This window comes from Panthera leo, chromosome D2 (genome assembly GCF_018350215.1).
Source record: "Panthera leo isolate Ple1 chromosome D2, P.leo_Ple1_pat1.1, whole genome shotgun sequence".
Lineage (NCBI taxonomy): Eukaryota > Metazoa > Chordata > Mammalia > Carnivora > Felidae > Panthera > Panthera leo.
In genome coordinates this window covers 12,075,891-12,364,248 of record NC_056689.1, presented here as the reverse complement: position 1 = coordinate 12,364,248, position 288,358 = coordinate 12,075,891, and the positions used below count along the sequence as shown (strand labels likewise).

The window sequence follows — 288,358 nt, the reverse complement described above, 5'->3', positions numbered from 1 at the left end:
TTATTTGTTTTTCGGGTGTGGAGTTTGGTGAGTTCTTTATAGATTTTGGGTACAAGCCCTTTATCCGACATGTCATTTGCAAATATATTTTCCTATTCCGTCAGTTGCCTTTTAGTTTTGTTGATTGTTTCCTTTGCAGTGCAGAAGCTTTTTGTCTTCGTGAGGTCCCAATAGTTCACTTTTGCTTTTAATTCCCTTGCCTTTGGAGATGTGTCCAGGAAGAAATTGCTGCGGCTGAGGTCAGAGAGGTCTTTTCCTGCTTTCTCCTCTAGGGTTTTGATGGTTTCCTGTCTCACATTCAGGTTCTTCATCCATTTTGAGTTTATCTTTGTGAATGGTGTGAGAAAGTGGTCTAGTTTCATTCTTCTGCATGTTGCTTCTTGACCCTATATCTGCCATGACTTCCTTTTTACGGAACACTCCTTAACATAGTTATCTATGTTTGCTGTGTCCAATTCTGCTCATCCTGTTCTCTCATGAACCCACTTTAATTATTTGCCCCCGCTGCCCCACCAACACTGCTCTTATGGAAGCTCCCCCACTGACTTCTGTATTGCTACATCCAAGGTCAGTTCTCAGTCCTCATTTACCTGACCTAAAGTAGCATTTGGCACCGCTGGTCACCTTCTCCTTGGAACACTTTCTTCACTTGACCTCCCCTGGTTTTGCTTCTACCCCTCGGTTTCTTTCCTCTAAGTCTCCTTTGCGGGTTCATTATCATCTCCGTAAATATGGCCTCTCTTTCGTTATTTACTCTCACTTCCTTGTCGATTTCTTGCCGCCTCTTTAAATGCCGCCATTGGTTGATGGCTCCCAGATATTGATCTCTGGCCTAGACTCCCTCCCGGTTCAACTGCAGACGTCTAACGAGCATCCTGCTCCAGTGGGCTTCTCTGCCATCTTCCCCACGTCAGAAAATGACAACTCCCTACTTCTCGTGATTCAGCCCCAAATTCTCGACATTATGTTGTTGTCTTTTCTCTTTCTTCTTCTCTCACCCCACCCTGATCCAATAGCAACTCATGCTGCTGTTCGAAACGCATCCAGAATCTGGTCCCTTCTCACCACTTCTATCAGCACTGCCCTAGTTCAAGCCGCCATCGTTTCTCACATGGATTATTGCAAAAGCCTCCTAGCTGGTCCTCCTGCTTCTTTTCTCACCTGCCTTTAATTTTTTCTCAACAAAACAATCATGGTACTCTTGTCAAAATATACATCAGATCATGTCATTCCTCTGTTTAGAACTCTTCGATGGCTCTCTCCTCACTCATCACACGAGCCCAAGTGTTTACAGTGACCTCACATGATCAGACGCTCATTATTCTCTAACCTCATCTCTGTTTACTTTCTCATTGGCTCGTTCATCATCAGCCGTGTTTGCCTTCTTACTCTTCTTCAGATATACTGAGCAAGCTTCCGCCGTCCTTTGCAGCTGAACCATCTGCCTGCCACACTCTCTTCCAAATACGAAACACCTACATGGCCTGCTGCTTCACCTTCTTCAGATACTCACCCAAAATCCAACTTCTCAGTGAGCCTTCCATGCCTAGAATTGTCATTCCCCTTGCCCTGATACTTCCTCTCTTTTCTCTGCTTTATTTTCTCCTTAGCACTATATGTAAATACGATCTGTTTATTTATCTTGCTCATTTCCTTCTTTAAAAAAAAGTTTATTTATTTATTTTGAGAGAGACAGAATCCCAAGCAGGCTTGTGCTATCAGTGCAGAGCCTGACACAGGGTTCGATCTCATGACCCGTGAGATCATTTCAAGAGCTGAAGTTACGACTCAGACCTTAATTGACTGAGCCACTCAGGTGCCCTATATTTCCTTTCTTTTCAACTAAAAAAGTAAGATTTGGGGTGCCTGGGTGGCTCAGTCGGTTAAGCATCCGACTTCGGCTCAGGTCATGATTTCACGGTCCATGAGTTCGAGCCCCGCGTCGGGCTCTGTGCTGACAGCTCAGAGCCTGGAGCCTGCTTCAGATTCTCTGTCTTTCTCTCTCTCTGCCCCTCCCCCACTGGCACTCTGTCTTTCTCTCTCTCAAAAATAAATAAACATTAAAAAAAAAAAAAAAGAGTTACAAGAGAGAAGACAACACAGTGTCCTCAGTAAAAAAGCCTTGATGGCACAGATATTTCTGTTTCTCTGACCTCATTATAGAACCAAAGCACGTTGTGATGGTAGCAACTGACAAGGGCCAGGAGGGTTTATCATTATGAGGGATCATTGCAATTGAACAAGAGAAATTCAAACAAACAAATAAACAGCGAGGTAAAGAGGATGCATTGACATGCTCATGGTGTATTTCAACAATCTGAAATAGACTTGGCCACCACCGGCCCCTCATATCTCTTCAATCAGTACATCCAGAGATGGCCACGGTGTCCATCTCTCTAATTCTTTTAACCTGTGTTTGTAGTCTGGGATAGGATTTTCCCTCGTGGCAATCTTCTGTGCATACTTATCACAATAAACAGACATCTGAAGGGAAGATCGGATATCACTCAGTGTTTACTCTTGGCTTCATTTCCCTCTCACATTTGATGCATTAACAGAAACAGTAACAAAAACAACACACCTTTGTTTTACCTGGTGGAGAACAGGAGCTCCGAGCAGGAATTCGCTCTCTACGTCTATCGCTGTTGCCTCACCGCGTCTCCTGTCTTTCCTCCAGGGACAAGGGAAAGGAGACTCTCTTAACCCCACGGATGGTGAACACTCACGTAATCAAAAGGAGACAAAACAAAACAAGGTCTTACCCTGCCAGTAACAGGAAGTGGCCCTACTGTACTTCATATTGTGAGGAAGTTATTCCAAACAAAAGACTGAGAGCCAAAGGAAAGTAAAGCTATTAAAAGGCTTAGTGAGGTGAAAGTGAATTGAAAGTTGTCTTTTCCCTGGGGCAATTGTAGGTAACATTTCTATGATTAGTAGGCTAAGCCTGTGGCTCATTGCTTGATGAAATAGTCCAACCTAAGGCTGCCCATTTAAACCAAGATCCGCAAATGAAAGTCAAGTGATTCCATGTTGGTAGCTACTAACTCAAAAGCTCTCTTGATGGAAGATAACTCCGATTGAGGCATTCTGGATTCCCACCTGTTCACTCTAGTCATGGGTGAATCACAATTTCAAAAAATCACCAGACATACATGAATCATCTGCTATCAATAAAAGTCAACAGAAAAAAACAAATAACAGATTGATGCCTCAAGACTCCAAGGGTGGGAATTTTTACCAGATTCTGAATATGAAATAACTACATAAGACAGGGTTCAAGTATAATCAAATTAAGTGCAGACAAAATTCTAAAAATAAATGAACAGCAAGGGATGATTGAAATTGACATAAAAACAATAACCAAAAAAAAAAAAAAACAACATTAAAAAATGAAAAATAAAAGCAGGGATATTTCAAATTCAAACTGGATTAAAAACTATACACAGGTGAGAGCATTAGTTAGCTGGAAGATAATTCTGAGAAAGTCCCCAGATTTCAGCACAGAAACTAGAAGATGGAGAATATGAGAAAGAGGTAAGAGACATAAAATCTACCATGAGGAGTTCCAACAAACATTGAATCAAAAATGTCAAGAGGAGAGAAAGAAGAAAATGAAAGGAAGGGAATATTCAAATAGATAGTGACCAAGAATTTTCTAGAAATGATAAAAATACACACACTCACAAATTTAATACTCCAGTGAATCTCAAGCAAGATGAATAAAAAGAAACCTACATGCAGGGGTGCGTGGGTGGCTCAGTTGGTTGGGTGTCCAACTCCAGCTCAGGTCATGATCTCACAGTTTGAGTCCCATGTCAGGCTCTGCGCTGACAGCTCAGAGCCTGGAGCCTGCTTCAGATTCTGTGTCTCCCTCTCTCTCTGCCCCTTCCCCGCTTGTGCTGTCTCCTCTCTCTCTCTCCCTCTGAGAAATAAATAAACACTAGAAAAATTAAAAAAAAAAAAAGAACCCCACATGCAGATGCTTTGTAGTGAAATTGCAGAAATGAGAAAAAAATCTTAAAAGCAAACACAGAGACAAGGCAGATCACTTCCGAAGGAAAGACAGACAAATATGCTGCAGACTTCTCAAAGCAGCAGTGTAAGTGAGAACAGAGTGGAATAAACAACTTCAAAGTCTGAGAGAAAATAAGTGGCCACCTAGAATTATGTGCCATCAAATCTATCTTCCAAAACTGAGCGCAAAATAAAGACATTTTTATAGTAACTAAAACCAGAGAGATTATCTCTAACACATACTAAAACAAACCTTATAGACAAAGTTTCCTCCAAAGGAAAGTCTGAGCTACAAAAATGGGTAAGTAATTGGTAAATACAAATTAATATAAACACACACTATCTGTTTTTTGTTTTGTTTTGTTTTTTTTAAGTAACATTAATGTCTGTCTCATGTGGAGTTTAAAAAGACGTTAATAGCAATTAAATTGGGGAGGAGTGATCGGGTAATGTTCTGTTTCTTGATCAAGTGATTACATGAGTAAAGTTACTTTGTGAAAATAAAGGTATACATTTATGTCTTTTGCACGCTTTTGGATGTATGTTATACTTCTGTAAACATATACACACATATGTATGTGTATGTATACATACATGTCTATTTCCTTATTATGTTTTTTTTTTCCCCTGACAAAAGAAAAATGCCTGCCTCTGGCCAGTTTAAAAGTAGTTTTACCAAAACTTGAAAGGAATACATCATTCCAATTTCTAAAACCTCCCAGGATGCCTGGGTGGCCCAGTCTATTGAGCATCTGAGTCTTGATTTCTGCTCACAATTCCAAGGTTGTGGGATCGAGCCCCACATCAGTCTCTGCACTGAGCATGGAGCCTGCTTAAGGTTCTCTCTCTCTCTCTCTCTCTCTCTCTCTCTCTCTCTCTCTCCCTCTGCCCTTTCTCCCCCACTAGCATTCTCTCTCTCTCCCTAAAATAAAAAAAATTAAATTAAAATTTAAAAAGTTGTAAAAGTTCTGGAAAATAAAGACAGGAAATCGTCTCTAATCTGTTCTGCTAGACTAGTATAACTTTAATAGTAAAGCCAGACAAGGACAATATGAAAAAGGAAAATGTATCCACCAGGACATAAAGGAGATTAGATAAAATTTAGTTTGTTCCTAGAATATAAGAGTGGAATAACATTAAGTAATCAATTAATACAGACTGGAGGAGAAAACCTATATAATCATCAATAGATATAGAAAAAAATAAAACTCAGCTATTAGTTTTAAGAGGGGAAAAAACTCTTAGCAAATTAAGAATAGAAAACGTCTTTTATTCAATAAAGTTTCTATACCAAAACTACTGCAAAAATTATACTTAATGGAAAATCTTTAAGATACCTTTAAGATAGTAAGTGAGAGAAGTGATACCTGACATCATCGCTACCGTTTAACATAGTATTTTGAGGTCCTGACCAACACTATGTGGGAAGTAAGAGATAAGAGATGTATACTTGACTAGAAGATGGTCTGAAGGAAACAAAAAAGGAACGATATCCCATGATTTGGGAGGGAATACATCTATACTACAAAAATATCAATTCTCCCCAAGTTAATCTTTAAATCTAGTGCCATCCCAAACAAAAATCCAGTTGTAGTTTTCTTGAGAAACCAAATAAATTTATTCTAAACTTTATATACATAAACATCCATAAATAATTAAGTCAATCTTTAAAAAGAAGAAAAGAGAAAGAACTTGCTTTTCTAGGTATTATGACGTATTCCAAAGCCATTTAAATACATTTTCAAATGATGATATTAGCCCAAGAACAGAGAAATCACTCAACGGGACAGAAGAGAGAGCTTGGAGATGGAATGTATAAGTATGGAACCAAACATACCATAAACGTGGTACCATAAACCAATGGAGAAAAGACAGATCACATACTACCTGCTGTTGAGAAACCCAATTTATTATGGGGAAAAATTAAACTATTTCTACATAACACCATACAAAAGGGCTCTCAGTGGATAAAATATCTAATCTTGAAAGGCAAACCTATCAAGTTAATAGTAAATGATATAGGACAGCACCTTTGGAACTAAGAGGTGGCAAAGGAATCATTAAACAATTTCAAAACAACAAAGCAAATTGGTAAATTTTATCACAACAAAATTAAGGGTTTCCATTCAATGAAGGATGCTGTCCGCAAAGTTATGGTAGGTAACAGAACCGTCATAGCATCCTTAATGTCCCCGTAGTGTGTGAAAAGTAAGCTCAGTCTGGCATGACTTATTACATGTAAATGTAAGCATTACAACTGTCGGATTGTGTATAGTTTTTGTGACCACTTGTACTAAGTGTGCAGCCATTCAATACCATGGTTAGATGGTTACGTGGCTAGGCCACTGTGGAGCGAGTTTATTATTAGCAGCACCCTGGGAGCACTGGGATCCTGTTCACTGGAAATTCTATAAAGACATTTCATAAAGCCAAGGAATAGCGCGTACTGCTCCAGTACAGCCACCCTGTGGAAGAAAGACCAAATACAAAACTGAACGCTTGGTCAAGGAATGACGCATATACTCACTTGTTTCCCTTGTTGGTGCCACCGTTAAGGCTCACAGCATACACTCAGGCAGTTATTAATGGCATTATCTTATCGACTAGAGAGTACCCCAAAAAGCTGTAGTTCTCGGCTCAGCATTCGCAGTATTACGAGGGGAAATGGGATTTAACTCAGTTTGTAAACCTTCTCCACTTAAGTTACCGTTCAATGAAATAGCTTTATACAAAGTTAACATAACATAGAGGAATACTAAAATAAAAACTATGCGGAAAGGAATTTTTTGTGTGCAGTTCTTCAACCCCCATGCGCTGCGTAAGGCTAGGCTTTGGGTCTGGAACATGTCTAACCAAGAGATAAAAAGTCACCAAATCCTGTGTTGAACTTGTTACCTGGTATGGGAATATTTCTCTCTGTTTTAAACTCAGTGTGTAATCCTTTATCCTGCTTAAGCGTGTGTATAATATGGCACCTGGCTGATCCTGCTGCTAGATCTGTCTCCTGTGGAGAGGGGACAGGGTCCTTCTGCTGTGGCTCAGAGGGGTGTCTGAGAGCCAGTTGTCTAGGGGGCAGGGTCTGCTGGCCATAGGAGACCAAAACCCACTACTGAAGATAATCTTACTTATCTCTTCCCCTTGTGAGCAAAGGGGTATTCCATCCCGTGCTAGACTGTACTGCGTTCTCCTTGGTGACTCCAACACCAAGATACAGTGGGCAGAAGTGTTCACTTTTACTCCTGATAATAAGCAACCAATGCTACTGGCTCGACAAAAGTGAAAGCAAACCATAAAGCAAATATATTATACAAAGCAGAGACAAATTTGGAACTGTGAATAGTGGTCCTCAGACTGTTGAACTAAAATATTGTTGCCTAGAAATTCCGAATTATTGTGATTGCTAGATTGGGAGTTATTATTTTGTTATTTGTTGTCATGTCAGATGAACATTAGTCCCCTATTTTTAATTTAGTATAAAGACAGAACACTCTAAGCGTATACCATGCCTCAAGAAATCCTTCACTCATTCGTCTCCAATTCAATAGGAAAAATCGGAGAAGAATCCTTCCATGGAGCCCGGGAGCTACTTCCGCAAAGTTGCCAGGGAGCAGAAGCGGGCACCATATTGGTAAATCCTAAGACACTGGGATGTGTTTTGGTCTAGTGCTTCTCAAACTCTAATGAGCATTTTTGTCACTAGAGAATCTCATTACAGTGCGGATTCAGATTCAGGAGGTCTGCAGGGAGCCTAAGATTCTGCATTTCTAACAAGCCCCTAGGTGCGGTTGGTCCTGCCAGTCTACCCCGGCAATCTGAGTAGCAAGGTCCTAGTCTGTCTTACAGTTCTTGGTTTTACCAGTTGTGGTTTTGGGTGGTCTAAAGAGGTACGAAGAGCCTCAGCATACAACGTTCAGTCTTTCTGAGGAGCAAATCTAAAATCCACTGCACTTAAGGCTACAGGGAGGGAGGGACTTGTATATAATGAGTGAGCATAGAATCTACATCCAACAGAGCCCCTTCCCCTTCTTCTGCTCACCATGCTGGACATTTTATGAGGAAGATTTTAGACTCTGAAGATTCAGGACACGTGCTTTGCCAGTTCCAAGCCAGCAGTATTCATTTCTTGCATTTATATCTTATCTAAGCTTCTTCAGGGAAAGAATGGCCAACTTAAAGGAGAGAGAAACTTCAGGAGAAGAATATAGATTGCGAAGCCATCATTAGCGCTCTGCGTTATGATATCTTCTCAGGTGAGATGTGACTTTTCCTGCTAAAGTGGCTATTCTCCATCATGGAGCTACACAGGTAATTCATTACAAGACAGTACGTCCTCAAAAAATTCTTCTTTAAGTTTATTTATTTATTTTGAGAGAGAGAGAAACAGAACACAAGCAGGGGAGGGGCAGAGAGAGAGAGAGAACCCCAAGCAGGCTCCAAGTTGTCGGTGCAGAGCTTGGCACAGGGCTCGAAGTCATGAACCTCCAGATCAAGACCTGAGCTGAAATCAAGAGTCAGATGCTCAACTGACTGAGCCACCCACCTGCCCCAAGACAACACATCTTCAAAAGTGCATGTTTTGATGTAAATAATATTATGCTCCCCTATATTTGCCATTTTAATAAAATTCTGATGTAAGAGAGCATTTAAATCAATATTTCCTCCTTTTTTTAAACTTTAGACTAATTTTTTTAATGTTTATTTATTTTTGAGAGACAGAGAGACAGAGCATGAGCAGGGGAGGGACAGAAAGAGAGGGAGACACAAAATCCGAAGCAGGCTCCAGGCTCTGAGCTGTCAGCACACAGCCGGATGCGGGGCTCGAACCCACAAATGGTGAGATCATGACCTGAGCCAAAGTTGGACACCCAACCGACTGAGCCACCCAAGTGCCCTTAGACTAATTTTTAATGGGTCATTTATTTCTTCTCTTTCCCAAAGGTTTTTATTTTTTGTTCTACTTGGACGTATAATCTCACTTCAAAGTACTTCCCGTGCCTAAATGCAAATCTGGTGCACACCTCCCTTCTCCTCCCTCTGACCCACAAAGGAAAGAATTTCTTACAAAGACTTCATTCTTCAGTTGAGGGTTCAAGTGTAGAGCAATGGTCTTTGATTTTTCCTTCATTTCTATCCGTACTAAGTCTTGTAAGTAAATACAATGAGTGTTTAAGTCAGCTAGGGTATTATTACTTACTAAATTTTTAAAAAATAAAATTCAGGGGTGCCTGGGTGCTGTCAGTTGAGTATCTGACTCTTGGTTTCGGCTCTGGTCATGATCCCAGGGTACAGGGATCCAGCCCTACGTTGGGCTCAGTGCTCAGTGTGGAGCCTGCTTAAAACTCTCTCTCTCTCTTCCTCTGAGCCCCCGCCCCCGCTCTTGCTCACTCCCTGTAAAATAAAAAAACAAAAAAACCAATAAATAATAAATTTGTAAAAATATTAAAGTTAGTGATGACACTAAAAATGTCATACTGGCTAGAGAAAAAGATAGGATCTTTTTCTGAAGATTGTGATCTTTTCTTTTTTTTTGAGAGAGAGAGAGAGAATGAGTAGGGGAGGAGCAGAGAGAGAGGGAGAGAGAGAATCCCAAGCAGGCTCTGCCTTCCAAGCTGAGCCCGATGCTGAGTCTGATCTCACAGACCACGAGATAATGAACTAAGCCAAAATCAGAGTTGGTGGCTTAATTGCCTGAGCCACCCACATGCCCCTGAAGGTTGTGATCTTTTAAACCGAGGGAAATGTTGAACTGTCTACATGCCCTTTCCAGCTCTTGAAGTTCCACTAGCAACTCTAGGAAACAGTCCTAAGTCCACACTTCCAGAACATGGGAAGTCTCTGGAAAAGATTTCTTGAAGGGGGAATTTGATAAGACAACTGCGTAAAGGGGCTGGAAGAGACGCCAATTCTGATAATGCTCAACGTCCACTGCAGGTGATGAACTAGAACTTTTCTTTTCAGGCAATGGTGAGCACTTTGGAGGGAAACAGAAAGTAGACTTTGAACAAAAAGAGCAAAAAACAACGATGTCACTCACTGTAACCTGCCTGGCACGAACCCAAAATTCTAGTGCTTTAGGGAGGGAGAGGGAGAGAGAGAATCCCAAACGGGCTCCGGCTGTCGGCACAGAGCCTGATCTCACAAAGTGTAAGATCACGACCCTAGCCGAAATCAAGAGTCAGACACTTAACCACTGAGCCACCCAGGTATTTCCTCACCCACCAGGTAGCTTTTAGTGACCTCTACCAAGTCATCTTACCTTTCTGTGCATCCTCATCTAGAAAGTGAGGGCAAATACAGCCGCCTTCCTCAAGCCTGATAAAGCCACTGCAAGAGTAAAATGAAGTAAGGTAGGATTTGTGTGTACAGCCTCTTTGCCATGTCTGCATACTTTTCCTTTCATTTCAAGAATTGTCCAAGCTTTGTCGGCAGATCCAGTTGCCTAATAAAGACAGGGGCTAAAACAGAACCATATTGTGGATTACAAGAATTCCAAAAGTAAGCTTCGTGACAAACTTTCCACCAAATGACACCAAGCTCTTAACCTCCGTGGAGGCAGGAGCAGGGTCTTTACTGATTCCAACTGAATGCTCAGCCCCAAGACAAGAGGCTAATATAAAAGTGGTCATCAGACACTTGTCGAATGGACGTGGAGATTGGTCTTCACAGTTATCTCTATGGAGAAGCTGATGAGAAGATTGCCCATATTTGGGTCTGAATGCAGTGCTCGATGTTATACGGGAATATTCTACCAGGGAAGGTAGCCCAAACCGGGAGAAGTTTGGAAAGTATATACTAATGGCTGTTTGGTTAAGCAATATTTTATGTTTGACTTTGAACCCTACATGCTGTGTAACTGTGGATATGAGCCACGTGGGCGGAGATTTCACGAAATAGCATATGTTGCTTGATGCATTATATAGCGTTAAGGAAATCATTGGCTCTTCAAACCTTATAGGCAATTAGCAGACAATAGTTTGGTGCAAGTCAGAGTATTTGCTGGATGGATTGCTGTTCATGGTTCATTCAGTTCTGGTTACAGGGCCTAATAACTATTCTTTGTCTTTACCACCTTACATAGCTTTATAATAATGCATAAATAATATCCAGACAAACACACCTTGGATCTTTGGAGCAAACATTTCCTTCTCCCCAAAAACTAAAAGGGGAAATGACAAAGAGGAAAGAGAAAGCTCATATTTTACGATTCGAGCCAAATCTGATCCTCGCATTGGTGGTACTGAGCCGAGCCTGGCCAGAGACACCAGGAACTGAGGGCCCCACTGCTTTCCTGAGTGCAGGCTGGCAGGCAGAACTTCACGATGGTCTGTCACAATTTATTCAACCAAAACTAATTTAAAATAGGAATACAGTATTACAAAATATGTTAGTTCAAGCCTTCTGCTCTGTCATCACTTACTTGTATTTGTCATTAGCCCACGTATGAGTTTTAGAAATTTCAGGGGGCGCCTGAGTGCCTCAGTCGGTTAAGTGTCCGACTTAGGCTCAGGATATGATCTCACAGTTCATGAGTTCAAGCCCCACGTCCGGCTCTGTGGTGACAGCTCGGAGACTGGAGCCTGCTTCGGATTCTGTGTCTCCCTCTCTGCCCCTCCCCAGCTCATCCTCTGTCTCTATAAAAAATAAAATAAACATTAAAAAATTCTTTTAGAGATTTCATGTTTGTCTTTTCTGCCTAACCAATACTTGCTGAGGAATAAATCTTTATCCACAAAGAAGTTCTTTATGAAAGACACTGGTTCCATTTTTAAATTAAAATCGTTGTGCCGAATAAGAGCTATTGGTAATTAGATTGGACCAATGTTCTATATATTTTTCAGTAGCTGGTGTTACTGGTGATGTTATCCACACAGGTTTAAGAGAATGATTTTTACTTAAGAAGAATGATGGATCATCATTTCATCATCAAAATAAATACAAATGCATTTTTTTAAACAAGAGGACATAATTTAAGAACTCCAGTCCTTTTTTATATGCTATTACTTATATACCCCATAGGTTAAAATACAGTCTCTTTAAAAGAATTATTCACCCTTGATATTGCCATACAAGATGCTCTCTAATGGAAATACTGAAGAAAAGAGGGTAAACACTTAATCTATTAGAACCTTTCTTCCTATTTTCACACCCATTTTGCAGATGAGGCAATGGAGGTGTGGGAAACCAGACCAGGGGGAGGACCAGGAAAAACAGCCAAGCTGACTGGTTGGGAGGCGGGAACGAAGGTAGCTCAGCCAACTGGGTCCATCCCTGTCTTCTTCTGGCTGGGAGCACTAGGAGGGGAGGGGAATCAGCCATCAGGCTGGAATTGTGGGGGTGGATAGCACACCCTGCCTGTCCCTCATTTGCACTGGAAATTGGCCTGCATCTGTCTGTGGTGCTCCCCTAGACCCTCACTCCCACTCTCTGAAGAGGAGGTACAAATAGAGGGAAGAGACGTTTTATAGAGTCTCACCTAGGAAGATAAGCCCATGATCTAAAATGACCAAATCCAAGGGGCTAGCTGATGCTATGGAAGAGAGAAAATAAAGGGACTTACTTGGGAGAAAACAGAGGTAACAGAGCAAACAGGGCAGAACTCTGTATGTTTTAAAAGTGTAATTAGTCTTCAAACACTGAAGAGATCACATACACGAAAGGTTATTATACATTACAAAATGTTTTGAGATCTCGGAAAGTAAATATCTAGTTGCTTACAAATCACATTGGGTCATCAACAGATGAATGGATAAACTAAATGTGATATATGCATACAATGGAATACTTTTCAGCCTTGATAAGGAAGGGAATTCTTTTTTTTTTTTTTTAAGTCTCTTTATTTATTTTGAGAGAGACAACGTAAGCCGGGGAGAGGCAGAGACAGAAGGAGAGAGAAAATCCCAAGCAGGCTCTGTCAGCTCAGAGCCCAGCTCGGGCTTGATCCCATGATCAAGATCAAGATACGAGATCATGACCTGAGCCCAAACCAAGAGTCAGACGCTTAACCGACTGAGCCATCCAGGCACCCGGATAAGGAAGGGAATTTTTTTTTTTTTTTAACATTTATTTATTTTTGAGACAGAGAGAGACAGAGCATGAACGGGGGAGGGGCAGAGAGAGAGGGAGACACAGAATCTGAAACAGGCTCCAGGCTCTGAGCTGTCAGCACAGAGCCCGACGCGGGGCTCGAACCCACGGACCATGAGATCATGACCTGAGCCGAAGTCGGACGCCCAACCGACTGAGCCACCCAGGCGCCCCAGGAAGGGAATTTTGACACATGCTACAACATAGACAAACTCTGAAGACCTGCTAAGTGAAGCGAGCCAGACACAAAAGAGCAAAAATTGTATGACTCCTCCTACATGAGGTACCTAGAACAGGCAAATTCATAATGGCAGAAAGTGGAATAAAAGTTACAGCGGCCAGGAAGGAGGGTGGAAGAATGGAGACTTAGTGTTTAACGGATACAGAGCTTCAGTTTGGGATGATGGGAAAGTTCTGGAAATGAACAGTGGTGACGTTTGCAAGAGCATTATGAATGCACCAGGGCCGCTGAATTGTGCGCTTAAAAATGGCTGAAATGGCAATCTTTGTATCATGTATATTTTACCACACACACGCAAAAACACTTTGGGTTATATAGGAGAACGAGCTTAGCAGCTAATGACGAATTTCACCCAAAGATAAGAGGCATGGCAGATACATTTAAAAGTTCCAGTACTGGGGCGCCTGGGTGGCTCAGTCGGTTGAGCGTCCGACTTCGGCTCAGGTCATGATCTCAAGTTTCGAGGGCTCGAGCCCCGTGTCTGGCTCTGGGCTGACAGCTCAGAGCCTGGAGCCTGCTTTGGGTTCTGTGTCTCCCTCTCTCCCTGCCCCTCCTTCCCTCTCAAGAATAAATAAACATTAAAAGGAAAAAAAAAACTTCTAGTACTAATTTGCCTACATTTTAGTGACTTTATCGGCGTCATTTCTCATCAACTTCTCTACCAGAGAAATCACCATAAGGGCCTAGCCCCTTCCCACCCACCCACTGTAGTCCTGGCTGCACTTGGCACCTGTCCCTGCCCTCGCCTCCCCGTGCCTCAGAGGAGCCCCTCGAAGCCAGCACCACCAGCAGCCCCTCGACAACCTACCAAGGGGGGAACACCTCCGTGGCCCAGCCGGTACTGTTCGACAGCGCGGGTCTCAGGAGACGAGAGACTGCAGAATCAGTGTTTCAACCGCTAGAAGTTGCGAAAACTCTTCCTCCGGCTTCCGGTGGCCCCGGATGAAAGCTGAAAGGTCAAGTGTCCTCCCTTCTTCCTCTGCAGGTCCCAGCTTACTAACTTCTCCCTCAGCCAGACCCTTCTGGGAGCGTCCCCTTGTAGCTGGAGTTCTCTCTCTCTCGGTATCTGCAGGTTCCCCCAGCAGACTAGGGAGGAAGCAGTCGTGGGTAGGAAGAAGGGGGAGCCTGTGACCTGGGGCACACAAGGAGGGAGCCGAGGGGCCTGCAAGTCAGGCCGAAAGCTGCTAGTCTGGATGAAAGGAGCACGCGAGCCCAAATGTGCCGGGGTAGCCTCCAGGCTGACCACTGTGCTGAGACCCTGTTTGGCACCCATTGTTCACGAGCTCAGTTCCCCCGAGCGAACCTGTTCCAGGAGACGCCTCGTGCCAGGCCTGATTATACCAGCAGGTGCCAGTTGCCCATGGCTTTACTGCTTTGAGCGGATGTGGGGGTGCGGATAGAAAGGTCTGGAAGTTCCTTTCTATATCAGCCCAACAAAACGGTCCATTCTAATCATTTATTCATGAAATGACTGATCTGTGACTGTGTAGCTGGCCTCCAATAATGTCAGCAGCAGAGGCATTGGAGTGTTCGCTGCCCGCCAGGTTTTATGGGGTTTCCTGAGGATCATGTCATCGGATCGACCAAATGAGGCAAGCACTGCTCTTCGTCCTGCTGGTGAAATGAGGACGTGGAAGTCCAGAAACAGTTCACGGTTCCCCCCAGGACGTACTAGAGGAAGCACGAGGTGATGTCAGATGTGGCTCCGTGCGATCCGATTCCAGGGTCATGGCCCTAACTGCCGATATCCGTGTTCCTGAAATCTAACTTTAATTAGGCTTCGATTCAGCTGTGTGACCTTGAGCAAGTCATTTCTCTGTCCCGGCCTCACTTTCCTTATCTGTGAGCGATCACGAAGCTGCTTTTGAGCTGAGGTTTTATGACTATGATTTGAACACTTGTTATGTATAAGGCCTTTGCTGATAGACATTGAACTAATAAAAATGTTTTTGAGTGAACTCTTTGGTGTCCATTAAGTTTGCAAGGCCATTTAGTCCAAGAGGCCCCTTTTGATTTCTAGACTTTACTACCCAGTTTGCCCCTCAACCCCAAGTTGTTCTTGCACACCCCAAAACAAGTACCAGGTGATAAGCTTTTCGTTTTCTCTCCTTTTGGACAAACCTTTTTATTTGGGGTCCGATGTTTCTGGAGAGGCTTTTTCCTCCCCTGCCTTTTGGGTTATAGGACCTGTACCAGCTTTGCCTTATGAATCTTTCCTTATTGCCTTGAACCTGTCTTCCTCTTTGAAGAGCTCAAACAGTCATTTGTAAGGATACTTACTGCAATTGATTCTTATAATATACTGAATTCCAGTGTGACCAGGATTTGTAGCAAAACCTGGTTACGTACAAATCACGAGCATTCAATTTTATTTTATTTATTTGTTTTTCATGTTTATTTATTTTTGAGAGAGACAGAGAGAGAGAGACAGAGAGACAGAGCACGAGCGGGGGGGGGGGGGGGCAGAGACGGAGGGAGACACAGAATCTGAAGCAGACTCCAGGCTCTGAGCCATCAGCACAGAGCCTGATGCAGAGCTCGAACTCACAGACCGCGAGATCATGACCTGAGCTGAAGTGGGATGCTCAGCTGCCTGAGCCCCCCTGGCGCCCCACAAATCACATATATTAAGCAATCACACAAACTCAACATCATTATGACAAAATTGGGGGGTGGGGTAAATAGCCCAGAGGACTATGTTTAGATTTATACTGGAATTCAAATTTCGGCACCTAGTTTTTCTATTTTTTTTTTTTTGAAGTGGTGTGACTTTGGGCAAGTCGGTTAGCTTCTCTGAGGCCCAGCTTTCCTCACATTTCCAAAATAACATTTTTCTGATAATAGCAAGCTGTATGGTGCACTGAGTATTCACTTAGTTAATCCTCACAACAACCTCATAAATAGGTAGTTGATTATCCCCATTTTACAGATGGGTTAAGCACAGGCAGGTACTAAGGAAACAGTGGAGTCACAATTTGAACCAGACAGTTGGTTCCGGAGCTCGGGTTCTGTAACCACTGCGGAACCTTAACTGGCTTAGTAGCGGGTTTCTAACACCAACTCCCTGGCGCGTTATTTTTCCTTTTTATTGAAGTGTACTTAATATACGATGTTATATATTAGTGCCAGGTGTATAACATATGGATTCGATAATTCTGTACATTACAGAATGCTCGTGGCAGGTGCTGTCACCATCTGTTATTCCAACGTTATTGACTGCAGTCCCTGTGCTGTACTCTTCTTCTCCGTGACTTGGTCATTTTATGACTGGAAGTTTGTACCTTTCAATCCCCTTTTCCTATTTCACCCATTCCCTCCCCCACCCACCTCACCTCTGGCAACCACTGTATTTAAGAGTCTGTTTGGGAGCACGCGGGTGGCTCAGTCGGTTAAGCATCTGACTTCGGCTCAGGTCATGATCTCACGGTTTGTGAGTTCGAGCCCCACATCGGGCTTTCTGCTGTCAGGACAGAGCCCACTATGATCCTCCGTCCCCCCCTCTATCTATCCCTCCCCCATTCACCCTCTCTTTCTCAAAAATAAACAAACATTTTAAAAAAGCTGTTTGAGGGAGCCTGGGTGGCTCAGTCGGTTAAGCATTGGACTCTGGCTCAGGTCATGATCTCACCGTTCGTGAGTTTGAGCCCCGTGTCAGGCTCTGGGCTGACAGCTCAGAGCCTGGAGCCTGCTTTGGATTCTGTGTCTCCCTCTCTCTCTGCCCCTCCCTCACTCATGCTCTGTCTCTCTCAAGAATAAATAAGCATTAAAAACATTTTAAAAGAAATCTGTTGGAATGAGTACTGGGTGGTGTATGTAAGCCAATTTGACAATAAATTATATTTAAAAAAAAAAGAGTCTGTCTGGCCTGACTTTTATTCTCCAAGCTCTCAGTGATTTGTTACTGAAGAACCTAAGTACTAATCAGTATATAGGAGCAAAGTGGAATAAGGGAAATATGTTTCATGCTCTTAGATCTCTGGCAGAAGTAGAAGCAGCTGCATTTCCCATAATTTTATTCAACGCAGAAGATTTACTTGTGCCTTCTGGGAAAGGAAGGGCCTCTGCTGGTTCCGAAAATGGTGAGGGATTGAGCATTGATTGACTTTGAACTCCAGCTTCAGGGAAGGAGCTGGCCGGGTGCACAGAGACACTGTGTGAAGCTTAATCATGGAGAGTCCACAAAAGCAGAGGGGAGAATCCCTAATGTCATTAGCCCTAGGCTTAGCTAAGAAGAGGTCAACCTCAACGCTCAGTATTCTTCAGCTTCCTTTGGGAAATGTTCCACTGTGAGGGTTTCAGACTCCTCTGGCCCAACCCATCTGGCTTGCAAATTGTTGACCTACAAACTATTTAAAAATGTAGTTAGTTGTCAACATTTCATTCACATTTATATCCAAGTTGCTGGATTATTGCGAAATCTGAAAGTCTGACCTGTCCCACCTGTCAACCGCTCAGCAGATGCTGCCGCCATGAGAATGAGTCTGTGCACCACTCCCCTAGACCCCCTTCATGCCACCCCAGCCGCCTGGTTCACTAGTGTCCACACCTCCCGGACTCCTAATAGCCACTGAAGTGGCCATCCTTTTTCCAGCCTTTTAGGATTTTTCCTTGACATCAGCCCTTTTCACCAGATGCCTAGTACGTTTCACCAGATTCATTTACTCAATTAGGGGCTCTTTCCAGGTTAAAAAACACTTAGCCTTGCTAAAATGCACACATCTCCTTACAGGACATTAAGGTAATGGTGTTATTAATAAAGATTCTAGGCATCCAGAAAATCCATTTTGTCAAATGGTCTTTTGGCAGGGCTTGCTTGATAACAAAATCATCTTCAGAGCATAAAATATTTACATTTATTTATTTTTTTATTATTTAATTTTATTTTTTAAAAGTTTATTTATTTATTTTGAGAAAGAGAGACCATGAACTGGGGAGGAGCAGAGAGAGAGGGAGAGAGAGAATCCTAATCTGGTTCTGAACTGCCAGTACAGAGCTCAACGTGGGGCTTGAACTCATGAACCATGAGATCATGACCTGAGCTGAAACCAAGAGTCAGATGCTTAACCAACTGAGCCACTCAGGCATCCCTATTTTTTTTTATTTGAGAGAGAGAGAGAGAAAGAGAGGGATCGTGTAAGTGAGGGAGAGGGGCAGAGGGAGACAGAGAGAATCTTAAGCAGGTTTTATGCTCAGTGTGGTGCTGATGCAGGGCTCAATCCCATGGCCCTGGGATCATGACCTGAGTGGAAATCAAGAGTCTCATGCTCAATTGACTGAGCTACCCAAGTACCTCTAAAATATATACATTTTAAAACTATACGTTTAAAAAAAATTTTTAATGTTTATTTTATTTATTTTCAGAGAGAGAGATAGAGCATGAGCAGGAAAGGGGTAGAGATAGAAAGAGGGAGAGAATCTTGTGCTAACAGACAGAGCCTGATGAGGGGCTTGAACCCATGAACCATGATAACGACCTAAGCCGAAATCAAGAGTCAAATGCTTAACCAACTGAGCCACCCAGGTGCCCCAAGACCATAGTTTTTTAAAGTTTTTATTTCACAAGTGAAGCTTTTGAAAAATGAGAAGTCCAAAATCCAGAGTTATTTAGATAATATGTTCCAAATGTCATGCTTGCAGAAAACTATAATGATGATCAACATAGAGCTAGCTTATTAAGTGACTATTCCTTGAAAACTCTTGAAATAGTATGGACATAAGTGAATAAAATACAGTCTTTCAAGAGAGAATTTTATTCATGATAACTCTTCATGAGGAAATTTTCAAACCTCTAAGTTGGTATATATGGTCCGAGATTTTATATTTATATATGTTTATAGTACTTAATATATAACATATAAATGTTATATAGATAGATAGATAGATAGATAGACATGTAGATAGAGAGATACTTTCTAAGGGAATATCCTAGTCTGGATCACTTTTAGATATCCTTCACTGTTTATTATTTTTGACAATAGTTAAACCATGCTAAATCAAGACCTCTGGAAAATCTAGAACTATAGTCCCATATATAATAAAAACCCATTCAGATGTAAGTGGCTATGAACCAAGAGAGTAATATCACCAAAACCACAATTAAGAATATAGCTTCTCCCATTACTAACTGGGAATTACAGATTTATGCTCTATTTAGCATCTTTTAGAGCAGGTACTGTATAGTATAAGAAGCATTATAATTTCACTTCTCCATCAAGAATGAGAAAACAAAACAAAACAAAAAGAATGAGAAAGCAGTGCTGACAAGCAGGTGTGCTCTCCAACAAGAATAAGAAGGGCTAGGGGTGCCTGGGTGGCTCATTGGGCTAAGCACTGACTCTTGATTTTGGCTCATTTCATGATCTCATGGTTGTGAGGGGGAGTCCTGAGAGAGCGCTTGTGGAGCCCTGCTTAAGATTCTCTCTCTCTCTCTCTCTCTCTCTCTCTCCCTTCCCCTCTGCCCCTCCCCCATTCACGTGAGTGTGTGAGCTCAAAAGAATAAATAAATAAGTAAATAGGAAAAAACAGTGCTAAATAGAATCACAAATGAGAGAGAAATAACAGCCAACACCACAGAAATACCAACAATTATAATATTATATAATTATATATATATATATATATATATATATATATAATATATAATATTACATATAGCAACAAATTGGACAACCCAGAAGAAATGGGTAACTTCTTAGAAACATATAAACTATCAAAACTGAAACAGAAAGAAATCGAAAACTTGAACAGACCAATAACCAGCAAAGAAATTGAATCAGTAATCAAAAAACTCCCAACAAATGAAAGTCCAGGACCAGATGGCTTCACAGGCCAAACATTCCAAGAAGAGTTAATACCTACTCTTCTCAAACTATTCCAAAAAAAACATAGAAAAGGAAGGAAAACTTCCAAATTCATTCTATGAAGCCAGCATTACCCTGATACCCAAGCCAGGTAAAGGCACCACTAAAAAACAGAACTACAGGCCAATATCCCTGATGAACATAGATACAAAATTTCTCAATAAAATACTAGCAAACACAATCCAAAAATACATTAAAAAATCATTTACCAGATCAAGTGGGATATTTTCCTGGGTTGCAGGAGAGGCTCAGTGTTTGAAAACATACCAATGTGATACATTACATCAATAAGAGAAAGGAAAAGAGCCATATGATCATTTCAATAGACACAGAAAAAGCGTTTGACAAAGTACAACATCCATTCATGATAAATAACCCTCAACAAAGTAGGTTTAGAGGGAACATACCTCAACATAATAAAGACCATATATGAAAAACCCACAGCTAACATCATCCTCAACGGGGAAATCTGAGAGATTTTATTCTACAGTCAGGAACATGACAGAGATGCCCACTCTCACCACTTCTATTCAACATAGTAATGGAAGTCCTAGCCACAGCATTTAGACAACAGAAAGGAATAAAAGGCATCCAAATTGGTAAGGAAGAAGCCAAACTTTCACTGTTTGTGGATGACATGATACTTTATATTAGAAAACCTGAAAGACTACCAAAACACTGCTAGGACTGATAGACGAATTCAGTAAAGTTGCAGGATACAAAATCAATGTACAGAAATCTGTTGCATTCCTATACACTAATAAAGAAGCAACAGAAAGAGAAATTAAGGAATCAATCCCATTTATGACTGCACCCAAAAAGATAAAATACCTAGGAATGAACCTAACCAAAGCAGTGAAAGACCTGTACTGTGCAAACTATAAAACACTGATGAAAGAAATTGAAGACAACACAAAGAAATGGAAGGACGTTTCATGCTCATGGATTAGAAAACAAATATTGCTAAAATGTCTATACCACCCCAAGCAATCTGCACATTTAATACAATCCCTATTAAAACACCAATAGCATTTTTCACAGAGCTAGAACAAACAATCCCCAAATTTGTATGGAACCACAAAAGACCCTGATTCAATCAGCCAAAGCAACCTTGAAAAACAAAAACAGGGGTGCCTGGGTGGCTCAGTTGGTTAAGCATCTGACTCTTGATCTCAGTGTTGTGAGTTCAAGCCCTGAATTGGGGCATGGAGCCTACTTTAAAAAAACAAAAAAAGAAAGAAAAGAAAAGAAAAACAAAGCTGGAGCTGTAGTAATCAAAACAGTATGGTACTGGCACAAAAATAGACACATAGATTGAACAGAATAAAAATCCCAGAAATGAACCTACAACTATATAGTCAATCTTTGACAAAGCAGGAAAGAATATCCAATGGGCAAAAGACAGTCTCTTCAACAAACGATGTTGGGAAAACTGGACAGCAACATGCAAAAGAATGAAACTAGACCACTTTCTTGCATCATACACAAAAATAAATTCAAAATGGGGGGCACCTGGGTGACTCAGTCAGTTAAGCATCCTACTCTTCTCTTGGTTTTGGCTCAGGTCGTGATCTCACAGCTTCGTGGGTTCAAGCCCCGTGTCCGGTTCTGTGCTTATGGCGTGGAGCCTGCTTAGGATTCTCTCTCGCGCTCTCTCTCTCTGTCCTCCCCCACTTGCACTGTCTCTGTTTCTCTCAAACTAAATAAATAAACTTAAAAAAAATAAACTCAAAATGGATTAAAGACCTAACTATGAGACCTGAAGCAATAAAAAGCCAAGAAGAGAACACAGGTGGTAGCTTTTTTGACATCAGCTACAGCAACTTCTTTCCAGATATGTCTCCTAATGCAAGAGAAATAAAATAAAAAATAAACTATTGAAATCATATAAAAATAAAAAGCTTCTGCACGATGAAGGAAAAAAATCAACAAAACTAACAGGCAACCTAGTGAATGGGAAAAGTTATCTGCAGATAACATATCCAATAAAGGGTTAGTATCCAAAATATATAAAGAACTTATGGAATTCAACACCCCCAAAATGAATAATCGATTTATAAATGGGCGGAAGACATGAATAGACAATTTTCCAAAGAAAACATATGGGAGCCCAAAAGACACATGAAAAGGTGCTCAACATCACTTATCATCAGGGAAATGGCAAATCAAAACTACAATGAGATATCACCTCACATCTGCCAGAATGGCTAAAACCAACAACACCAGAAACAACAGGTGTTGGCAAGGATGTGGAGACAGGGGAACCCTCTTACATTGTCGGTGGGAATGCAAACTGATGAAGCCACTCTGGAAAATGGTATGAAGATTCATCAAAAACTTAAAAATAGAACTACCCTACAATCCAGCAATTGCACTACTAGGTATTTACCCAAAGGATACAAAAATACTAATTCAAAAGGATACATGCACCCCCCATGTTTATATCAGCATTATTTACAATAGCCAAAGTATGGAAACAGCCCAAGTGCCCATCAATTGATAAATGGATGAAGAAAAAGTGGCATGTGTGTGTGTGTGTGTGTGTGTGTGTGTGTGTGTGTGTAATATCCATTATATACAATGGGATATTACTCAGCCATAAAAAGTGAAATCTTGCCATTTGCAAACACATGGAAGGAGCTAGAGAGTATCATGCTAAGCGAGATAATACGGTCAGAGAAAGACAAATATATATTATTTCACTCATATTTGGGATTTAAGAAACAAAACAAATAAGCAAAGGGAAAAAGAGAGAGAGAGAAACCAAGAAACAGCCTCTTAATTATAAAGAAGGAACTAATGGGTACCAGAGGGGAGGGGGTGGGGGGATGGGTGACATAGGTGCTGGAGATTAAGGAGTACACTTGTCATGAGCACCGGGTGATGTACAAGTGTTGAATCACTGCACTGAACACCTGAAACTAATATTATGCTGTATGTTAACTACCTTGAATTTAAATAAAAACTTGTAAAGAAAAGAATAAGAAGTGCACACGGTAGTTTGAAGTCAATCCTAGTCCTCGATGTACCACATTTGATGCAGTTAAAATTACTTTCTGTCCTTTAAATATTTAAAAAAGAACTTGCAATTTTGGTTAACTTGGATGTTCACAAAATCCTTTAACTACAGCACATCAGAAAGAAAGAAGGCAGCATCTACTTATTATACTGTGTAGGACACCCAAGCTCCCTGCCACTCAACATCACTAGACTTTGACAGTCCCTGAAATCACAGCTGTTGGAGACACACAGTGATGCCAACAAGATCTGTACACTCTCCCACATAGGTGTCATCTCAACTCATAATCCCACATTTCTGTCAGTCTATCTGAAATCTCTGTCACCTCTGATATACTCCACCTGCGGTAAGCAATACAAATCAGTGTCTTCTCTATTTCACATTTCTCCATCAGTTACGCTATTACTGTGTCTAGTATTTCCTATTCTATGTAGACCAGTAGTCTCCAAACATTTTTTGTGATAATAGCCTTATTGAGATATAATTTATATACCATATAATTCACCCATTTAAAGTGCACAGTCCAATGTCTTCAGTATATTGACAATATTGTGAAAACATCGCCACAATCAATTTTGGAACATTTCCATCATCCCCCAAAGAAACCCTATACCCACTGGCATGCATCCCCCCTTTCCCTCCAACCCCTCAGCCCCTGGAAATCATTAATTTACTTTCTGTCTTGTTCACTTTCCCTATTCTGGACATTTTATACAAATGGAATCCTATAATATGTAGTCTTTTGGGACGTGCTTCTTTCATTTAGCATAGTATTTTCAGGGTTCACTTGTGTTGTAGTATGTATCAGTTAATTTCTTTTTACTGTCAAATAATGTTGCATTTTGTAAGTATGCCATAATTAAGAATCTAAAGATACCAAGTATTTCAATGATGTGGAACAATGAGAAATTTGCTGTATTCCTAAAGAAAGAGAGTAAAATTTTCAACCACTATGAAGAGCAATTGGCAATACCCTTATAGTTAAAGAAGTGGGTACCTTAAGACACAGCAGTTACATTCTTAGGTATGACTTCTACAGGAATGTTTGTATAGGTGCACAAAAGACACATACATGTACTCTCAGCTTTGTAATTGCAAAAAGGTATAACTCTTCTTACTGTTCATGAAGAAAAGAATGGGTATACCATTCTCATGAACAGTATATTCAATCAGTGGAGTATTTCGTAATGAACTATAGACATAGATGAAATCTGAAACATATACTAAACAAAAAAAAAAACAGCTTTCCAGAACACATAATATCATGTATGTAATTTTTAAAGATTTTTATTTATTTTTAAATTTTTCAATGTTTATTTTTGAGAGAGAAAGAGAGGGAGACAGAGCACGAGCAGGGGAGGGGCAGAGAGAGGGAGACACAGAATCCAAAGCAGGCTCCAGGCTCTGTGCTGTCAGCAAAGAGCCCAACATGGGGCTCAAACTCAAGAACCATGACATCATGACCTGAGCCTAAGTCAGATGCTTAACCAACTGAGCCACCCAGGCACCCCATGTAATTTTTAAAGATTTTTACACTTATGTACCATGTATGAACTTTTATATTTCTCTAAAAGCATTTCTTTATTTTCAAAAACTAGCCCCTTTCCCCCACCTCAGCTATGATTCTTTGACATATACAAGCAATAGAAAATAATTCCAAAATTTTTCAAAAGAAAGGGATGTATTACAATTATACTGAACAGTTCATATAGTCAAAGAAAGTGCTGAACCAAAAAAATCTTGAAATCGATTATGGCAGCACCAAAGTCTTCAGCAGCAGGAACCTTCCTGTGGGTCCTGCCATAGTGTGACTCTGCTTCTGACCTTAAGTCTGTTGTGGGTTTTCTCCTTGGGAATCGAAATTCCTGAAAGGGTATGTCATTGACCCGCTTAGTCTCACTTCCTTTGTAGTGGGAGTGGATAGGCTGGCATGTTCCCTTCTCTTACTGATCGTGCAGGCAAGGAGAATGGACCTCTCAGATCTCAGAGATGCTGTGCTCTGGAATCTATCGCTAGGTTAGCTCAGAGCCCATGCTGCCCGCAGGCTGCTCCCAGCCCACCATTGAGCTCAGCACAGCTGTGAGACAAGCTCATTCCTGGGAGTATCCAGGTCTGACAGCTCTCCCAGCTTCTCCCATCGTCTTCCTGCTCCCTCCCCATATCAAGTACCATATGGAGTGGGTACTCTCCAAAGGATGGGTGCTGGGCAGAAAAAAAACACACCTATATTCCAACATCACCACATTATAGTACTTAACTTGCCAGAATACACACATATGTACACTATAAATCCTTCTTCTGAGGCTTCCCCAAAATGTTCCTGAGATTCTGCAAATTTCCATATGCAACTTGTAAACACTTTCATTCCCTGACCAATGAAAAACAACCCAAAGTCATGCCTACCTCTTGCATCTAGAATAAAGACTTAGATGTTTTTAGAGTTGACAAGCTCCCAATAAAGTACATTCCATTTCTTATTCCATCCAAATACTTTCTTACTTTTTTTTTAAAGTTTATTTATTTTGAGAGAGGGAGAGGGAGTGTGTGTGTGTGCGAATGCGTGCATGCATAAGTGGGGGAGGCGCAGAGAGAGAGAATCCCAAGCAGGCTCCACACAGCGCAGAGCCTGATGCTGGGCTCGAATTCATGAATCCTGAGATCATGACCCCAGCCGCCATCAAGAGTTGGACGCTTAACACACTGAGCTACCCAGGCACCCCCCCCCCCAATATTTTCTTAATATGCTGAAATCCACGGTGAATTTAACCATTGCCCAAACTCCTGCTAATGATGTGAGAGGTAGGCATAAAGAGAAGGAAAATTTTTCAAATAAACAGAAGACTAAGAAAAGCAGGAAGTACAGATTGAAGTAAAACGTGGTCAGAGGATACAGCTGGTGTTCACGTCTTCCTTCCCCCATCAGGCCAGCAGCTCTGCTGGTCAGGGATCTGTGCTTAGCAGAGTGCCTGAAGTTTTATTCCTGAGGGCTGAATTCAGGGTCTTTTTGCCAGTGTAAAGTAAGAGTAGTCCTCATGCATTTTTGCTATTAGGACTAGTTATTAAGGAAGATCCCAGAATGGACTTCAGAGGGTCACTATTCTCTTCATGACCTCATTGTATCACAAAATATCAATTTAGAGGCTTTGGGGGAGACAGTGGGCAGATAACAAAATCTCCATTTAGAACTGAATAAAAAAAACAATGAATTTTATTTTCTCATGAACGGGAAGTGAGAAAGTAGATTAGGTTTCAGGCACATTTTTATCAAAGCCCTGCTCAGTTTCTGGAATCTTCTCTTTGGTCTGCCCTCCCTTGTGAGTCAGCTTTATCTATGCTACCAAGAGTGACTATAATGGGGGATTGGCTGCTGCCTTTCAGATGCCTTGAGTTAGTGACACATACAGTTTTATTTTTCCCCACAGAAGAATGCAGAGATATAGGAACCCAAGAGGAGAGCTGGATGAGGGAAAGACAAGAGAATTCTTCCCAGAGTTACAGTTCATGAATCATCTGCTTCCTTTCCCCTGGACCCTTCGTTCTCCAGGTCCAAAGGTTTTACTGATGTGTTCTTCCTCTCTCTATACCACCCCCAGGACATAGTAAGTTTTTTGCTGAAATAGGTGTTGCCATTGACTAGTTTCGGCTTTTTGCTCAACCAGGAAAACAGACAAGAAGGAGAGAGTTAGAGTTAGTGTTGGCACTGACTCTCACAACAAGGGAAAGAGAATTTGCTCCTTGCGAACACTCTTCCCTCAGCAACTATCCATCCCCACCTCTTTTACATCAGATCCCCCATTTTCATCAATCATTTGTACCCCCTTATGATCCATGTGATTCTAGAGATAATAATCTCTTTCCTAGCCACAGGGCTCGAAGCCAAATATGCTGAGTCCATTGGTCTTATGGTAATAGAACCAGAAACCAAAGTTAGAACCAATCAACGCATGACAACCCCAGACAATTATCATTGTTTCAAGGTTGGATAGGTGACCAATGTTGGTCGAGTCAGACTTCTGGAAGGAGCTTTCATTCTATGACCAGGATAGAGGTAAGCAAAGAAGTCCTTTCTTAGAAGCTATTAGCAGCTATCTTGTGATCTGCAGGGAAGGTAGTCTGCAATCTTTTCTGCAGCATTACTTAAAAATTTAATAAAGGTTATGAGATTTGTATTCTTGTGTTTACACAATTCATTTTTTTTAAAAAAAATTATTTTCGGGGCGCCTGGGTGGCTCAGTCGGTTAAGCGTCCGACTTCAGCTCAGGTCACGATCTCGCGGTCCATGTTTTCGAGCCCCGTGTCGGGCTCTGGTCTGACGGCTCAGAGCCTGGAGCCTGCTTCCGATTCTGTGTCTCGCTCTCTCTCTGCCCCTCCCCCGTTCATGCTGTGTCTCTCTCTGTCTCAAAAATAAATAAACGTTAAAAAAAATTTTTTTTTAAATTATTTTATTTAATCCAAGTTAGTTAACATATAGTGTAGTATTGGTTTCAGGAGTAGAATCCAGTGATTCATCACTTACTTTCAACACCCAGTGCTCATCCCAACAAGTGTCCTCCTTAATGCCCATCCCCCACTTAGCCCATCCCCCCCACTCCCCTCCCCTCCAGTAACCCTCAGCTTGTTCTCTGTATTTACGAGTTTCTTTTGGTTTGCCTCCCTCTCTCTTTTTATCTTATTTTCCTTTCCTCCCCCTATGTTCATCTGTTTTGTTTCTCAAATTTCACATATGAGTGAAGTCACATGATATTTGTCTTTCCCTAACTTATTTCACTTAGCATAGTGCATTTTAGTTCCATCCACATAGTTGCACATGTTAAGATTTCATTCTTTTTGATCACTAATATTCTATTACATATATACCACATCTTATTCCATCCATCAGTCAATGGACATTTGGGCTCTTTCCATAATTTGGCTATCGTTGATAGTGCTGCTATGTACATTGGGGTGAATGTGCCCCTTCGAACCAGCACTCCTCTATCCTCTGGATAAATACCTGGTAGTGCAATTGCTGGGTTGCAGGGTAGTTCTATTTTTAATTTTTTGAGGAACAGCTATACCGTTCTCCAGAGTGGCTGTATCAGTTTGCATTCCCACCAGCAGTGCAAAAGGGTTCCTCTTTCTCCGCATCCCCGTCAACATCTGTTGTTTCCTGAGTGGTTAATTTCAGCCATTCTGACGGGTGTAAGGTGATATCTCATTGTGGTTTGGATTTGTATTTCCCTGATGATGAGTGATGTCGAGCATCTTTTCATCTATGTTAGCCATCCGGATGTCTCCTTTTGGAAAAGTGTCTTACACAATTCATTTCTAATTTGCTTTAAAAGCACACTTCTCAAAACAGAATTGTTTTCCAAATTAATCGACAGAAAGTCAGAACTTAATCTGTTCTTTAACATTTCAACTACTGATCAAACACCTATTTAAGTGGTGCAACAGATCTCTTGCAATTTAATAGTATTTCTTTTACACAAGCCATGATAAAATAATTTTTAATTAAAAATTTTATTTATTTAAAAAAATAATCTTTTTTTTAAGTTTTGATACCAGAATTTATTCCTTATGTTGTGTATACATTACAGATTTTTGTGGTTATGATTATTCCCAAACATTTGCTCATTTTCTTGTGCACTAGTGTTATAATTTATTTATCCACCACTATCAGACAATTCCAATACTCTGCTTATATATATATATTTACTGTAACCAGTGATATTTGTACTTTAATAAGATCTTTTGTTGCTTTTCCTGTCCATTTATTCCAATTAAAACTACTTCTTTTATCCCATCTTTAAACCAGGTTTAGTGATAAATTACATCCAATTTTGTTTAATGAGGGTAATCGTTATAAAACTGTCCTTTAAACCAGGAGATATAACAATCTGATTTATAATCTTAAAAAATCTTTTGATTATTCTTTCTAATGTGTTCCACTGTGGGTTTTTTTTTTAAGATTTTTAATATTTTTTCTTAATGTTTATTTATTTTTGAGAGAGGGAAAGAGAGACAGAGTACGAGTGAGGGAGGAGCAGAGAGAGACAGAGATACAGATCCGAAGCAGGCCCCAGGCTCTGAGCTGTCAGCACAGAGCCCAATATGGGGCTTGAACTCACCAACCATGAGATCATGACCTGAGCCAAAGTCTGACGCCCAACCAACCGAGCCACCCAGGCACCCCTGTCCTGCTGTGTTTTATAGTCCAAAACGGCTTGTCCCATTACTTGAGTCTTGATCATTTCCTGCTACAAAAGACAATCCTCAGATAATGATGCTGGGGGAGGCAGGGCAGACAGAAAAGGCAAATCCAAATGCAGAACATGTCTGTCCTGGTGAAGGAAAAATTCCTCCTTTTTCCAAGAAGAATGAAGTCCAAAGTCACTGGCATTCTACGAGGTAGCTGGCTGGTCATCTCAGACCAGGGCGCCAGGTTGGGGTTCGGTGTGAATGACGGTGGCCAGCAAATTAGGCATCACACAGCAGCAACACTGGGGACCAGAAGTCCCTATTACTGAACTTGCACATAACTTGAATCCCTGCCACAGGATGATGGATTCATGAGCGTTCTGGGTTGGCCAAGGAAACAGGACACTAACATCCAGACCCCAGGTTGTCTTGTGTCTTTAATTAAAAAGTTCTCTCTGCAAGAGATAAAAATAATTTTCTTGTCCTTTTGGGACCATAGCAAGGGCATGAATGAAAATAACATTCATGTGGCTCAAAGCCAATATTCTCATCATGCCAAGTCTTGGTAATCCTTCCTCTACATCAGGATTTCTCAACCTTGGCACTACAGTCATTGGGGCCCAGATAATTCTTTGGTATGGGGGGGGGGGGCTGTCCTGCTCAGTGTAGGATGTTGAGTGGCACCTCTGACCTCTATCCATGAGGTCTTGAGTGCTGTCTCAGTTGTGACAATCAAAAATGCCCATAGACAACTGTCAAATTGTCTGAGAATCACTGTTCCATTGTGCCAACAGATTTCTTATCTATTTATACCATTCAACCTGAGCACCACGGGGTCTAAGCTTACAAGAGGTAACCCAGAAAACTGTTGAAATGTAACTGACTTTTATGGTGAGCATATTGGATGCACGCTGGGGTGATTATGCCCATAGCAATACTTTTCTCCGGATTCAAAATTATTATCCTCTTGGTCAAACACTTTAAAATTCAGGTCCCACAGAAATTCCCCCAATTTCTTAGAAATAAAGTAGTGGATTCTTACAGTTTTTTTTTTAAATCCCTGCTCTGAGATTCTGCAACCCCCCCCCCCAAATACACACACCAAGGGTATGTTGACATCCATGAAACTGGATTGCATGGTAAGCAAGTATTACTTTTGCTATAGCTGTTACGTGCCAGACATCGTCCTTTTCCCTTTACAAGTATTAACTTACTTAATTCTTCCAACAGTCCCATGGGGTTAGTACCAAAATACCAAGAAGTTACTCTAGTTGCCTGAAATCACACCACAAATTTGTGGTAATGCAGTGGGTGGGAGATCCTTTGCTTTTCCTAGTGAGGAAGCCAACCCCAGCTACCAAAGACTGAGGAGGTGAGAGGGGACATGTTCTCTTTCTCCTGAGTTTTCAACAACAGGGGGTCCGTGAGGAGTGTTTGTGTATAGGCAGACACTTGTGTAATTTTTTTTTTAAGTTTATTTATTTATTTTGGGAGAGAAAGGGAGAGTGCAGGAGAGGGGCAGAGTGGGAGAGAATCCCAAGCACGTTCTGGGCTGACAGGGCAGAGTCCCACATGGGGCTTGAACTGAAGAACAGTAAGATCTTGACCTGAGCTGAAATCAAGAGTCGGACACTGAACCCACTGAGCCACCCGGGCACCCGGACACTTGTGTTATTCTTTCCTAAATTCTTAAATTCAATTATTTTATTTCTGGAGCCCTCTATATTCTTTGTTCTGATCCTAACAAAATCATGGCTCAAGTTTGAGACTGCAAATCCCTGATTAGCAAATCTGTAATTAATGACAGTTTGGGAAGTAAAATGATCAGCGACCCAGGTAGTGTTAGAAGGCAAAATTCTGAGCAGGACTGCAACTTAGAAGATCGTGAAATAGATGAAAGCTGAGAATTTTCTTTAAAACTTGGTGATGGTAAGATTATAGAACCTAATCCACATTGAAGCAAAGCATTGGGTACAGGAGAGAAGGGGTGGCTTGAAAGCCTAGGACACAAGAGATTAAGGATGAGGGAAGTCCTAGGGTAGGGCCATTTCAATATGACCATGGCAATTGCCCAGTGGCTCTGGATTGGACCAAGAAAGTCAACCACACATACTTCACCTTCACACACTTGTTGGTAAGTATCTGTTGATTGAACCATTGATATTGTTTAAATTTTCCATTTAATCCCAAAGGCTTCCTCAGGTGACCATCCTAGAATTGGTGCCTCTTGTGGAAAGAAAAACTATAAACCCTAAATACTTTGATTTAGCTTCTATTCAATTTAAATTTAATTTAAAAAACCCTAGTATATTTCCTTGAGAGGGTAAGATCAATGATGCAAGCACTTTTGAGAAAGCAACACTGAACTTGTTATTCTTGGATAGAGAGAAAAAAGGGGGAGGGAAAATATTGACTTTATCAGTCATCATAATGACACAAAGAGCAAAGAACATTAGCCAAGTGGGGTTAAGGCATAGCTGAATATACTGTGATTTTTAGCATTATGAAACTGAGTTTCTGGCTAATTTTCTTCTATGAAGGGCAAACAGTCTCTTGTAATAATCTATTTTTAAGTACAAAATTTTTTCCTTCTCCTATGGAATTTAATTCTTTTTTTTTTAATTTTTTTTTAATGTTTATTTATTTTTGAGACAGGGAGAGACAGAGCATGAATGGGGGAGGGGCAGAGAGAGAGGGAGACACAGAATCGGAAGCAGGCTCCAGGCTCTGAGCCATCAGACCAGAGCCTGACGCGGGGCTCGAACTCACGGACCATGAGATCGTGACCTGAGCTGAAGTCGGACGCTCAACCGACTGAGCCACCCAGGCGCCCCCGGAATTTAATTCTTTAAAAAAATTTTTTTTTGAGAAAGAGAGAGAGAGAGAGCACACGAGCAGTAGAGAGGGGCAGAAAGAGAATCTTAAGCAGGCTCCACACTCAGCACGGAGCCCAACACAGGGCTCACTCCCACGACCCTGGGATCGTGACCTGAGCCAAAACCAAGAGTCAGCCACTCAACCGACTGAGCCACCCCCTGGAATTTAATTCTTAATCTTGAGTGTAGGGTTACATGTTTGTTGTAAAATACTATATTATGTTTTGCTACAGGGAAATATAATCTTTAAATTCATATTTTGTAGAAATTGAATTTATTCACCCAAGCTTTAATGTATATACCATCACCATGATGATTAGTGTATCTTTGTTCTATAACTTCACCAGTATATATGTGGCATGAATTCGCTTTCTAGGAAGAAAGTACTAAGATACTTTGTCTTGACATTCTTCCTCAAGGCTTATTTCAGAAAAGTACATTTCATGATTATAAGAGACTTACCTAAGTAAAAGATGAATCTTATTTCTCCAATATCCTAAATATTTCTCTTAGATGGCTTACATTTGGCATTTCTTGAAGAGGCAGTAAGATGAAAAGTGATCTTTCATTAGCAAAGGATGTACAGTAAAACCTCGGTTTGCAAGCATAATTCATTCCAGAAACATGCTTGTAATCCAAAGCACTTGTATATCAAAGTGAATCTCCCCGTAAGAAATAAGGGAAACTCAGATGATTTGTTGCACAACTCAAAAACATTCACATAAAAATGATTACAATACTGTCATATAATACAAAATAATAAGAAAATACAAAATATAAAGCAAAGTAAACAAATTCACCTGCACTTACCTTTGAAAAGCTTCGTGGCTGGTGTGACGGAGACAAGAGAGAGGAGGGTATTGTGTAGGATGACTTTCACTATCACTAATGGAATCACTGCTGTCTATTGGCTCAATGGAATCTCTTTCTTTTCATGCAACTTCAACAAGGAACACATGCAAAATTTGGCACTGTGTCAACCATTTTACACATCTCCCTAATCTCATTTGAACAGGGATTTCTCCACCTTTTTCTCCTCCTCCTCTGCAGACGAGATGCAGACGTAGACTTCTTATAAAATCTTGCAAGTTTGGTCACTCGCATACCTCAGTCCTATTTCTTGACGATTTCCATTTTAACTTCCACTGTAATCATCTCCTTCTTCTTACCGCCTTTCTTTTCAACCTTTTTCTGCATGGGGGCCATTGCATATGCTTGCACAGTTGTTGACTACAGTACAGTATTAATAAACTCTTGCCATATACTGTATTTCGTGTAACCGGCAATAAGGCAGCAGAGGAAAGGGTCTATATCTGCAGGCAGGCTCACTCTTGTATGGAAAAACAAAGGACTGTCCATAGGCACTTTGAAGTGACAAAAAATACACTAGCCAGTTGTGGGCACCTCCCAACATTCTGAAAAATCACTGATTTCGGCCAAACAGCATGGCCTGCCAGCCAGCATCCGAGCAAGGGAGACGACCAACTACAATCCCGCAGCACGTGCACACGAGAGAGGAGAACCATTGGCTCAGTTGTAATCATGTGATGTTTCACATCAGATACTACTCGCATTGCAAGACATTGTTCGTTTATCAAGTTAAAATGTAATAGAAATGTTAGCTCGTCTTGTGGAACACTCGCAGAACAAGTTACTCGCAATCCAGGGTTTTGCTGTACCTTCTTCCAAGAAGTTCATCGGAGTCGGAATGTCTAAATGATCATCCTACCTGTTGCTGTGTAACCAAACCCAAGTGTGCCAGCCTGACGCACAGGGAAGACGATCCCTGGAAGACGATCCCTGGGAAGACGATTCCATGGAATCTGCAGCAAGGAAAGAGTTTATTGGAGAGGCAGCCAAAGGAGGAGACCCGAAGGAGAGCCTCAAATCTGCCTCACCTAAGCAGAGTCAGGGAAATGCAAAGGCAAATGAACGCGACCTGGGGAAAAAGTTGCAGCTCTGCTTATTAGTCTACAGCTGTGTTTATTAGTCCCGTTAACCTTTTGGTTACTGGTTTCAGTATTAGTACATAGAATCCCATCAGCTAGAGGTTTTCTCTGAAGCACCATGTTAAAGGGCTAACATTTTTTTTTAAATAACAAAGGCTCCAGAACTCCTTGTTAGGTTACTACAGTGTTAAGACATTGTGCGACTTCAATTGCACTGTCTGCATTTTCATGATGCTAGCAAACATATTGCCATTCTACTGTGACTGTGTTTTGGTTGACTTGTCTTTTTAATGAAAGAGGAAACAGTCGACGGGGTGTTCTACTTCAACCTGACAGTGTTGGGACGAAAATATAATAACATACTTTGTATTTTTAATGGCAAGACTAATTTATGAGAGTGAACCAGCTGGATATTGGTGCTTACCCACACTGTACTGTAAATGGGACACTGGTGATTTGTGTCTGTGACTTATACGAGTGACCTTTTGCTTGACATTAAGTTTTTCTGGCCTTTTCTCAAGACATTTCTCTTTCTTTTAAACAATAATAGGAATGGGACACTCGGGTGGCTCAGTTGGTTAAATGTCCAACTCTTGATTTCGGCTCAGGTCATGATCCTAGGGTTGTGAGATCGAGCCCGCATCGGGCTCTGTGCAGGCAGCATGGAGCTTACTTGGGATTCTCTTTCTCCCTCTCTCTCTCTCTGCCCCTCCCCTACTGGCTCATGCTTGCCCCTCTCTCTCTAAAAAAACAAAAAATCAAATGCAGAATAAAAAAATAATAATAGGAATGAAGAGTAACCAAAATGAAAGAGACCATTTTTTTGCCCTAAAGTATTTCTTGAAAATAAAACTTTCGGGGCGCCTGGGTGGCTCAGTCGGTTAAGTGGACGACTTCAGCTCAGGTCACGATTTCACGGTCCGTGAGTTCGAGCCCCGCGTCGGGCTCTGGGCTGATGGCTCGGAGCCTGGAGCCTGCTTCCAGTTCTGTGTCTCCCTCTCTCTCTGCCCCTCCCCTGTTCATGCTCTGTCTCTCTCTGTCTCAAAAATAAATAAACATTAAAAAAAAATTAAAAAAAAAGAAAATAAAACTTTCTTCTCTTTATCATACAACAGAGAAAAACATGAAATAATTCAGAATCATTAATAATGCTGAGTTTATATAATATGAAATGTCACATGGAGAAAGATCTTTTTAAAATCACCAACATAATGAGTTTGGCTAGCGTTCAATGTGCCACACATGTTCAAGAGACTCTAAGATTTAAAAAACTGGTAAAATTCATGCCACAATTCTGCCCCATTTCTTCACACATTAACTTGTATGATGCAACTCTTTTTTGTTAATGTTTATTTATTTTTAATGTTATTTTTTCACTTATTTTTGAGAGAGTGAGAGAGAGCATGAGCAGGGGAGGGGCAGAGAGAGAGGAAGACACATAATCTGAAGCAGGTGCCAGGCTCCGAGCTGTCAGCATAGAGCCCAACATGGGGCTTGAACCCACAAACCATGAGATCAGGACCTGAGCTGAAGTCGGGTGCTTAACCGAGTGAGTCACCCAGGTACCCCTATTTATTTGTTTTTGAGAGAGTACCTGTGCGCATGAGTGGGGGAATGGCAGAGAGAGAGAGAGAGAGAGAGAGAGAGAGAGAGAGAGAGAGAATCTCAAGCAGGCTCCATGCTCAGCACAGAGCCCCCCACAGGGGCTCACAACCCTGAGATCGAGATCATGACCTGGGCTGAAATCACGAGTTGGACGCTTAACCCACGGAGCCACACAGGTGCCCCTATGTTGCAACTCTTAATAAGACTGAAACAGATCAGGGAGTAATGTAACAGAACCCTTTACATTAGGACCCTTTTCTTAACTCCTGCCGTTTTCCAACTCTAGCCTGCTCCACCCTGGGGAGGTCACGGTGAGGACTAGTACTGCTGTGGGGGACAAGGCAAAAGAAAAAACTAAATTTTCTTAGTACTTACAGCCCATTGACAAGTCCTTGAAACAGGCAGAGTGACCTTCTTCTAGGAGCTCAGCTGAGTCCGTGTTGATACTTTGCTAAGCGCAAAAGGCAATCTTAGCTTAACATCCCAAGCTCCAGGACACTGTAAACCTACCTTAACATATAAAAATTCCTTTGGAAACTTCCTTTATCTCTAACCCCCCAAGAGATATGTTAGCAATCATCCTCCAAGCATATGGCCCCCTGTATACATATGAAGGGTCTCATAACTAAGGTTTTAGTAGACAGTAGTAAACGACCTTTTCCTAACAACAGCCAGCCCCCTCAAGGTCCTGGAAACCTTGCTTCCAAAATTCCTTGGAGGTTTACACTATCTCTAACTCCCTCCCAGCTTGAAAGTAGATAATCAGTCACCCGTCACAACCCCAGTGCAGTGCAGCTCTTTCTACCCACGGGCCCTGTCCTCATGCTTTAATAAAGGCACCTTTTTGTACCAAAGACGTCTCAGGAATTCTTTCTTGGCTGTCGGCTCCAAAACCCAACATTTCCACATCAGCACCACTGATATTTAGACAGTGGGAAGTAAACATCACCTGGCGTAGCACGGGACAAGGTCATGGAGCTATTGACTGCAGACAGGGAAAGGCTGAATGCACAGCCATTCGAGTCATAGGAGGCTGATGGAGGGGAGTTTGTGTTGGCCCTGAGTTTCTCCCTCCTGTCAATCTGTACCCCAAGGCATCGGGAACCTCGCAACACTGGGTTTCCACGCGAGCCTGGAACTTTTTAAGTTCACTGCCTTTTCCCTTGGTTCATTCAAAACCACGTTTATTGGTTTTATGTGGTTGCTCCCTTTTGCTTGGTGCTGCTGCTTCTCCAAGGATCAGACCCGTGAACCCCCTGAAGAGTCTGGTGCTTCCTGTGCAGGCTCAGTGGGGCAAAGTTCTGTTCCCCACCATCTGTGCCCCAATCTCCACTCAGGGGTAGAATCCCTTCTGCCTTGTCACAGTCCTTGATCACTGGTTTCCATTTTCTGATTCCCTTCAAGGACTCCACCTTCTCCTTAAGAAGATTGTAGCTTAGGGGCACCTGGGTGGCTCAGTCGGTTGAGGCTCCAACTCGGCTCAGGTGTTCGTGGGTTCGAGCCCCTTATTGGGCTTGCTGCTGTCAGCAAGGATCCTGCTTTGGATCCCCTGTCCCCATCTCTCTCTGCCCCTCCCCCACTCGCATGCGCGCGCACGCGCTTTCTCTCTCTTTCTCAAAAAAAAACATTAAGAGAAAAAGAAAATTGTAGCTTATATTTCAAATGCTTTGCTCTCGTTTGGAAAAAAGACAAGAGTACCTATTCTAGAGGTCTTTAAAACAGTCCTTTGCACTTGGTCCTTAAATGAGTGCTTAACAGGATTTTCGTTTTTCCATATCACTAATAGGAGTGACTGCCAGGCCGAATCACATTCCTGAAATGCACGTGTCCCCCAGTGTGACAACAGTCATCTATGCCACCTCTTTCCTTCCAGCCCCTCCCCATACATCAGCCATCCAGCACAATTGATGGATTTCTAATTTTACTATCTGGCTTTTTAACATATTCAAAATATGGAGTTTTGAAATAAAAAATTTTAGTTCTTTAATAAAAGCTGCACAGAAAACAAAGTATCATAAGATACAGATTATACCCATTATAATTATTACATGCAGTTATATGCATTATATAAATATAAATATAAATATAAAAATATATACTTATATATATTTAAGTGAATGCTCTGCAATGATGGGTGACCAACAGCCTCCTCTAAGGGAGCTATGAGAAGAAGTTGTTTTTATTCTTTTTCATTTTTTAAAATGTATTTATTTTTTAATTAATTAATTAATTTTTTAATTTACACCAAAGTTAGCATATAGTGCAACAATGATTTCAGGAGTAGATGCCTTAATGCCCCTTACCCATTTAGCCCATCCCCCCCCCCACAACCACTCCAGCAACCCTCTGTTTGTTCTCCATATTTAAGAGTCTCTCCTGTTTTCTCGCCCTCCCTGTTTTAATATTATTTTTGCTTCCCTTCCCTTATGTTCATCTGTTTCGTATCTTAAATTCCTCATGTGAGTGAAGTCATATGGTATTTGTCCTTCTCTGACTAATTTCACTTAGCATAATACCCTCTAGTTCCATCCACACAGTTGCGAATGGCAAGATTTCATTCTTTTTGATTGCTGAGTAATACTCCATTGTGTATATATATATAAATATATATATTTATATATATATAAATATATAAATATATATATATAAATAAGATGTGGTATATATATATATATATATACCACATCTTATTTATCCATTCATCTGTTGATGGACACTTGGCTCTTTCCATACTTTGACTATTGTTGATCATGCTGCTCTAAACATTGGAGTGCATGTGTCCCTTCAAACAGCACACCTGGCAACTGACGGAATGGGAGAAGATATTTGCAAATGACATATCAGATAAGGGGTTAGTATCCAAAATCTATAAAGAACTTACCAATTCAACGCCCCCAAAAACAAATAATCCAGAGAAGTTGTTTTTGAAGTATTGCTAACATTGCTGGCTCTGACTCAAATAGCACTCACTTGGAGTTCTGATTGATCACTGGACAGTTCTAGAGTGCAGAGCATCTATTGCGGGGTGGGGAAAGGGTATAAATGACCCCTTGTACTCTGTCCTGGCAAGCGGAGAACACAGCATGGCCTGGGCAATGGTAGCTCCCATTTATTCAGCATTTTTCTGTGTGCCGGACTGTTCTCAGAGCCTTACATGTACTGAACATTTTTAATCCTCCAGCAAACTTTAGAGTTTTCTTTCCTTGGAAAAGCATAGTAACTCATCCAAGGTCACAGTCCTACAAAGTTTTGGACCCAGGGTTTATACCAGTGAGTCTCTCTCCAGGGTCTGTGCTTTTACTTTTAAATAGTTATACCTCAATCATTACACCTTATACTGGATTTTACCTTTCTTCTAAGGGAGTGGTGTGGAAGGAGAAGAAGGCATCTAATTCCAAAATATCAATGACTCCTGGAATATACTAGCATTGATTTTGAAACAAGTGCTTCTGATTTTTGTCTTCTCTCCAGTGTTTAGTAAACAGGAAAGTATTTTCTTTGAAATATGGGAGTCTGGTCTTTAGCGTTCTGGTTGCGGAAGTTGGCTTACTTGCGAATGGGGGTTGCGGGACGTCTAATCCCAGAAACACACCAGAAGTGGGCAACCAAACACCACCAGGATCCACACTCTCTACCCCTGTTCCTCTCTGAACATCTGTCTCCTCTTCGCCTCGTACCGCGGACTAGCCTTTTCTGCTTCTCAGTTTATACAGCAGGACATGGACACTCCCAGGTGCCAGGCTCCTACTCCCTCCCTTTTCAAACCCACCTGGGTCTGTGAAGGGATATCTTGGTAATCCCTCCAAATTCTCAGCAAATGGATTTGGTTGGTTCCGCATGGTAAGGGGTTAACTCTTGTACCAGGTTCAAGGCCCTGTTATCCAAATGTGGCCACTCCCTTAGCCAACCTGTAGTTATGAATGAGCAGTTTTCTGAAAAGGGATGCAGGTTGGGGGTGGCAGTGGAGAAAGATAAATACACCACCTAATATGTACCTACTACATTTAGATTTCACTGAAACTCAACTGGGAAATAATTGTTAGTCCCCCATCCCTTCCTGAACCCATTGGCGTAGGCTTGGCTTTGTGAGTTCACAGAATAAGCGATTGTCATTTGAAAGTAGGATCAGAAGCCATTTCCCCCAGCGGCACTAAATAATGCCTTTAAAAACCAAAACAAGGACATTCAACGAGAATAGTGAGCTTTATTCGGTTTCTTTAAACGGAAGATGCTCATCTTGTTCTATGAGATCCTCGATCCTACAGCCTGCCCTGACACAGAGTAGACATTCAGTAAACATTAGCTGATATTTTAATTTTTTAAAATGTTTTGTTTATTTTTGAAAGGAGAGCGTGAGTGGGGGAGAGGCAGAGAGAAAGAAAGCAGGCCAGAGGATCTGAAGTGGGTTCCGCACCAACAGCACAGAGCCCAATGTGGGGCTCGAACTCACGAACTGCAAGATCACGACCTGAGCCGATGTCCAACACTCAACTGACTGAGCCACCCAGGTGCCCCACTGCTATTTTAATTTTTATAGAAGGCATGGAATGAAGAGTATTTAATGTTGTCGAAGTGGGGGTACTGAAATTGATGCTGTACCTTGACCTTCTCAGCACTTCTCCAGACCAAGGCCTACCATAGAGGTATCAGCCGACAATACTCAGTAAAACATAATATTATAGAGGACCATGTTATCAGGACATAAAAATTTAAAACAATATTTAAAAGACCAAGATTATATAAACCATGCTGTATGTTAATATCAAATTTACAGCAAGTTCTTTAACCACGTGTGTTTCCGTCCAATAATTTGACATCTCCCTTGCTATCCGGCTTGTCCATCTCCTGGTATCTTACAATGTGCATACGTAAATTCCATAAAATGCTTATTAGTTTCTATTATCTTGAAGCATTAATGTCACAAAAAATTACTATCTCAAATTAAAAAACTAGCTTAGGGGCGCCTGGGTGGGGCAGTCGGTTAAGCGTCCGACTTCAGCCAGGTCACGATCTCGCGGTCCGTGAGTTCGAGCCCCGCGTCAGGCTCTGGGCTGATGGCTCGGAGCCTGGAGCCTGTTTCCGATTCTGTGTCTCCCTCTCTCTCTGCCCCTCCCCCGTTCATGCTCTGTCTCTCTCTGTCCCAAAAATAAATAAAAAACGTTGAAAAAAAATTTTTTTTTAAAAAATAAAAAAAAAACTAGCTTAAAATCTTAAATTACTAATATCAATCATATAGTTACTAATACATTAGTTAAGGATTGCTAATAATAGTTTTAAATGGTTTGTGTCTTGACACAGAGCGGGGAGGGGGGGCAGGGGGGAGCCAAGACGGTGGAACAGCTTGGAAGTTTTTTGTGCGTCTCGCGTCCATGAAACGCAGCCAGACCAACACTAAACCATCCTACACACCTAGAAAACTGATTGGAGGGTTAACACAACAATCTGCACAACCTGAACCACAGAATTCAGCAGGTACATGGCGGAGAGAGGTGAACTTGGGGAGCGAGAAGCCACAGCGGGCAGGCAGCCACTTTTGCCGTTGGAGAGAGGACAGAGGCTGGGGGGAGGGGGGATGGGGGATACAGGAAAAGCCCCGCTTCCCAAAAGCAGCTGGAGAGAAAGTAGAAAATGAGAAACAGCCGCAGGGACTAAACTAAAAAGGGAGAAAGGAGGAAGGAGAGGATTTAAATTCCATTAAGACCGTAAACAAGGAGAGCGCATTGTCTGCAACTCTGCAGCTCCCTATCTGGCGGTGCTCTGGTGGGAAGGGCGAATCCCCAGGAGCAGAGTGGGTTCTGGGAGGTTCTTGGGCCACACAGGGAAGAGTGGTTCCACTGCTGGAAGGATATTTTGTAGAGACTGTTGAGGCCACCTGGTCCCAACAGACCCCAGAGAACAGCCACATTCACTGGTGCTGGAACAAGGTCAGTAAGGGTGAAGCCTGGTGCCAGATGTATGTTGTGATTTTCCACAGTCCCTGAGGCGCTGCTGCTACACTATCTCGCGAACTTTTTCTGGGGCGGGTGGCACCTGGCCGCAGTCTCGGGGCACTGGCAGCAGAAGGGTCCAGCAAGCGTTCCTGGGTGCAGCCGACATTCATTCGGCCATTGCTCGGTGAGACGCTCCCACAGAGGGGCGAAAAGAATCAAAGCTGCGGTCCTTCAGAAGTAAGGGGCCGGGGAAAACAGCCACATCTGAAACAAAACTCGGGAGGTATTGCCTGGGGCTTGGTCATGGACAGTGAAAAAGGAGGGGGTGGATGAGAGCTGAAGACAGAGCACGGGTGCACGATTGCTGATCAGGGAGAACAGAGGTCTGATACTAGAGACTGGGTAGCTGGGTGATGCCATTTTCACCGCTCCCGCGCATGCGCATACGCACTTAGGAGCGCCACAACACTCCACCCCAGTAGTGTAGCAGCGCCATCTAGTGTAGAACGGAGCTGTTACACTGAGCCCCGCCCAATGGGGCCAACCTTGCTCTTCAAGAACACAAGTCTCACCGCCTGCTTAGTTTATGGACTATAAAGCACTTCATAGTCTGACTTATAGGGGAAAATGAAGTAATTTCAGTCCTATTTCAATCTGTTAGCAGGTCCATCTATTCAATTTTCTTTCTTTTTTTCTCCCCTATTTTTCACTTCTTTTCTTTTTCTTGGATACAGAAAGAGAAAAAATTCATTTTTATTTTCAATTTTTATTAAAAATATTTTTCTTTAATTTTTTGTACCATATTTTTTACTGTTATGTAAATTTTTTCAAATTCTATTTTACTTCCATCATTTTATTTTAGTCTACTACAGTGTATTCACTTTTTCAAATTTTCAAACAATTTCCTTTTTTACTTTTCTTGTTTCTCTTTTTCATTTCTTTTATTTTTCTTGAATACAGAGAGAAAAAATCATTTTTATTTTTAGTTTTTATTATAAATATTTTTATTTAATTTTTTCTACTATATTCTTTAATTTGTGTAAATTTTCTCAAATTCTATTTTACTTCCATTATTTCATCTTAGTCTACTCCAGTGTATTCATTTTTTCAAATTCTCAAATGATTTCCTTCCCCCCCCCCCTTTTTTCTCTAATTTATCAAGCCACTTTCAACACCCAGACCAAAACACACCTAGGATCTAGCATCATTTATTCGATTTTGTGTGTGTGTGTTTTTAATTTTTTAATTTTAATATTTTTTAATTTTAATTTTTTTCATTTTAATTTTTCTACCTCATTGATTCCTTTTCTCCCTTCAAAATGAGGAAACGAAGGAATTCACCCCAAAAGAAAGAGGACGAAGAAACGACAGCCAAGGATTTAACCAACACAGACACAAGCAAGATGTCGGACCCAGAATTTAGAATCACGATAATAAGAATACTAGCTGGAGTCAAAAATAGACTAGGATCCCTATCTGTGGAGATAAAAGAAGTAAAAATTAGTCAGGATGAAATAAAAAATGCTATAACTGAGCTGCAATCCCGGATGGATGCCCTGGTGGCAAGGATGGATGAGGCAGAACAGACAATCAGCAATATAGAGGACAAACTTATGAAGAATAATGAAGCAGGAAAAAAGAGGGAGATTAAGGCAAAAGAGTACAATTTAAGAATTAGAGAAATCAGTGACTCATTAAAAAGGAACAACATCAGAATCATAGGGGTCCCAGAAGAGGAAGAGAGAGAAATAGGGGTAGAAGGGTTATGTGAACAAATCATAGCAGAAAACTTTCTTAACCTGGGGAAAGACACAGACATCAAAATCCAGGAAGCACAGAGGACCCCCATTAGATTCAACAAAAAACCAACCATCAACAAGGCATATCATAGTCAAATTCACAAAATACTCAGGCAAGGAGAGAATCATGAAAGCAGCAAGGGGAAAAAAAAGTCCCTAACATACAAGGGAAGACAGATCAGGTTCACAGCAGACCTATCCACAGAAACTTGGCAGGCCAGAAAGGAGTGGCAGGATATATTCAATGTGCTCAATCAGAAAAATATGCAGCCAAGAATTCTTTATCCAGCAAGGCTGTCATTCAAAATAGAAGGAGAGATCAAAAGTTCCCCAAACAAAAATTAAAGGAGTTTGTGACCACTAAACAAGCCCTGCAAGAAATTTTAAGGGGGACTCTCTGAGGGGAGAAAAGATGAAAATATATTAAAAAATAATAAATAGGGGCGCCTGGTGGCTCAGTCGGTTAAGCATCCGACTTCGGCTCAGGTCACGATCTCACAGACCATGAGTTCGAGCCCCGCATCGGGCTCTGGGCTGATGGCTCAGAGTCTGGAGCCTGCTTCCGGTTCTGTGTCTCCCTCTCTGTCTGCCCCTCCCCCGTTCATGCTCTGTCTCTCTCTGTCTCAAAAATAAACGTAAAAAAAAATTGTTTTTAATAATAAATAATAAATAAATAAATAAATAAATACCAAAAGCAACAAAGATTAGAAAGGACCAGAGAACACCACCAGAAACTCCAACTCTACAAGCTATAGAGTAAGAATTGGCATATTGGCAATAAATTCGTATCTTTCAATACTAACTCTAAACATTAATGGACTCAATGCTCCAAACAAAAGACATGGGCTAACAGAATGGATAAGAAAACAACACCCATCTATATGCTGTTTACAAGAGACCCACTTTAGACCTAAAGAGACCTTCAGATTGAAAGTAAGGGGATAGAGAACGATCTGTCATGCTAATGGTCAACAAAAGAAAGCCAGAGTAGTCATACTTATATCAGACAATCTAGACTTTAAAAATAAAAACTGTATCAAGAGAAGCAGAAGGGCATTATATCATAATCAAGGGGTCTATCCACCAAGAAGACCTAACAATTGTAAACATTTATGCACCAAATGTGAGAACACCCAAATATATAAATCAATTAATCACAAACATAAAGAAACTCATTGATAGTAATACCATAATAGTAGGAGACTTCAACACCCCACTCACAGCAATGGACAGATCATCTAATCAAAAAAATCAACAAGGAAACAATGGCTTTGAATGACACACTGGACCAGATGGACTCAACAGATATATTCAAAACATTTCATCCTAAAGCAGCAGAATATACATTCTTCTCCAGTGGATATGGAACATTCTCCAGAACAGACCACATATTGGGACACAAATCAGCCCTCAGCAAGTCAAAAATATCAAGATCACACCGTGCATAATTTCGCTATGAAACTCGAAATCAACCACAAGAAAAAGTTTGGAAAGGTAACAATTGGAGACTGAAGAACATATTACTAAAGAATGAATGGGCTAACCAAGAAGTTAAAGAGGAAATTAAAAAGTATATGGAAGCCAATGAAAATGATAACACCACAACCCCAAACCTCTGGAACACAGCAAAGGCAGTCATAAGAGGAAAGTATATAGGAATCCAGGCCTTCCTAAAGAAAGAAGAAAGATCTCTGATACACAACCTAACCTTATGCCTTAAAGAGCTGGAAAAAGAACAGCAAATAAAACCCCAAACCAGCAGAAGACAGGAAATAATAAAGATTAGAGCAGAAATTAATGGTATTGAAACAAAAAAAAAATAATAATAATAATAGTAGAACACATCAATGAAACCAGAAGCTGGTTCTTTGAAAGAATTAACAAAATTGATAAACTACTACCAAGTTTGATCAAAAAGAAAAAGGAAAGGACCCAAATAAATAAAATCAAGAATGAAAGAGGAGAGATCACAACCAACACAGCACAAATAAAAACAATAATAAGAGAATATTATGAGCAATTATATGCCAATAAAATGGGCAATCTGGAAGAAATGCACAAATTCCTAGAAACATATACATTACCAAAACTGAAACAAGAAGAAATAGGAAATTTGAACAGACCCATAACCAGTAAGGAAATCGAATTAGTAATCAAAAATCTGCCAAAAAACAGGAGTCCAGGCCCAGATGGCTTTCCAGGAGAATTCTACCAAACATTTAAGGAAGAGTTAATACCTATTCTCTTGAAGATGTTCCAATAAATAGAAATGGAAGGAAAACTTCCAAACTCTTTCTATGAAGCCAGCATTACCTTGATTCCAAAACCAGACAGAGACCCCACTAAAAAGGAGAACTATAGACCAATTTCCCTGATGAACATGGATGCAAAAATCTTCAACAAGATATTAGCCAACTGGATCCAACGATACATTAAACAAATTATCCACCACGACCAAGTGGGATTTATACCTGGGATGCAGAGCTGGTTTAATATCCGCAAAACAATTAACGTGATTCATCACATCAATAAAAGAAAGGACAAGAACCACAGGATCCTCTCAATAGATGCAGAGAAAGCATTTGACAAAATACAGCATCCTTTCTTGGTAAAAACCCTCAAGAAAGTAGGGGTAGAAGGAGCATACCTTGAGATCATAAACGCCATATATGAATGACCCAATGCTAATATCATTCTCAATCGGGGAAAACTGAGAGCTTTCCCCCTAAGGTCAGGAACAAGACAGGGATGTCCACTCTCTCCACTGTTATTCAACATAGTATTGGAAGTCTTAGCCTCTGCAATAAGACAACACAAAGAAATAAAAGGCATCCAAATCGGCCGGGAGGAGATCAAACTTTCCCTCTTCACAGATGACATGATACTCTATGTGGAAAACCCAAAAGATTCCACCAAAAAACTGCTAGAGTTGATTCATGAATTCAGCACAGTTGCAGGATATAAAATCAACACACAGAAATCAGTTGCATTCCTATACACCAACAATGAAGCAACAGAAAGAGAAGTCAAGGAATCGATCCCATTTACAATTGCACCAAAAACCATAAAATACCTAGGAATAAATCTAATCAAAGAGGTGAAAAATCTATACACTGAAAACTATAGAAAGCTTACGAAAGAAATTGAAGAAGACACAAAAAAATGGAAAAAGTTTCCATGCTCCTGGATAGGAAGAACAAATATTGTTAAAATGTTGATACTACCCAAAGCAATCTACATATTCAATGCAATCCCTACCAAAATAACACCAGCATTCTTCACAGAGCTAGAACAAAGAATCCTAAAATTCGTATGGAACCAGAAAAGACCCTGAAGAGCCAAAGCACTCTTGAAAAAGAAATCCAAAGCAGGAGGCATCACAATCCCAGACTTCAAGCTATACTATAAAGCTGTCATCATCAAGACAGTATGGTACTGGCACAAGAACTCACATCAATGGAACAGAATAGAGAACCCAGAAATGGACCCACAAATGTATGGCCAACTAATCTTTGACAAAGCAGGAAAGAATATCCAGTGAAATAAAGACAGTCTCTTTAGCAAGTGGTGCTGGAAAACTGGACAGCGACATGCAGAAGAATGAACCTAGACCACTTTCTTACACCATACACAAAAATAAACTAAAGTGGATGAAAGACCTCAATGTAAGACAGGAAGCCATCAAAATCCTCGAGGAGAAAGCAGGCAAAAACCTCTTTGATCTTGGCCGCAGCAACTTCTTACTCAACACGTCTCCAGAGGCAAGGGAAACAAAAGCAAAAATGAACCTCATCAAAGTAAAAAGCTTCTGCACAGCAAAGGAAACAATCAGCAAAACTAAAAGGCAACCGACAGAATGGGAGAAGATATTTGCAAACGACATATTAGATAAAGGGTTAGTATTCAAAATCTATAAAGAATTTATCAAACTCAACACCCAAAAAACAAATAATCCGGTGAAGAAATGGGTAAAAGACACGAATAGACACTTCTCCAAAGAAGACATCCAGATGGCCAACCGACACATGAAAAAATGCTCCACATCACTCATCATCAGGGAAACACAAATCAAAACCACAATGAGATACCACCTCACACCTGTCAGAATGGCTAACATTAAGAACTCAGGCAACAACAGATATTGGTGAGGATGCAGAGAAAGAGGATCTCTTTTGCGTTGTTGGTGGCAATGCAAGCTGGTGCAGCCACTCTGGAAAACAGTACGGAGGTTCCTCAAAAAACTAAAAATAGAACTACCCTACGACCCAGCAATTGCACTGCTAGGCATTTAGTCAAGGGATACAGGTGTGCTGTTTCGAAGGGACACATGCACCCCTTTGTTTATAGCAGCACTATCAACAATAGCCAAAGTATGGAAAGAGCCCAAATGTCCATCGATGGATGAATGGATAAAGAAGGTGTGGTATATATATACAATGGAGTATTACTCGGCAATCAAAAAGAACGAAATCTTGCCATTTGCAACTACGTGGATGGAACTGGAGAGTATGATGCTAAGTGAAATTAGTCAGTCAGAGAAAGGCAAAAATCCTATGACTTCACTCATATGATGACTTTAAGAGACCAAACTAATGAATGTAAGGGAAGGGAAGCAAAAATAATATAAAAACAGGGAGGCGGACAAAACAGAAGAGTCTCATAAATATGGAGAACAAACTGAGGGTTACTGGAGGGGTTGTGGGAGGGGGGATGAGCTAAATGGGTAAAGGGCACTAAGGAATCTACTCCTGACATCATTGTTGCACTACATGCTAACCAATTTGGATGTAAATTAAAAAAAAATTAAATAAAAAAATATATAAATATAATAAACAAACAAACAAACAAATAAATAAATAGTTTGTGTCTTGGGGCACCTGGGTGGCTCAGTTGGTTAAAGATCTAACTCCGGCTCAGGTCATGATCTCACGGTACATGGGTTCGAGTGCCATGTCAGGCTGTGTCCTGACAGTGTGGAGCCTGCTTGAGATTCTCTCTCTCTCCCTCTCTCTTTGCCCCTCCCTTGCTCACGCTGTCTCTGTCTCTCTCAAAATAAATAAATAAATGTAAATAAATTTTTAAATACTTTGTGTCTTTTTGCACCTGAACTCAAGTTACAGACATTTCCCAATAAACTACAATTATGTGGAGCAGGATGAGGGCCCCCACAGAGGACATTTGTTCTTCACGCCTGCTGCTGTCATGCTTTAGCCTCCCTCCGTCTCCGCCCTGTGGTTGGTATGGATTCTGGCAAAGGCTGAGTTAGGACTAATGGTGGCGCCTTCTGCCCTGTACTACTCGGGGATAACGATCTCATCCTTCTTGCATCCTTCCTTCATCCACTCTCTGGTCCAGGTGAAAGGAAATGAAGCCCTTCCTCCAGTGAATTCTGCTAAGGTGAAAACACTGCTGGGGTCTAGTCTTTTATACGTGGAGGAAGTCATACTAACCGATAGGTGACAAATCAGAGCACTTGGGTACAGGATATGGCTGCCCTAAACGAGCATCTCAGATCATACGGTTACAGAAATCAAGAATTACGGACCAACCACGATCACACAAGCAGAGGGTAAGACCATATTTCTTAAGTTATAGCACAGCAGAGAACTCCTCAGGGTGCAGTTGGCTCCAAATGTCCTCTTTCGTGGAGGGGCGGGGCGGGGGGAGGGCGCAGGATCAAACCATTTTATTGCAGGGCTTCAGGGCAAGGTCAAAGGGCTAGGAGGAAATGAAATCCAAAATCCTCAGCCAGGCCAGGATCTCCCCAGCTTCCCAGTTGCCGACAGAAAAGTCAAAAGGCCAACATTCTATACTGTCCTTTTGGCACTTGGCCTTCTGGTAACTATTCACTTAAGGATCACCAGTGTGGGGGGCGCCTGGATGGCTCAGTTGGTTGAGCGTCAGACTTCAGCTTAGGTTAGGATCTCGTGGTTTATGAGTTTGAGCCCAGCATCAGGCTCGTGGCTGTCAGCTCAGAGTCAGCTTCGGATCCTCTGTCCCCTCTCTCTGTCTGCCCCTCCCCCGCTTGTGTGAGCGTGTGCACGTGCTCTCTCTCCCTCTCTCTCTCTCTCAAAGATGAATAAACATTAAAAAAAAATCACCAGAGTGGTGCCAATGATGATATCGGCTTCTCATAGCAAAGGACTTCCAAGCTTCCCGACCCTGTTCACAATCTTCCTAGCTATCCTTACCTAAAATTAATATTTCCCATCTTTCTTTTTCTTTCTTTCTTTCTTTCTTTCTTTCTTTCTTTCTTTCTTTCTTTCTTTCCTTCCTTCTTTCTTTCTTTCTTTCTTTCTTTCTTTCTTTCTTTCTTTCTCCCTTTCTCTCTCTCTTTCTTTCTTTCTGAAGTTTATTTATTTAGTTTGAGAGGGACAGAGACAGCATAAGTGGGGGAGGGACAGAGAGAGAGTGAGAGAGAGAATCCAAGCAGGATCCGCGCTATCAGCACAGAGCCCAACGGGGGGCTCCATCTCATGAACCATGAGATCGTGACCTGAGCCAAAACCAAGATTCTGCCGCTTGCTTAACCGACTGAGCCACCCAAGTGCCCCTAAAATTAATATTTTCAAGCCCAAATAACAAGACAGGCATTCTACTTTTTAGATGGGAGAAAGGAGCATAGCTCAGATCGCAGGCCACAGAAAGCCGTGGAGCACAGCGGTGGGCGCCTTGGTCTGTGGGCTGTGGGGAGACCGCCCACCTGTGGCTGGCCGGCAGGATTCAGCCACCCCAGTAGCCCCACACGCCAGTGTCTTCTTCACAGCAGTGGGGCCCCCATGCCAGGTACCTGCACTGGAGTCAAGAAATTGTCCCTAGACTGAGTGCTAGGGGCCATTCTAGGAGCCACATCCTGACTGTCCCGTCTCTCAGGGGCTGTCATCTGTGTCACTTTGGCACAACGTATGGAAACTATTGCCTCATGTATTTTGTCTAGTTTTGTAAAATTTCTTCTCTGTTGGAAGGGAAGAAGAGAGGGAATTTCCAAAAAGGAAAATACTATGTGTTTACAATCTTGGGGAGTCTGATCCTGCCCTTGGCATAAGCCCGCTAGAATACAATTTTGTTATTAAAAAAAATTAATGCATTTGAAGGACAGTAATATAAAAGAGAAATATTATATTTAAATCTTGTTAGTTCAAGCTTTTCCATAAGACTAAGCTTGAGCTGTGGAGAACTATATGTGCCCTTGGCTGTCTACCTGAAGGGTACCAAGAACCCCTCCCCAAGAAGCATGAATAGACAGAAGAATTCTGAGCTCAACTTAAAACATATTTCAATTTTATGTGGATTCAGAGATTCATGTTACTTGTAGGATTCAAATTAATAATTGTATTTCATCAGCATTCAAGATTTTTATTGGAAGTGTTGCTAACACAAAAGCTTCAAGAGAAATCTAGAAAGATAGAGGATCTGTCTGTTGCTACTTTAAGTATCAATTAAGAACTGGATGGGGCACCTGGGTGGCTCAGTCGGTTGAGCGGCCGACTTCAGCTCAGGTCATGATCTCGCGGTCCGTGAGTTCGAGCCCCGCGTCGGGCTCTGTGCTGACAGCTCAGAGCCTGGAGCCTGTTTCGGATTCTGTGTCTCCCTCTCTCTGACCCTCCCCTGTTCATGCTCTGTCTCTCTCTGTCTCAAAAATAAATAAACGTTAAAAAAAATTAAAAAAAAAAAAGAACTGGAGAAGAATATTCTCTATGATTACATGAAGACAGCTTTTGGATCTATAAGATGACTTAAAAGAAATCAATTCTTTCTATATTTGACAATGCAAAGTATTTTTTCTGCATAGCAGTTTCTATAAAAGAGCCCAAAGTAATGTTTAATATTTTATGTTTTTTTATTCGGCATCCCCATAATATATGCCTGTTCACTTCTAAGCTATGAAGACACAATAAAAATACAATTTTTTTTTGACGTATCAGATCATCCTATCATCACCTTGACATAAAGTTGGAAAGTGCCCCATGAAGGCTTCATGTCTCACTTTGAGCCAGGCAGCAGCATGAAAAGGGTCTGCCTTCAGGCACGACTTCCTCCCAGGCCACCCTCTGTGGTGCAGAGAGCACAAGGTATCAGGGACTCTCAAGTCAGATTTGTTAATAACCAACCATCACAAGACTTTGAGGAAAAACTGACACCATGAAAGAGATGTGACAATCTCTATAAATGGAGAATCTGTTTTTAAAGGCAGAACGGGGCTCTACAATACCTGTAGTTAACATTTTTAGTGGGCTAAGAGACAATGGCACATGCAGAAAATAGTCTAGGTATTGAGACGAGATCTTGAGAGGGGAAGGGAGTTTTCGCAGTTCAAGAATTTGCCAGATTGGGCTGAGTAGCAGAAAAGACACAACACGAGAGTAAGTCAACGAACAGGAATATTGAGCCCAAAGTTTGTTTGAGAGCACAATACCGAGAGAGGGAAGCCAGGAGAGAAAGTTGAGATATATAAGACCATCCTTCAAGTTCCAACATCATTCTTTAGTTGTTTTATTTACATTGCCGTCATCTCCTTCCGGGCCGAAAATAAGTCACCTCGACCAGCCGTTTCTCTTTCCAAGATTGTGGCGCTGCACAGCCCCCCACAGGGGTCAAAGGCACCGCTGTGCCTGATGGACTGCGCCCACTTGTACGTCAACACAGAGGAGGAACCAGCCTGGCTACAGAGTCTGCACCCCGCCCTCTTGGGTCCTACGGTCTGTGGGTCCCTCCTTCTGGACCCCACTCTGCTCCTCTTCCTTCCCAAATGCTAGTCTCAAATTAAGGATCACTCCTGGAGGAGGAGCACAAGGAAATGAGGCCCAGGAGGGCTTCCCTGCATGGAGTCTCCATCTGCTGAATGCACAGCTCTAGCATTTTGCCCAGACTTTCAAAAACTAGAGAGGCAGATTTTTTTTTCTTTCTTTCTTTCTCTCCCTCTAGCCTCATAGCGACTGAGAGTTCTTGGAACTTTCTCCAGCGACTTCTGGGTGCAGCTTTGACACCATTTTCACTGAAAGCCCAGTGGACGGCTTTTGTGATTGCCACCATTCAAACACATGGATAAGCAATTCATTAAAAACAACAACAACAACAAGAAGCCAATGTACACCAACCCTTTGGCAGAAGCACAGGGTGCAGGAAAGACTGGAGTCCCTACCTTGTGAAATAGCAAAGAGGCTGGGGTCAGCGACCTCGGACCCTGGACCTTTGGCAGTTCCTATGGTTGGAGATACAAAAGTACCAAATTCTGAAGGACAGCGCACTAACTCGAAAAGGGCCAAAATGTATCAGGATTAAAAAAGTGGAGATCAGTTTGTGCTGAAGATGGGAGAAACAGCCATGCTGAGAATTAGGCCGGGAGGCCAGGCGCAGATAAGGGCAGGTGCCCAGGTCACAGGAATCACTGTTTCTCCAAGGTCACACGATAACTGTAAAATGCTGCGAGGACTCCCATCTTGAGGAATTACTGGTCTCTTACCAGTGATGCCCCCTGATCTGCTTTGCTAGTCCCATGTGTTACTGGGGATACCCAATGCTAGGCTACCCTGTCCTCATGGACAACGCCTGTCATGGACTGAATGTTGTGTCTTCCCCAAGTTCGTTATGTCGGAATCCTAACGCTCATTGGGAGGTGTGGCCTTTCAGACTAGGTCATGGGATTGGAGCCCCCGTGAATGAGATGAATGCCTGTCTAAGAAAAGATGTGAGAGCTCGTTCTCCAGCCACCTGCCATGCGAGGACACCACAGGAAGACAGCTGTCTGCAAACAACAAAGCAGGCTCTCACCAGACATCAGATCTGCCAGGACCTTGATCTTGAACTTCCCAGCCTCTAGAACTTCAAGTAATAGTAAATGTTTGCTGTTTAAGCCACCCAATCTATGGTCACTTGTTTTGGCAGCCTGACCTGACTAAGGCAGCACCCAAGTCCTGATTAATTCCTGCCTCTACTAATTTCGCCTCTGAAAGAGCATCCAATCCAGAACTGACCTCTGCTTCCCATGCACCTGTCTCAGGCTCCTTCAGTGGGAGCCCAACTTTGAAAAAGATGCTTTTCTCCTCACTTGTGACGAGTGGCACTCTATGGTTCCTGTGGAATGTTCTCCCTCACCTTATTGAGTCAAGAATCTGATTTTAACAGACCACAGGCTTGTCCTAGGTGGTCTTTGGAAGATAAGGTGTTATCTTAGAGAAAACTCCTGAAGTTTTCTCTAGATGCTTCATGAAGAGGCAAACAGCCTCATGTCCCCACAGCCTGTTTTGTCACCTTCTAATCATGGATGCACAGCTGAGACAAAACCTCCCAGGAGCTGGTTTCTCGTAGCCTTTATGCTTTAGCGTAGGAGTTCCTAATATGACGGTTCTGCTTTTATCAGTTTTTGACAAAACAGCCAATTGGTGGTGGGTACAAAGTGCACTGATAAGTAATGTTAATATTAGGAAACAGTTTTTTGAGTGCTGTGTGTGTGCATGTGTGTGTGCACGCACGTTGTCAGCTTTGTGGTAAATGTCTGACAAGGATTAAAACATTGAAAAGTCAGAATAACCCATTAGCCAATATTGTTATTATCCCCATTTCCTAAATTACGAAACAGGGTCTGAGAAGAAGTAGCAAAAAGAACCAAGATTTGGGGCAGCTCGATTTCACAGCCATTCTTAACCAAGAAGCACATACACCTGGGTCTAAGTTCCTTGCCATAACCTTGGATAAGCTGTTCATCTCTAAGGTTCAGACTCTTCATCTGCACATGAGGGATGTTTCAGGACCTGTAAGCCCCAGACCGTTCCTCTGAACTCCCTATCTAGAAATTCAACTGCCTACTTTACTTTTTATCAGGAATTGTGAAGAGTCTGAAATTTTTACAGTGGCTAGCCTGCCACAATGTCACGGATGCTAGCAGAAAACAAGGTATTTAGGTCAGAAACGAAGGACTTTATTACTAACGGCACAACAAATAGCATGAACTTCATGTTCACGTTGCTTGCCCCATTCCCCAGGTACCATGAAGGTAACATGGGGCAGCCCTGGCCGATGCTGTGCACACGGCTGGCTTGCATTTCAGAGGATCCCTGAGACTAGGGACCCCAAGTGTTTTATAATGGACAGTAAGTCTGGTTGAACTTTTCCTAGAGGGAGACATTATCATCATTATTATACGGGACAAGAAGCAAACCTGTCATCTGTTCTGGAAAGAGATACTCTTTCAATATTTTAAGGATATTCACTATATAAACATCCTTGAAAAGACAGTCTGGAACAAAGACTTTCAATGCCTCTACACACAAGATGTGCAGAAATAGAAAGATCTGTGAAGAGAACCATCTCCCGTAGTATCTACTCCTTATTTCTTTTTTTTTTTTTTTTTTTAAATTTTTTTTTTCAACGTTTTTTATTTATTTTGGGGACAGAGAGAGACACAGCATGAGCGGGGGAGGGGCAGAGAGAGAGGGAGACACAGAATCGGAAACAGGCTCCAGGCTCCGAGCCATCAGCCCAGAGCCTGACGCGGGGCTCGAACTCACGGACTCACGGACCGCAAGATCGTGACCTGGCTGAAGTCGGACGCTTAACCGACTGCGCCACCCAGGCGCCCCTCTACTCCTTATTTCTATATTCTCCTGGCTTCTTGTGAATTTTCCTTCAAGTAAGAAACTCTGACCAATAGAGGCTAGGAGCAAATCCATTCCTGTGGTCTCATATAGCATTTAAAGTTACTATCAATAGGACCTAAGCAGCAGGATGAGGCCATCTTGTGGTATTAAACTCAGCCATGCCCTCTAGGGTCCTAGACCCAACCAGTTGAACAAATCTTATACACCATTATTGTCATTAAGGTTCTGTACTGACCTTTCCATGGGGTGCAAGGCATTAACCCAGGTGTAGCAGGATGTATTTGTGATTGCACAGCCTTTGCCTTGGTCCTCAAGGAAGGAGTCTAGGGTATTTCTGACATCCATAATAACCCCAGGCAGTGGGTTTAGGCTGGCCTGACGGCTTCCCCCGGCCAAACTGGTGATCAGTCCATTAAAGTCAGGAACAAGTTTTGTACCACCTTTCATGACTAGATGACTCCCATTTAGGGAAAACTGTCTGCAATATGTGCATACGTAATAAGTCAGTTATTCTTCTGAAATACTCTCCTGAGTAACCGAAGAGTAGCCTTATTGTAGGTAGATCCCTGCAATCATCTTAGGGCTACATGACATCTTGGTGGTGTATCCTTAAACACTTGAAGGTCTCTTAGGCCCACCCCAAAAATACAAGTCCATATGTTTTCAGGAAGGAGGCAAATTAGTGCCTGAATTACACACAAAGAGTGCAGTGCCAGAGGTCCACGTGGGGCCCCTAGAAAGAAAGTGCTTGTTGGAAACCCCCAAGTGAAGCCCACATCTGTGGAAGGGCAAAGGTTAAGTGCCTCCAGGGTGACTTCCTGGCAGGCTGGTAAATCCTAGAGTTCCCAGCTCAGTTTCAGTCATTAAAGCTATCCCTTGTTTTACTGAAGGCCCAGCTTGTCTGGTGTGTCCATACCACCAACCAGCAGCATTTGTCTATCCCATGTAACGACTAAGTGACATTTACAAGAATAGGGGTGGGGAAGATGTCCATAGGTGCTGACAGATGTTCTGCATGGAAGGTGCGGGAGCTGGGGCCATCACCTGCTGTTTCCAGCAGCCTCCTCTGTCCAGTTAAAATAAATGGCAATCAAATCATGATCAGAGCTATCTGGCAGGGAATAGCAGACCCAGCAGTCAGTTAAATTTAAGGGGCTTGCCAAAGTTTAGGAGGGCCACACTAGGACATTTTTCTTTGTGAGGAAGGTTCAGGGGCAGTTATGAAGATAAGGATTATTAATATCTCTCCCTCCCCCATTCCTCGTAGGGTCAAGAATACTCACTCCACTCACCTACACCCCTGGCCCTGTATGTGGGTGTTGCTTTCTTTCCACCAACCACAAAATCGGTGAGTAGCTATAACTTCACCTTTTCCCATCATCCTACTCCCACCCAGACCTTTTGTCTCCAATGGCCATGTGCAACGGGGACAAAGGCATCTTTAAAAACTTACAGAAATGTATTATGCTCCATCACCTTGGCCCACATGGGCCACTATAAAGGGACTCTGTGAACAGTGTACTCAGATGAGTGGTCATTATCTTCAGAAAGGCAGGAGCTATAGTAGATCCAGGAACCAAGAAAGCAAGAATGAATGGACCATCGGAATAATGGAACACCAACCCCTTCTCATCTTTGGTTTGAATCTTCAAGATCCAATTTCTCATCAGAATTTTAATGTTGGCCTCATCTGACTCACTTGCCCACCCCTGGGCCAGCTGGCAGTTCTACCAAGCATTGCATTGAGGAGGATAGTACCTTGGAGGAAGAAGAAAAGAATATTTGTCAGGTAAACCCAACAAATGGCCATTATAGGAAGTTATGCCTTTTGTCATGGTTCTCCATTAGCATCTTCTTGACTATTAAGACAAAAACAAATTACTCAGGACACATACTAAAGGCAGTAGTGAAGATTTTATTCAAGGGATGCTACTACCATGGGATTTTGTAATATGGGAGAGATCTGGCTCAACTCTGAATAGAGCAAGGACAAGTGGAGATTTATAGCCAAAGAGCATGGTGAGAGTCATTGGATGGAAAGTTAAGAGGGAACACCGGGAGTAAGAGTCAGGGGATTCTGGCTCAACCAATGGGACAGGATTATTGCTGAAGGCAGGCCATGGTCATAAAATATTGAAGGTGGGGGATAAGGAATTTGATCAGATATCAAGGGCAGAGTAGGAGATTTCTGATACATTGACTCGGCAGGATTCTTGTTAAAACTGGACTAAACAGGCAGAGTCCAAGGTCAGGGTCTGGGCAGAAAGTGGACTCAGAGGAACCTGACTCAAGTTTGGTCGAGGAGAAAGTCTTTGTCATGCACGCCTCATCATGTTTTCTGTAGTCGCACATTTCACTAATTCTTTTATCAAACATTCAGTGAACAAGAAACATTAAAAAAATAACTATAATAGTAACAACAACGGATGTAAGCACCGTAGCAGAGACCAGGGCAATGTGGGAATCCGCCTCCTCAGGTGCATGATGCATGATGCCATGACTGAGTTACTGCCACCACTTGACTGAATTGTTGAAATTAAGATGTAGCATAACTCACAACATGCTCTGAGTGGAAGAACATGTGGACTTGCTAGCAAGTCCAACTACTTGCACTGTCCAAATACTGTGGCCAGCAGCCACGTGTGGCTATTGACCACTTGAAAGGTGGCCAGTTCAAACTGAGAAATGCTGTAAATGTAAAATACACACTGGCTTTCAAAGACGTGTTATGACCAAACGTCAGATAGTATCGCAACCCTGAGATTGCAGACGTTGCAAGTAATCTACAACCAAGTGGACCCGAGATGGGAGAGATCAACTTGAAAGTCCACGGTGTCAGAACACGGGGGGAGAAATACGTATAATTCTGGAGTGAGTACTGAGGCCAGTCAGGACGACTCTTTTTGCGGTTCTGGTCACGGACAAAGAGAATTCACTGGGGATGACATCTGTGTGCCTCACATTTTCAAAGGAAAATTATCAAAATGCATACAGACCACAGCCATAGGTTAATTATGAGTGAAATGTATTCAGACCTATCCCAGTCCAGTAAAATGTGTCCTGTCATGGCTTAGCCTCTCAATTTTGCTCTTTGGCTTCTCTTGTTCTTGAAATCCCAACACAAATCCCAGCCCTTGCCTGACGACCATGAACTACCTCACTATCAAAGGCCATGCTGATTCATTGAAAACAACTTAATCTTGACTGATGTTTCAGGTGCTGCTCTAGGGGCAGGTGACACAGCAGTGAACAAACAGGTAACAATCTTGCTCTCATGGAGACTCCGTTGTATTCAGGGGAAAATCCTTTCTTTATCAACATGAATAGACTTCTGATGGGTGTTATTTAGAATTTCAGCTTTTTTTCTTGGAGATATCTCAGGTGATCATCTTGGAGGTGGTTCTTCTGAAAATTCCCTTGGAGGACTGATTCGACCTTCTGAGTCGAAGACAGGAGTAACAGGTTAAGGTGACACTGTCACTCTTGCATTAAGAAAAAGGATCACAATGCTTGAAACACAGATATGTTCAGCTGTCAAAAAGTCCACAAGGCTGCCAAATGCGTGTGGCCAACTAATGGAACCTGTCTTTTGAGGGGTTATCATCCTGAAGAGCAATCCCTCTAGTTAATGATTCTCCTTGAATCATTAACAATTAATGATTAATAACTGTTAATCATTAACAGTTAATTAACAAGGCTTGACAATGGCCTTGATTCATGATGTCTAAGTAATTGCACAAATTCAGAAAAATGCACTGGTCTCTTACATTTCCATGATACAATCAAGGATATTGTTGTTCTATTAAAATTTTGTGTATAGAGCGGTAATGTATAGAATTGTTACCTCGTGATGTGGTACAGGTGAGACTAAACTAACGTTGTGCGTCAGCTATACTTCCATAAAAAAAGAAAATTTTTGTGTGTGTGTGGAGTCACCTGGTTAACAATTCTATATCAGTGTCCAGGTAACAAGGTAAACATGTAACAATTTATTTATGCTTCTGGGAGTAAGCTGAATTGTGATCAATGAGTCAGCTGGGTTCTGGTAACTACCTATTTATATGGAATAATAGAGATATTAGAGGGTAAAAGCCTTCTGAGGAGGTTGATGATTTATATATTGAATAACATCTTGACAGGTATAAATTGCAATTTGTGAAAACAAATAATAAATTGCAATTTGTGCTTGGTGATAAGATTTTCTCTTTCCCTTGGCAAGTCAACAGGATTAAAAAGTAACTAGAGTGAGCCCATTGTTTTTCTTAAATGTTTACAGAGCTATGAAACCCTCAAGCTTTCTTTACTAGACAGGATAAGATATATTTGGGATAACGTGTAGAATGATTTATATTGCTAAAAGAGGTTACAAAATGAGAAATGTCAGTTTGAAGAAAGCACGTTTTTATAACCAACAGATCAACTAGGCTAGAGATTAAGAAGTGCTGTGCTCAGGGTAAAAAAAAAAGTGATAACTTCATTGACTGGTCAAACTTGATCCACATTTCTCCCCCTTTGTTCCACAGACCATGTTCATTAGCACACGGCACTTCCCATAACTGCATTCAGAAAATCAGTTAACAGAACTGGGCTACTAGGATTGCTTTTAAACCCCAAGCCCATCTGCACACCATGCCTGTCATCTTCTGGTAACTGACCACATTCTTGAATCTGCTTGTCACACAAGAGTGGGAAATATTGCTCAGGACCTGCTCTTCCTCCACGATCTCCGGCTCCCTTTCCCCAGTGTTGTTTTTTTTTTTTTGTTTTTTTTTTTTTCCTGATGTTTATTTATTTATTTTGAAAGAGAGCACATGAGCAGAGGAGAGGGACAGAGAGAGGGGGAGAGAGAATCTCTCTCAACGTGGGGCTCAATCCCACGACTGTGAGATCATGACCTGAGCCGAAATCAAGAGTCAGATGCTCGGGGCACCTGGGTGGGTCAGTCAGTTAAGTGTCCGACTCTTGGGTTTCGGCTCAGGTCATGATCTCATGGTTCATGAGTTCGAGCCCCACATCAGGTTTAGCGCTGACGGTGCAGAGTCTGCTTGGGATTCTCTCTCTCTGCCCCTCCCCCCCCTCAAAATAAATAAATTTTAAAAAGGAAAAAGAGTTGGATGCTCAATTGACTGAGCCACCCAGGTGCCCCTCCCTTTCCCCACTCTTATCTCACACTTAACAGCTTGGCCACGCCAGATAATTTCACCAATTTTCGGTAACCAGAAACCATCCCCAGATTATAAAATCGCCAGCTAATGGAAAGAAGAAATGTCCTGCCTTTTCTCCCACCATTCAAGGCAGAGCCAACTTGATGAGCTCACTGAGGACACTGACGTCCTTTCACAGGACACTTCCAACCCTGTAGGTGCTTGATGGGGTTGCACAGTGGCTGGAGAAGACACAATGGGAATAGGACAAAGCGAGTGGTGGGTTTCAGCTTCACGGGAACGGATCCCACAGCTATTTGTATTCCTATCTCTCCGCCGTAAACCCAGGTCATAGCACAGTGCCTGGAGCGGAGCAGCGTAAGCTCTCCAACACTGATAACTGTTGCTATTTATACCACTAAAATTCCCTCCACAAAGGGCTAAATGTCACAGCTGCCCCCAGGTCTCCACACTGTGCTGCAGCCAGGCCCACTGGACTTCATGCAATGAAGAATAATACTAGTAGATTAAAGATGGCGAGACCACCATCTTAACAGGACCAAAACCACAGGTGCCATATTGTATTGCCAGACTTGTGGTCTTACCAATGACTGGGTGTTCACTTCTCTTATTAAGAGGCTAGCTCCCCAGAACCTATGTCTGGACTCCGACACTAGCACCCCATTTATAATCACACTGAATCTCTTAACATCACAGAAGAAATCTCATCAGATACAAAAAAAATGTTACTTATCCTCCTTGTTTAAAATTTAATGCATTCTCTCCCTCCCCCTCTCTCTCTGCCCCCACTCTCTCTCTCATACACACACGCTCACAAAGTCAAAAACGATAACAAGGTATTTCCCAATATAACTAAGTCACTGTGAGCTTAAGCGCAACAAAGTCACTATGCCTGTTACTGCTCCATAGCTCACTGCCCCCTACTCTGCCCCCAAGCACGATCTGTGACTGAAACAGAAGCCCCGGTGGCAACTTCCACCCTCCCTCTGCAAAGGCTGTCATCAGCACATTCTTGTCCCTGCCTCCACTCCTACTGGCTGGATTTGCCCTAGTGCTCTGCCCTCTCTTAGAGCCTTTCCATTCTCCCCAAGGGGAAGAGGACCATGACATCTCACCAGTGGTTGTGCCTCATATACTGTGGCGGTCAGCCCCAGTAAGAGATTGGGAACCAAAGGACCTGCATCTGGTTACGGAAAAAAAACGAACCCTGGGGTTTGGGACACATGACACCATCAGGTAGAATTTAGACGGTTAAGGAATTACCTGAGGTTTCACATCTGGGTCGCAGCGACCCAAGAGGACACCAAGAACAGTGCTAGCTCCCAGAACAGTGCTCTTTAAGTCACTTACAGCACCATACCTCTCAGGCTTTGGGAGTGGCACTTTTCCCAACCCCAGAGTCCTGATTCAAATGCGGCACTTTAGGCTCTGAGAGATGCTCACTTCCGAATCACCACTGGCTGGAAGTAATGGCTGGCAGAGGATTCCCAAAGACCTTCCCTTCGGGGTTACCCTTGCATCAAACTCCAAAGGGTGGAAGATGTGGGACTTTCCCATTGGCCTCTAGCACCAACACCCAAATGGACTTCGGAAGTGCTTTTTTACACCCACTTACCTTACAACATCCCACTGTGATTACTCTAGAATTCATTCCATGGGTTGTTGTTTTGTTTTTTTTTTCCTGCACTGATTATTATAGACTGAATTGTGTCCCCCAGGTCATATGTAGCATTCCTAATCCCCTAGATGTCTGCTTTTGGAGATAGGGCCTATATGGATGTGATAATGGTTAAATGAGGACCTAAGGATCCTGATCTGCTAGCACTGGTGTCCTCACAAGAAGGGGGAGAGACACCGTGGCTCCCTCTGCCCACCTTGCCTATGAGTGCCCACAGAGAAGAGGCCACCTGAGCACGTGGTGAAAAGATAGCTATCTACCAGCCAAGCAGAGAAGGCTCGCCAGAACCCAGCCTTGCACGTTGATCTTGGACTTCTAACCTCCAGAACTGAGAGAAAGAAAGAGAGAGAGAGACAAAGACAGAGAGAGAGAGAGAGAGAGAGAGGATCTTAAGCAGACTCCACACTCTGCGTGGAGCCCCACATGGGGCTCAGTCCCACGACCCTGGGATCAGGACCTGAGCCTAAATTGGCTACACCGACTGAGCCACTCATGTCCCTCTTTTTTTTTTTTTTTTTGAGAGAAAGAGAATTTGCAAAAGAAAAGTGATCAAGACTTTAACATTGGTATAATTAAAATAATCATAGGGATAAGCAAGAACTTCTCATCATGAAATGAGAGCAAGCGGTTAGGAAAAGAATTAACCGAGATCTCGGGAATCCAAGCAGCTACTGAAATAAGAAGAGATGGCCTGAACAGCAGAACAGGCACTGCTCAAAACCAAACCAGAGTGGGGCGCCTGGGTGGCGCAGTCGGTTAAGCGTCCGACTTCAGCCAGGTCACGATCTCGCGGTCCGTGAGTTCGAGCCCCGCGTCAGGCTCTGGGCTGATGGCTCGGAGCCTGGAGCCTGTTTCCGATTCTGTGTCTCCCTCTCTCTCTGCCCCTCCCCCGTTCATGCTCTGTCTCTCTCTGTCCCAAAAATAAATAAAAAATGTTGAAAAAAAAATTTAAAAAAAAAAAAAAAAAACCAAACCAGAGAGATGGGATATCAAGCTAAGGAATTCTTCCAGAAGGCAACACAAAGCATACAAAGACAAAAGCTATGGTTGGCAGGTAAAGAATTACGAAAATCAGATCTAACAGTTCCAGCAGACGTCCCATTGGTTTGGTTGCCATCTTCCCTTCTTTTCAGCCGAAAGTAAAGGACTTTAGCGGTTGGGCTTTCTCGCAGTTATTGTTAGCTTCGGGCTCCTAGTCTCAAATGCTGGTTTGGGCTCCGATTTTCCCCCGGGATTCCCCTACCAGCACCTGTAACTTCCTCAGGCTCCCCAGGCAGCCCAGGACTAGCAGCAGCTTCAATGCCACCCAGTCGCCAGCACTGTGCCTCCCCAACCAACACTTAGGCACACGCAGCCCATCGAGCGCCGGTTCGAGACGACGCTCCCGGACTTGAGTGACTCCAGGTGTCCCGTGCTTCTGGATGCCCGGTGGGGAGGCCGAGATGCTGAGCGCCGTGACTGTACCTGCCCCGCAGCCTCGACCCACCGCGCAGACCCCGCCCCTTCGCCCCGGCCACGCCCCCTCCGAGCGCGGGGCCTTGTGGGAGTTGTGGTCTCGCGCGACCGCGAGGGGGCCTCCCGCCGGAAGGCGGGGCAGGGGGCGGGCAGAACCCGGGAACTACAGCTGCGGAGGCCGCTCCGCCTCCCTGGGACTTCGGGCTCCACGGCGGCAAATGAGGTAGGACAACGAGGGCCTCCAAAACAAGAGGAGGTGCGCGCGGGGAGTCCTTCTCTCGGCCGGCAGCCCTCTCCCCGGGTCCCTCCTTGCGCACTGCCGTCAGCGACCCCACAGGCTCGAAATTGAGCCCCTCTCCTGCCCCGCCCCGGCGCATCCCCCGGGGCCCCAGATTTGGCCCCGACCTTCCAAAGTGGGGCTCTTCTCCTCCCAGTGTTGTTTTGTGGCCTCTTACCTCCAGGCGCTTACCAGCTGCACCCCGACGGGGCTGAGAACTTTCTCCAGGTGGTGCTGTGACAACTAGGGCTCATCATCTTTGTTTTCTCGCTCAGAGATCATTGTTCTTTGCTGGATTAATGGTTAATTGAAACCCATTGTTTCATCTATGTTGTCTGTTTAGGGGCTTGTTCAGGCTGGACAATGAATCAAGTCCATATCACTGTATCCTTGCTAGAAACAGAAACTAAGGGTGTTTTCTTCCTTTGTTTTTTTTTTTTTTAAATATACTGTCTGAAACATTTTATGAAATCAACAAATCAGGATTCCAGAAAAACAGAGTGCACCAGAATTCATTCCTGCTGACGAAATGATCCATTTAACTCTTCACTATATCCTTGAGATTGAGGCTGATAATATCTAAGTTTGTGCCTGACACGGAAGTCTACACAGACAGGGTGGCAATATTATTCAAACCCCAAACTAGGATGTTTGGACTATGATTTTTCAGCTTACAGTGAATAATTCATAGGAAGAGGCCTGCTCAGACACTACTGTGGATACACATTTAATAAACTGACTCTGGTAGAAAATAGAGAAAACAGGGGCGCCTGGGTGGCTCAGTCGGGTAAGTGTCCGACTTCGGCTCAGGTCACGACCTCACGGTTAGTGAGTTTGAGTCCCCAGTCAGGTGAGCCCCTCTTCTCTCTCTCCCTCTCTCTCTGCCCCTAGCTCACTTGCCCCCTCTATCTCTTTCAAAATAAGAAAGAAAGAAAGAAAGAAAGAAAGAAAGAAAGAAAGAAAGAAAGAAAGAAAGAAAATAGAGAAAACATAGTTTTGAACGAAAGAAAAAGAAAAGAAAGAAAATAGAGAACATAAAAATTGACAGTTCACATCACGATGTTATTTTCTTTTTAGAATCCTGTCCTTCGAATCGATAATCTTTCACTACAGATTCAGGTTACTTTTGTATCACTAAAGCACATATTCTACAAAAACAAGAAGAAGAAAAAGTTTATCATGTAAAACCAGATTATATTACAATTAAAGAAATAATGCTGAAGAGTAGATGTGCTCTTCAGAAGGAACAAGATGAAACATACATGTGTCTAGTCCTTAATTTCCAATCCCAATACCTATTGTAAAGCATTCATAATCCAAGTAATATTAATTTCTGTGATTCTAAAATTTCATCCTAAAAAGATGTCATCATGTAACCCATCATACTTAACACTTTCAACGGTACTAACAGGTTGCTGGCTGGGATTTAGGGTCCTCTTCAGTTGGGCCCCTCCTCTTCTTTCTAACCTTTTCTCCCTTAATAATCTTTAAGAAAATGTTCTCTCATTATTGTTTGCTTTCTCACTGTATGACTCTCTACACCGTCTCCTTGTCTGCTCCCACCTCTGCTCACCCCAACTCCCATCCAGTCATTCAAAGGCCAACGAGAGTTTCGGCTCTTGTTGGTTTTGTGAACTTTACAACTGGGAAGGATCTCTTTCTCTCGTATTTCTGTCTCTACTGAACGTGATAGCACTTACTCTCTGTATCAGTCATTTGACGATCTATTATCCAGCTCTAGACACTTCTATCTCACTACATATGTCTTATCAAGAATAAGTAAATTTTTTGAGGTAAGGGATATACCTTTTTAGGGAAGTGATACTTCAATTTTGAAATTATCATTCACATTATAGACAAAAAGATTTGCTAATTAATTAGTTGGGGCATAAAAGGTTCTAATTTAAATTACTGTATTTTTAGAGAAGGCCAACATTTTCTAACCACTGACCCCATAGTGTATGGCCTTCCATCATTAATGAAGGTTTTGATAACAAGAAACATCACTAGTAACTTTTGATTATGGGAAATAAGCTGAATTACACTTGGGAGACCACAACGAGTGCCCTGGGTAGTCCAAAGGGGCCTGAGGGCTCATGGGGAAAAGCAACACCCCAAAGAGGAGCTGGAAGCTATGGGAACAATGGAGAAGGCCTGGAATGCGTTTTGCAGAAAGCTGTCTCCTGCTGGGTGTGAGCTGATGACTCTTCGAGCTGCTCAAGTGATGCCAAAAATCATTGTCGTGGTCCTCCATCCCTGGGAAGATTCACTGCCTTCGATGGGGAGCAACAAGGTTGTTCTGGAGGTGAAATGCCCAGTGACTGATCCTCAATGCTATGTCAAGTTTCAAAGAAAGAAGTGGTTACTGTAAGACGCCGGGTTTCACCTCTGTCCCAGCTGCTTTAGTTGTGGTTCCTACCCAAGTTTTGGATCTTCCTCCTTCACCAACTTCTTCCCTCCAACCTAATTCTCAAGAGTTCAAGGTTGTTCAGCTCCCTTGCAACACCCTGGTGCCGGCCTCAGGCAGGGGTCCCTCAGACAAAGGCAGAGCGCCTCTCAGCACCTGCTGCTCTCCTCTCCCAGTGGTTTTTCCACGAGGGGTCTTATCTCTTTTCTAGATCTTCTAGCAGGATGTGCGCACTTCCCATCTGCCCCTGTTGCCAGACCAACCCTTATCTGCAGGGTCAGACCCATCTGGCTTTTTGTCTGTTCTCCTCTCCGTGGATAGTTTGTCATAAACATTGTGGCCTGCTTCTGTCAGGACTTTACCCCTGAGCTATCAAAACCCATTCCTTGTGCCAGGGAAGCCTATGAAACATTTCTGATGAGTGAACCAGGAACCCAAAATAGATTACATTGACCCTGAATGTTCTGTCCCAAATGAAAAATATTTAATTTTCTGAGGAGCCCAAAGATCTCTGAGAAGTGAAATTTCAGACTCTGCCTCCTAGTGGCATACATGAACATTCACCCCGATTCTGTGTTTGTCAATTTCCCTACTCTTTCGGTTAGTAGTTCTCTACCCCAGAAAGCCCACTCTCCACCCTTTCCTCTCCGAAAGGCCATTGCTCGCAGAATCTGTACATGGCACATGGCCCCTGATGGCACTGGCTGCCCTCTGCACCTTGCATGTAACTGCTGTGGAATGTCAGGAAGGGAAGGATACCTGGCAGGTCTCTTGTTCTAAGAGTTAAGGTAGTTTGGGGCACATACTAAACAATAATCGGTGTCTTGGTTTTTCCAGATGTTCACCCTTTCTAAATTATTCTATGACTATAATTTGTTGGTTCCAAGATTTGTCTCCCCACCCCCCAATTTTAATACCCCTTAAGGCCGCATGCATCTTGTACTTCACAATGTCATAGTTCAACTGACAGTGTTTCCCTTTCCTAGCAGTACGTAAAACATAGCGCATCTTACCATTGATAAGAGCTAAGATTCAATTAAATACTCTATTACGATTATGATTCTGCACTCCCACAGTGTAGTATCTCAATTCGTCAATGTAGCATACAAACCATCTCACCCCTAAGTTCATGCTCTGGGCTTAGCGGCAGTCACCAACCTCCCCCTCCAACCCATCCCCCTCCCACCAGATGCTGTGACCCGTTGTCCAGAACTTGCGGTCGTTTCGCAGATGCACTGTGCTGCCTCCTGGCACATTCGTACTCCTTCTTTCGGGTGGCATTCACGCATCACCTCCCCTGAAAATCTGTTGCTAACTTAGTGGCTCCCACCCAGCTCCATCCCTTGGCAGCCTTTTAACTCCCTCTGTTAAAGAGCTTGTCACACTGCACTGTGGACATGCCGGTCTTCCCCTGAGAAGAGGAAGGAGCAGTGAGGGCCCTGAGCATTTTCAGCTCCAGTCGGAGCCCCATGCCTGGCTCTCAGGAAATGCTGGGTGCTGGTGACAAAGGGTGGTTATGCTCTGGCTTCAGTGGGCCCTTTGCCCACCACAGGTGGTTCATTCAGTTGACTTAGCACAGGGTCTGGGTCAATAAACAGTCGGTGTTATTACTGCTGTTGTTCTAGGGTTTTTTCCCTCAAAATTTCCCAGGTCTTTCCCCAAAATTTCCACACCCAGAGTGGAGCCTGATGCAGTGCTCTTTCCCACAAACCATGAGATCATGACCTGAGCTGAAATCAAGAGTTGGACCCTCAACTGACTGAGCCACCCAGGTGCCCTACATTACTTTAATTCAGGCCTCAACCACTTCTTGATCAGATCAGGTGAAAACATTTTCCTTGCTGCACCCTCTATATATTCTATTCCTAGTAATTTATAATTTACATGATCTTACTGTATCAAATAGTTCCATCTTCTAAAAATCTAATTTTGATCTTGTCATTCGCCCTTCTTAGAACCATGTTATACCTTTAGTAGCAAACTTGAAATCTTGGCCATTGGTTTTTATTTTGATTTAGGTTTGGGGTTTTTTTTTGGGGGGGTGGGCAGGGGCATGGTAACTTTAAAAATCCCTCCAGCCCTTGGCTCTGTCTACCTGACTGCTTTCATCTGTTTCTGCAATAAAATTGTTCTGCTAGCAAAAACTATCATTGTTGTCAGTGGCTCCCCCTACTGAACATTTCATTAGTAGAATTTTGTTTTCTTTTTGCTATGTTAAATTTGTAACAGCAAGGAGACGTTTCAGTAGAGATGTTTCACAGATAACTTTCTCTAACTGTGGGAATTTTACAAGATTTTTTCAAGACACTGATAATTATAACTTTACGTAACTCATTGTTACTGTACTCTTAACTGGCCAAACATTTGTTGGCACACAAGAAAGAGTAACATGGTTCTACAGACATTACAGTACAGGGTCCCTTGGTCTAGAGGCCTAGATTCTAGCTCATCACTGTACAAGGCATGAGGCCTGTTAGTGATTTTATTTCCTCCTCTGCAAAATGGGCCCCCAGGTCCTTTCCACCCAAATAAATAATGTGGTAATTCTCTGAGTGAGTTACACTTTTTGTTTAAATAGTCAACTGTCTTTTAAAAGGACGTCAATCATTTTTTTAAATCCCATATATTAACTCCCATCCTGAAAATTTGTCATTTTGATCCTCTCTGCTGAATAAAATATTCTAAAACTTCAGGGGTGTCTCGGTGGCTCAGTCCATTAAGCATCCGACTTTGGCTCAGGTCATGATCGCATAGTTTGTGAGTTCAAGCCCCGTGTCCATCTCTGTACTGAAAGCTCAGAGCCTGGAATGTGCTTTGGCTTCTGTGTCTCCCTCTGTCTCTCTCCCCTTCCCCCACTTATGCTCACGCTCTCTCTCTCTCAAAAATAAATACACATTAAAAATATATATAGTCTAAAACTTCAATTGTTTGCAGGTGTTTGCAGTGTAAACATTCTATATGTATTTAAAAAAAAAATCAATTTACCAGCTTCATTTACTATGGCAATACCAAGAGGCCTTAGTGAAAATCTCAGAAATGTCAAAGAGTACCATTTTCTATTCATCAAATAGTTATTGAGTCTCCACTAAGTGCCAGGGTGTCAGAGAGTGAGAGCTGACAGGGATGTAGCATTTTCCCATCTTCTGCTACCATATTCATTTCTTCATTACTCAGAGGGGTCTTCTTTGTATTATCTGATCTTTTAAAAATCATAAATTTAAATTTAATTTCAGCTTTCATTCCCCTTCATTCCCCACAACGCTTATAAACCTAGAAATATTGGATAGACAGCAATTTTGTTCCATTTCTTAAGAGCTCATAGATGGCAATTTTAAATGTTATATGTTTGAGTTTTCATTACTATGTGTTTATGTTACTTCTGCTTTGAACAGATAAACAATTGTTAATGACAGTGTGAACTTCTTACAAATGTACAACCAAAAATCCCCAGGTACACATTACTCAAGCTTTTTGTCCTCATTTAAATATTATTTCTCTCTTGATATGCATTCTTGTTTTGTATGGTCTTGCATAATAAAGATCTTTTTTAAAAAATACGGACTTTAATTTTTGGAGTTTGGGGTTCACAGTAATTGAGCAGAAGGTAGGGATTTTCCATTTATTCCCATTCTCCACATTTACACAGCCTTCTCCACTACCAACATCCTGCACCACAGTGATACATCTGTCACATTCACTGACCCTACACTGATACATCATTGTCACCCAAGGTCCACAGCTTACATTAGAGTTCACTCTTGGTATTGTAAATTGTATGTGTTTTGACAAATGTGTAGTGATATGTATCTACTATTACAGTATCATACAGAATAGTGTCGCTGCCCTAAAAATCCTCTGTGCTCTGCCTATCCATCCTTCTCTTCCCTAACCACTACAAACCACTGCTCTTTTTACTGTCTCCACAGTTCTGCCCTTTCCAGAAGGTCATATGGTTGGAGTCATACAGCATCTTCTTCAGATTGACTTCTTTGACTTATTAATATGAATTTTAAGTTTCTTCCATGTCTCTTCATTGCTTGGTAGCCATTTCTTTTTATTGCTGAATAATATCCCACTGTCTAGATGGACCACAGTTCATTTATCTATTTTCTCACCAAAGGACATCTTGGTTGCTTCCAACTTTCAGCAATTATGAGTAAAGCAATTATAAACATCTGTGTGCAGATTTTTGCATGCATATAGTTTTCAACTCTTGAATAAGTACCAAGGAACACAACTGCTGGATCATATGGTAAGAGTATGTTCAGTTTTATAAGAAACTGCCTAACTGTCTTCCAAAGTGGCTGTACCGTTTTGTGTTCTCGCCAGCAACAGATGGGAGTTTCTCTTGTTCCACATCATCAACAGCATTTTATGTTGTCAGTGTTTTGGATTTTTGTCATTCTAATAGATGTATTATTGTTATGGGTGTAATTGTAATTTACAGTTCCCTCATGACACACAATGTGGAGCATCAGAGCATCTTTTCATATGCTTATTTCCATCTCTATCTTTTTCAGTGAGGTATCTGTTCAAGTCCTTTGCCAGCTTTTAAATCAGGTTGTTCATTTTCTTATGGTTGAGTTTTAATAGCTCTTTGTATATTTTGAATAATAGTCCTCTATAAGATATGTCTTTTGCAATTATTCTTCTCCCAGTAAGTGGCTTGTGTTCTTTCTCTTGACAGTGTCTTTTGCAGAGCAGAAGTTCTTAGTTTTAGTGAAGTCCAGCTTATCAATTATTTCTTTCATGGATCATGCCTTTGGTGTTGTATCTAAAAAGCCATTGCCATACCCCAGGTCCTTTTGGTTTTCTCCAGTGTTGCCACCTGTCTTAGAATTGTGCATTTACATTTAGGTATATAATCCATTTTGAGTTAATTTTGAAGGGTGTAAGATCTCTGTCTAGATTCTTTTTTTTTCTTTTTTTCTATTTTCTCTTTTTCTTTTTTTTTTCTTTTCTTTTTGGTATATGCATGTCCAGTTGTTCCAGCACCATTTGTTGAAAAGAATATTTTTGCTCCTTTGTCAAAGATCAGTTGACTATATGACTATATTCATGTGGGTCTATTGATGGGCTCTTTATTCTGTTTAATTGATGTGTTTGTCTCTTCTTTTGCCAATCCTACTGTCTTGATTACTGTAGTTTTACAGTAAGTCTTGAAGTTGATTTTTGTCAATTTGACTTCGCTGTTCTCCTTCAATATTGTGTTGGCTATACTGAGTCTTTGACCTCTCCATCTAAAATAAAGAATCAATATGGTGATATCCACAAAATAACTTTCTGGAACTTTTATTGGGATTCTGTTGCATCTATAGATCAAATTGAGAATAGCTGACATCTTGACAATATTGAGTCTTCCTATCCATGAACATGGAATATCTCTCCACTTACCTAGTTATTCTCTGATTATTTTCATTTGGGTTTTATAATTTACCTCCCATAGATGTTATACATATTTTGTTACATTTATAACTAAGTATTTCATTTTTGGAGGTGCTAATGCAAAAGGTATTGTGTTTGTAATTTCTAATTCCAATTATTCATTGCTCGTATACAGAAAAGTGATTGACTTTTGTGTTTTAACCTTGTATCCTACAACCTTGCAATGATCGCTTATTGGTTCCAGGAGTTTTTTGACAATTTTTTTTCCTAAATAAATTATCATGTCATCTGCAAACAGACAGTTTTATTTCTTCCTTCCCAATCAGTATATTTTAATTTCCTTTTCTTGTCTTATTGCATTAGCTAAAACTTCCAATATGATGTTGACAAGGAGTGTTGAGAAGGGACATCCTTATCTTGTGCTGATCTTAGCAGCAAAACTTACAGTTTCTCACCATTAAGTATTGTTTTTTATACGTGTTCTTTATCAAGAATTCTGCTGTACTTGAATAAAATAGTTGATAGATGTAGATTATGGCCACTTGATTAATGGTGCTGTTGAATTCAACTATGTCCTTACTGGTTTTCTACTGGATCTGCCCATCTCTGACAGAGGATGTGGAATTCTCCAACTGTAATAATGAATTCATCTACTTCTCCTTATACTCTAGCTGTTTTTTTGCCTCATGCATTGTTAGACACATACACATTAAGAGTTGTTAAGTCTTCCTGGAAAATTGATCCCTTTATTATTATGTAATTCTCTCTGATAAATTTCTTTGCTCTGGAGTCTACTCTGTCAGAAATTAATACAGCTACTTCTGCATTCTTTTTATTAGTGTTAACATGGTATATTATCTCTCCATTCCATTACTTTTAATCTATGTATGTTTCTTTATGTTTAAAATAAGTTTCCGGTTAGAAACTTATTTTATATATATTTATATATTTTTATTTATATCTTTATTTATATTTTATTTTATATATGTTTATATATATGTTAGACAACATATAGTTGAATCTTGTTTTTTGATCCACTCTGACAGTCTCTTTTAGTTGGTGTATTTAGACCATTAACTTTAAAGTGATTATTTGATATCGTTGTACTTTTAAAAAAAATTTTTTAATGTTTATTTTTGAGAGGTGGGGGAGGGGCAGAGAGAGAGGGAGACAAATAATCTGAAGCAGGCTCCAGGTTCTGAGCTATCAGCACAGAGCCCAACACAGGGCTTGAACCCACGAACTGTGAGATCATGACCTGAGCTGAAGTTGGATGTTTAACCCACTGAGCCACCCAGGTGCCCTGATATTTTTGTGCTAATATCTCCTGTATTTGTCACTATTTTCCATTTGTTGCCTTTCTTCTTTGTTCCTGTTTTTATCTTCCTCTGCCTTTTGTAGTTTTAATTGAACATTTTATGTGATTACATTTTCTCTTTCTTCTTAGCATAGCAATTATATTACTTTTTCTGAAAACTTTTTTTAGTGGCTGTCCTAGAGTTTGCAATATTATAACTAATACAAGCCACTTACTTTCAAATAGTGCAGATAAGTATCTTATAATAATAAAGTAATCCTAATTCCTTCCACACATCCTTGTATCATTGCTGTCACTCATTTCACTTATACAACAAGCATACATAAACCCGTATGTGTACATAAGCATATATAATTGAATACATTGTTGCTCTTGTTATTTTGAACAACTTGTTATTAGTTAGATCAATTAAAAATAAGAAAAATAAGTTTTTATTTTACCTTCACATATTGCTTGCCTGATGTTCTTCCTTTTTTTATGTGGATCTGAGTTTTTGATCTATATTATTTTTTCTCTAAAGAACTTCTTTTAATATTTCTTGTAAGGCAGGTCTACTGGTAATAAATTTCCTTAATTTTTGTTTACTTGAGAAAATCTTTACTTCTCTTTCAATTTTGAAGAATAAGTGTGCAGGGCGCAGAATTCTAGGTTACATACTGCACTCCACTGTCTTCTTTATTTCGCTGTTTTTTTGTTTTTTTTAAGTAGGCTCCATGCCCAACATGAGGCTCGAATTCATGACCCTGAGATCAAGAGTCACATGCTCTACTGGTTGAGCCAGCCAGGCGTCCTCCACTATCTTCTTGCTTGCATAGTTTCTGAGCAAAAGTTGGATGCAATTCTTAATTTTATTCCTCTACAGATAAGGTGTTTTTATTCTCTGACTTATTTTTTCTTTGTCATTGCTTTTCTGAAGTTTGAATATAATATGTTTAGGTATACTTTTTGTTCGTTTTGTTTTGGTATTTGTTTTTGGCATTTATCCTGCTTGGTGTTCTCTGAGATTCCTGGATCTGTGGGGTGGTATCTGACATTAATGTAGGAATTTTCTCAGTTATGATCACTTCATATATTTCTTTTGTTCCTTTTTCTCTTTCTTCTCCTTCTGATATTCCATTACATGTGTGTTAAAACTTTTTCAGCTATTTTTTGGTTCCTGAATATTTTGTTTTAGGGTTTCTTTCTTTCTTTCTTTCTTTCTTTCTTTCTTTCTTTTTCTGTCTTCTTTCCCTTTTCCATTTTGGAATTTTCTACTGACTTATCTTGAAACTCTGAGTTTTTCTCCTCAGCCAAATTCCATCTGCTAATGAGCCAATCAAAAGCATTCTTCATTTCTGTTAGTGGTTTGGTGTTTCGTGTTTTGTTTTGGTTTTTTTTAATTTCTAGCATTTAAAAAGTTTTTTTCAGAGAATTTACATCTCCTTGATTAAATTGTCAACGTGTTCTTGCGTGCCGTCTACTTTATCCATTAGAGCCCACAACATATTCATCATAGTTTTCAGTTTTCTGGTTGATCATTCCCAAATCCTTGCCCTATCTGAGGTGAGGCTGGTTCTCCTACTTGTTCTCTTTCTTCAGACTGTGTTGTTTGCCTTGTTAGTATGCTATGTCATTTTTTTCTTGATAGCCAGACATGAGGGACTAGGTAAACGGGACTGCAGTCCATAGGCCTTCAGTACATGCCCTTCAGTAATGTGGTGGTGAGTGTGGGGGAGAGGAAGCACTCTGCAGTCCTGTTATTTGCTGTCGGTCTTTCAGTAACTCTGTGCCTCTGGACTGCCAACTTCACAAATGCTTCTCAGTCCGCTCTCCCCCCTAGAAGAGACAAAATTGCTAGAGAGGGTTGGAGTTGGGTATTTCCTTTCCCCACGTGGAGGGTTAGAGCCAGCTGAAATTGGAGATTTCCTTCCTCCGAGTTGGCTAGGCTGTGATAAAACCCCCATAGTTTAGGCTCTGGAGGGCTTGTTCAGAATAGATTTCTATGAGTATTTCAAAATGATTCCTTTTCTCCTCTTGGTGCTGATATTCACGGTGAGAACCTGGTCAAACTCCTGGAGGTAAACTTCGTAAACGTGTGTGGTTGCCCCTGGAGTTTTTATTTCTCAGAAGTCCACGCTGAGCCTTCAGTAATTCATCGATTACAGTTCTCGTTTTCCTGTCTTGGTACTAGTTCCGCTGAAGGTCTCTGCTGTTGGTTTCTGTTCTGGTGGATTGTAATCCTCTGTACTTGATTCCCCCAGATACGAAAGCAGTGGACCCCACTGTGACCCCACTTCTCTGATGGATCCAAGGAGGGCTGTTGACTTTGCAGTTGGTTGAGCTTTTTACTTGTTGTCAGGGAGGAGTGATGACTTTCAGGCTGCATGCTGGCCATTATAAAGTTTTCAGTATTTGAAAGCAAAATAATGATTTTATTGTTGTATCAGTATACCTTTGTGACCCATCATTCGTGTATCCTAAATCAACCACTCTACTATCATTGCACATTTAGGTACTACTACTTTTCCTTTATTTCTTAGTTATACTTCAGCTAAAGTGACTATTTTTGTGCACTTAAAATTCTTCTTCTCTAGATTATTTTCTTCTTATACCCAAATTCACATCCATAATTCTCAATCCCATACTCTGTTGAGAACATGACTAGGGCACCTGAGTGGCTCAGTTGGTTAAGCATCCAGCTCTTGGTTTCAGCTTGGCTTATGGTCTCCCAGTTCATGGGTTCAAGCTCCACATCAGGCTCTGTGCTGACAGTCAGAGCCTGCTGGGGATTCTCTCTCTCCTTCTCTCTTTGCCCCTTCCCCCCTCACTCTCTGTCGAAATAAATACATTTTATTAAAAGAAGAAAAAAGCTTTAAAAAAAACCATGACTTTAGTATTCATAATTGGTTGGATCGTTTGGCTGGGGGAGGAGGTGGGGGAGGAAAGGGATGAGGATTAGACCTCTTTCCATACCTTCAAGTCTTCACCCTGACTGCAATGGAAAATGTCGGAGTATCATAAGAAGTTGCCCGTCAAAACAGATAAAGTGACAATCCCTCCTCTCAACAAAAGGAATAAGGAGTCCTAAAGCTGAGAGAGCTTTTATCAAAATACTGGTGATGGGCGTTTCCAAAATGCAAGTTTTTTTTTTAATGTTTTTATTTTGGGGGGCGTGCAGAGGATCTGAAGCGGGCTGTGTACTGAGAGCAGAGAGTCCAACGTGGGGCTTGACCTCACCAACCGTGAGATCACGACCCGAGCCAAAGTTGGACGCTTACCCGACTGAGCCACCCAGGCGCCCCTAAAATGCAAGTGCTTAATGATCACGAAAGAAAGATCAACGGAATTCTGTTAACCTATAAGAAATGATATTCCTCAATGTGCAGCTTAGACCTCCCCTTCTGTCTCAACTGAATTAAACTGACCTCCATGCCAGTTGCACCAACTGTAACTTAACTGATAAGAAAAGTACAAGCGTCTTCCACAGAAACCGCAATGTTCCAGATGTTGGTTTGAGATTGTTCACGCACACGTCCTGTGTACTTGTGCTTGCCTTTGGTGCCCTCTGGCTATCTCCTGGTGCACTCCCTTGCTCCTCTTCATTATTTCCTCTCTTCCTAGTGCTCCCGTGTTCCCCAGAGAAAACCTGATTGGATAAAAATAATTGTTCATGGCATGAAACTATTTGCATTAAAACTTTTTTTTTTTAACATTTATTCATTTTTGAGAGTGAGGGAGACAGAGCGTGAGTGGGGGAGGGGCAGAGAGAGTGGGAGACACACAATCTGAAGCAGGCTCCAGGCTCTGAGCTGTCAGCATGGAGCCTGACAGGATTCGAACCCACGGACCGTGAGATCATGACTTCAGCGGAAGTCGGATGCTTAACCGACTGAGCCACCCGGGCGTCCCTGCGTCTTAAAAGAGATCAAAATAGTGTGACACAAAGGAATGAAATGCTAATGGTGTAATCTCAGATAGGAAATGTCTCAAATGATTTCAAATATGCTAACCACCACTTAGTCTGTAAAATAGATTTAAAAAATCAATGGTTACTTTCATATTCATTTCACAGTCTGCAATGTCGAACAATTCAAAGTCTGGAAAAGGAGGAGAATGACGGATAGTTTTTCAAGTGACTGAATCTTTGCAAACAGATCAGTCCGGGAGACAATGTTTATGGGGGGGTGAGGCAAGTCAAGACTGATTTTGTTAAGCAGACACCTTTATAAAATTATTTCCAAATTTTCTATATAAAATTTTTTAAATAATATATACATAAATAAATATTTACATATAAAGTTAGAACACTACCAAAAAAGCTGAAGCCTCTGTAAGCATTAATCTCTTCCAGCCCTGGTCCTTTCCCTGTTGCCCAGAGATAGCCCTTATTAGACACTGTTATGAGTTTGGCAAGTATCCATCCTTAAAAAAAAACAACAAAATGAAACAGCTTTATTGAGGTATAATTATCATACAGCCAACTACACATATCTAAACTGTTCAGTTGGATAACTTTTGACATATGTATACATTTATGAAGTCTTTACCCCAAGCTCTATGTGGTGAACCTATCCACCTCTCAAGTTTACTCATTTCTCTTTGTGATCATTCTTCCCTCCCCATCCTCAATCACAGGCACCCAAAGATCAGCTTTCTATCACTAGAGATGAGTTTGCGTTTCAATAGGTTTATATACATGGAGTCATACATTAAGTACTCCTCCTTTTTTCTGGCCTCTCTCACTCAGGATAACTATTTTGAGATTCATCCATGTTGTTAGTGATAATAGTTCGTTCCTTTTTTTTTTTTAAGTTTATTTATTTTGAAAGAGAGACAGAAAGAGTGGGGGGGAGGGGCAGAGAGAGGAGAGAGAGAGAATCCCAAGCAGGCTCTGCACTGACAGTGCACAGAGCCCCCACATGGGGCTTGATCTCAACCGGTGAGATCATGACCTGGGCTGAAACCAAGAGCAGGATGCTTGACCAACTGAGCCACCCAGATGCCCCAGTTCATTCCTTTTATTACCGAGTAGGCTTCCATGCTAAAGGTATACCTCAGTATTTTTACCCATTCGCCCATTGATGGACATCTGGGCTGTTTCCAATTTGGAGTTATTACAAATAAAGTTGCACTGAACTGTGCACCAGTCTTTGGACATGAGATTTTAAAAAACGTGGGTAAAGATGTAGAATAGCAAGATCATGTTGTAGGTATACATTTACATTTTTAAGAAACCGCCAAGTGGTTTTCCAAACAGGTTGTACTCCTTAACACTGCAACCACCAGGGCATGGGAATCCCAGCTCCTCCATATCCTTGCCAACATCTGGTATGGTCAGTCTCTTAGTTTAGCCATCCTAACACGTGTCAAGTAGTATCTCATTACGGTTTTAATTAGAATTCCCTAAAGTACTAGTGATGTGAGTATCTATCCTTGTGTTTATTTGCCAACTTCTGTGGCCAAATGATTCTTTGAATGTTTTATACATTTTCCATTGGGTTGTTTGTTTCCTTATGTTGAGGGTTCTTTTCACGTTTTGGCAAAAAGTCCTTCGTCGAACACATGTTTTACAAATATTCTCTCCCAGCAGTGGCTGCCCTTTCCATTATTCTAAGTTTCTTTAGAAAAGGAAAAGTTTTAAAATTTGATGAAGTCCAATATTTACATTTCTAATAGGTATGTGTTTTTGGTGTTGTACCTAAGAAATCTTTGCTTAGCCCAAAGCCACAAAAATTTCTCCTCTGTTTTCTTCTAGATGTCTTATAGTTTTAGGTTTTATATTCATGCACAAATCTTTTAAATATGTTTTAATTGCTCTGGAGTGAATGAGTAAGGGTGGAATGGCTGGACCATATAGTAGGTATACATTTAATTTGTATTTATTTTGAGAGAGAGAGAAAGAGTACACAGGAGGTCAGAGAAAAAGAGGGAGAGAGAGAGAATCTCAATCAGGCTCTGCACTGTCACAAAGGCAGTGGGGCTTGAACTCATAAACCATAAGATCATGACCTGAGCCGAAATCAAGAGTCGGTCACTTAACCAGCTGAAACACCCAGGTGCCCCCCCCCGACTTTTTTTTTTTTTTTTTTTTTTTTTTTTTTTTTAGAGAGAGAGAGAGCACATGAGCAGGGAGAGGGGCAGAGGAAGAGAGAGAGAGAGAGAAAGAAAATCTTAAGCAGGCTCCACCGTCAGCATGGATTCTGATGCGGGGCTCGATCCCACCACCCTGGGATCGTGAGCTGAACTGAAATCGAAAGAGTCAGACACGCAACTGACTGAGCCACCCAGGTGCTCCTACATGTAATTTTTTAAGAAACTGCCACGCTGTATTATTTCTGACTTCATCTTATCTCCTTTATTGGCTTATTAGCTAGCCATAAGTCTCATTCGTGTTATTTTGGTGATTGTATACATCTTTAACATATCACAGTATAGCTTTAAATGATATTTTAATAATTCCTGCATTAGAGCCTTAAAAGTGTGTACTTCCATTTCTCTCCTTCCTGCTTTTGAGTCAATTTTACCTTCACATACATTATAAACTCTGCATACATTGTCACTATTTTGCTTTAAATCTATTAGCTTTCAAATACACTGACCCCTTTAGTACAGGTCTGCCAGAGATGAACTCTTTCAACTTCTACATGTCTGAAAAAAAAAAAGCTTCACCTTCATTTTTGAAATACATTTCTACTGGGTGTACAATTCTATGTCCTTTAAACATACTGATCCACTGTCTCCTGGCTTGCATGGTTTCTGATAAGAAATCTGTTGTTATTCTTAGTTTGGTCGCTCTGTCATGTATCTTTTTTTCCTGTGGCCACTTTAAGACTTAGTCTTTGTCTATGGCTTTGAGCAAATGTGGGGCTTGGTGAAGTTGTTTTCATGTTTCTGGTGCTGGGTGTTCACTGAGCATTTTTGGATCTGTGCGTTTAAGGTTTTCATCTAATTTGGAAACCTTTCAGCCATTCTTTCTGCAAACAATTTTTGGTCCCCCACCATCTTTCCATTTCAGGGATTTCATTTACATGTATTTTACATGTATATTAGGTGACTTGAAGTTGTCCCACAGTTATTTTCATTTTTATAAAATTACTTTTTCTCCCCGAGGTTCATTTTCTTTTTTTTTTTTTTTTTTATGTTTATTTGAGAGAGAGAGAGAGAGAGAGACCGCATGAGCAGGGGAGGGGCAGAGAGAGGGAAGCAGAATCCAAAGCAGGCTCTAGGCTCTGAGCTGTTAGCACAGAGCCTGACGCGGGGTTCAACCCCATGGACCGCAAGATCATGACCTGAGCCAAAGTCAGACAGAGCCACCCAGGTGCCCCATCCCTGAGGTTCATTTTCAGTGCTTTCAATTGCGGTGTCTTAAAGCCACTAATCTTTTCTTTTGCAATGTCTTAGCTGCTGCTAATCCCATCTAGTCTTCTTTTTTTTTTTTTTTTTAACCTCAAGTATTATGGTTTTAATCTCTGAAAGTTTTACTTTGGGTTTTTTAATAGTTTCCGTGTCTCTACATAGCTTGTTGAACCTATGGAATACAGGTATAATAAAAGTTTTAATGTTCTCCGTTAATTCTGGGGTTTTTTTTGAAAATTCTTTTTTTAACTTTTTTAAAATATTTATTTATTTTTGAGAGACAGAGAGAGAGAGACAGAGTATGAGCAGGAGAGGGGCAGAGAGAGAGGGAGACACAGAATTCAAAGCAGCCTGCAGGCTCCAAGCTGTCAGCACAGAGCCTGATGCCCAAACTCACAAACCGTGAGATCATGACCTGAGCTGAAGTCAGACGCTCAATCGACTGAGCCACCCAGGCACCCCTACTATTCTCCATTAATTCTAACATTTGTGTCAGGTCTGGGTTAGTTTTAATTACCTAATTTTTCTCCTCATTATTAGCCTACATTGTCCTACTTCTTGCAAGCCTAGTATCTTTATATCCCAGACACTGTGCATTTACCTTGTTGGGTACTGGATATTTTTGTACTTTTATATTTTGTATTTGTATTTATTGAGTTTTTCAGGATGCAGCTAAGTTACTTGAAAAGAGTTTGATCCTTTTGGGTCTTTTAAGATTTGTTAGGTGGGACTGGGGCAGTGCCTGATCAGTCCAGGGGTAATTACTTACCGGTACCGAGGCAAGACTCTTCTGTGTAATCTACCAAATTCCCATGAAATGCAAGGTATTTGCAGTCTGGTTGGACTGGTAAGCACTATTCATGGCTCTGAGTGAGCCCCGGGTACTGTTCCCTCTGATCTTCTACTACAGTCCCTCTCATCATCCTCCCCAACTGTGGGTCATTTCCAACATGAACGCATCTATCAGTAAATGGTATGCTGAGTAGTCAAGAGGGACATCCCATGGATCTCTGAGGACCTTTCTGCGAAGTCTCTACAGCTTCCTGTCCTGTGACTTCTAGCCACAGTTCTTCACATCAGGGAGTCCATAAGACTCTGCCTCGATCCCTTTCTCTGCGCCACACCCTGGAAATTCTCTCAAGGCGTTAAGCTGGGGCAAGCACAGGAATCACCTCGCTTATATCCTGGCTCTTAGGGATCACTGGCCTTTTTTGTCTGATGTGTAGTGCCTTAAAAACTGTTCTTTCATATATTTTATTTGGGTTTTTTGCTGTTCTTGTTTCAGACAAGAGGGTAGATCTAGTTCCGGTTACTCTGCTTTGGTTGCAAGGTAAAGTTGGTACGTATCCATTTTTTAAAAATTAGAATGTAGTTATAGAAAACATATGGATTGGTTTGTGTCTACCCCTGATATCACTTTGCAACTTGTTTTTTCATTTAAAATGTTTTCCTAGCTTACTTTTGGTACCTTCTGTAAAATATTGCATTGCATGATTATATTATATATTTATTCATCCCCCTATTGATTGACATTTAGAGTGTTTCTAATATTTGCTATGGCAAAAACACTGCATCCAGCATTCTTATGCCTGCCTCCGTGTAGCACATGCAAATATTCCTTTAGAGAAATTTTGGGTCAATGTTAGCGAATTTAGCAATTTTAGGTCAAATCGCTCTCCAATGTGACCATATAAATTAACATTCCTACAGTGTATGAAAACCTGTTTCTTCAGTCTTGCCAGTATTTGATATTGGCAAGATTTTAAGTTTTTGCCCTTCTGCTAGCTTCTTATTGCTTGAGTTTGCATTTCTTTTATTTTTACAAGGTTGAATATCTTATATTTTTATTGACCATTTTTGTTTCTTCTGGGGATTTTCTACCTAGTGTTTGTCCAACCTTATGCTGAATTATTGTTAACATATTTTAATTTATTTAAATAAATTCTTAAAACTTTGGACTGATTTTTTATATATATAAGTTATATATTATATACTATTCTATTTTATAATTAGAAATACAAATATCTTATTTTATATTTTAACCTAAATTTTATTTATATTTTATTATATTTAATTAATTTTTATATTTTATAATTATAAGTTTTATAAGTTACAAAATAGAATATCATATATGTAATTAATTTCTCTAAGTTTACCCCTGTTTTATAATTTTCTATTGTCTTATGGTGCAGAATTTGAATTTTTATCCAGTTAGGTTTATCAGATTTTTCTTTCATGTCTGTTGATTTTTTTACCTTAAGAAAGCTTTTCCTGTTACTAAAGTTATTAAAACATTCTCTCTCATAGTTTCTCTTACTAATTTTAATGTTAAATAATTCACAGTTAGATATTTAATCTATTTGAAGCTTACTTTTATGTATAAGGTATGGTAGGGATATAAATCGCATTGTTCATCTAAATAGCAAAATATCCCCATACTATTTTTGAACTATCTTCTCAACATTTAAATGTTTCAATCATACAGCAAATTCCCCAAAGATACAAGAATCTGTGCTTCATTTTTTTCTGCTCCCGTTAATCCTTTTTTATACCAATACTCACTGTTTTAATTACTGTTACTTTACAATACCTTGCTATCTCATAGGGCAAATACCACCTTTTTGTTATTCTTTTTCAAAATTATCTTGAATTTACCCTTCCATATAAATTTACAACCAGTTTCATGTTCGAAGAAAATCTTATTAGTTTGATTGGGTTTCATTAACTGCGTAGATTAATTAGGGAACCATGAGTATCTTTACAATATTGAGGCTTCCTATCAATTAACCTGGTATAGTTCTCTATCTACTCAGCTTTGTAGTTCTTGCGATTTTTAAAGATAGTTTTATTGAATTTATCGCCAGTAACTTTATAGCTTTATTTGCTGTTTTAATGGGATCTTTTCCACCATTTCCATATTGCTGATCTATAGGAAAGCTGGTGGTGTTCCGTACGTTGAGCTTTTTCTCTCCTCCAAGCTAAATTCACCTATTAGTTCTAATAGTTCCTCATCTGACTCACTTGTATCTAAGTCCACCTTCTTGTCTTAGCTCGGAATACACTCTAGAGGCATCTACATGGCTCGGTTGGTTAAGAGTCTGACTCTCGATTTCAGCTTAGCTCATGATCTCGCCGTTCATGAGATCGAGCCCCGCACTGGGCTCTGTGTGGACAGTGAGGAGTCTGCTTGGGATTCTCTCTCTCTCCCTCTCTCTCTGCCCCTGTCCCACTCGTGTGCTCTCTCTCTCTCTCTCAAAATAAATAAACATTTTTTATAAAAAAGAATACACTCTAAATGACAAGTTTTAAAATAATTTATTAAATGATGGATGATTTTGTAGATTCCCAAGTCAGCAACTTGAGCCCGTGTTCCACATTCTGAGGGTACACAGCACAGGAAACTAAACTCTCAGTTGCCAACTACACAACTTTTAGTTGGTCGCCGATAACACCAGGTTTTCTTCTCATCTGCCCTTTTCTCCTAACAGCAGAAATGGAACAAAATCTCTAGCTGACTTCAGTTAGTTGGGTGTCAGGTTTTGATCCATAAAGTTCATCTCTTTGATCAGATTTTCTCTTAATATCTGGAGCAAGAAATAAATTGCTATTATATATATTCACTAAGAAAGCAGCCGAACATGCTGAGGATGATGGCACCCAAGGTCAAGGTACCAGCACACACTTGTGAGTGGTGAGAGCGCAAGGCTGTAGTCAGGTTCCAGGATAAAGTGCTCATTAGACAGCCATACTTTTTCTCCCATCTCCTTACCTCTCCGTACCTCCCGCTCCCTATCCATGGCACTCAAAGTGTTTTTAGCAAGACCCACACTGAGAATCACCCACTGTTCCATTCTCTTTGTGGAAAACCAAACACAGCACAAAAATGGTGGTTTTCTGGCTCATGCGTCGTAATGGGTAAATGATTCAAAGTAAGCTGGTAGAAGTCGGCGAGAGAGATTTACTCTCCTGTACATAGAACGGCTTTTGTCCAAGTAGGTAGAAGAAACTTTAAGAACCATTCATGCTTAAGTATATGCACCAGAGTGCTGTGCCCCTGTCAAATAGGGCTCACATCAACAAAAATGATAATATTTTCCTTACATAAGTTTTCTAGTCCCTCTGGCAACATTTTGGAATACATCATTTGTAAGGAACATCTGCAAACGCATAAAGCAATCACTTCATGGGAGACAACGAATGCTTAAAAAGGCAACAAAAGAACATTTACAATTTTTAGATGTGAGTTTCAGATGTGAGTTTCCCTCACTTTTGGACAAGGATGCAAATTCAACTCTGTAATAAATTACAGTGCACTGTGAAGATTAAACGCACTCTTGGATTGAGTTCGCGCCTTCCTCCATCCTATCCTACACACAGCTGCCACACTAATCCTCCAAAAACACCAATTTTCATATGCTGCTTTTCAAAACTAGCTTCCTGGCTTCCTGTTGCACGAAAAATAGTCTCAAATGCTTTCGTCTGGCATTCAAGGCTCTCTGTGATGTGCACCCTGGCAAACATTTCACACACAAGCATGTGGTGTGGTGGGAAGAAATGATCTCCGGCTAGTTATTTAGAGACCCCACTGGCCCCACGGCCCCACTGACCCGGCAAAGGTCCCATGCGCCTCCTAGACTCATTGGCTTACTCAGTAATGGTCTGAAAGGCTATTACTGGGTCACATGCCCAAACCCTAGAGTCGGGAGTCGGGGTGATGTTGCCACTGCCTAATCACATGGACTGAAAGTGGGAATGGCGGTTTTCCAGAAGAAAACTGGGGCATTATCATGAGCAGTCAGGTGGTAAAACAGCTGAGATCCCCTACAAGTGCCTTAACACACTGGACAAAATTCAAGGAGACAAGCAAACGTATTAACTCTCATTAGGCCTCTTGCATCACACACAATTCCACAGGGTTTTATCACACAGATGCAGCTGAGGGAGGCACTGTCTCATTCTGGAATGTGAGGAGTCTCCTATTGCCCCAAATCCATGCACTTCCATTATAGCTGCTTGAAAAAAACCTTTTTTCATGTTTATTTATTTTGAGAGAGAGCACAAGCAGGAGAGGCGCGGACAGAGAGGGAGAGATATTTCAAACAGACTCCACACTGTCAGTGTGGAGCCCCACATGGAACTTGAACCCGTGAGCTGGAAGATCATGACCTGAGGCGAAATCCAGAGTCAGACACTTAACCAACTGAGCCACCCAGGCGCCCCCATTACAGCCACTTTTATATAGATGAGACCCTGTCTGGGAGCACAATTTGCTGGGTTCATTGTATACAATGTACATACCCTCAATAATAACTTTTTATCTCAGGTTGCACAAATTTAAGTAACACTTAGCCACAATGGTGTAAAATGAACAAAAACAACATATTCTGTGACGAATCAAATAAAATATATTTTGAGTTAATGCTTTCTCTCTTTAAAGATAACATTTCTGATAACTGTCATCGGTTCGTGAAAAGACACAAGACCAACAGTTTGTGTGTGTGTGTGTGTGTGTGTGTGTATGTTTTTCTCTACTTAAGGCCAGATTGTCTTGAATAAAGGTCTCAAAGTTTGCCTGAAGGCTTTCAAGGCAAATTGTCAGGTTGAGGGTGGTCACCACCCAGCCAGATGGCTTGCATACATCTTCAGTGCCTTTCTTCTACACATGCTCTCTTCCTGGTTTAAACCTTCATGATCCCAGTTCTATAGTGAAACAGTATTTGCAAGTCTCTCTTGACCATAAACTCCTAAAAGTTGGGGACTTCTCACTTTGGTTTCCCGAGGGCTTGGCATTTTGTTTGGCGTTGGGGCAGGGGGAATGGGCAATTCAAAAAGTATGTTATTTGATGCTATGACTCAATCCATCCATCTATGCTATGCACAAACACTACGACAAATTTCTTATAACAAATAGGAACTTCTTGCAATAAACTAAATTCCAAGGAAAGAATGAAAACAGGAAGGTAGCTGGTTTATTTGTACCTACTATGTGAGAGGCACTGGTTTAGTTTTTTTTTGTTTGTTTTTAATGTTTACTCATTTTTGAGAGAGCATGAGCAGGGGAGGGGCACAGAGAGGGGGACAGAGGATCCGAAGTGGGCTCTATGCTGACAGCAACCAGCCCAATGGGGGCTCGAACTCATGAACCATGAGATCATGACCTGAGCTGAAGTTGGATGCTTAACTGACTGAGCCACCCAGGCGCCCCTGGTTTAGGTATCTTTATAGACACATTATTCCATTGAAGTTTCACAGTCCTATAAATTCTTACACTCAAGAGTTTGCATTGCTTGCCAGAGTAACCCAAACTCCCAGTGACAGGGGCATGAGTCATATCCAGCATGCCTGACTCCTTGATTACCAAGTCCACCATCCCCATTTACCATGATTCTGAGATTCATGAGTATGTAGGGGCTATCAGGAAATGTAAAAAAATGTCCATTTTAAAGAGTGCTTTTTAAAATTTTTTTAATGTTTATTTATTTTTGAGAGAGCAGGGGAGGGGCAGAGAGAGGAGTCACAGAATCTGAAGCAGCTTCCAGGCTCTGTGCTGCCAGCACAGAACCCGACACAGGGCTCAAACTCACGAACCATGAGATCATGGCCTGAGCTGAAGTCAGCTGAAACAAGCTGAGTCATGGCCTGAGCTGAGTGTTTTACACTCTTTAGAAGCAATAGAAGCAAAAGCCGAATGACATAATGTGAGAGCAAATAGCTTGTATGGGAATCTGTGGGAATGATGGTGGATGAGAATTGTTTTTAAATTAGTTCTTTTGTAAATTGCAAAAAAAAAAGTTCTCGTTTGTAGTGCACACTTTATAGTTCACAAAGCACATGGGAACAGTGAAGATAATGATGGGTTATGGTTGCAATTCATAGAAAAGGAGGTACAAGGAAATTGAATGAAAGGAGATAATAATTTACGTCCATAATCAATCCTTAAAAAAAATTTAATCTGAAAGTACATTTCTGCCACCTATCTTCTATTCGGTATAATAAAGAATGAGAGTGATACAGAGATGAATTCTAGTTCAGGGTTTTGAAAGGCCAACCAGCTTTAGGGCAGTGCTCGAGCTTACAGTGTTAACAAGATAGCACAATTTGATATGTGGTTCCTGCCAACCAACTTTAGAAATAATTCCATGTTCGTGAGAAGTCTGCAAGAACCACAAACCAAACCTCAAAATAGATTCGAAGAAAAAATACTCTTAGAAAAAATTTCCCTTCCTATCAGAAGCAGACCAGAAGGAAGCTTACGCTCCCACTTACAAGTTCCCCAGAAAGCTTTATCTAGAAGGCTGTTACTTTCTTCAGACACACAGCCGGTCACTCTTTTCTGAGGCTCTTGCCTCTTCCATGGCCTCTTCCAGAGACTAAGACACCAATCTGGAGAGCGCCATGGGCCTCCGGACCACTAAACAGATGAGGAGAAGCACAAAACAAGCCTCTGGTCACCACGAGGGTATGTAGGTATTTGCTGCTTTTCTGCGTTTCTCAAAGCTGAGCTTTGGGCTGGAGGCGGCTCCTTTAATGATCAATTGCTGACACTGCGTGCTAACAGCGATTATGTTGTCTCTTACATACGTCTTTCCATCCTCACCTGCCCAGGCCGATGTGGATTCTTTAAAAACCCTTAGGAGAGTCCTGTTACATTTAAATTGCCTATAACGTTTGTGTAATAGACTTATGACTGACGATAGGTTTAATTAAAATACAACTGTCTTTGGGAAGCCTGGGTGGCTCAGTGGGTTAAGCGCCGGACGACTGCAGCTCGGGTGGGTCCTGATCTCGCGGTTCCCGAGTTCCAGCCCCGCGGAACTCAGAGCCTGGAGCCTGCTTCAGAGTCCGTGTCTCCCTCGCTCTCTGCCCCTCCCCCGCTCATGGTCTCTCGGAAAGTGAATAAACATTGGAAAAATTTTTTAAAAATACAACTATCTCTAATGTATTCTTGGTAAACGACGCCAGTCTGTGCTCCCGTAAGTAACTGGCGCATGTTCCCCTTTAAATTAGACCTTAGTGGTTTTCTTGTAAGAACCGATTCCGCATTTCCGAGAGAACCCCGGCTATTTTTCTAGAACGGCTGTACGGGTGTGGATCAGGCGCTCTCTCGTTTCCCTCCCTTTGTGCAGCATCTATCCTGGAGGCCACGTAATAGCTATCTGCCAAAGAAAACTCCGAATCGCGGTTGTCAGCGTGTGCCACCATGCAGCGGCATTCGCTGCCCAAAGACCGGGAGACTTTAGACAGCAGATCGCGGGGCCTGCGGTGGGAGAGCTGCGTGCCGGCCCCGGCGTGATTAGGGGGCCAGCACGGCGACCCGCGACTGCAGCCGGGATTTAAGGCCACTGATTCCTTCGCAGCCAGGCTGGGACGGCGCTCGAGGGGCCGCCAGGTCGGGAGCCTGGGCGCGCGGCAGGAAGGACGCCCGCTGCGGGCGCTGCCCGAACTGGCGACGCTCCGGGCACGCGGGCGCCCCTCCCCGCGCCCCGGCCCCGGCCCGCGCCTGCCGAGGGAGGGAGGCGGCCGCGCCGAGAAGGGGCTTTGCTAATTGCCGAAGCAGGAAGTGAGCACGCGGAGGACGTTGCGGAGAGTCTGGGAGGAGGTGGAGGAGGAGGAGGAGGAGGGGCGCGCAGAGCCGCGGTGGTGAGCTCCGGGAGCGTCGGCACGGCAGGACCTGCCATCCCTGCCCTCCCGCTCTCCAACCCCGTCCCCGAGGCCGCGCAGCCCCCTTGGGCGCTCGTCTGCCCCACCCCGCCCCATGGCTTTCCCGGACGACCCTCTGCGCGCAGGTAAAGTGACACCGCGCCCTCACCTGGAGCGGGAACCGCGGCCCGCGAGCTCGCCAGGCTCCCGCAGCTACCGTGGGGCCGAGCCTCCCGCGACCCCCGGGGCTTCCCGGGACGACCTTGGACGGGGCGCCGCACCCCGGTCCGCGCGGGGTCGGGCCGGGGACCGCGGCGGCGCCCGGGGCCCCGAGGGCGCGGTGCGAGGTCCCCCCCGCGAGCGGCTGCCGATCCCCGCGGGTCTCGCCGGCCTCCTGCGCGCCCGCCGCCCCCACCCTTCGGCACCCCCACGCGTGCCTGGGACGCGCCTTCCCTCTCCCCGCGCTGTGGCCCCCGCCGCTTTTGTTCTGGACTCGGGATCCCAGTTGAAACAAGTCTCTCAAGCCTCTCTGGCAGGAAAGAGCGCAAGGAGTGGATTTCATTCTTTCCTCCCCGGCCCTTCCTTTCTCCCCACTCACAGGCCTTCTCATTTCTCCTTTTCTCTCCTCTTTTTCACTTTCATTAAATGCTTTTGTTCTGTATGTACGTTGGCCCTCAGAGCCGTTGCATGAACTGGTATCCAGGAAACCGAGAGGCTGATCCCACCTGTGGGATCCCACCTGTAGAGGCCTTTAATTAGAATGGTCTCTAGTTCTGTCCTTATGTTAAAATACTGTGTGTACCCAGGCCAGAATCTCGATTTTTCTTTCATCTCTTACTTGATTTAAGGGCCTCCTCAGACTTCACCTTCCAGGATTTCTGCCCTTGCTCTCCCATCCTCTTGGGAGGAATGAATGAATGATCGAGCTACTCCCCGGGGCGCGCTGCGGATTTCTCTCCTTTGCTGAGGTTGGAAAGGCTGCGGAGAAAACCACATATACAGAACTGCCTGTAACTGCGTAGATAAACGTGTTTCCTATTTTCTGGCCTGGGCTTGGGCAGGGACAGAGCAACATTCCATCATTAATCTGTGGTTTGAGCAGTTAGGAGGAGACAAAGTATCTGGAGGTGAGTCAGAAGACAGCTACATTGGCATCATGGTGTGCTAAGTTTGGGAGAGTTTCCTGAAGATTTTGAAGCAAGGTCTAAATTCTTCTTCAAGTGGGGAATGGTAAATAGGTTTTCCAGGGAAATGGGAGATAAATCAGTTGTCTGGATCTCCTTTCCCTCCCCCCATACCCACTGTTTGGGAAAAAACAGAAAGGGCAGCCACCCCCACTCACCTCCACATCCACGTCTTCCAAGAACCCGATGGACAGACAAGTGCCAAGAGGTGTGAGGCCCGATTTTACCAACAGTCGTCTCAGATCTCATTACATGATAGTGGCGAAGGGGCTTCAAAAAGATTGGGGGGGAGGGGGTACGGGGATCCATGGAATGGGGACAAGTGTAAAATCTGCTTGGGCCCCCCAAATTAGTGGCACCGGAGAAGACAAGGCCCAGGAACTGCCCCTTAATAGTGATACAGTGTGTAAAAAGCCTCAGTGAGTCATGGTGTGAAGAGGCCACCAGGGCAACCAACGTGGTCTTAGCGGACCACACTAGCACTACAGGATCTAGAATTCCTGTCGTGGTGTTCTTGGTCTGCCTGGCCCAGCCAAAATGGAACAAAGGACTTGGAAATCCCAGCACATGAGGCGTGACCAGAGGGGATGATGATAGGAGGGTGTCCTTCAAAAGAAACTGGTCTCCTGAACTTTAAGAGGTAGAACCCACATCTGTACGTGAGATCTTTCTGGCTTCCCACAGAGTAGGGAGAGGCCTCCTAAGGTCGAGGTCTCCTTGTCACTCGCAAAGATATAGAAGAACCTATTCAGACATTCGAAAGATGTCCCCATGTCCGTTCCCACTCTGGGAGTCTATCAGTAAGAGGAGGGTTCCTCCATCTAAAAAAAGATCGAAAATGACTTTCCCTTTCTCATTTAATGTCTATAACCTCCAGCGCATACCCGCCCACCCCTTCTATTTCTGCAGTGAAGCCACAGATGGTGCCAATGTGTGGAACTCATTAAAGGGAGTCTTCCCTTCTGCATCCCTGACCGAGCTCCCATGCTCTCTCCTGACTTCCTGCACTCAGCGCTCACCTGCCGTGTTCATACCTACGCTTGCCTTTTACCCGCCGCTTCACCAAAAGGTGGCCAGAGACCTAACAGATCCTGCACTTGTCTACTTAAGAAACCTGCATGGACTTTTCTAACAGATGCTCAGTCCTTCAGAGGTTTTCATTCTCTCTACGTCCGTCTCTACCTACCCCTGCCGTCCCTGCCCCTTCGCAGACATTGTTCTCATTGTCCGGAAGGCCCTCTTCACCGCCCCTCCACCCCCACTCCTGTCTGTCCCCAACTAGACAGTAAGCTGTTGGACAGAGCTCACGTCTGTCACGGTATTCGGTGGTGTGGTTTCCGAGTGGTGGTGGGGATCCGGAACCAAAGGACACGAAGGAATTCTTGAGACATCTTTGGTGCAAAAAAAAAAAAAAAAAAAAAGGTGATCTTATTAAAGCACAGGGACAGGACCCGTGGGGCAGGAATCGATGCCCCGATAGTGAGGAGTGGCTGATTACATACTTGGGAGCTGGGGAGGTAAAGGCAAGAGGAAGTCTCCAACAGCATTTTCGTATGCTAAAGAAGACACAGATCCTGGAGGCCTGGCTGTCTTTGTGCTAAGGTGGTTTTCCCTTCCAGCAAAGCCTCAACATCAAGACAGTAGGGAGGTCCTGGAGAATTGTTACGCTCGATAATTGTCAATGGGCTGCAGGTTATAAGGCCATTTAATTTTGTCTACCATTTGTTTCTGCCTCTGTTTCCCACACCACTCAGCGGTTTGTAAGCCTTGGTTAAATACTTACTGCCTCACTGAATGAATGGAAGTATACAGTTTAACCACATATGCTTCAAACTGTGGGCAGTAAAAGCTTTTCTTGTTTTGAGATTTTAGAAACTTCTTCATCCAGTTAGATATGTCAACTGAGTTTACCTTGTAAAGATAAAAAAGATGTTTGTGTCTTCACGTGCAAATAACAAAGGTATATATATATTATCATAGCAGGTTATGAGCTTGGTGTGAGGAAACAACGTTTTGCACTAAGAAAATCTACAAGACTGTTGGGGTCACACGGAAGAAAAACAGTCATGCAGGTTCTAGTAAGGCTGTCTCACTCTATCTCTGCCACTAATAAAAATCGAACACGGATTTTTATCTGTGTCGGAGGTGAGTCCAGTCTGGCTCACGTTCATACAGACTTCAAGCCAGAAGCAAAGAAAGAGGCTTTGAAACCTTGGGTTGAGGAGGTGGGGGTGAATCACTGCGATGAGCTAACTGCCGAAGGGCCACCAGCTCATGGGCGCATGTCCTTCCTTTGTTCTGGGGTCCCTGTTTGCACTGTGCAGTGAGGCTGCTGGTGGGGCAGCAGCTCAGGACAGCCCTGGGTGGCCCCTCGTCTCTCACTGCCCCTTCCAGCACCCCCCCCCCCCATGAGTTTAGGTGGGTCCCAGGTAGCAGTGGGGATGGAAACCGGGACAGGAGAGCCAACCGCTTCAAGGAGCACAGGTCTTTGACCAGCCAGACCAGCTAGCCCTTCTTCAGATGCACCAGAGAGCCGTGGCAAGCTGGAGTTCTCCTTTCTCCTTTTCTTCTTCTTTTTTAAGTTTATTTATTTTGAGAGAAAGAGCATGCTGCAGCAGGAGAGGGGCAGACAGAGAGGGAGAGACAGAATCCCAAGCAGCCTCTGTGCTGTCAGCACAGAGCCTGATGTGGGGCTCGAACCCGTGAACCCTGAGATCGTGACCTGAGCTGAAGAACTCAAGAGTTGGATGCCACCATCTGAACCACCTAGGCACCCCCTGGGTGTGCACTTTCTGGACCCCTGGTCCTTCTTCCGCTTGTTCAGCACCTGATGTGAGGTCTGCAGACGGCAGGGAAGAAGAGAAAATGAACAGTGTGCCAGCGCCACCAGAGCACTGCCTCCCTGAGACCTTGTGTCCCGAGTATGGTTAGGGCTCTAGGACTTCTTCATAACCAGGAATGAAAACAGCCGTCGGTCAACAGAAAAGCGATCGTACGCACAAAATCCTAATAACAGAGGAAAAATAAGTTCGCTCTGAAACTGCAAGTTCGAAACTTGTCTTGAGTTCTTCACTCGAAAGCACACAAGGCCTCTCACGGCTCCTGGTTCCCTGGGAAAGCCAGGGCGCTCCGGCATGCTTCCCTCTTTGTTCGCTCTGAAAGAACATCCTTAGAGGAGGTCTTTGGATTTCCCTTGAAAGACTGTTTCTAGGAACGGGTGGCGCCCGTGTTCCGTGGCTAATGAAGGGAGGTGTTGGAGCGGAACCATACGGCTGTTGGGTGGCTCACCAGGGTGTGTGTTGCAAAATAGGGGACGGTTGCTTCTGGAGAGGCCGTGGGCTGCGGTCCACGGTTCTAAGGATGCGATTTGGGTCATTGAGCGGATGAGGAGTCAGGAGGAGATTTGGGACTTAGAGCTGGTGCCGGAATGCATAGTACTTTGGGGGGATGCTTGGTGCCTGTATTTTGCACGTGGGAGGGATGTGAATTGGGGGGCCAGAGAGTAAACTATGATGGGTTGAGCTGCGTTCCTCCAGAAACATTGTTGTCATTCTAATCTCCAGTACCTCAGAATGTGAACTTATTTCGAAATAGAGGCTTTACAGATGTAATCTAGTTAAAATGAGGTCATTAGAGTAGGTCCTAATCTAACATCCTTGTTAAAAGGGAAAATCTGGACACTGAGATTCCCCCCAGGGGAGCATGTCAGGTAGTCAGTGCATGAACTTCTAGAAAGTAGTGGAAATTAGGCAGATTAAAAAAAATTTTTTTTTCAATGTTTGTTTATTTTTGAGAGAGAGACAGAGAGACAGAGCGTTGAGTGGGGGAGGGGCAGAGGGAGAGGGAGACAGAATCCAAAGCAGGCTCCAGGCTCTGAGCTCTCAGCACAGAGCCCAATGCGGGGCTTGAACGCATGAACCATGAGATCATGACCTGAGCCGAAGTCAGACACTTAACTGACTGAGCGACCCAGGCGCCCCAAAATAGGCAGATTTTGAAGTCACAAAGTCCCAGGTCCAGATTCTGGCTCTTGTATTACCCTGTGACTTTAGGCACACAGTTATGTAAAAAGGGAGGCACCAGAACCTTCCTCGGGGTTCCTGCGAGGATACACTGAGCCTGGGGGTAACCCCTGCAGCACGGGCTGGGCACCAGGTAAGCGGGAGCTCTAATGGGAATTTCAGAGGAAGGTGCTGACCGCGGCTTCCTATATCATTCAGTGACTTTAGCCTGAAGATGCTCTTTGGCCGATGGGGCCACTGCTTCTCACCGCTCACGGACCTTTAAAGCTGGAAGGACACGTGGAGGCTCTGTTCACCCCTGACTATTACAGATTAGGAACCTGAGGCCCAGAGAAAGAAGAAACGATCTAGCAGCCTGCCTAGCTTGCTCTCCCCTGATGTCTCCGAGAGCCGGGCCAGGTATCCTCCAGGGCCACGCTGCATCAGGTCACCACGGGCTTCTCTCGTGCCTTTTGAGAACTCTCCAGAAGACGCTCATATAAATTAAGCATCAGTGCCATCAGCGAGATGGTCAGTTCCCAGGTAACTTGGGGTGATGTGTATCTTCTTGCCTGGAGACATTGATCCTGGAGTCGAGGTGGCTTTGGGAGGAAAGCACTGCCAGAGAGAGCAGGGCTTCGGCTGGGAGCTAGGGGAAGTCCCAGCCTGAGCTCATGTGGTCCCCCTTTCTGTTTTGGCTCCTCCCGTGCCCCATGTCCCAGCTGCTGTCAGAGCTTTGCCTGCGGGCCCTGCCTGCTGTTCCCTGGAACTTATAAAAAATAAACACTGTAATGCTTCTAAATAAGAGATTTGATTTTATATGTAATAATACTGTAAACATGCAGCTTCAAGGGCTCTCAGAAGTCCTTTAGGGCAACTTCCTACTTCCAGACCAGTGTCAGAGAATCAGAATCAGCCCTCCTCCAAATACCCTCCTTGGTACACACCCACCCAGGCCTGGCGGACACAGGTAGTTGAGCGCGAACCACAAGGACGTCCCGGGTGGGAGAAGGCACGATGTCAGGCAGGGCACATTGGGCACCACGCAGGCCTGGGTCTGTGTGCGTGCTTGGCAGTGATGTGCACAGAAGAACTTCCTCCACGGCCTGATCTACGCCAGAGACTCCAGTGAAGACCTGGACGTGCCTTTACTACGGGGTCCGAACACATCGCCTTTCCCGATTACCCTTTCGCTTTGCTGCCGTACATCAGAAAATGAAAAACCTGAATTCCTTGTGCCCTTGCCGTCATAAATTCTGTTTAGTCTCAGAGATTTCAGACCAAAGCAAGAGACTTTGGGCCTCCAAACATGTGCCATCATCCGCCTGGCTTTTCCTGTTCACCTCATAGCTTTGTGAGGCACGCTCCTCCAACCTGGGGTTCCCAATCCTGGCCTGACCACAATATCCATCACCTGGGGCCCCCCCATCCCCCCTTCCCCCCACCCCGCAGGTTACAGGGGAGGAGCCTGAAGCCATAAGCACTTAGGTGAGTCATCCAAGGTCACACTGGCTCAAGGCCAGACCACTGCTCTCAGGATGTGGCAGGGAGAACCAAGGCCTTCAGCACCCAAGCCCACTGTGCCTTCCTTAACTGTGCTGTTTGAGTCCTCACTGCCACTTTTGGTGTGATTCTGCCTTTCCTGACCATGTCCTCTGTTTTCTTCCTCTCTTTCCTTCCTTTCATGCTAATTTTTCTGTAGGAAACAGAACTAACTTACAGATACAGTGGGTGATGTCTGCATGAATTCTGTTAGGGTCATTTGGAAACCACCACCTCCCCCACACACACACCCCTCCCCAGCTCTCTAGGTCCTGCACAGCCCTTGACCTGAAATGCCATTGTTGATACCTGCTGATACACCACACCCCCGGTGGGGGGCAGGTTTTAAAGTATTATCATCCAGAGACGCCTGCCTGTGTGGCTCAGTCGGTTGAGCATCTGACTGTCGATTTCAGCTCAGGTCATGATCTCACGGTCCTGGCGTTGAGCCCTGAGTTAGGCTGAACATGGAGCCTGCTTGGGATTCTCTTTCTCCTCCCCTCTCTCTGCCCCTCCTCTGCGCTCGCTCCCTCTCTGTCTCTCAAAATAAAAAAAAAATAAAGCATTAGCATCTAAGTATGCTTTAGTGAAAATGAAATTGTTGCAACAAGGCCGTGATAGGTGGGGAGGGAGGAAGGAACTTGAGATTACTCAGTGATGGCTTCCACCACCCTGTCTCCAGCCAGGAACCGGAAGGAGAAGAATGAAAAGGAAAAACTCAGAAACCAAACTCGATGTGTCTGGCCGGACATATCTGAAGTATACTAATGTGCCATGTTCTTTATCCCCTCTCAGCCTTCTCCCATGCTGTTCCTTCTCTCTAGAATGCTTTTCCCTCCCCAACCCCTTCTCCTGGCTAGCTTCACTTCATCCTTCCAGACCCAGCTGTCCATTCCCCGGCAGTATCTTCTCCCCGCCCCCCCCCCCCCACAACCCCACCGTGTACCCCAGGCTGGGCATTTACGCTTCCTCTTGTTTCCATAGCATTCTGCACTTGTGTTTCTTAACACTGAGGGCTCTGTATTATAATGACTTATCACTTGGGCAGGAGCAGTTGTGAAAACTCTGGGTGAAATCAGCAACACAGGTGGTTCCTGTTTTGTTTACATGGATTTAAATCCATATTTGAGTCCATATTCCCCTGGGCTCCCAGGAAATTCCTTTTCAGTCCGAGTCGGGACCTGGCCCTTCCTCAGGGTCACACGGGAATCTGAGAGGATGATGTGGTGCTTGGAAAACTAGAGAGGGGCCTTGAATTTTTAGTACATTTTGGTGGGCATTGCTGTCCTCAGGGTCTGGGCCTTGCAGGACCCTTGCGATCCAGCAGCCCTTTGTTTCTGGGCTAGACACAAACCATGGGTCCCTTTGCTGGGGTTGGGAAGTCCCCTTGGTGCATCTCCTGCTGTGGCCTTGCTACCTCTGGGCTCTGCCAGGGACCAGGCCACGGTCCCCACTCATGAGGCTGCAGATGTCTGTCCCCTGCTCTGTGGAATGACACTGGCGAAAGCTCTCCTCGTTTGTCCCCACTCCTCTGGGCCATCTTGTTTAATCTCTCCAATGACTAGGCTGTCATAAAACAAACAAATAGATGTTCCCTTCACACTGCTGCTCCTTTGGGCATTGTCAACACCTGCCAGGCAAAGACATGGGGAAAGTCCAGACACATTCTAGAAGGGAAACATCTAGGGAGAACAAACACAAATTATTATAAATCATCCTGCTATGCTCATTTGGATCCCCAAAGGCATTTCCTGGGTCTAAGTGCCTGGTCCACAGTGTATACTTAATGAAGATCTGGAGGGAAAAAATGAAAGTTGAAAAGTCGGCTGACCCAAGGCTGCCCCTTAGGGGGTTTCATGGGTGGTGTGCTGCATAAATCTCGAAGACCCCCTCCCCAAACAGATTTGGTTCTTTATTAAGATAGTTTTCTGGCAGATGTCTGATAAAGTGTCTTGGAGAGGGGAACCTTTTTCTACTTTGTGCAAATTCTTGAGATGTAGCTGTGGCTTTGACCGAGGCCTATCCCTTTTTCTGCATTTCCTCATTCAGTTCCTGAAATGCAACAAGTGGTAAATAAGAAGCAAATATATTGGGAAATCAAAGTCACTTTTTGTTTGATAATGATACTGGGAGGTATTTCTTTATTAATTTGCATAAACCACATCCAGATGCTTAGTATTTTAAAGTTATAAAAATGAGGGGCACCAGGGTGGCTCAGTCGGTTAAGCGGCTGACTTCAGCTCAGGTCATGATCTCACAGTTGGTCAGTTCGAGCCCTGTGTCGGGCTCTGTGCCGACAGCTTGGAGCCTGGAGCCTGCTTCAGATTCTGTGTCTCCCTCTCTCTTTCTGCCCCTCCCCTGCACACTCTCTCTCTCTGTCTAAAAAATAAAACATTAAAAAAAGTTTTTAATGAGTTACAAAAGAGTAGGAAATGGAGAGAAGCAGAAGACAAAGTTATAATCAAATCCAGTATGCCACATAGTCCTGAGAATGACATCTGCATAGTTCATGACTATTTGGAACTCTGAGTGTTTATAGATATTTACAAGGAAACTGTCCCAAATTATGGTGTTGTTTTTTTTTTTTTTAATGAAGTTTATTTGTCTTAATCTCTTTCTTGGTGTGGTCTGACCCCATTCCTCCTGAATTTGTTTTGAGTAATGATTGAAAGTAAGTGTTTCTCAAACCTGATTAGGGTGGTTTGCATCGCTGTGAAGACAGTTCTCAAAGGACACCTTTGTGCTCTTAAATTAAATACTCTCCACTTGTTTGTTTGCTTTTTTCAGATCATATGGCAAAGGAGCCAGTGGAAGACACGGACCCTAGCACTTTATCCTTTAACGTGGTAGGTTACAAACTTTACATGAATGGCGATAATTCTTGTTATTCCTTTTTCCCCTTTGTTGCATTTTTATGGCTCAGTATTAACATGAAGATCAGAAACCCCAAGTTCGGTTTTCCCAAGATAAATGTCTTTATCACAGTGTTCTCTGTGACGTAATAAACTTTGGGTTTCTCTAAGGCTAAAAATGGTATTAGGTTTCTGTTCTTGTTTGGCACGTACCAGAAGTGATCTGCTTAGATTACATCAGGTCTTTGTACGTTTGTCTACTCAATACTTATCTGTCTCCTTTTAACTTCCTCTTCTTCCAAATTCAAGTTATTTAATGTGAGATTGAAGGAAACAACAGGGCTGCCTTCCAGTAACTGGGGGCTGCCCATTCACCAGATGGGCGTCCGCCGTTTGGTTCAGTGTGTTATTGCATTTAATCCCTGCAACCTCCCTCCAGGTAAGCACTGCCCGCTTTACAGATGAAAGACTGAGGCACAGAGGATGAGGTTAAGAGCCCCGACTGGAAGCGGCCCAGCGGCTGGCTTCAGGTCCCTGCCCTGCCTTCCCATAACCACTCTGTAGCATGTCTCCTGCTTAAGGTTTACCGAGGACTTCACATCCATCATTCTTCATTCTCCAAATAAGCGGTGAGGTGGTAGGACAGCTGTTTTTACCCCCATGCTACAGAAGAAGCAAGGAAAGTTAACGGATTTGTATAAAATCACCCAGACTGGAGCCCTGCTCTCCTATGTGGTACTGCCTCTTGTTTTATGACCAAATCAGTGCCTTTGATAACATTTCATGTGTTATTATGCATATAGTATGTGACACATTTTCTTCTTCTTTCTTTCCTCTCCTTCCTGCCTCATTTCTTCCTTCCTTCTTTCTTTTTTTCCTTCCTTCCTTCCCTCTTCCTTCCTTCCTTCCTTCCTTTCTTCCTTCTTTCCCTTTCTTCTCTTCTCTTCCTTCTCTTTTCTTTTCTGTCAGCATTTGGAGGAGAGGAACTGCCCAGTCATGAACAATTCTGAGGAACTGATCTAGTTAGAATGACATAAATGCACACAACAATATAATTAAACAATACAACTCAACAAAATGTCTTTAAGTCTTTGGTGATTCATGTGGCACCTGTGTCTCAAAGCCCTGAGATGTTTGTGTTCACATCTTTAGTCAGCACTGCAGTTTCCTAAGTGGGAATGGGACGGAGCTGGACACACAGTGGAAATCAGTATGAAAGAATCCCCTGCCCCTGCGTCCGTAAGGACAGGATGCAGAGCAGCCCTGTGGATCATTCCTGTCATCCCCTGTGCTGTGGTTCCTTACGGGAGCCTTTGGCTCCTATAGGGTGTTACTCAGTCGGTCCTTCCTGTCCCTAGTGCCCGACCTGTGCTCCCCTGGGACTCCCACTCTCTTCCCGACATCAGGTTCTCCTTGGGTCACAGCTACTTCTGATCGCTTCTCCACGCTGGGCCAGATTGACTTTTCTAAGCCTTCCCTGGGTCAGTTTGCTGGAGTGGCCACAACAGGGCACCACATAATGGGTGACCTAAATGTCCCACGCTTCTGGAGGTGAGAAGCCAAACCCCAGTGTTGGCAGGGCCATTTCCCCCCGGAATCAGTGGAGGAAGAATCTTTTCTCCTCTCCGCAGGCCTGTGTGGTTGTCGGTAACTGGCGGTGGCCCTCGGCTTGTAACTGCACCCATCCGTTCCCTCACGGCGTTGGCACGTGGCCGAATTCCCCCTGTGGGTCTGTGTCTCTTGTACAGACACCGGTCATCTTGGATTGAGGGTCCACTCTACTCCAGTATGATCTCACCTTAACTAGTCCTCTATCTATAGTGATTGCATTTCCGAATGAGGTCACATTCGGAGGTACTGGGCGTTAGAACTTTTAACAGGTCTTTTTTGGGGAGATGCACATCAACCCATAACATGGCAGCTGCTCCTGGGGTTAAGCCTATACTCTTCAGAATGGCACACGCGGTCCTCCACGACCCCGTCTCAGCATCCCTCCTGATGAGTCAAGCTTGAGTAGCTATTTGCTGCTCCTGAAACACCCAGGCCTTCTCACCTTCCTGGGATACCGATAACCCTGCTCCATCCAGCGAAGAAAATCTCCCTGCTTCCTCACCTGATGAACCCCTGTTGTTCCTCCTCTTCTCAGTTCAAGCTTCGCTGACCTGTGATGCTTTCTTTGCCTCACCCTGGGACCTTCTGGGGCCCCCTTCTCCACAGCCCAAACTCTACTTGTGATCGCACTGTGCTGAAATTATTTGCTTGTCTGAGTTTCTACAAGATAGTGTTGAACATCTTCCCATGCACAGTTGGATAGGCCAACCTTCCCAAACACCTAGAATGGCACCCATTAAATCTTTCCACCTCACTTCCAGGATCTTCCATGTAAACTGACTCCATCATTTCGGATCCAGCCCTGTCCCCCTCCAGCGTGCGTCTCTGCTTCAAGCTGATGGGTCTTCTACACCTGTCACTGTCCAGACCACCTGTGTCTGCCATCTGCAATTACTGTGTTCCTTCCTCTTGGTCACCCAAGTTCTTGGGCATTCTCCAGGCCTAGCTTGAATGTCTTTTCAGGAAACCTGTGTTTGCTCGAGCCTGTTCATTCATGCAGACCTTTGGTAGATGTTCACACTGAGTCAAAATGTGGAGTTGCAAAGATCATAGTTCCTTCTCTTGAAAAACTCCAAGTTTGTTCCAGGAAATAGACAACTACATACTTTAAAAACAGCCTGGTAAGTGTTATAGGACAGGTGTGTTTTCCATTCTCTGGAGAACAGAGTATCAAGAAGAATTTAGTCTGAGGGAAAACTTGACTTTTTAAGTTCTCCATGATTGATTGATTTCTTCTGTGGAAGAGGAGTTCGAGGCTCCTAGAGGTTCTGAAGCTTCACTGTTCATCTCCAAAGTAACTGCAAGGAAAGGGATTTAAAACAAAATTCTTGGTTCCACATTTGTTTCTTCTTCTCTTCTGTCAGAGGAGGACATGTGTGAGACCTACAGGCAAGTTGGAAGGTGTAACTTTCGTTTTAAGGCTGGAGGGCATGGACCCAAAGGCCCAGATGGAGGGTGGGAGCTGAATAGGGGTTAGGGGACAGGATAGGGAGACTGGGCACATTCTCGCTCCTCTCATGTAAGTCATCAGAGAATGACTCCATTCTTTAATCGGAAGTCAAAGTGTTCAGAACATTAGATACCTGCATGGAGGTACCAACAAAGACATACATGATTGTAAGAGCCTTTGCTATTTTGAATTCCCTCCAATGGAATTGCCCTCATCCAGGGCATTGAGGAACTGTGTATGGTCATGCATAATGAGTAGATCTTTGTAGATCTTTGTGCAGGTCAGTAGGGATGGTTGGCTTTTGAATCCCATCCCAGTCAACCCAGGACAGAGCTCTCCAATAGTGAATACCGCCTGGCACGCAGGCTTGTTGACCCAAATGAATATCACAGAAATGATGACAAGATATCAGTCTATCCCCATAATTCGTGAAAACGTTCCTCAATTTTAAACTACAGGAAATAGGGGAAATAGCACTGCAGAAAAGAGAGGAAGTGTGGTTTAGTGGTCAGAGCTGAGGAAATTGAGAAGGCTTATTCTGTCTCATGTTCCAACATTAACTTCTTGTCAATGTGGATTTCATTTTTTATGCACTAAGCATAAAAACAAGCAATGGGTCAGGCCTGTTGATAAAGCCATGGCTAGAAACTTGTGAGGTTTTAAACTAAAATTATGACTTCCCCAAAACAAAGCTTTCTTTTCACTTTGATCTTACAATTGACTATGGTGTTTAAGAATAACTCTCTTCTTTTGTTGGTTTCCACAGTCAGACAAATACCCCATTCAAGATACAGGACTCCCTAAAGGTATGTACGGTTAATATAAGTACTTGAACTTGTGATTATTTTAATATCTTGAACAAAGCACCAGTCAGAGCAATTTCTCGTGTGTAAAACAGAAACATACTGATAATTTAGCTGACGACTTGTGGATGATCCCAGGCATGAATTTTCTTATTTAAATCTGTAAGATACTTCATTAGAAATTATCCATTAAATTCCTGTGGTGTTTTTCACATGCCTGAAATGAAGATAGCCAGGACTCTGGGATGCAAGTGACAGAAGTCTAACTCAAGTTAATTTTCAAAAAGGGAGGAGGGACATATTGGCTTAGGGTCTTTGGACGCTCCTGGGTCCAAGCATTTAAATGATGCTCTCAGGCTCGGTCTCTCTGTCTTTCTGTCCCTCTCATGGCTCTGTCTTGGCTCCAGTTTTGGGCAGGCTTTCCCTTCATGATGGGAAAGGTGGTCACCAATGCCTCCAGCTTTACGCAGTGCCCCCTCAAGATGGCAGAGCAAGGTTGGGAGGGGGTTTCCCCTAGCACCCACATAATTCTGGGGATGACTGTCATATGGGTGGTTTGGGTCATGTGGCCATCTGTGAATCGTCTGTTGCCATCAGGAGGATGGAAGAGGGCATTGGTCAGGTATGAGCCTTGAGGTTGGGTGGGGGAGAGTGTAGAGTGAGTTCTACCCAAACCACAGGAAGGAGGGTTCTCTTACTAGACAGAGGGGCAAAGGATGCTTGTCAGGCCCTAAAGCAGAAAACAGACAAACAGAAATCCCCCAGAAACCTCTTTGTAATTCACAGGCTAACGTTTTCGGCACAGTACAGACCAGAAAAATGGCTAGGCTCAGCCATTCCCTATTTCTCTTGTGGGCCCGTGCACAAAGCTGTATCTGCTCTGGAGGCCAAGCTGCTGGTTGCCCTACTGGAGCATTTACCTCGTGCTCTGCTGACAACCCAGAGTGGGGGAGGTGGGGGACAATCAGATCTGACCAGCGTCAGAGATGGCAGGGGCCCCCAGCTTCCTGGAGAGGTAGGGCTTCCCGGCACCCGCCAACATGGCTTTTCCTGGCAGTCTTTGTGACGGGGTGATCATAGGGTCACCCAACTGGAGAGTTGGGAGGGAGCTCCCTGCCTGGGCCCACCTGAGGTGAAGTCTAGGGCTCTACCAAAGCTCCCCTCCCCTCCATCCCTTATTCGCCAGACTCTTCTCCCTGCATCCAGAAATTACACTGTTAGAGTTTAATTCCTTTTGCCTCCCGTGCATGTCCTGGGGGTGGCAGTGATGTAGGGAAAAGAGACCGAAAGCCGAGACTGAGTCCAAATCCTGGCTGTGGTAGGGGTGGCATCTGGCAAGCTCACTTCCTCCTTTCCCCTGTTGAATGACTTCTAAGTGTCCCGAATCCTCCAGTGTGATTTAACTCTTTAGTTCAGCAAGATGGTGCGAGGTGCAAGCCAGGCAGCCAGGGACAGATGGGAGGCAGCCTTGGGTGGTGCTCCTCAGACTTCAGCGCGCACTGAAGAACCATCTGGGAGTGTGGGGGAGGCTTGTTTATAATGCAGATTCTGGGCCCAGCTGCTCTGAAATCACAACATGGTAGGTCTGGGGTCAGGCCCAGGCACCTGTGTGTATTTGCACACCTGAGTGGTTGGGATGCAGACCTCACTTTAAGAGCCTGCCTGGGACACCTGGTGGCTCAGTTGGTTGAGCATCTGACTCTTGATTTCAGCTCAGGTCATGATCCCAGGGTTGTGGGATCGAGCCCTGCATGAGGCTCCGCACTGCTTGGGATTCTCTCTCCCTCTCCCCCTCTCTCCCCCTCTCTCCCCCTCTCTCCCCCTCTCTCCCCCTCTCTCCCCCCTCTCTCCCCCCTCTCTCCCCCTCTCTCCCCCTCTCTCCCCCCTCTCCCCCCCCCCTTTCTCTTTCCCCTGTGCTTGCTCTCTCTCTTAAAAAAAAAAAAAAAGGAGCCTAAGACGTTTCAAGGATTTGGTGTATCCACCAGGGAGGCACATAGACAAGAGAACTGAACTATAGCCAGACCATGGCCTGCTGGGCTCTGAGTGCCCTCAGCAGATGGCTCCACATCTCAGGGTCTCGGTTTCCTGTCTATAGTGTTGGGAAGACAATGTTTTCCTCCCCTCCCATGGTGCTTGTGAGAATTCACTGAAATGGGGGGCGCCTGGGTCGACTTTGGCACAAGTCACAATCTCATGGTTCGTGGGTTCGAGCCCCTTGTTGGGCTGTGTGCTGACAGCTGGGAGTCTGGAGCCTGCTTTGGATTCTGTGTCTCCCTCTCTCTCTGCCCCTCCCCCACTCACGCTCTGTCTCTCTCTCTCTCTCTCTCAAAGATAAATAAACATTTTTTTAAAAAAGAAAAAAGAATGCAGTGAAATGAGTCCAGAACAGTGCCTGGCATAGGTGAGCATCAGATGGTGGAGGGAAATCTGGTAAAAAGAAGTAGGAAAAATCAGGGTTGAGGATGCTTTCCCAGCACTGTGGCAAAAGTGGCACTGTTTGAGACAGCCACTGAGCTGCAGTGACTCTGGGGTTGCAGTGTCATGGTTAGATCTGTCTAAAGATCTTTTTTAACACCCTTGAACATGACTTCCTGTTTTGGAAAAAAAAAAAAAAAAAAAGACTGGTTGCTTACCAGTCTGATACTACAGTAACTACTATTGGGTTTCTCCTAGAATTTGAGTTTTACAAAATCTTAACCAAAATGGTAATGAGTTTATAAGTAGCATGACTGTGAAAACCACCATTGTAAGAAATGTGACTAGATTTTTCTTCTATTCTTATTCACAGAGAACAGTATTATCTATTACTATTTTTATTATTATTATTATTTTAATTTGAGAGAGAGAGAGACCATGCAAGTGCGAGTGGGGGAAAGGGGCAGAGGAAGAGAGAGAACCTTAAGCAGGCTCTTAGCACGGAGCCCAGCGGAGGGCTCAATCCCACCACCTGGGATCATGACCTGAGCCAAAATCAAGAGTTAGACAAGTTGGATGCTCAACCACCTGAGCCACCCAAGCGCCTGGAGAATAGTATTATTAAGCACATAATTTCTCATCTCCAAAGAAACACATCATCTTATACTGAATGTCCAGAAGTTTAAAAACTTATTCCAGGGGCGTCTGGGTGGCTCAGTCCCTTAAGCATCTGACTTCAGCTCAGGTCATGATCTCCCGGTTTGTGAGTTCGAGCCCTGCGTCGGGCTCTGTGCTGCGCTGACAGCTCAGAGCCTGGAGCCTGCTTCGGATTCTGTGTCTCCTCTCTCTGCCCCTTCCATGCTGATGCTCTGTCTCTCTCTGTCTCTCAATAATAAATAAATGTTAAATAAATAAAAACTTATTCCAACATTTTTATTCAATAATATCTATGATTTAATAACTGATGGTATTTTAAAAAAGTTTTTTAATGTTTATTTATTTTTGAGAGAGAGAGAGAGAAAGAGAGAGAGCCTGAGCGGGGAGAGGGGCAGAGAGAGAGGGAGACACAGGATCCAAAGCAGGCCCCAGGCTCTGAGCTGTCAGCACAGGGCCTGCTAGGACTTGTGAACCATGAGATCATGACCTGAGCCGAAGTCAGACACTTAACCAACTGAGCTACCCAGGTGCCCCTGCCAGTATTTTTTTAAACATACCAATGGGGCCAATATAATCATTAAACATGTATGGTACTTTTCTCACTATAAATGTTTTTAGGGAAAGAAAACCCATATGAATCAATGTAGAATCTAATTTATAGATTTCTTTTTAATTAATTAATTTTTAAATATAATTTATTGTCAAATTGGCTTCCATACAACACCCAGTGCTCATCCTAACAAGTGCCCTCCTCAGTGCCCATCACCCATTTTCCCCCTGCCCCATACCCTCATCAACCCTCAGTTTGTCCTCTGTATTTAAGAGTCTCTTGTGGTTTGTCTCCCTCCCTCTGTGTTTGTAACTATTATTTCCCCCCTCTCCTTCCCCTATGGTCTTCTGTTAAGTTTCTCAAGTTCCACATATGAGTGAAAAAACATATCTGTCTTTCTCTGACTGACTTATTTCACTCAGCATAACACTCTCCAGTTCCATCCACATTGCTGCAAATGGCCAGATTTCACTCTTTCTCATTGCCAAGTAGTATTCCATTGTATATGTAAACCACATCTTCTTTATCCATTCATCAGCTGATGGACATTTAGGCTCTTTCCATAATTTGGCTATTGTTGAAAGCACTGCCAAAAGTAGAACTACCCTATGACCCAGCAATAGCACTGCTAGGAATTGACCCAAGGGATACAGGAGTGCTAATTTATAGATTTCAAAGTAAATGTAATCTAATGAAGTCCAGAGTTGGACTCACAATGTTTAAGTAAATTTGAGGGCGTCCTATTTATTTAACAGAGGATTTATCTGTAGCTAGCTTGAATTATTTCCATATGGTTAAAAAGTCTTCAAAACTTATTTTCTTAGGCAGATTCAGCATGTTTCACAAAACCTTTATTGTACTTCTAGTGTATTCCTACTGTATTCATGGTAACACTATTCCTTTACACAGTCCAAACCAGAGTGGTTCTGAATAATGTGGTTTTACCATAAATCAGTTGTGGAAATCTAGTGCGATTTCAGTGATCAGCATGTTTTTGAGATGAAATTGTTTAACTTGTGTTCTTATCAGGAACAAATGTGCAACTTCCTCCTCCCCTGATTTTAGAGATTTCAAGGGGTTCATTCTGTCAGGGTTCATGTGTCAGGCCTCTTTTATGAGAGCTTTTCTGGGAGAGCCTGCAGGCCCTAAACTCAGGACTAAGAGTGAGACTTATTTTATTAAAATATTTTTTCATTTCAGTATAGTTGACACATTAGTTTCAGGTACACATCATAGTGCAGAAGAGTAGGGGGGTTCCTCAAAAAATTAAACATGGAGATATCGTATGATCCAATAATTCCACTATTGGGTATTTCCCCAGAGAAAATGAAAACATGAATTTGAAAATATCTATGCACTCTTATGTTTATTACAACATTGTTTATAATAGTCAAGATATGGGAGCAACCCACGTGTCCACTGACAGATGAATGGATAAGAAAGATGTGTGTGTGTGTGTGTGTGTGTGTGTGTGTGTGTGTGTGTGTGTAAAGTAGAATATTACACAGCTATTAAAAAGGATGAGAGTCTACAGTTTGTGACATAAGTGGGGCTTATTTTATATCACAGAGTTCCTGATATCTTGTAGAAACTGCTGACTTACATGTTCTGAAGGGAATGTGACTCTTCACATCTTGAGAGAAAATGTGTTTGGAAAAAGAATTCTGATTTTTGAACCACTATTCCCAGTGAGGGGAAATTGCACATAAATACATCATAAATCAGTCAAGCTTTGATCATCTTTTTTCTCTAGTATTACTGCTCTTTTCTCTTACTCAAAATATTTCATGGTGAATTTTAAGCTAAAGAGAAGTAAAGCAAACTCATTCTATTGTTACTGAATTTGAGGAATTTGAACTCAAGCATAGATGATACTTGGGGACCTTTTAGAACAATTTGTTAACTAAACGTAGAAGCAGTGGTTCCACTTGAAAACGTTAGGAAAAAATAAACAGATATGAGAGAATTCACTAAAATCAGAAGTAAAAATGTTTGCCCTAGCAGCACCTGGGTGGCTCAGTCGGTGAAGTTGTCCAACTCTTGATTTCGGCTCAGGTCATGATCTGGGGTTTGTGAGCTCGAGCCCAGGGTCTGGTTCTACACTGACAGGGCAGAGCCTGCTTGGGATTCTCTCTCTCTCTCCCTCTCTCTCTGCCCCTCCCTGCCCTCTCTCCCGATGTGCTCTCTCTCAAATAAGCGTTAAAAAAAAAAAAATGTTTGCCTTAAAACTAGCAAGCCAATACGCTGTATTTTATATGATTTCTCTCCTCGTTAGATTGACAGCATTTTGCTGATAAGCTTCCTTGTTCTAACAGGAAACTAAACACCCCTACTGCCTGCATGAGTTTCTATGTGCTGGTCCTGCTTAATCCATAAATTCATTCCCTCCCACTCAACCTGGACTGGGACTCTGTTGGGAACCTCCTGTTACAATACATACCCAAATCAACCCCTCTCCCCCAGCGTATGATTTCAATGCAAAGGTGACCACCCTGCAAATTTTATTTTTCTGTTGTGGAGGGCAGAGAGGAGAAAGATAATGACCACGGGAATGTCTGGGGTGCACCACTTCACAAAAGTAACTACTTAAGTTCAAGGTGTCATCCTGCTGGGGGAGCAACCATGTTTTTGCACAAACGCTGAGTTGGCAGTTGTGACACTAGCCATTCTGAGGATCCGTGTGACTGAAATCACGTTTCCGTGACTGTCGGCCAGAGTGTGCAGGAGAATTCTGTGGGGCGCCTGTGGAATGTCAGACCCTTGGGGCCCCTGAGATTCCAGTTAAGGAAGTCTGGAGTGGAGCCCGGGAATCTGCATTGTTAACAAGCCCCAGAGGTACTTCACTCAGATGCCAGGATCCTGGGGACTATACTCAGGAACTCAAGCCAAGGCAAGATCTCTACTGCTCTCCTTTTGAAAGATACCATCTAGAATCTTAGTAAAAAACCATGCTTTTAGTTTAAATTCCTCAGAGAGGGGACCCTGGGTAGCTCAGTCAGTTGAGCGTCCAGCTTCAGCTCAGGTCACGATCTCGTGGTTCCTTGAGTTTGCGCCCGGTGTGGGGATCCCTACTGTCGGCGCAGAGCCGGGAGCCTGCTTCACATCCCGTCTCCCTCTTTCTCTCTGCCCCTCCCCCATTCATGCTGTCTCTCTCAAAAAGGAAGAAACATTTATTTTATTTTTTTTTTAATTTTTTTTTTCAACTTTTTAAATTTATTTTTGGGACAGAGAGAGACAGAGCATGAACGGGGGAGGGGCAGAGAGAGAGGGAGACACAGAATCTGAAACAGGCTCCAGGCTCCGAGCCGTCAGCCCAGAGCCTGACGCGGGGCTCGGGGCGCCTGGGTGGCGCAGTCGGTTAAGCGTCCGACTTCGGCTCAGGTCACGATCTCGCGGCCCGCGGGTTCGAGCCCCGCGTCAGGCTCTGGGCTGACGGCTCGGAGCCTGGAGCCTGTTTCAGATTCTGTGTCTCCCTCTCTCTCTGCCCCTCCCCCGTTCATGCTCTGTCTCTCTCTGTCCCAAAAATAAATTTAAAAAGTTGAAAAAAAAAATTAAAAAAAAACCTATAAATAAATAAATAAATAAATAAATAAATAAATAAATAAATAAATAAATTTCTCAGATAATTCTGTTAATGGGAAAGATTGTCCTTTAGCGGGAATTGTACAGGAGCAGTGAACGTAGTAGCACCTTGTTTGAACAAATCCAGCAGCCCGGCGCTCAACAGGTGAATGAATGTTAATGTGGAAAAGAGATGACTCAATCAATCCCTCATTCAGTGTTAGCTGTTGGACCCTGATAACTGATTCTTTCTTTAAAGCTTTACACCTCTCAAAATCGACATAAACCTTTCCTTCATAACGTTCTGTATTTCTGTCACCTTTCAAGTTTAGCGTGCAGGAAGGAATTCCGCACAGATTAAAATCCGATGGGCCCGAATCAGTTTGTCACACACCTGTGCCATCGTCACCACCCTCGGGGAGCTGTGAAGCCAACACCTGTGTCAGACAGCCCTAAGCATGGAGGTTCCTTTCCAAAGTGAATTCTTTGAAAGGTGTTAACACGTTTCACACGCATGTCAGGTGCCTTTGACGGGCGCTGGCCGTGGCCACTTAGACAAGAGAGCTGCCGTAGCTTTGGCTTTTAGGAGGGTGACCTATCAAGACAAGTAAAATCCCACTCTGCTAATCTGAAAGGCTTGGTAAAATGTCAGACAGATGAATGAGCACAGAGGAATTTGTTGTGATGTGAAGCAGAGGGAAATGTGTCCGGAGTGCCTCCTACTCACCCCCTGGGGAAGGGGGGGCATCCTGCCCTAGGGTTATGGGGATGGCCACGCCTGCCTGACACCAGACAGATGAGACTGACGTGAGTCACTTGTACTTACAGCCTGGGGGAGGGGGACACCGCAAGCCACGCAGGGTCACATCCCACGGGGCTGCCCTTGGGAACAAAGTGAGCCCCCGGGGGCTGTAGGTGGTAAGGGTGGTAGTAGCGAGAGGAGGTTCCCCAGGGAGGATGTGATCGGCTCATCTGAGTAATTCAGCGGGCTGGCGGGGAACTGAAACTCAGTACTCAGGGGTAAGTAGGAACCGTGCCTGGTGCTCGGCTCAGGGGCCGATCACGGGGCAGTGTGCGGAAAGCTTTGCACCTCGGCCATTCGAGGCCCTCCTGATTTTTACCAGATGTCAAGGCAGTGCTAGTATTGAGTCTTAGTCTTAGATCTTACACCACAATTGACTCCATGATAACCTTGACTTCAATTTAAATCTTAGTGATGATTGGGACTTAGAGGGTAGGGAAGGGCCTCCCTAAAAAGCACACCAGACACTGGACCAGGAGAGGGTGGGCCATGTGGTATGGCACTGGTATAGTGAGGGCATGTCCCCAGAGAGCACGAATTTAGGTAACCAATGCCGGGGTGCCTGGGTGGCACAGTCGGTTAAGCGTCCGACTTCGGCTCAGGTCATGATCTCGCGATTTGTGGGTTCGAGCCCTGCATCAGGCTCTGTGCTGACAGCTCGGAGCCTGGAGCTGCTTCGGATTCTGTGTCTCCCTCTCTCTCTGTCCCTTCCCCACTTGGTCTCTGTCTCTCTCTCAAAAATAAATGAATATTTTTAAAGAAAAAAATTTTTTAGATAACCAATGCCTATGGCAATAGTGACCCAAGGCAAGAGCTCTATTTGTTCTATAAAGTAGGAATTCTGTGAGGAGCTCATCCTCCCTTTCGATTTAACCTGTTGCCTAGAGAGTAGATGGAAATTCGGTTGAGTGGCTTCTTTTAGAGCCGGGCATTGTGTTCTGAGAAGTGAAATGAATGTCTTGGTCATTAGCAGTAACGTCTGGAACTCCAAAGGGGATAGAGAATATTCTAGTGAGGCCTTACATTGTGGCCTTACTATGTGCAGAGATATCTGTTACCTTGATTTACATTCTCTTCATATGTGAGGCAAGAGATTCCCAGAGTTCTGTCCCAGAGTGGGCAAGTCTTGGGCAGTGGTCCAAGAGTTTGTATTTAAAAAAGAAAAGTGCCGATGGGGCCACTTGTTGGCCAGGGCATCCAGCACTAAGATGACCACCTGAAGTTTGGCAGTCTTTTATCAGGGACGTGTTGACTGAGGGCTAGAAAGCATAACTATCCATGAACTCCATCATGTATGATGGTGGTGATATCACCTGTAAAATCTACAGATTCCCACTGTTGTTCGCTCAGTTGATCTGAAGGGGCTCCCCAGGTAACCAGGAATGTCAGAAGGGTGACTTCTTCCAGCACCGTGGATCTGGCAAGAGCCTGAGGATAGTGGAGACCATGCCCTCCTATGGGTGGAACATGCCAGAAGGCCCACGTTTGTCTCCACTCAGTAGCAGTAAAGTCTCAGTAGCCATGTCGAGCTTGTACGGAGCTGCTTCTGTGACTCAAGGCATAATAGGCAGCAGGGTATGAAGGCTCACAGGTGCAGGGTCAGTGAGAGCCTCTGTTTCCAGAAGAGCCCAGTGTGCAGCCAGCAGTCGCTGCCCTAGGGATGCATGGAGAGAAGGGTCTAGCAGGGCAGTTTCATGCATCAGAAGCACGTAGATAGCATATGGTGGTCATGGGTGGTCCAGAGACTTCAGGAAGAATATGAGGAGGTTGTTTAAACCCTTATGGTGAAGGGGTCTCAGAGAATGCGTGTTGTAGGCTTTTGTTAGAGGGAGCCAGATTTACAGTGAAGCACTTTACAAGTAAGTGTGTCAGTGAGAACAAATAAACTGTGCAAATGAGGAATACATTGCCTCCAGAACTCCCCCCAAACTAGAAGATGTTGGACTTGTATTCACTTGTAGTAAGTACTGAGAGGGTCCATAACTCTTTGTTTTTTATTTTTTATTTTATTTCAGAGAGAGAACGAGCAGGGGATGGGCGGGGTGGCGAGAGGGAAAGAATGAGAGTGTCCCAAGCAGGCTCCACACTCAGCACGGAGCCTGACGAAGGGCTAGATCCTATGACCCTGGGACCATGACCTGAGCCAAAATCAAGAGTCAGAGGTTCAACCAGCTGAGCCACCCAGGTGTCCCTTAATGTTTTGTTTTTGTTTGTTTTTTTTTATTTTCGTAACACTTAAAAAAGTTTTTCTTTAGCATTTATTTATTTTTGAGAGACAGAGACAGGGAATGAATGAGGGAGGAGCAGAGAGAGAGGGAGACACAGAGTCTGCAGCAGCTCCAGGCTCTGAGCTGTCTGCACAGAGCCGGACATAGGGCTCGAGCTCATGAACCGTGAGATCATGACATGAGCCGAAGTCAGACGCTCAACAGACTGAGCCACCCAGTCGCCCCTATTTTTTTAACTCTTTATTGACCGTGTCAGAGATGGAGCAGCCCTTAACTTACCAACAGATTCTCAGGAATTTAACCAAGGTGGTAGGGCCGCACGCTGTGTGGGGGTCAGTGTCCTGTTCCCTTTCTGTGAGCTCTTTTATGGATGTTGTATGGCTTGGATGAATATGTCAAATGGATATCCTTGGAGGAGGATGTCATCCATGTTGGCATACCCACGATCCTGGAGAAGGTTGGGTGCAGTTAAGATCTTGCCTGCAAAGACCGTGTGCTAGGGCAACGCTGTTGGGTCCCCCATACGGAGCCCGGTCACCATGTACGACTGCCTTTGGCGATGAAGGCACATGGCACCTGAGAGGTTGCTCAAATAGACACTGAGCAGAACATATTAGCCCACTTGGTAATAGCCAGATATTTATTAGTGGCTGATGGGACGGAGTCAGTAATTTAAAAAATACTGGGCATTGGGTCTGGTGCCTTAATGGATGGGGCCACCACATTAAGGCCGCAGTAAAGTCCTGTGAGACACTGTTCATTGCCTTTCGGGTTTAAGAACAGGCCAAATTCAGCTGTTAATTGGAGAGGCAGCAGTTAATCCACCCTTCACTCAAATCAGGTCTTACATAGTAAGTTTTGATCTTTGAAGGTCCTGTTTAATTTACATCGGGCCGTATTAGGTGCTTGCACTGAGAGGTCTGTAGGGTCCCATTGCGTTCAAATCAACTTCTAACTGTGAAGATTTAATTTAATAGTAATTTGTTGAGTCAGAGCCACCATGCCCACATGGGATAATCTAAGGCAATGGGTGCCGTGACCATGGGAAAATGAGGCAAAACAATAGTTCTTTTGGTTAGGATGAGTCATACCTATTTGTCTTCTGTTTCACGTTCCAGAACTCTCTAGGGTTACGTGGGGACCTCATGTTTACATTTAGTGGCATCTCCAGGTGTAACTGTAATTGGAGCCCCGGGACTGATTAAGTCCCTGAGGGTTTGCCGGTTGGTGCATTTCAGCAGGTATTAAAGCTGATTCAGAACCGACGTTGTCAGGCACAGGGGTATCCAGCACTCGTTTACTGGTTGGCTATGTAAATTATTTCAGTAAATGTTGGATTTCCCATTGGGTCATTGGGTCCCACTGTGGACCTCTGCTTGCAGTCCTTTTTTTCCTTTCATCTCCTCCCCGGTGTCCAGTTTCTTTCCATTTTCTGTCCAGTTTCTTTCTTTCATTTCCCGTCCCCTTTTCTTTTTGCATCACTGGATTAACTCTGGGTGCAGGTAGGTGGGGGAATCCTCTACCCCGCTCGTATTTCTGCATTTCCGCCTCCACAGAGCCTCAAATCGGTACCACGGGGTTGGGGCCTTCCCTGGGCAGCGGTTGCTTTCATATGTTTTCAGGACCCCGGGCTTGTGTCAGGGTCGAACTAACCCCGTGCCGTGCCCCAGGGGTACCACGGTTTCCCCGATAACTCCGAGGATCAGGATGTTCCTTGCAGCCAGGCAGAGGTGGCCGAGCAGCCCAGCAGGCAATGGGCTGGAACTGAGCTCTGCTATGGCCCTGCCTTTTCTTTGTTTTTTGGGGCTTTCTGTACAGATTCCCTGGGAGTATTTCTACTTCTACCTGTATAAAGGGTCAGCACTCACTTTCTGTCTCTGATCGTTCATGGTGCGGACTTTCTGAGTGTTGACGGGGAGAGGCTTGGGAGGCTGACGGCCCACCTCGTAGGGAGCCATCTCTTCCTCCAGGGAATGCCAGTCAATCTGCTTGGGGTTGGGTCCACCTCCAGGAAGGTCGTATTGCTTATGGGTCTGGTATGGACCAGCGGGCCCATGACTGCAGGATCGGTCCTTTGGCTCCTGTAAGCGGCTGCGCGGGGCCCAGGCGCACTGGCTTATGGATGGGATGCTCAGAGCTGACCCACCAGACATCAGTCGAACCCAACAGCACATCACACTGGGGCATAGTCAATAACAGTTTTCACCTTGGGGACGGGGACATTTTCGGTGGGAGGAGAGGACAAACACCGAACAAAGACGACACACAGTGCTGCGTAGGCCAGAGTGCAAGTCGGCCAGCCCCAGGCAGCCTCAACTGTGGCGGGGAAGTTAGTTACATCTGACAAAGTGTCTTCCATAGCGGTTGGGCCATGCAGTTCACGAGGCCAGCTGCTTTGATCCCCTCCTGTTCACCCCAGCAGTGCGGGAGGGATCCTGCCCAGGGGTTATGGGGATGGCCATACATGCCTGACACTGGACAGATGAGGTTGACATGAGTCACTTGTGCTCACAGCCTGGGGGAGGGGGACACCGCAAGCCACGCAGGGTCACATCCCACGAGGCTGCCCACGGGAACAGAGGGCACCAGCCACCAGCGGCTGTAGGTGTAAGGGTAGTAGTAGCAAGAGGAGGTAGCGTCCCTGGTTCCCCAGGGACGGCTCGTCTGAGGAATTCAGTGGGCTGGCAGGGAACTGAAAGTCAGTACTCAGGGTTAAGTAGGAACCGTGCCTGGTGCCCTCAGCTGGTGCCCTCGCAGGCAGCGGCGGGTAGCCTGGGGCCTTATGCCTAGAAGCAGAGAGGGCAGGAGAACCGAGGTCCTCCCGATTTTACCAGATGTCAAAGCAGCACATAGCACTGAGTCCCAATTGCAAGCCTCACACAGCAGAGCGTGCCCTTTCTTTATCAAGCTTTGTCTCTTTCCCCCCCCAGCTGAGGAATGTGATCCAATTACTTTGAACGGCCCAACAAATTCTGATGCGCCACATGAGGTAAGAATCATTTTGGTTCTATTTTCACCCTTAGGTGCCTGCTAATCCAACTGGAAGGTCTTAGAGATTCTCTTCCAGAGCTTTGAAAATAAGGAAGAAGATTTCTAGGTAATAAAATAAGTCTGGAAATGATCTTGAAGCATCCCAGTTGTACGGGATATTGACAAAACGTCTGTTGCTTTCAGTAACTATGGTACCTTTGATCCGTCCTTTGAAATGAATATGTATCTATATGCTAAACACAGACCATCGATGTTTATTAAGCCGCAACAAAACTGGATAGTCCTATGCCATTTTTGTAATGCTTTTATAAAACTTTACTCAGGGGGCGCCTGGGTGGCTCAGTCGGTTAAGCGTCCGACTTCGGCTCAGGTCACGATCTCACAGTCTGTGAGTTCGAGCCCCGCGTCGGGCTCTGGGCTGATGGCTCAGAGCCTGGAGCCTGCTTCCGATTCTGTGTCTCCCTCTCTCTCTGCCCCTCCCCCATTCATGCTCTGTCTCTGTCTCAAAAATAAATAAAAAAATAAAATAAAAGGGTTGTCTTTAAAAAAAAAAAAAAAAACTTTACTCAGATATGAGAAGTCAAACTTCACATCATTTTTATTGTCTTTTTCCAAAAAGCAAATCCATGTGTTGTTTTCTGATTCTAAAAGAATGTTCTTTTAAACTCCAGATAGGACAAAAATGTACCCCCAAAATTGAGAATTGCCTGTCATTCATTCCATTGTTCACCTTTTGAGGTACCTCCTTCCAGAAGCTTCCTTGGGTCACCGTGTGTTTCAGTCACTTCTGGTACTGTCCAGTCCATTTCTTTCCACTCGCTCGGAGCTTATTAGCCAAATTGCATAATGCTTCACATCTGCTGAACTATATTTAGAGTGTCAAATGTCTCAAAAAGCCTGTCTTGCCTCACGATGGACTGGTTCGGTCCTGCCCGTTCCATAACACCCAGTTAATTTTTAGCAAGACAAATTGGAGGTTTTGTTTAGGCTTGCTTGTCAAACATCAGTCTGTCATAAGTTATTAATAGTGATACTCCTGGAGAGTCAAATCACTTTTGCAATAAAGCAAAGTTACACAGTAGTTGATAAAACAGTCAACTTTAATTGTATACATCTCTCTTGAAAGTTGTCAGTGACGCTGCTTTTAACTCTGGTTTGGGGCTTTTTAGTCACCCACTGTGAATATCATATACTTATTTATTTTTTTGTACTTTTTAAATGTTTATTTTTGAAGGAGAGAAAGAGTGTGAGTGGGGGAGGGGCAGAGAGAGAGGGAGAATCGAAGCAGGCTCCAGGCTCTGAGCTGGCAGCACAGAGGCCTATGCCAGACTCGAACTCATGAACTGTGAGATCACGACCTGAGCTGAAGTCGGACACTTAACCGACTGAGCCACCCAGGCGCCCCTCACATTCTTATTAATTAATCCTCAGCAGTTTCCTTGGAATTACAACCTAAGGATTGATTTTGGCACTGACTGCCTTTAAACAACTTTAGTAAACCCAAACTATGAAATTTTCTTTTCTTGCACTCCTTAATTTGTTTGGCAAAGTTTTGCTCCTCACACGTTTTGTAACATGATACAGACTCCCATGAAGATACAAGAATGTTGTTTGTTTAGCTTGATTTTAGGGATTTTCCAAAACCAGTTAAGATTAGGTACCGAATATACCTTAGGACGCTGTTTAATAATTTTTTTTTTTTAATTTTAGTGTCATAGATCTGGCTGCTTGAAGTAAAGACAATACTAAAAGATGAAAAATAAAATAAAAATTAAAAGAATTTTTTAAAAATTAAAAAAAAGATGAAAATAGATTTGTCAACAAATAAAAGGGGAAGAAACGTATTTGAGGTTTTTTTTTTTCAGTTCCGTTTTAAAAGAGAATGTCTTCTATTCCTGTGAAAAGTAGGACACTACCTTGCTACTTCAGTTAGTTATTTCTTTGCATAATCTATAGGATTTGTTCTAACTGCTAGATATCCAGAAGGATTCTTTGAAACCAACTTGGCAGACAGAACAAAGAAAACTCACTAGGGGAGAAACATTTAAAAAAACAAACAAAAACCCCCACAGTCCATTTTCTAGAGCTCAGACTTTAAATTTTTTTTAATGTTTATTCATTTTTTGAGAGAGATAGAGCACGAATGGGGGAGGGGCAGAGAGAGAGGGAGACACAGAATCCGAAGCAGGCTCCAGGCTCTGAGCTGTCAGCACAGAGCCCGATGCGGGGCTCGAACTCACAGACTGCAAGATCATGACCTGAGCCGTAGTGGGACGCTCAACCGACTGAGCCACCCAGGCACCCCTCTAGAGCTCGGACTTTAAAGGCAAGCTGAAAATATGCTCTTTAGAATATTTAACACTTGATATGTTCGTGATTTTTATCATTTTAGGACTAAAACTCACTCTAGCAAGAGTGCCTCCTTTGAATGATGCAGAGGGAAAACGCTGTAGTGTCCTGGTACACAAGATCAAACTCTGACATCTCGGACAGAATTTCGTAATAAAGAATCCTTTATTTTAGGAACTTAAAATCAATACCCTATCTACTAGATCCTGTCCTACTACTTCAGTTTATCAAAAGTTGCATTTGCTGAGCATACACTTGGAGCCCAGATCTGGACTGGGTGTTCTTGGGTGTAAGAAAAAGTGGGAGGGGAACGGACAAGGGAAGACCGCAGCAGGGCTTACGGACTTGCTGGAGAAGCAGCGTGCACACAACATTAGATTCTGGATGTGGGGATGCTTCACAGGGTTGAAAATTTTCCATGGAACGAGGGGCACATGGGTGGCTCAGTCAGTTGAGCGGCTGACTTCGGCTCAGGTCATGATCTCATGGCTCAAAGGCTCGTGAGTTCGAGCCCCGTGTTGGGCTCTTTGCTGACAGCTTAGAGCCTGGAGCCTGCTTCCCATTCTGTGTCTCCCTCTCTCTCTGCCCCTCCTCTGCCCACGTTCTTTCTGTCTCTCTCTCAAAAAATAAATAAATGTAAAAAAAAAATTTTTTAATATCCGTGGAACTTTATGTTCAAGAAAACATTCCCCAGAACCTTTATGAAACAATAAAGTTTCAACTACTTTAACTACCTGCACAAACATATAGCAAATGATAGTTAAAGCAAAATTTGTTCCAGTTTATAACCAATGATATCCATGCCAAGAGGAGGCTGAAGTAATAATAAAAATAATAAATATCAGGATGCTAACTTGGAGTTCGAGGTTATGGAAAGAATGACATTTTCCTCTATGTTATTTGGTTTTACCAAAGTAAAGAGTTTATTTTTCTTTCTTTCTTTCTTTCTTTCTTTCTTTCTTTCTTTCTTTTCTTTTCTTTTCTTTTCTTTTCTTTCTTTTTTCTTTAAGTTTTAGAAACCACGTAAAAGTACTGGTTTATTTAGCTGTGATGAAAGTGTCATGCTAACATGCAATGTTAATAATAAAGGAAATTGAATGTAGGGCATATAGGGCCTGTCTTTACCATCTTCTCAAGTTATATGTAATTCTAAAACTATTCTAAAATAAAAATGTATTTTAAAAACCACACTAAGTAAAATTTAGAATGTAGAAAAATGAAAAAACTCATTCACAATTCCACTGCTCTGATATAACCATTGTTTGACATTTGGATGTATTCCCTTGTACACTTTTTTATATGAATAATTGTCAAAACTGTCAGTGAGATTTGCTTTTCTTATGTAATGTTATCTCACAAACATTTTTTAAGTTTATTCATTTATTTTGAGAGAGAGGGGTGGCGGGGAGGGAGAGAGAGAGAATGCCAAGCAGGCTCCACACTGTCTGCCTGATGCGGGGCTCGAACTCACGAACCGTGAGATCATGACCTGAGCCGAAGTTGGACACTCAACCAACTGAACCACCCAGGCGCCCCTATTTCACAAACATTTTATCCAGTTTGCTACATGGCTTTGCCATCAGTTTGAATGGGTCCATGGTATGACCATCTCTACCACAGAAGTAGATTCTAGGATGTGTGTCTGAGGGCAGGGCGAGGGCCTCCCCCTGCGACGAGGGATGGTATAGGTCAGTGCTCTGACAAAAGAGCCCCTGACGAACGCTTTGTCTGGAGCTGAAGTATTAGGAGATCCTAGGTGATAAGACTGAGGGATATGTTGGAGCCAGGGCCCCAGAGCCTTGAGTGCCAGACACAGGTTGATAGAAATTATTGGGGGTTGTAAGTCGTGGCCATATGACCCTACGGGACCCCAGGGGGACTGGAGAGAAGATGGGGGTAAATTTTAAGCCTGTGACTGGGAGATGTTTCTACCAAGAATGGAAATAGAGAATTCGGATAGAAGATAAGATTCGTGTGTTGCTGGGATTAAGTTCCGCTTGTGGGTTGGGGAAAAAGGAGATACACGTTTGTAGAGTGAGGGGTATGTGAGATTTGTGGCAATGCCTGGTAAGTGCTAGAAAACGCAGCACTAGGTACTGATTTAGGACTCGTGCATCAGGACCTTACAGTTGAAGCCTCAGGAGCGGACGAGACTGCCAAGGAGAGAGTCCTTGTAGAAAAGCAAAGAGAGGAGCCAAGGGTGGAAGTTGTGGAACACCTCACTTTGGAGGCCAGCGGAAGAAAAGAGCTCAGAAGCAGAAACCGGTCATCGGGACAAAAACGTGATTGCCAGTCTTAAAGAGTGAGCAGGCGACAAGAAAGTTCATGCAGTCCTGTCAGATTGCTTAAGGTGGCAAGGACAAATAGTAAATCCTTGTTGGAGAGTGTTAGAAAATATGGGGAAAAAAGGCTTCTTTTTTCTCAAGATGGGAAACATCCGATTTTAAAGGATAAGGTATTATCGAGGAGCAGAGAGATTAAAACGAGGAGGAGAAGTGTAATAATTAGTGGGATTTGTTTTCCCTGTGGAAGGTAGAGAGGATTAACGTTCTTAGCAAATACTTATTGATAATACGGTTGAAAATGTTCTGTGGGGAACATGCAACACATTGATTGCCCTCAAGGAATGTGTTATCTGGTAGGTAAGATAAGGTATAGGCACACAGGTGTTCGATAAATAGAGGCACGGATAGATGAGTTAACATTTTAAAAGTAAGAACCTCGGCTCTTTCATAGGCCAAAAAGGCGAGATAGGTAAAGATACAGACATTCTTTTTAATGTTTGTTGTTGTTGTTGTTTTAGAGAGTTAGTGAAAGCGGGCGAGAGGGGCAGAGGGGAAGAGAGACAGAATCTTTTTTTTTTTAAATATTTATTTTGAGAGAGAGAGAGAGAGAGAGAGAGAGAGAGCATGTATGCTTGATCAGGGGAGAGGGGCAGAGGGAGAGAGAGAATCCCATGCAGGCTCCATGCTCAGCACAGAGCCCGATGAGGGGCATGATCCTACCACCCTGGGATCATGACCTGAGCTGAAATCAAGAGTCCAAAGCTCAACCGACTGAGCCAACCAGATGCCCCACAAACATTTTTTTTATACATAAAGACTCTAGAAGCTGAGATAGCTGATGCCAGATTTGAGTTGGGTCTTGAATGGCAACACTTGAATGGGGCAGGAAGGGAGGAAATCTAGCAAAGAGATTAGGGAGTTAAAGGGTTTATTCTGTCCATACAGCAGGGAGGCCACAGGCCATCGTGAACAAGGCAGTAGCATGGTGGTGTTTGATAAATAAGAAATGGATTGCAAGAGGTTAGATGATGCCACATCCATCCACCCACTTAGCCATCCATCCAGCCAGCCAGCCAGCCATCCATCCACCCGTCCACTCATCCATCCATTCACCCACCCAGTCACCCATCCATCCATCCATCCATCCATCCATCCACCCACCCACCCACCCATTCACCCATCCATCCATCCATCCATCCATCCATCCACCCACCCAGTCACCCATCCATCCATCCATCCATCCATCCATCCATCCATCCACCCACCCACCCAGTCACCCACCCATCCATCCATCCATCCACCCACCCAGTCACCCATCCATCCACCCAGTCACCCATCCATCCATCCATCCATCCATCCATCCATCCATCCATCCATCAAGTATTTTATACCACTACTCTCTTAGGTGTGGGGATACAATGGTGACTGCTTAGAGCTACACTCAGAATTAGCATTTGAAATCTCTGGCCTGGAAAGCTGAGTAGGAATGTTTTTGGATGCTCCCAGAACAGAGGCTCCATAGGCAGGTAAGCTGAGAAACTCTCCCTTGGATTCTTGGACAATCTCAGCACATATCTGTAAGGGAAAAGAGAGAGGAGATGGCTGAGTTCATGTGACAGGGAGGCAGACTTGTCTGAACAGAGAAAGCCTTGTTTCCCCCACCTCCTCAGCATGCCTGTTAACCCCTGCATCCAGCGTTTCCTCTCAGCTCCGCTCTGGGAAGTGCTGCTCCGGGCCAAGTCCTGGAGCGCCAAGGTGGGAGCACGGTCTCCGTCTCCCAGACAGGGGAGCTTCCTGAAAGAGTCTCCCTGTAGAGTGATGGCATAAGAACAGAGCTTTAGCCAAGTCATCCTAGCGGTGGCTGGTCCAGGGAATGGCTAGGAGGAAACACCGAGGTTCTTTGGCTCACCCGGGAATGCGATCCCAAGGGCTTAGGTACAGGACGTGGAAGGGGGAATGAAGAAGGGAGGGTAGCATTCTGAGGGTAGCACATCTGAACATCTGTGTTGATGTCTAGGGCTGCTGTTGCAAAGCACCACAGCAGGGGTGGCTTCAGTAACAGAAATGCATGGTGTCCCAGCTCTGGAGCCCGTAAGTCTGAGATCAAGGTGTGAGCAGGGCCCGTTCCTTCTGAGGGCGCCGGGGGCAGGCTCTGTCCTAACCTCTGTCCTTGCTTGTTGATGGCTGTCTTTTCCCTGTGTCTTCACCTCATGTTTCCTCTGTCTCTGTGCACAAATGCCCCCTCTTTGTAAGGATACCAGTTGATCTTTTTTAAGCTCTTAAAAATGTCATCAAGCACATCATAAATGCTTTACGGGTGTGTGATTCATAAGTCAGACTGACCAGGAACAAATAGGACAATGAAGCCTGTTATTACTGGCAGTAGTGCTTTGGAGAGAAATGAAGCAGGAGAAGGGGGCAGGGAGCCCCACACGGTGGGAGTTGCCATTTGTAATAGGAAAGTGGACACAAGCTTGCTGTGTTAAGGGTACCAGAGCAAATGACATATCTTTGGAACATGTTCTAAAAAAAACCAGTCAAGGCAGAAGGTGGGGAGAGTCCCCAGAAATCAAGAGCTGTGCTGGCTCAGGTACCAGCAGCCTCACCCCTTCCGCCCGCACAGGCCCTGGTGTGGCAATGTGGCTTGCACGGGACCCACAGGCCAGGTTCCTCCCTCCAGAAACCCACAGAGGAGCTGAGCTGGCAGGACACGCAAGGGACAAACACGGCTTGAGGCATTGACCTCAGGGGTTTAATCAGGCACATGCATCTTGAGAGTGGCCCCTCAGAGTTTTCTAGGACTCTCTCCTGTGCGGGGTTAGTGCTGTTTTCTGGGGGGAACAGGGGTAGAGAGGCATTAGTGAGACCACCCTACTGGCCATGTTTCAGAAGAGAGGCAGGCTGGGTAGAGAGGAGGGAGTGTTGTAGGAGCTCTGAGCTTCCAGAACAGGAAAAGGGAGGGCAGAACCTTCCTAAACCCAGGAGTAGATTCTAAAAGCCCCATAGGTGATTCTTTTTTTTTTTTTTTTAACTTTTAATTCTTTTAAATGTTTATTTAATTTTGAGAGAGAGAGAGAAAGAGACGTGGGGGAGGGGCAGAGAGAGAGGAAGAGAGAGAGAATTCCAAGCAGGCTCTGCAATGTTGGCACAAGCCTAACTCGGGGCTGGAACTCAGGAACCATGAGATCATGACCTGAGCTAAAATCAAGAACCGTAAGCTTGACCGACTGAGCCACCCAGGTGCCCCTACAAGCCCGGTAGGTGATTCTGATGCCTCCCACTTCCTCCCCCGCAAACAAAACCACTGGATAGGAGGGATAGCATCTGGCCACTGGTTAGATTCACCTATTCTACGGCAGCGTTGATAGATGAATAATTTTAGTTTATGGTAACATAAATCAGCAGTGGAAGGTGTTGTGAGATTAGTCACAAATGTACCTGTCACCTTTCATCTGCCATATTCTCCCCCCACCCTACCCTTCTTGGCCATTTTTAGATAATGCACGAGCCCGACATGACTGTGCACGTGGGAGGGGCAGGGGTCCTGTGCATCTCAAGTGGCTGCTGTAGGATCTGGCACTGAAAACAGTAATGAGAATCCTTAAGGACAGATGTAAAAACGTGATGGGGCACCTGGGTGGCTCAGTCGGTTAAGTTTCAGGTCATGATCTCGAGGTTTGTGGGTTCGAGCCCTGCGTCGGGCTCTGTGCTGACAGCTCAGAGCCTGGAGCCTGCTTCAGATTCTGTGTCTCCCTCTCTCTGCCCCTCCCCCATTTGTGCTCTGTCTCTCTCTCTCTCAAAAATGAATAAACATTAAAAAAATTTTTTAAAAAACATGGAAAGCACCTGTTAGTGGCCCACAGAAAACAGATATAAATTTTCTTACTAACATTAGTGCCCACCTATGATCTGCTTAGCCCAACAATTCTGGACCCTGGCTGCACATTAGGAATCACTGGGAGAACATTTATAATGCACCAGTGCCTGGGTCCCATTCCCCAGAGATGCCAGCTGGACTGCTTTGGGGTGGGCTCCCGTCACTAGTATTTCTTCATGTCCTGGGAACGTCTCTGTGTTGCAGAGTGAGAAAGCCTGGGGTAAACCAGGCATCCACATCCACGGGGTGAGGGGTCCAGACAGGCCACAGCGTCAACTCTTCATGTTCCGTGTGTGCAGGCTGCTCCCACATGCTCCCGGGTATGGCCCTATGTGAGTGTCTGTCTCTAAATTTCCCCTTTTTATAAGAACACCAGTCCTGTTAGATGAGGGCCCACCCTGATGACCTCTCTTTAACTTGATTACCTCCATAAAGACCTTATTTCCAAAATATTCTGAGGTTAGGACTCTGACATATGAATTTGGAGTTGGGGGCGGGGCGGGGGGGGGGCACAATTCAACCCAAAACAATATTGAGTGATTTGGTGTTGAGTATTTTACAGCATTTATTTGGACTCTGATATTCCATAGGCATTTAATGAGTGGAATGGGTGGGTGAATACATGTCCTCTAGTATTGGGGGTATTGTATGTGCTGGCCACTGATCTGTGCAGAAAACACACACAGCCTGATTGTTTACATCCTGTTCCAAGCAGAATGTCGGAGCTTTCCCAAGTACCCTCCATGCGAAAGTTACGTTCTTAGGAAAAGAAGATGAGGGAAGTATTATTTCCTCTCTTTTTTTTCTTTTGCATGGGTGTAATTATTTTGTATCTGGTTGTAATCACACCGTACAATGTCATGATTTCCTTCTTTCACGTAATGCAGTACCCTAAGCATCCTTTCCAAGAAGTTAATGGTATGTAATCAAAAGAGTAATAATTATAATTAACATTTTTAAGCCCAAGAGTTCTTCCAAGCACTCAGCTATGTGGACTCAATCTTCCAAATGACTCAGTGGGACGTACTATTTCTACGTCCGTCCGTTTTACAGATGCACGCTGCTACACAGAAGGGTTGAATAATTTAAGGTCACACAGCTACTGAGTAGTAGAGCCAAGATTTGTTTTTCATTTTTCTGAAATTCATTTATTTAAATTCAAGTTAGTTCACATACAGTGTAGTATTGGTTTCAGGAGTAGAACCCAGCAATTCATCAGTTACATGTAACACCCAGTGTAGAGCCAAGATTTGAGCCATGGAGGCATTCTGATTTTGGGAATCTGTTTCCTCCTTTATGAAATGGGTATAATCGTGCCAGGAGACTGAGGGAAAATGTTCGATAAATACCTGGTTAGTATTGCATCTAAATGAACTCCATCCCGTACTTGAATCACTCATCCTGTTCCAAGCTTGTCTCCTCACTTCCAGCTCAAGCCTGATTGAAATTTTGAGGCCCAAAGAGGGATGTCATTCCCCTCTCCTTCCCCAAATGAGAACTCAGCACCATATAATGGCCTGATGTGGACAAAGCACTCCCAGCTGACTGTTTACATCTGCCCCCACAACAGCCAAGCCCAGCCCCTTCTCTCCCTGTGATGTATCACACGCCTCCTACCTGAGCAGGGTGCTTTCAAGATGGCGTCCATCCACTTGGCCATGGGCAACTTGCCCCACTGTCCCACCATTAGGGACAGGGACGGCCCTGGCCAGCTTGTGGCTTCCTCATATACACAGGTTCCAGCCTCCCAGTGGCAGAAGTATTGCGCCTCAGTCACAAAGAGCGAGAGGCTGGTCTTTCCATTCTGTCAAGCACCCCACACAGGTGGTGATCCTGAGGCCCCCTCATCTGGCGTGGGTGGGCCAGAGAGGTGCCCCTTCCTCTTAAAGGCAGAGGAAGGGAAACTTCTTCCGCCAGTTCCTTCAAAGAAGTCTCTTCCTCTTATATAGGCTGAATGTGGGGTTGGGGTAATTGTCACACCACCTCTTTTGGTCCACTTTGTAACTCATCCTTTGGGGTTCCCCTGGCCCCTTTCTGTGGAATGCATGTATGCCATTGTCCTCAGCATGGGGCCCCAGTCAAAACTCTTAAGAACCCTAGGAAAATATCCTATCTCACATCCTGTTATATTATATTCTTGGCCATGAGTCACTTAAGAGTTTCCTTATCATGGGACTTGAGGCTGTTTCAGGTTTTTTTTTGCTGTCCTAAACCCTGCTGTGGGGAACTTCCTTCCCCCGCACCCCCCCCCCCCAGCCCCCCATGTAAGGCTGTATATTCCTTACACTACATTTGCATCTGTATTTACAGACTAAACCTAACAGGCCAGACTGCCAGTCTCTTCTTCCGCTGAGTAAGTTCTAAGACCTCAAGTCAGTTCCTAGTGACAAATGCCACCAAATACAAAGAAGATGCTGTTTTTATCTGTTGAAAGCCTATCAGTAACCAAGTGATTTCTTTGAAGTTAAACAAGCCTCTCAAAAATAGAGTTGCACATGATGTTGCCCAGAGTAGATGGGGGGCAGGGGGCCCACACGCAGTTTTTAAGCCATGGAACAGCAGCTTTGCTTGTTGATAGTATTATCCAAAGTACCACGTGATGACCAAGACTGAAGTCCTGAACCTTTGTAATCCGGAAAACTATCTTCATTAACGAGCGATGCTAAAGTCACAGCCCAAGAAACTGATTAATCTTGTATCTTGTGTATTCGTCAAAGCGACAGAAGTCTTTTATTTCCAACACATGTTTTCTGTCTTAGGTGGGACTCCCCCCTGTGACCTTGACCCCTCACCTACCATCCATGCCTTACATTTCTTCCAACTCTGGGTCCTACCTTCTTCCCAGCTCCCAGAAGCTCACGCCTAATTCTTGTGCCTTATTTCCTAAGCTCCTGTTAGCATCCGACTTCGGCTCGGGTCATGATCTCATGGCTTGTGAGTTGGAGCCCCACGTTGGGCTCTCTGCTTTCAGCGCAGAGCCCCCTTCAGATCCTCTGTCTCCCTCTCACTCTGCCCCTTCCTCGCTTGGGCACACTTTCTCTCTCAAAAATAGATGTCTAAAAATAAAATGTCAATATTTGCAATATACTAGAAATTACATTCTTTCCAACCAATTAAACCAAAACATCATGTAAAATTGTGAAAGCTTACGTAGTTTACTAATTTTTAAAGACCTTATTATTAAAGCAGTTTTAGGTTTACAACAAAATTGGGAGGAAGGTACAGAGATGTCTTTTTTTTTAATTTTTAATGTTTATTTATATTTGAGAGAGAGTAAGAACCAGCAGGGGAGAGGCAGAGAGAGAGGGAGACAGAATCTGAAGCAGGCTGCAGGCTCTGAGCTGTCAGTACAGAGCCCGATGTAGGGCTGAAACTCACAAGCCACGAGATCACAATCTGAGCCAAAGTCGGACACTTAACCAACTGAGCCACCCAGGCACCCCAAGAGATTTCTTTTTTCTAAGTTTGTTTATTTATTTTGAGAGAGAGCACACTAACTGGGGAGAGGCATAGAGACAGGGAGAGAGAGAATCCCAAGCAGGCTCCGAGCTGGCAGCACAGAGCCCAGTTTGGGGCTCAGTCCCATGAATTGCAAGATCATGACCTGAGCCGAATCAAGAGTCGGACGTTTAACCGACCGAGCTACCCAGGCCCCCCTAATCCTGACCGCTTAGGAAGTGGGTTTGGGCCCAGACGTGTAGATTGACAGCTCGGCATCTTCAGAGCTGAAGGGGACCACAAAAATCATGTTGTTGGCGATTTCTTTTGTTTCATAGTGGAGGGAACCAGTGTCAGTCGATTGAGGGGTGGAGTTGGGACCTTGTCCAGCGTCACTTGCCCACCCCCGATGCCCAGCATTTCTGAGTCAGTAACAGCTGCCAGTTACCAGTTGCCGCTGGGCCGCTCGCCTAGGGAGATTTTAGGCTTTTCCCACAGTTCTAGATGATATCCGTCTGGCAGAGTAGCCTGGGTAAGAGCTACTGGAATAAAACCGGTAAATGGCAAGGTCGCTCTTTCCTTCAAATTGTATTGGGAGGTAGTTGGCAAAACCCTCACTGCCTTGGCAGAGCAACTGGTCTGCCAGACTCTCTGCGAACCCGAAGCAATTACGTGCGTTATAATAACAGAGAACGGACCCAAGTGGCACTTGCTGTTGATGGTATCTTACCTGAGTCAGCCCGGCAGGCTGCTACCTGCTCTGAGTGATACGTGGCGATCCTTTTCAAGCGCCAACAAGACCTGTCTCATAGACTGGTGAGCCCTTTGCTTTGTTCTTTGAGGGACAAGCAGATAGTTCTGGCTTCGGGAAGTACTTGGCAGTGTCTCACTTCGTCCCTGAGACGATGTTTCGAGAATGAGGAAGCAGTGCTCTTAGAGAAAACTAGAAAACTTTCCCTAGAGCCTCTACTTGCTATTTTTAACTCTGGTGAGAGGGACTCCCTTTGGCTTTGAGGCCAGTATCTACCAATCCAAAATTTTAGACCGCACTTTCTTGAAACAGGCTGTGGGGTGGGGGGGGGGGAGGGGGGTGGTTCTTGATACACAGCTGCCTGGGCATTGAGAGGACGGAGAAGGAATTTCAAGGGTGGGTTTCGCTGGACCAGAAAGCACCTGTTCTGTAAGTCCATGTATCCCTCACCTCCCCCTTTCCCTGCTCCCTCCCTCCTTCATTTACCCACCGTCCCATCCTGTCCCTGCTGTTGACTGTCTAACCTCTACTATAACGTGCCTGGGGTGCCACATTGGGGGAGCAGATACACAAGCCACTAGAAAGTTAAAATTAGGGGAGTAGTACCAGGTGAATTTGATTAGGGTCTTTCCGAGGGGCAGATCTCTTCTTTGTCTTGATTCTCTAGACGGTTCTGCCCCATACACACAAGGATCTGATTCTGTTTCCCAGGATAGAACTTAACGTCCTCGAGTTGTATCATCTGACTTTTTCTAGACTAAATTTATGTGTCTGGCATGGTGACCTCCCACTGACCTGCCTCTCTCTGCTTGTCCCATCTGTCTTACGAGACAGATCATCACAGGAAACAAACCCTCCACCTCAGACTCTGAAGTCCCTTCCCCCCCCCCCCCAACCTTGTACCCTTTTCTCTCTCGCTCCCTCCCCCGCCCTCAGGCTCAGCACACAACAGCCCTCCACCTGTCTGGCGTTTCGACGGGCTCTTGCTGATTTTTGGTGGACCCTGTGTGGCCAAGCCCTTGGGCTTGGGTAGACCAGGACCACCTGCACTCTGTGTTTCTGCATGCTGGAGAAAATAGCAGAATGCAAACTGCTGTCCCCACTACAAATTCATGCTGCCCACGAAAGTTATCCTTTGAGGTCCCTGCAGATCTTTTCTTTCGTAAACTTCTCAGAAGTGAAATTTTAAAAGAAAAATCAAAGTACAGCCAGTCCCCAAGTTTTGATGGGCGAACTTACAATTTTTCAACATTATAGTGGTGGTGAAGTGATACATATTCAGTAGAGACTGCACTTCGAATTTCGGAGTTGGATCTTTTCCCAGGCGGGGGATCCGCATCGCTCTCCTAATGCTGGCCACGGCCTCAGCTCCCACGTGGCCACATGACCACAGGGGTCAACAACCTACACACTGACATCCATTCTGCACCCACACAGCCCTTCTGTTTTTCACTTTCTTTTTATTTATTTATTTTTTGAGTTTATTTATTTGGAGGGAGAGAGAGAGAGCATGTGAGCAGGGTAGAGGCAGAGAGAGAGAGGAGACAGAATCCTAAGCAGGCTCTGTGCTGTCAGCGTGGGGCCCGATATGGGGCTCGAACTCATGAACCATGAGATCATGACCTGAGCCGAAATCAATAGCTGGGGACTTAACCTACTGTGCCGGCCAGGCACTCTTCGCTTTTCACGTTCAGTGCAGTACTCAATTACAGAGATCTTCAGCCCTTAATTATCAAATAGGCTTTGTGTTAGATGCTCTTGCCCACTGCAGGCTAACGTAAGTGTTCTGAGCACATTAAAAGTCGGCTGGGCTGAGCTGTGATGTTCAGTAATGAACATTCATGGTAGTGAACACATTTTGAATTTAGGATATTTTCAAATTATGATGAGTTTATCAGGATATAACCCTATTGTAAGTCAAGGAAAATCTGCACTCTAATTTGATATAGTCTAATTTGATTTTTTTTTTTTTTTACTTATTTCTACTTTCAGGCCAAGTCAAGATAACATATTTCTGGTAAGACACATAGAAGCCAAAGGGCAAAAATGCCTGCTTTCTAGCACTTAAGTAGTTATTTCCCTAAGAACAGCACACGAGAAGTTTATTAATCATTAAATTATACAGTCTCTAATCTGCTCTAATTGTTTGACTTAAAGGCTTCTGTTCTCATCATCATTCAGTGCTTTATTGACTGTAATGCCTTTGAATTTCACTAGCGACTTAGGATTTCACTTAGACTTCCCATTGGTGTGGGTGTCGAGGTACAGTATGGTTTGCGTGGTTGAGATGCAGATTGATACAACTTTTGGAACACTATTTGGTGGCATCTGTTACTCATTGATTGGGCAATGTCACTATTCAAGGACTTGGTCCTATGGAAATTATGGCAGAGTGTATTTGAAATAGAAAAAAAAATTAACCGGTCGAGTAAATTTTGGTATTTTGACACAGTATAATTAAAACCATTAAAAAGAGAAGAGACCAGGGGCGCCTGGGTGGCTCAGTTGGTTAAGCGTCCGACTCTTGGTTTCAGCTCGGGTCATGATCTCACAGTTCATGAGTTCAAGTCCCACATTAGGCTCTGTGCTGACAGCACGGAGCCTGCTTGGGATTCTCTGTCTCCCTCTCTCTCTGCCCTTCCTTCTCTCCCTCTGTCTCTCTCTCTCTCTCAAAATAAATAAACATGTAAAATTTTTTTAAAATTAAAAAAAAAAGAGAGACCACTGACCTGAAAAGATATCCATAAAGTATCATTAAATAAAGCATGTTGTAGACTAGTATGGTTTGAGGCTAAAAAAAAGTGGCTCAGTCTTGGTTCCTATGACTAAGGAATCAGGAAGGACGTGCCCCAGATTGTAACCAGTGACCTCTGAGGAGGGAGAAGCGATTGAGAGATGAGCTAAGAGCTGGAGAGAAAGAGCTTCACATCTCTTATGGATTTAAAAAAATATATATATATGATATTTGAATAAAGGTATTCTTCAACTTATAATGGGGTAAACTGAAAATATTTAAGTCAAAAATGTATCACTACACCTAACCTACCGAACATCATAGCTCAGCCAGCTGACCTTAAACTTGCTCGGAACATTTACATTAGCCTGCAGGTGGGCAAGAATATCTAACACAAAGCCTGTTTGATAATGAAGTGTAGAAGATCTCATGTAATTGATTGAATACTGCTCTGAAAGTGAAAAGCAGAAGGGCTGTGTGGGTTGTTGACCTTTGTGGTCATGTAGGAGCGGGGAGCGGGAGCCACTGCCCAGCATCACGGGAGAGGACCATATCCCATGTCACTACCCTGGGAAAAGATGCAAATCCAAAATTTGAAGTGAGGTTTCTCTAAACACATATCAGTTTTGCTCCATAGGAAAGTCAAAAATCATGGTTTTTTTTTTAAGAAAAATTATCAGTCAGGGGTGCCTGGGTGGCTCAGTCAGTTGAGTGTCCAACTTCGGCTCAGGTCATGATCTCACAGTCCATGGGATCGAGCCTGCATTCGGCTCTGTGCAGACAGCTCAGAGCCTGGACCCTGCTTAGGATTCTGTGTCTCCCTCTTTCTCTGCCCCTCTCCCGCTCACTTGCGCTCTCTCTCTCTTCTCTCTGTTTCAAAAAATAAACATTAAAAAAAGAAAAATTATCAGTTGGGAACTGTCCTTTTTTTTTTTTTTTTAAATAGACTCCACTGGGCGTGGAGTCCAATGCAGGGCTTGAACTCAGCACCCTGCAGTCAAGACCTGAGCTGAGATCAAGAGTCAGACCCTTAACCAGCTCAGCCACCTGAGTGCCCCGGTCCTTTTTATTTTGTGTTTTTGGTTTTTTTGTTTTTTGTTTTCAAATTAAAGGAGAAAGTAGTGGAGTCACTCATTCAAACATTTAGGTGGCATTTAGGCCCAATAAACTTCCATACACTGGCACTTGACCCCCAGTGGTCTTTCTTCAGCCCACACGTAATTATGCACTGCGGGAAAATTATAGGCTGAAATGAGGGGTTGCCAATGCACGTCCTCATCTCGCAGCCTCGGAGGAGTCTGTGCTCTGGCATCGCATGTGTCCTCCGCCCGGAGTGAGGGTAAGACTAGGCAGGAACCCCCCGCCTCTCTGTGACACCCATTGCCTTTGTGCATGCAAATCATCACCTCCTGTGAAACGCTTGGTGATATTTCTGAACAGTAATCATGCACAGGGGGAAAACCCCTCCTTCCTTCACCTTTGAAACCGTAGCAAGGGTATGAAATTACATCTGAGTGTGCCCAGCCTCCAAGTCCCAGGCACAGCTACTCCAGTCTTTGACCCCGACTTCAACTCCAGAGGTAGCCGGTCTTGCTCGTAATTGGACAGAACCCTCATTGAAGAGAATAAAGAACCAAATGTACACAGAGCCACAGATTTGCTCTCCTCCTAGCAAAGCAGGGTGGCATTTATTCAAATTTCCATTCTTCTGTATTTCATTCTTTCAAACTCAATGAAACTTTTCCTGTTCCCTGAGGGATCACCTGGATTCTTGCCCACCCTTGTGCTCCCCTGGCATTCTCTCTATGCCTTTCTTTTTTAAAATGTTTTTAATGTTTATTTATTTTTGAGAGAGAGAGAGCATGGGCAGGGGAGGGGCAGAGAGAGAGGGAGACACAGAATCGGAAGCAGGTCCCAGGCTCTGAGCTGTCAGCACAGAGCCCGACGCGGGGCTCGAACCCACAAACTATGAGATCATGACCTGAGCCCAAGTCTTACGCTTAACCGACTGAGCCACCCAGGCGCCTCTGTATGCCTCTCTAACACGTTTTTCATTCCTTGTGGTGTCAGTATTTTTGCTCACGTCTTTGTTGCATTGCTGGGTTGTAACCTTGAAGCAGCAGGGATGTGGCTCCTTTGTCTTCATATCCCAGGCCTAGAATGGTCTCTTACACCAAGTAGGTCCTTTCTAAAGGCCAGCTTCTAGAATATACTTTCAAATAAATAGGTATGTATAGTATCCTTCCATAAAAAGTAAAAGTGTAGATGGTTGCTACGATAATAGTAACTACCTTGCAGAAAAAGAATGAAGTATAAATTGTTTTAGAAAATCCAACAGGAGATTCATAGTCCATTCCTAATGTGTAGAAGCAGATGATCGATAAATGCATTCAGAAGAGAGGGGTGCCTAAGTGACAGCCAGGTAAGCATCCAACTTCGGCTCAGGTCATGATCTCATGGTTCACGAGTTCAAACCCCATGTCGGACTCCGTGCTGACAGCTCAGAGCCTGGAGCCTGCTTCGGATTCTGTGTCTCCCTCTCTCTCTCTGCCCCTCTCCCCACTTGTGCTCTCTCTCTCTCTCTCTCTCTGTCATAAATAAATAAACATTTAAAAAATTTAAAAAAACAAAAAAACAAGAAGAGTTATAGAGATACTCGCTCTGTCTTGGGAATTTACACCACTGAAAGCTACTTGAGTGTCACTAGCCGTGTGACAGGAGAGAGTCTAGAACAGTGTAAATCCATGCTATCAAAGCCCTGTTACTGTTGCACACCTGAGCTTCCAAAATCATATTTTCAAAGCCATTTCCGGAATATTTTCTTAAAGCAGAGAGCTCAAGCTTTAGCATTAGTTGCTTCCCCCCAAAGAAGCTACTTAAGTAATTCGCAAGGAAGACGGCTCTTTTCGGGCTCTTTGCCTGTAATTTGGGTTACCGATACCAGGTTGAGCAGTGATAACTTGGTTTTGCTCTTTGTGGAAACCTCCAACCAGACTTAGGTGATCATCAGGTTAACCAACCTGTTGAGTGCTTTCCCACCTGGTTATCCTTTCCCTAGTTTTCGAAATAATAAAGATGGAACGAACTCTTTATTAATTAGCTAAGCGTAGGCATTAAAGATGGAACTCGCCAGTCCAGAAGAGCGTGATTCACAGAAAACTAGCCCCTAGGTACCAGTTAGTACCTTCCCCGTCAATCTGTCAGCATCTCCCGCCGATCCGTCCATCCCCACGGGGGATGGACCAGACCTGGCGTTTTCCCCACAGTGTGGGGTTTTCCCCACATGTGTTCCTGGCCTTTGGATTTTTGCTGCCCAGAGCCCTGTGTGAAATCGCCAGGTGTAAATCTCCAGAAGCAGCTCTTCAGCACCTTGTGCCTGCAGCTCCCTAAGCATGATGGAACCGGGCTGCCAGCTTCTAAGCTATAACCAGGGTACAAAATGAGTATAACCACACCAGCTTTCTCTCTGCTCAGAGAATTCAGCAGTTACCGCCTTTGCCCAAATAGAAGCTAATTCCCCCCATATTCACAGTGAGGAGGCTTAACAAAATGGGGATTTTCTTTAGCCTAGTTGAATATATAAAACATTGGTGTTTAACTTTGTGGTACCTTCAAATCTCCTAAGAAGAGTAAACCAATTTTTTTATTGTGGTAAAATACACATGACATAATATTTACCATCTTGACCATTTTTAAGGGTATGGTTCCGTGGCTTTAAGTCCATTCATGTTGGGCAGCCATCACCCCCATCCATCTCCACAACCTTTTCATCTTCCCAAACTGGAACTCCATACCCATTAAATACTAATTCGCCATTCTACCCTCTCCCCCCTCCCACCTCCTGGTAATCGCTATTTGACTTTCTGTCTTTTCAACGTTTATTTATTTTTGAGACAGAGAGAGACAGAGCATGAGTGGGGATGGGGCAGAGAGAGAGGGAGACACAGAATCCGAAACAGGCTCCAGGCCCTGAGCGGTCAGCACAGAGCCCGACGCGGGGCTCGAACTCACGGACCATGAGATCGTGACCCGAGCCGAAGTCGGACGCTTAACCGACCGAGCCACCCAGGCGCCCCGACTTTCTGTCTTTTCAATTTGATTCCTCCAGGTACCTCATAGAACTAGACTCACACAACATTTTTCCCGTTGTGTCTGGCTTATTTCACTTACCGTAATGTCCTCAAGGTTCATCTATGTTGTCGTGTGGGTCAGAATTTCCTTCCTTTTTGACGCGGAATAATATTCTACATTTTTTTACTCCATGTATCTGTCAATGGTCATTTGGGTTGTTTCCATCTTTTTTTTCTTATCTAGACCTTCCTCTTCTGGCATTCAGGTCGAACCGTACCCAGGAACCATTCTTTCCCACAAAACCAGTACTTTAAGCTCAAATCTCATTCAGAATTAAAACAAGGCCTTTGAACAGAACTCTTTTTTAGCATTTGCAAATCGTAGTTCTTAGCTCCTAAGAAGCGCTTGGAGGAGTCAGTGAGCTAAACCCAAAGCATCATGCACGTGGCACGTAGCAGGCACTCTGCAGAATTAAGTCCTTGAGAAATCTGGAAAGAATTAGGGAAGAATAAAGAGGGTGGAGTGAGGAGGCTGGTTTCAGAGGTTGGCTTAGAACGGGAGAATTGTGTATGATAAGATCCCTGGAGGGGAAGGGGCAGACGTGCAAGGGAAGAGGAGGAGTTGGGACCCCTTTAAGGCCCTGCCTCATTTCCCCTGCCTTCCTGGGTTGCTCACAGCTAAGCCTGGTGCCGCTCTGACCCACAACTCTGTCCTCTGTGTTCCTGGATCAGTTTTAATGGGAGCAGCGAGATCTCACGCTACAGCCTGTGCGGCTGAACATTATTCATTCCCTCAGGCCCCAGCCCTAGGTCCCAGGGATGCCACAGCCTGGACCTCTGTGCCCAAGTCACAGCGTCCCGGCATCCTGAACTCCAGTTCCTAGAACTGGGCTTACAGTACATTCCTGCCATCAGCAACCTCCTGAGGACTGTACTGGCCCTGGCTGTCCCCAGGTGTCATCTGCCCACATTCCCTACGGGTATCACACACCCCTCTGATATCCACGTGGAACCCGCAGTCCCCTTTTGGAAATTCTCCACGTAGGCTGCTTCCAGAACCATCACCGAACTTGCCACATCCTCTGTATCCTGTGTCTTGTCCGTGAGCTGATCCTCTGTCCCCTCCCTACCTCAGACCATTCCTCAAGGCTGAACTGGTCCTGGAGGCGAGTCCCGTGTTGTAGCGAGAGGCCACCTTGTGACGCTCTGGGTTCAGTTAAGTTGAACTAACATTTTTGAACCACGGTAACTAAGGTCAGTGCTAGGCAATATAAAAGTGGACAAGACCTGTCCCACCCTTTGCAGTAAGTACTCTTAAAAACCTCTGCACAGGACCGTAATTCGAGGATACAGGTCAGGCCTTGAAGATGAAAAGACCCCATCTCTTTGGAGATAGGAGAAAAGGAGAATGGGGGCAAATACATCGGCCGAGCGCTTTCTGGGAGAGTAGGCACAAATAGGTACGGGGCCTTCAGCAGACTGGAAAAGGTTTGGAACAAGACCCGGTAGGGCCTTAAGGGGGACAGTTGGAAGAGAGACCGAGAATGACCGAGGAGAAGCTGAGACCCAACTGAGACCACATACGTGATCATATGATGTGTGAAGTTTGTCCCTTCTTTTTCCCAGCCATACTCAGCAATTTGGAACAAGACAGGGGGAAGGAAGGGCAGAGCTAAGTACTGGCCAGGGGCCCACAGCTGATGGACAAATCTAGGGTGTTTTTAAACCCATCCCTAAGATGCTGGACCCTGGCTAAGTGGACAGGAATCCAGGGGAGACCAGAACAACAGAGCTGGGATGGAGGCCACAGAATTGGTGGCCAAGGAGACGAGGCCAAGGAGCAGAGTCAGAGGGCATGACGATGACGTAGGGACAGCATCATGGAGAACGTTCATCCCCTGGTCTGGAGAACACAGACTCCACGCCATAGTTGTGTCTTCTGTCCTTCCTCCCTCCCACTCGCTGTCCCTTGCACAGATACTATGTGTTATCTGTCTCAAACGTGCTAATCACAGGACAGCATGGACAAGGGCCCTTGCCTGGTAGTCTGGAGTCTCCAGACTTCAAACTCCCACACCCAGTGTCGCCGTCCAATGGGGCGGCACATACAGGTGTGTGGGAACACCCCGGGCACGTAACCCAGACTGGGAGTTTGCAGAAGGCTTTCCAGGAGGAAGTGACTTCTGAGCCGGGACCTCCAAGATAAGAGAAAGTGAGGCAGATAGAAAGGCTGGGGAGGCTAGCACCACAGACACCTCTGTGTCCTCGCCGCCCCCTGGTAGAAGCCGGCTTGCACGCCCACCTCTCTGCTAGAACCGCTCTAGGATATGGCCGCTCATCCCCTTCACCAAATCTCGTCTCCAAACGGCCCCCAGAGCTTCCAGCCTTTCCCGGTCTTGATGCTGTCTCCCTCCTCTCTGACCTCCCTTCTCTGCTTTCCTTCCTCGTTCCCTCCCCTTCCACCGAAATGGGGGTGTTGAAGTGCTCCTCAAGTTTGTGACCACACGTCTTGCTCTCCAGCGTCTCTCTCTCTCCTTCCATAATCCCGTCAACGTCCATGTTTTCCTCTCCTGCCCTGGCGTCCCTCAAGGACCAGAGCCATGTCTTCAACACACAGGGACATCTTGTGGTCTTACTCTTCAAAACTCGCCCTGGATTTCACCTCCCTTCACCTCGTGACTGTATCTCTGCAGGGGCTGTAGCTTTATCCCTTCCTCTCCCAGATGGATGGTCTGGGGTCTCATCAGTCGTCACCTCCAAGGCCATCTTGCTTTCCCCCCACCACACCCCACCACCACCTGGCCTTTACATGCTCCCTAAGTGCCATGTACCTGTGCTTTGCACGGCCAGGGGGAATTTCCTGCTGTGCTCCTGGGCAAGCATAGCTGCTTCCGGCCAGAGCTCCTTAGTGACCCCCCCCCCACCCCCCAATATCTGTGAGATGGAGCCTAGCTCCTTAGATGGGCTTTCAGGCCTCAGTCCAGCCTCAGAGCGCCATCTCCTATTCCATTGCCTCTCATTGCCTTTGCTTCAGAAAGACTCCAGCTAAATGCCCTTGCCTCCAAGTGCCCACTGTCCAAACTCCCAGCAAAAGCTCATCTCAATGTTTCTGGTTCAGAAATTCAGAGAAACTGCCTCTGTTTTTTTCTGTTGGAAGAAATGTCTCCTCTCTGACTTCAACTACACCTCCCTATTGGAACTCGTCCCCTTCTGCCTTGTATTTGGGTTATTTGTGTACGTCTCTACTGTCCCAGTACATCTGGGGGCAGGCCTTGAGGCCAAGGGTTCAGATTATTTTTTTTTTTTTTTTTGTCTTTGCATATAGGTTCCAGCATGGGAACTTGTACATATTACATTCTCCGTAAAGAAGGTTTGAATAAAGGCATACGTGTGGTTTCAGTAAGGCCATAAAAATGCAAAAATAAGTCTTTTATGATTTCACTCTTTGAAAACTAACCTCATGGGGTGCCTGGGTAGCTCAGTGGGTTGAGCGTTGGGCTCTTGATTTCAGCTCAGGTCGTGATCTCACGGTTCATGAGATCGAGCCATGCGCCGGGCTCCGTGCTGACGGTATAGAGCCTTTTTAGGATTCTCCCTCTGCTCCTCCCACCCCCTCTCTCAAAATAAATAAACTAAAGGGGTGCCTGGGTGGTTTAGTCGGTTAGGTGTCCAGTTTCGGCTCAGGTCATGATCTCGTGGTTGAGGAGTTCAAGCCCCACGTCGGGTTCTGTGCTGAATGCTCAGAGCCTGGAGCCTACTTCACATTCTGTGTCTCCCTCTCTCTGCCCCTCCCCCACTTGCTCTCTCTCTCTCTCTCTCTCTCTCTCAAAAATAAATATTTAAAAAAATAAATAAGCAAAAGTTTAAAAATGAAAACTAGCCTAAAAGTAGCATCACATAATAATTAGAGCAAGAACAGAGATCGTTGATATTCTTGTATTATTCTGTCTCCATCAACCTTCGCAAGTAATTCTGAGTCATGTCATGTCCCTTATCTCTGTCATGGGGATAATTCTGGCCAGACAGGGTGTTCGGTAAGAATGTTCTCCAGGTGATAAGAAACCGAGTCATGTATGCTCCATCACGGAGTCTCCCATTAAAAGAGAGTTCACGTTTCAGCAGGGACCTCAGCTGTACCACGGAGGCTGACAGGTTTGAACATTGGTGCCTCTTAACTCCGGCTGAAGGCCCCGTTTCTGTTTCCTCCTGTGCATGTTTCCAGTTCGGTGAGCAGAACCGTGGCTCTTGATAAAAGAACATGCCTGCCTGGTCCTGCTGAGGCCGCGCAGATGTGGGAAGGCAGGTCCCTGCACGAACCACCGAACAGTGGCCCTGCCTGCCGTTGGGGAGCTTTAGCCTCCCAAAAGTGAAAAAGTTGTGTAGAGACAGAGTTTTGTTCTTTCAAAAACTCCCCGTAACTCTTACAAACCATACGTATAGAGCGAGCAGTGTGCTTTTTATTCCAGTTAGGACGTTGGCAAGGACCAAGACCCAGAAGCAAGAAATACTTAGACCTGGGGCGCCTGGGTGGCTCAGTCGGTTGGGCGTCCGACTTTGGCTCAGGTCGTGATCTCATGGTCTGTGAGTTCGAGCCCCGCGTCGGGGTCTGTGCTGACAGCTCAGAGCCTGGAGCCTGCTTCTGATTCTGTGTCTCCCTCTCTGTCTGCCCCTCTACCCCAATTGTGCTCTTTCTCTGTTTCTCAAAAATAAATAAACATTAAAAAACATAGAAGAAGAAATACTTAGATTCATTGAGGGGAAAAATCTAGCTGATAAAACATAGGAATGCTTCTGGTGTGGAAAAACAATGAGGCCCGTAATTAGACAGCTGTATCTACATTGCTGAGACATGGAGATTTATGAGCTTGGAGTGAGGGGGGAAGGCTTCTTAGAAGATTAAGAGGAAAAAGACACCAGGGAATTAGCACATCTTTAAGGACAAAACCGAGAATGTAGAGCATCTTAGAGATAAGCTAATCTATCCGCCCCCTTAATCTACAAATGAGGATGCAGAGACCCGGATTGGTAAATTATGGGTGCAGCTGGAGTAAATAAAACCCAGGGTTTTTGACCCAACACCGTGGCTTCTTCTGGACCGCGATGGAGGGGGTAATCCTAGCCGCTGAGGGAGGTTTTCATTGTGTGAAGATGGAGTTAACATAAACAAACATGCACTGACCGTGGTGTCCTCTGTGGACTTCCTTGAAAACACACTCACACACACCCCCTTCCAACAAGGTCACGGTAAATCCCTTCATGTAGCATGCTGTAGGGCACAACCTTGCTTGTAAAAACAGAACCCCCCTCAGAAGGGCAGAAACACGATCCTCAGGAGATTTGCACACTGCTTTCTAACAGTTTCTCTTTGCTGTTTTGAAATATATTTTTAAAAAAATGGATAATAGGCGCCTGGGTGGCTCAGTCGGTTAAGCGTCCAACTTCGGCTCAGGTCATGATCTCACAGTCTGCAAGTTCAAGCCCCGCATCGGGCTCTGTGCTGACAGCTCAGAACCTGGAGCCTGCTTCGGATTCTGTGTGTCTCTCTCTCTGCTCCTCCCCTGCTCACTCTCTCTCTCTCTCTCTCTCAAAAATAAATAAACATTAAAAAAGTATAATAGATATGGGAACAAATTGTAACCTAGACTGACAACAAGCCCAACAAAAAGTGGGTAGGGAATAAAAATAAGAAAAAGAACCCCAGCGTGAAATAAAAATAAAACAGTAGCACATTGTTTCATGCATTGATACCTTTTTAAAAAATAGAGTCACTCATGTAACTGTCATTTGTTGAGTGTCTACTGTGTGTCAGGCACTGTTCTGGGCACGGGGTGGGGGTGGGGGGCGCAAATAGACAAGAGCCCCTGCCCTCCAGGAGCTTATAGAGGAACGTGAGTGATACTGTTCTTAAGCTCCATCACCACCACCCCTGCCCCCACCGCCTGCCAGGCTTTGGTGGAAATGTAACTAAATTGGAAAATTGATAATATCTCCACAAATGGGGATGATTCTAATGAAGGTTGCTTTCCGGTTTTCAGGGAGAAGAAAACGGCTTTCCAGACAGTACTGGAGAACCCCTTTCAGGTAAAAGATTGACTCCACGGATGTCTGGGCTTCACTGAGAACTGGCATGGCTGAATTAAAGATAATTTAGGAATATGTTTATCATTAACTTTGAAAATCTGTATTACAGCCTAGAGAAACTTTCCAACCACCGGTCATGGTGAACTGCAAGGAAATGTTAACCAGATTTCACAAAAGCCTTCAAAGAGTCTTTTCTCCGAGCTAACCCTACTGTGCGCAGGGGCGGGGCACAGCTGGGTTCCCAGTGGGACAAGTTTAGGATGGGGCAACAGAACAGAGCAAGCAGACCCTTCTCCCTCAGGAGTCCTAGGAGGCTTGCCATTGCTGGAAAACTGTGACCGGTGGAAGAAAGCAATGGGGCTTAGGTAAACCAGGTCAGCACAGGAAGGGCCAGCATCCTCTCTCGGTACCTCAGGCACTCGGTTGGCCAAGGGGACCCTACTGACACCTGGCCATGTGTTATTCCCTACCCTCTTTCTGCTACCAGTGTGTTTAACCAAAGAAACATGAAGGATTGCGTCCTTTCCCACTTTTTATTGTAAGATGGAAACTCTGGCAGTCTTTAGGTTTCTTATTAATTAATCTTGGGGAAAATCTGGAGTGAGCATTAAAATACACTACCAAAAGAATAATGAAAAGATATAGAAAACTCACTCATATTTTCTATATCTTTTAAAACACATATTAAATGACCTGAGTCATCAGAGTTTTGTTTCTTTCTCCACTAATGGGAGGGTGGCAGACCCTGAAGCCCTCAGGATAATCTCACCAATCCTACCTAGCCTCTGCCAGTGTAACCATGCTGAAAACTAGAACATGTGTTGTCTAATCACCTTAGCCACAGTGATCTCTGGTGGTGAGACTGTAGGTGATTTTTTTTTCCCCTTCAGCAGATCTATATTTATTAAGGACCTACTGTGTGCCAGGTTCCCTAAAGAGGCCGTGTGGCAAAAGTATAGTTCTGGGAGACAGAAGTGGGGATCCTGGTTTCAATTCAGCCATTCCCCTGCTGAGATTAGAGCAATCAAAAGAGAAACTGAGCCAGACGAACTTGCATTAGAGACTTCCCACCAGTCTCATGGGACAGGCCCAATGTCAGGGTCCCATCCGGACACCCCATTGGAACTTGTCTTCCTTGGGCCACACCCCTCCCCTACCAGAGGCTAGGACCACTGGCCAAGGATTATCCCTCTTCCACAAATGCTACAGCAGACAAGCTCACATTAGAAGCACCTAGCTGGGTGATGTGAGGAGGAGAAGGCATCTTTGCATACAAGCAGCCACTTTTTTTTTTTTTTTTAAAGTAGGTTTCATGCCCAGTGAGGGGCCCAGTGCAGGGCTTGAACTCACAACCCTGAGATCAAGACCTGAGCTGAGATAAAATGTCAGACGCTTAACCGACTGAGCCACCCAGATGTCCCTCCACTATCCTATATTTTTAAAATTTCTTTTTTTAATTTTTTTTATTTTTTTTTTAATTTTTTTTTTTTTTTGACATTTTATTTATTTTTGAGACAGAGAGAGACAGAGCATGAATGGGGGAGGGTCAGAGAGAGGGAGACACAGAATCTGAAACAGGCTCCAGGCTCTGAGCTTTCAGCACAGAGCCTGACACGGGGCTCAAACCCACGGACTGTGAGATCATGACCTGAGCCGAAGTCAGCCGCTCAACCAACTGAGCCACCCAGGCGCCCCTAAATTTCTTTTTTTTTTTTTTTTACCATGCACCTTTTTTTTTTAATATGAAATTTATTGTTAAATTGGTTTCCATACAACACCCAGTGCTCATCCCAACAGGTGCCCTCCTCAATACCCATCACCCACCCACCCCTCCCTCCCACCCCCCATAAACCCTCAGTTTGTTCTCAGTTTTTTTAAGAGTCTCTTATGTTTTGGCTCCCTCCCTCTCTAACCATTTTTTTTTCCTTCCCCTCTCCATGGTCTTCTGTTAAGTTTCTCAGGATTCACATAGGAATGAAAACATATGGAATCTGTCCTTCTCTGTATGACTTATTTCACTTAGCATAACACTCTCCAGTTCCATCCACATTGCTAACAAAAGGCCAGATTTTTTTAAATTTCTAACATGAGTTAGAAAAAACTCTCCCCCAAAACTTTAACCTGTATATGTACACAACCTATATATATACATAACCATTATATATACACAAATGTATATATAAAGATGATCAGATGTAGGCAAATGCATAGAGTGTGTGGTAAAATAACCAAAGAAATCCATAAAAGGCCAACTGTTATCGATCTGGGTGTTAAAGAGCATGATTTCTTTTTCCCCATGCTCATCTAAATGTTCAGCTTTTCTGCAATAAGCACATATTTCTTTTCTAATGATAAAAAATCTATACACTTTTGAAAGACTAACACCCTATACACTAATGTGGAATGTTAGCTAAAATGAGAATGGATAGAGCTGTTCAGGAATATCTAGAAACCTTTATGCATTAAGGTTGTTATTAACTAATAGATTAATCAATTTTCAGTTGTCTCTTAGAAATTTTTACGTGTGTCAAAATGAAATGGAAGAGCTTCAAAGAGAGTAAACTTTTCACAGTGATAGTCATAGCAGGTAGTGTTAATGCAAGCAGATTGCCATTGAAATCAACATCTTTAGCACCTAGCACGGTGCTTTGCACACGAGAACAATCAGGTGTTTGGCTCGATTTTTGTTTTTGTCTTCGTAAACAAGTAGGTGAGAGACAGTAACTTAATGGCTTTGCTCTTGGATAAACTGGTGAAAACAGATCTGGATACAGTAAAACCTCGGCTTGCGAGTAATTTGTTCTGTGAGTGTTCCACAAGATGAGCAAACGTTTCTAATAACTTTTAAATTGATAAACGAGCGATGACTTGTAGTACAAGTAGTACATGACGCTGAGGGTCACATGATCACAACTGAGCCAGTGGTTCTTCTCTCTCTCTCTTTCTCTCTGTCTGTGGGATTGTGGATGGTCATCTCCCATGCTTGGATGCTCGGTCTCAGGCCACGGTGTTTGGCAGAAATCAGTGATCTTTCAGAATGTTGGAAGGTGCCCACAACGGGCACTACTGTGTTTTTGGTCACTTCAAAGCACCTATGGACAGTCCTTTGTTTTTCCAGACAAGAGTGAGCTTAGGAATGCCTTGCTTCCTTCTAGGTCAGGCTGCCTGCAGATAGAGCCCCTTTCCTCTGCTGCCTTATTGCCAGTTACATGAAATACAGTCTATGGCAAGAGTCTATTAATATTGTTCTGTAGCAGTCATTCTGTTAGTGGTAGTGAAAGTGGTCTTACGCAATAACCCTCCTCTCTCTTGCCTCCCACACACCAGACACGAAGACTTTCAAAGGTAAGTGCAGGTTAATTTGTTTATTTGTCTTTCTGGTTTGTATTTTCTTTATTATTTTGCATTATATTACAGTATTGTGATCATTTTTGTATGACTATTTTTGGATTATGGAACGAATCGTCTGAGTTTCCATTCTTTTTTAAAAACATTTTTTGATGTTTTTATTTATTTTTGAGAGAGACAGACAGAGCATGAGTGGGGAAGAGGCAGAGAAAGAGGGAGACACAGAATCCAAAGCCAACTCCAGGCTCTGAGCTGCCAGCACAGAGCTCAAAATCATGAACCACAAGATCATGACCTGAGCTGAAGTTGGATGCTCAACCGACTGAGCCACCCAGGTGTCTGAGAGTTTCCATTATTTCTTATGGGGAAATTTGCTTTGATATACAAGTGCTTCAGACTATCAGCATGTTTCCGGAATGAGTTATGCTCTCAACCCAAGGTTTTGCTGTATTTCAGTCATTGAAGGAGAGTAGCAAGCTAAGTAAGATTTATTTTATTGTTTTAGTCACATGCACTAATTCCCCACTTACTGTGTACCTGCCCCAGTTCAAAGCACTTTAAAAATGTGCTTATTAGGAAAATGTGCTTAGACAGCTCTGAGTTTACTTTCCTTACCGGGTGGATGTTACAGAAGCGATGCTGGGTCACGTGGCTCGTGCTTGGTCTCACAAGTCGTAAGTGGGGTTCAAGCCCCCGGCCTGCCAGGAGCTCATTTCCAGCCACCACATGGGGCTGCCCCTCTACTGGTCAGATGCCTTGCCTGAATAGTGCACACACTGAATGCTGAGTGTCCTACCGCGGGGTCAGCGGGATCTCAGGTAGAGTCTTAATCTGGAACAAAGCCAGCGTCCACCCCCCCTCCGCCAAAGACACTGTCCTAGAAGGAGGGGTTAGACAGACGTGGGAAAGGACAGCTGACAGTTTGTAATCAAGGAAAGAAAAAGAACACAAAGCAGAATCAGCCACCCCTAGAAAAGCAAAGCCCCCTCTGTGGAACCGTTGAACACGGAAGCAAACAGCCACAGGAGGCAGAGCACAAGACCGAGGATACTCCTTGCGATGCCTGGGTTGAAACGGCAACACAAGTGACGGCCTGTGTACCCTGCTGAAGGAAACCTTAAAGGCGTTCGATGTTCTCATACAGACTTTCAAAATGAAAACATTGGGGCATGAAAGGAACACGAGTCAGTTATCAAGAGAGTATCCCTCCGGTTGAAAACACACAGAACCCCTCCTCGCCCTCCCTTTCTGAGAAAGCGGTAGCTGTCGCGTGGTCACATGGACCACGGTGCTTTCTGCACCTGCTCTCGACGCCTGGCCGGTTTCCCGAGGATGACTTTCTGACCACCTTGCATAATTCAGCACTTGCCTGATCGGAACCGAATGTCCCCAAGACAGACGAATGTAAAGTAGGACTTTTATTTTTTTATTTTTCTAGTTAGGCCCATTAAATGGCACTTTGTTAATGTGTTGGCATGACATAACTTCTGAGTCCAGATTCACATGGAATTCTGTGCTGAATTTTTACCCAGGTCCTTTCTTAACGTAGGTTCGTTTCCTTTTGAAAGTGCCCTCTACCTTCTGAGTTTGTGTGATGACACAATTGAGGCACGGCGTGATTTACCAGCCTAGATCCTTCCAGTTTGTCAGTTAGACTCCCCAGTGCTGCCGCCGACATGATGTCTCCTTAAAGGGGTGTTTTAGAGAGAGAGAGAATGGAATTATATTGTTTTTCCCTTCGGTTAAGAGATCAAACGCCCACCAAAAGCCCTTGGGGTAGTTTCTTGGGAGATAAAAATAGTTCATCATTTTCCAGCTCAGAGCATATAAACCACCTCTGATGAATAATGTGGTGTGTGTGTGTGTGTGTGTGCATCCCAATGATTTATCAAAGCCATAAACTGACATTTTAAATATGTTTCTTTCCACCCACATTGGAAACCACACATAGGAAAAAAGCATGAATTTATACCCTTGACACACACAACTGCAGAAGTACTCGACTCTGCTTTGACCCTAGTTGGTATTTTCAGGCTCCAAATCGAATAGTTTATAGACCCCTGGGATAGAGTTATTTTATTTCAGGATCACAATATTTTGCTATTTGCAAAGTTGCCAGTGTAAAAAATGCTTCCCGTTTAATTGTCTGAATTAACTCAAGACCTAGTCACCCCGGGGAACGTTACTATAAATGATCTAAGGGCGAGCAGTGGTCCTGAGCACACTGGAGGGAAACACCCGTGTGGTAATAGTTCTCGAACAGCCAGAGTGTACAAGATAAAACGGCACTCACCCCTGCAGGGAGACACGTTAAGTCAGTCTGTGATCCACTGCCAAAATCCTGGTTGGCGCCATTTTCTAGACCCAGCTAATCATGACCTTTGTGGATCCTGGAGTCCTGTTCCAATCCACAATTAACTGTTAATTGGCCATTATTTTAAACCTTGCCAGCCCCAAGCTGGAGTTAGACCCTGCACCGTCGGACATGACCGGTTTCTTACCATTGTTTTAAGTGACATAGACCTACCCCGTCAGTGAACATTCTTGAATCCTGAACTCTTCCTTAAAGTGTATGAAAATGTGTGCGAGAGAGACGATAGAGCACAGGGAGAGAAGACCGAAAACACCCCACAGGAAAACCCATTCATCTACTCTTGAGGGTGGAGAAGTGTTATCTGTTCAAAGACTTAACGACCAAACCGACATGCTATCTCGCGAAGAAAAGTAGCAGCTCTGATTCGAAAATGTCATTTGGCAGGCCCTTCTGGCCAAGAACTTACCCTGCAGATGTCTTTAAGGCAATGGTTTTCAACCCTGGCTGCATATTAGAATTCCCAGGGGAGCTTTTAAATATCCCATGTCTGCCTGCACCCCACACCAATTAACTAAGGATCTCGGTAGACGATCCCTGGTCAGAGTCAGGATTTTGTAAATCTCCTTGGCCGGGAGGGTGGGGGGGTGGGTCAGGAGGAGTTCCTTCTTGCGGCCAAAGGTCCAGAACGAGTGCTTTTAAAAAGGCTCTTGGTTATGCTTCCTCACCCCCAGCTACTAATCCTTTGTTGCTCACCTGTGCACAGAATGAAGTTTCAGTGGATGATCTCATTTAATCCCCTCAATAACCTTGGGAAGTAGATCCCACTGTCCCTGTTCAGAGAGTGAGGCTGTGGCCTTAGCAAGCTCATTACCAGTCCAAGCTGCACACCTGCACCGTGCTAATGGGCATTGACTGTCAGCTGGGGTGTCCCTAAAGCTCTTGTTGATTGGTCGTACACAGTGTGTACTCTTTCTCCATAGCAACCAGGCGTCTTTCTTCTGCCTGGTATACGCTCAGCACTAAACAACAAAAAAAAGCTTCAGTTCATCCGAAATTTTCTAGATAGCTCTTCTTAGGCTGCCCAGAGCTTTCCAATTTGTTTCTCTAAGACACACTCTTCACTCATTTGATTTACTCAACAAATATTACTGAATGCCTCCTGTGTGCCTGGAGCGAAGTGGTGACATCAGACACCAAAGTCTCTTTCCTCTTGGAGTTTAATACTAGCTGGGAGTGACAGGCACTGGGAGTGACAGTCATTACATATGGTGGTAGGTGTACTGTGAGGAAAATGACGAGGGGAACAGAATTTTGCCTGGCAGGGGAGGGTGCTGCTTTAGCTAAGAAGATGCACAGAGACCTGAACAATGCAGAGGAGCCAGCCGTGTGAAGATCTGAGGAAGGAGGACTCCGGGGAGAAGAGCTAGCTGGTGCAAAGGTCCTGGGGCAGGGCTGAGCTTCATGTTCTAGGGACAAGTGCAGACAGGGAGAAGCCATAGAGAAGGAAGTGAGCTGGGAGATAGCAGCAGAGGCCACACTGCGTGGGGACTCTTTTTCTTTACGTATCCTTAAAAAAATGTTAAATCTAACATCTTTCAATAACATTTACATAAGACCTGACAGAAACGCCTTTACATCATTTATCTCATTCAACTCATGAGATACAGAAATGATCATTTTAATTTTATAGATGAGGAACCTGAAGTCCGTAGATGTTAAATGCGTGGAGAGGTCAAGCTCTAGGAGGTTGGAGGGCTGAGATTTGAAGATGCTGCTCCGTGCAGGGCTGGTCGTATGTTAGCCATTCCATGAATGACCGTTGTCCCGATGAAAAGACACTGAGAGGGGAGCCTGGGTGGCTCAGCTGGTCACAGTGTCCAATTCTTGATCTCGGCTCAGGTCATAATCTCATGGCTCAGGAGTTCGAGCCCTGTGTCGGGCTCCTGACTGATGGCGTGGAGCCTGCTTGGGATTCTGTCTCTCCCTCTCTCTCTGCCCCTCCCCTGCTTGTTCTCTCTCAAAATAAATAAACTTTAAGAAAAAAAAAGAAAGAAGAAAAGACATTGAGAAATCTGGCATTTCTTCCTCTGACAAAGTCTCCCTGAGTTTAAGCCAGTACTCAGACTAGACTCACAGAGAGCAAGTCTTTCCAGGGTTTTGGTCTCTAAAATAAGAAGTCATCATAAATTAATGGTGGGTTCCATTCTTGCTTTGCATCAGCAGAAAATACACAAGTCAGGTGTCCAAATATGGCAAGTGAGGACCCTCATTAGTAGAGAATCTGAGTGAATTTTTATACATAAGTAACTTCTTTTTTGAAATAGCCCTCTCCTCTCTGCCCCCAAATCTAGAATCCCCTTGTATCTTAAGACCAATTCTGTACTGTTTTCCACCGATACCTGTTTATTGCTCAAGAAACACAAGCAACATTCCTTTTCCTTTATTATTAGTTCTTCAGGTCATAAGATGCATCAGATAATAAGAACAAATCTGCCTTGTCTCATGGGGAGAAAGTATAGTTCTCATTCATTCATTCATCTGGCAGACAATTTCTGAACTTCACCTACACAGCAACCCTGTGCTTGTTTTTTGAGAGGCATCAAATAATATTCCCATTTTTCCCCATTTCTGATGAAAGCTTCTTCGGTGCTATGACTCTCTCCCCCCACAATTGTTTCTCCCCCAAGGCATCACCCAGTCTAGCGTTTTATGTGCACTATTACATGATAGGTGTTTAAAGCAGGGCAGGACAAAATGTGTTCGATACAAAACAAAACATGTTCCTCCACTTCAGTCTTCCAGAGAGCTAATTATAGTTTATGATTCCAAACGGCAGCTTCACATTCGCTACTGTTGCCATTTCGGGTAGATTTCAGTTCACGGAGTGGTTTGTGATTTGTGTCATGAGAGATACAAAAGGAAAACATCGATAGGGTTTTGGCACGTCATGTGTTGTAAAACAGACTGATAAATGGTCAGCGTAATTGTTCAAAGAATAAAAGCTTCTCTTACACTAGAAGGCTTAAAGGAGCTTCCCAGGAACCTTACTGATGTCTTTCTTCTTTTTTATATTATTTATTATTATATTATTTTTATTCTTCTTCACTTGACCTTAGCCAAAAGGCTGAGAAGTGATTATCATTCTCTTCCTCCTAATGGAGAAAACTTGCCAACCCTGAATCTGACACAGGAGATGCTGTGGAGGACCTTCGAACATCAATACATTTAATTCTGGACTTTGAGATACAAATCCTCCTTTATTTTTCTGTGACATTTAAAAATATTTTTAAAGTTGGAGCACCTGGGTGACTCAGTCGTTGAGCATCCGACTCTTGATTTCAGCTCTGGTCATCATCTCGAGGTTCGTGAGATCGAGCCCCACATCAGGCTCCATGCTGAGCCTGAAGCCTGCTTCGGATTTCTCTCTCTGTCTCTGTCTCTCTCTCTGTCTCTCTGTCTCTCTCTGTCTCTCTCTCTCTCTCTCTCTCTCTCTCTGTGCTCCTCCCCTGCTTGCTCTCACTCTGTCTCAAAATAAATAAACATTTAACAACTATATTTTTTAAAGTATCCAAAGAAACACAATCATATAAAAAATTAGGAAATATCCATTGTTAACGTGTGTGTTATACATACTTCCAGACTTTTTCTGTGCCTGTGAATATGTATATAATATATGCTTTATGTGGATATGAATGACTATACCATTTGTTTTTTACAAAAACGGAATTAGGCATACTCTTTTTTTTTAATGTTTATTTATTTTTGAGAGAGAGAGACAGGCAAAGCACGAGTGGTAGAGGGGCAGAGAGAGAAAGGGAGACAGAGAATCCGAAGCAGGCTCCAGGCTCCAAGCTGTCAACACGGAGCCCAACGCGGGGCTCGAACTCACGGACCCTGAGATCATGACCTGAGCTGAAGTCAGATGCTTAACTGACCAAGCCACCCAGGGCCCCTAGGCATACTCTTTAGTAACCTGCTTTCCTGGCCATTTGACAGAATATTGTGCATTTGACTGTACCTTTATTTTTTTTTAAGTTTTATTTTTTTTTAATGTATATTTATTTTGAGAGGGAGGGAGAGAGAGAGAGAGAGAGCACGCGTGTGATTGGGGGAGGGGCAGAGAGAGAGGGAAACAGAATCCGAAGCAGGCTCCAGGCTCTGAGCACAGAACCCCACGCGGGGATCAAACTCACCATGAGATCATGACCTGAGCCAAAGTCAGACACCCAACCAACTGAGCCACCCAGGCGCCCCATGACCCTATCTTTAAATAAGAGCAAAGAAAATTGCAAAATTTCCCTTATACCTCTTTTAGTGAGAAATCACCTTTACCATTACCAGGTTCGTTTTTTAAATAAACTTCTGTCCCATCGTGCTAAAGCTATACTTCTTAATACATCATTATTAATGTGGCTGAAGAATAGTTCCATACATGGAAATGTAATGCAACATTTTTAAACTCTAAGATGTGGAACACATTGCAGAAAGATCTGGATCTGGTCTTGGGCCATTTAAGGTGTAATGAATGAGGAGCCAGAAAACCATACAGAACATCTCACTGCAAGGCTGAGTCAGGAGATACAGACAAAGTGATGGGATTCTGTGAGGCAGTGTTCTGGGCGTTGGCTGGGGAGATTTCATGCAATGGGTGAATCACGTGGGGTCTGTAAGGTGGCTGAGGTTGAGCAGAGAGAGAGAAGTTAAACAGAGGGAGAGAAGAGAGAAAATTGATCAGAGAGAAAACACCACGAAAGACATGAAGGTAGCAAAATATGAGCTATAATTTTGCCACCTATGAAATTGACAAACATGGTTACCCATCTGACTTCAGCTCAGGTCATGATCTCACGGTTTATGGGTTTGAGCCCCACATCGGACTCTGTGCTGACAGCTCAGAGCCTGGAGTCTGTTTCAGATTCTATGTCTCCCTCTCTCTCTGCCCCTCCCCCACCTGTACTCTGTGTCTCTCTCTGAAAAATAAACATTAAAAAAAAAAAAGAAATTGACAAACATTTTTTTTTTTTACTTGGTGCTGACAAAGGTCAAGTGAGATGAACCCCATCGCTGTTCCCTGATTGGAGTATAAATTGGTAACCACTGTTATTTCTGGAAAGCAGTTTTGGGCTCATGCATTGTCAGCTGTGGAATGCTCATACTTTTGAGCCTAATAATCCCGTTACTGGGAAGGTGAATAAAGATGTGGCCAAGAGTATATATGCAAGGGTCTGCATCAAATTGTTCCTCATTGTCATGAGAATTTGTGAAAACCCTAAATGGTGAGTAGTTTATACAAAACCTATAATGGTATACAATTTCCAAATTTTCTACACCGAATTGATATTAGTCTTTCTTTTAATTAATCTGAGGTAGGTTTTATAGGATGGATGAAGTTCAGGGAACAGAGCAGTCCAGCTTGTCTAGAGCACAGGTTATATTTAAGGAAGTCATGGGAAATAAGGGGCACCTGGGTGGCTCAGTTGGTTAAGCATCCCACTTCGGCTCAGGTCATGATCTCACAATTCGTGAGTTTGAGCCCCACGTCAGACTCTGTTTTGACAGCTCGGAGCCTGGAGCCTGCTTCAGATTCTGTCTCCCTCTCTCTCTGCCCCTCCCCTGCTTGCGCTCTGTCTCTCTCTTTCTCTCTCTCTCTCTCTCTCTCTCTCTCTCTCTCTCGGTCTCAAAAATAAACATTAAACAAAAATTTTTTAAAAAGGAAATAAGACAGGAATTGTAGCATGGAGAATTTCCAGTAGAGGCTGGGACGTGGTAACTGGTTGGATACAATGAAAAAGTCTGCAAGGACACCAGGAAACTGCCAGTGAAAATAGGGGAGGCAGAGTCCTTTTGGTGCATGGGGTTGGGGGCAAGTTACTGTATCGTCTGCCCTGAGTTGGAGATTCATCTAGACATCAAGAGGGGCTTTCCAGTGGTCAGTTCTGGGGTGCAAAAGAGCAGTTATGCACTCATGCATTCACTCACTCAGCAAACAGTGCTTAAGCGTTTGCTGTATGCTAAGGGCTGTGCTGGGTCCGGCAGATGCAAAAAGGAGGGGCCTTCCGTTACAGCGGGAGCGCCTGGTGGGGGGTGTTGGGAGTGGGGGAGGGGACCGAAGGGAGGGAGTGTGGACGGGGAGAGCTTAGTGCTAAGAACAGTACCAGAGCACCTTCTTGTAACTCTCAAGGACTCAGCAGTGAGACAGGCGGAGATCTCAGCATGTCAGACGACAGGGGAAAGGATGCAGCGGGGACATGGGGGTGTTGGGCCTGCGCTGTCAGAAGGAACCTTCCGGGAGGATGCAGCCTGCCGTGCCATATACAGTGTCCAAAGGGACAAAGGAGCATTGGGATCAGTTCCAGAAGCAGCCGTATCTAAGGAGGGGCTAGGGTGAAGGGGGGGCAGCCATATCTAAGGAGGGGCTAAGGTGAAGGGGGGGCAGCCATATCTAAGGGGGGACCGGGGTGGAGGGGGGCATTAGAAGCAGCAGGAGGGGTCCAGGTGACCTTCAAAGTCAAGTGGGGACCTGCGTGTTCATGTGATACGCTGTGCTGGTTATCACAGAAACAAAACACCGCTGGAGAAAGTTTGGAAAACAGAAGCGTAATCCTACCGAATTAAGATAATGACTGTTACTATCCTTGTACATTTCCTTCCAGAGTAATAGTAACATAGAGTTTTCACATAGTTCTAACATAGAGTACACACACATCTTACATCTTGCATTTTTCACTTAACATTATAGCACAAGCATTCTCTGGGTTGCTACACAGTGTTCATACTTACTTAACTAATATTCCGTCAAGTCGTACAACAATTTGTTTCACGAGCCCCTTCTCTTTGACATTTGTTTAAAAAATGGATAATAAGGATAAGACTGTAATTAAAAATTGTCATACATAGTCTAGATTATCTCTTATTCCCAGAAGTTATGTTAACAGGTCAAAGAGCATGAGCGTAATCTTCATGGTCCTTGTCATTTGTATTTGCCACCAGATCGTTCCCAACAATCACCAAAGTGACGCCCTTTTTTCCAAATTCCTTACTTTCCTAAATCGGGAAGTCCAGGGCTCAGTGTAGTAAAGGTCATTATAACCTCCCAGAATTTTCCAAGCTAGAGATCTCTAGCATAGCGTAGCTATTAAAATCCGTGGGGCGCCTGAGGAGCTTAGTTGGTTAAGTGTCAACTTCAGCTCAGGTCACGATCTCAGGGTCCGTGAGTTCAAGCCCCGCATAGGGCTCTGTGCCAACAGCTCAGTGCCGGAAGCCTGCTTCAGATTCTGTGTCCCCCTCTCTCTCTGCCCCTCCCCTGCTTGCTCGCTCTCTCTCTTCTCTCAAAAATAAATAAGCATTAAAAAAAAAAGTGAAAATCCCTAGGCAGAAGGAGCAGGAGACCCAGTGCTGATGTAGAATTTAAGTCACTTAGGTTACTATGTTGTGCAAACCCACTTGCAACTTTATTGTAAAGGACTTCTCTACCCCTTCCTCCCCCTCCTAACATGCTTCCTAGTATTAAAGTGAGCTAAAGATGACTGATGGAAGAATGTTGCCCTTCCTCTGGGCTGGGGCTGTGCCCTTCTTGGTGAGGCTCAGCTCAAAAGCCTCCTGTTCATCCAGCCCCCTGTGCACACCTCAGGCTGTTGGCTGCGCTTCAAAGGCAGCCCCGTGGGTGAAGAAAACACAGATAAAGGCAAAGCGATGATAAGGTGGCCGTAAATCTGAAAAGTACTGTCTTCTGGCATTATCAATTATCACTCCGTTTAAAATATGCATATGGGGTGGATATTCCAGTTTTCAGTGTGGTGTGTGTGTGTGTGTGTGTGTGTGTGTGTGTGTGTGTGTTTCAAGGCCTTTTAAAACGTTGCACAATCCTTTATACCCTAATGTGCTGTGTGTTTGGCATTAAAGAGCTGTCAGGGCTGACTTGTAGCTTGGAAAGGGTAAGGGTTGAGGTACAGGCAAGTATGGGCTGGTTTACTCACGGGACAGAGTCTGACTCCCGCTGGTGACCTGCCTACAGAGAGAGCCTTGCTCCTCGGATCCCAGATTTTGGTCCACACTGTCACAAATGCACAATGTAAGACACAGGGGGTCTCCAAAAGAAAGGGAAATCGACTGTGTAAAATCTTACTAGTGCTCCGGCAAAGCAACCCATCCTTGGTTGTCAAGAACACCACATTTGTTGGGGCGCCTGGGTGGCTCAGTCAGTTAAGCGTCTGACTTCGGCTCAGGTAATGATCTCGGGGTTCGTGGGTTTGAGCCCTGTGTCGGGCTCTGCACTGACAGCTCAGAGCCTGGATCCTGCTTTAGATTTTGTGTCTCCCTCCCTCTCTCTGCCCCTCCCCTGCTTATACTCTGTCTCTCTCTCTCTCTCTCTCAGAAATAAACATTAAAAAAAAATTTTTTTTAAAACACATTTGTTGTGGGGGTCTGCAGAAATGAGTATTCTGAAACATTCCTCTGTAAGATACGGTGTGTGGTACCTACTCGAGCGGGAGAATAAAGGACCGAGGAGATGGACGCGTGCGCTCGCTGCCTTGCTGACGTGGGGACTGTGTTGTCTGTTTCTGCAGATATAAGCAGAGGCGAGTCCTGCAAGGAGGACTGCACTTGTTCCGCCTGCTCGCTCCGGGCCCCCACCATAAGTGACTTACTCAATGATCAGGACTTACTAGACGTCATCAGGATAAAGCTGGATCCGTATCACCCGACAGTAAAAAACTGGAGGAATTTTGCAAGCAAATGGGGCATGCCCTATGACGAACTGTGTTTCCTGGAGCAGAGGCCTCAGAGCCCCACCTTGGAGTTCTTGCTCCGGAACAGTCAGAGGCCGGTGGGCCAGCTGATGGAGCTCTGCAGGCTCTACCACAGGGCCGACGTGGAGAAGGTCCTGCACAGGTGGGTGGATGAGGAGTGGCCCAAGAGGGGGCGTGGAGAGCACCCCAGGAACTTCTAGACCTCTCTGCTTCCCGCTGGCCTCTTTGGACATTGAAACAGCCACAGGTTAAGGAGGAATGTGGATCTGTTCTTTCTTAAGGGTTTAGGATGAGGACACATGACAGTGGACATTGGTTTTCCCCAAAGCTGGTGGCTTTTTTTTTTTTGGAGGGGTAGGTTGTGTCTTGGTGGTGGATTTTTGTTTGTTTAGTTTTGCACATCTGTTTTAATTTAACATTTGAATCTGGAATTGGGAAAAATACTTTGTAGACTCACATAGGGACCAGGGCCAAAGACTACAATCAGAATGGACTCATGCCATGATGAAAATAAAATTATCCTCTCCCTTAAATACTGTGGAAGATTGAAATAAGAACTAAGATTGTTGATGGCCCCAGTTGATCATCGTCCATAGGATCCTTCATGCTGGACGGGACGCCCACAGCTTAGAAGAAAACATAAGGGACATTAAAACCTTGGTTTGCGAGTATCATTCGTGCCGGAAGCATGCTTGTAATCCAAAGCACTTGTCTGTCAAAGCGAATTTCAAGAACCCTTGGCTCAGTTGTGACCATGTGACATTCAGCGTCACGTACGACTCATATGGCAAGACATCGCTCGTTTATCAAGTTAGAATTTATTAGAAGCGTTTGCTCGTCTTGCAGGACACTAGCAGAACGAGTTACTCACAATCCAAGGTTTTACTGTACTTAGGTGAAGTAGCAGGATATTGGTAGTATGGGGCCATGCCTTCAGACCACATGTGCCATTTTTTTATTCAAATACTTTTGTCATCCGTGCACTGTCAAAAATGTCATCTGCTCAAGTATTTTTGCAAGAAATAAAAAATAGTGGTTTGGGGAGGAAAGAGTCAGGAATCAGGAGGGAGAATAAGGACCTTAGGAAAGTGTTTCACAAAGAGAGTACACAGAATGCCCTTTGTTACCCAAGACTTTTTAAAAATTAACTTAATATGTACTTTTTCATCTTTTGTGTAAGGCTGAGTGTTTTCACCCATGAGATCAAGCTTCGTTAAGAAACAAATAAAACTCACCAGGCCCAACGTTGGAATGTAACCACTTCCAGTACCTACTGTCCCAGCTGGATACAGAGTCACGAACAAACACTACACAGAGGGTTAGCCAAGAATGGGGAATCTTTCACGCTGACGCTGGGGCAGGAGATCGGCATTAAAATCCAACTTTTAAAAGATTTCAGACCGAATGAAAAATTGGTTCCAAAGAATATCTGATGTTCTTAGATGGTTTTAGGGGGAGGTGAAGTGTGGTTGATAGAAGGGTTTGCTGCTGGAAAGATGGGAGGAAAAAGCCCTTTCCCTCCTGCCATCTCCCCCTCCCCCCTCCCCCCTCTAGGTCTCCACCGTCTCCAAATGGAGACAGAAAAGAGCAGGTGGTCCTCCACCCTCAACCCCAGCCATCATTCCCATGGTGGGAGGATGGGAAGGTTCCCTTATTCCCAGAGACTCCCTCCACCCCCAGTGACACAAGAGAGAGGGACAGCGCCAGAAGAAAGGGCAGCCTGGTGGAGGAGAGGATTGGAATAAGAACACCCCCACCACGGCGCCCTCCCTCCCCTGCTGTGCCATCTTCCCTGGTCTTCCCCGTCGCCCCCCCCCCCCCCCCCCCCAATTCCCAGCTCAGTGGATACTCTGCTCTATTGAAACCCATGGCACATCACATACCACCCTCGGTGGCTTGGAGCAGTAGCTGGGGGACGTGGCCTTCTAAATTTCCATTCAGTAGGGTCACAGCTGCAAATTTCACAAAAAAATTTAAGTTTGGGGCGCCTGGGTGGCTCAGTCGGTTGAGCATCTGTTGGCTCAGGTCAGGATCTCGCGATTCATGAGTTCGAGCCCCACGTCGGGCTCACTGCTGTCAGCACGGAGCCTGCTTTGGATCCTCTGTCCACCCCCGCCTCTGCCCCTCCCCCCCGGTTCTCTCTCTTTCTCTCACTCTCTCAAAAATAAACAAACATTTAAAAAAATTTAAGCTGCTAACATCCCAGATGTTAAATCTGGAGAATGGTGAAAATTTTTCCCATGAAAACGCTTGTTACACATGGTGATTAGGTTCTTTAGAACTGTCAGTTTTGTATTTCCCAAATTTCTGAATTAAAAGTTTTTCGTAAGCTGGCTTGGGAATGGTCCCTGTTGGCACTACTTTTGGACATGTTTCCGATTTCAAACTCAAAATTTCTTTTTTTTTTTTAAATATAATTTATTGGCAAATTGGTTTCCATACAACACCCAGTGCTCATCCCAACAGTGCCCTCCTCAATGCCCATCACCCACTTTCCCCTCTCCCCCACCCCCCATCAACCCTCAGTTTGTTCTCAGTATCCAAGAGTCTCTTACGGTTTGCCTCCCTCCCTCTCTGTAACTTTTTTTCCCCTCCCCCTCCCCCATGGTCTTCTGTTAAGTTTCTCAAGATCCACCTATGCCAAACTCAAAATTTCAATCTCAAAACAGACTTTGAACTCATCATCGTATCTTGAACATGGCTGTTGTTTGTAAATGTCAGCTGAGTTTACCTGTGAGTTGGATCAGAAACATTAACGGGCACCTGGGTGGCTCAGTCGGTTAAGTGTCCAACCTTGGCTCGGGTCGTTGGAGCCCCGTGTCAGGCTCTGGGCTGACAGCTCAGAGCTGCGAGCCTGCTTCCGATTCTGTGTCTCCCTCTCTTTGCCCCTCTCCCGCTTGGGCTCGCTACCTCTCTTTCAGTCTCTGTCAAAAATGAGATTGTAAATAAACATTTAAAAATAGGGAAAACATTAATTTGACAAACATTTATTTAAAAAATGTTAAGACGGAATTTAGGTGATTCAGGTGTGGGCAGGGCTGAGTGTGTTCCTTTACGGTCAAATTCAGGACTTCCAGGAAAACAGTGTGAGCACAGGGTATCACCCCCTTATCTCTCCTTTTGGCATCATTATGTCCAAAGTCCTGATTGCTAGCAATTTCCACCACTGGCTACGAAGGCTTAAAATTCCTGTTTATAACTGCATGGGGGCAGTGCTAGGGTGGACAGGATTTTTTTGTGCAGGGGAGTTGATGGACACGTGCTGTTTGAATTTGAAGCGACCATGATTGGCACATCCTCAAAATCTGTATCAGTTGGCATTTGAGTTCACGAAAAGCTTTAATTATTAGAAGTATGATATTAGCAGAGAGAAATTTAACTAAAAGGTTTTTTTTTAAGTCAAGTTCATTCAGCCCCTAGACTTTGATTAAAGGTACGACAGCTTTTCTCTCTCTTCCATACAGACATATCAAAGAGAAATTAATTCTCAACTGAAATAGAACCAGAACTCCACTGCCTAATAAGCCAAAATAATTCTCAAGTTAATTTGCAGCAAGTAAACAGAACAGCATAAATATGCCGAGACTCCGCAAAAGAGAGAGCGGAAAAGAAGGAAAGCGCTTTCTGATGAATTGATCAAATAACTTAAAACGCAAGTTCATCACACCTAAGAGTTTTTCTCATTATTCTGCTCCGAAGGATCTAGGTTAAGCTGACCGCGTTAGAAACGAAACTGCTTATAACGAGGTCCTTTTGCTACTGGGAGGATGAAATCACTTCAGCTGAGTTCCAGGAGATGGTCTTCCGATAGTGTTACGGAGCGAGGCTTTATGTTACGAACCAATTTTATTTGCTCGCGTAGAAAATCACCGCATGAGAGAGAGGGAGGCGAAGTCACGATAAACACCACACACGCCCGAGACACATAGACCCAGAGGAAGGCTCGTGGAAAAGGAGGCTCACAGAGGCACGCTTTCCTTAAAATTTTTAAGATTGAAAATGGTTAGGGCTTCAGTTGTTTGCCAGGATTGCCCACCGATATTTCAGGATACCCCGTATGGACAAGTCGCCCATTGTGGTGACGCTGAATAACATTTACTCAGTAACATGGGAAATTTGCGGAAACAGACGTCAGTTTTTCCTGGAGAGTAATTTTTGTGTGGGACTGCCCTCTGCTGGAGCGTAGAATCTGCACACACATCCTTTCTGGTTTGGCTGCCGTCCTCAGAACAGCCTAGAACCAACCTTGTATTCATTATTGGTGTTATGTTAGAACCCTTATACGTAGCCCCCGATAAAAGATAGGAAGAGTGCAGTTACTTTACAAATTGACATAAGCAGAATGAGGCCAGCATATTTGAGATGAGGGTCCAGTGGCCCCAAGATGTCCATCATCACATAGCCCTGTCGTTCAGGTCCCGTATGTGACCAGTCTGTTCTAATAACAGTTCCACGGTCTGGGAATTGTCAGTAAGACCTTTCCTCCATGTAGATTTACAGTTAGCTATTTGTGGGTCCTTTATAATTTATAGTATAAAAAATAGATCCTTTTATTTTATTTTTTTTTTTTTAATTTTAACGTTTATTTATTTTTGAGACAGAGAGAGACAGAGCATGAATGGAGGAGGGTCAGAGAGAAGGAGACACAGAATCTGAAACAGGCTCCAGGCTCCGAGCTGTCAGCACAGAGCCCGACGTGAGGCTGGAACTCACGGACCGTGAGATCATGACCTGAGCCGAAGTCGGCTGCTTAACCGACTGAGCCACCCAGGCGCCCCAAATAGATCCTTTTAAATACAATATTAATAACTAAGGTCTAGCAGATTTTCTTTCTTTCTTAAATCAATAAATGTTTCATTTAGTCTTGACCCAAGACCATCCTCCTTATAATATTTTCTGGTTCTGCCCTTCCTGTTCTAAAATCTTCCTCTCGGAGTGCCTGGGTGGCTCAGTCAGTTAAGCATCAGATTTGGGCTCAGGTCATGATCTCACAGTTTGTGAGTTCGGGCCCCGCGTCGGGCTCTGTGCTGACAGCTCGGAGCCTGGCACCTGCTTCGGATTCTGTGTCTCCCCCTCTCTCTGCACCTCCCCTGCTCATGCTCTATCTTTCCCTCCCTCAAAAATAAATAAACATTAAAAATATATATTAAAAAATAAATACAATACAATCTTCCTCTCCTTTGGGGCCGTGTCTCTGCTCTTTGTGTTGCTCATTTTAGAGCTAGTCCCTCATTTCTCAAGTCAGATTTCCTCGCTGTGCCCATGGCCTTCTCCCTCCCAGCCGTGAGCTAATGTCTGCTTCCTTTCTCCCTTGCACATGCAGATGCAGTTTGTTGAATCATCTTCAGAATGTAATGACACTCTGGGCCTACTAGTGTTAAAAAATCTTCCCTCCGAAACATTGTAACCGAAACGTATATGACTACATCCGCCCCAAGAAGTGCGAATTCACACTCCACTTCCGAGCCCTGTACGCTTGGGTTTAAATGGATGAGAGCAAGTCTTGCTTCTTCGGGGTCTAGAGACGCCTGTGTTGGGGTCCCTGGGTGGCTCAGTTGGTTGATCTTCCGACTCTTGATTTCGGCTCAGATCGTGATCTCACAGTTCGTGGGGTCGAGCCCCGAGTCGGGCCCTGTGCTGGCGGGGTGGAGCCTGCTTGCCACTCTCCCTCCCTCTCTCTGCTCCTCCCCACTCACGCTGTCTCAGTCTCTCTCAAAATAAATAAATAAAAACTTAAAAAAAAAGAAAACATTTATAGAGAAGCCTATAGCCGTGGTGCCCCGGCTGGAGCCTCGGACAGGTGGGTGCCGCAGCTGGGGAACTCACCACCTGGACGCCCACAGCAGAGGGTGGCCTGTCGTCTGTCCTCCTGGGGCTGTGCTTAGCTGAGTATGCCTGTAGAAACGAACGCCACCCTTCAACTGAAGTGATCAAAGCAGTCAACAGTGCAACTCGAGATGAAATGGTTGAGTTATTAACCCCTTTGGGAATGTAAAAAAGGGTAGCTTCTCACAGCTTCCCAAGCTGAGCCGTGCCCTTCTGTGTCCCATGACAGCTGGCCATTCCTTTGAGGCATGCCTTCAGAGGCTTCCGGGAGGACGCGTCGTCAGCTGATAAAGGCAATGCTTTTAAACTACTGAATTTTTGTGATACTCTATTTATATACCTTAATGGCATGCTTTTTAGGCCGCCCTCATTTTGATCCCTCGTATGATTTCGTATTTGTCTTATAAATAACTAAAGATTATTTTGACTATAATAATGGGTACTACAAAATTAGAGATTGATGTCAACCACTATCTCTACTTGGTGCTTTTATGGAGATTCCAACACAGTCAGTGATTGATGTGATCTGTTGGTCAGTCATCAGTCAGAAAACTTGTGAGTTTCTAAAATGTGTCCTGGGGTGCCTAGGTGGCTCCATCAGTCAAGCGTTGGACTCTTGGTCTTGGCTCAGGTCGTGATCTCACGGTTTGTGAGTTTGAGCCCCGTGTTGGGCTCTGTACTGACAGTGTGGAGCCTGCTTGGGATCTTCTGTCTCCCTCTTTCTACCCCTCCTGTGCTCACTCTCTCTTTAAAAAATAAATAAAACATTTAAAAAATAAAGGGGCCCCTGGGTGGCTCAGTTGGTTAAGTAGCTGACTTCTGCTTAGGTCACGATCTTGAGGTTCATGAGTTTGAGCCCCGCATCGGACTCTCTGCTGTGAGAGCAGAGCCTGCTTCAGATCCTCTGTCTTCCTCTCTCTCTGCCTCCCTCTCTCTCTCTCTCTCTCTCAAAATAAACATTAAAAATAGAATAGGATAAAATAAATAAAATGTATCCTGGTCACTGGGGATGCAAAGATAAGCAACAACTTCCTACCCTCGAGAAGCCTATAGACAAGGGAGAATTTCTGTACATGATGAGAGAGATTCCTGGAGAGAGCGGGGCACGTGTAGTCAGCAATGGCAGAACAAAACTGAGAATCACTGAGGTAGGAAGAAAGGTAAGCAATCCACCCAATGCTTCGGATACTGTGATGTCTGTAGGTAAAGGATGGTTTTGTGGTTACGTTCTGCCTCTCCTAACTTCCTGTCTCTGGCCGGGGCTTGTCCTCTGAGCTGCCAGACATCACGAACTAATCGACTTGACATTTCCACATGGATGCTTTGGGTACCTCAGCTCAGCCTGTCCCAAAGGGGACCTGTTTCTCCCCAGAGTTCCCCTGTGTCACCACCCACCCTGTAGCCAATGTCATCATAAAGACCTTCCTTTCCTCTCCCACCAATTCCACCCCCCAAATGCCACTTAAGTCTCCTCCCCTGACTCCTTCTTGACCGTTATCGTACCCAAACATCCACCCTTCCTCACCCTGAAAGGGCCTCCCAGCCAGTCTCCATATAGCAGATGGAGCCTGTCATCACCACGTCAAACACCTCTTCAATGGGTTCTCATTTGCAAGATGAAGTCCTGTGTGACTGGCCCTGCTCCCACTGGGCGCCATCTTGCTTCGTTCTCCCCCCGTCTCCTGATGCTTCAGCCGCGCCGGATTCTAGGTCCCCGAGGCCATCGTTCTTTCTCCTGCCCAAGTCCTCACCCCCTTGCCGCTTGCTCTGCCCTGTCCACCCGCAGCTGCACTCGCACCTGGACACACCACCCTTCCCAGCTGATCCTACGCCGCACCAGGCCTCACCCGCAACACCATTAGCTCAGGGAAACTGCACCTGACTCCCAGGCTTGGCTGTCTTCCTGTCATTTACCTCATTTACCTCCACAGCACAAACCACGAACGTAACCCCTGGATTACAGGGTCGTCCTGCGAGGCAGCAGACCCCCCAGGACAGGAGCCTTGCTTGTGCATTCACCTCTGGGTCATCAGTACTCCCTGGGCTAGGAGAGGTTCTAAATATGCTGAAGGAGTGAAATGGAGCTAGTGGATAAATAAATGAAAGACACTAAGTAAAGCGAAGCCTGTCTTTATGATCGCATGGCCTGTGAGGAGGAAATAGAAATACATTATTATAAATAGAAAATACAAAGTGAGGAGATTCGCTTCCCGAATCGTGAATGCCTCTGGACACTGGAACTCTTGTTCATTTTGATGACGTTCACCCCATCCCGTCCCTCTCGTGGGCTTAAAAGGTCAAAACAAAAATGTTGTGGAATTTAGGTAGTGGTGACGGGCGTACTACAACTTTGTGAATACGCTAAAAGCCGCTGAATTGGGTATTTTAAAATGGTTGATATGGTGAATTTCATGTTGGGTAAATTGTACCCCAAGTGGGGGAGAAAAAGAGCTTAAAAAAAAAAAATCAGTGCTGTCCCCACAGGAGAACGTGAGGCAGAAAGGCCAGCTGCCCGCTGAGAGACAGGGGCCTGGTGCTGGAGGGGGGAAGGGGCAGGGAGAAGGCGGGAGGCGGGAAGGCGAACAAGAAGCTGGCTGCGTGCCTGAAGCAAATGTAACGTTCTCAAATAAAAATTTATTTTTTAAATAATAAAATGAAATGTAAAAGTAAAAACAGGGGTGCCTGGGTGGCTCAGTCGGTTAAGCGTCTGACTCTTGGTTTGGGCTCAGGTCATTATCTCATAATCTCGTGAGTTTGAGCCTGGCATCGGGCTCCAAGATAACAGAACAGAGCCTGCTTGGGACTCCCTCTCTCTCTGCCCTTCCCCAACTCATGCTGTCTCTGCCTCTCTCAAAATAAATAAATAAAGTTAATGGGGCAGCTGGGTGGCTCAGCCGGTTAAGCGTCCGACTTTGGCTCATGATCTCGTGGCTCTTGAGTTTGAGTCCCGTGCCGGGTTCTGTGCTGACAGCTCGGAGCCTGGAGCCTGCTTCGGATTCTGTGTCCCCATCTCTCTCTGCCCCTCTCCTGCTCATGCTTATGCTCTCTCTCTCTCTCTCTCTCAAGAATAAATAAACATTAAAAAAATTTTTTTAAGTTAAAAAAAAAGTAAAAACAGAAACCAAGGAAACAGGACAGCCAGTAAAGACTGGGCTCTGTGACCCCTAACCAGGTAAAGTGTCATCCTTCTTCAGAGTGACAGCAAGGTGACAAGAAGCACCCTGGAGCCCCATTCTCCTTTGCTCTCCTCTCGATGTGCCTCAGGGCTGAAGATCTTCCTCCTCAGAGGGTCTGTGCAGCCAGGGGCCCTGCTCCAAATGTCACCATGCATCCAACCACCTTACCCTGATGGCGCCTCGGCCCCTCTGTCTCCCGGAACAGAAGAGAACAAAACACAGAAGAGCCGAAGTGATCAGGGCTGTCACTGTTGGATTTGTACAAGTTACAGAAAATCGTCGTATGTTTGGTGCAGCCTCAGTAAATAGAGGGGGAGGACCAACTGGACCCCCAAAACAGAAGGGAGTGTAAATCAAAGACAAAAAATAAATTATGATATTTGTCTTCCATTCGAATTTCTCCCACCTGAAAACAAAACAAAACAAAAGGCCTTGGAGTTCAACTTCATGGTTGTGTATAGCTACCCCCCATCTCATCTGTCTCCTTTCCTTCACAGCCTAGCCTCTTGAAAGAGTTGTCCGCTCTTTTGGTCTACAACTCTTTTTTTTTTTTTTTTAATGTTTATGTATTTATTTTGAGGGGGGCAGGTGCAGAGAGAGAGGGAGGAGAGAATTTCAAGCAGGCCCCATGCTGTCAGCTCAGAGCCCAACGGGGGGCTCAGTCTCACAAACCGAGAGATTACGACCTGAGCCAAAATCGAGAGTCAGATGCTCAACCCTCTGACCAACCCCGCGTCCCTTGGTCTAGAACTCTTAATTTCCCATTGGGTTCTGTGACTCTTTGAAGTGTCTGGCAGAGGTGAAGAATGACCCTCTAACTACTGCAGTATCCACTTATCCATAACAACCCACAGCCTTATGTAGAAAAGAGCTCATTTTGCTCATGCTTAGCCTCTAGGGTCCACTGGGAGGCTCAAATCTGTTGGCAAAGTGGCACCACAGACCCAACAGAGAATGGTTGCTTGGGATCCAAGTTGCTGCTGGGAAAGAATTCTCGTCACAGCTACTGCTAGGCGGATCTGGAAATGTTGGGGGAATTGGCCAGGTCTTCTCCCCAAAGTCATATTTGCAGGGGCCTCCCAGGAGAGAGCACATTCTGAGAAAAGGAACCAAGTATGGGACGCCTGGCTGGCTCAGTCGGTTAAGCATCTGACTCTTGATTTCAGCTCAGGTCATGATCTCATGGTCTGTGAGTTCGAGCCACACCTCTGGTTCTGCACTCATAGCGCAGAGCCCGCTTGGGATTCTCTCTCTCTCTTTCCCTCTCCCTCTGTGCCTCCCCCATTTGCTCTCTATCTCAACATAAATAAATAAACTTTAAAAAAACCCAAACACTCCTAAGGTACCGACACATATCACTGAAAGGAAGCAAGGGTTTTCAGCACACTACAGTGGATGTTTCTTGACTCTTCCCCCAGTGGATACCCCAAATTTTGAGATCCCGCCAACAAACAACATAACTGTGGCTCAAAGGGGAGGAGCCCACGCTCCCTCACTCTGCCTCGGGTTTCCCTGAAGCTTTGGCACCCTGACTGCTCAGGGTGACCATGGCAGAACAAGACCATGAATAGCAGAGTGGGGAGTTGCAGTTTTAGACCCCCGGCCACTGTGGAGCCACAGCCATGTGGCTGGAGAAGGGCCCACCATGCCCAGGGGAGAAATGACTTATCCAGAGAAGCCTAAGAATCCCATGGGAGAGAAACACAGGTGTGATGCCCCCAAGGACTCCTGGGGAACCATTTCTGGTTGGAGAGAACGCAGAGGGTGCCGGGGGCCTCGTGTCTGCAGGTAGAAGTGAGAAGCTGGGGAAATTTTTCTTTCTTTCCTCCCTCCCTTGGCTTCTGAGATGCCATTCTCTCTTGATTCTTTTCTACTGTTTTTTTTCCTTCTCCTCTCCTTTGTAGCTTCCTCTTCCTCACCTGTCTCCTTAAGTGTTGGTGGTCGTCAGTGTTGCAGTTTTCCTTCCCTGCCCCTTCTCATGTTATGCCCAGTCTCTCTGGCTTTGATTACAACCTCTGTGCTGGTAACCCCATGATCCTATTTCCTAGCCCTGACCACCCCCCCTTTGCCTCCTATACGTATATGCAACTGTCTGTGAACAAGTCCCAGGGGCCTCAAATATAACACATCAAAAATGGCAGACATCATTTCATGCCCAAGATCTGTTCTTCCCCCTCCACCACCTATCTCAGAGAAGAGAGCCATTTACCCCAGTAAGAAACCGGGAAGTCGAGCTTGGCATTGCCCTCCTTCATGACCACATCCTGGTGACCACCAGTTCTATCCGTCTTGCCTCGGTCCCTACCGCCCAGACCAGCCCATGGCCTCATCTGCTGTTGTGTGGCTTATTGCTGTCATCATAACTTGTCTCCCACCACCCCCCTGCACGATTACAGACACGCTTGGGATAATGTTTAACCAATGTCTGAGCACCCCATGGCCCAGTCAAGCAGACAGAAAAAAATTAGCCATCACAGTATGCCAATATGTTTGACCGAAACTGGAATACTTTTAGGAAATATCAACCGTCTGATAAGGTTTCCCTTTAGGCCTCACCACTCCGAGTCAGATCACTACCCTGCTTAACCTCCTTTATTTGCTGCCCCTGCACTCCCCCCTCCCTTCCCCCAGCCGGATCAAACACCTGTCCCTGTAAGCAAATGAAACTATTTCCACTCTTTCCAGGGACATGATGTATGTTTGTCTCGAAGCAATATGGTAACTCAGAAGTAACATTCTGTTCAGGTCCTTGACGGATCTATTTTTACTTCTATTCATGAAAACAAAAAGTCCTTTTACACACCACTCAGGAAAAAAAAAAGAATACAACGGACATCGTTTTATCTGTTCTTGGCAAAGACAACTTAGCTCTTAACAAGCATGGAAACTATGAAGATGATCTTTTGCTCCAAGTTAATATTTGAATATTTAATTAGAAAGCTTTCAAATGGAGGCGGGCATTCACTGGAAAGTTTCTGAAAGTTTCATTCATTTGGCAAATAATGCTATTGTGCGAACACCGTGCCAGACCCCGAGGACCCAGGCAGACGTGGCCCTGCCCTTCTGACCCCGTGCCCAGGGAATTTCAAAACGGAACCAATAGGGTGTGTATATACATCCATGAAAAGATTTATTCTAAGGAATTGGCTCATGCGGTTCTGGAGGCTGACACATCCCAAGATCTGCAGTGTGAGTTGACAAGCAAGAGACCCGGGAAAGCTGATCACGTTACATTCCAGTCTGAAAGCTGGCGGGCTCAAGACCCAAGAAGAGCGAAATTTCAGTTTAAATGTAAAGGCGGGAGAAGATGAGCCCCTGCCCAAGGCCATCGGTCATTGGGAGTCCCGGGGGAGGCTCAGACTCTTTGTTCTATTCGGGCCTTCAACTGACTGGGTGAGGCCCACCCACATGGGGGAGGGCAATCTTCTTGCTCAGTTTACAAATTCAAATGTTACTGTCATCCAAAAACACGATTACAGACACACTTAGGATAATGTTTGACAAATGTCTGAGCACCCCCTGGCCCAGTCAAGTGGACACAAAAAAAGTAGCCATCAGAGCATGTCAATATGCTTGACCGAAACTGGAATACTTTTAGGAAATCAAGTGTCTAATAAATGTTTAGAAATTATTTTAATACATTTTTTTTTAAATGATGGAGAATAGGGCGGAGGGAAGCTCATCGGTGGGGCTACGTGCTGAGTGCCTTAAAAATGATGGAGGGCTTGGGGGCAGAGAGTCTTCTGGGAGATCATCAAAGCTGGATCCACATGGATGGGCCTTGAGGACGTTGTGCTAAGTGAAATAAGTCAGAGAGAGACAAATACCGTGTAATCTCACTTATATGTGGAATCTGAAAACAAAACAAACAAAAAAACCAAGCCCAAAGATACAGAGAAACAGATACGTGGTTGCCAGAGGCAGGAGGGGGGGGGGACAGGCCAAAATGGGTGAAGCGGGTCAAAAGTCACAGGGATACGATGTACAACATGGTGGCGATAGTGGCATATGTGAAAGCTGCTAAGAGAGTTGATCTTAAAAGTTCTCACTACACACACAAAATTTTTGTATCTATGTGTGGTGGTGAATGTTGACCAGACTTACCGTGGTGATCATTTCACACTATATACATATATTGAATCATTATGTCATACGCTGGAAACTAATATAATATTATATGTCAATTATACCTCAATAAAAAGAAAAGAAACAAATAAGCAGATAAAAAAATGCTCCACGGGGTGCCCGGGTGGCTCAGTCGGTTAAGTGTCAACTTCAGCTCAGGTTATGATCTCACAGTTCGTGGGTTCGAGCCCACATCAGGCTCTGCACTGACAATGAAATTCTCTTTCCTCTCTCTCTGGCCCTCCTCCACTCACACTTTCTCTTTCTCAAAAACAAATAATGAACTTAAAAAAAAAAAAAAGATGCTCCACATCATATGTCATCAGGGTATGGCAAATTAAAACAGGATACCGCTGCACCCCTGTTAGAATGACCAAAATCCAGAACACTGACAACACCAGATGCTGGCAAGGATGGGGAGCCACAGGAACTCTCCTTCCTTGCTGGAGGGAATACAGAACCATTCAAAGATTTTGGAAGACAGTATGGAAATTTCTTTACAAAACTAAACATACGTTTACCACGTGATCCAGAAATCACATTCCTTGGTACTTACCCAAAGGCCTTATCCACACAGAAGCCTGAATACACATGTTCACAGCAGCTTGACTTACTTAGTTCTTAAAAAGTTACACCCCCAACTGTGTACAATAAAAACACTTTAGTTGGAAAAGGAGGGTTTTATAAGTTTGAATGAAAGCAGGAACGCTCTTCTTAGCTCTGACCAAGTCAGGACACCTGAATGGCAGCTCTGTATCGCCCATGTTTTAGTTAAGCTTGTAAGAGTGCACCCTTGATCACATTGTCAGATAACCAACTGATTCTAAGACCCACTTATCTGAAGTTGTATTTCTTTCATTCTCCGTATGACTAGCACAAGGATGAAGAGATACTTATGCCGAACATCAGGTAAGGTTCAATGCCAAGAGTATTTAATTCTAAGACCCTCCCTTACCGTGGAGACTCTGGTGCCCATTCTTGATAGTGGCCTGGACACTCCTTCTAAATCCCCATAACTGGCGGGGACAAAAGCTGCCTGTGTTGTAGAATTCGAGTCAGAAAACATCCCCGCTTCCTGCCACTTCCATCTGTGTTGCTGTCTTAACGCTATCTTATTTTGCAAGGAAAGACCTAGTTAAAATACGGTAAATGTTGGGGCGCCTGGGTGGCTCAGTCGGTTGAGCGTCCGACTTCAGCTCGGGTCACGATCTCGCGGTCCGTGAGTTCGAGCCCCGCGTCGGGCTCTGGGCTGATGGCTCGGAGCCTGGAGCCTGCTTCTGATTCTGTGTCTCCCTCTCTCTCTGCCCCTCCCCCGTTCATGCTCTGTCTCTCTGTCTCAAAAATAAATAAATGTTAAAAAAAAATTTTTTTTAAATACGATAAATGTTGAATGAAGGTATAACCTCTTCTTATTTTCTGTTGCTATGAGAGAAATTGGGGGGGGGGGTACCTCTGTGACACCTAAATATGACAAAAGCCATATCCAAACCAAAAGGCATGTGGGATTTCCAGAAGTTTGCAAAGTAATAACAGCGAACGTACTCACACGGCATTTACCACCTGTTTACATATGTTACATATGTTAACTCATTCGGTCCTCACAGCCCTAGGAGGTAAGGACCCTTCTTAACTCCATTTTATGGCTGAGAGGCCTGGGGCACAGAATGGCTAAGTCACTTGCTTCAGGTCACAGTACTAGCGGGTGGCGGAATCCAGATTCCCACGCAGGAGTCTGGTCCCAGAGGCTCTGGGCTGCACCAGTCAGCTATGCTTTCAAAACAACCTCGGGATAGGAAGTGAAGAAACACACAGTCAGAAATGACTACCACAGGGAAGTCATAAGATTCCTGGAATGTCTATAATTTCACTTCTCTTGTTTTTCGCACACACCTCTAGTAACTAGGGGCGTAGGACGTGCGTGGAGGCCATCAGGAATTGGTTTTAGGGACCCTTAAGTACTTCCCTGATTACCTGATTTTTCTCAAACCACATTAGTCCTACACTACACAGATGAGAAAGTTGATTAAATATTTATAAGACCCAGATTATTTAAAAAAAAATTAATCTTTATTTTTGAGAGAGAGAGAGGCAGAGTGCAAGCGGGGGAGGAACAGAGAGAGGGGGAGAACACAGAATCCGAAGGAGGCTCCAGGCTCTGAGCTGTGTCAGCACAGAGCCCTATGCAGAGCTTGAACTAATGAAATCGCAAGTTCATGACCTGAGCTGAAGTCAGACGCTTAACCATCTAAACCACTCAGGTGCCCCATGACCTAGATTATTTTAAAGGATGACTCAAAAAACAAAAACAAACAAACAAAAAAAACCTCTGTAAACCGGATTAATTTGTGGACTTTTGCACGTAAACAATGATGTTGCAGAAAAAGCATCTTTATTGGCATATGAAGATGTTCATTCTCTGTGGTTGCCCTGGGTATGTGTAACTTACAGGTCTGTTAGCGTTCTTCTAGTTTATACATTGTTTCTGTAACAACCTACTGACTTTGTACTAAAAATGTAAAGATTTCATTTGAAACAACAACAACAAAAATGACTATACAAACCTCCTTCTAAGAGAAAGTAGCCCTTGGACTTTCTGTTTAAATGAAATAAAAAACTTGCCCAAGATTAAAAATGTCTGGGGGCACCTGGATGGCTCAGTCAGTTAAGCATCTGACTCTTGATTTCAGCTCAAGTCATGACCTCACGGTTGTGAGATCGAGCCCGACATCGGGCTCTGTACTATACGTGAAGCCTACTTTGGATTCTCCCTCTCTCCCTCTCGATCTGCCCCTCCCCTGCTCAGGCACTCTTGCTCTCTCAAAATAAATAAACATTTTAAAAATAAATAAAATACAGGGGCGCCTGGGTGGCTCAGTCGGTTAAGCGTCCAACTTCGGCTCAGGTCATGATCTCATGGTTTGTGGGTTCGAGCCCCACATCGGGCTCTGTGCTGATAGCTCAGAGCCTGGAGCCTGCTTCAGATTCTGTGTCTCCCTCTCTCTCTGCCCCTCCCCTGCTCATGCTCTGTCTCTCTCTGTCTCTCAAAAATAAATAAATGTAAAAAAAATTTTTTTAATAAAAAAATAATAAAATACAAAATAAAAACATGGCTAAAGGCTTACTCGGGCCTCAGGGACAGAAGTGTACATCCAATTAAATGTACAATTGTGAGTTAATGTCTTTGCATCAGTGGCCCCCAACCAAATTCTCTAAGAAGTGTGTGTGTTCATGAGCGTAGAGGCCACAGGCTAACGGTGCTCAATGAAACGGGGGAGCAGGTAGGAGCCACACAAAAGTCAGGATGCAAATTGATGTGAAAAATCAAGATCCTCAGGCCAGGCCCTGAAGTTTCCTCTGATGAACTAAAACATTACATTTCGAGGTTGGTATAATCATGAACGAAAGTGGGAGAGAAATCTAGTGCTTTTTAAAGGATGCCTACAGAGCTTCCGGATATACTAGTGTGTAGGATGCAGCCGGTCATTTGCTAGGCTTGCTGCATTTCTTGGCAGGGCGTTCCGCTGGCAAAGCCCAGACTTCTAAACCAAACAGCCAGAATTTATCTTAAATATTTGGACATGATATGCCCCTACCAGATTGGTTTGACTATGTGTCTGCTGTGATAGCGAATTAAATAAACACCTCCCTGATTGTTAAGGCCTCCTTGCCGTAAAACTTTGTGTTAGGACTGGGTAAATAATTATTTTCCTATGCACACACATTCATTGTGTAATCTTGCCTATGTGTTTAGATGGACAAGAAGGAAGTGATAAGTATGTGGATATAAGTTATCTACTGCACTAGCTTGGGGGAAAAAAAAAACTACCTACAGAGGACGAATTCCTTGATGAATTTTACGAGCTGTGCACCTTTGTAATTCTAGCAGAGATGGCCAATTAAGAATCTTAAAAAACCCGAAATTACAATTTTCGCCTAACAGCCTCCAGATATGGATCATTTTCAAAGAGCTAAGATCCCACACAGACGTGTCTTGACTTAAAGACACATATCCGCAGAGGAAGTTGTGGTGGCACATAGATCTGAAGTGTCAACCGGGTTGAGTCTTCTGTCTCTTAAAGCAACATGCTACTTCACCGCAGAGTGGCATTCTAGAAGGAAGCCTGCCAGTGTTGGGGTGAGGCCTGGAAAGGTGGCTGGGAAGCTGGGATTCTGTTCATCTCTGTGGTGCATAGTGCGAGAAGCAAGGGAAATGATTCATTTCCAGAAACACCAAATAAAAGCTGTGCTGTCTAGTTAACGGTAGGTTTACAACCTATTGGAAATAAATACGAACACCCACCCCTCCCCACAGTGGAGTCCCAAACCCTTGGACACTTCATTTCCTGGTTCTTCGAAGGGCCCCCCCACCTCCATTTGGGGGGCTTATTTTCAAGGCTTTGCAATGAGCCTGCGCCAAAGAACTGAAGTCCCTGCCTCACCTCAGGGAATGCACATTTGTTCCGGTCAGGCTGCTTTTTGCCTTAAGTGGGCATAGTGATTTCAGGGTTAAGGCTGTAACCTCTGTAGTTCTCAGCCAATGAGGAACCAGGGGAGGGGCTTGCGGGCTAGGAGATAAATTGTCTTGGGTAACTGCCCCATCAGACACCCACTCTTGCAAGAAGGTTGATTAAAGGCTCGCTTCGTTGTGCTGGGAGTTCCTGCATCCCTCCTTTGATTGGGTCCATGGGCTTATTTTTCACGATAGGCAATTAACAGAGGAAAACTCCCGTACCGTTAAATCTAGCACTCGGGGTGTTAATACAACACAGAGGACAGTGCTAGCTGATCCCAGGCCCTGAGAACTGGTTAAGCACTCTCTTTAAATGTGCCAGTCAGGGGACACCTGGGTGGCTCAGTCCACTAAGCGTCCTACTCTCAGGTTTGGTTCAGGTCATGATCTCAGAGTTGGTGAGTTCGAGCCCTGCATCGGGTTCCATGTTGACTGTGTGGAGACTGCCTGGGATTCTCTCTCTCTCTCTCTCTCTCTCTCTCTCTCTCTCTCTCTCTCCCCCTCCTCTGCTCTTTCTGTCTCTCAAAATAAATAAAAAAATTTAAATGTGCCAGTCAGTCTCTCAACTCCACTGTGCCCCTTCATCCTGCTGATGGGAGTCAATCCTGGCCTGCAGTCTGCCCCACCATCAGGTTTTGTGATAAAAATCACTCTATTTCCTTTCTTTCTAAAGCTTGTCACTGAGGGATGGGGAGATTTTATAAAAAGAAAGCATCGGGGCATTTGGGATCGTATTAGATTTGTAATTAGATTGTCTTCACCTCTTTTAAAATATTTAGTTTCAGGGCGCCTGGGTGGCTCAGTCGGTTAAGCATCCAACTTCGGCTCAGGTCATGATCTTGCAGGTTCGTGAGTTCAAGCCCCACATCGGGCTCTGTGCTGACAGCTCAGAGCCTGGAGCCTGCTTTGGATTCTATGTCTCCCTCTCTCTCTGACCCTCCCCCACTCATGCTCTGTCTCCCTCTGTCTCAAAAATAAACACTAAAAAAAAAAAAAAAAATCAGTTTCTAAGTGAATCTAGCTTTAAAGGCCTGAACTAGTGATCATGGCCAGTTCCGCCTCCCAAATCTTAAGGGTTCATTCTCGAAAAACTCTCAAGGGGTATCGGGCTGGCTCTCTTAAGGTGTGCTCTTTCATGTGCGTTTTCTAGAATGATCTGACCATTAAGAGTAACTGCTGTAGTTTAACAAACACATTCACCACCTGAAGTGCTAAAGGTCAAATTGTCCTTGTAACTTGACGCGGGGCCCTATACAAGCAGATGGCTCTGTTCCTAGAAACAGGCCAGCTTCTTTATCACATATGGCCTCTTCTCCTTGAAGGTGCTAAGGCAGGCCCAGTCTCTGTGCCATGAGGTGCAGCGCTCAGGACCAAACCTCACGGCATGCCGAATTTTGACAGTATTCACACTTTGAATGGCTCTGATTCTGTGTAGTGACTCTTACACATCTATGTCCCCGGTGCCTATACAATGGGTGTGATAATAATGTGGCTGGTTATGAAATGATAAGTAAGGAAGAATAAGAAGTAAGGTGAGCTGGTAGTCTCAAATTCTAGCTCCTGTGCTAACTTTCCTGGGTAATTATTTTCATGACTCCTTCTCCTAAAAGCCCCCCACCCCTCAGGGTCCCACACAGATTTTCCCAACAGTGAGGTCAGAATCCAATAGTTTTCCAACGAACCTGTTCCACATATGAGAAGGGTGATGATCTGCAGATAACATGAGGAGCACAGGGCTCCTGAGTGTTTGTGGTTGACAAACCCAGATGCTTTCTTGCCTAATTATACAGATTTAAAAGGCCAGAGTCTGCTCCTGGAAACGTGTGTGCAACATAGACGTCCACGGCCACGGCTTTTTACTGTCACATACACATTCTGCATGCTCACCAAATTCATTTTTTTTTAATTTTTTAAAAATCTTTATTTATTTTTGAGAGAGAGAGAGACAGAATGTGAGCAGGGGAGAAACAGAAAGAGAGGGAGACACAGAATCCGAAGCGGGCTCCAGGCTCTGAGCTGTCAGCACAGAGCCCAATGCGGGGCTCGAACTCGCCAACCACAAGATCATGACCTGAGCTGAAGTTGGAGGCTTAACCGACTGAGCCACCCAGGTCCCCCCATGATTCACCAAATTTGTTAAAGCTCCGGTGAATCAGAGCTTTATTTTCTTGTGAAGATTTTGTATATACAACTAGGGAAAAAAATTAGACACACACAGAAAAAAAAGATCTAAAAGAAATTAGACTTGCGAAGAGAAACAAGTTTGTGATGAGGAAACATTTCAGCCAATTGAAATTATTTCTCTGCCTTTGATGCATTACTATTAGCTACATCATCGTGAAAATAATGCTTGAATAAACAAGGAGCTGCTGAAAATGTGGTAGTCTGGTGAAAATTGGCCACTATAGTATGTATATGGTATGCATGTAATTAAGCATACACATAATTTTAGAATAAGAGGGTTTCTGGAATTTGTCAGGAGACCAATTTTACAGCTGTAGAAACAGTAATAGCTTCCAGTTCAATAAAATACACTTACTTCAACATGAGGAAGTTAATTCTCGAACACTTTTTATGAAGAAGTCTTCCTTTGCTTGCTAAGCTTTTCTTTCTCTTGGTCAGGACAATAATTTGTTTTCGTTGAGCCCCTTAGGGAAATGGTGCATCTCAGGCCCAAGTAAACACTCAACCAGAGCTTTGTGATGGCCCATGTGGGCAACAGCGCGAATAAAAACAATTATTTAGCCCATTTTTCTTTGCCAAAGAGAAATAAATGGCAAGGACTGCTTTTTCCTCCAAGTGTCTGTCTCTGAAGTGAAGAGATCAAGAAAGAGCTATTTTTCTGGAGTGAGAGATTTGGACTAACGGCTTCCACCTCTTTTAGATGATTTCTGTTTCTAGTTTTAATGTTAAATACATACTAATAGGAGAAACCACATTAATTCAGGGAACAAATATTTCCTTTTATTTAAAAAAATGTTTAAAGTTTGTTTTGAGAGAGAGAGAGAGTGTGTGTGAGCAGGGGAGGAAAAGATAGAGAGAGAGAGAGAGAGAGAGAGAGAGAGAGAGAATACCAAGCAGGGTCCTTGCTGTCAGTGCAGAGACTGACTTGGGGCTTGATCTCATGAACCACGAGATCATGACGTGAGCCGAAATCAGGAGTCGGACGCTTAACCGACTGAGCCACCCAGGCGCCCCAACAAACATTTCCTGATCACTTACTGTGGTCAGATCCTCTGCTATCTATCTGGGAATACAATTGACGACCGACAGTCCTCACCTCAAAGGGCCAACGAGTCCAGGAATGAAGACAGATAAGGAAACAGGTCATTGCAACCCAGTGGTATAACTGGAATGATGACGGTATGTTGCAAACTTGCAACAAATACCTTCATCCCTTATTCTAATTGTCAATGAGAAGTTTACCACCAAAATAATGGTACCATAAGAATGAATGCCAACGCAGAAGACGACGTCTGCTCGTGTCTGCTCACATAGGGTGATGCGTGTGAGCAGTTCACACGCACTACCCTGTTTCGTCCTCATGACTCCACGGGTAGGCTTTGTTACTCTCCATTTCATGAAGAATCTCACCTGACTTCACATGGGCCACCCACCTTCCAGCTGGGATATGCGTACGTCCGGGCATAGATGACGACTTTGCTTGTGGTCCTCAGCCAAGAATCGGCAACCACCAATTGTACCCTTTCAGAACATTGACCTGCCTGAGGAAGTACCTGCACTGGGGCATCAAACTGGCTCCACGAACTAGAAGTAGGAAATACTTCCCATTTCACGATTGCCCTTCTCCCACTTTACCAAGCTTTTCACCCTTCCTATATTTTATTTTATTTTATTATTTTTTTTAATGCTTATTTTTGAGAGAGAGAGAGAGAGAGAGCAAGTGGGGGAGGGGCAGAGAGAGAGAGAGAATCTGAAGCAGGCTCCAGGCTTCCAGCTGTCAGCACAGAGCTGGATGAGGGGCTTGAACCCACAAACTGTAAGATCATGACCTGAGCTGAAGTCAGATGTCTAACCGACTGAGCCACCCAGGCGCCCCATCCTTCCTATATTTTAATATGGTGCATTGCCCTGAGGTATAAGAAGAAAGTCCAGGGGTGCCTGGGTGGCTCAGTTGGTTGAGCATCTGACTCTCGATTTGGGCTCAGGTCATGATCTCATGATCTCATGGATCAAGCCCCTCATTGGGCTCCGCCCTGGGTGGAGAAATTGCTTGGGATTCTTTTTCTTTCTCCCTCTGCCCTTCTCCCTGCTCACATGCTCTCTCTCTCTCTCTCTCTCTCTCTCTCTCTGTCTCTAAAATAAAAATAAAAATAGGGGTGCCTGAGTGGCTCAGTCGGTTAAGCATCCGACTTCAGCTCAGGTCATGATCTCATGGCTCGTGAGTTCGAGCCCTGTGTCGGGCTCTGTGCTGACAGCTCAGGGCCTGGAGCCTGCTTCCGATTCTGTGTCTCCCTCTCTCTCTGCCCCCTCCCCTGCTCATGCCCTGCCTCTCTCTCTTGAAAATAAATTAACATTAGGGGCGTCTGGGTGCCTCAGTTGGTTGAGTGTCCGCCTTCTGCTCAGGTCATGATCTCACGGTTGGTAAGTTTGAGCCCTGCGTCCAGCTCTGTGCTGACCACTCAGAACCTGGAGCATGCTTCAAATTTGTGTCTCCCTCTCTCTCTGCCCCACCGTGCTTGTGCTCTGTGTCTCTGTGTCTCTCAAATATGAATAAATGTTAAAAATTTTTTTTAGTTAAAAAAATAAATTAACATTTAAAATAAATAAAGTAAATAAAATAAAATGTCAATATTTGCAATATTCTAGAAGTTACATTCTTTCCAACCAATTAAGCCAAAACATCCATGTAAAACATGTGAAAGCTTGCATAGTTTACTATTTTGTAAAGACCTTCTTATTTTTTAAAAGCAGTTTTAGGTTTACAACATAATTGGGAGGAAGGTACAGAGATTTTTCATGCCTCCTGCACACACACAGCCTTCCCCATTACCAACATCACCCACCAGGATGGTATATTTTTTGCTAAGGAACATTGACACATCATAATCACCCAGAATCCATAGTTTACCCAAGGGTTCGTTCTTAGTGTTGTACATTCAATGGGTTTGGAGAAATGTGTGATGATGTATGTCCATCATTATAATATTACACAGAGTATTTTCACTGCTCTAAACGTCTTCTGTGTTCTACCTGTTCATCTGTCCCCCACCCCCTGCTCCCCACCTATCCTTGACTTCTGGCAACCACTTCTCATTTTATTGCCTTTTCCAGAATGTCATATAGTTGGAATCCTACAGTAGGTAGCTTTCTTAGCCTTCTTTCACTTAAAAGTGTGCTATTATGGTTTCTCCATGTCTTTTCATAACTTAATAGCTCATTTGTTTTTAGCACCGATTATCTGGATATAGCACAGTTTATTTGTCCATTCACCTACTGAAGGACATTTTGGTGGCTTCCAAGTTTGGGCAGTCATGAAGAAAGTTGCCATGAACATCTTATGCAGGCATAAGCTTTCAATTCCTTTGGGTAGATACCAAGGAATGTGATTGCTGGATCATATGGTTAACAGTATGTTTAACTTGGTAAGAAACTGCCAAACTGTCTTCCAGAGAAGCTGTACCATTTGCATTCCCACCAGCAATGTAGGAAGAGTATCCACTGCTCTACATCCTGACTGGCATCTTGGCGTCCAGATTCGGGCAATGCTAACAGGTATGTAATGTTATTTCATTGTAGTTTTAATTTGCATTTCCCTAATGACATGTGATGTGAAGCATCTTCTCATATGCTCATCTACCGTCAGTCTACCTTCCTCAGTGAGGTGTCTGTAAGGACTTGGGCCCATTTTGTAAATTGGGTTGTGTTTTTGTTGTTGTGTTTTAAGAGTTCTTTGTATATTTTGGATGACAGTCCTTTATCGGGAGTGTCCTTTGCAAGTATTTTCTTCCAGTCTGTATCTTGTCCTCTCATTCTCTCGACTTTATCTTTTAGACAGATGTTTTTACTTTAATGAAGTCCAGGTTGTCAATTATTTCTCTCATGGGCCGTGTTTTTGGTATGGTATCTAAAAAGGCATCACCATACCGAGGTCATCTAGGTTTTCTCCTTTGTTAGTTTCTTTTTTTTTTATGAGCATATTTGGGTTCTTTAAATTTTTTTGATGTTTATTTTTAAGAGAGAGACACAGAGCATGAGTGGGGGAAGGGCAGAGAGAGAGAGGGAGACACAGAATCCGAAGCAGGCTTCAGGCTCCTAGCTGTCAGCACAGAGTCCGACGTGGGGCTCAAACTCTCAGTGAGATCATGACCTGAGCCGAAGTTGGACACTTAACTGACTGAGCCACCCAGTGCCCCTTCTTTGTTATTTTCTAGGAGTTTTAGAGTTTTGCATTTTACATTTAGGTCTATGATCCATTTCGAGTAAATTTTTGTGAAGGGTGTAAGGTCTCTGTCCAGATTTTTTTTGTGTATGAACGTTCAGTTATTCCAGGACTATTTGTTGAAAAAATTGTATTTGCTCCATTTTATTGCCTCTGGTCCTTTGTCAAAGACTAGTTGACTATATTTATGTGAGTCTACTTCTGGGCTCTTTATTCTTTTCCTTTGATCTATTTGTCTATTCTTTCACCAATTAACACACGGACTTGATTACTGTAGCTTTATAGTAAGTCTTGAAGTCGGTTAGTATCAGTCTTCCAACTCTGTTCATCTTCAATATTATGTTGGCTATTCTGGGTCTTTTCCCTCTGTGTATAAACTTTAGAATCAGTTTGTCAATATCCATATGATAGCTTCCTGGGATTTTGAGTGAGGATGCATTGAATCTACATCTTGATAATATTGAGTCTTTTTATCCACGAACATTGAATATCTCCCCATTTCTTCTTTGCTTTCACTCATGAGAGTTTTGTAGTTTATCTCATATATATTTTGTTAGATTTATACCTGGGTATTTCATTTTGGGGGGCGCTAATATAAATGATATTATGTTTTTAATGAAAAAATCCACTTATTCATTGTTGGTATAAAAGAAAGCGATTGAATTTTGTACATTAACCTTGTATCCTGCAACCTTGCAATAATCGCTCGTTAGTTACAGGAGTTTTTTGGTTGATTCTTTCAGATTTTCCACATAGATGATCATGTCATCTGTAAACAGAGGCAGTTTTACATCTACTTTCCCATCTGTACATCTCTTTTTTCCTTGCCTTGCCTTATTGCATTAGCAAGGACTTCTAGTACCATGTTAGAGGAAAGGTCACATCGTTTTTCAAAATTCTATCACAGGTTATGTGAGTAGAAATGTTTAAAGACCACTTATCTAAAGTAGTATATGGTCAAGCCAGCACTGAGTTCCCTTTCTTTCTCAACTCCAGAGCTCAAAGCTCGTAAATAAAGCTCCATATCATCTCCAGGTAATGCTTGGCTTGCTGCTTTCCTGACTCTCCCATTTCCAAATTAACAAAAGTATCAACATGCCTCACCTCACACAACATGAAAGGTTCATCAGTTGGCAGTCACAGTTTAACCTAAAAGCCATTTTTGTTAAAAGAGACCATTTTATTTATGAAAATAAACCATTTCATTAAACAACTCCTTACTGTGGCTCCAATGCAAAAGACCATACAATTCAGCCTCACCTTTCTACTAGAGATAGTTTTAGAGTGCAATATTATAGCCAAAAATATAGCTGAATTATAGAGAAAAAAAGTGAATATAACCACTAAGGGGGAAGGAGGTTTTGGATGATTGTTGCCCATTCTGCAGAGCCCTTAAGCCCAGCCAACCCGAGCAAGGTATGGTTAGGTCATAGGACACCTCTGTGCATATTAGAAAGAGGTGGTCCTAACCCCACCCTCACCCCCTCCTCCTGGAGATGCAGCATCATGCCAGTTGGGCATGTCAAGTAGAGACTGCATTTCAGCTACTGTGTCTTAGCTCAGCTGTTGCCCTCGTATAAACATATGCAACGACTCCTTGCCAGCCAGCCAGAAAAAGAATGTAGAAGAGTAGCGCTGTTCTGGGTTAATTACCTTGGACCTCTCCCAATTTGTTCCAAACCCACTTGCATTTATTATTCCCACGCTTCTGTTCCTGGACGGAAGCTTTCATATTTCCTCCTGGCCCCTCTTTGAAGTCTCCCAGCTTTCCTTCCTGGCTTCTTGACTTTGGTCTTCCCTGTGGTTCCTGGTCCTGCTCACTCCTTTGGCTTTGGTTCTCCTGTCATCTCAGGTGACAGGTTCTCCGCTGCAACCCCTCAGGGGTCACCTCCAACACCCCTTTCCCATAAGAGTAGCCTGGACCTTCCCCTAAGGTAGAGTAGGAACAAAGGATTTGAATGAACTCTCCGAAAGTACTTAAACTCATGTCTAGCAAAATTACATAGTGCTTAACTTTGACACAAAAATGTCACTTCTCAGAATCTATCCCAGAGAGACAGTGTGCAAATATACAAAAAGATGTGTGCAAACCTACACTCTGAAGCATCACTTATGATAGCAAAAGGTCCACAGGGTGAACAAACTATGGTACTAAAGGATTCTGCATTCAATTCCAGTGTGTGTGTGTGTGTGTGTGTGTGTGTGTGTGTGTGTGTTGGGGGAGCAGGGTGTTTCCCCACATCCACAAGCAATTGTCTGACACCAGCTGAGGATTCCTACAATTCAACTCAAGTTTGACACACCTACCCAGAGATAGCATCAGACTCCTTACGGGTTCAGTCCTACAGGACCGCTTTTCTACCTCAAATGCCAGTGGCACCCGTGCTTCTGAAGGACCCACTGTAGATTAAATGTTCCTAGGACCCTTCCTTGGGCTCAATTTGCTACAGCAGCTCACAGCTCCGAGAAACATTTTACTTACTAGCTTACCAGGTTATTCTGAACAGATGTAACTCCAGAACTGCAGATGGAAGAGATACGCAGGGTGGGTGTGGAGAAAGGGTGCGGTTTCCATGTCTTCCCTGAGCCTACCGTTCTTTCTAAATCTCTAGGAGTTCAGCAACGCGGCAGCTCCCTAGCCCCATCCTTTAGGATGGCTGACAACCAGCCTCCATCCTGAAGTGCGGTCCAAAAGTCACCTCATTAGCATAACAAAAGGCGCCTTTCCGACTCTCATCACTTCGGAAATTCCAGGGAGCTCTGTGTCAGTAAAAGGGACAAAGACCAAATGTATATTTCTTACTCTACAATCACAATATCACAGTTACATCCAGGCAATAGTACAGTATGCAGCGGAAGAAGAAATGAGGAATATTTGTGTAGACTATTGTGGAGTGATCACCAGGCTATACGGGAAGTAAAAAGGGCAAAGGGCAAAACTATGCACAGTGTGCTATCTTTTCTCTACAGTGTGAATGTGAATATAAAAACCATCTACATGTATTATGTGTGGAGTCAGGGAGGGAATAGGATGGAGAGGACAGGGATGGAAACTAGGATTCCACAAATGTGTTCTATTTGTTTTGTTTTGTTTTGTTTAGCATTTATATTTATTTTTGGGGAGAGTGCAAGCAGGAGAGGAGCAGAGAGAGGGGGCCAGAGGATCCAAAGCCACTCCGTGCTGACAGGTTAACAGCAGCAAGCCCAATGTGGGGCTTGAACTCAACGAACGGTGAGACCATGACCTGAGCTGAAGTCGGACACTTAACCGACTGAGCCACCCAGATACCCCAAATGTGTCTTATTTGTAAATTTGTTTGTAAATTTGGCATTGGGACCGTGTAACTATTTCATAAGATTGTAATCCAGAATTAAATCAAAGTGAAATAAACTAAAAGCAAGCCTCAAGAATTGAAAACAAAAATGAAACCAATGAATCTAATGGTGTACTGAGTTGGTGGCTTATTGACACAGAGATAAATTATTTCAAGTTATTATTGCTTTTTAAACTGTGGTTAACACAACAGAGAAGTTACCATTTAACCATTTTAAGTGCACAGTTCAGTAGTGTTAAGTATGTTCACATTGTTGTACAACAAATCTCCAGAACTATTTCATCTTACAAAACTGAAATTCTATCCCCGTCAAACACCTCCCCATTTTGTCCTTGTCCCAGCCCCTGGAGGCTAACATTATACTTTCTGTTTCTATGAGCTTGACTTTGTTAGATATCTCATGTAAGTAACTGTCTTTTTGTGACTGGTTTATTTCATTTAGCATAATGTCCTCAAGATTCATCCATGTTGTCACATGCAACAGGATTTCCTTCCTTTTAAAGGCTGAATAGGGGCGCCTGGGTGGCTCAGTCGGTTAAGCGTCAGACTCCCGCTCAGGTCATGATCTCGCAATTCGTGAGTTCGAGCCCCACGTCTGGCTCTGTGCTGACAGCTCAGAGCCTGGAGCCTGTTTCGGATTCTGTGTCTCCCTCTCTCTCTGACCCTCCCCTGTTCATGCTGTGTCTCTCTCTGTCTCAAAAATAAACGTTAAAAAAATATTAAAGGCTGAATAATATTCTACTATATGTATTACATATGTATATGTATATGTATATGTATATATACAGTATATAATATTTTGTTTATTCATTCCTTGGTCAAAGGACATTTGAGTTGTTTCCATTTCTTGGATTGTGAATAATGCTGTTGTGAACACAGGTGTGCAAATATCTCTTTGAGATCATGTGTTCAGTTTTCCTGGATATATAGCCAGAAGCAGCATGGCTGGATATGTTGCAATTCTATTTTTAATTTTTTTAAGGAGTTGTCATACTATTTTCCATAGAGGCTACATCATTTTGGTGCATTAATAGTGCATAAGGATTCCAATTTCTCCACATCCTTGCCAATACTTGTTAGTTTTTCTTTCTTTCTTTCCCTCTTCCCTCCACCTTTCTTTAGTAAAGCCATCTTAATGGGTATGAGGTAGTGTCTCATTGTGGTTTTGTATATTTTTGTTTTTGCTTTTGTTTTTTTTTTAAGCAGGCTTCATGTTCAGTGCAGAGCCCCACACAGGGCTTGAACTCACCACCCTGAGATCAAGACCTGAGCTGAGATCAAGAGTCAGAAGCTTAACCAAATGAGCCACCCAGGTGCCCCCTCACTGTGTTTTGGTTTGCATTTCTCTAATGATTAGTGATGTTGAACTTGTTGGTCATTTGTGTATCATCTTTGGAGAACTGTCTGTTCAAATTCTTTGAACATTTTTGATTTGGGTTATTTGTTTTTTGTTGTGGAGTTATAGGAGTTATATAGATATAGATATAGATATAGATATAGATATAGATATAGATATAGATACAGATATAGATATCGTATATAGTGTGTGTGTGTGTGTGTGTGTGTGTGTGTGTGTATATACACATGCATATACATATACTGCTGGATATCTAGAATCTATATCTGGTTAGTATCCAGAATATTCTGAATATTAACCCCTTACCAGATACATGATTTGCAAATATTTTCCCCTCCCTTGGGTTGCCTTTTCACTCTGTTGATTGTGACCTTTGTGCACAGAATTTTTAAGTTTGATACAGTCCTATTTGTCTATTTCTTAAAAGAAAAAAATTTTTTAATGTTTATTTCTTTTTTTGAGAAAGAGAGAGACAGAGACAGAGAGACAGAGTGCGAGCAGGGGAGGGGCAAAGAGAATGGGAGACACAGAATCTGAAACAGGCTCCAGGCTCTGAGCTGTCAGCACAGAGCCTGACACGGGGCTCTAACCCACCAATCATGAGATCATGACTTGAGCTGAAGTCGGACGCTTAACCAACTGAGCCACCCAGGTGCCCCTCTGTTTGTCTATTTCTTAATTTACTATCTGTGCTTTTAGTGTCATGTCCAAAAACTCATTGCCAAATTCCAATGTCATGCAGTTTTTGCCCTTTGTTTTCTTCTAGGAATTGTGTAGTTTTATGTTTTTTGTTTAAGTTTTTAATCCATTTTGAGTTAATTTTTGTATAAGGTGTAAGCTAAAGGTTCAATTTTGCATGTGAATATCTAATTTTTCCAACATCGTTTGTTGAAGAGACTATCTTTTCCCCCACAGAGTGGTCTTAGCACCCTATTGAAGATCATATGACCATGTACATAAGGATTTATTTCAGGGCTCTCTATTCTCTATTCCTGTTCTATTGGTCTATAGGTCTGTCCTTTTTGCCAGCACCAGACTATTTGCTTACTAGTTTTGTAATATGTTTTGAAATCAGGAAATGTAAGACCTCCAACTTTTTCTTTTTTTTTCAAGATTGTTTTAGTTATTGAGGGTCCCTTGGGATTCCATATTAGTTTTAAGATTTTTTTTCTATTTCTGCAAAAAATGCTGTTGGAATTTTGATAAGGATTGCAGTGAATCTATAGATTGCTTTGGATAGTATTATCAAATTACTTTAAAACACAGAAGCGTTATTGTATATCTCCTGTGCGATATGGCTTAAAGACAGAAAATAAATGCAAATAAACCTTCATTTTGTTATGTAACCATATTGTTAAAACAATATTTAACTTTTTATCCCCAAACTATTATATATGTAGAATAAAGCAAATAAGTAATTATGTTAGTGTTATTAGAAACCAAGATTTTTATTTTCAAAAATGAGGAATACATATAAAATAAAAAAGCTAAATGAAAACATTGTAATCCTAAATTGAATGAAATCAGTGTAAACTTAGATATATATTTATATTTTATATATTTTAAATTAAATATATATTTAAATGTATAAGATACATATTTTGAAATAGATTTTATATACTTAATATATATTATATTATTTTAAATTTATTTATATTATATATGTGTGTATACATATATATATATACATATATATATATATATATATATATTTTTTTTTTTTAACATTCCTTTTGGCTTCATCTACTGAGGAAGTCTAGAAACAAACCCAGTGGCCATAAGCATCCCTAGTCAAAATTGTGGTCTCTATATACCATTTCCCACTAAAAATTTTCTTGGAAAAATTGCTTAAAAAAATTGCTAACTCCAGGTTTGGCAGGAAATAACCTGTCACAGAAATTCTAATGAGCTGTGTAAATACAAGCTAGAAGACAATTAGTTATACACAAGAAGGATTGGTTAAATATTCATATTGCATTCTGAGGGAAGCCTTTTAATAGTATTAAGAATCTCAGCTACTTTGCAAGAACAAAGATCACAATGAGCATTAACAGTTACTTACATCATCCTTTTGAATTTTAAAATACATGTGTATAATTACTTATTATCTAACTCCCACTAGATGTAAGCTCCAATGGGAGCTATATTTTTTACCCATTGTATCTCTAGCGCCTAAAATATTACCTAGTATAATATATATGTGACTTTAAGTATTTTATTGTGTTTCTACTTTTAAAATTACATAATTTCAGATATATTCTCATATAAAATAACAATACATTATTCTCTAGTTAACATACCTTAGTTTGCTAAGACTTTCAAGAAAAGTATTTTATTTTTAATTTTTAAAAAATATTTATTTATTTTGAGAGAGAGAGAGAGAAGGGGAGGGGCAGAGGGAGAGAGGGAATTCCAAGCAGGTTCCACGCCCACTGTGGAGCCCAACTCGGGGCTTGATCCCTTGACCCTGGGATCATGACCTGAGCCAAATCAAGAGTTGAATGTTTAACTGACTGAGCCACCCAGGCGCCCCAGGGAAAGCATTTTAAAAATAGGACAGTATCTCATTCTTTGAGCCATTGGGATGAATTAATTTAATTTATACTCCTCTGAAGATCTTCTACATCTTCAAGATTCTTTTATTTTATGACAAAACCATAGTTCTAGAAGCTTGGTTCTCACACTTGAAAAGACTGGATCAGGGACATGATCGTGTAGAACATAAGAGGTAAGCTGGATGGATCAAAACACAGGGGGGTCTGAAGTTTGGAAAAAAAGGTTGAGTGCTCTTGGGTAGTGCTAGTTAGTATTGAGGTGTGAGAGACTTTGTTCAAAGCAAGAGGATTCATGAGTCCATTTACAGTGGGGGAGGATAATCAATCAGAAGAGGTCAATGGCACCAACCATGAAATTTCCCTGGAAAGTAGACATAGGTTTAAGGAATGTAAGTGCTGTGGTATTGTAAAGAATGCACTTCTGGGGCGCCTGGCTGGCTCAGTCCATAGAGCATGCAAGTCTTGATCTCGGGGTTGAGTTCCAGCCCCTCATTGGATGTAGAGATTACTTAAAAAATAAATAAATAAAAGAATGCAGTCTTAAAGACTGAATAATTTAAAATCTGCATAATTCAAGGCAAATTTTCTCATAGAAGTAAAGGGAAAGCAGGGTATACAGTCTCAGAGCTCATAAATCTATAATTATTGTGCAGGGTTTTGAATTTTTTTATAGATTATTTTTGCTAAAGGTTCTAGAGTTTTGACTTCTAAATTCACAGCATGAATAATTATCGAAGCAGTCATTTAAAGTACTTTACAGTGTTTTAGCACATCTAACTTGTATTCCAAAATTATTACTTGTTTTTTTTTTTTTTTTTTTTTTTTTTTTGAGCACGAGAGAGAGAAAGAGAGAGAGAGAGCAGGGTGGGGCAGAGGGAGAGGGAGAGAGAGAATCTTAAGCAGGCTCTATGCGCAGCTCAGAGCCCCGTCTCACAACGATGAGATCATGACCTGAGTTGAAATCAAGAGTCGGAGGCTTAACTAACTGAGCCACTCAGGCGCCCCTGTATGCCACAGTTATTAATTTGAGGCGTATTTTCCCAGCACTGGCACCACCATTTAATCAATGCTTGGAGGCAAAGAAAAAATTTACTTATAATAACAAAAACCCAGCAACACAACAATAAGCAAAATCACCACCAGAAGTGCTTCCCACCTTTAAACAACGTGATGCACATCATTAAATACACATTATTTCACATTTTGCTTGTAAGACAATATCTCTATATCATACTATTTCCAAATCTGCAGCCACACGACACTATATGAATGTGTCTTCTTGAGTAAGGAAAGAGGCCATTAAGAGATGAAATTAGGGGCGCCTGGGTGGCGCAGTCGGTTAAGCGTCCGACTTCAGCCAGGTCACGATCTCGCGGTCCGTGAGTTCGAGCCCCGCGTCAGGCTCTGGGCTGATGGCTCGGAGCCTGGAGCCTGTTTCCGATTCTGTGTCTCCCTCTCTCTCTGCCCCTCCCCCGTTCATGCTCTGTCTCTCTCTGTCCCAAAAATAAATTAAAAAAAAAAAAAAAAAAGAGATGAAATTGATCCCACTAGAAAGGATCCCTTCAGCTTTGGAACTCTAAGACAATTGTCTGCAAATAATTGGTAATCTCTATGTTGTTGTTTTGAACTGATATTCCAAAATTTTATTGCTGTGTGTTTTGGGCAACATCATCTCCAGAAGCACTCTCGTGACCATCCCTTTCTTCTACATGGTTAGTGTTTTCCGCTCTACTGGATCGTTCATATGAGTACAGTCAGTAGTGTGGTGGTAAATGTTTAACACCTGGCTTTGGGCTGGGGGCAGTGGGGGGTGGCCCTAAGTTGTCATGGTTGTCTATGTCCCTGGCGTAAGTACTTCCGTTCCTGGCCATTTTCAAGCTATCAACATGGAAGAGGTGTGCAAAATTGGTTCCTGCAAGCCAGTGTGAGCCAGCTCCGACACTCCCCGAAAGTGTTCTTCAACCTCAGTTTCCAATCCATTAGTGGGGCTTGCAAACATTTTGGTGGGTAATAAGCAGCATTTTTAAATGGAGAATTGGGACGCGTTGTATAACACGGGTATTGTTTTGCAAATTTTTGTTTTCATGATTTTAAGTCCGTACGTAACAAGTCGCGATGGAAACGTGGTTCTGATTGTGGCTGGCTTGTCCCAAGTCTGCCAAGCACCGCAGTAGTAGCTTCTCTTTTTAAACACAGAGATAGAAACAAAACGAAATCAAAGTCTTCTTTTTACCCCACTGCTTTCTGAGCTACGGCAGTTTCTCTGTGTTTCACAGCGACACTTGAAATATTGATTAGTCGTGATTTCTGCCACTTCTTCACCTCGTATTTCTCAACCCACTTCCAAGTCAGTCACTGATGACCTCCATGTTGCAAAATCCATTGCAAATGTCTTTGTTCCTTGACCTCTCGGCAGCATGTGACACAACTGGCTGCTCTTCCTTAAAGCACTTCCTTTCTTTGGCTTCTAGAATACCACTCCTGGCAAGGCTGCATGGCTGCCTCTTCTCAGTCTCTTTCATGGACTTTTCTTTTCCTGACTTATCTCCCCAGGGCTCTGTCCTCGATCAAATTCTCCATCTATCTACGCTCTTAGGTGACCTCATCAAATCCCATGACTTCATCTCACATCATTGTCTCCTTTGCTTTGCTTCTGCTATGCTTGTGGCCTCTCTGTTCCTGAACACACTGAATGCATTTCTCAGCCTTAGGGACCTTGCGTGAGCTGTTCCCTCTGCCTAGAATGCTCTTTCCCAAGATCTGCCATGGCTTCCTCTTTCACTCACCAGCAGTTCAAATATCACCTCTTTCCCTGGCACCCAACTGAAGTAGCCACCCAAGTGCTCCCAATGACATCATCCTTTTTAAGTCTTCTCTGAAACTCATCACTATCTGTGTCCCCCATGGGAATGTCAACCCCATTGAAACAAGAATAGTGAAAACCCTCTGTCTTCATGGAGCTCATCATTTGGTGGGTGAAGTCATATAAAATAAAAAGGTAAATTATACAGCACATTGCCATATGGTTAAGTTCTAGAGAAAAATAAAGGAAGGAAAAGTGATAGGAATTGTGTGTGTGTGTGTGTGTGTGTGTGTGTGTGTGTGTTGGGAGGGGGTTTGCAATTTTAAATATGGTGGTCAGGAGAGGCTTCGCTGAAAATTGATATTTGAGTTTAGGGGGACTTTAGGGGGAAAAGGAAATGTTAGATGCAAAGGTTTTGGGAGGTGTGACAAGCGTGCCATAAAAATACCAAGAAGGCCAGTGCTTACTGCAGAATGAGAGAGGAGGCATGAACATGAAGTAGGAAACGAAATGAGTGTGTGTGGAGATGGTGGGCAGATCATGTAAGGACGGGGATATCCACTCAAAGAAGGAACATCAGTCAGTGGCAAGTTTTAGCAGAGGAGTAACATTGTTTGAATTATGTTTTGTCATGATCCCTCTGGTTGCTGAGTTGACATCAGATTGCAGGGGAACAAGGGCAAACGCAGGGAGACCAATTATGAGGCTTCTGCAATAATCCAAGGAAGAGATATGGGACTTCCATTTATTGATGTCTCTTCTTTTAAAAAAACATTTTTTTTTTTTTACATTTATTCATTTTTGAGAGACAGAGAGACAGAGCACAAGCGGGGGAGGGGCAGAGAGAGAGGGAGACAAAGAATCCGAAGCAGGCTCCAGGCTGTCAGCACAGACCCCGATTCAGGGCTCCAACTCACGAATTGCGAGATCATGACCTGAGCCAAAGTCAGAGGCTTAACCCACTGAGCCACCCAGGCGCCCCTATGTCTCTTCTTTGCATCTAGAAGTGTCCCACGAGGCAAACACTACAAAAACCTTTTAGTATACCTGTATCCCTTATCACTGTGCCTTGTCATGGTGGGCATTTAGCATCTATTGGTAAGATTTTAAATGATGTAAAAACATACTGAGCTCATTAAACAAAACAGGACTAATGAGTGGGTTATTTCTAAGAATAGGTTCTCTGGTTTTGTGCATATTTTAATATAGAATTACTTCAACACTGGATTTCTGGCTCATTTACTTAGTCACATTTGCCCTTAACAAAGAAAAAGAGCACTGATGCGTACTGAGTTCAACTTCTTTTGCAAAGGAGAGGTACTAAACCCAGGCAAAATTGTGTAGATATCTAATTGCTCCCCACCTTGTCAATAACCTATTATTTCAACTCAATATTCAGTGTCTACTTCACATAAAGCATTACACTGGGCATTGGGGGAACATACAAGTTTCTCTTTTCAATTTAAAATCGAATTTGATAGATAAAACACAACCCACAGAAGCAGAAGTACAAATCCAAGGTAGAGTATGTCAAGGGTTAAATGCAGCTATTGAAATTGGATCCTGGAAAGTGAATCAAACTTGGAAAATGAGTAGGAGAGAGAGCAAAAAGGAATAGTAAATCGGAACGTGAGTTCACAGGTATGGGATTTGTGATGAATTTCTCAATTTAAATACAAAATAATAAAAACCAAAGCCACCGAGAAGAAAGCCCAGAGCCGGGACACCAAAACGGTCTTTCAAAACAAACGTGGATACAAATCCAGCAGAGACAAGTAGGAACGTGAGAACTTTGCGGTCCCTAACAGAAAAGAAACTGAAAGCAGCCAGCTGTCCAAGGTACATGACTTTATTTGTATCTCTCTGTTTTTACAGCAAACTAGTGGTCAGTGTGGGTCCTTGGGTGAGAAATCGGTCCTTTACTGAACATCTCCTCTGCTCGTTACTGTGCCCCATACTGCTGACATTTTTCCCTAGGGAGGTGTGTAATTTAGGAAACACCAACACACGAAGTAATTGGCGGGTGATCCACAGCGGAGGCAAGTCCATTAGACTAACCAGACCGGGCGCCCCGGGCCGGGCGCGGTCCAGCCGAACTGACCCCATCCCCCCACCATTTCACTGACACCCCAGGGTGTGCACTGGCAAAAAGGGGCGCGTCCACGTCGGGTTATCTTTCATAGCACCATCTGGACTCTGACCCACTGCAGAGGCCGGGACACCGGAGCCGGCGGAAAGCCCCGGGCCGAGGGAGCATCAGCTTTCTCCTTTCCAACCCACTTCCGTCCACTCCCACCCCGACTACGGGGCAGGGGCAGGGGCAGGTGGGTGCGCTCGGGAATTTGTAAAACACTCTCTGCCGTCCTTCCCCTCCGTTCGTCCCGCAGCAAGCCGGTCGCGTTCCGATCCCCGGAGGCTGTGCAGGAGGCCCGGCTGGGGGGTGGCCGCACGCCAGCAGAGCCCCGAGCACGCCCTGCAGACGGAGGCGGGGCCGACGGCGACGCCCCCGCGGCGCGCGAACCGGGAAATGGAAGCGGACTGACTCCTCTCGCTTCCCGTAGCCGCCCACGCATCCCGGGATCCCGGACGACGCGCGGCGGCGGAGAAACAGCCGGGTGCGTGGAGCGCCGGCCACGCCGATCCCGCGGTGAGTCGGACGGCGGCCATCCTCCGGGGCGGGGAGCCGCTGGGTGCTGCGGTGGGCGCGCCGGCCGAGGAGGGGATGCGGACATCGCTGTCTCCACTTCGGAGTTTGGTGGGTGGGACCTCTTGGGTGCACCCCGTCCCACCGGTCCTCTCCGCGGCAGCGTGGGGCGGGGTGGCGGGAAAGCTCCCGGGAGGGAGCGGGTATCGGGAGCCGCGGCCCTTCCCGCTGCCCCGCTGCAGACCCTCCCCACCAGGTCTGCCTTCGCACCTGCTGGTCCCCCGCCAGATTGCCCGGGGTTCTCCTGCGCCACCTTTTAAAGGACAAGTTCTGTGCGTTTAGTGACAGACCTGCTTTGCTCTCCCGGACCCTGAACACGTTGGTGCAAGATGCCGAGTCATTTGACTGCAGTGTTAAAGTTCGGAAACGGAGGTCACTTGAATTGCTTTGTCCGCAAAACATAATGATGGCTCTTTGTGAAGCGAATAAACTGCAGGACCCGTCCGTGTGGCTCCTTTGGGAACAACCGGTTTCCTGCAAGCCTGTGGCTTAAATCGGGTCACTCTCTGGTCGCGATGTAAATTATGAATGTGGCTATGGCATCTCTGTATCCTTTCCCTCTGCTCGTATTCGCGCTTCCTGAATTTTACGGAGCAGAAGGAAGAGTTTCGAGGTTTTGACTAACGTCTAAATTAATGACAGTTTAGGGCATTCAGGTGGTAAACCAAGAAGGATGCAGTTTCTTGTTTTTCTTAATAGAAACTCATAGTTGTGGTTACTGCGTATTGTTCTTTGGTGCGATGAGAGAATTGGCGGAAGTAAAATGTAGGAAGTTTTACTTTCGTTTCTCTTTTAGTTGTGCTTGATGTCTTTAATCTTCGCCGGAGCTATTAAATGGGTACTTCTGTCAGTGGGGTGCTTTCATCTTTCAAACTGTGGCTAATGCGTAGCAACCGCCCCCTGCCCCCCGCCCCCCATAGTTTTAAGCCACAAGGAAAACTGTATCCTTGTTATTCAAGGGATTAGACTTTTTTCTTTTTGACTAGTTTCCTTTGGAGGAGGAAGAGGAATGCCTTCTATTAAAATAAGAGCTCAAATTTAGAAAGCACTTTCTTTCCATTGCTTTATTAATTCATTTAACCCTCAGGACAAACGTGTCAGGTGAATGCTATTATTTTCATTTTACCGATGAGATAAATGAGTATCTTTGGTAGTTGTACAGGACGATTTGCTATTATTTTATTTTTAGTAGTAAATTCCAAGTTAGAGAATTTCTAGGAGTGTATTGTTTTAAGTTTATTATTTGGTTTATTTCTGTTGGAGCAACCTCAGGATTTTGGTGGTAAAAATAAAGGACAGTTAGTGCTGATTTTACTTATCACAATTAACCTCTTCTGCGTTAAGGTGCCTGCATGATCTGATAAACTTGTTTCTTTTTTTATTGAATAGTAGTTGACATAGAACATTGTGTTAGTTTCAGTTGTAACATAGTGATTCAATAGTTGTATGAGGTTTATGTTTGGAAAAATGTCTATTCGGGTCTTCTGCTCATTTTTTAATCTGATTGTTTGATGTTGAGTTGTAGGAGTTTTTTATGTATTTTGGATGTTAACCCCTTATCAGATGTATTATTTGCAAATGTATTCTCCCATCCAGTAAGTTTCCTTTTTGTTAATGGTTTCCTTCACTATGCAAAAGCTTTTTATTTTGATGTAGACCCACTCGTTAATTTGTTATTAACAAAATGTGTTTTTGTTGTCCTTGCCTGAGGAGACAGATCCAAAAAAATACTGCTAAGATTGGCGTCAAAGAGCTTACTGCCTATGTTTTTTCTTTTAAGAGTTTTATGGTTTCAGGTTTTATATTTAAGTTTTTAATCCGTTTTAAGTTTGTTTTGTGTATGGCATAAGAAAGTGGCCCAGTTTCATTCTTTGGCATGTAGCTTGTCCAGTTTTCTCACCACCATTTATTGAAGAGACTATCTTTTCTCCATTCTTGCCTCCTTTGTCATAAATTAATTGACCATGTAAGCGTGGGTTTATTTCTCCGCTCTCTGTTCTGTTCTATTGAGCTATTCTATTGTGTCTGTTTTTTTTCCCCCTATGTGTCTGTTTTTGATTATGTACTTTGTAGTGAAATCTGGGAGCATGGTACCTCCAGCTTTGTTGTTTGTCAAGATTGCTTTGGCTATTTGTTTTTGGTTTTGTTTGTGGTTCCATACAGATTTTAGGATTGTTTGTTCTAGTTACATGAAGAATGCCATTGGTATTTTGAAAGGGATTGCGTTGAATCTGTAGATTGCTTTGGGTAGTATGGGCATTTTGATAACATTAATTCTTCCAGTCTGTGAACATGACATATCTTTTTTTTTTAATTTTTTTTTTTTATGTTTATTTATTTTTGAGACAGAGAGAGACAGAGCATGAACTGGGGAGGGTCAGAGAGAGGGAGACACAGAATCTGAAGCAGGCTCCAGGCTCTGAGCTGTCAGCACAGAGCCCGACGCGGGGCTCGAACTCACGGACCGTGAGATCATGACCTGAGCCGAAGTCTGACGCTTAACCGACTGAGCCGCCCAGGCGCCCCGACATATCTTTTAACTTATTTGTGTTGTCTTCAGTTTCTTTCATCAGTGCCTTGTAGTTTTGAGAGTACAGGTTTTTCACCTCAAATGATTAAATTTATTCCTAGGTACTTTATTCTTCTTGATGCGATTGTAAATGGGATTGTTAATTTCTGTTTCAGAGAGTTCATTATTAGTGTACAGAAATGCAGCAGATTTCTGCATATTGATTTTCAATCCTGCAACATTACTGAATTCTTTTATTCTGATAGTTTTTTGGCAGAGGCTTTAGGGTCTTTTATATGTAGTAGGTCATCTGGAAATAGTGACGGTTTTACTTCTTCCTGTCCGATTTGGATGCCTTTTATTTATTTTTTCTTGCCTAATTGCTGTGACTAGGGTTTCCAAAACTGTGGTGAATAAAAGTGGTGTTGGTGGGCACACTTGTTCCTGATACGGCAGGAAGAGCTTTGAGCTTTTTGCTGTTAAGTATGATATTAGCTGTAGGCCTGTATATGGCCTCTATTACATTTAGGTATGTTCCCTCTGTGCTCACTTTATAGAGATTTTTTATCCTAAGTGGATGTTGAATGTAAGCTTTTTCTGTATCGAGATGTTCATATGATTTTCATTCTTCGTTTCATTAATATGGTGTATGACGTTGATTTGTGGATATTGAAACAACCTTGAATCCCCAGAATAAATCCCATTTGATCATGTGTATGATCCTTTTAAATTTTTTTTTTAACGTTTTTTTATTTATTTTTGAGACAGAGAGAGACAGAGCATGAACGGGGGAGGGGCAGAGAGAGAGGGAGACACAGAATCCGAAGCAGGCTCCAGGCTCTGAGCTGTCAGCACAGAGCCAGACGTGGGGCTCGAACTCATGGACCGCGAGATCGTGACCTGGGCTGAAGTCGGACGCTTAACCGACTGAGCCACCCAGGCGCCCGGTGTATGATCCTTTTAATATACTGCTGAATTCAGTTTGTAAATGTTTTGTGGTGGATTTTTGCATCTATGTTCATCAGGGTTATTGGCCTATAATTTTCTCTTTTTGTGTAGTGTCTTTCTATGGTTTTGGTATCAGGGTAATGTTAGCCTTGTAGAATAAGTTTGGAAGTGTTCCTTCCTCTTCAGTTTTTTGGAAGAGTTTGAGAAGAACAGGTCTTAGCAATTCTTGAAATGTTGGGGTGCCTGGGTGGCTTGGTTGGTTAAGTGTCTGACTCTTGATTTCGGCTCGGGTTATGATCTCATGGTTCGTGGGATCGAGCCCCACGTTAGGCTCTGTGCTGACAGTGTGGAGCCTGCTTGGAATTCTCTCTCTCCCTCTCTCTCTGCCCCTCCCCTGCACATGCTCTTTCCCTCTCTCTCTCTCTCTCTCTCTCTCAAAATAAATAAATAAAATAACCCCAATTCTTGAAATGTTTGGTAGAATTCACCTGTGAAGCTTTCTAGTATTGAATTTTTGTTTATTAGGAGTTTTTTGGTTACTGATTCAATTTCCTTACTAGTAATTAGTTTCTTCAGGTTTTCAGTTTCTTCCTGATTCAGTCTTGAAAGATTGTATCCATTTCTTGTAGGTTGTCCAATTTTTTGGCATATAATCATTCCTAGTAGTGTCTTATGATCCTTTGTATTTCTGGATATCAGTTGTAACTTCTCTTTCATTTATGATTTTATTTTTTCGTCCCTGTCTTCTTCCTTCCTTTCTCCCTCCCCACCCCTCCCTCCTTCCTTCCCTTCCTTTCCTGCCTTCCTGCCTTCTTTCCTAGCAGGGGAGAGGGGCAGAGGGAGAGAGAGAATTCCAAGCAGGCTCTATGCTTAGTGTGGAGCCCAGTGTGGGGCTCAATCCCACAACCCTGGGATCATGATCTGAGCCTAAATCAGGAGTCAGACACTCGACTGAGCCACCCAGGCGCCCCTGTCTTTTTCTTGATGAGTCTGGTTAAAGGTTTATCTGTATTGTTTATCTTCTCAAAGAATCCTTTCATTGATCTTTACTTTTTTTGGTCTCTATTCATTTATTTCTGTTCTGATTTTTATTATTTCCTTCCTTTTACTAATTTTGTACTGTGTTCTTTTTTTCTATTTCCTTGAAGTTTAAGATTAGATTTTTTTCTTTTTTTCTTTTTCTTTCTTTTTTTTTCTTTTTTCTTGAGATAGGCTATGAACTTCCCTCTTGGAACTAGTTTTGCTGCATCCCATAGATTTTAGAATGGTGTGTTTTCATTTGTTTAAAGGTATTTTTTATTTCTCCTTTGACTTTTTTTCATTGGCCCTTTGGTTGTTTAGTAGCGTGTTCTTTGGTCTCCAGATGTTTGTGGGTTTTTTTTTGCTTTCTTTTTGTAATTGATTTCTAGATTTCTAATTCCACTGTGGTTGGAAAAGTTGCTTGATATGATTTCAGTCTTCTTAAATTTATTGAGACTTATTTTGTGGCCTAACATGTGATCTTTCCTAGAGAATTTGCATGCGTACTTGAGAAGAATTTGTAATCTGCTCTTTTTGGAGGGGACGTTCTGAATGTATCTGTTCTGTCCACCTGGTCTAATGTGCCTTTCAAGGCCAGTGTTTACTTACTAATTTTCTGCCTGGATGATCTATACAATGATGTAAGTGGGGTGTTAAAGTTCCCTACTGTTACTGTATTGCTGTTAATTTATCCTCTTGTGTTTGTTAGTATTTGCTTTATATATTTAGGTGCTTCTGTGTTGGGTGAATAAATATTTATAACTGCTACATCTTCTTGTTGGGTTGATTTATAATTATGTAATGCTCCTTTGTTTCTTGTTTCAGTCTTTGTTTTAAAAACTTTTGTCTGGTACAAGTATTGCTGTACCAGCTTGCTTTTCTTTCCTATTTGTGTAGAATGTGTTTTCCATCCTTTCACTTTGAGTTGGTGTGTGTTTTTAGATCTTAAGTGAGTCTCCTGTAGGCAGCATATAGATGTTGAAGAGAATGTTTTTTTTCTTATTGCATGTTTTGTTTTGTTTTTTCCAATTCCTTATTCCCTCATTTGCTGAAGATTAATTAACCATAACATCACAGGTTTATTTTCTGTTTCTATTCTGTCCACTTGATCTGTGTGTCTATTTTTGTACCATATTGTTTTGAATACTGCAGTTTTGTAATATAACTTGAAATCTGGAATTGTGATACCTCTGGCTTTGTTTCTCCTTTTCAAGATTGCTTCAGCAATTCAGGATATTTTATGGTTTCATACAAATTTTAGGATTATTTGTTATAGTTCTGTGAAAAATGCTGTTGCTACATATTCAACATATGTAGATTGCTTCGGGTAGCATACACATGGTTTTTCGGTAGCATCAGCATTTTAACAACATTTGTTCTTCCAACCCACGAGCCTGGAATGTCTTTCCATTTGTGCCATCTTCAGTTTCTTTCACCAGTTTTCAGAGTACAAGTCTTTTACCTCCTTGGTTAACTTTATTCCTTAGAGATTTTACTATTTTTGGTGCAATTGGAAATGGGAGTTTTCTTAATTTCTCTTTCTATGTTTCATTATCAGTGTATAAAAATGCAGATTTTTGTACATTGATTTGGTATCCTGTGGCCTTACTGAATTGCTTCAGCAGTTCTAGTAGTTTTTTGGTGTGGTCTCTAGGGTTTTCTATGCATAGTATTATGTCATCTGCAAATAGTGACAGGCCTTATTAACTAATTTGGGTCCCTGCTATTCTTTTTTCTTGTCTGACTGCTGTGGCTAGTACTTCCAGTACTGTGCTGAATAGAAGTGGTGAGAGAGTGAACATTCTTGTCTTATTCCTGACGTTAGGGGAAAACCTCTTCAGTTTTTCCCCATTTAGGATGGTATTAACTGTGGGGTTTCATATATGGCTCTTATTATATTGAGATATGTTCCATTTAAACCTACTTTGTTGAGGGTTTTTCTCATGAATGGATGTTGTACTTTGTCACATATTTTTTCTGCATCCATTGAAACTACTGTATGGTTTTAATCCTCTTATTGATGTGGTGTATCATGTTTATTGACTTGGGAATATTGAACCACCCTTGTATCCAAAAGTAAGTTCCATTTGATTGTAGTGAATGATTTTTTCAATGTATTGTTGGATTTGATATGCTAATATTTTGTTGAAGATTTTTGCATCTGTGTTCATCAGAGATATTGACTTGTAGTTCTCTTTTCTTGTGATATCTTTATTTGGTTTTGGTATCAGGATAATGCTGACCTCATAGAATGAATTTGGAAGTTTTTCTTCCTTTTATCTTTTTTGGAATAGTTTGAGAATAGGTAGTAACTCTTCTTTAAATGTTTGGTAGAATTCACCTGTGAAGCCATTTGGTCCTGGACTTCTGTTTATTGGGCATTTTTAATTTTCAGATTCAGTTTCATTGCTAGTAATCAGTCTATTCAAATTTTCTGTTTCTTCTTCAATTTAGGTAGGTTATGTGTTTCTAGGAATTTATCCATTTCTTCTAGCTTGCCTAATTTGTTGGCATATAGTTTTTCATAATATTGTCTTACAATCCTTTGTATTTCTGTGTTGTTTTTTCTCCTCTTTCATTTCTGATTTTTTTGGTCTTACTTAAGGAGTCTGGGTAAAGGCATATCAATTTTGTTGATTTTTTCAAAGAAAAGATCAGCTCCTGTTTTCACTAATCTGTTCTATTGGTTTTTTTAAGTTTCTGTATCCTTTGTATCTGCTGTAATCTTTATTGTTTCCTTCCTTCTGCTGGTTTTTTTTTTTTTTTTCTTCATAGTTCCTTGAGGTTTAAGGTTAGATTGCTTAGTTTGTTTTTTTCTTTTTAATGTTTATTTATTATTTTGATAGAGACAGAGAGAGAGAGAGCAAGTGAAAGTGGGAGAGGGGCAGAGAGAGAGAGGCAGACACAGAATTCAAAGCAGGCTCCAGGCTCTGAGCTGTCAACACAGAGCCTGACATAGGGCTCAAACTCATGGACCACAATATCGTGACCTGAGCCAAAGTCGGACATTTAACTGACTGAGGCACCAGGTGCCCCTAGATTGTTTAATTTTTGATTTTTCTTCCTGAGGTAGGCCTGTATTGCTCTAAACTTCCCTTTTATAACTGCTTTTGCTGCATCCCAAAGATTTTGGACTGTTGTGTTTTCATTTTCGTTTGTGTCCATGTATATATTTTTTTATTTCCTCTTTGATTTTTTTTATTGACCCATCCAGTGTTTAGTAGCATGTTTTAACTTCCATGTATTTGGCTCTTTCCACATTTTTTCTTGTGGTCAACTTCTAGTTTCACCGAAACTAGAAGAAAAGCTGCATGGTATGATTTTGATCTTTTTTAATTCATTGATGCTTGTTTTGTGGCCTGACATATGATCTGTTGTTGAGAATGTATACTTGAAAAGAATGTGTTTTCTGCTGGTTTAGGATGGAATGCTCTGATGTCTGTTAAATCCATCTGGTCCAACGTGTCATTCAAAGCCACTGTTCTCTTGTTGATGTTCTGTTCGGATTATCTGTCCATTGATATGAGTGGGGTGTTCAAGTCCCCTACTACTATTGTATTACTATTGATTAGTTCCTTTATGTTTGTTATGAATGGTTTTATGTATCTGGGTGCTTCCATATCAGGTGCATAAGTATTTATAATTGTTATATCTTCTTGTTGGGTTGTCCCCTTTATGATTATATAGTATCCTTATTTGCCTCTTGTAGTCTTTGTTTTAAAGTCTGTTTTGACCAATATAAGTATTGCTATTCTGGCTTTCTTTTTAAATCTGTTTGCCTGATGTTTCTCCATCCCTTTACTTTTAGCTTGCATGTGTCCCCTTCTATTCCGAATGATAGTCTTGCTTGATAGAGTATTATTGGCTGCAGATTTATTTCCTCTCAGCACTTTGAATATATCATTCTATTCCCTTCTGGCCTGCGTGGTTTCTGTTGAAGGATCAGCTGATAGCCTCATGGGGTTCCCCTTGTATGTAACTGTTTTCTTTTCTCTTGTTGCTTTTAAAATTCTCTTGTTGTCACTACTTTTGTGCCATTTTAATTACTATGTGTCTTGGTGTGGACCACTTTGGGTTGATTTTCTTGGGGGCTCTCTGTGTCTCCTGGATCTGGATGTCTGTTTTCTTCCTGGATTTGGGAAGATTTCAGCTATTATGTCTTCAAATAACACTTCTGTCCCCTGTTTTCTCGCTTTCCTTCTAGGATTCCTGTAGTATGAATGTTGAGCTTGATGGAGTCACTGAGTTCCCTGTTCTCATTTTGCATAATTTGTTTCTTTCAACTGCTCAGCTTGATTACTTTCCATTACTCTCTCCTCTAGGTCATTGATTCATTCTTCTGCTTTGGTACTCTACTATTTATTCCATTAGTGTATTTTAATTTCATCTATTGTGTTCCTCATCTTCGATTGTTTTTTTTTGTTTTTTTGTTTTTTGTTTTTTAAATCTCTGTTCAGTGTCTCACTGACATCCTCCACTTTCCTCCTCAAGTCAGGTGTGTACTTTATGGCCATTACTTTGCATTGTCTATCTGGCATATTACTTGTCTCCCTTTTGCTTAGGTCTCCTCTGTGGTTTTGTCCTACTCTTTTGTTTGGAACGTATTCATCTGTCTCCTCATTTTGTCTAACTCTCTGGGTCTGTTTCTTTGTGTTAGGAAAGTCTCCTACATTTCCTGCTCTTGAAAATCATGGCTTTATGAAGAGGAGCTCCTGTTCACTGAGGGGTATCGTGTGTGTGTTGCACGCACCCTGCTGTTGTGGCTGAGCCACTTTTGACTTCAGCCCATTCATTTGCAGTGGCTGTCTTTGCCGGCTGCGGACAGCGTTTGGTCCCTGTGGTGTTAGTGGACCAGTCTCGGGCTGCCTTGGGCTTGAGTTGAGTCAGAGCAGGCATTTGCCAGAGATGCAGTAGCTCCGAACTTCAGGGTGAGCCGTCTGCGTTGTTCCCTGAGAAGCTTTAGTTGGTGGGTGGGGTGTGCAGTCAGAGCAGGTGTCTGCCCCCAGCCCACTGCTGGGTCCACAGTCAGACTGGTGTGTGTGGTTATCGTCCCCTCTCCCCAGGGCGGGAGTCACTTTGGAGTGGTGCTGGCCCCGGTTGGGGCTGCTTGCACATGGCCAGGCTTGTGGCCCTCGTTTGAATGGGCTCCAGCCCAGAGCGTATCGGAGGGGGTGGACCCCCAACATGGGGGCTAGAGGGGTGCGGTGGGGCAGTGGTGTTAGCAAGGTTTGCCTGCTGCTGGTTTTCTCGCAGGAGAGGTCCTGAAGCAGAATGAGGCAGGCCTGGCTAGGAGGGGCAGATTCCTGAAGCAGTGGAAGCAACTCAGGTGGTGAATGTCAGCACAGCTTTGGCTCCCACAGGTGGCTGTGTGTTTATGCAGGGTGGGGAGAGGGAAATAGTGCTCACCAGGGTCTTTGCTCCTGGAGCAGTACCCTGTTGATCTCTGTTCCTGCTGGATGTGCTCGGAGATGAGTGAATACATCTCCCGTGTGCCTCAGGCATTTTTCAAATTGCTGCTTATCTAGGCAGTATCTCTGGGCTGTTTGTTGAGCCGTTTCTTTAAGGTCAAGGATTCAGCTTCTCTCCCTCCCGGCTTTCCCATAGCTGAGCCCACTGATTTTTAAAATTCCAGGTTTAAATCCCACTGGTTGCATGAACTCACAAAATCTAGCCCCTCCGGTTTTCAAAGCCAGATGTTACGGGGATTTGTCTTCCCTGTGGGGTCTTCTTGGTGTGATAGTCCGTTTCCCTTCTCTGCACCTGTGGGTTCCTCCCTCCTGGACTGTGTGTTTAGCTTTCCACTGTGTCTCCACCCTTCCTTCCCTCTTCTGTGTGGTCTTTTTTCTTCATTTAGTTGCGGAGTTTGTTCTGCCTTTGGGCCATTTTCTGTTTTATGCTGATATGAATGTTATCTGGGAACACCGTGAACTTAGGGTCCTCCTACTCCACCGTCTTCCCACAGTCCTCTACCTTGTGTGTTTTTGTTTTTGTGTTTTGTTTTGAAATCCATTCAGCCATCCTAAGCCTTTTGATGAGCATTTAGTCCATTTACTTTTTTAAAGTAATTATTGACGGGTATGTATTTATTGCCATTTTGTTGATGGTTTTCTGGTTGATTTTACAGTTCTCTTGCTCTCTTCTCCTGTGACCTTATGACTTTCTTTCATGTTATGTTTAGATTCCTTTCTGGTTTTTTTGGTAATTTCTTGCATTTTCCCTTGGCTGATGTTCTCACTGTTCATTCGCTCTTCTCCCTGGTTCAGTAAGCATCTTTTCGACCATGACTTGGAACTCTTTATTGGGTACATTGTTTTGTTTTGTTTCATTCTTTTTCTGAAGTTTTGTCTTGTTCTTGTGTTTGGAACATACTGTTCCGTCTCGTTTTGCCTAACTCTGTGTTTGTATGTATGAGGTAGTTCAGCTCTGTCTCCTGGTCTTCTTGTTCTTGAAGGAGCGGCTTTATGTGGATGTCCTATGGGGCACAGACACGCGCTCCCCCTTGGCCACCAGAGCCAGCTGCTCCAGGGTTCTCCCCTGCGGCAGGGCTACGACTGTGTACGTGCTCTGGTGGGCAGGGCTGGCCTCCTGCCCCGCTGGCTGTTGGGCCTGGCTGAACCGCTTCAGGTTGCTCTGCTGGGCAGGGTCACTGTCCTGTTGGCAGCAAGGCCATGCTGAGACATAAGGTTACGTGGGGCTCTCAGCAGTGTGCACCCCCTGACATGAGCAGTCTAGAAAGCGGATTCCAAAATGGCGTCCACCAGGATCAGCATGGCAGAATGAGAGAGCAAAATGACTGCCGACGGTGTCTCGGTTCCCCGGGAGAGGCCCAGCTGTCCTAGCTTCTCTCGCAGATGCTCCAAGGTTAATAAGTGGGTCTCCTTCACCTCTGGTCTGTGTGTTTTTTGGTCTGGTATTTTTGTACTGGTTTCTGGTTTCTGAGGGAGTCTTCACACAGGCCCTTCAAGAATGGGTTTTCCTTCCCCTATAGTTCTATAGTTTTCATGGGTGATTCCCTGTTGGTTCTGAAAGCCAGCTGTTTTGGGGGCCGGGCCATCTGTGCAGGATGGAAGGGTTGGGGTGCCTGATGCGAGCTTGAATCTCGGACTCCTCTGGGAGAATTTCCGTGCCTTTGAGATCTGTCTGGACTGTGGAATGCCGTTGCCTGGGGTGTGGTTTTTCCATTCGTGAGGCTGTATCTCTGCCTCTTCTTGCGGAGGCTCTGTTCATCCAGATCCCAGGCCCCCTTCAAAAGGAGGTAGTCCATGTGTAGCAGTAGAGTCGCTGTGTCCGTGGGAGGGGGTGAGCTCAGGATCTTCCCGTGTGGCCATTTTGAGCCCTCTCCTCTACTAATGTATATTTTAAGTCACTGTTTCCTGTTTCCTGCTGATAATCCCAAATTGTTTGGCGTGTAAGTACACGAGGGAAGGTACTTCCCTGATCTGATCTGGGGGTCAGATCGTTGATGGTAATAGCAACCTGTTATTTGGTAACTACCAGTAAACTAATATAACTTAAACTTGGAGTCAGTTACGATATGAAGAAAAACGATGCATGCTAATTTTTCTTTCCCTCTGTTTTGATTTTACACAGGACAGGTGCCTCCGATTCAATCTGAGAAGTCTTAAAACCTTCGATCATACGTAGAATAGAGACCTCAATCAACGATAAGGTGGAAAAGAATGATGTTGTCCCTAAACAACCTGCAGAATGTCACCTATAACCCGGTAACTGATTCCTATGAAATCACTTTTTATCTGTGGCAGGATGTAGAGCAAATCCAATTGGATAGTAATTATTTATTCCTGGGGGGGGGGGGAACCATCAAATTCAGTGAACGTGTATGGAAAGTACCCACTGTGTGAGAGGGACTGTGCCGGTTGCTGACCGAAAAACAGATACGGCCCTCGGAGCTCGGTCTGGTGGAGGACAAAGTCACAGTGACCGTACAGGGTGGTGAGAACGTGTTCTGAAGGGAGAGCATGGGGTCTGGTGGAGGGAAGCTGACTTTGGTGCTGGGAGGATCATCACAAGACAATATTTTAAAGGAAAATGGATTCATTGCTCTAAAAGTTTTTAATTTTCTTTCTTAATTAGACCCTGGTCATGAGAAGTAAATGTCTCAGCTTTTCCCTTGCCTTTCAAATACTGCTTCGTACTTGAGCAGGGAAAAGGCCAAAAGCTAGTGGCAAGATGGAGAAAGAGAAGAATGAGAGTCTTGTGGTTCAAGGGCCCCAGGGACTGCAGTTGCTGGAACTTTCAGTGTACGTCCTTGGAAATAATGAACGGGTTTTAGTTTTACGTGGTGATTAAGAGTCTTTAGAAATGTCTAGTTTCCACATATATGAAGCTGGATCCTGAATTTAGGTCTAAGATAGAGTTACTTTTTTTTTTTTTTTTTTAAATAACCCCCTGTCCCCAGAGACTCGCGGGCAAGAGAGGGACGGGGAGGGTCCCCGAAGCATGACCCTGACCCGGTCTCATTTTCTTGTTACTCACTTTGTAGTTGTAACTCTTTTTCTTAACCTAAGCTTTGACGTCATTGTGCAGAATGAGGTACCATCGCCACATCAAGCAAAACTCCGTTTTAGAAGAAATAGCCTTAAATAGTACTGGCTTCGAAAGGAAGACTGACTGAATTTGAAGTCAGTGAGACATTTAAAATGCTTTTCTGGATCCCAGAGTTCAAAACATCTCAAGGTTGTAGACTGACTTTCTGCAAAGATTAAAAAAAAAAAAAATGCTGCCCGTCAAGGGTGACTGAAGTACCGTGTTGGCTCCGGCCTGGAGGGGGAGGGATGGTCAGGTCACACTCCTCAGTTCTGCGCTTCAGTAAGATGACTTCTGTGAACGTTACCCCGAAAGCAGTCTTGCAGGTTAACGTGCGCGCGCATCTTCCTGAGGAAGGTTCATTTCCTGAGGAAGGGCCTGGGGAAGTGGTGCTGCCCCAGGGCAGGAAATGCAGCCAGGGCTCCCAGAAGGCCTTGCTGCCGTTCTGAGCATGGTTCGTGGTGACAGTGTCCCAGAGCGGATAATTTTGGCAGATGTCCTGTGTACGTGTATATATGTATATGTATGGTCTCTTCTCAAAGCAGAAAAGGATGGAGGTAGAAAGATTGAACTTAATAGCAAAACTGACATTGAGCCCTGTCTTTAAATTTCACTTCTTAAAATACTCGCAGCGCCGAGCACGCACACCCGGCTCCAGCTCTCCCTCAGGGTTTTGACTGATCACTAACAAAATAACCGTAACGCAAGAAGGTAGTGTTTTCGAAGGCTAGCTTGTGCAGTATCCCAGCTGGTTACCTTAAAACCTCAGGAATTTTAGCAGCGGCTCAGATTGGCTGTTGTGAGTTAATAGGCCGCTTGTAACCATTCATTCCACCTGGCGCTCAAAAGCTCACCAGTCCGCTCTCCTTCGGAAGCTCGCTTCCACATTACCTTTTTCTCCTTTGTCCCTTACCATTCGACCCGACATCCTTTGTCCCTTACCACTTGACCTTAAAACAAAACCGTAAAATCTTTTAACCTCCGAGGTGCCTTCCAGCCTCTGTTCCCTTGTTCTTCCCTTGCTGGTCCCGGTCCTGAGAGCGTCAGCGTCTGTCTCTGCGGACTTGATGTCCTCACCACAGCTCTGCCCTCTGGTTTTCGTTTTTGTTGTTTTTTCACTCTTTCTTAAATTTTTTTCAACTCTTTCTTAATTTCTTTCTTGTCTTCACTAGTCGTGTCTTTTGCTTTCTCTTTGTGTCTTTCCTGATCATCGTCAGACCTTTTGAGCGTGTACACAGTGTATAAATTGTTCCGGCCTTTTACCTGAGGCTCCCGCTTCTTAGACTTAGTTCAGAACCAAAGTCGTGTCTTCCTCCCTGGATCAGCTCCCCTCTCTCGGGTTTGTTTCCGTTTCTGTCCGTGTCTTTCTGCTGTTTCACTTCTGCTGTTCCCGTGCCGCCAAGCCCCACATAGTTTGAACAGAAGCTGCGTTCAGAATTTCATTTCATTTGTGTCAAACCTCAGTGGCTTGGGGCGCCTGGGTGGCTCAGTCGGTTAAGTGTCCGATTTCAGCTCAGGTCACGATCTCGCGGTCTGTGAGTTTGAGCCCCGCGTCGGGCTCTGGGCTGATGGCTCAGAGCCTGGAGCCTGCTTCCGGTTCTGTGTCTCCCTCTCTCTCTGCCCCTCCCCCATTCATGCTCTGTCTCTCTCTGTTTCAAAAATAAATAAATGTTTAAAAAAAAAAAAAAAAAAAAAACCTCAGTGGCTTTTCCTTTATCATCGTTTTGAAAATCTGAAGAGAGTATGTGTAAATCATTTGTAAGAATTCGAAGAGTATTTGAGGGTTTCACGAACACATAAAATTGCCATGTACCCTGTGCTCTGTTCCCCTCCCTGAGGGCAGTCACATTCAGCAGGTTTTGTAGATCCTTCCTGAGAACACACGTGAGTGTCCGAGCGTGCGTGTTGTGTGTATCACTTCATAGATCCTGTTTGCTTCCGCATCTGGGTCGTACAGTAGGATCCCCCGTTTTACCGAGTGCTTCGCACAGAGCGAGGGCTCGTGGCAGCCCGCTTTTCCAACAGCATTTGCTCTCTTTTGCTCTCTTCATGTCTCTGTGTCACAGTTTGGAGATTCTGGCAATATTTCAGACTTTTTCATTATTATCATATTTGTTATGGCGATCGGTGATTACAGCTTCCTGAAAGCTCAGATGATGGTTTGCTTTTTTTAGCAATATTTTTAAGTTAAGGAATGCACTTTTTTAAAGATACAATGCTATTGCACACTTAATAGACTGCAGTATAATGTAATCATAACTTTTTTTTTTAAGTTTATTTTGAGAGAGAGCGAGCATGCACAAGCAGGGGAGGGGCAGGGAGATGAGAGAGAGAATCCCAAGCAGACTCTGTGCAGTCAGCTCAGAGCCCGATGTGGGGCTCGAACCCACGAACTGCAAGAACATGACACAAGCTGAAATCAAAAGACGCTTAACTGACTGAGCCACCTAGATACCCCGAAACAACTTTTTTATGCACTGGGAAACCAAAAAATTTATCTGAATAGCTTTATTGCAGTGTTCACTTTATTGAAGCGGTTTAGAAACTGAACCCACAATATCTCCGAGGTATGCCTGTATATAAACTGTTGTGTATGCGGCTTTTTTCCATTTGATACATTTTGGAGAGACTGGCACACTTACAGCTTCTCACTTATTTTCATGGCTGCATAATTGGGCCACTGTATGGATATACTATAACTCCTTTAACCAGTTTCCATTAAGGGACTGTTTCCTTTTGTGATTGTATCTAGTGCTGTGATGTACATCCCAGTATATGCGTCTTTAAGCATACGTGCCAGTATTTTGTAGGATAAATCTGTAAAAGCGGAATCACTGGGCCAAAAGATATGATTGCCATTTCATTATCTTTTTTTAACCTTCCTTATTTTGCCGTGTCCGAGATGTTGACAGTCTTCCCGTATCGAAAGGACTTCCCTGATATGAGTGTCCAGCCTGACCGATCGATCGTTCTCTCCTTTCTCTCTCATTGGCTGCATCAAGGTCTCCGACACACACCCCATTGTGATGATTCACTGGCACAGTCCTGCTCACGGCTGTGATTTACTATAGTGAAGTGATAGCAAAGTCATAAAGGGAGAGGCACCTGGGGCAAAGTCTAAGGGGGACCAGGCGCAAGGTCCCATGGGCCCTCTCTCAGTGGAGTTACCCAAGATGGACTTAAATCCCCCAGCAGCAAGCTGTCACGGTGCATGTGAAACGTCGCCTACCGGGGAAGCTCATCAGAGAGTCACTGCCGGGAGATCGTATCTGGGGCCGGTCTCGCGGACTGCTTCTGCCTAGCACGTACCGAAATTCCAGACTCCTGGAAGGAGAGCAGGTTTTTAGCATAAACTGGATTGTTTGCACACAGTTTGTGAACAGGAGACCACCCTTTTCCGTGTGGGTGGTGGGTGCTGTCCCCAAATCCAAGTTCCTAGACACCAGCCAAGGGCCAACCTCGTAAGGAGGCCACCTTTCAAGGACAGCAGTCAGTTCTGCTTTGTTCCCTTTTCTGCACACTCCCTCGCTTTACAAACCCATCGAGGCTTTGCCCCTGACTTTTCCTTCCTCTCAGTTTATCTACCTGGATATCTTTCATAATCACCTCTGCTCTGACTTTAGAGCATGAGTTCTGGCCCTTCACTTAACTTGTGCTGAATCTCCCACTCTGTTCAGTCATACAGGCTCGCTCTTAGATGTCCTGCTGAGCTGTCGCACGGGAAGCGTTCAGAACTAAACTCCTCATCATCCTTCTGAATCTGTTTCCTCCCCAGTTTCACCATTTTAGTTGGTGGCCCGATATAGATGGTTTCCTTTGAAATATTTCTCGTACCTCGCTCTTCCTCTCCCCGCCCGCAGTGTCTGCTGCCATCAGCCTGGATTATATTTTCTCCTTATGCCAGGCTTCCTGCAAGTAGCCAGTCTCCCAGATAACCCCTGCCCTCCGGCACATTTTTACCCCCCTGGACTGTTGTTCCTAAACCCCATTTTCATTATATCATCCTTTTTGTTTTTAACATGTTTAAAAAAATTGTTTTCATGTTTGTTTAGAGAGAGAGTGTGAGTGGGGGAGGGGCAGAGAGAGAGAGATAGAGAGAGAGAGAGAGAGAGAGAGATAGAGAGAGAGAGAGAGAGAGAGAGAGAGAGAGGATCCCAAGCAGGCTCCACCACTGTCAGCGCAGAGCCTGGGGCGGGGCTCGAGCCCACAAACTGGGAGATCATGACCTGAGTGGAAATTAAGAGTCCCACCCTTAACCAGTTGAGCCACACAGGTACCCCTCCCTCGTTGTATCTCTCTAAAATCTGACCCTGCCTGTCTGGCACTGCTCCCTTGCTGCTTACTCTCTAGCAGACATGTTTTATCTTTTCCTGCCTCTCTGCTTTCGTAAATGGACATTTCTACCCTAACTGGCTTTCTCCTCCTAAGCTCCCAGCTCAAATCACACCTCCACCATAAAGTGTCTCTGGGCAGCTCGGAACTCTTTATACACTTTTCTGAAGCGCTGATTTGGCACTGGCTTACCACCCCATATTTTAAGCCGTTGAGTCAGTCGTGGTTTGTAGTTGCGAGCATAAAAGCCAGCCTCTAAGCAGAGATGATTAATTTATGAATTGCTAAACTAAGATGTATCAAATGAGACCGCGTGGTTCTCCGGATCGCTGGTGGGTTTGAAGAACCGGACTTGGCGAGGCCCGGTCACGGACCGCGTCCAAAGTCCCGCCTGAAGTGTTTCCGCCGAGACCTCTGGCGCCACCCCTGGACACGGGTGGTACCGGCAACACCGCCAGCGCCTCGGCTGCGCCTGCGCGTGGCCGCTGCCCGCTGGCGGAGCGAACGCCGCCCGATGGCGGCTTCTGGGCCCTGGCTCCAACTTGGAGTCTGAGGCGGGGCTACTGAGTGACCGGGTTTCGTCGTACACCCTGGCCGCTCGCTGCAGTCTGGGTGGGGCCGAATGTTCGCAGGTGGAGAGGCTCTTCCAGTCGTGGAAGGAGACTGTGGTTCTGAACGGCCAGAGGGCCATGTTTCTCCTCTGCTTCTCCTTCCGCGGGTGTCTGACTTCTTCCCGGCTGTTCTAGGAGCGCCTCACGGATGGGCCGTCGTGCGTCTTTCTAGCTGGAGTCCACCCACGACCGTCGTGTGGAGCGACACTGAATAAGTAACCCTGAAACAGGCGAAGCGGGATGAGTCAGGAAGTTCTGGGAGAAAACACTAAACTCAACGAGTGGGGCTTAAGCTTCTGGTATCGTCTCCGGAGCCATCGTAACCGTGTTTTAATTTTTTTTCCACATAAATTATTTGCGAAGCATCAGAGCTTGAAGTTGCCTACAAAGTCATGCCCTTCTCGCTTTTCAGAGGAGCAGTTTTGAGTTGAGGCTGTGGGCTGCAGGGCATTTTGTGTTACGTGGCCCAAGTCCCTCGAGAGTTACATCATTTAGGGTGCTCTCCGGAGCAGAAAGCGTTCGTCCAGATGCCGAACACAGCAAGGGACTAAAATGTTCAGCGCTGTTGTTTCCTAGACTGGAACAACTGAGTAACGATTGCGAAGAACTTACTAGCAGTGATGGGAATAGATTATTGGTCTCAGAAAGCCCTTTCCAACCCTAAAATTATGCAACAAAAACTTGCGGTTATAAAAATATAAACGCTTATTTTCGGGAAAATATAAAAATACAGGATGAAAAACACAATCCCGTCCCTCAAGAAAACTATTAACATTTTGGCTTATTTCTTTTTTTAATGTTTATTATTAACTTAGTTGGGATCAAACCGTGTGTAGTTTTGTAGGCTCTTTTCTCATGAAATGCCCAGAGTCTAAGAGACCCCCAAAAACGAACCACCAGAGTCCAGAGTCAAAGCTAAGCAGCAAGGGTCATTTATTACAGGTTCGAACCTGGACCTCTGCGCCCTCGTTGCCGGTGACGCCGAGAGGTCCTGAGAGAGGTTTTCACACCCCTTTTATAGACAGGTACAAACAAGTCATGGGGAAATCAGGAATACACGGATGTGCCAAGCAATAATGATTGATCAGGAATACACGGATGTGCCAAGTTACAATGGTTGACCAGTGCCAGGCAACTATGATTGATCAGGAATACATGGGCGCGCCAAGCAATTGTACAGAAGTGGAACAAGCTGGTTAAGCTTGGTTAGGTTTCAGTTTCCTGTAACTTAAGCTTTTAAGTTTTAATTTTCTCAGGCCTCTCACTCACTAATATTATCCCTAACATTTTTGCATTATTAAACATTCTGCATCAATAGAATTTGAACAGGCGTAAGACTTGAAGCGACAAAAGCAGGTCTCCGTTTATTAAGAGACTTAACGCCGTGGGAGGGAATCCGCCGCAGCCCGGAAATCAGTGTGCGAGCGGAGTGCCTTCCACGTTCTCTGCACAAAACCCACGGCCTTGACGGGCGGCTGCGGCCACACCGTGCGCATCTGGGGGGTGTTCTTGGGCGTGACGGGCGCCGCTCGTCTCAGCCGCCCTGCCCGCTGCGTCTGCCGTGATGCCAGATGCTCGCCGGCCTCGGTTACTTCCGGTTTTCGTTCATCTCTGCTCGTCGGTTAAGGCCACGACCCGCGCCGCTCGTCCTGCGTGTGGGGCTGCCAGAACCCCGGCACCGGGCCGGTGGGAGCGCGTTCGTCTGATCTCGGTCCTGGGGGTGTAAAGGAGCCGGCCCGCCCCGTGCAGCTCACGGGCCGGGCGGGGTGTTCGGTGCCACGGCCCAGGGTCGGGAAAGGGCTCCACGGAGGAGACCGCGCTTGAGGCGAGAATTTCAGCTTAGGAGCCACCAATCCGCAACCACTTGGATGTGCCCGCTCTTGTTTTAGGCCTCAGCTCTTGGCGACCGGCTACCTAGGAGAGGTTTTAGCATGCGTGTCACAACTCGGGGGAACTTGGCGGGAGGTATGATGGGGTCTGGCCGGCTTGGCTTGCTCCGACGTTCCCGAGCGGAAGGGGGGGGGGGGGGGGGCTGTGATGCCGCGGACACAGCCAGTGGACGGGGAGCATGGTGGGGCCACCCCTGCAGAAGGGGAGCGACAAGATCTGATGGTGTGTCCGGCCCCAGACAAAGAGGTGGGGCTCCGGGTGATGAGGGGGCAAGAGGAGACACGGATACCGTGTCGAACCCAAGGCCGGACCGGGTCAGGCCGCGGGGGGGCGGGGGCGGGGGGGGGGGTTGCTGCTGCATCTGGAGAGGCCACAGGCCCCCAGGGTCATCCCTGAGGTCTCGTGGTTCTGGTTTCCAGCAGGGCCGGTGAGCTGTGGGCGGGAGGCCTGGCAGGGATTAGACACCCCCATCCCGGGTGTGGGGGAGGGGCTCACCTGGTGCCCCTCTACAAGCGGGCCGGTGAGTGTCCCGGTCTCCATCAGTGTGGGCACGGGACCTGGTGTGGTCTCGTCCTGCCGTCGGGATCATCCATGGAATGTTAGGAAAAGGGGAGGGGGAGGGGACCTGACTTCCAGCACGTTGTTTTTTCTAGATCATAATTGTCCTATTAAGTATCTTCTTTCACAAAGCCCCCGGCCAAATAAAATGTTCTGTGAACTTTCAGCTGTGTCTTTTCCCACAGAACTCAGGTGTACAGATATTGTCACTATCTCGGCTGTTTCAGCAGTGATCTGGAAAATGCTAGATTCTGAGCAGATTTGTATGCAGACTTTCAAAATGTAGTCTTCCCGTTTTGTTTATGTAAACGTACATCTGTTACAATCATTTTTCCAGGTAATCCCCTATGTCGGGACGATTCCTGAGCAGTTGGAGCCTGGAACTTTGATTGTGATACGCGGGCATGTTCCTTGTGATTCGGACAGGTAAAAACCGTGGTGTGAGCTGGAGGAGGTGACTGAGCTGTCTTCTCGTGACTGTGGAACAACCACAGAAACTGATGCGGGGGAGACCATCTTGATACTCTTGAGGCCGAGGTGCCGAGGAGACTGGAATGAAGACCGAGATCAAAACCTTGAGTTTTTCATTTTATTGTTCGAAGTGTGGTTGGAATATGATCGGATACACGGTTAATGACAGGCACTGTGGTCAGACGCCAGGGACGAGGTCTGGTTGCCGTCTGACACCCCCACGGCATCTCTGAAGATCGATTTCGGGCTGTTTTGTCTGATGCTCGCTTTGGGCACAAACTGCGGACTAGGCGGCATCGGGGCCGGGCCGGCTCTCCGTGGCTGATGCCCGGGTAACAGTGGTTTAAATAAGTGAAAGTGAAGTCTGAAGGAGAAAGCCCAGACGTTTCCAGGTGACTCCGTCATCTAGAGAAGCAGGCTTCGGGGTCACCGTTCTCCTGTCCCCAGGGCGAGGTCCTTCCTGTTTCTCCTGGCTCGCGGCAGCTAGAAACCCGGCCCTCGCTTCCATGTTCTGGGTAGCTGGGTGGGTGCGCGGGGGTGAGTCGCGGGTCACTCAGCTCGCCAGGCCTCCACCTGCAGCCCGCCCCCTGGCTGCCCGCGACCCTCCCTCCTCACTCCTCCTCACTCCTCCTCACTCCTCCTCACTCCTCCTCACTCCCGCAGGTTCCAGGTGGATCTGCAGTGCGGCAGCAGCGTGAAGCCCCGCGCCGACGTGGCCTTTCATTTCAATCCACGCTTCAAGTGGTCCGACTGCATCGTCTGCAATACTCTGAAAAATGAAAAATGGGGATGGGAGGAGATCACCTACGACACGCCTTTCAAAAAAGAAAAATCTTTTGAAATTGTGATTATGGTGTTGAAAGACAAATTCCAGGTGGGTTTGGGAGAATGAAGGTAATGAGAAGCGGCACCCAAGGCAGGCTTGCGCGTTGGCGAACCCGCCCTTACGTTACTTAACTCAAGAGAAAGAGTGGCTTTATCGTTTTGCCCTGAAGTAGGGGCGCGGCGGGTACCTAAGTGTGGGCTGGGACGCAGCTTCTGCCTGCGCCTCGTGACATCCGGAATTGTGGGGCCGGGGCCTCCAGACCTCTTTGTGTGTGGCATTTCTGCTGCACAGCCGAGCTTACTTCTGAATTGGCGCAGAGCTGTATCAATTGTGGGAGGGTAAACTGTGGTCACCGTCACCCGGGGAGGGGGTTGGGAATCTGGAACTAACATCGACGGGGAATCCTGCCGCAAGTCCTTCAGGATCGTGAGATTCTAGATCCAGAGTTCTTAGAAGTGCCACCACTGGCTTCATCGAGCGGTCTAGACACAGTGCTCATAGTGCGTACGTGTGACGGAGAGGGTGGCCCTAGAGCTTTGGATGCACCTGCCCGCAAGCCCCGTAGAACCTCGAGCCCCCCAGACTAGAGAGAGATTCGCACAATTTAGCGTGAAAACCTCCCCATCTCGGGCGCGGACTCCATTCTCCCCTCCCTTCCCCGGCTTCTTGGGCGCTTGTACCTGTATCCTTCTCGAAAACTCTTGTTCCTGTCCTGTTGCGCGTTTTCCTGTGTTTATTTTACGTGCCAAGGGGATTTTAAGCTCCTTGAGGTCCGAGACCGTTTCGTATCCTGCTTGTTTTCCCGACATTCCCTATTTGGGAGGGAGGGACAGGGAGTGGGTTGCCGTGAGGCAATGTGCTGCGGGCACTCACGGGAGTGACTTGATCACAACAGCAGCCCTTTCTTCAGGAAGAGCTTTGTCCTGCTCTAAGCAGGAATCGCAGATAAATTGAGTAGCTTGCCCATGTCCGTTCATTCAGGATTCAACAAATATTTACTGAAAGCCTGCCACGTGCAGCGTCCTCTTCCTTGGAGTGTGGTCCTCAAGGAGAGCAGGTGGGCAAGCTTGCCGGGCGGATTGCTAACCTGAGCTCACAGGCCTAGGGCATCCGGGGAACCTCTGAACCCCGGATGCCTCGTGTACACGCGTAGGTGCACACATGCATGCAATATATTCATGAATGCCTAATTGGTGTGGAGGGAGAGGGTCCATGGTGACTAATCAGAGCTCAAAGGAAGTTAAGAACCACTGCTAGTGTTATGGATGCTTTCAGTCACAGTTTGATCAGACGTGTGATGTGCAGACCTGGGGGAAGAGGTATAAAATGAAACCCAAGGAAACGGGATTTAAATTTGGACACGTTAACGTATTAACTTTTTTTTTCTGGGGGTGGCGGGGTGTTCTGTGTCCATCTAGGTGGCGGTAAATGGGAAACATATCCTGCTCTATGCCCACAGGATTAGCCCGGGGAAGATAGACACTCTGGGCATTTATGGCAAAGTGAATATTCACTCAGTTGGTTTTAGCTTCAGCTCGGTGAGTACCCTTCCATAGCTTGGGGTCTTTGATGATGTTTTCTGATGAAATGGTAGCACGTATCTTTAATTAACATCTTCCTTTAAGATAAAAATACTATAAATGTCTCCATCATGAGTATGTTGATTTCCTAGAAACAAAGCTTTCAGACTAGTAGTGCGCCATTTAGCGCTCTAATGTCTGTAGGATCTTAAATCTAGTATGGTTCTGACAACAACAATAAAAATCCCCAAACAGTAATTACAAAACAAAACCCTTTGGAACAGGGGCTAATTCCCTGACACAGGAGAACAGTGGAGGATTTCTCCTGAGATCACTTCCTAGAAGCGGAATGTACTGAGAGGGTATTTGCATTTTAAGTTATGACAGATACCGCTAGCTTGCCTTTCAAGAAGATTCTAGCAGTGTGCAGTCTCAGCAGCTGTGCCCATTTGTCACATTTCTCTTGACACTCGTTCTTAGGCTCTTTGAGGTCTGCCCATCTGATAAGGGGGCAAAGGACCCTAATGTTAAGTGCATTTTTGGATCATGATTCTCAAGCCTATTTTCACGTTTAACACTATTTGTAATTCTTTTTGAGATGTCAGGGAGATTATGTTTAGAATTCTGACGGATGTCAAAAATTAATCTTATCTTTAGGATTTAAGAAGTACCCAGACGTCTACTCTGGAACTGACAGAGATAAGTAAAGAAAATGTAAATATTCAATCTTTTAAATAACCACCAGTTTAAAAATGTTCTTTTAGTTGTCAAGTAAATCAGGTGGCAGGCAGGCTGAATTTTTAAAAGTTATGTTAAAAAAAATTTTTTTTTTTTTAGTGTTCATTTTTGAGAGAGACAGAGAGACGCCAAGCTGGGGAGGGGCAGAGAGAGAGGGAAACACAGAATCTGAAGCAGGCTCCAGGCTCTGAGCTGTCAGCACAGATCCTGACATGCAGCTTGAACTCACGAACCGTGAGATCATGACCAGAGCCGAAGTCGGACGCTTAACCGACTGAGCCATCCAGGCGCCCCCCAAAGTTATGTTTTTAACTTGTGAAAAATTGTTTTTAATATCAAGAAGGTGGGAGTAATCATTTGCAGACTAAGGCATCTATTTCTGTGGGACCAGGCACTGGAAGTTTTGCAGATGGTTGAGCCATCAGTGTCTGTGACCACCACCTACCGTTCTTCTGTAAAAAACCTCTCTCTTAACTGTTGAGTAAACTGTCTCACAGTATTTATAAATGTTGAACACAGTCAGCACATTGGGAAGCAAACTTCCACATGTATCTTCTCCCCTGTAGGAACAAGTACAGTCTAAACACTGAGTCTTTGTCATTAATAGAAAAAGTTACATCTTACTGATCTCAGAGCATGTGACCTCAGAGAATATAATCTCAGCATTTTGGGAGCCCCTTGGAAAGAACAAGTAAAACATGTGTAAAGTTCATGTGTGGTCCTAGGACTATAGGACTATCAGACCGTGTTCCCAGCCTGAGCACCCTTCACAGCCCGATACCACACCTGTCAGCATAGGCCGCTGTGTGTCACATCCAAGGCCAAGAGGGTACTACTACCCCGGGTTCTGGCCATTTCAACCAGTAAGATCTGACTGCTCGTGTTAAAATTTTTCCCTTTCAAATGTCTTCATTTTGACTTTCTCTTCCAATAGGTACAAAAGTCTGGCACATCACAGTTTGTAAGTATTTTTGCCTAGATTATAATATATGGAGTGTTTTCTAGAATCGCCCAGGAAATGAATAGTTTAAACCTTGGAAGCCAGCTTCATTTTTTCCACACCTTATTGCAGAACTGTTTCCCCAACAGCCTAGTAATAGAGGAGACATTTCTAAAATCGTACCCAGAACTGTCTGCACCAAGAGCAAAGGTTCGACTGCCAATCACAGTTTGACTTGCGCCAAAATACTACCTACCAACTGTTTGTCAAAGGTTTGAAGAGCCAAAAATTTTCTTAATTCTGTTTAACAAATTAAGTTTTAATTAGCTGGTATATGTAACTTCCCCCCTCAGTAGAAACCCACAGGCGCCACTTTGCACTTCTGTGCTGATCCTGGACAGATAAGAGTTGGCCGGGCGTAGTCTCTGAGCCAGGAGTGTGCTTCCTTAACGCCTCCCCTCAGGCAGGACGTGTGGCCCAGCTGCAGTCCCCAGCGCAGGCAGGTCCCGTGTCCCGTTAACCCATTTCATCGCGTGAACCGTTTTCGGCGAGTCTCTGCCGTGAGCCAGGCGGCGCCGACCACTGGGGTTTTACAGGGTCATGGCCTTTAAACGTTAAAACGTGTCTTCGGACAGTTGTCCCACGAGACCCCTTTCTGCAGGCTTCCTGGTGCCGACTGTGGTCTCTTTACAGACTCTGCCATTCGTTGCGAGGTTGAACTCCTCGATGGGCCCTGGACGAACTGTCGTCATTAAAGGAGAAGTGAATACAAATGCCAAAGGGTCAGTACCGTTGTTACCAATAATGGTGCGGAGTTTGCACGTGTCTCTCTCGTTGCCTTAGACCCCAGCCAGTCTTGTGGGACAGGCGGGAGCCGTGTCCCAGTCCTCACCTGGAAGCCGAGACCATCAGAGCAAGAGCTTCGAGGTCACGCCGCTAACCAGACTGTCTACGGCTGGTTGGGGCAGAACCAGGACTCAGGCCCAGTGTTCTGAGCTAGGCTTTTTGCGGCCAGACAAGAGGGTGGCATTTTTGTCCCCACCCCCGCCTGCCTTGTAGAACTCCAGGGCAGCTGCGAGGTCAGATAACGTTGGTTAGGGCCCCTCACCGCATGTGACTTAACGACCTTTCCTAGAGATGTTCAGACTTCTGAAAGCTTGAAATTAGCTATTTCCTAGAAAATAGGACACTTCCGAGAACAGAACACTTGCGAGGACCCCATCCCCCTGCAGCCTAAAGTAACAGGCGTGTGGTTTACTTGCTCTTCAGCTGCTTCCCAACCAGACCTGTGGCCTCAACACTGAGGCTAAAAAACTATAAATTTTTTTATATTTTTATCTTGCAAAGAATGTATTTACACCAGTGGAGCGATAACTGAATTTAAAATTTTACCTCATCTGCATTCCTGTCTGTGTGCATACATGTGTTTTGTGTCGTGATCAGAGTTCAATTCTGATTGTTAAAATGGCAGAAACTGCACTTCCTTCTACTTGGTTAATTAGGGTTTTTTTTTTTAATTCTCTCAAAAGCTTTAACGTTGACCTAATATCAGGAAAATCCAAGGATATTGCTCTCCACTTGAACCCACGCCTGAATATTAAAGCATTTGTAAGAAATTCTTTTCTTCACGAGTCCTGGGGAGAAGAAGAGAGAAATATTACCTCTTTCCCATTTAGTCCCGGGATGTACTTTGAGGTAAGATGATCTTACGGGACAGGAAAAAGAATCTTGGGAGGAGGGGTGGGATAAATGGTCTACTTACGTCAAGTCCTAGCTTAATATGTGGAGACAGCACGTAGTTTTTGTTTACGTGGAGACTGCATTATAAAAGGGGCATTCAAAATACAATCAGTCTAAATGGCACAGCCAGCAGAATACTGCATTATTTGCCCTGGGATTCTTACTGTGTGGCCCATATTAGTTCATAGGAATTTGAGGAATAGGAATTTTAACAGGAGCCTTGCCTCAGGACTGGAAAAACACGTTTAGGATAATCTCCTGTGTACATGAGCACACGGGAACTAGAAGACTGCCTGCACTCTCCGTCACGTGCCGTCTTGGTTATAGGTAGCTTTAGGTGGCAGTCCTTTCTTACGGGGAGTTTGTCCTGTTTGTATATATTCAAGGAAAGAGATGTTTAGACCCTGGAACTCGAAGGTCAGGTAACTTTTTTAGGGCCCCTCATGTCGTGTGACTTGAGGACATACTGTCCCGGGTCCCCAAACGTGTGAATATTATGGTGACACAACCTTTCCGAAAACGTTTCTGGATGCTGAGCAGACAGTAGTTTCTTTGACGCTGACGCTGGGTGGCTGGCTAGGTTCAGTCACTCGTTGAGGTGACGTACTGCCTCCCATGGTCATTTAGGGTCACTGATTTAGGGTCCTGCTTCTACATTTTAAAACTGTCACTTGCTCTGGACCAGTAGGTTGAGTTTTTGAGCACTCATCAAAACCAGTTGTTAAAAAGCAGGAACACCAAGACTGAATAAAAGACAGCAGCTGGACATGAATGTGTATTCCTGAGTTCCGGTATGTGGGGTAACAGTTGTGACCTCATCATAGGAGGGTCCCTGGAAATTGCGGATACTGGTTTGGAAGTCAGAGGCATGCAGGAGGGTGAAGTTAAAGGTGGGTTTTCCAGATGGAGGGGATGATTTGAACAAGTCACTGGAGGTGGGGAGGGCAGCACAGGGGTTTGTCGGCTTGGCAAGAATCCAGGTATAAGAGGCCACTTGGGGCTCACCGGAGGGAGACAGAAGTGACTGCTCCAGAAGGAAGTGGATCCTTGTGGTTGGTGACAGGAAACCAGTGACTAACCTGCTTTTTGATCTGGGCCCCATCCATGTTTGCTACTGGATTAAAATGGAAAAGGACAAAAATTCCTTTAAAATCTTTTCCTTAGTTTTCTACCTCAGGAACAGTCATTACCTCGTGTTGGATTATTTTTAAGTTTCTGTAGTGATCGATTTTTCTCTGCTTCAGACTCCTGCCTTTTTAATATGCTTTTATTGAGATCCTTGGATTTTCCCCATTATGCCATTACTTTGATTTTAACCAGTTATCTTCTGTTCCCTGTTGTTTCAAATTCATTTATCAGTTCCAGCTACTCGTTTAAAAAATACCTTTGTCTTGTAACTTCATCTGTGAGTTTTGTTTGTTTTAATCAAATCATGTTCTTACGAGCTGTTCTGTAACATCAGATAGTTGTGGGGGGTTTTGGGACTGTCTTTTGCACATGGTTATGGTATCTGTTCTGCAGGAGTGCATCTTCCAGGCCGCGTGCCCTTCTTTTCCATTGGTAATGCAGGGCGCCGCACCTGCTGTGTCGTACGGTGTTGGTGACTGACGGACCTTCCCACTACGTGCCTCTGATGCCAGCTTGTTTTCCCTTCTGGGCGTGAGGCCGTTGTTTTGTGTTCTCTCGAGATTTCTGTTAAATGTACGTTACCAAAGGTCCCTTCCGCCTGGTTGAAACTGGGATTTCCAGCACTGTTGTGAGGATAATGTGATTCCAGTTACTGGTATTTTCCTCGGTTCTCTACATAGACCTAGAGCCTGTTTCTGTCCGTTCACTGTTTTAGCCGAGGAATCGCCCCCGGCAGCCATTTATCACCAGTCAGAGCAGAATAAATAACCTGTTTCTCTGCAGATTCAGATTCTGCCTCCGGCTGGCCCCCGGGGGTGGAGCCAGGTGCGAGGCAGGCCGAGCTGCTCTTCAGAAGCTCCGTGGTGCAGGTTCACCAGACTGGGCTTTGCGGTGTGGCTGGAGAATACACGGTAGCGTGGTGGCCAGGCCGCAGCGGGAAGTGTGAGGCTGACGTGTCAAAGTGATTTAAAAGGACTGTAGTTTCTTTTGATGTTCACGGGTTTGTGTTAGGCAGAGACCGCTCTGAAAGTCTAGCACAGAAGGCTGCCACTGGCCACGGACGTGAACTCACTCTGCCAGAAGGCCAGTTGCTCCAGAGAGCCACAGAATCCCGAGCTTGAGACACAGATGGGAGACCACGATGTGCGGAGCTGGGGTGGAAATGGAGTCAAGGTTGCCACGCGGCTGTGCAGTCCCGGCGAGTGCCCTAAAAGCTCTGAAATTCTCTACTGTGGCATTTGTCTAAGACCCTGTGGTTTAAGGCCGAAGAGTCGTGATCCAGGTCCCTTGGTTTCTAGCCTGTTACTCGCAGTCAGCTCCTCTGTAAGGGTCAAGATGGCTGTTTTCCTACGTCATTACGGTTCCCAGACACGGGGAGGGGAGGGGGGTGTGGGGAGGGAACGACTTCCCGTTTCGCGGGGAGAAGGTGCGGTGGATGGAGGGTGCTGAGGGAAGGCAGGCCTCGGGCCCCGGGGACAGCGTGAAGCTGCAAGCGCGCTCAGAGTCCCTTCCCCAAGTGGGATGAGGCAGAAGGTGCCACTACTGGATACACTGTAGTTAGAATCTTAGTAAGAAGGGCCGTTAACACCAGCGGGCTGGGAGAACTGCCTAAACCGAGGGAAGCCACTAATGTTGTGTGTCCTTTCCTTCCAGATGATAATTTATTGTGATGTTAGAGAATTCAAGGTTGCCGTAAATGGTGTACACAGCCTGGAGTACAAACACAGATTTAAAGAGCTCAGCAATATTGACACGCTGGAAATTGATGGAGATATTCACTTACTGGAAGTCAGAAGCTGGTAGCCGACACGCTTGCTACAAAAACTGAAATACAAAATGGCTTATGTGACACTGGCCTTGTTAAAGTGCATCTCACTATTATTGTTTATCTATATTGTTAAAATGAGCTTGCATAACAAAGTCCTCCTAGGTGTTCTCAGTCTTGCCACACAGTGTGGCTTTGTCTAGCCACAGGGTAAGGAAATTCAAGGCAACAACAACTGACAGCCATTATTCAGGCCTTTCTGTTCTCTCTCCCACCTTGACTTCCTTTTTTAAATGCGATTCAGATTCAATAAGTATCTAGTAATACAGTAGCTAACACACTGAGTACTTATTTCCTGCCAGCACTGCGCTAGAAGCTGGGGATATGTGTATACGGTGGAACATAATACCACTCTGCTCCCGCTTGAGCTCAGAATCTTTTGGGCTCTGCCCTCGTGTCACCAATTTTTCTATAGGCATTAATTGTATAAAGTAACCAGAGACTTAAAAGAATTACTCAACTGTTAAGTCACCTAGGCACGAATTTACGAGACACTATTCCTTCTCTAGCTATTGCTTTCGTAACCAGAGTTCGATCATATCCCGTAACTGAAAGGATCGACGTTGCCCTTACATTTGGCAGTTTTCTTTAACATGATAAATATCTAGCTCTGCTAGCTATAAGCATTGCCAAAGAAATAACACTATGATATCCGGACACAGCGCAAAGTCAAAAAAACGCAGCAAAACAAAAACAAATGGCATGAAAGTTAAGTTGATGTCAATCTGAAGGCCATGGATGTCTATACCAGTAAATGCTTACAGGACTTGCACTTGGAGTTAGAGGTCTACACGCACTCCACTAGAAAGTTTAAGGTAGATGATTTCAATCTGTAAAACGTTTATGGGTGTAACAAAGCAATTGTCAAGATTAGATTTAATGATTGTTCATGAAATAGGCACACACTATCAGAAAATAAAATACACCGAGACCAATGAGGTAGAGAGCAGCAGTGTAAAAATCTGTTGCTTGTCTGCATGCAAACAAACCCCACTTCTCTGCTCTTCTAAAGATTAGTCCCTCATCAACAAGCCAGATCAAAACATTGTTCTACTTTAAGTGATTAAAATCAAACCTGTATCAGCAAGTTAAATTGTTGCATTTCTGTAATTTTTTCATTCTTTGAAGTGAGTTGGCAGAAGTTCTTTATAGAATTCTTACAGGTCAGATCTTGTCACAGGAAATTTCAAAGGCTTGGGAGTGGGGAGGTAAAAAAGTTAAATTAGTTTGATCATTTTATCATGTTAAATTGCTACGCCGAATATGCTGCCAGGGTTTAGGACTATTTTCATTACAGATTTTGGTTAGATATTATTTGTACCCATATACTGAAAAGAATACCACTACCAACCTGATTTTTTAAAAGTACTCAGTGTAGAAGATTCTGGCACGTGATTCTTTTCTATTCATGTTAATTTATCATGTTACATCTTGCCAAGCTCACGGCAGGGTGGAGTGGGGTCCCAGCTTTCATTGGGAGAATTGAAGAAAGAATCCCCCAGGGTTTTGGTTATTTTTTTTCCTTCATGTAAAACATCAGAGGGCGTGACTCAGATGGAGACTATAGGCCCCTCAGGAAAAAAGCCCCACATACATTGTTTCCTCTAATTCTTAAACATACTTCACTTTTTGTTTTACGTGGAGCTGTTACTAAGACCTAAGATTGATTCTTTGACAGAAACAATACAAAACAATAAGATGTGATTTGAAAAGAAGCTATTAGCATTTTACTGATTAATCTTATCAAAACATTTTTTAAAAGGGAGTACGCATTCCTAGCAAGCTATATCTCTACAACTACAATTCAGCCTTTTGCTTCTTTGTCACAATTTGGCATGAAATTTCTGTAATAAATTAGAACAAAGGCTTTCAAACTAAAACCAGGGGATAGTTCTTAGATATTTTAAACTTATTTTTAAGGCACAAATTAGACAAATCTGTCTTTATTGAAGGTAGTTTATTTGAGCCTTCACTTTCACCATGACATCAGGGATTAGAAAACTTGAAAGTTCCAACGCGCCTGGGTGGCTCAGTCGGTTAAGCGTCCGACTTTGGCTCAGGTCATGATCTCATTCGTGAGTTCGATCCCGCACTGGGCTCTGTGCTGACAGCTTGGAGCCCGGAGCCTGCTTCAGATTCTGGGTCTCCCTCTCTCTCTGACCCTCTTCCACTCACACTCTGCGTCTGTCTCTCTCAAAAGTAAACATTAAAGGGGCGCCTGGGTGGCTCAGTCGGTTAAGCGTCCGACTTTGGCTCAGGTCATGATCTCACGGTTCGTGGGTTCGAGCCCCGCGTCGGGCTCTGTGCTGACAGCTCAGAGCCTGGAGCCTGTTTCAGATTCTGTGTCTCCTTCTCTCTGTGACCCTCCCCCGTTCATGCTCTGTCTCTCTCTGTCTCAAAAATAAATAAACATTAAAAAAAAAAAAAAGTAAACATTAAAAAAAAAGACAAAACTATATTATAAAGTTGGAAAAAAAAAATTGGATACTTTCTCATACAAGTAATTCTTGAATTACCATCAGGGGAAGTGTGGCCATTTCTAATTCTGGAGGAGCCATGCCACCTAGTGTTTCTGGGCCTTTTCTATCTGTGGGATCTGAGAGCCTATTGCCTCTGCCCCCACCAAAGACTGAAGGGTACAGAAGACAATCCTAGTCCTAAGTAGAAAATGCATTCCAGAACTAATTCCCACTGTGGCCACGCACAAAAATTATGGCTGAAGTATCATCTACCCAAAATGTGAAAAGTATTCCAAATAGCTTTATAGTCCAAAGCATTGGTGCTGAGTAACTGTCACTTTCTCGAAGAGCTACCTTGAATGAAATCCAACATGGATACCACGTACGTAAGATAATCCCTTTGTGGGAAAAGTCAAGGCTTTAACTGTCTAAAGATGAGGTGCTTTTACCTTTGAGTGCTAAAATTCACCAGGTCTGTGATCTCAATAACATCAATCAGAAATGACTGTGACAAATGCTGAGACAAACAGCAGTCTGTATAAAAATAGGCATCGTTTACTCTTACTGCAGTTCCGTACAAGGGGCGGGAGGGCGGCACGCCAGCTGGTTTCATACAGAAGTCCGCGCAGGGGTGAGGGCACCAAAAGTAATATGGTACCAAACACCCACAAATAAAAACATGAATAAATCCAACCTCTGAACGGAGTAAGAAAGCCCCGAAACCCGGAGTCTTAGAAGTAGCTCTGGAGTGGCTCCCCCAGTACGGCCTCCAGCTGCTGGACGGTCCTCTGGCACTGACGCTCCACTTCTTCACATTCATCTAAACACAAGAATGAAAACTGCCTCAGTTATCGTTAGTCTAATTCTTTAGCTCTTGCATCATCTGGCCACCGCTCAAAGGACGGAAATGAAACCTGCCCACGAAGCAGAAAGCACGGCACCCTCCTTGCAGCGCCCGAAAGAGCGGTACACAGTGGGAATCCCAACTTCTAGTGACGCCCCTGCTCTAGGCCGCAAGACACACCGGGGCATGTACTTGTAGACGAGCGCTTGTCTGCTTGCCTCCTCACCCCTGCTGATTCGTGCGGCCTGGTGGCAGGGCGTTCGCCACGCCCAGAACTCTGCAAACCTGGCCTGAACGCCTGTTCTACCCGTCACACTCACTTTGTTAGTTTATCAAAATCCTTTTAAAGCCTCTTGTTTCTTCCTTTATAAAACAGGGATAATGGCACACACATCGTGAGGACTGAATGAGATCCTCCAGGCAGAGCACGGAGGAAACGTTGGCTGGTATTAACAGGCAGCTAATCTACTGTGATCTTGTTGGCACTTCTGACACAGTAAATCTACGGGGACTAGAATAATCACATAAATGTATGAGGATAATGAGAAACATCAATAAATGCAAAAGTAAAGGTGGCGGAGATTTCCTTGTAGACAAGTTTCAGATGATCGTGGGGTGGCCACCTAATACTCGAAACGAGCACCCCGCCTCCTGTCTGCAGTGTGAGATGTGGAGGAGGCAGAGGATGGGGTTCTATCCAAATTTCCATGATCACTGGGCACATTTTCACAGAATTTTACTGCCATTATTTCTTACTAGTTTAGGAATTACCTTCCATCAATTCAGCTAAGAAAGGAATGGACTCTGGCAGCAAGACAAGGTAATTCTCCTTTAGTTTTTCAGCCAGTGCTAATACTGTAATCAGAGCAGCAAATCGAACCTGAAAGAGATAAAAAGGTAAAGAAAGAGGATTTAACCCCTCCCCCCCTCCCCTGCCCAGGACTAGCATTGCTGCATTTACATCTCACAACTGTCTAACTTGAGACAGGCTCCGACTTTTTAAACGAATTGGTTCCCCCTCTGTCCACTCCACTTCCATCTCAGAACACCAATTTATTTAACAACTTGGGGTCTGTTTATAATACGGGCAACCTTATACGAACCAGTGTTTTTTAAAGTGTCTTACAGTACTGCAGGGCTTAATGTGAGTACCTTTTTCTAACGTTTTCCTTTAAAAACAACAATCAAAAAGGCACACACAGACTCAAGTATGTCATCAAGTTTACGTGCACTGAAGCTCATGGGCTTGCTGGGCTGGGCGATGAGGCCGCCTGGCCCCCTCAGGCAGGACCTCTCCCTCCCGACTACAGTGGTGGGAGGGGCCGGGCATTCAGCACGGAATTAAAAATAATGTATCGTGACTTCCTGATCTGGGAACTTAAAAAAAGTCTGGGTGTTTCTCTATTCCTATTTCATATACCTAATTCATATATTCTCTATTTCATATTTCTGGTCTATGGAATGCAAGCAGCGGTCTGGCTCTGTTAGTGGTTCACTTTGAAACAAAAGCTGTACTAATCCTCTTTCTGGTTTTGGACAATTAAAAATATTTGGATAAAGCAAAATGATTTCTTTAAAAAGCCTATGAACTACCTATGTTCAAGCCAGACTTTTTTTGATATTGTACATTCAAAACAAAACATTAAGACAAATTTAATGCTATAAGCTTGTAAGAACCTACAATGTAAAATCTGGGGGTTCATGAAAATAGCCTCATTGTTCTCTCCTGTAATAAATGTTATATGTTTCAAGTAATAAATCTTTTGACAAAATTCTGCTTCGGTCTGCTTTATTCACTGAGGTTCTCGTATGCTAATTAGACTGAGAACTGGTGACTGGAAATGGAGACACAGGCAGGGGACTGTAACTTCGTTCATCCTCGCCCACGTGAGTGAGTGTCCACCACTCCTTATTTTCCATTATTTCACAAAATCCTAAGCCTGATACACATGACGGAGATAATCCATTGCCCTAGCTCAAAGGAATGTTCTGTGAACAGACTGAAAGACAGTCTCTGGGAGCACAAAGACATTTAAATATGTCACTACTTGCGTCTAACACACCGTGGGGGTGAGGGAGAGGACTTCTATTATTTATAAATAGGCTTTAAGTAAAAACCAAACATTCCTCAGGCTCAAACTTCTGCCCAAAAGAGCAACCTCCGGTCCTAGAAGACAAGCAGCTAGTTTACCATGGGCCTACAGCCATGACCGCTTTGGGACTGTTTGGTTTATATGGGGAACGCACGCAGCTTCAGTGCCTGTCGACCACAGCGCCCACCTTGGGTGAGGAGTCTCTCGTCTTTAGCAGAATCTGGTAGTTCAGTGGTTTCCAAAGAGAGTCGTCTGCCACGGCCACGGAAAACTGCGCTATGCACGGGATGAGGTGCTTTGTCACTCGCTCCTGGAACCGTTCTTCTCCTCCCAGCCTGTTTTCTAGCTATGAGGGAGACAGGGACTCTGAGCAACAAGTTTTCTGTCTGAAAAATTCCCAATGTATAAATAAACTTGTTTACTCTTTCATATCAGCAGGCTCGATGACCAGGTGTGTAATTCTAACACTCTCTAGAGCAAATTTACCACCTTTTGGAGCTGAGGCAGACTGTCATGGCCCTTAGCGTCACCCCTCCCTCCAGGAGAACAGCTGAGAGGCGTTCTTCCAGATGGCGGCCCAGTCCTAAAACATTCTCAATAAATCCAATTTTAGAAAATTAAAAATCTAACCATGAGTCCTTATATCCTGCCTTCCATTTGAAACCTTCAAAAGTAAAACCTGGTGTATGCCACTATGAGGATAAGTTCTGTACATTAAAAGTAAAAAAATTTTGAAATAAAAATTTCATTAAAAAAAAAGCCTGGAGAAGAAAGCCCAGCAAGCTCTAATTTTAGTAGATATAAACCTAGTAAAACTTTAACAGTGAATCAAAAAGAATGAAATCTTGCCATTTGCAATAACGTGGATAGAACTAGAGAGTATCATGCTAAGCGGAAGAAGTCAGAGAAAGATAAGTATCATATGATTTCACCTCCATGTGTAATTTAAGAAACACAACAGATGAACACGGGAAGAGAAGGAAGAACAAGATAAAAACAGGGATGCAAACCATAAGAGACTTTTAAATACAGAGAACAAACTGAAGGTTGCTGGAGGGAAAGAGGGTTAGGGATGGGCTACATGGGTGATGGGCACTGAGGAGGGCACTTGTTGGGATGAGCACTGGGTGTTGTATATAAGTGATGAATCGCTAAATTCTACTGAAACCTTATTACACTATATGTTAACGAACTTGGATTTAAATAAAATTAACAAAAAATTTAACAGTGATGGCAATTTCCTCATCGTTTGTCAAAAAGATGGGTTCCATGTGGTTACCTGGTCCACCAGGGGCATCATCAAGGCTTCTGCTCTCTCTTTACTGAGAAAATGCTGAGTATCAAAAAGGAAGATTTTATATAAACAGTTCAAAATAAACTGCAATAGCAAGCAGCACTTTTCAGGGTCATTGTCAGAGTCAAAAAACGCTTCATCTGTAGATGGGAAGAGTAAAAGTGAAAAAACAGTTGATTTTCACAATTTAACCTCCAATGTTTAAATTCAAATCACTATTAACACTACAGTCAGAAGAATATTTCTAAAACAATACAGAAAATCAAGATGAAGACATAAAATGGGCAGCTCTCGGGTAAGTGGCTCCTTCTGTAGGAGTCAAGATTCTCAGTTTAGATCACTTAGTTTGGCAAGTTAAATTACCACTTATCAAGTGGGTAGCTTATTAGCAGTAAAGAAAACACCAATCTTAAATCTTAACATTTTAAAGTTACTTCCAATAACTTAGAGTAGCACATACCATTTACCTTACTTTTACTTCTAAGTGAGTCAATTGTTATTAACATGTTTTCATTCTGCTCAAGACTTCAATGCCTACTGACTGATTATGAAGTAAAACCTTCACCCTCCTTATGCTTACTGTACCTACTGTGCCTTGTGTAAGGTACACAGAGCAAAGGTATCGACTGGAGTCAGCTACCAACCTGTTTTGGAGATGTTCACCTGGTTCAAGGTGTCAGCAAAAGGCTTCACCAAGTGGCCAGCGAACAGAGTAAAAAGCCCTTTAAGTTTTTCAGCAATGTTATCTGCCAAGTTGTAAAATGTCAAAAGTCTGTCCTTCGGGGCATCCTCTGTTTTAGCCCAATCAAACAGCTAAAAAGATAAAGTAATATCAGTTTATTCTACATATCTTGTAACATTTATGTATGGGTACAAAGGAGACGTGGAAGGAGCAAGCTTACTTTAAAGAACAAGGGCCTGAACGTGACTTCAGAAAGTTTCACCACCATGGCTACTAGACAGTCAATGATACAATTTTCGGTCTTTCCAATTTCCTCCAGATCATCCTGAAAAACAGAAGATTAGCCAGATTACTAACATGTAGCTCTAAATAACTTTGGCAAGTAAAACAGATTACACAGCTAGATTTTTCTCTGGCTCTTAAACAAGTAGATAACTTTAGGATCTGGGGAAGTGGAAATAAGCTTACTTCAGAGTGCTGTGCTCGGAAGTCCAGGGCTTCCAGAAAAAACACGGTTAGTGGAGCCTGATGGGAGGTGAGCTCTTCCTTCTTCATGACCCCAATGTGCTCTTGCAAGATGCTCATAAATGGACGCATGTGCTTCTACCAGTAACACAGTAAAGACACATGCCAATTTTAAATATTCCGACTTCATTAGTGCATTTATCAATTAAATAACCATCCTCTTCTTTAAGTGAAAACTTAGAAATTTCAGTACCACATCTCCCCTCTCCAAAGTCTAAAACCCAGTATGATCTAACCTTCCAGTTCTTCTCAATTTGTTTGTATGTTTTGTTGATCGCTGGCAGTAAGACTCGGGGTGACAGTGTGGTGGCCAGTGTCTTTTTAAGGGACGTGATGCGGACAGTAGCTTGTGAGGCAGAACCCATTCCACCAGTGATTTTCTCCAAATGAACCACCTATAGGAATACAGAAACCATGACCAAAGCCAGTATGAGAACTCACTGACAATGTCTGCACACTTACAGAAGTCAACCCAGAGGCTAGCGGCTGGGGAAAGCTCGGAGCACTATCGCTTGACAGAATTCCTTTCAAAGCAGTCTTGAACATCTGTAGATACAAATGAACAGATGCCTCTTCCCCAAGTGGAGTCAGGGATGCAGGTAAATGGTGGAAGGCAGAAGAACACAGAGCACTCAGACTGATGGGTTTTTTGTTTTTAAAGAGGACAGGAATCCAGAGACCATGAGAAGAGTCAAGTGTGTTTGTTCTTGCTAAAAAATCTATCTACAAACCTCCTCAGATGTAGGGGTCCCTTTCTATAAAAAGTCTACCTTCAAGCCCTGGCTACAAGAGTGTGTGAATCAGCTAAATTATTTTCATCATGGCAGTTGAAGCTCCTAACCTCATAATGGCAAATGACCAGTACAACAGAACAGAGTGAGGATCGTTCTGGGGCACTGTCAGTTAGAAATGCCCCTTGCCCACTGCCCATGTGCCAAGTAACCACTGAACAGCAATAGAGGGATTCTGATTTTGAAAGACACCTTAGGATGAAAAAACCCTTTACATTAGAAGCAAATAGGACACACAAGTTTCTACAAGTAATAAAAGGCAGCTCCAGCCCAACACGAACGATCTCATGGAGGGGAGAGAAAGGCAATAAAACACATTCTGCAAAACCAAAAAAGAGATGAGCCTTATAAGAAGAAAGCGATGACCATTTCAACGTCATGACCAAGCAGGAGGGATGATGGGAGAGAAAACGGGCATAGCATGTTGAGGTACTGTGGCTCACCTGGGACAGGACACCTTCTAGGTAAGGGCTGATGAAATGTGGGAGGGTCTCCACAACCTTCTGCAGGGCCGCCAAAGCACTAAGCAGATAGACCTCACCGGAAACCAGCTCACTGGTGTTTTTCATTGTTGTCAGCAATGATGGCATCAGGCTAGATATAAAAAAGCAAGAGTTTTAGAGTAACTTTAAGAACAGAGAATGGAGAAGTCACTATGCAAAACTCCTAATAACTGTGCCCGCTACATCATGCTATGTCACAGCCGACAAAACGTGTCTACACATTTTATGAGACTCAGAGCAAGAAACCTCCCAGTAGCAATAGTCAGTCATTTTAAAAAACAACAGGGACTTTCAATTTAATGCTTGCTACGTGTTAGGCGCTGTGCAAAAAGCCTTACGTGCACCCCCCACCGGAATCCCATGAAGTCGGTCTGGTCTCAGTTTTAGAGATGGCAAAGCTCTAACAGACCAAGTAACCTGCCCAGGGCTGCACAGCTAGAAAATACCAAAGCCAAGGGGGAAAGTCAGGAGCATTCAACTCTGAACCTGGGCTGCACGAGGCAGCTTTTGCCCAAACAGATGGAACACCCATCGCGGGGCTTCACCCCTTGCTTCCTAGTTACAGCTGGCCAAGGGGGAGTGAAAAGTGGAAGGCAACAAACATCATAAAGGAAATTAGAAAGTTTTTAATTAGTGGTTTTTAGTTTGAAGAAAAAATTAAATCTTTAACAAATCTAATCTTATGTAACCTCTACTGAGAGGCAAAAAAAAAAAAACAAACCCCAAAAATTGCTAAGGTATTATCTTTCAATTTGTACCAGAAACCCCACATGATGGCTCCTGTTCCAGGTCCTAATCAGCATACCTGGGAAGCTGAGGGATGGCCAGCGCCTCCAGGGTGGAGGTCACCTCTGCCACGCACAGCAGGGCACTTCCCAAGACATTCTTCTCTTCTTTTGTTTCTGGTGCAATCAGTTTCACAGCAGCGCTCAGCACGGGGACAAAAGGCTCTGGATTTTCTGCACCAAAATTCTTACATAAAAGCTTTAGAGTATATAAAGCTGTCTGTCTGTTTATTGCTTGTTCTTCCGTCTTTTTTTTATGCTGCACAATGGCCAAAAGGACTGGAACCAGTTTTAGGAAACGATAAACCTGAAGAGGTCAGCCAAAAATTTTAAATCATTAGAGCTGCAGAAAAAACATACTAGTCCGTCTTTTCCATTTTTTACTGCTTACGACTGCCTGAGGCCCTGTGCCACACAATTATACACAAGCAACTGTTTCCCTATCTGCCTTCTTCACCACTGAGCCAGTGTATGTGCTTGTGACCCATTTGGGACGTATTTACGGAATGCATCCACTGGTGTGGAGTAAAAGAGGATTGGATCATGCTAAAGCTAAGACAACATAGGGTCCAAATTAGCAACAACTCTATTAGGCTGTGAGTCCATTCTAAGAACTCTTATCCCAATTCCTATTAGAATTAACATCACATTTTAGAAACACGTCTACTGGCATCATATTCAAATACTACTATACTTATTTAAATCGTAGCACTCAGGGAAGTGACAAACTCAAGGGAGTTAAAATACAGCTCTTTGATAAACCAGAGTGGTGAGTGGGTATGACGGACAGTCTTCACTTACAATGGTCTTTTTCCAGGATGTATGCTGCTGTAGCTTGTTGTTCAAAAGATCCAGTGCTTTCCGGCGGACAGATGGCAGCGGGTTACCCAGCAGCCCTCTGATCACAGCTATGAAGGTTTCCGTGGGCAGCAAGGCATTGACCTAGACAGTAGTTTTACATTGAACAAAAAAAATTTTAAAAAGGGAAGATCCATTCAGATTAAGACTGATTTCTATTTGCTGCATACCTTCTAGGTTCCAGGCAGTTTATGCCCTTTTAACTTCTTACACTAACCTTTCAGGTAGACATTACTAACCACATTTAAAAGGGAAACAAAAGAAGCAAACAAACAAGAAACGCCGATGCTAAGACTAAGTGAACTGCTCAAAGTCTTATAGCTAGATTTTGAACAGTGATCCTAATGTCAAGGCCAGTGATATTTCTAATATCCCACATACTCTACCTAAAGAGCTATTTTTCTTCTATTCCACTACATAAAGTAGAATATTATACAGTATTAGATGACTCAATCTTAAAGTATCTTTTTAGTGAAGCACATGCTCTCATAATTTGTAGGTAAATAATCATTTTCAGATGAATTTATCTCCAGCCATCAAGAGACTCTTTTCCGAGAAAAATGTGAGCTGCATTATGGTAAGAAAAACTATCACTAAGTTTATTCCTAAAGTAAAACTTTCTGTCAAATAGTTTCACGATGACATAAAACCAGCAAAACACAGTGGATGGGGAGAAATGGAAGCCTACCTTATCTAACATGTCGTAAGCTTTACTAAGCAGTGCCCGCCAAAACTTCACAGTTAGCTTGTCTGCATTTTTCTCCATGGACTGTGCTACAGCATTAATATAGCCAAGAACTGTTTCTAGCAACCTAAAACAAAGGAGGCTTATATGAGAGTTTTGTCCACTATTCTTCCAGCATTTTGTTAAAAAGTTGGAAATTATTTCCAAATAAAAATTTTTTAAAAAATTTAAAAAGTAACATACCTCTGTTCAAGGCCTTTTAAAACCTGAGGACCACCACTTTCAACCACCTAATTTTTAAAGAAAACATCATCAGAGCAGTATGCAAGCTAGAAATAAAAAAAAATCATTTGAAGTATATACAGTGAAACTCATCCGTAAGACTATTCAATTCAAACCTCCCAGGGACCGTTTTCTGACCGTACAATTTAATCAGGTTGAGACCTTCCCCATCAAACTGTAGTAACTCTAGTCCCTTTCGTTATTCTACTCACAGAGTGATTATACTCTATAGATACCTGTGATTTCTATAAGTACTAGAAAGATTCAGAAAAATACAGCCATCTACACTCGTTTACCCACTAATTTTATGAAATGCTTCCATTAGCTCCTAGCTAACTGCATGACATTATGAACGTTACAGATGCCAGCGTAATCCCTACCTCTCTCATCCCTTCCCTTGGTTAAGTGCCCCCAGCCCCACAAACTTGAACCTGCCGTTAAATGTCAGAGTCTACGCCACAGTCAGCAACATGCTTTTCTGGGAGTATCAGAGTTCTGAGATCTATCTACAGAGATGTATGTCGTTTTAGTGTTCATTTAACACTCCTTGCATACATCACGGTACACGCCAGGGCATATCTGCTCATCCATCTGTTTACTATGGATGTTTAGTTTACGTCCATTTTTCTGTCAGTGACGACATTAGAAAAGAACATTTTTATATGTTTCCTTGAACAAGCAGGCACTTTTCCGTAGAGCATATACCCCAGAAAGGGAACGGCTAGATCACAAGAGATGCGCATCTCCAACCTGACTGGAGACCACTGATTGCTCGCTTTCTGAAGCGGCTATCCGGAGACCTAACCCACAGTGGGGTACACAAATCACTGTGTCCCCGCAGCCTTGCCACTTCCTGCTATTAAGGGCTTTTAAACTTTTGCCAGTTTGATAGGACATCACAGTGGCATCGCATTTAATCTGCAATTCCCTTCCTTACTAGAGAGGTCACCTTGTTGTATGTTAACATTAGCCATTTGTTGTGAATTCATGTTCTTTGCCAGATGTTCTCATAGGAACTGATACTTTTTAATTTATGTCTGTGGCTTTCTTTTCATTTTGTTTATGGTGGCTTTTTGTTGAAATGCACTTTTACAGAAATTCCTCTGTGTTCCTCTGGTAACAATGTTCTCATTTCCTTCTAAGTGTTCCTTTCCACACTGAAAGAGTAATTTTTTAATCTACCTAAAATCACACTGAAGTAATTTTTTAACCTACCTAAGATTGTCTTTTGTATGTGGTATGAGGCCAGTCTTTCCCCACATGGAAAACAAATGAAGCCCATTCTAGTAACTGGACCGTTCTCTTTTCCTAACTCCTCTGTAATGCCCCTTCCACATGAAAGCATTTCTTCCATGTGCACAGGGTATGTGTCTAGACAGACCGGACGCGGTCACACTGACCCCCCTGACTGATCTGGCACCACCACTGTCCTTGGCAAGCTCACTTGAGACAGAGCAGGGTCTACACTAATCCCTATCAAGCAAGCTACCTCAACGAATCATTTGTTCTAGGAGTTTGCTGATTGTTTTCGGATTCTTACACATCGTTCTTTTGCTGAATAGAAACAATGACAGGATATCCTTGTTCCAGACTTTATAAAATCTGTCTCATTATGAAAGGTGATGTAAAGCAGTTTCTGGTATCTTCATTAGGCCAGAACTTCATTAGGAAGTTCCCATCTATCTTGGTTGCTAAGAGGATTTTTCCTTAAATCATAAGTACTGAATTTATTACGTTATTTTTCTACAAATACTTCAATGATCACATGGTTTCCCGTTGACCTGCTCACACAGGAGACCACAACTCAGACTTTCTTATTAATGTTCAACCATTCTGATGTTCCTGATCCTTGTCTGTTTCTTTAGGTCTTCATTTTCTGTATTTCCTTGTTCTCTGTTTAAAGTTTAACACACAAACAGGAAGGCATACAAATCACACATATAGAGCTCATTATATTCAGGTAAGGAAAAGAGCCTATTAAAGCCTCTTCTAAGCATTCCAGAATCCTTCCTCTATTGGACCCTCATTATTGCTTATTCCCTCCTTCCCAAAGGTAAACACTGTCCTTACTTCTACAACCCTAGATTTGTTCTGCCTGTTTTTAAAGTTTATACAACTAGAATCATAGGGTATAATCTTTTGCGTCTGCCTGTCTTCTTTCAACATTACGAGATTCACTCATGTCCATTTTTGATGACAGACCCTTTATCCACTCCACTGTTGATACACACTTGGCTTGTTGCTAGTTCTGGGCTACCACAAATACTGCTTTTATGAACGTTCTTGTAGACGTCTTTTAGTGCCTATGCTCATACATTCTGCTGGGTATACAGGCATACCTTGAAGACACTGCAGGTTCGGTTCAAGACCAACACAATAAACAGAGTATCACAATAAAGCAAGTCAAATAAGTTTTTCGGTTTCCCAGTGCATACAAAAGTTACATTTAGTGGCACCTGGGTAGCTTAGTCAGTTAAGTGTAAGACTTCAACTCAGGTCATGATCTCACAGTTTGTGGATTCGAGCCCCGCGTTGGGCTCTGAGCTGACATTATGGAGCCTGCTTGGGATTCTCTCTCTCCCTCTCTCTCTCTGCCCCTCCCCGACTCGCGCTCTCTCTCTCTCAAAACAAACTTTAAAAAAAAGTTGTATTTACACTAACTATAGCCTATTACATGTGCAATAGCATTATATCAAAAAAAAAAAAAAAGTACCCATGTTATGTACCTTAAAAAATACCTTATTGCTAAAAATGTTAACCACCATCCGAGCTTTCAGCAAGTCATAATCAGTTACCACAGATCACCGTAACAGATATAATGAAAAAATCTGGTGACAGAGAGACATGAAATGATCAACTGCTACTGAAAAAATGGTGCTGGGAGACTTGCCTGATGCAGAGTTACTACAGGCCTGCGATTTGTAAAACGCACACTATCTGCGAAGCCCAGTAAAACGTGCAATATGCCTGTGTACCACTTGAGATGGAATTATTGAGTCGCAGGGTTGATACATGTACAGCCTCACCAGATCATGCCAAATGGTTCAGGTACGCTCTGTTTTTTTCCTATTATCTTTTTTTTTTTTTTAATGTTCTATTTCTTTTTGAGGCAGAGAGAGAGCATGAGCAGGGCAGGGGCAGAGAGAGAGACACACACAGAATCCGAAGCAGGCTCCAGGCTCTGAGCTGTCAGCACAGAGCCCGATGTGGGGCTAGAACCGTGAGATCACAACCCGAGCCGAAGTTGGACGCTTAACCAACTGAATCACCCAGGCACCCCGGATTTTTTTCTATTATCTTTAAAGGCATGCCTCATGTTTTCATATTTGCCAATCTATTTTTACTAGTTTAAAAGATAGTTCCTTTAGAAAAAGCAAAATCATCTTGTCATAAACACATTTAAAAGAACACATCACCTTTCTGATAAAATTATTAGAAGCCAGGAGCTGAGACATGAAGGACACGGACAAAAATTTAAAATGCCGCAGCTGCTTGCTCGTGTGAGTGTCTATATTAAAAATCTGTAGCACCTCTTCTTGTGATTCACTTTTAGTTGATGCTGCTTTGGAAACAGCTTCTGAAAAAGAGCAACAAGGACAAGTGACGTCACTCATCTTCAAGCAGAATCTTTACAGACACAGACATAATGAGCGTAGTAAAAGGGATACGATTTTGAGAGGAATTTGTGAATCTGTCACAGCCCGCTTTTCCTCTCCTGAATTAGTGAAAGATGCGTATTTACCAACAAAGTATCCAAGGGCCCAGAGAAGAGAGTAAGACAAAAAAAAACAAAAAACAGGACAACCGAGACAAGCAAATGAAAGACAAAGACATTTAAAAAGGAACCTTTAAATGTTGCCTCCATTCCCAATTCTGAAGCCTCAGAAGTATTTACAGGTTGGCTCACAACAGTCTGAAGGAGGGTCATCTCTAGCCTTCAACATTTAATTCTCAAAGTTTAAAGATGTATGTTCTAAAACTCTGTAGAATCCTATATCCAAATTTATCTAATATAAAAGGGTTTGAGGGTGCAGTGATTGGGGAGTCCACAGTGGGCCACTTACAAACCACTCACTGTCCTAGAGAGTGACTCAAACTGAAGGTTTCTCCCGTAAGCAGTCACCACACATGGCTCTCCAGGCTCCTGGTCTGTCCCTGCCAAACCTAAGCAGACTGTGGGACCACAAGCCCGGCCAAACAGCTGGCCACACAGAAAACAGTCTCCATGGGGTCCTTAGTATCTTCTTTCCAATGCTCCTTGCTGCTCTGTTTCAAAGGGCAGAGAACTAAGAACACATCAAACCCTTTCTTAAACCAGTCTAATTGGTGCTGCAATTAGTGGAATTTTTTTCAAGACTCACATATATGGTAAAAATTTAATATTTAGTTACCAAAGTTGTGGCACCTGTTTTTTTTTTTTTCTTGTCAACGTCTTCACAAATATTCTAATGAGAAGTTAAGACACAGCTAATACGTTGCTGCTAACCTGCTGTCATTTTACTACAATTCATCCTGGATATACCTGTAATACTCCACAGCCAAAACATCCACACAAAAGGACAGAGGTATAAAAGCCAATGTGCTGATTCGAAGGGGCACATGTACCCCAATGTTCATAGCAGCACTATCAACAGTAGCCAAAGTATGGAAAGAGCCCAAATGTCCAACTGACAAACGGATAAGGAAAATGTATATATACACATAATGGAATGCTACTGGGTGATCAAAAGAATGAAATCTTGCCATTTACAACAACATGGATGGAACTAGAGTGTATCAGGCTAAGAGAAGGAAGTCAAGCAGAGAAAAGACAGATGTCATATGATTTCACTCACATGTGGAATTTAAGAAACAAAACAGGTGAACAAAAGGGATGAGAAGGGAAAATAAGATAAAAAGAGAGAGGGAGACCAACCATGAGAGACTCTTAAAGAGAGAACAAACTGAGGGTTGCTGGAGGGGAGGTGGGTAGGGGGCACGTGTTAAATCGGTGATGGGCACTAAGGAGGGCACTTGTTGGGATAAGCACTGGGTGTTATATATGCGATGAATCACTGGGTTCTACTCCTGAAACCAATACTACACTGTATGTTAACTAACTTGAATTTAAATAAATAAATTTAAACAAAAAAGTCAATGCCAATGTGTGAGGAGAGGCAAGGAGAAATCCTACTTACCATTTTCTGTAAGGATTTGAGAAAGCACACCATCACATAAAAATTATTAAGTTACTCATAAAATCCCTTCTAAGATGTACCATGTGCTCTGAGGATGACCGGTCTGGTCTTCTGCACCTCTGGAGCTTTCAGATTCAACAATGAACACCTGGTTATGACTGACCTTCTTTTTCCTCTGGCAGCTTCATTAAGTACTGAAGAATATTCATCAAGCTTTGTATCTGATGTTGGACACTAAATTCACAACAGACTGAAATCCAAAATTCAGTGTCTGCCTCTAAAATAGCATCCTGTATAGAGAAAAGAAATTATTGAATTTATCCCTGTTCGATATCGAATTTATGTAATTATCCCTATCAAATTTATGTAACTAAGTACAAACGATGGAAGTAGTTGAAAAGTATTTCTTGGCATGCAAAGGCATTACATACTGTTCCTTATAGTCACGTGTATCACCAGATGAATGAATTACTGAGCTTCTTACCTAAAAATGCCAATTTATGAGAAGAATGTTGGCATTATTCCAGGATAATCTGCATTATGATTTTTAGCAGAACTGAACATACCCTTTTACTCAGAATGTGTCTACCTCTATTCCCAGATCCTGTGTCTAGAAAGTCATTTAAAAGCAGTCCTCGGCCTCTAAGTTCTGCCCTCATCCATCCAAACAGGGCTCTTCAAAACCACCACCATGTTGTAACCATTTTGATGACGTAGACATTCCTCCCTTTCCAAGAAACGCCTTAAAAACCACTTTCAAGAGACACAGTTTAACCACTTTTCAGCTGTGCTGTTAGGCTGAAAACAGAACCACCCAGCATCGTACTAGACCAGTTCTTAGGTCGAATCACCTACAGCAGATATCAGTTGCTATGGAGGATATTCCGAGTGCCACAGGCTCGGAAAGCAGCTGTAAAGAACGTCAAAAACCTCTTTACAAACAGTTGCGAGCAAGGACTGTTAAATCGACATGAGCACCAGCAGCCCCATGCTTCATAAACACGAACATTTTCCTTCTAATCACCCCACTCTATACTCTGACCTTTTCTCCACAGGCAGCCAGCAGCACTGTTTTCGTGACATACTGTTCAAAAAGCAGGACGAGGAGGACCCAGAGGAATCTTTCTGCACCCAGCGTGTCGACAAGCTGAACGAGGATGGGCAGGCGCCTGTGCTCTGGGACGTGGGGCAGCGCATCCACAAATACGTTCACGATTTTCACCACGACCTCTTCCACGTTTCTTGTGACTTCCACCGAGTCTCCACCATCAGACTGCAGAACAGCAAGCAGGGACAGTGAGTAGGAGCAAACAACCCTCCACAAAAGAAGCTTTTAAGTGGACACGGAATGTCCACGGCCTTCAGATGCGCCAAAAAAAGTTATCAAAAGAATCTGAATAATCAAAGACCTATCAATAAATATTCAAAGAGTACAGACGGTGTCCCAGGCACTGTTGGCTCCCAGGAGAATACAAGGTGTAGGATGTGAGCCCAGCCCCGAAGATTCATCATCTGTATGAAACAAGACTCACACGTGGAAAGACAACACTAGCAGGCAATGAATGGCAGATGCCAAGTATGGGGCACTTACAACAGGTCTGCTCTCAGGCCAACCGGGAGGCTGCACAAATCAAGCAGGACTTGTGCTCTGCCCCAAGAAGAACGGGTACAGTCTACATAAGCAGAGTACAGAAAGGCCAACAACTCCCTGCTGCTTTCAGAATAAAGTTCAAACCATTTAACTCTGGTACTGATCCTTCAAACGCGGCTGTTGAATTAAAGAATGAATAACAACCTCTTGCATGAATGAACCAATGAACCAATGCCCTCCACTTCTCCCTGTCTCAACGCTGCACTCCACGAACTGAGTGACGTCACTTTCTTCACACACACGGTGCATGCTCCCAGACTTCGCCTTTTTACCGAGCAAATCCTGCCCTTCATTTATGCCAGTTCAAATTCTATTCCTTCTGAAACTGTGGTCTTCGGGGCCGACATGTGCCATCCTCTATTCTGAACCCTTCACCACTCATCTATTCTACCGGCATACATGCTACTGTGCATACAGCTATTTTTTTTTTAGATCTGTGTCCCCTACTTGTTGGGACCTGTTGGACAGACAATATCAACCAAATACCAAGATTAAAAGGAGACGGTGCTGTCATCGTTGGAATGGTCAACAATGTGAGAAAGGCATTAACAACAAGTAGGGGTAAACAGAAAACTCAAGCAGATGACCAAGCTCTTTCACCTTCAAGGCTGCTTTTCAAATTGGCAGAGAGACCCAATCATCTCTTTGAGTACCTGGCTCTTAGAGAACATTTGGAAAATGTTTGTTGAAATTGCGTATTCACAAATTTGCCACTGGAGCTCTAAAATGTCCTATCTTCACTGACATGAGTAAGGGTATTATCCAACTGCAATGTCCTGAAATATACAGCAAATGTAAATTCACTCTGTCAGATTAATGCTAAGACATGTGTACAGTTATGCCCTCCCAGCAAAGCAGAACCAGCGATGCATGTTCATGCTTTTGGAAAGGACATTGTTACTAAGACTCATTCTTAGCTCCAACATTCTAAAATTTCAGAAGCACAAACACTTGAGCATTTCAGAAAGGCTTGTAATGTCACTTAAGTTTCATACTATATACAATTATAAAATTAAAAGAAATACAAACAATGGTATTAAAACAGCTCACCTGAATAAGTGCTGGGATAACCATTTTCACTGTCTTGTTAATAACTTGAAAACTGTAAGTATCATCTAGACGCATGACACTGGCTCCCATAAATGTGAAAATAGACATGATATTGTGTAGAACTTTATCCTGAAAGGAAACACACCTTTCAGCATTTTCTGTTTTAAGCATATCAAATATCAATGATTCATTATAACTCAGTAATAAAAGAAGAAATACCCCACTGAAAAACAGGCAAAGGATTTCCAAAGGCACTTCTCCAAAGATTAAACAAATGGTCACTGAGCACATGAAAAGATGCTCAACATTATCAGTTCAGGGAAATGCAAACTCCAAATCGTAAGATACTTCACACAGAGTAGGATGACAAAAAAAAAAAAAAGTAAGGGATGCTTGGGTGGCTCAGTCAGCTAAGCATCTGACTTCAGCTCAGGTCATGATCTCAGTTTGTGGGTTTGAGCCCCCTGTCGGGCTCTGTACTGACAGCTCAGAGCCTGCAGACTGCTTCGGAATCTGTGTCTCACTCCCTCTCTACCCCTCCCCTGCTCACACACACTCTTTCTCTCTCAAAAATAAACTTAAAAAAAAAAAAAAAAAAAAAGTACCAACTAGCAGTGAAGATATGGAGAAATTAGGATTCTCATATTCTGCTGGTGGTTACAAAATGATATTATAGATGCTATGGAAACAGTCTGGCAGTTTCTTAGAATATTAAAGTTAACTTATGACCCAGCAATTCCACTACTAGGTATACACCAGAAAGTAGAAACAACTTAAATATCCATCAACTGATAAACAAATAAGCAAAACATGGTATCTGCATACAGTGGAGTATTACTCAGCCATAAAAAGGAATACTGATTCAAGCTTCAACATGGGTAAACCTTGAAAGTATGATGCTTAAGTGTTTTCACTTTAATGTTTCAGACATTAAAAAGGGCACATATTACAGGATTCTTTTTATAGGTAATGTCCAGAAGAGGCGAACCTATAGAGAGAAAGTAGATTAATGGTTGCCAGGGCAGAAACTGTACTGACAGATGGAATGAGAAGTGACAGTTAATGAGCATGGCGTTTCTTTTGGCATGATGAAAATGTTCTGGAAGGAGATTATAGTGGTGGGTATACAACTTTGTGAACATAGTGAAACCAGTGAATAGTACAACTATTTAAATGGTTGAATTTAATGGTGTATGAAGTATATTTCAATAAAAACAAAGAAAAAATATCAATGATTTTTAATTGTTGCTGGATTATCAACTCCTCTGAGGGCTATTGACTCTCTTCAAAGAAAAAAAAATCCTAGACTCATAAAATTTAGCACATGATGTTAGTATAGAAAGACCGCTAAAGCTCATGGAGAACCCCAGTTAAGAACCCGTGACCTAAATCCCCGATAGGAAAAAACTTCAATCTCTTCAAAAGATGTATTTCTATAACGGACATGATTTCTCTAACTAAGGCAGTTTATAATCCAATTACTTTTCTCAAGTCACTGGTTGAAAGCTGTCTGAGGAGAACAGGACAGTTAACTTTTTTCAAATAACACTAACACAGTTACACTGTGCTAGGCTCTGTGCGAACCATAAACTACCTAGTCACATCTTCACGATAATCCTACGAGAAGGTTACTATTACTGCCACTTTACAAAAAGAGGACCCGAAGCTTAGCAAGATCAAACAGCTCACACTGTCTCAGCTATTAAGAGACAGGGCTGAGAGTCCCGCCAATGAGACCCAAAGTCCACTGATTTCAAACCAGTGAGCACTTAGGTTATTTCCACTGAAGAAAGAAAATACCTAAAATATCTGCTGAAGTCTCAAACTTAATACTTACAGGAAATATTCCAGCCACAGTACCCAAAAGTAAAAGGGCATGGTGATGGGTCTGAGGCATCTCTGAAACACGGATGCACTGGACAATCAATTCCACATTGAACTTCTCCTCATCTAGAACATCTACAGTGATGAAAAAGAAAAAACTCTCTAAGTGGTAGGTACGTTCACACGCAGAGCAGTGAGTTCTTCCACCCTTTCCTTCCAACAAAGTACATACCCTTTGGTATTTTGCCACCTTCTGGAGAGAGCTTCTGGCAGATGTTAAGCAAACAACTAAGTATTAATTGTTTGGTGTATTCCATATTTCCCTGCTCTGGTGGCAAAGGTTCTAAACTCCTTCAGGACCCCCCAGAAAAAAAACATAATGGGAAATCAAAGAGTTACACAATTTCAGTGATACATTAAAGACTATTGTCCACAACACATACTTCATTAGGAATAACTAAAATACTAACATCAAACATAGACTGTAAACAAGATGTAAGATTCTAATGCTAATTTTTTTCTCATGCAGGTAGGTGCTTAATGTCAAACCCTCTCTGTTGTACTTTCCATGAACTTACTTGAAACCTCAGAGGACAACCTTGCAAATTACTCTGCTTTTCAGACAGTAAAAGAGAATATCCACACTACAGTAGCATATACCAGAGCTATCAATCTAGTAATTTACACCTAAAAACATAGCAAGTTTCACACTGTGTCTTTCAATACAAGATGCCCAAGAGATGTGGTGTTGAAAGTTAAAAAGTAGGCTATAGTAGGAGTGGTCACTTACTACACAATTTGGGGAACTGGCAAAGGGTACCTAAAACCTTTCTTTTCATCTTTCAACTACAGTACTTGCTTTATTTTACAGACTAGTTAAACAAGAAAAGACTGTTGAAAACAGACTGTTAAAGAAGACATGCAAGAATTAGAATCCTATTCTCTCACAGATCAAAGGCAAAGGCAAGTGTCATTACCTTGCTAGCAGGTTAAAAAGAGTCGGTATCAGTATCTGAGGACTTTTGAGTTTCTTTTTGTGCTGCAGTAATTCTAGGATGAGGGTTACTCTTTGCCAGTAAGAACCTCCAACTTCCTGAACGGATTCTAGATCTTGTGATTTTCTGTGAAACAGGTAAGAAAATATTAGAAAAGCAAACATTATGAATGCTAAGTAAAAATTATCATACCCACATACGCCAAACTGACAGGTATCAAAAAAATCGTAATGGTTTCATAACATTAAGGCCTGGGGAACAAAGGGCACTTTCTCACTGAACACATAGCTCTTACTTCTGCTGCATTTTTTGCCTTCTTGTTTGCTGAATTGTGCCCAAGGACTTCGTTTTATCTGGTGGCTCCAGTTCTATTCTGACTTGTTCAGCATTAACAGAAATCTGAAATATGAAGGAAGAATGGTCAATGATACACTTGCACGGGATAACATCAGAGAAATAAACGCTGACTTACTCTGGATTTCAGCTCAGGTCATGATCTTACAGTTCATGAGAATGCACCCTGCATTAGGCTTTGAGCTGACAGTATGGAGCCTGCTTGGGATTCTCTCCCCTCCTCTCGCTGCCCTCCCCCACTCACACTCTTTCTCTCAAAATAAACATAAAAAAAAAAAAGATACAGTGAAAACATCCATGTCACTTTTACATTTTCCTATGACTCTACAGCTCAAATCAATCCCCAAAGGCAAACACCTTATGTACTTCCCACATACCAACACCTGCATAAATATTAAAACACACACACACACACACACACACACACAAACAGGACTGTATTATACACACTACTCTGTATCTTAATTTGTTTCATTTAATGCATCTTAGAAATCTAAGAAAATATGTCAAAATTCTGAGAACTGCTAAAACTGGATAGAACTTGCCCATATTATTACCTGTTTTTGTGAACTTGTTTTCTAAGTTATTTTTTTAACAGCAAAACAAACACAGAATAACCAGGTGGTTATTCTGATGTACAGCTATGTTTTAATATACACATAAATCAACAAGCAGATTCTCAGTCTCATTATATGTATGTCATTACACACCTATTTAAATTAAGTATAGCCTATACCCAGTTGAACATCCCTGCATAAACCAGGTAGATCCCATTTAATATGAGTAAGATCCAACCTAACATACATACCCTACCTGCTTAACACTGTAAGTATTTCACACAATAAAAATCATGATGAAAACTTATATTTTGATTTTGCACTTTTCTATGAGCTTCTTGTCCAGGATTCTTGTTGACACTAACATCTGACTTCCTAAATGCACTGGAAATCAGGGACAGTTAAACATGGTGTCCCTGAGAGAACAAACGTTAATAAACAAGTTACAGAAAGTTTGCAACTTACCCCTTTAAAAACACTGTTAACGGTCTGAGCACAATGTGAATTTTTACAGTTCACCAATAAATCAAACAACATGTGCAAAAGCTTCTGCTGAACTTTTTCATCTGCTATAGCTGCAAAAAATGGCTTTGTAATCTAGAGGGTATAGAAAAAAGGCAAGTGAGCTCAACGAAGAAACATGAATTCCAAAAATGACCTTAAAGCCACTCTCTCTTACAACGTAAAATCATTACTCATTTTGTCAGTTAAAATGCAGTTCTTTTCGACACACATGTACATCACTCAATTTTGCAAAAACAGATCAAATATATTATATTCCTTTTAAGACATTTCCACTTAAGCCTCTCCAAGTAAAACAGTACAAAATTTAAAAGCTTGAACATATTTTAGTTTCTGAAAAAAATCACTGACCTTTTCAAGGGCTGTAATCTGAATGGTTGGCATTCCTGCGCCAAGTTCCCTTGTTGTATGCACGGCTTTTATAAATATATCTAGGCTCTTTGGGTCCTTATGTAAAAGGGATGCTGAATATTCATTATATTTTCCCAGAGTGAGTTGCAAAATAATGGCCTCATCTTTCAGGACAGCTGTCGGGTCCTTTTGGATCTTTTCTAACAGTTGTTCAGCCATAGGCAACAGCTGAGAAAGCACCATCTAAAGTTTGGGCAATTCAATAGTAAACAGTTACTGATATATAATTTTGCTTGCTTTACAAAGACATCCAAAGAGATGATGTTCCAAGACTGGGAGCACAGCCTGGAGAAAAAAGCCCCAATAAAGATGATCTCTTAGACATGAGAAATGGCATTTAATCCAATTAAGCACTGAAGTCTCCCCTGAAGTTCATTCTGTAATGGCCAAAGCTCTAGGGGCGCCTGGGTGGCTCACTTGGTTAAGCATCCAGCTCCTCAAGCCATGATCACAGTTCAGAAGTTTGAGCCCTGCCTCTCTGCCCCTCCCCAACTCATGCTCTGTCTGTCTCTCTCTCTTTCAAAACTAAACATTACAGGGGCGGGCACCTGGGTGGCTCAGTTGGTTAAGCATCTGACTTCTGGTCATGATCTCAGAGGTTTGTGGGTTCGAGTCCCATATTGGGCTCTCTGCTGTCAGTAAGGAGCCTGCTTTGGATCCCTTCTCTCTCTGCCCTTCCCCCGCTTGTGCGGTCTCTCTCAAAATAAGTAAATTTAAATAAATAAATAAATAATACATTACAAAAACAGGCTCTAAACCCTTCAGAGATGAATCATTTGTGAGTGTCCCAAGACTTTCTGAAAACAAGAAATACAAACTAAAGTCTCAGGCCACAAAAAGAAGTTTTAGCTTTCTCTAAAACATTGCATGTTTCCCCCAGAGCTTCCAAATTGATATAATATTAATTCATGTTATATATGTGAAGCCTTTAAAAACTAAACCAAAATGCTAGCAAATTATGGCTTGTGGGCCAAATCCAGAGGACCATGTATTTTTGTAAATTTTATTTACTGAAACATAGCTATGCTCATTTGTTTACGTAAGTGACCATGGCTTTCGCAATACAATGGCAGAGCTAATAAGTACCTGCAAGAAAGACTGTGTAGCCTTACAGTGCCTAAAATATTTCTATTTGGTTCTTTATAGAACAATATTGTCAATTCCTAGTTTATTTATTTTAATATTTTAAAAATATTTATTTATTTTGAGAGAGAGACAGAGATAGAAAGCAAGCAGGGGAAGGGCAGGGACACAGGGAGACAGAGAATCACAAGCAGGCAATTCAGGGCACAGCTTGATGCGGGGCTCGAACTCACGAACTGGTGAGATCATGACCTGAGCTGAAACCAGCAGCCAGGCACTTAACCGACTGAGCTACCCAGGTGCCCCATCAATTCCTAGTTTAAACTACACCAGGGATGACAAAGAGCTGATAAATGCCTTCTGTTTGCTCCCACCAGGAAAATCTGATCATGTGGTTTCCACACCACTTTATCCCATTTCAGTTCTCCAAGTTGTCGTCAGTCCCAGACTGGCGAAGCATCTAGGCATTTTTGGAACCCTAGGATGAAGAGGTGCTCCTGTGCTGACCAGCATGCTCCTTCACAGAAGCAGGTGCTTCACAACCTCTTTCACTGGGATCACAGGCTTCCTTAACAACATCATGAAAGCTATGGACCTTCCCCCCAGAAAAATGGTCAACCACATACATTTAAAAAATGAACAAACGATTCTGGAACGTTCACAGGCTTATGTCCAAAACTATTACCTTGTGGAAGATTTTCACCTGAAGAAAAGACACAAATCAACAATTTTTTCAGCAGTGCCTCTTCAGTGTTTCCCCCCATATGTTTTTTTAAATCCACTTAAAATCAAGTAACTGATTAGGTAGGGATAACACACAATTTTAAAAAGGAAAAAACCCCCACAATATTTGCTTTTTGCATCCTGTGTCTTTTTCTACACTATAATGCTTCCCCCTCCCAAACGAGTAAGAGAATTTTCACCTCTGAGTGTGCGGCACGCATCTGTTTAACTCTTGGACACATCTTCCTAGATACGATGAGCAGCTCCAACAGTGCTTAGTAAGAACACACGAAACTACAAGCCGCCTGAACTGCACATACCTCACCGCTGACTTCCTGAAGTACTTTCATCAAATCCTTTGCAATATAAGATGGGGAACTATATACACAACTAAGTAGGTTTTTCAAAGTTTCTGATAATTTCTGATGAGATTTTAGTTTCTTTTCTCTCCGCAGTTCTTCAAATAAAGCAGCCAAATCCTAGGGCACCAAAAAGAAAATTGGATGAAAAAGAGCTAAGGAACTACAAAGGCTAAAGGTGTTAATTATGGAAGATTCTTTCAAATGATGTGATGCTACTTATCATTTTTCATTTCCCCTGGAAAGGGTACCAATACCTCTCAGTTAGCTTATGATTAAAAGCCAAATACTGGCCTTTTAGCCAAAGAAAGCAGAGCAGAAATGAATGAAACATTATACTCCTATCTTTTAAAAATGGGAGGAGAAAGATGTACGGATATCGCCATCAGTTTCTAAATTCAGTGACTTAAGTCGATCAAAATCCCTATAAAGCAAAATGTCAAAGGAGGAGGAAACTGTTCGTGTGTCCATACAGGAGTGCACACATTCAACCTTCTCTGCGGAGGAATTTACCTGAGTAACATAGGTGGCATCTGAGGTGATCTCCTCTGTTTTAGGAACCAAATGATCTATTACCAGATGGAAATGAGACACCACTCCACTGAGGGCCTGGAGACAAAGAATGGAGGCCCTTCGTACTTCTTTTATGGGGCTTCCCAGATTAATGAGTAGAGATGTCACCACTAAAACCAAAGGGAAAACAATTTTAGTAGCAATTTAAAAAACTGAAACAGTACAAAACTGAAATAGCACCTAAGGGATATGTTGAAGTTTTCCTCCCCACTGAAATTCTCTCTCAAGACCATTCACTGTTTAATTATGTTTACCGTTCTAGAAAAATGTTAGATATATGCGAGCTCACCCTTTTGAAAACACACAAATGAGAGCAGAGCACAGGGGTGTACATATGCACACAACCCTGCTTCAAGAACTATCACATTTCAAATTTATTTGGAACTGTTTGCCACCCAAGGGTGTGTGTGGGTGTTTATGTATGTATATCATTCTTCTAAAATCATTCTTTTAAAACTGTACTGTTCTCCATTGCATTTTCTGTATCATTTAAACCATTATCTTACTGGTAAGTTCAGCTGCTTCCAGTCTTTCAGCATTAAAACTGCTACAACGAGCATCTCCATACATACATACGTCTTGGTAAGTGTGCAGAGGAAACTTCTCATTGTGCACCATACTTTGCAAATACTTTGTCCTTAATTGTATTTTATAATTTTTTTTAACTTGATTTCTTTTGAGAGAACGCGCACACAAACAGGAGGGGCAGAGAGACAGGGAGACAGAGAATCCCAAGCACCGCAGAGCCTGATGTGGGGCCTGATCCCACAAACCATGAGATCATGACCTGAGCCAAAATCGAGAGTCAGATACCTGACTGACTGAGCCACCCACGCACCCCTGTAATTTTTTATAACGTAGAAGTTTCAGTCCCACTTTTCTTCTAATTTTGTATGATGCTTAGAGAGGCCGTCCCTGCTCTGAGCTGTTCAAGTGTGTGAATCTATATTAAATATTTAGAGAGGCCACACGTACTCCATGTTTTCTTCTAACACTAGAGCTATGTTGTTCTTTTTTAATGTGAAATCTTTAATTCATGTGAAATTTTGTCTAAGGAAATAAGGATGGAGTCAAACTTTTATTTACATGTTTTCAAACAGCTAGCCTCAGATGTCCTATTTAATAACGCACCTAAGAATCCCACAGCCTCATCACTCATCCATTCCATCAGTGTCTCAAACAGCTATTTCTGCCAACTACTACTTCTAACGCCGTGTCCAGTATAGTGATGGATTCAACAGGAATGCTTTTGTTTTCCCAACTCTGCTATGAAGATGCTAGCTTTTGATTTGAGTATTTTTCTCATTACTCCTATTTTGCTGCCACAAAATTAGAATTACTGATTTTTATCGAATGCCTTTTAAATTCTTGGAAAATGATAATCCTTTAACACTGATATGGCCAATTAAGAGTTCTTTATTTTGAACCAATTTTATATTGTTGGAATGAACTTTATTTGGGCAGATACTTGCTTTTTAAGAATATGCTGGACTCAATTTACAAATATTTTATTTAGAAATTTTGCATTATTATTCAAAGCAACTTGGCCTGTTGTCTTGTTTCTGTCTCTTAAGTGTTGTCAATTTTCAATGTTATACTCATTTTATTTTTTTTTTAAATTTTTTTTCAACATTTTTTATTTATTTTTGGGACAGAGAGAGACAGAGCATGAACGGGGGAGGAGCAGAAAGAGAGGGAGACACAGAATCGGAAACAGGCTCCAGGCTCCGAGCCATCAGCCCAGAGCCTGACGCGGGGCTCGAACTCACGGACCGCGAGATCGTGACCTGGCTGAAGTCGGACGCTTAACCGACTGCGCCACCCAGGCGCCCCAATGTTATACTCATTTTAGACAAAGAATCTGGAAGCTCTCCTTTGTTTTATGCCCTGCTCAGTCCAACAGCACTGAAAAACCTGCTTTCAAGATCTGGCAGAATGCATCTGTAAGATCAACTGGATTGAAGTCTTTTGAAACTACGTCTCCGGGATAAAAAGACTCCTAAATTCCTCTCACGGTAAGTGTTATTTAAGCTTTATTCCATGCTATCTACTGGGGCAAACTGTGGTGACTTTCATTTTGCTACTAATGATCCATTCCATATATTCCATTTCTGGAATGCTACGAAAGAGCTCAACAAACTGTCAAACTTTTCTGAGAAGGTCATGTAAAGGCTGGCAATCTTTCCTAGTCTCTGTAAGGTTAATTTATAAAATAAAGTCAGCAACAGCTGGAAATTTCAATTCACACAAAGGGCAGCTTCAGGCCAAGTCACTATTTGCTAAAATCCCCTGTATAGTGGTACAGAGCTTCCAGAAAAATCCAAATGCAAAAACAAATCAAAGTACTAAGTACTACAGTTACCACCTTCAAGTTAAATACTAGAACTCACGGTAAACAAAAGCTACCTTATTAAAACTATCAGCTTTTAGGAATTTTCTTCCGTTTAAAAGTCTATGTGACTCTGTTTTCCCAAGTCATTTTATTTAGATTTAAAATAGGATATTTTACATAAAGATTGAAAAAAATACTGAGCTTTGGTTTTAAACTTATGAATACATTTACTATATTGGTCAAGTATTAAAAAACCAAAGGCAGTCTACATCTTACAAATGATGTTAAATGTTCATTCATTTAACAAAACTCGCTATATGCAAGACTGAGCTGGAACGCATATCTCCACAGAAAGTAATAAATGTTGGTTAGATTCCTAAGCCACTGACAAAAATTCATAAATACTGTACCGTAATATTTTAATATTGCAGTATCTTTTTCTTTTGAACAGTGTCACATTTTTAATAAACAGATTAAAACAAATACCAGCACCTCCCAGAGTCCTTACAGAGCAGGTGCAGACAGAAGCTCCCTGTGCACTGGAGTGGGTGCCCGGAGGCTGGGGGCACTGAGTGACCTTCCACACTGGCCCTCCAGGACTCCAGTGCATAGGCCTTGAGCTTCTAAGGGGAATTAGGTGCACCTGTCCTGGTTTCAGTGGACTACTGGGACATTTCTAAGCAGCATAAATGCAAAAGTTCTTTAGGAAGAATGGAGGTAACAGATGACAAGGCAGAGGGGCAGACAGGGAGTCGATCTTGCAGCAATTCTGGGGAAAAGTGAAGTCTTTTGGTCCTGCTATTTATAGACGAAGAGACATCTATCCCTCAGGAACCTCTGCCTTTGATATCAAAAGATAATAGACATTTTATACTTAATTAGAAAATCAAAGTAGCTATGACCTCTAAATAAAATATACACACCTTTAACAGAAAATAACCATTTAAATAAATCAGGCTATTTCCATGCAATGGAATAATCTGCAGACATTTGCATGTAAATAAATTTCTGTGTTTACTAAGTAATAATATAGAACAATACCTATAACATATCAATTAAAGGATTAAAGTTTTTAAAAATGTGCAGTAAATCTTTCTCGTCCAAAGGAAAAAAACAAAACAAAACAAAACCTGAAAAAGCCTTCTTAAATTAAGTCCACATAAAATCAGGGACTGCAATTTTATAAGTAGTAATGAAATAATTCATGGGATTTTATTCTACAAGTAAAAACTTAAATTTAAATACATACTTCACCTTGTATTTAATGAAACCTTGATTATAATGATTAATTATGTGCTCTTTCACAAAGCTAATGAAAGAGAAACACTGAGAAACTGTTCTGGGAAAAGCATATATCGTTCATTTTGCTTTCACAGAACATTTATAAAGAGTGATTTTAGAATAAAAAAAAAAGAAAAAATCAAGAACATAATCAAATTTCCCAAGAGCCACTCTTGTTCCTTTGACATTAAAATCCTTCTGGTTTGAAGAATCAATCATATCCATCATCCTCATCAATTTCCTCATCTTTAATCACTACAGGGTCTAATTCTGTCAGATTCTCTCATTTGTCAATAGCTTGTAAATAACTATTTTTCAGTATCATGTTCATCAACTTCAGGAAATTCTGCATCTTTTGCAAAATTTGCAAATTTCACTTTATCAAAAAATATAAATTTAATATAAGTGTTTTATTAGTGAGTGTCCAACCTGAAAATGACTTATACCTGATAGAAGAGACAAATCCAAGAAGGCTGTCAGAGTGGAGACCTTTTTATAAGTAGCTGAATATTGGAACTATACTAAATGATCTGGCTTCCCCAGATAACCCTGTAACTGCTGAAACTCAGAAAATGAGCAGGATATTAACAACCTATGACTAATCATCTGCCATTTTTATTATGTTTTGGTGATTAGAAGTAGTTTATACATACACACATATAGTTCACATATATGTATATAAATTATACACGTGTAGGGGCGCCTGGGTGGCTCAGTCGGTTAAGCGACCGATTCGGCTCAGGTCATGATCTCGCGGTCTGTGAGTTCGAGCCCCGCATCGGGCTCTGTGCTGACAGCTCAGAGCCTGGAGCCTGTTTTGGATTCTGTGTCTCCCTGTCTCTCTGACCCTCCCCCGCTCATGCTGTGTCTCTCTCGGTCTCAAAAATAAGTAAATGTTAAAAAAATTTTTTAAATAAAAAAATTATACACAAGTAGCAGTTCACACACATCTACATAAATTACATGTATACACAGCACGTGAGTGAGAGTGTGTGCACATGTGAGTGAGCACTCTTTTTTTTTTTTTTTTTTTAAATTTTTGAGAGACTGAGCGGGAGAGAAGCAGAGAAAGATGGAGACAGAGAATCTGAAGCAGGCTCCAGGCTCTGAGGTGTCAGCACAGAGCACAACCTGGGGCTCGAATTCATGGACCACAACATCATGACCTGAGCTGAAGTCGGTTGCTCAACCAACAGAGCCACCCAGGCGCCCCTATGAGCATTCTACTTAAAAAGAAATTCTCCAAAGTACAATCCACACAAACTACATGTAGAGAAAGCATTAAAATTGGTCATGACGGAACGTAAGAGGCTACTCACAATACCTGGAGAAGAGACAGATGCCAGCTGATGTTTATTCTGTGCTTTCTGAGAAGAGAGCATCGCACACCCTATATAAAGAGCTTGGGTCTGCAGCACTGTTTTCACGCTGCAGTTAAGTGGATTTGAAAGGCTAGACCCATACGTCCATAAAACAGAAAAGAACTTGAAGAACTGAAAAACATCTTGTAGATGCACCTAAATTGAACAAATCAACAACAGGGAAGTTTAATTTTTACTCACATTCGGTTGGTTCCAAATCCTCTTTTCACTAGTGTGTAATTACAGAAAACAAATATTTCATTGCAATGTTCTGCTGCTCTGTCTCATGACTTAAAATTTTCTACACTTAACCAATGAGAAGGATGCAAATGAATTCAAAGGACTTGCTACAACTCTACATTTGAACACACCGAACAACAACAAAATGAGAACACTAAGCAGAAAACCAAGACGAGTGATGCTGGAGAAGCCTCATTAAGAAAGTACTTCAAAGATGGAGTCAGCATCACCAACTGTGTCAAATGCTGTGGAGGGGCAAGAAGCCAAGAACAAAGGCCTCGACCACTGGAGGTCACTGAAATTTCTTAGCTGAGTAGCATAATATGCTAAATCAGCCCTGTGGACGGCACTTTCTCACTGGTAATGGCACTCATCAACCAAACAGCCTGGGCTGTTGTGATTATGAAACACATTAACGGGCCTAGCACACCAGCAGGCACGCAACAAAGTGCACCTGCGTCCTACCTACCGACTGGTGTCACGACAGCGCTACCTCACAGGGCCATGTTTATCAGCGCACAGTCTTCACCATAATCAACACACATTATTTTCACTTTCATTAAAACTGTCATAACTAAAATAGCCTGCGATATCTTCTTAGAGGGAAGAGTATGCCTGAAAAAGAGGAGCTTCGTACCTTTATGAACAGTTTCATCAGGACCCTGAAATGAACGGCATCAGCACCGGTGAGTATCGTCTCAAAGAGCCCAATGAGCAAGCGCACATAGGCCCTGCTGTCTTCTCGCAGCTGTTCGGGGTCCCACCACACGTCCTCTACACGGACATGGAGACAAAGAGACGGTAAAGAAACTTACGTGGACACACTGGTGCGAACTTTTCACTCAAGACACTAGTTCCATTTCTAGAGTATCGCATTCGAAAGTCACACTCTGTCCTACCTCTAGGAAAGGATTTAGGGGCCTTTAGTGCATGAATAAAATTTTTCAGTGAAAATATGAGTAAAACTGAATCCTCCACAGCAATATTCTGGGCGGTGTTGAGCTGTTCTATGTAATGTGTCCACAGTTCCACTGGTATCTCTCTGTCCATCATCAGCTCAAAATGCCATTCTGAGGGGATTTCCTGAAATGGTAAGAGAGACAAAGACAACACAAACAAGGGGTTCTGAACATGGGTTATACACAGGAGAACTGCAATGGATGTGTATGTCTGGGTAATATGCAAAATTGTGTCTCTATGTGCATATTTATGTGAGAGAATTAAAAGCTTCAATCACGTTTGTAAAGAGATTCAACCATCAATCACTATTTACAAAAAAAAAAAAAGATCCAAGTTATCCACAGTTTCACATTACCTATATTTTCTCAACACACACATCTAAAAACAAACGTTAGTCACATATATTGTGTTTATCAAGTGACACATTTCTACACAGAAAGGAGCTGGATTTCTAAGAGACCCTTAATGGGACCTTTCTCATGTCCCAGTTACAGGTAATCTGAAGAGGGTACACAGTAAAATCTCCAAACTTGCAGGTAATTCTGCAAATAAGCAGCAAAATGTGAGGTGTTTAGAAATTATACTGCAGATACTGAAAAGCAGGAGAAAATATGAAGGAAAATTATGAGACTCTGTACAGGAGAGCACACAGCAGTAACCTGGAAGGAAAGAGCCAGACTTCTAAGAGAACGTCTCTCTGGAGGGATTTCACTGACTCAATATGCTGCTACAGCCAGAAAGAGGCCCATGATTCCCAGAAAGGGTACTAAATATAAAGCATTTTATCTGCATATGTGTATGTGTATGTGTGTGTGTGTGTGTGTATATATACATATGTATATATATATATCTAAATTGTTCACACTTTTAACACCAAGGACAAACACCCTACAGGTTACCATAATCCACAAAAGATAAGAAAGAAAGAATTCAAGAAGGGCTTATCTGGGCTACTTTTTTAAAATACAAAAATTTATTACTCTTTTTAAATTTATATGATTTTAGGTAACAATGACCATGACCAGAACTTGTAAAATCCTGAGGGCATATGGAAATGTGAAAAAGATGCTGACTCATTCTGCAAATCCTAAAATGAAGAGCCCTCTGAATGATGGAGGACAAATAAAAATTAAATACTATTACAGGGGGCAGATATTAAAAGAAATAATCTTATTACCTCAAGATACGGTACTAGGTAAAAATATAAACAACTGAAACATGTTTCTTAGCTGATACTGTCAAAGACAAAGAGTAAGCTGGTGAGATCCAAATCTGATGTAACATTAAAATACAAAAGATCAATTCTTAGCAAACAATAGAATGAAGTGATATTTTATTCAAGCACTGACATACCTAGTGAATTCTTCATCATGAAGGATAGTTATGCATAACTCAGATACTACCCAATAAAGATAATAAGGGGGACAGTCAACCATGAGGTATAAAACATCACGACCTTGACATTCTGTAATTCAATTAACTTTTCTAATTCAGCATTCAGCTGAATCCAAAGATTCAGCGTTTCAGCCCCCAATTTTCAGTTTTGCTGTGATTAACAAGCCAGACTGCCACTTTACTCAATGTTCCAGACACTTTGCACTACTTACCACTGCAGTAATGACACCTTCAAGCTTCTTTATTTTTTTCTGCAACAAACTGAAGACTCTTATTGCAAATGGAAAGTGAGTTTCCTTTAAAGATGAACAGCAAGAAACCAGCACAGCCGTGACCAGGTGAAAAGTCACTTTCTGCTTCAGACTCAAGCAGTCCTTCTCCCCAAGGCTTATTAAATCCTCCACCTTGAAAAATAAACATTCTCCATTACGGGTAGCTCTTAGTTCACATAAAACAATTTTCTCTACCCCAGACCTATCTGGGTATTACATTTAAGGTGAGATGACAAATACAAAGCCTTTAAAAAGCAGTAAGCACTGACTTCTAAGTAATTAAAAAAATTAAAAAATTCAGAATTATAATGAACATAAATAACTGCACTTGGCAACCAGATAAGTGCTTTAAAATTATACACCTAATGCCTTGACAAAACTTTATTTACTAAGGCAAAAAAAACAAAAACAAAAAATAACTTTTTGATATTTTGCTATTTTAACAAAAAACAGGATTTCATATTTTATTTTTTTAATTTATTTTTTTAATTTTTGACAGAGAGAGAGAGAGAGAGAGAGAGAGAGAGAGAGAGAGAGAGACAGAGCATGAGCGAGGGAGGGGCAGAGAGAGAAGGAGGCACAAAATACGAAGCAGGATCCAGTCTCTGAGCTGTCAGCACAGAGCCTGACACAGGGCTCAAACTCACAGACCACGAGATCATGACCTGAGCCAAAGTCGGATGCTCAACCAACTGAGCCACCCAGGCGCCCCCAGGTTTTCATATTTTAAATAAAAGGAAACAGGGAGGGAAAAAGGTACATATTATTCTTATTAGTCCAATATAAAACCACAATAAAAAATTTATATAAAACGTAAAAGATATAAAACAATCTGCAGAATATACTTAGTCAAAAATGCAAACATTATTTAAAAAAAATCTAGTGAAGCAAACACTGAGAAATCCAGGGGTGTTCTTTGACAGCAAACCTACCATCTTTAACATTGAAGAAGGATCCCCTGAACTTATATTGTCAGCCAATAACGCAATCATCTTCTGATTTGCCACACCAATTAGCTTTCCTGACTCTGTGCTTTTAATCACATTTTCAAGAGCTGTTTAAAAAAAAAAAAAAAATGAACACAGGGCCCTTATATCATGAATACTCACCTAAAGAATTCTACAGAGTAAGAAATTTAGGCAAGAGTTTTATAATTTTCCTATGAAGGTTTGCTCTGTATTTTCCCTTTTGTCCAATTCTGAATCTGTGTGTGGGTCAGCTTCCTTTCCATTGTCCAGCTGACCACGGACCATGGGAACAGGGGCACTAACCCCACTTCCCAACACAGCTGAAAATATACATATAAGTTTTGATTCCTCAAAAACCCATTAACAGCCTACTGTTAACCTGAAGTCTTACTAATAACATCAACAACACAGATTTTGTATCTTCTATGTATTACATACTGTAGTCTCATAATAAAGCTAGAAGGAAAAAAGTACTATTTAAATAATTCTAAGGAAGAGAAAATGCAGAGTACTGTACAGTATTTATTGAAAAATACCCACATTTAAGTGAATCTGTGCAGTTCAAATCTGTTGTTGCTCAAGGATTGTAGGTTTTTGATCTTAGATTTTTGATCCTAAACAATCTTGCTGACACAGAACAGAGCAAATGTGATTTCAAATAAGTTACAGCCAACATTTGTTGTTGTTTTAAGTATTTAAAGTGTTTTTTCTACAAGGCAACTGAATTTCTTACCTTCCTTCCAGCCCCTTAATATAGGGTGCAGAGAGCAAATTCCTGATTTTGATAAATATATAGCGATTTTCATCTCTGCAGATTCCATGTCATCATTGATGATAATCATAAACGGCAGCAGATGTACCACCACCTGATTTGACAAGTGATCATTTTCTTTCAGTAGCTCTTCCTTAATTAATATGTCTGCTGCTACCTCAAGTACCTTGTACCTAAGACACAAACAGATTTGGCTGAGAAACCCATTAGGAAACTTAAATTCAGCCCCGAATCATTGCATTGTCCCTGCTCAGCTGACATTATCCTAGTCTCAACAAACACATTATTCAGACACAGCCAACACAATCACTTAAAATCCATGCCAAAAGGTGAGTTATTTGGGAGAGCAATTTTAAACTAACTCTGTCAAATCTTTTTTTTTTTGAGAAATCATTAGGCTAACTATAATAACATAAAACACGTCACACTATATATAACTCCACTAGAAATCACAGACTCACTCATAATTTAAAAAAAATCTGAACACATACTATGTGGTAAGAACTAAATATGATGGATACAAAACAAAAACCTGCAAGACATGCTCTCTTCCTCTAAGGAACTTAGTCATTTTTCCATGAAAAAAGCTTAAATGCCAAAAATGAGCTCATCAAATAGTACAGAAGGTAACCATGTGCCTCTGAGCTTACTTTCATAAGTTCGTGTTTCATTATAAAGTAATACACTATCCCGGGAAAAAATAATCAAATAGAATTATATAAAGTAGAAAACTAAAACTTCCGGGGAGCCTGGGTGGCTAGTCAGTTAAGCATCCGACTTCGGCTCATGTCATGATCTCACAGTTCGTAGGTTTGAGCCCCACATTGGGCTCTGTGCTGACAGCTCAGAGCCTGACGCCTGCTTCCGATTCTGCGTCTCCCTCTCTCTCTGCTCCTTTCTCACTCTCACTCTGTCTCTCTCAAAAATAACATTAAAAAAATTAAAAAAATAAATAAACTCAAATAAAAACTAAAACTCCCTACTACCCTACTTCCCAGATTTCAGTATTATGTCACACATTATAGACTTTCACCATTTTATGAAGAAAAAATTTCAGAGAATAGTATAATGAAGCCACACAAATCCTAATTCTTTATATAATGCAAGAATTACATTATGATTCATTCCACTACCATGACCATATAACTAAATTAGAAAATGCAAACATGTAAACACAAAAAATGAAACAGGTATAAGAATTCTGTCAATTCAAAACAGTATGAAGAGAAATGAATACATACCATCCCCTATTTTTTGAAAGTTCTGCTCTTCGAAAGAGATTTAGAAGATTTGAAACAGTCACTTCTGAACTAAAGTGTTGTTTAAAAATCTAAAGGGGAAAAAACGGCCATAAGTAAATTTTCACCTGCTTCAAATGCATACGGTACTTGTTAAATACACTTAAAAAAAAAATGAATTGTAAAGAATTCGTCTCCCAACAGTCCTTGAACTATTTCAAGGCTTTATGAGAGCTATTTCTCAAAAGTGGCATTCGTGAGCCAATTTTCCACGATCCCAAGGTATTTACTATCGATAACAATTTATAAAACACTTTTCCCTTTTGAAGAACTTCTATGTAATATGAAGTTGTGCAGTCTGATTTCTCCCATAAGCTTTCCTTAACCAGGCTTAAGTCTATGCTCTCAAGAGAACAAATTTCCAATGAAGGAATAATTTCCAATATATTCCTGCCTAGAGCAGAGAATCACATGAGGAGAAAATATTTACAAATTGTGTATTTCAACAAACAACAAATTCACTCACCTCAAAAGCATTTATAGCCGACAAAACAACATCTAAACTATCATCACCTAATCGGGTTAAAACAGCTTCTTTTATGAAAGACTCATCGACATTCTCCTAAATAAGAAAAAAAATATATTTAGTTGCTGCTAAAACCTCCTAAGATTTTACCCTAGATAGGAAGCTTGGTTTTGTGAAAAGCACTCCAGATTATCAGTAAGAAATACAGGCTCTGGCCTAGATGCAAATTCAAACACTCTAAACATACCTGCACTGAACTAGATAATCTCTGAAAGGTCTTTTTATTTTTTTGTTATTTTTATTATTTTTTTTAATATGAAATTTATTGTCAAATTGGTTTCCATACAACACCCAGTGCTCATCCCAACAGGTGCCCTCCTCAATGCTAAAGGGCCTTTATAGATGAGTAATTATTTGGTACAAACTTTTTCCAGTTTCTACTGAAAATAGAATATATATAATCCAAATATAATTTTTGCATTAAGAAGTTCATCTTGTTAAATCAGAGCTTGGATATTGAGAGTGCAAAGACTCAAGAACCAGAACATCTAGGTTTAAATTCTGGCATTACCCACCTACCAGCTGTGCGACCGACTGGGTAATTTAACCTTTCCAGGTCTCACTATTCTCCTCCAGAGAACAGAGCTAGTAACAGTACCAACTCCAAAGAACTGCCACAAGATTAAACAATACACATCAGTGCTTAGAACGAGGCCTTTTACGTAATAAACACTATTAAAGTCAGCTATTATTATCAAGATTTTTACAAGAGTAAGGACAAGCACTGCGAAGCCAGTCTGCCAAAAAGATTACTTTTTTTCATTTACAAAAGAAAATAAAGCACGTAATCATTCACAGTAACAAAAAGGTAAGGTCGCAAATCAACCTAAGTACATCCTTATCTATGGGTGGTGAAAAAAATATAAACAATGCTACAAAAAATAATAAGGCACTCTGTTGGAAGATAAAACTAAAATCCCTAGAATTCACAAACTGAAGTCCAACTTTCACATAGCAAATATCACCAAAATTTTCTAAATAGCTAGCAAGTAATCAAATATCCCAATCTGAAGACAGTTAACCATGCTTAAATCTAAAAGGTGAATGTGTACAACGGCCTTTATTGAAACACTAACCAAATCCAGAAGTGGACAGAAAAGAAAGGGATTAAAAGAAGGACAAGAACACCTTCAGATATAATATTAGGAGCTTCTAGGAATCCTTTTTTTCATTCTAGACACTGGGATCTTCCTATCACAATGAAGACCAGTATGCTATGGTTTAATTATCCAGCAAATCACTAACTATCAACAACTTGTGAGACGTAATTTATGCCAGATCAGAAATGAATCAAAGCTACAGATTATAAATTTGAGTATTACATCAACCATTTTTAAAGAAACATTCTTGGGGTGCCTGGGTGGCTCAGTTAGTTAAGCATCCAACTTGAGCTCAGGTCACATCTCACAGCTCATGAGTTCATGTCCTGCATCGGGCTCTGTGCTGACAGCTCAGAGCGTGGAGCCTGCTTCGGATTCTGTGTCTCCCTCTCTCTGTCTCTCCCCCGTTCATGCTCTCTCTCTCTCAAAAAATACATAAGTAAGATAAATGTTAAAAAAAAAAAATCCTCCCAGATCCTAATGTTGCTATTATTATTTACATATCATTTTAAAATGAAGTAACACAAAAATATAAAGTAAACCAAAAATAATATAAATATAAACCAAAAAATTTTAAGTCCACTATCACAAAGCCCTGCAAAACCAAAAAACTCAAATTGAAATGAATTTACTATGGTAATTATGATTGCACTCTGAAATTAAATTCTATTTGTGATATGAATCTGGCTCTAGCTATCATGACACAAGTTCAAGTTCAGCATGTTCATACTACGGTGTGCCATGAGGACACTCAACTCTAGGAACACTTTTCTCTTCCAGAAACGTTCCAAATATGCAATAGTACTACATGAGAAGATTTAGATTATCACACAGATGAACACTCTGACTTTATAGTAACTACACTAAATGTCTACACCAGTTAACCCTTCAAACTCATGACTTGACAACGATGTAAAAAAAAATTAGTCCATTTGAAAGCCAGAGAAAAAATTTAAAAACATAGTATTAGTGATAAGCTCAAACAGCAAAAATTGTGACAGAATTGTTTGAATGGCTGAAGCTCAGAAAATACTGCTCCATTTCAATTACTGCAAAGTCTTGGTAAAATACCATTTTGGCATAAAGACATTATTTACAAATTAAGTTAGCCTTCGTACTTACTATTCGCAGCCACCAAAATCTGAAACAAATATAACCGGAGGTACTGAAATCACGGAACAGTGTTCCAAAAGCTGTCATTCCGATGTCCCCAAATACACTCATGTTGAACTTAAGAGTACCAAAGTCAAATTTCAAAATTATAACATTCTCAGATAATTGGTGAACCTCTGTAAATGATCTAGAAATCGTAGTCTGAAAAACACTGAAGTAATAATCTGCAATGTGGAAACATGAATATAGAGGTTATTAGAGCATGGCTGCTCTAATAAATGGTGGCTACTGGCATGTATGGTCCACTGTACTCTCTGTGATATTTACCCTATGCCTGTAATTACGTAATATCAATTGTAGTTGGTAAGTTCCAATTTCCTCTTCTAGAATTACACTGTTCATTTTAAGGATAAAAATATCACAAATGAAGCTATCTGAAACAAACCTCTGATGTCTTCATGATATTTTTCAGATGATTAACAGCCAGAAGTCTCACAGGAGCAAGTGGATGGTTCAGACTGAGCATCAAAGACGTATCAGAATCTGCTAAAAACTACAGAATTCATCACAATCACCAAATGATTTCACCATTAAATCTGAGCATCTGATCAAGAATAAAAACCAGAGAAAACTGCCCTAAAATGCCCAACTCATTTGGTAACAACCATCTAAATCCAGAAACCAAGAAGTAAAATCTTTGTCTCTAGAACGTAATATGAGTTACAACAGATGAAAAAAATGAGCATTGTAAATGTTGTGATTTTGAGAGTACACTTGTGTCTATGTGTAGGTTTATTTAGTGAAGCAATTCTGTGAAGTAACTTTGTATTCATTATATGGATCTAACTTCAGACTGAGAAACACCTGAAATAAATCAGTGTATTAGCACCTAAATGAAAATATGAATTAAAAAAATTGGTCACTGAACACAGAAAGCAATTCACCTAAATAATAAAACAATGACAGTCAAATTAATGACAACTTACCTCACTTATGTAAAAAGACTAAAAAGGAAATCTATTATCCTAATATTGGAAATGAAACTAATTAAAGATGAAGGTCTAATTACAGAAGAGAGAAACCTAAACAATCACATTTCTCCTTGTAACGTTTATTTTCAAGGCTAACTGTAAAAACTGCTCAAATGTCTAACTTCTAGTAGAAATAGATCGATCTAGGGTGAACTGACAGGACATTTCTGAAGTTCTAACATGATCATGAAATTAAAATCTGCCTCCCTTATTCTCACCAGTGACTTGAACAGCTTCATGTGGCTAGTGCACACATAGCAAGAAAATAAGGACACACTGGAAACCTGAGTGAAGCCCCCTTTTGATGACTGCTAATAACGTTTCCAAAAACTCCTTTTCCTGAAAGAAGTATCACATGCAGTTGTTTACATTGTCATGCCTTTTTCCAACAATTCAATGCATAACTGAGTTGAGGCCTCACAGCCTCCCTTCAGGGAACTAGGGAAACTACTAAATCTCACCTGTCCACGAAAGTTGCAAAGAAAGGAGTGAACTAGCCAATTTATCTCCAGAATTCCTTAAATAACCACACAAATATACCCATAATTGTAGCAATTCCTCCGAAGAAAAACTTACCTGATACTTTCCTCCACTTGTAGAAAGAGAGATAAACTGATGAAAAAGCTCCTGTTTTTTTAGATCTGTAATTTCTTTTAGGCGTTCCTCTAATACAACATCTAATGTTCGGGGATATCTGGGAAGAAAATAAAGAGCTAATTATTCTTAACGAAGTCACTAACCACACACATGATATGTGTATAAAAAAGATACAAATAAAACCTTAAAAGTATTCCAACAGTAACATCTCTCTATACAAAAATGGCCCCTATTTCCTATATGAAAGTATAGGTCAAATACACTTAAATCCCATACGGGTCTTCCTAAAGGTGGGGGGGGAAAACCAGCCTCTTTACAATTCATTCCCTATGTTATGATGTGACCTGTGAATCTTCTTTTAATAAAACAAGACACACACATTCAACAAGGGCAGAAACACACAACTTACTTGCTTTCTAAAAGTCTGATAAGTGGAAGAAACTGTTCGTTAAGCAAAGATACTTTATCAGGACCGATTTCTTCCTGTGAACTATATGAAATATACTCTTCAAAAAGAAGGCTGCAAAACAAAACAAGTATCAGCAGACATGAGAGCTACTATTTATTGACCACCCATTATATTTTAGATGCTTCAGAAATACTTCTGCCATATTTCCACAAGGTACCAGTCATTCTTACTTTACATATGCAAAAACCAGGGCTGAGAACTCTTGTAATCTGCCTGCGATCAGAGGACAGCCATCGCAGCCAATGCTCAGCGAGCCCTCCTGTGCCATCAACAGTAGAGCAGGTTCTCAAACCCTGCTGGGCTCCGGGGCCCACACTCTCAACAGTACTTCCCACGTCTACTCTCATTTAATCCACAAGCCAATTCCGTGAGCGAGGGGCACGAATGACACACAGCAGCAGACAGGCCAATGTTACACAACAGCAAAACCAGATCCAGGCAGTCTGACCTTCAGAACTTACTACTCTACTCTCCTGGAAATGAGAGAGGAAGGATTCAAGCCCATGTCTGACTGTAATGCCTACATTCTTTTCAGTGTATCAAGTTGCCCTTTAAGTGAAAAAAGAAAATGGGAGACTGAACTATCTTTACAGAAAAGAAAGAATTTTCACTTCACACCTTCATTATTAAGTTTCTAATTGATATTTACTAAATACTAACTGTGATGCATTGTTTCAGGCATTTTGACGCAGTTATTAATAGGAATCTCAAATCAACCACTAGTTCCATGTAGCTATAACCCAAATTTAGCTTAACTATTAACTTTCCATAATCCCATTTAGGCATTAAAAACAAATTACTTTTTCCTTCTACTGCCATAATTATTGCACTAAGTAATTAATGAAATGATATGGACAAATCAAGAAATGCATCATAAAGAGAAACTGGAAGACTGCTACCCAACTCTAAAAAGTATACTAAGCCCCAAAGATACAAATCAAAAGCATGTCAGAAATAACAGCTTACCTAGCCAGCAAATGGTCTAAGTTGTTCTTCAGCGATATATTTGTAAGTATAGCTTCTAAATGTCTCCTGTAGATTTGACCATCTGTCCCTTCAGTTTCTTCTCCTTAGCATACAACATAAATTAAAATTGATGGGGAAAAATTCTTTTGCACCTACGTTATTAAATTTACTTACAGCACAAAAGTCTTCTACGGGAATCATTTTAAACCATATATATTGGTATCCAGCTTTTTACCTGTTTATAAAAGTGTATCTCACCTATTCAGCTATGTATATTTTTTACATTTTTGTATACATTACCCTCACTTATGCTTTACCTGAAACTCTCTACATTTTTAAAAACAAGTTTTCCATGCCTTATTTATAAAACAGAGGTCCAAAACATAGTTGTGCCAGGTCATATTACAAGTGGCTGAAGTTGGGACCCAAGCCTAGAGCCCAGTAAACTAGCTCTGAAAGCAGCTTGCATCTTGATGCGCCTTACTGAACTGAGCCACCATCTTCTATTCCACATTTACTGCACATATATTACCAATCAGCTGGTAGCCCTGCCTTCAAAGATTGGGACCACATCACCACCAGAATAGGAAAAATATACTTTTATACGTGCTACTCATATCTCTGACACATATCTAAACCAAGATCCGGTTAGGCAAAGCTCATTTTCCAATAAACTGACACACTTTAGAGATGTCTTCCCTAGTATGTTTTTCTTAGTTTAAGTGGCAACAGGACCAAACATTTCTTCTTGTACTTCTCTATTTATTGAAAGATAAAAAGCATATAATGGAAATAATCATTTTTAATAACCGTTTTTACGGCTTCTTAAAAGTGTGTGGTTTTTTTTTTTTTTTTAACATTTATTCATTTTTGAGAGATCGAGACAGAGCATGAGTGGGGGAGGGGTAGAGAGAGTGAAAGAGACACACAGAATCCTAAGCAGGCCCCAGGCTCCGAGCTGCCAGCACAGAACCCGACATGGGGCTTGAACTCATGGACCGTGAGATCATACCTGAGCCTAAGTCAGACTGAGCCACCCAGGCGCCCCAAAATTTGGGTTTTTTATGTATGCGATTTTCTTGGTCTCTCATGTTCATTGACTCCAAGGAGAAAAACTTTTTTGGCAACTGAATATTTGTCGTACATGAGTTACTGAAGTTCATTAAATATCTAAATGAGAAGGGAAAGTTTTACTGGGTAACATATGTTAATCATTTTAAACTAATTCCATAGCCTTTTTAACGAAGAGATTGTTTAAAAACACACATTAGAGGTTCCTGGGTGGCTCAGCCGATTAAGCATCTGACTCTTGGTATAGGCTTAGGTCACAGCTCATGGTTTATGGGACTGAGCTCTGTGTCAGGCTCTGCGCTGACAGTGTGGAGCCTGCTTGGGATTCTCTCTCTCCCTCTCTGTCCCTCCCCTACTTGTGCACAAACTCTCTCTCTCAAAATAAACAAACATTAAAGTAGAACACACATTAAAAAGACACACCAGAATTCTGAGCATATCAATTAACAAATATCTCCTTCAACCAATGTACTTCCACCTCAAATGTTTTTCACATTAAAAAAAAAAAAATTACACAAAAGCAATTAGCAGAAACTTGAAATATCTTACAGATATTAACAATTTTAAGAGAATCAAATCTTAGACGTTACGCTTCTGGACACATGATATACAACCACGAACCTGTAATATGATTAACGATGGAGACGACCAGATGGGGAAGCATGTAACGCAGAAGAGGACTGATATCATAGACTTCAGAAATCCCATGAAGTATTGTAATAAGATCAGGAACGTTACACAAATGAGGAAATGGCCTTTGAAGAAACAAGTACATAAAATGCTAACTTCAAAAGTCAGATAATATATAGCAATTTTAAAAAAAGTATACAATTTATCTTTGAAAAGAATTATTCAAAATACTTTCATTCTCCTGTATTTATCATCATTTCCCAATTCAATCGTACGTACTTTTTCCCAAGGCTCTCTGGCTTCTGTCTCTGCATGAGCACTATCAAGCAACCTAATCCATCCTTGATCAAAGAAGGAATTTTGGTCAACGTTTTGATGATCTGTGAAGCCAACGAATTGACGAAGGTGTCCTCCATTGTCACTTTTACAGAAATCTGACATATTATCATGTATGTTGCAGCTCTGTAATCTGGTAAAGATGATTTCAACCCCTAAATATTTTTTAAGATACAAGGAAAAATGATAAGCTATATCTTTTAACTTTACTTAAAATGTTACTTTACCTTGACAAATTAAAAATGCCATAAATGAGAGATTAATACTACCTAATGTACACTGATGAGTCAAAAACTCTTCAGAATTTAGCCTCTTTTCCTGAGCACACAGAGATGAGGTTAAGTCTCTTGGATGAGAGGAGGGATCTCAGCAGGTCTCCAAACTTGAAAATCCACTACGTATGCTAACAAGGGCCAACAGGCTCTTCTTTTATGGACAAACACCCACCAGTGTAAAGGAGACTTCAGAGACAAAGACAATAGGGGCGCCTGGGAGGCTCAGTCGGTTAAGCGTCCGACTGACTCAGGTCATGATCTCACGGTCTATGAATTCGAGCCCCGCATCGGGCTCTGTGCTGACAGCTCAGAGCCTAGAGCCTGCTTCAGATTCTGTGTCTCCTCCTCTCTTTCTGCCCCTCCCCCACTCATGCTCTCTCTCTCTCTCTCTCTCTCTCTCTCTCTCTCTCTCTCTGTCAAAAATAAATAAACACTAAAAAAAGAAAAAAACAAAGACAGTAATTTTCGGACACCAGCAGGAAGTGAAAGCAGTACCTAAGCAGTACCTCCACAGGGAATCTGGGAGGGTGGTAGGTAGGCAACAAGGCACCTGGGAAGAAGAAACACTGAGAAGTGGAAGTCACTGTAAAAAGAGTAAGAGCATATGCCTTGATGGAGACTTTCTAATCCATTCTGCTTCCAGTGAGTCAAGATGACTGCTAAGAAAACAAATCTGAAAGGTAATGGCAGGGCCAAATAGCCAACATTTATTCTTAAATGAGCCCTAAATAAGATCCCACTTTTGCAAGTTTTTAAGACAAAAAAGTCAGATTTTTTACCTAAAAATTAAATCTTGCCAACCATCTGAACTATGCTGTCAACTTAAAAATAGTTATGTCTAGGGGCGCCTGGGTGGCGCAGTCGGTTAAGCGTCCGACTTCAGCCAGGTCACGATCTCGCGGTCCGTGAGTTCGAGCCCCGCGTCGGGCTCTGGGCTGATGGCTCGGAGCCTGGAGCCTGTTTCCGATTCTGTGTCTCCCTCTCTCTCTGCCCCTCCCCCGTTCATGCTCTGTCTCTCTCTGTCCCAAAAATAAATAAAAAACATTGAAAAAAAAAAAAAATTAAAAAAAAAAAATAGTTATGTCTAAGTGAAATTTTCATAAAGCCAGGAAACTCCTTCAAGTACAAAATAATCTACTTTACACACGAGCAGGACCAACCTTTTGGATATATGGAAATAGCTTGGCGACTATATTATCCAATACGCCCTCAGCAGTCACTAGAGCAGACACGATGGTAGAAGCATAGAAAGTTAAGAGCACTCTCAACTGAGCTGAACTCCCAGGATACTCAACAAAAACCTACAACAAAAAAACACAGAGCACAGGTTAAAAAAAAAAAAAAAAAAGCAAGGCCAATTAGATAAACATATAAGAATGTTTACAGCTCCCCTCAACTGCTTCAGACTGACATTTTTATGTTTACCATATACAACATTAAAAACACAAATGCAATGGTTCAATTAAATATGACAAGAATGAACAATCCTGACTTCTGATCCCCTCTCAAACAGTCACTGTAAATAGAATTTGACAAGAAACAGAGTAATTTATTTTTGTAGGAAAACACCTTTTGTGACGAAAGACTGATTCAAGCTGCTCATGTTCCAGAACAGTAGCTCGCTTAACAAAAGGAACTTCTTCTAAGCACAGTTATCAGGGAATGCCTTTCTTCACTCAAAGCAAGCAATCTTTTAATGGAATCAGAGAGTCAGGGAACCAGATACTACTCACCTTCACAGATTTTGTCACCAGACTACAAATGAAATCCATGAATCCAAGATCTTTGTAGCAGTGGGTAATCAAAGTTCCCCTAGCTAAGGGCACTCCATGTTGCTGTTATAGACAGAAAGAACCAATAATCATTAAGGATATTGATCAACTGATCATTTTTTAAAGTACCTACCACAGTACAACTTTGTACTGGTGCAGTTAATACAAAATACAGTCTCCCCATATAGCTGGTGGTAGAGAGGAAATGAACATATAAAATTGTGCAAACTTTAGAAATCCAATAGAGGTCAGCAATGGGGGTAGAGGTACTCAGTGAATACTCCCTACTTACCATGTGTTGCATTTTCATATGTATTTATCTAAATCTGGATTCTCTAGATTCTTAGGAACTCTACTAGTTAGATTGGGTTTTTGAGCCAATGTGCTGTGGTTGTCTTTGCTTTACAAGAACACTAGTAATAGAAATAGACTAGGAACCCAGAAACCTTATACTGCTATTCCCACCGCTTACATCACGCATGGCATGTACGGGGTGCTCAATAAACACTGAATAACTAAAAGAAAGGAGAATCTGAAGTGAACTTTAATAGGTGAGTGGAGTTGCATACCTGAAACAAATGTGTCTAGAGAGCATCAGCGTCTGTGTGTAGAGTAGGGGAAAAAAAATGACCTTGATGTTATATTAGCAGAGGGAGTAGTTTGGTAAGCTTTATTATGGGTTGTCTTTCTCTTCTTGAACACTCATTGGTTCAAGTGCTTTACATCCAAACTCTTAAACTGTACTTCCAATTAAAAATTCCCATTCCTTTCTTTTTACTAATTCTGATCACTGACCTCACTATCATCACACATCAAATTAACTCTTTTCAAGGTCCCACAGTCTGTTAGTCTACTTTTGCCCCATCTGTGCTCCTCCTAGCCTGAATTGCCATACTTAATATTCAGTAAAATTCTTGTCAACATAAATGTACTTTCTTCTACTGTATGTTGCAAACAAAGTGAAAATGGCCAAATCAGTCATTTTATCACGAAACCATGCTAACTGATCCTTACCAGACCCTTCCTGTAAGGCAACCATCCTTTTAATCATCTATAGACTAAATGATAGCATCTTTTTTTAATTAATTTTAATAATTTCCTTAAGTCCATCATCCTTATCCTTTTAATTTTTTGAAGTATTTTTCTGTTCTTTACCTCCAATTTTTTTTTTAAAGCAATTCAGTTCCAAGATCTAAAATGTCAGACAGTAGTGTAGTGGAAAGATAATAAACTTTAAAATCAGATCTAAATTCAAATCCTAACTGCCACTTTATAGTTATTTGAACTCGGGCAAGTAATTCTCTTAGCCTGTGCTCATCTGTAAAAATAGTTTTGTGAAAAACCAAGATAATATAATGAGAATTGCCTAGCCTAATGTCAGGTGCCAAGTAAATGCCAATTTCAACTAGAAGTTAGGAAAGAAAAGTGATGGAGGTAATACTTGGACTACATGTAGGAGCACTAAGGACTTCATTTTTTCCAAATTGTATCCCTTAATCAAGATCTGTAATGATTATAGACACCTGTCATTCAACAATCATACCTTCACTGGTGACAACCAAAACCATTTGTGCTTTGGATTATTAATTTTCAGAAGCTGTATAACCCGTACAAATATTCTGGTCTCGTGGTATGGTAGAACACAAGCAATGAGGCTATCTTGATTATAAAGATGGATATGGAACCTGGGGGGAGAAAAGCAAGCAATTTGAAATGACACAAAACCTGCAAGCACATATTTCCTTCCATGTCCAGATTCTCTATCAACGAGCTAGAACTACTCAGAATTAAGTATCAGTAAAAACAAGTACATGACGATACGCAAGATAAAGAGCACTAAGTGACAAGCGTCTACTTTGCATTAAAGTACTTCTCAACAGAGTTCGGTCCACTCTTATGCAGTAATAGTTTTTACTATTCAATATAAAAATTTACATCCCATTCACTTTCTCTCAACTTAAAACAACAAAACAAAATAAAACACTATTAATAAATTAACATAACTGTGGGACCACTGTGGTCAAATCAACAGAAAACCAACTGGTCAACTAGGCAGCAACGCGGCTCCTCTCCATGCTCTAAAGTTCAGCTTCCTCAGCTTATCAGAATTCTAAAACCAGAAGACTAAAATCACACTACTTTCTCTGAATTAGAATAAATTGTCAGATTACAACTATATATAATTTGTCCCTAAACTTCACACAACTCTGTATTGGTCCCTCTACCATAGTGAGACAGGCTCATTAGCCACATCAGATACATTAAATCCTTTCTAGCCTTGAAGACCTAGCTCAAGTGCTTCCATGTTCAGGATGCTTTTCCTGATTCTCCCAGCGAAGTGATTCCTCTTATTTCTATTACACGCTAAACTTATTCGCCAAGAAGCTACTTTCTTCGTGAAGCTTTCCTCAACTACTTCAGGCAACACAACAGCCCCAAACTTTGCATACACCTTTACTTCAAAACAATAACCAAGGGCAGCCTATTTAACCTTGTGTTGAATCTAATGTTTACTTAATAAATAAGTTACATGAATAAATTAAAAAAAGTACTCCTTATGCTAATGATCCCAGCTAATGCTGGGGGGAAGGAATTAAGTGCTAGAAGAAAAAGGGAAATATTACAGAATTACTGTTCTTTGTCTGATGACTCTAGTGTTCTGATCATCAGAAGACCCAAGTTAAACTTATGTTTTCTTAATGACTCACTTGCATCCAGAAGGGAAATCACTTTACCCCCATGTCTCCAATTAATGAAATAAAGCTCTTTCTACTTTTAAAACATACAACACACGGCAGAATAAACAAAAGTGTGTAAGCTGTGATGTGATGCCAATTCAGTGAGGAAATAAACTTGAATATCCTTACTGAGACAATTTCCAAAGAGTCAAACCTTGGAAACAGTCTTGTATCTCAGATCACTAGTTGTGTGACTAGGTAAGTTAACCCCTCTATGCCTCAATTTTGTAAAGTGTACAATGGGGATAACACACGTACCTTCCCGTAGGAATGCTGTGAGCATTGAGACGGTGCGTGCAAAGTGCTTACCACAGAACCTGGTATGTAAATGCTCAATGTACATTAGCTATTGTTGTTTTTCTTAAGCTACGGTATTTTAGAGGATACTGTTTGCTTCTTCCCAAAGCACTGGTTTTGTTATTTTGGCAAGAAAGAAGTTTAATGATACCCTTTGGCCCAAATATGCGGTAACAGTTTGTAGTGGCAAAGCGATGTGAGCTCCTTGGAACTAATACAGTTGGTCTATTAACTCAAGATCTCCAGTAGTTGTATTTCTGTCAACAAAAAGGAGTTTAACAGAATGGCATGCTTATCTCATCTTACAGACGTCGTATTAACCTCTTCATAGACCTAATTTCTCAGCTTTAAATTGGCTTAAGTGTTCTCGTTACCTAATTTTTTAAAAAAGATCACAGTTGTTAGCCCATAGTTATTTCTGTAAATTAATTTGTTACCTGTGAATCAACCACTCCAGACACTTCTGAGCTGGCTTCAGCAGGAAGTAAGGGGACAAGTGAATAAGGAATAATGAAATGTTTTCATCCAGCTCTTTGTTCACTGCTTTGGTCTGAACGCTGCGCTCCAACGTTTTTGCCAGCTGGCTGAACAACGGTGCTTCAAACTGCTCAAAGGAAGGATCGATCCCAAGCAGCTCTTCCAGGCCAGTGCATCCTAGGAAAAGGACGGTTTATTTTTAATAATTCTTTGCAAGCAAACTCAGTTTTACTTGTCCCTAAAAATCTTGTATAACCTGTAATACAGTCCCAAACATAGATTTCTAGTTTTCAACATAAAAAACAAATCGTCTCCCCAACCAGAACAGAAAGTTCTGCCTGGCAGGTACCATTCTTTAAAAAAAAAAAAAAAAAAAATCCCTTGCAATAATCAGGCCAGTTCCCATAGGAATTGGGAAGACTCCTCCTCGACCCCAGCCACGCCTCCAGCCTCTTTCTGACTGTCCACTCCATACATAGTCAACCTCCCAACCTTTGTCTCTTCATCTGTGAAATTCAGATACTGCCACGTTTCAAGCATCAAGCACATAGTTATTCGTTATCCTCCTTCTCTGAACAACATAAGTCAACAAGTTAGAAACTCTTAACGGAAGAGGGAGGGTCAGAAGAGAAAACAATACAGCAACATCCCCAAAACAGGTGCTTCGAAGACCTTTTCTTAACGGGTAGCTCACCAATGGCAAAAGCGGTGTCCCTGTCGATGGTGGCCGCTTCCTTGGGGTCAAACAACAAAGAAGCAACTTCATCTCTCGATAACAGACTGCGGTCACTCTGAGGGAGGGCGAGGCGTTGGAGTTGCTGGGCTAAGGACGTCATCTCCCACGCAGGCGGATTTCTAAAAACACAGGCTAAAAAACAAAGACACTGTGAGAAGTCTCTAGAAAACCACAGGTGGCTGAACCACGAGCCTCTAATGCCTCGCATACAAGTAACTTTCTTCGCATTCAGCGCCGTCACGGACACACAGCCGGCTGCCCCGGGACTCACGGACCCCAGGGTACAGACGCCACAGCAACAGCGTTAACGCAGGTTCCTGGGGCCGCGCCGTGGCTTTCTTCAGCCCCGACCACGCGAGACTCGAAAACCCGCGGACACCTCGCCCTCCCTTGGTACACCGTCTACTCCCCTGCAGCTCCTGCTCACCGAGAGCTCGAATTCGGGACGCAAGTCCGGAGTGACCAACCAGCCTTCACAGCAGTTCCCACATGCTACCAAAGCGGCCGGCTCTCGCCCGGAAATTCGAAGCATGCTTCACAGGAGCTTCCGGTTTCAGGCACTACGGCAAGAGAAGAGGTACAAGCTCGCCAGAAGTACGATACGATGGCTCCGCCTCCCTGCGTCGAAGCCCCGCCCCTTCGCCGTGCCAGATTTCAGGCTCTGGGTCTGTGTTGAGTCCGGCTCCTGTGCTGGGGCTGGCGGTCCGCGCCCGGCTTTGTGCCTTAGGGTTTCATTCTCAGGGCTAGCCTTTTGTGAGCGTTAGGGATCTGTAGCTGGAACCATTCATTCAACATACATTTATCCAGCTTTCACTGTGTACCAGCAGATTAGCCAGCGGTTAAGAATGTGAGCTATGAAGTCACGTTGAGTGGGCTCAAATCCCGGCGCTAGCGCCCCTGAGCTCCACCGAATTATTTCAGCTGAGTTTGTTAACCTTCTCTATAAAGTGGGGAAAGGCTGAGAATTTCATGAGGTGAGCTGCTGATCGAACGACGCGAGCCGCTCTATGAATGGTGGTTGCCACCGCCTTGGATCTTGGGGACCATCTTGTCACCGACCACTTTGCATACTTAATTTTTTAAATTTTATTTTAAAGTTAACCCTGTTGAGATACAATATACAAACCAAATTACCCAACTCAGTTCAACAGTTCTATGAGTTTTAACAAATGCAGATGTAACTCTCTCCCCATTCAGGACATAGGAAGTTTCCATTGCCTCCAAAAGTTTCCTCTTGCCCCTTTGCTGTGATGCCCACTCCTACTCCTGGCCGCAGGCAACCACTGGTCTTGGCATCATTATAGGTTAATGTTGCTGAATAATATTCTTAATATATAGGTTAATGGTGCTGAATAACATGACTATACCACCATCTGTTTCCGAAGCAGGTGGTAGGTACTACAGAAGGGAGCGGAGAGGTCTCTCCAAGAAGCTATCCAGGTCGCTGGAGTAATTGGATATCCTACATATTTTCTGGATGCATTCATTACTCTCAAGAGGTGGAACTTTCTTCCGTACCAGGATGTCACTCTTTCAGTCACCCTTTTCCCTGAAGATTGTTGGAAACACAGTTACAAATTTGGGGGCTCCCTGCTTATATACTTAACAAGTATTCTCTGCCTTTTATTAACACAGTCTTTTTTTTTTTTTTAATGGTTTTTTGTTTTTGTTTTGTTTGTTTTTGTTTTGTTTTGAGAAAGAGGCGCGCAAGCTAGGAAAGGAGAGAGAGAAAGAGAGACAGAGACAGAGGATCCCAAACTGGCTTTGCTGACAGCAGCAAGCCAGATGCAGGGCTCAAACTCACTAACCTGTGAGGTCATGATCTCAGCCAAAGTCCGACTCTTAACCAGCTGAGCTACCCAGGTGCCCCATTAGCACCGTCTTTTGCTGTTTTGCTTTAACAGCATTCAAAACAACCCCCAAAATATCTGTAGGTAGTTAATAATCTTTTACAATAATAACCATGTGGTGTTAATTGCCTTAGGAAAATAACATGATCTTTTTAACTTCGGGTGATGTCTATTTCACCCAACCAAGCAGACCTCTCAAAGGAATTTTTTTGTTCTAATGTGTCCAGAGAATTTTGCTTAACAAGAGCAATCAACTTAGGGAGAAGTTAAAGTAGCAAAAAAATGAAAACCAGTACCAGTTTATCCACAAAGCATATTTGCTTTTCCACTTTAAAAAAAAATTCTGAGTATTTTTTTAAAGCTTTATCAAAATGAAAATGTTAAAAAGAAAAAGTGCTACAGGTATTTGGTTCAACTCTTCATCTACCAAGAAAGAATTCACTGAGAATTTAAGCAAATTGGCATTTATTTGGGCAATGAGAATTGCAATTTGGAAGACAGAGTCAGATAGAAACCTGAATTGCACTCTGAAGAAGACAGAGGGGGCAGAGACATAAAGGTGAAAGGTCACGAGTACAGTTTTCATTTAGGTCCTCTATGCAAAATAGGAATTAAAAGTAGGTGAACTGGGATTGGTTGGATTAATAGATAAATGACGGATTGAAACTTGTCAAATTGAATTGCCTCCTTAATTGGAAAGATCCAGGTGTCATGGTGATGAGGGAGTGAAGTCCAGGCTGAAGGCTTGTAGCTGGCAAAAAGTTCATGGTTCCTCCTGTGAGGATGTGCCTAAAGTCTTCCTCCTTTATGGCCTCTCGACCCTGCCTAAAAGAGCTAGGCTTAGCTCGGCTGGCTTGCTCCATGTTGAAATCTTTTATACCTTTTTATGTCAGTTCCAATGCTATACGGTGCCATGTTGAATTTTACTTTGGACGTAAACTAGGAAAGTAAGAAAACAAGTCAAAGTTTCATATATATATATGAAATATGTATATGTATGATATATATACACAACATGTATATATACATATATGTTTTTTTTAATTTTTTTTAACGTTTATTTATTTTTGAGACAGAGAGAGACAGAGCATAAATGGGGGAGGGTCAGAGAGAGGGAGACACAGAATCTGAAACAGGCTCCAGGCTCTGAGCTGTCAGCACAGAGCCCGACGTGGGGTTCGAACTCACGGACCATGAGATCATGACCTGAGCCGAAGTCAGACGCTTAACCGACCAAGCCACCCAGGTGCCCCTACATATATATTTTTTAAAAAGCATTTACTTTAAAATATACTGTGATTTTGAATTAGATATTTTTCTCCATTTTAGAAGAATTCTTTGGATATATTCCTGATTGTTTTCTGATGATCTCTTCCTTGGATTTTGTGACTATATGCCCATCTCCCACTTTGATGATTCATTTGAGGAACAGAGTAAACTTACTTTTGCAGTTGTTATTTGAATTTAAAATATCAGTTGTACGGCGTGTGTTGTTCTCCATTGCTTCTACCTAAAAATTCTTTTCATGGCTTTTGCTATTTTACATTCATTAAATCCATAATTTTAGCTATGACTGATACGTATTTCTTGATGCAAGGATAAACATGGCTTTCAGAGATGGAATTTTAACCATATGTTCTTTCATCTGATGAGGGATGTCATTATGACAGAGCAATGAATTTTGTTCCTCATTTCAATCACTATTCAGGGCAAGGACTCTATTTCCACCCCCACAGTTTCTAAGAGTGATCTGAATAAATGAGTTGGGTTTTTTTTTTCTTTTTTTCTTAAAAATTTTTAATGTTTATTTCTTTTTGAGAGAGAGGGTGTGAGCAGGGAAGGGGAGAGAGAGGTAGAGACAGACAGACAGACAGAATCCGAAGCAGGATCCAGGCTCCGAGCTGTCAGCACAGAGCCCGACGCAGGGCTCGAACCCACGAACCATGAGATCATGACCTGAGCTGAAGTTAGACACTTAACCCACTGAGCCACCCAGGCGCCCCTAGAGCTTTTGACCACTGCAAACTGAACTGTCAAAGGGGACTTCAGTGCTCAACTGGATTAAATGCCCCCCAGGTGCTCCATGAGTTTTTTTTTTTTAAAGATAGTCTCCCTCCTTCACCCCACCCCTTTTAATACATAGTAATGATACTTTGATTCATTCCATGTGTCCTTTAAGCCAGGCTAGGCGTATAGTGGTAAATAAGACAGCTGGCCTTTCTACTCTTATGGACCCCACATACCACCAGGAAGAGACAGACAAACTGTAAGCAAAAAGATAAACCAGAAAAGCATCAAGGAATGTGAGAAGGACTCTAATGATCCCGCTACAAAGCCATACGATAGGGGTGACAGAGAAAAGACATCGTTAGTTTGAGTGGTTGGAGAAGAAATCTCTGAGGAGGGAACATTTAAGCTGAGACCTGACTGCAAATTCTTGACAATACGGAGATCATCCCAGACAGGACTGATCTTGACATTTACTCCATTCCAGTCACAGAAAGAGCTTCTTTCTGTCCATCAAATACACCAAGCTTCTATTTTCTGCACAGCGCTTACGACTACCTGATCGATCTCATCTGTTCGCTTACTTATGTCTTGTGTCTTCTCACCTGAATACTGTCTTCATATAGGCTGGCATGAAGCCTGCCCCTAAGATCAGGGGGGCTGGGCAAGTGTACAAATAGACACTGACCTACTATCAGTCTAAATAGTTATGAGTCAACCTAACACACCGTTAACTCCTCTTCCTCTACCGTTAAGTTGGAGGGATAACCTCCAACTTTGACAAGTAAACATTTATGATAAAATAAAAACGTTTTTATATGAATGAAAGACAGCAAAATATAAAAGATGACAGTACTTAATTATTGCACCTGTCTGGGTATAATGTTGATTGGCTGATGATTTTGGATGAGAAATAAAGACATATAAAGCTAATACATTTCCTATATATTTATCCCATAAAAATTCTGCTTTCATTTCAGCAAAATTACCGGTTATGTTATTTAAGCCAGATTTTCATCAATGGCATTCCACTGACAAAAATGATAAAAAAGATTTAAAAAAATTTAATTATATTCAAAGTATACAAAACTTGAATATATTTTCATAAAAATGGAAATTAACTAAAAAGTCAATACGTTTTATGTTTCACTGGTTTTCAACAGTTGTCTTTCCTTTAGGAAGGCAAAATAGATTATAATTGATGACAAACTTTCAAATAAAATTAAAGTGGAACTTTTTTATTTTTTGGTAAATGTTATTACCCTATTAAATATTTTCACAAAAAATAAATTATTCACAAGTTTGTCATTCAACGTCCATCGAGTTGCCAGTGTAAGGAATCAGTATCACCTTTCATTCATGTTACCTCTATATCTATTTTCAAATTAAGAGTCACATGAATTATTTAATATTGGAAACAATCTTCAGCTACCATGTCCAATTGTTGGGAATACTTTGCTAATTCATGAGTACATCCAAACCCATAAATTGGAAAACAAAAGCAAACGAGAAAGTACGTGTTTGGAACTACTTGGGAATAACAATACATCATGCAGAAATCTATTGTGTTCATGCAGTCTGAAAGCAAGAACGTGACAAGTTAACCAATTTGTCTTTCACCTAAAGCCCTTTTACGTACAAATCTTGTGCTCTGACACAGTGTCCAAGGCCAGTACGACTCATAAGCCTTCAGAGCATTCAAACAGGGTTTGCTTTTATTTGAGGACACAGGACAAGAGACCTGTTTCCCTGATGCTTGAACACACAAATCAGAGACTGGATGTTCAAGTTATGCTACAGCAGTGCTAAAAGGCAGACTTTGAGGGACAGGCTCCCACATTTTTAAACAAATTTTTAAATGTATTCATGATATGAATTCAGGCCTTACTCTGACCCAAGGGTGGTATTGAAGACAGGGCTTTCTTCTGCTTACTAACGGATCTGTGCTGGGAAGTAACGTGCCTGGGGCATGGTTGACAATAAATATTTCTTGGCTGAACAAATGAGTGAACGAATGTAAATGCGTATAAGCTGTTTCTGTCTGTATCTCTTTCTTATTCAAGAAACGTATATCAGAATGTAAGTGAATGAAAGCAGTATGGTGACAGGAATGACTGAGAGATATTCTAACTATAACAAAAGTAAACTATTCAGAAACTTCCAAAATTTTTTCATTTGCACATTATTTGCGTCATATGTCACGATTGATGGGATACTTGACAATATATCTATTGATGAGAGATGAAACAAGATGTATAAAATGAGCAATGTAAATTCGGCGTGGGAAATCTACACTTTAGGCAACAAACACATGACTTGGTAAATGGACTGAGAAGTTAAGTATTGGTTCTTCCCATTACGTCCCAGTCAAAGCCATTTAAATTATTATGAACTTGAGCTCTTGTGGTGCTGTCCCCAGAAGTTACAATTATTTTTCTGGTTATTTTGAAATGCAGTGGTAGGGCGCTAAGAGTTGGGAAAAAAATAGTCAATCCATTGGAGTAAGTGCCTGGTATATCTCCAGGGGCCAGCAGATGGCGCTAAAGCATTTTCCTGATCCCGGGAGGCCATTAGTCAGTATCCCCAAGCAATGCGTGGAATAGCCGCTTTCAAACTTTTTAAGTTTAAAAATTGTGTACAATTTTACAGAAATTGGTTTCTAGAATTTTCCATGTATTATAAAATTCAATAAAAATAATGTTTTTAAGCACTTAGAGAACCACAGGGTTTGAAAATATTTAGATTTTCTTAGCTAATGAGCATTATTCAGTCATTCGTTCAATAAATACACTTAATTGCAGGTGCAGATGTCCTGAATCCCTTTCTCCCCAACCTAACCTCATTCTAAGTTCATTTCAATTGAATATTTGCTGCTGGGGAGATTTTTGTGTTGAGTAGGGTCATGGTGAGGTAGACGACTGGGAAAGCCAGCAAGGGGAAATTAATAGAAACGTAATGACAAGAGTTATTAGAAAACCCAGGAAAGTTTAGGTGGTTGGTGAGGAAGGGAAGGATGCAGCTCTGTGGGCTGGATTTGAAGAACTTGGGGTAGAGAGAGGAGTTTGGAGATGAAGAGCAGCTCCTTGTGTAAGATGATATTAGATAGGAAGTGAACAGAGAAAAACAATCTTTTTATGTTTTATTATTGTTACATTTGTATTCTCTCTTTGGTATTCTTTTGGGGGGGCTTGGAACAGTACACTTTATGGATGGTTACATGGTACAGTACACTTCATTGAGGGCTCCCCAAGGCCCTCCCTTTCTTCAGGGGGGTCTGGGATGGAAACTGTGTAGAGGCCAGGAGATTCTCAGTATGTTGGGGGATAAGTTGGGGCAAGGAATCTCCAGCAGCTGAGGACTTCTCTCTTCCTCTTGCTCTCACTGAGGCTGATGGTCCAGGGGGCTCTTACTCCTTGGAGGCCATGTGGACCATATGGTCCACCACCTGGTTGCTATAGCCAAATTCATTGTCGTACCAGGAAATGAGCTTGACAAAGTGGTCACTGAGAGCAATACCAGCCCAAGCGTCAAAGGTGGAAGAATGAGTGTTACTGTTGAATTTGCAGAAGGCAACCTGGTCCCCAGTGTAGCTCAGGATGCCCTTGAAGGTATCCTCTGGTGCCCTCTTCACCACCTTCTTGATATCATTGTATATGGCGGCTTTCTCCAGGCAGCAGGTCAGATGCACCAGTGACATGTGGGAGGGGTGGGGACACAGAAGGCCATGACAGTGAGCTTCCCTTTCAGCTCAGGGTTGAGCCTGAGTGCCAGGAGAAACAGCCTTGGTGCCAGTAGAAACAAGGACGATGTTCTGGGCGAGCCCACGGCCATCATGCCACAGTTTCCCAGAGTGGTCGTCCACAGTCTTCTTCTGTGTGGCAGTGATGGCATGGACCGTGGCCACGAGACCCCCATGATGCCACAGTCATCATGGTTGACTTTGGCCAGAGGGGCCAAGCAGTTGGTGGTACAGGAGACATTGCTGACAATCTTGAGGGAGTTGCCATACTTCTCATGGCTCACACCCCTCACAAATGTTGGGGGCATCAGTAGAAGGGGCAGGGATGATAACCTTCAAGTGAGGCCCAACCTTCTACATGATAGTGAAGACCCCAGTGGACTCGACAACATACTCAGCACCAGCATTACCCCATTTGATGTTGGCAGGATCTCGCTCCTGGAAGGTGAAAACGGGTTTTCCATGGATGACCGGTGTTTTGTTTTCAGCCTTGACTGCGCCGTTGAATTTGCCCTGGGTGGAATAATACTGGAACATGCAGACCACATACTTGAAGTCAATGAAGGGGTCATTGATGGCAACAGTATTCACCTTGCCAGAGTTAAAAGCAGCCCTGATGACCGGGTGCCTGATATGGCCAAATCCGTTTACTCTGAGCTTCCCCGTTGTGTCTCAGGGATGTGGCTGGCAAAGCACCAGAAGAGGAGACTGTCTGTCCAGTGGGGAGGAGCAGAGAGCCTCCCTTTGGTAATCTTAAAAAAGACTTCTCTGAGGATTTTAGTTTATTTTTAGTACTAACTAGGAGCCAGAATAATATTTTTAGTAGGATAACTCCATGCTGTAACTAGTTTCGAGATCCATTAAACCAGTTTAGTTTAATGTGGGTTATTTAAGTATTGCAAATAAAGAGATGAAAATGCCATTATTTCCCAGTAACATGATTATATATGCACCTGGGCAAGCCAAGCATTTAGTTCTCGAAACAGCTGGATATTGTATGGAATGTAAGAAACTGTATAAGTGCAAGCATAAACACACACACACACATACACACACACACACGCACACACACGTGATGTCCGTAGCATTTTATCTGTAATTATAGGAAACCAACCCTACAAATAGGGGCCAATTTCCAAAAGCAAAACACACACACAAAGTGCTTGAGAGAAAAATACACAAGAGCTTTGTGAAGAAACAGTACAAACTTACGGAAAATTAAAACAAAAGATTTGAATGAGTGAAGATTGATAGTATATTATGCTCCTGGAAAGGAAGACAAATATTATATAAAATGTCTATGTGTCACCTTCAAGTTAACTTACATATTTAATTCAGTCTTGAGAAAAATCCCAGAATGGTTTTTAAAATTTGACAAAATGTTTCCTAAATGGATAGAAAAGGATAAGTATAACAGAATACATTTTTAAAATTTTCAGAGGGAAATTTCATGGAAAAATGTAATAGGGTAGATTAACATTATTAGGTATTAAAAATATATGAGAAACAGGGCACCTGGGTGGCCCAGTCGGTTAAGCAACTCGACTCTTGATTTTGGCTCAGGTCACAATCTCACAGTCCATGAGATCCAGACCCACGTTGGGCTCTGTGCTAACAGTGCAAAGCCTGCTTGGGATTCTCACTCTCTCTGCCTGTTCCCTTCTCATGCTCACTCTCTCTCTCAAAATAAATAAACTAAAAGAAATTTAAAAAATAAACTAAATAAAAATATATGAGAAAGCAACTTCAGGTAAAAGAGTATAGCTTGGGACAAAGATTAATAGATCTCCAGTACCAAAGAGCTAATCCAGAAATAGACCCCAAATATATGTGAGTATTTAATATAGTACAAAGTAAATTTCAAAAACAATCAGGGAATGGGGAGGTTGGCTGGCTTAGTCAGTAGAGCATGTGACTCTTGAACTTAGGGTCATGAGTTTGAGCCCCATGTCGGGTGTCGAGATTATTTAAAATAAAAGAAAATCAGGGAAGAAAATATTCAATAACTGATGTTGAGGTGAGTAATTTGGGTGGAGTAAAAAAAATATTGAAATAGAAATTCCTCTCAATCCATACACAAGAATAGATTCCAAAATACTGAAAGAAATTATAGTTTGTAACAGAATGGAATAATCAAGGACCATATTAACACTCTCACTGGAAACAACCAAAATATGGACAAAATATATGAAGTAACAGTCTTTAAGACACTGTACATCTGACAACTAAGTTATCAGCGATCCCAGAGAGAAATGAAATAAAAGAAGGGAGCCCCATGGTTGCCTTGGGAGAGTCTCCTGGCCACAGCCCAAGGAGAGGAAACCCAGGCAGGGAAGAGTGGCTTCTCTGAGTTGAAGATACGGAGCTAAGAGTCCAGAGAGAACAAGGTAGCTAAAGTTTGTAGGGCAGAATACTGAAGACGAGAAACCCTTGAAGACAGTGAGTGGTGGAGATCTGGAGAGGGTCCCCCTCGAGCGCTGGTCAGGGCTTGCTGAAGCTGAAGAAAGAACCATCTGCAGGGAATAGAGGGAACAGTGCCCACGTTCACACAGGGCCAGGAATAGAGCCCTACCAGTGACATGAAGGCCTCATGACTGGGTAGGTTCATAGAAGGGTCTTGCCTCAGAAGTGGGGTAATTGAAGCAATTGACTATACGTAAGCCCTGTTTCAGTGCCACCTAACATACCTCGACATCAAGTCGTGGAAGATAGAACTGTTTCCAAGTGATCAAGCTACATTCCAGAGCAAAACTCAAGAACGTCTAAAGGAACACAAAAATATCCAGCACCCAGCAAGGTAAATTTCGCAATATCTCTTATTCAATACAAAAAAAAAAAAAAAAAAAAAAAAAAATCATGAGGCACACACAAAAAAGAAGAAAATACAGCACATAATGAAGAAATATCAATTGAAACAGACCCAGAACTAACACAGACATTGGAATTAGCGGGCAAAAGACAGTAAATAATTGTTGTTAACTATATTCCACATGTCCGAAAAGTTAATAGAGACATAGGGTGTTTTTAAGAAGACCCATACTGAGCTACTAGAGAAGAAAACTGTGATGTGTAAGATAAAAAATACACTGCATGGGAGTAATGGTAAAAGAGATGTCACAGAAGAGAAGATTAATGAACTTGAAAGCATAGCAATAGAAATAATCAAAAATGAAGCACCCATAGGGAAGAGATTTTTTTTTTTTTTAAATGAACAAAACATTAGTAAACTATGAGACAACTTTAAGCGGATGAATGCATTTGTAACTGGAAACCTCAAAGGCAGGGGCAGACGGAAAAAAGGTATTTGAAGAGATCATGGCTGGACATTTTCCAAATTTGATGAAAAAATGATAAATCCATAGACTCAGGAAGCTTAATAACACACAAGAAACGGAGAAAATGACACCAAGTCTTATCATAATCAGAATGCTGGAAAAAAAAAACTACGTAAAAACATAAATAGTGGAAGAAACCAAAAAAATGAAATTGCATACTTACTAACTTAGGGAATGATGTGAGAGAGAATGTCCAGATGCTTCAGAAAACAATTCTTGAGAAAAAGGTCATCAGATATAATGACATCTATACTACACATTCAAGTATCTGATGCTTATTTATTTATTTATTTATTTTTAAAGTGTATTTATTTTGGGAGAGAGAGAGATCAATAGAGGGACAGAGAGAGAGAGAGAATCCCAAGCAGGCTCCACACTGTCAGTGTGGAGCCCAACGTGGGGCTCAAGCTCATGGACTGTGAGATCATGACCTGAGCTGAAATCAAGAGTCAGGCACATAACCAACAGAGCCACCCAGGTGCCCCTGATGCTTTTTTAAATAATGCATAAACAAACTTAAAAGACAAGCAACAGAGTGAAAAAGAACAAATATAGAAGATAAAAGGATAATATATGTACACAACACATATCTCATAATAATGAATAAAACACTAAAGTTTTAACAGATAAACAGCCAAAAAATATAACCAACTGATTCACACATATAAAATCCAACTGTTAAATTTATGGGAAAATACTCAACTTTGTTAGAAAGCAAAAAAATGGATTAGAATAACGCACCTCATACCTACTAAATTAGCAAAATTTTTAACAAGTAACGTTGTTTATTCCTGGAAAAGGCAGATTTTAATTCATATTTTCATGCATTACCCAATGATACTATAAAGTGGTGTCACCCTGTCAGAAGTAATAGGAAATATGCATCAGGAACTCAAAATATGTTCATATCCATTGACTTACTAATTCCGTTTCTGGATGCCTGTTAACAACCCAACATTCCACAGCTGTAAACAGACTGTAATCACTTTATTGTGTGGGATGGTGGATTTTTGAAAGTGCAGTTTTATATAATTAAATGTAAATTCAGATAATACAAGTATAGATTTTTTAACATAAACTTTTTTTTAAATTTTTTTTTTTAACGTTTATTTATTTTTGAGACAGAGAGAGACAGAGCATGAACGGGGGAGGGTCACAGAGAGACGGAGACACAGAATCTGAAACAGGCTCCAGGCTCTGAGCTGTCAGCACAGAGCCCGACGCGGGGCTCGAACCCACGGACCGTGAGATCATGACCCGAGCCGAAGTCGGACGCTTAACCGACCGAGCCACCCAGGTGCCCCTAACATAAACTTTTAAAAACTAACCTTTGATAGTTTTAAACAAAAATAATCAAAGATCTTTTTCTAATTTATCTATGCATACCAATCATTTTTACATGATATTTTCCATTTTAAATCACCTTCTGATATTTAAACTTTAACAAATATAGTCACCATTTTTTCTCCATAAATAACTCTGCATAGCTTATTAGAGATAATATATTAATAACTATTTAAACACCAATGCACGTTCGGGATCACGTAAGGCTCTTCTTTAGCCTAAGAACAAAGAACATACTTTGAAGAAGACATTCAGTTCGAGGAGTCAGGTTTCTATAACAGAAGGAGTAATGAAATGAATTCGCTCTGTTTAATATACTTACAAAGACATTGGGAAATTTTTCAGTATGCATCTCAGAGGATCTTCTGTAAAAGTCAATGTGATTATAACAATTTTAAGCTACAAGTGTGACTGTAGACATTGAAGAATTTTAAGGTCTTAGATTAAAGGGTGACATATTTATATATAAGGCAGTTACTATTTTGCATTGTCCAAAAGGGAAAGGGGAAATGTATTCCACGAAAAGCTCCAAACGAAAAGCTCCATTATGAAGGTCAGAAAGATGACCGTGTACCTTTAAAAAATTAATTGAATGAACTCTAGCAAAGTGAGTCCTATTGTACTTCGCACATGTTGTTAGTCTGTTTTTCACTGACTGTGCTTTCAAACATTTCAGAAGATCTCAGAATCTTTAGGGAGCCATGGCTATTGTACAGGAAGCACAAAGAAGACTGTGAAAATAACAGAAATAACTCTTTCTCGTACCTCCTTCCAATAATAAAGACCTTGAGATCACTGCGCCAGAGACGTGAATCATTAGTAGTTCGCCTAATTTGCAAGCATAGCTTATTTGACAATGCTTTGTTGGAACTTATGCCAAGATCACCAATAAAATGAGTTCCCAAGTAAGATCAGATTCGTCACTATGTCATTCGAGTCAAGTCAATTCAATTAACATCAATACATCTCTACAGTATGTCCCATACTTTGATAAATGCCGGGAAGATGACCGATTCACAGGGCCTGTATTTAGCCAGAAGGAAGCATTAGCAGAGTCTTGTACAGAAGGCAGCCTTTTAAAATAACCTCTGCCATTCTGCTTAACAGGCACGAGACCAGGGACTGAGGGCACAAGGGGTCAGCTTTCCCTGGGGCGTTCCTTTTCTCAGAGAAGGTGACAATTGAGCTGTGGCTTGAAAGGTCAAATAGAAACAAACAAGGGGATGACAGCTGGGGGACCAGTCATTCCGGGCGGGGGCCGCCCGTGAAAAAAACACAGGTACGAAGTGAAGCGGCGTGTTTGGGGAACTGCCAGTCTAAGTGAAACGTGGGGCATGCTAGAAGGAAAAGGCAAGATAGGAGGTGGGATCCAGAGACTGAGGTCAGTTGGCGACTCTGGCCTCCAAAGGAGGTCAGGTCAAAGGGGTGAAGGCTGGCTATGGAGCCCAGCAGGAGGTGACAGCAATAGTTCAGTCCTGGGGTTATGTTAACATTTTAATAAATGTCCCTACAAGTACCATTCAGAAATTATTTCCTCCGTTCTTGGAGTACAACTGATCGGACTTTTAAAAGCTGAAAGATTTCAAACTGTACAAGGATTTTATAAAATAAAAAGAACTACCAGAAAGGAAATCAGCAAACAAACAAACAAAAACTAATGGTAATTAAGACATTACCCTTTCCCTACATTTGGAGCTTGGGGGCAACTCACTAGGGTCTTAAATCTAAGACATGGTTTCCAAATTGCTACAGAAAAGACACTATAACTCTTAATGGAACAACTGGATTGCTAAAGCCAAAAGGTCACCTCAATCAAACTAACCTTCCCCTGGTAGATTTTCCACTGTTCTGTCATAATCTGCACCCCCACCCCTGCCGCCCCCGCCCCGCCTTGGGCTAACTGAAAGTTGTGTTAGAATTACTATAGTGTCTACATATTTAGATAGATTTAGTCAGAAAGAAGAAATTAACCAAGATCGTTTCATCAGTAGAGTTATTATCAATAGTTAGAGTCCCTGCCAAATGCTATATTTTAAATACGGAGCTTTCGTCCTTCCTTTGTTACATGCAATACTGAAGAAAGTTTTATATATTTTTAGCCTTTTGTTCTGTGTGTGTGTGTGTGTGCGCGCGCG

At 43.0% G+C, this 288,358-nt stretch overlaps 3 protein-coding genes, 1 long non-coding RNA gene and 1 pseudogene across 19 annotated transcripts; 2 read left to right on the top strand and 3 right to left on the bottom strand.

Moving 5' to 3' along the window:
* The first annotated feature begins 63,585 nt into the window (after positions 1-63,585).
* On the top strand, positions 63,586-178,807 carry EDARADD (EDAR associated death domain). Of its 7 annotated transcripts, XM_042908347.1 has the most exons (8): positions 63,586-63,675; positions 81,460-81,513; positions 94,219-94,542; positions 98,329-98,387; positions 102,221-102,260; positions 115,401-115,459; positions 141,001-141,046; positions 155,276-157,261. In XM_042908347.1, the coding sequence occupies exons 4-8, from the start codon at positions 98,334-98,336 to the stop codon at positions 155,656-155,658; spliced, it is 582 nt and encodes a 193-aa protein (XP_042764281.1). In that variant the 5' UTR covers positions 63,586-63,675; positions 81,460-81,513; positions 94,219-94,542; positions 98,329-98,333; the 3' UTR covers positions 155,659-157,261. The 7 variants fall into 7 exon arrangements, with proteins under 7 accessions (XP_042764281.1, XP_042764282.1, XP_042764278.1 ...); XM_042908348.1 differs by lacking the exon at positions 94,219-94,542; XM_042908344.1 differs by lacking the exons at positions 63,586-63,675; positions 81,460-81,513; positions 94,219-94,542 and adding exons at positions 87,412-87,633; positions 178,729-178,807 and having other exon boundaries at positions 155,276-155,600.
* Positions 178,808-186,867: 8,060 nt separating this feature from the next.
* On the top strand, positions 186,868-222,948 carry LGALS8 (galectin 8). 9 transcript variants are annotated; one of them, XM_042907683.1, is made up of 13 exons: positions 186,890-186,918; positions 191,245-191,387; positions 191,936-192,195; positions 204,325-204,453; positions 213,005-213,093; positions 213,802-214,012; positions 215,383-215,502; positions 216,142-216,198; positions 217,157-217,183; positions 217,312-217,434; positions 217,856-217,944; positions 218,692-218,857; positions 221,684-222,948. In XM_042907683.1, exons 4-13 carry the CDS (start codon positions 204,409-204,411, stop codon positions 221,831-221,833), a joined length of 1,077 nt encoding a protein of 358 aa, XP_042763617.1. In that variant the 5' UTR covers positions 186,890-186,918; positions 191,245-191,387; positions 191,936-192,195; positions 204,325-204,408; the 3' UTR covers positions 221,834-222,948. The 9 variants fall into 9 exon arrangements, with proteins under 9 accessions (XP_042763616.1, XP_042763621.1, XP_042763620.1 ...); XM_042907681.1 differs by having other exon boundaries at positions 204,320-204,453; XM_042907682.1 differs by lacking the exon at positions 191,245-191,387 and having other exon boundaries at positions 186,868-186,918; positions 204,320-204,453.
* On the bottom strand, positions 207,707-211,841 carry LOC122201739. The gene is made up of 3 exons (XR_006194321.1): positions 211,601-211,841; positions 209,801-210,440; positions 207,707-208,600 (listed from the first exon to the last, which is right to left on the bottom strand). It is a non-coding gene; the product is annotated as an uncharacterized LOC122201739 (long non-coding RNA).
* A 1,920-nt stretch (positions 222,949-224,868) lies between the features above and the next one.
* HEATR1 (HEAT repeat containing 1) lies at positions 224,869-274,464 on the bottom strand. 2 transcript variants are annotated; one of them, XM_042908048.1, is made up of 45 exons: positions 274,376-274,464; positions 273,907-274,080; positions 273,173-273,389; positions 271,244-271,385; positions 269,662-269,763; positions 269,089-269,229; positions 267,597-267,808; positions 267,309-267,442; positions 265,617-265,719; positions 264,591-264,701; positions 264,161-264,278; positions 262,999-263,106; positions 260,281-260,376; positions 259,758-259,846; positions 258,478-258,689; positions 257,709-257,830; positions 256,717-256,908; positions 255,049-255,232; positions 254,787-254,923; positions 253,873-254,065; positions 248,876-249,045; positions 248,324-248,482; positions 246,138-246,380; positions 245,730-245,861; positions 244,649-244,752; positions 244,336-244,479; positions 243,591-243,709; positions 243,372-243,493; positions 241,535-241,663; positions 239,876-240,106; positions 238,997-239,123; positions 237,073-237,233; positions 233,618-233,664; positions 233,378-233,501; positions 232,633-232,773; positions 231,852-232,138; positions 230,987-231,137; positions 229,989-230,147; positions 229,696-229,830; positions 229,448-229,552; positions 229,190-229,358; positions 228,531-228,685; positions 227,439-227,597; positions 225,930-226,038; positions 224,869-225,134 (listed from the first exon to the last, which is right to left on the bottom strand). In XM_042908048.1, the coding sequence occupies exons 2-45, from the start codon at positions 274,046-274,048 to the stop codon at positions 225,046-225,048; spliced, it is 6,426 nt and encodes a 2,141-aa protein (XP_042763982.1). In that variant the 5' UTR covers positions 274,049-274,080; positions 274,376-274,464; the 3' UTR covers positions 224,869-225,045. The 2 variants fall into 2 exon arrangements, with proteins under 2 accessions (XP_042763982.1, XP_042763983.1); XM_042908049.1 differs by lacking the exons at positions 224,869-225,134; positions 225,930-226,038 and having other exon boundaries at positions 227,510-227,597; positions 228,531-228,584.
* A 6,747-nt stretch (positions 274,465-281,211) lies between these two features.
* LOC122201786 lies at positions 281,212-284,239 on the bottom strand (annotated as a pseudogene).
* Positions 284,240-288,358: the final 4,119 nt, after the last annotated feature.

What these genes read in the sequence shown, in the direction of transcription:
- EDARADD (XM_042908342.1), top strand. Translation starts at nt 87,570, where the DNA reads ATGGGCCTCCGGACCACTAAACAGATGAGGAGAAGCACAAAACAAGCC. An exon ending in AGCCTCTGGTCACCACGAGG is followed by an intron (nt 87,634 to 98,328) that starts GTATGTAGGTAT and finishes TGCTTTTTTCAG; the next exon opens with ATCATATGGCAAAGGAGCCA. An exon ending in ATTCTGATGCGCCACATGAG is followed by an intron (nt 115,460 to 141,000) that starts GTAAGAATCATT and finishes TCCGGTTTTCAG; the next exon opens with GGAGAAGAAAACGGCTTTCC.
- HEATR1 (XM_042908048.1), bottom strand. Translation starts at nt 274,048, where the DNA reads ATGACGTCCTTAGCCCAGCAACTCCAACGCCTCGCCCTCCCTCAGAGT. An exon ending in ATGCCACCTATGTTACTCAG is followed by an intron (nt 248,483 to 248,875) that starts GTAAATTCCTCC and finishes TTGGTGCCCTAG; the next exon opens with GATTTGGCTGCTTTATTTGA. An exon ending in TTCAGGAAGTCAGCGGTGAG is followed by an intron (nt 246,381 to 248,323) that starts GTATGTGCAGTT and finishes CCCAAACTTTAG; the next exon opens with ATGGTGCTTTCTCAGCTGTT.
- LGALS8 (XM_042907682.1), top strand. Translation starts at nt 204,409, where the DNA reads ATGATGTTGTCCCTAAACAACCTGCAGAATGTCACCTATAACCCG. An exon ending in CTACCAACTGTTTGTCAAAG is followed by an intron (nt 217,435 to 217,855) that starts GTTTGAAGAGCC and finishes GTCTCTTTACAG; the next exon opens with ACTCTGCCATTCGTTGCGAG. An exon ending in GTGAATACAAATGCCAAAGG is followed by an intron (nt 217,945 to 218,691) that starts GTCAGTACCGTT and finishes TTCTCTCAAAAG; the next exon opens with CTTTAACGTTGACCTAATAT.